At 36.9% G+C, this 288358-nt stretch overlaps 4 protein-coding genes and 1 long non-coding RNA gene across 16 annotated transcripts; 1 reads left to right on the top strand and 4 right to left on the bottom strand.

Annotated features, from left to right (window-relative positions):
* Positions 1–70665: 70665 nt before the first annotated feature.
* FANCF (FA complementation group F) lies at positions 70666–75241 on the bottom strand. Its single transcript, XM_005674558.4, has one exon. It carries the CDS (start codon positions 75231–75233, stop codon positions 74154–74156), a length of 1080 nt encoding a protein of 359 aa, XP_005674615.3. The 5' UTR covers positions 75234–75241; the 3' UTR covers positions 70666–74153.
* Positions 75242–75413: 172 nt separating this feature from the next.
* Positions 75414–246914, top strand: GAS2 (growth arrest specific 2). Of its 12 annotated transcripts, XR_014837163.1 has the most exons (11): positions 75414–75637; positions 79149–79317; positions 119819–119983; positions 131272–131393; positions 161706–163688; positions 166929–167141; positions 167492–167587; positions 175180–175243; positions 184503–184644; positions 191779–191886; positions 245653–246856. XR_014837163.1 is itself a non-coding variant. In XM_021083240.2 (9 exons), exons 3-9 carry the CDS (start codon positions 119839–119841, stop codon positions 245869–245871), a joined length of 942 nt encoding a protein of 313 aa, XP_020938899.1. In that variant the 5' UTR covers positions 75414–75518; positions 79149–79317; positions 119819–119838; the 3' UTR covers positions 245872–246856. The 12 variants fall into 12 exon arrangements, 10 of the variants coding, with proteins under 10 accessions (XP_020938899.1, XP_020938905.1, XP_020938901.1 ...); XM_021083240.2 differs by lacking the exons at positions 166929–167141; positions 167492–167587 and having other exon boundaries at positions 75414–75518; positions 161706–161847; XM_021083246.2 differs by lacking the exons at positions 166929–167141; positions 167492–167587 and having other exon boundaries at positions 161706–161847.
* LOC146405326 (uncharacterized) lies at positions 215503–240493 on the bottom strand. The gene is made up of 3 exons (XR_014837164.1): positions 235520–240493; positions 220756–220963; positions 215503–215655 (listed from the first exon to the last, which is right to left on the bottom strand). It is a non-coding gene; the product is annotated as an uncharacterized LOC146405326 (long non-coding RNA).
* On the bottom strand, positions 246002–256180 carry SVIP (small VCP interacting protein). Its single transcript, XM_003353923.5, has 4 exons — positions 256071–256180; positions 253504–253554; positions 252948–253061; positions 246002–249230 (listed from the first exon to the last, which is right to left on the bottom strand). Exons 1-4 carry the CDS (start codon positions 256122–256124, stop codon positions 249216–249218), a joined length of 234 nt encoding a protein of 77 aa, XP_003353971.1. The 5' UTR covers positions 256125–256180; the 3' UTR covers positions 246002–249215.
* Positions 256181–261220: 5040 nt separating this feature from the next.
* Positions 261221–272140, bottom strand: CCDC179 (coiled-coil domain containing 179). Its single transcript, NM_001435422.1, has 4 exons — positions 272043–272140; positions 271248–271292; positions 269649–269753; positions 261221–261379 (listed from the first exon to the last, which is right to left on the bottom strand). Exons 1-4 carry the CDS (start codon positions 272085–272087, stop codon positions 261365–261367), a joined length of 210 nt encoding a protein of 69 aa, NP_001422351.1. The 5' UTR covers positions 272088–272140; the 3' UTR covers positions 261221–261364.
* Positions 272141–288358: the final 16218 nt, after the last annotated feature.

Here is a 288358-nt window from a genome sequence, read left to right as displayed (position 1 = left end):
TCTCTACTCCAAACTTTCCTTTCACCACTCGTATAGGACCTTGAATCATAAAACTATGATCTTCAGAATGATTCTTTGAGGTTATTCCTTCCAAATGCTTATTTATTTATTTTTAGCTTTTTATGGCCGCACCCATGCATATGGAAGTTCCCTAGGAGTTCAAATTGGAGCTGTAGCAACAGCCTTCACCACAGCCACAGCAATGCAGGATTTGAACTGTGTCTGTGACCTACACCACAGTTCACAGCAATGCTGGATCCGCATCCCACTGAGCCAAGCAGAGATTGAACCCGTATCTTCATGGATACTAATCGGATTCGTTTCCTCTGTGCCACAACGGGAACTCCCCCAATCTCTTCTATTTTAAGATGAGAATCGGAGACTCAAAGAATTAGATAGATAGGGAGCCAGGAAGAGCACTCTGGTCTCATTTCTCCCTGCCACCCTCTCAGATATCTTTCCAGATAGTCCCTGACTTATGATGGTTCCACTAATAATTTTTCCTATGATGGTGCAAAAATGATATGCATTCAGTAGAAACCATGCTTTGAATTTTAATCTATTCCCAGGCCAGCAATATGCAGTATGATACTCTCAAGTTGCTGAGCCAGTGCATGGAAGGAAGCAACCTAGATGTCCATTGACAGAGGAATGGATAATGAAAATGTGATACACATACAAAACAATGAAATAATGCCATTTGCAGAAAAATGAATGGATCTAGGGATTATCATACTAAGTGAAGTATATCAGACAAAGACAAATATATGATGTCACTTATATATGGAAACTAATTAAAATGGTACAAAAAAACTTATTTACAAAATGGAAACAGACTCACAGATTTTGAACGCAAACTTATGGTTACCAAAGGGGAAATGTGGGGGGAAGGGATAAATTAGGAGGTTGGGATTAACATATATACACACTTCTACATATAAAGTAGCTAACTAACAAGGACCTACTGCATAGCATGGGGAAATCTATTCAATACTGTATAATAATCTATATGGGAAAAGAAGCTGAAAAAGAATGGCTGTATGTGTATATATAACTTATAACTTACCCGAAACTAAGATAACATTGTAAGTCAACTACACTCCAATAAATTTTTAAAAGCCTTCCATTCTTTTTCAATGCCTGCAAGATAAGAGACCAAATTCTTAAGATTAGTACCCAAGACCCAAGGGCAAAATAGTCTCATCTCTCATTTCTATGATTCAGTCAAGAAGAATAATTTGCCATCTCTCAAATACATCCAGGGATCAACATCATCAGAACTCACCTTCATCTGGCAAAACCTCACTCAGCTTCCAAAGTCTGTTTTAAACACCAATTAGCCCACGAAGAATTCCCTTGTCCTCCTAAATTTATGTTTCTCTCCGAACATGTTTCCTTATCAGAGAAAGGGAATATTAATACCAAATACATAGATTTGTTCTAAAGATTAAGTTACATAGACAAAACTTTTGGCTAAGAAGTTATGTGGTGGGCTCCCAATACCTCTTTGAGATATTCTTTGAACACTCGGAGTTGTGTTTCTGTTCCTTTATTGCATCCTTGGGTTTTCTAAAGTTTTATGTGTGCTTGACTTAATCCGCTGGATATATAGTAAATAGTTCAGGGATCTTAAGGTACTTAGGTTTGGGACCATGCCTCATTGTTCTGTGTACACACAGTCCCTATCTCTTTCCCTGGCACTAACCAGGTACTTAATAAAAACTTGAAGGATTAACGTACACTGATGAAATTCCCACCACAGGCTGCCTTTTCAGCATCAGGTCCTGAATCATTGAGAACTTCTGGAGGAAAAGTTACACAATGGAAGAGTTTGGGGACTGCAGACAATCAATCCTTCACACAGCCCTGATTGCTTTCTATTTGCTTTCTAACTAGGCAGCAATCCATCCCTTTCCCCACGGTAGCTATTTAAAGCATCACAGCTCTCCTCAAACTTCCTGCTTCTCTCTCCTCCCCCTCACTTTATCCATCACCTGTGAAATATGGCACGCCCTCTTATTTCATAGCAAAAATAGAAACTCTCAGTTTCCTGCAACCTCATCCACCAATTTATTCATATTTCCCTGTCAACACTCCACTACCCAACCCACCATTTTTACTTCCATTTTTGCTCTCCTAATGGACTAGTTGTCACTCCTTCTATGGAAGGCGAATTCTTTCAACTTTATGCTTGATTGCAAAACTTACCCACTTCCTCTGATATATTTCTCCACTGATCACTTCCTTCTCTTCCTCTTCTCCACTGACTCCTTTCAAACAGCATTTGAACATACTTAGTTGTTTCCACCCTTTAAAAAAAAAAAAAAAAATTTGTCTGTCAGGATAAAAGTTTTGAAGACACCAAAACCTCATGCAGTTTCCTTTCTGAGTCATCTGCATGTATCACTCCTTTCCTCTCTTGCAGCCCACAACCTATCTTTGGAGTCTACTTTTGCCACTGTCATTCAAATGACAATGTTTTGGCTTCTGCCAGAGGTTTCTTGAGTGCCAGATCTGGTGGTGTCTCTCTCTTCCATAGCACACTCACAATTCCCCCATCACTCTACTGCCACCTACAGGGCCTCCTCTTTGTCAGCTGGTTCCACAGGTGTCATTGTTCTTCAACTCCTCAGTTCTCCTTTCCTTTCTCTCCGAGTGGTCTTATTATGACCTTGGACTTCCGTGACTCCAAGGATTTCCTATAGAATAAGGACTTTAACAGCTGTAACTCTAGACCTGATCTCTCTCTCTACCTCCGGACCTGCATCTTCATCCAGACAGTACCTCAAATGCACAGCACGTGCATCAGTGAGGTCCCTATCTTCTTTCTTCCCTATGGCTCTTGCTCACCCTCCCCATCAAGGAAAAGCACCCCCAGCAACCCAGTGGTCCAAATCAGAACTGTGGTTCACCAATGAGAACTCCTTTCCCTCAATCTTCTTCTTAACTCACTGAAAGACTCACCACATTCTGTCAATTCTGCCTTGTTACCAAATCTCAAAACTGTGCACTTTTCTACACCCCTAGAAGCATAACTCTATTATTCCAAGGGCTCACCCCTTTTTTTTATGTCACTTTGTATACAAGTTTACTAAAGATGTCTTAACAAAATATCACAAAATGGGAAGACTTAAGCAATGGAAATATATTTGCTCACAGTTCTGGAGTCTAGAAGTTAAGGATCAAAGCACCAGCAGGACTGGTTTCTCCCAAGATTTTCTTCTTGGCCTGCGAATGGCCAGCTTCTCACTATGTCCTTACCTGGTCTTCCCTCTGTGTGAACACATGCCCTGGTGCCTCTTTTTATGTCCAAATTTATTTTTCTTATAAGGATACCAATCAGATTGGATTAGGGCCCATTTTAACAGGCTTATTTTAACTTAATGATCTCTTAAAGGTCCTATCTCTAAAGACAGTCATATTCTGAGATTTTTGAGTTTAGAGCTCCAACTTAAAATTTTGAGGCATGCAGGGCAGCCCTTAACACTGCAATAGCTATTATATTAGTTTCCTGGGGCTGCCATTAAAAAAATATTATAAGCTGGGTGGCTTAGATTCACAGGAGTGTATTATCTCACAGTTCTGAGGCTAGAAGTCTGAAATCGAGGTGTTAGCTGGGCCTCTCTAAAGGCTCTAGCGGATGGCGTTTCTTTACTTCTTTCTAGCTTCTGGTGGTTGCCAGCAATCTTTGGCATTCCTTGCTTATAGACACATTACTCCAATCTCTAGGTAGTCACATGGTGTTTTCCCTGAACATGGCTTTGTATAAGTTTCCTTCATCTTATAAGAACACCAGTCATTGAGTTAGGGCCCAAACAAAGCCAGTATGACCTCATTCTGTCTTGAGTGTATCTGCAAAGACTTTATTACCAAGGAAGTCACATTCACAAGTATCAGGGGTTTGGATCTCAACAAATCTTTTGAAGGGGCACAATTCGTCCCACAACAGCTTCTAAACTGGCTTAACTGTGTCCCCAGACCGGCTTCACTCCTTTCTTTCTGAGTTTCCATGTTCTTCCTCAGTTTTCAAACAAACATCTCATTTTGTCACTTTCTAACTTAAAAACCTTTCAGTGGATCCACATATTATTTTACTCTCTGGAGGAGTATCATCATATACAAACTCTCTGAAATCATTACTCTGCCTGCATCTCTGTCTTCGTCTTTTACCATTATCTTTTTTACCCTTCTACCTGTTATTTCATATATATATACGTATAGGTAAATATCAAAGAGTGCAATTACTGGGTCATACTAAGTAAGAGTATGTTTAGTTTTGTAAGAAACCACCAAACTATCTTAAAAGGTGGCTATACCATTTTGCACTTCCCCAGCAATGAGTAAGAGCTCCTGTTTCTTCACACCCTCACCGGGATTTGGCATAGTCAGTGTTCTGGATTTTGGCCATTTTAATAGGTATGTAGTGATATCTCATTGCTGTTTAACTTGCATTTTCTAATGACACATAATGTGGAACATCCTTTCATGTGTTTACTGGGCATCTGTATACCTTCTTTGGTAAAGTGTCTGTTAAAATTTTTGGCCCACTTTTTATTCAGGTGATTTGTTTTCTTGTTGAGTTTTAGGAGTTCTTACTACTTTTTAAATAACAATCCTTTATCACATGTGTCTTTGGCAAATTCACAAATATGCTTTCCCAGTCTATAGCTCATTTCTCATTCTCTTGACATTGTCTTTCATTAACCTAAAGTTTAATTTAATGAAGTCCTTATCAACTATTTCTTCCTTGGGTTCTGTCTTTGGTATCATATCTAAAAAGGTATGAATGGTTATATTTTCAAAGTCATTCAAAAATGTTTCCAAAAATAACTTCAGAATGAAAAGCTGAGAAAAAGATTCGTGTTGTGAATTTTCAAAACAAAATTTTGCCTGTGCATTTCAGAGACAGTCTGTGCATTTCCTTCATTTAGGCTTCCTGTCTTGATAAGTTCTTATGCAAGTTTTATAATCATGGAAAGTATTAATATTTTAAATCTCAGTTATTTGTAGAATAAGGAGAAGCAGAGAAATTAAATAATGGTATTAGGTTCTCATTTTCCTTCTGCAGAATACATTCATCTTTAGGAAATATAATTATTCTCCTTTATATTAGTTCTTTTCTAACAAAAATTAATGATCCTATAATATAAAACTTTTTCCTTTGACTTAGATGAGAACAGCATGAGGACTCAAATAGCCTTTTGGTTTTTAGTCATTTGTGTAAAAAAAGAAAAAGATGGCATTTTAATAGGTCAAATTACATTAAAACCACATTTTAATGGTTTAAAGAACTAAGGAACTGTTCACATTCTTTGTATAGAAATGCAATTGCTCTTAATACATTAAGCTAAGAAACAGATAGCTTCATAAATTCTTATAAGTTTTAATTGTTCAACTCAGGATCTTTTGATTTACTTATGAAGTAAACATTCATATTATTTGTAAATACTGATACATCTTTATCTTTCCAAATTTTAATACTTCTATTTTTTTAAAAAAAATTGTTACCAGACTGTCCAGAGCAGTGATAGTACAAACTAATTTTGTATTTGAGTTTAAAAAGAAAGCTCCTAAACAGCAGCAATTGGCATGATATTATAAATCAACTCTATTTTAATTTAAAAAAATGATGTGTGCTGAAAATGTATTGAAGATGCCCTTTATCAGATTAAGAAAATTACTTTCTACTCTTAATTTGCTAGGACAGTCTTTATCATAAATGAGCACTCAATTTTATCAAAGACTTTTCCTTCATCTGTTGAGTATGATCATGTTTTACCTTTTAGTCAATTCATGTTGAGATTTATATGTATACATATATTTTTTTACTGAAGTCTCTCTATGTGTATGTTTTCTGTTGTTAACAGTAACTTTAACGTTTTTGGTTTGTCTTTGCTTAGCATATCTTGTACTAACTTTTGGACTTTAGTCTTTTCATGTCTTTAATTTTCAAATGGGTTCCTTGTAATAGAACATTCAGCAGAAATTTACTGAATGTTCCCTGGGAGCCAAATTCTTGGTTAGGTACTGGGTGATACAACGGAGAATAACAGCTATAAGTTCCTTGACCTCATGGAATGTACAGTGACATGGGAGAAATAAAATTAAAATGTACACAGTTAGTGACAAAATGCTTAAAGATTGTGATCAGTACAGAAAGAATGATGGATGGAGGATTATAGATGCAGACTACTTTAGATAGTATAGGTAGAGAAGACAGCCAAGGCAATGCTTAAACTGAGACTTGAAGGATGAGAGGGGCCAACCATCAAGAGGTAGGAAATCAAACATACCAGAGGGGAAAATGCACATAGACATCCTGTGTTGGTATGAACTTAGCATACTATGGGATCTGCAGAATAGGACTCTAACTTGAATATCATGAGCCAGGGATTTGAGAGTCCAAAGAGGACATTAGAAATAGATAAAACAGAGCATTTTTGTCATTATGAAGAATATGTATTTAAGTACAATGGTAAAACACTGATAGGATGCTATTATGGTGAGTGATGCTGGTGACTTGGACTAAGTTGGGGAGAATGGAAATATTTGGAATATATTTTGGATGTAAAACTAATATAACCTGCAGGTATTTTTGAATATAAGGGGTGGGACCAGAAAGAGTTGGGCATACTTCTCAAGATGGTGTCTCATAGTGGTAGCTTTAATTGAAGTGAGAGATGAACAGAGTTGTAAAGAAAACAGAATATTTTTTGGGGGATGTATCCAAGTGTGACTTCTGGGGAATGGTTGCGGAAATAAAGAGATCGATTCTAGACACATTATCATTGAGATACCTTTGACATAGTGAAGTGAAAATGTCACATTAACAGATATATGTATATATATATACATGTCTGCAATGTAGAGGAAGTGTACAGACCAGAGATACAAACTTTGTAATTGCTTTCATATAAAATAGCAGTTAAAAACATGATTTTGAATCTAGACAACTTTAGTTTATCTGGCTTTTCAAATTACTAGCTGTGCATCCTAAGGCAAGTTATTTAGCCTAGCTGTATTTGAGATTTGTCATCTATAAAATTATGTAATGATTCTTGTAACTACCTTATTATTATTACATGTATTGGTTAATACATGTAAAGACTTTAGAAAAATTTCTGCTTGTATTAACCCTAAATAAATGTTAGTTGGTAGCATTGTAATCATCATCATCAATAGCTTAAAGAATTAATTTCTTGGGTAAATTTTTCTTCTTAATTAAACTATCATGACAATACTACTTCACTGAAAGATAGTGTCTCTCTAACAATGAAATTTAAGGTGAAGACAAACATTAGCAGGGAATTTATTATAGGAGAAATACTTTTGGAAGAAGGACGATTTGTAGCCTTCAATCAAACGCCAAATCAATAACCTATGCCATCCTCTATACGAGATCCACCCTAGATCATCCAGTGTCAAGCATGTAGTAGGTACTAGGACGGTGTTTGTAGACTGAAAAATACCAAAACATACTAATAATAGTCTGGATTTTTAACATTGTATATTCCTTGGAGTCTTTTAGAAATTTGTAGAACACCACTGGCTCACTGACAAGTTAAAAGGATCTTTTGCCAAATTTCATGCCAGGATTGCATGTATTTCAAGCTGTTCTACTATGTTTGCCAAACAGATTCCCTTCACCACTTGCAGTGCAAACTTACAATTCAAAACACACACACTGAAGATAGTGGTTCTTTACAATTTTTGGCCATTGTATGAAGTCATAATCCTCATATGATTCAAGTAATGGGATTTTTTTCCCTATCACCTAGTTGTTCTAGACTGTATAATCTGTATAAACAAAGGTTTATGTGATAGAATTGTCAAGTAGAAAGAAGATGAGAATCTACAGTTAAACCACAATCCCTGGGCTCTCCATGCTGGTAATAATATTGTGGTGCACTCTAGTGGTGGAAGGAGGTTGGGAGGTGCTCTAAGAATGGCTGTTGTCATTGTTATATTGCAAACTGTGCCACCAGTTGTGGATTTCAAAACAGGACTAAGGCATTGTTTCATGTAAAAGGTGGAGTTCACATGAGAACTTTGCCTCTCTCCACCCAGAGAATACCTGGAGGAAAATAACTATATTTCTCTAGTAATAGAGCACCTCAATTTAAATAGAAATATAATGTGTGTGGCTGAAGTTTTGTGATCATTTTATTTTTAACAGAAGGGGAATTCATTGTTATCTTCTCATAGTGACAGTAAGGTGCATTTACTACAAAAAGGTATTTTTCAATAAAAGCTGTCAGGGATGACAGTATGTGCATATGAGTAAAACAAATATGGACATAAATTTAAATTATGTATTTGCATATACACTGATCACTGTTCATTCTGGATGTTTTTGTTTTTGCCTCCTACCTTCTCATCATACCTCTGGCTTTTCCTCCTTGTAAAAATTCCAATTCCCACGTCTCTGCTTATTATTTCTTGGCTCTCAAAATCTTCCTTTGGGAGCCTTTTGTATTTCCTTCCCACCATTAATCTTTTTTTCTGAGGATTTTATCTCCATGAATTATAAATTTCTAGAAGACTCAGCTGTGCTGATCACCATGTACCACACCCATCACAGTGCCTGGTGTGTCACAGGCATTTGGAAATACCTGATGAGTGAGCAAATTCATGAACATCTGCATCTGATGTTTTAGAGACTCACCATAATGCTGGCTTATATTCATAGGTCTGCACCCTCTGAAATCCCCATAAAAGTCCGGAAAGCTAGATAAGACGAAGTTTGTAGTCTCCCTGAGAACCTAGTACCATGCCCAGAGGAGCTGATTTTATACTTATTCCTTCTTTCCTGGGAAACAGCATGATTATCTCACTTTGGATACCCTGGGGGTTGGGGGGAGATTCACTCAGTGTCCAAATCACCTTACAAAATTAAAAGCGTGTGTGTGTGTGTGTATGTGTGTGTCTTTGTGTATATGTGTAATTGAAGCTGGGATGGAGGCAACTCCTGTCTATATGTGGTCCCAGGTTTAGAAATATAGAGGACGGAGATGGATGCTCTGTAACCAACTCGCCCCATGGCCTAAAGCAAGTAATGAGCCATCTGTAAGTCTCAGGCATATTATTTATCAAGAGGACTATCATACACAGATTCAAATGAAACAACAGCTCCAATGTGTTTACCAGAAATTATAAGGCTCTAAGAGCTGAAACCTTTTTTCCTTTGTTTCCCTTTTTATTTCTGTTTTTGTTTTTTAACTTAAATGCCTCTAGCTTTTGTAAGTATCATGATGCAGCTTTGGGAGAAATACTTGAATGCATCCAGTTGCTTATTTAACAAATATCTTATTGAGCATCTATTATGTGCTGGCATTCTTCTAGAAACAGGAAAGAAATACAACCATGAGTGAAGCAAACACACCCCCACCTTCATGGAACTTATATTTTAGTGAGAGAGAGCAACACTGAATAAACTAATAATATGTAACATATGAACATAAATTCAGTGTTGTGAAGAAAAATAAAACAGGGTAGAGAATGACAGAATGCACTTTTATTTGAGGTGGCTGGGTATTCACTGCAAAAGGGATGTCTAAATCAAGACTTGAATGAAGCAAGAGAGTGAGCTATGTGAACAATCTGGGGGAGGGGCTTCTGAGGGAAAGGAAACACATAGAATGAAGACCCTGAGGTTGAAGAATGTGTGGATGGGCTCAAAGAATAGCAAGAGTGTTACTGAAGCTGAAGTAGTTAGTAAGAGGGAGAACATGAGGAGATAAGAGAGAGAGGTCACCAGGGTCATATCATGCCATGTTTTGTAGGCCATAAAGAAATATATGCAAAAATAGTATAAATTATTTCCCTGCACCCCTCCCCAATTTCCTTTATTATTAATATCTTAACATTATTATTAGTTTGGTAAAATTGTTATTACGTTTTACTAACTAAAGCCCATAGCTTATTTAAATATCGTTAGTTTTTACATACGATTATTGTTTTTCTGTCTCAGGATCTTCTTTAAGATACCACATTACAGGTATCATCCATCCTGAATCTCTGACTCCTCTCAGACTGTGAATTTCCCTGTTTTGATGATTTTCAGAGTTTTGAGAAGTACAGGTCAGATATCTTGTAGAATGTCCCACAGTATGGGTTGGTTATGGGTAGATTAGGGTGATGGATTCTCTAGAGGAAGACCCCAGAGATAAAGCACCCTTTTCATCACATTATATCAGGAATATATGTTATTAATAGGACTCACCCCTGATTTTGCTCACCTTGGTTATCTGATTAAGGTAATGTTTGCCAAGCATCTGTGAAGTTATTTTTCCTCCACTTCCATATTCCACTCTCCATAAGGGCGTCTATATCAGTGCCCCACGGTTAAGGGGTGGAGCATTACAATCCATCCCCTTGAGGGGCGCATATTTACACAACCTATTTGAGGCTCTTGCCCGCAAGATTTTCATATTCTTATTTATTCATGTATTCAATCATGCATTTATAGCCATGTGGGCTTATGGCTATGGATTTTACACTTCGGGTTATAATCCAACACTGTAGCATTCATTGCTGCTCACAGCTTGTTACAGGCATAGTTATCAAGGGCTCTTTCAGTGGGTTCCTCTGTTCCTTGGACATCGTCCACCACTTTGTTTCTTTGAGCCCCAGAGAGACTTTGATCCTTATTCTAACCATAGTGGAAGCCACTAGGGAAGGAGAGGGACAGGAGAGTGACATGATCCCATTTACATTTTATAAGGACTCCTGTGACTGTAAAGTAGAAAATACACTATACAGTGGCAAGTATAGAAGGAGGGTGCTTGTAAGATAGCTCTTACTCTAATGTGGGTGAGAGGTGGTGGTGGCTTGGAAAAAATGGTGCAACTGTAGAGAAGGGGCAGGTTTGGCAATATAATTTATAGGTTGAGTTGCAGTATTTCCTGACGAATTGAATGTGGAGCAGGATAGAAAAAGTGTCAAGGGTGATTCTAAGGTTTTTGCTCTGAACCATTGGATAGCAAGTGATACAGTTTATTCCTATGGTGAATGCTGGAAAGCAGACAGTTGGGAGACTCTAAATAATGCATAAAATATATAGCACAGCTACACTAAATAAAACTTTACTAAAAAGAGCAGTTGCCTTGAAAACTGTTTTGACTGGTTTTTTATGATGGAAATCAGCAGCATGATTCAAACACAGGCTCCTGGGCCAAAAGAGGCAGATGGTAGCTGCTCCTCAGGCTCAAATTTTAAAGGAAGAGTTTCCGTTTTTTTTTTTTTTTTTTTTTGAATATCGTCTCCAGTATCTTAGTTTATAAATATTTCTCTCAGATTAGGAATCTGGGCTTATCTGTCTGTGTAGATTCAACTCTTGTAGCATTGGGTGAATTTAGCCATTTGGGAATCAGAGAGCTCACCCTGAAAAACAAATCAAGGCAGCCCTAAAAAGATAAAATTGCTCCTCCAAGAAGTGAGAATATTGAAAATGAAACTTGATTTTGAGATACTTGGGTTTTGGATTAGGATAGTATATAAATTTTCTGAAAGAGTTTATGAGTCAGCCTTTTAGCCAACAGTTATTTGCTATGAGCCTATTGTGTGCTAGCCCTATTTGTGGTATAAGGGAGAGAGTTGGGTTTCTCTAATCACCCAGGGGATTAGAGATACTGTTCAGGAGGAATCTAGCCTAGGCCTGGCCCACTGGATATTCAATCAATGGGCTGCATTATTATACTCTTTATTATGTACCTTTATTTCTATGGATCTTTGTATCCAGTGCTTTCTCCATCTGGAATATACTTCTGTCCCTTCTCAGCCTTATAAATTCCAGCTTGTTCAAGGTGTTATTCTAATGTTATTCCCTCCATAGAACCTTCTTTTTTCCCCCCACTCCTCATTCCTAAGCACTTGGTTGGCTCATATTTCAACCAGTGATATTTTCCAAACTTTATTCACATGAAAAATAAATAGATACTGTTAACGTAAAAATAATAGTATTTTGTTTTAAACACAATCAAAAATCATTTCTCAAAGTTCCCGTCATGGCACAGCGGAAACGAATCTGACTAGGAACCGTGAGGTTGCGGGTTCGATCACTGGCCTCGCTCAGTGGGTTAAGGATCTGGCATTGCTACCCGCTGTGGTGGAGGCTGCAGACGCGGCTTGGATCTGGAGTTGCTGTGGCTCTGGCATAGGCCAGCAGCAACAGCTCCGATTAGACCCCTAGCCTGGGAATCTCCATATGCCATGGGTGCAGCCCTTAAAAGACAAAAAAAAAAAAGACCAAAAAAAAAAATCATTTCTCATACCACCAATGGACTGTATAACAGGCTTTGAGAGCCACTGGATTATGTATTTATTATGGTGAATTAATAGATTGCTTTAAGTAGATCCACTTCTCTACCCTTCCTCTGTCCACACCCTTCACTATGTATGCAGCTTCCTAGGGTTCCCCCAGTATGGACACAATGTAAATCACGCAGGTTTGACCATGTGAATTTCTTTGTCTAATGGGATGTGCAAGTGAAGGATGACAGGCCAAGATTAGGTGAAGTACCTAGGGTTGAAAAAAAAAATTTTTTTTAAGGCTGTACCCATGGCATATATATGCAAGTTCCCAGGCTAAGGGTCAAATTGGAGCTGCAGTTGCCAGCCTATACCACAGCCACAGCAATGCCAGATCTGAGCTGTGTCTGTGACCTATACCACAGCTCAAGGCAATGCCAGATCCTGACTCCACTGAGAGGGACCAGGGATTGAACCCACATCCTCATGGATGCTAGTTGGGTTCATTACCCCTGAGCCACAACAGGAACTCCCAATGGTGCAAAATTTCAGGGAACATTCATTCTTAGGGGTATGTCTCAGGCTTGAAAAAGATAGTAATTTTCTCTCTTGTATTTCTTTCAAGACAATGAAAAAAAAAAAAATACCAGCTATTCCCAGAAAAAATATGAGAGACACAAGGGGCAGAACTGCCCCACCCTAGGTGCCCAAGTCAAGTTTAGCCTAAGGTAGGGTCCCCAGCAATATCAGCCCTCCTTCATCCAACTCCCAACAGACCCACTGACCCATGAACTATAATAATTGTGGCTTTAGTCACTAAGATTTGTGGTGTTTGTAATGCATAAATTATACTTTATGTCTTTTCAATTTTGTATTTTGAATCCATCAAAGGGAAGAGCTATTTTAAATCTGTGCTCAGCCAGTTCCTATCCCTCAGCAGATGCTAGCAAAACAATTATTGAATAATGATTGATACTGTTATCATGTGTCAACAAAAGCCATACAAATTCCCATGCGAGGGCATTTATATTTTCTGTTCCCTTTCCCTGGAAAATTTTTCTTCAAAATCTACACAACTCCCTCTCTCATCTCCTTCAGTTTTCCCTAAAATGCTATTTCATTTTATTTTAGGCACTTTATTTAAATTATCGCTGCCCAGCGCCTGTCATCACTCTGCCTGTGGTTCTTATTGTGGGAGACAGGGAACCTCCAGAGGGGTTCTGGATAGGGGATTGGCAATCCTTTGAAATTATATACAAAATTGTAAAGGTGGTAAAATGTTTATTTTTCTTGGGGGAGATTTCATAGCTTTCACACATTTTAAACAGCATCTCAGTGAACCAAAAATGGTTAAGAACCACCTCGAGGGAGTTTTGTTTTTGCTCAGAGAAATATCGCCTTCTCGTGTACTATTTATTTCTTTATTGTCTGTCTCCCCTCAGATTGGAAGATCCATGATAGCTGGGTTATTGTCCTAGTTGGTTTGTTCTTTTAATTTCAATTATTCAATTCCATAACTAATCATTACGAAACTGGATAATCTTTGTGATAAACCTGTAGACCAGTGGAAGTCATATCACCTGGGAGATGCTTGTAATTTTCCTCTGTCAAGGTAATGAAACATCTTTCTATACAATCTGTATCACAAGCAGAAAGAAATCTTACAGAACAAACATATTTTCTTGGCCTTCCTCAACAGCTCTTCTCTTTTTTTTTGGGGGGGGGGGTTTGTTTTTTTGTGGTTTTTTTAGGTTTGCACCATGGCATATGGAAGTTCCCAGGCAAGGGGTCGAATCAGAGCTACATCTGCTGGCCTACACGACAGCCACAACAACACAGGATCTGAGCCGCATTTCAACCTACACCACAGCTCATGGCAATGCCAGATCTTTAACCCACTGAGCCAGGCCAGGAATTGAACCCGCATCCTCATAGATACTTTGCACCACAATGGGAACTCCAAACAACTCAGTTTTAAATTTGCCTTTTTTTCAAAGAAAAATTTATATTTGTAGCTCTCAAGAAATGTGCTATGATTCAGAATCCTGTTTGAATGTCAGCTCTCTGTGATTAAAGTACAGGGTCCAGAGTAAGTAGTTTGATTTAAATTCTGTCTCTGCTAACGGACTAGTGGTTAAAAACTTACTTACTTAACATTAGGTACTTACTCTCTATTAGTCTTAGTTCCTCTTCTGAAAAGTTAGATTAATAACAGACTTAAATTATAGAGATTTTCTGAGTAGTATGTGACTTAGCTATAAAGTGATTAGTTCATTGCATGTAAGAAGAATTCAGTGATGTTCGCTCTAATAACTATTACTAGTTGTGTTACTTTCAGTAAGTTTCCTTAGCCTCCCTTAGTTTGGCACAGGAAGGGGTTCAATAGTAATTACTATCTACCTCTCAGTGTTGAACAGGATTGATTGTGCATCTATTTCCATCTTGGTTGGGTCACCACCAGAGTTTTTGCTGTTACAAACCACAGCATTTAAAGGAGAAGCTTCCTTAATGGTTCACAAGGGTTGTTATTCAATTTCTTCCACCTATTGTTTGATACCAGGACTGCCATAAAAAACATAGCGGTTTTCGTTTTTAGAGAATCCATTAGACATTATGCATCTTTTATGTCACTGAACATGACAACTTTACGAAGTAGGTGTAACCTCACTTTGTAAAAGAGAAATCTGAGATTCAGACAAGCTATATGATTTTATAAGAAAGTACATCTAGCAACTACTAGCCCAGCCTAGACATTTTCTTCCCCTCTTTAGTGAGCTGTCTCCTCAATACCAGCTGTAATTCCACTACCCCAACACAGCAACCACTTTTATACCTCTGTGCTCTTTTGTTATATGCACATTTTTCCTATAGTTGGCACAAAGGTAAGTTCATTTTTCACTCTTCACCTAATATTATTTTTTAAATTATAGTGTTAATTAGAGATATTAATTATCATCTTTACCTGACTGGCAAATGATACCATTGAATGACTTCCCCCCCTTTTGCTGTTAAATTGTCTCTAAGTTCTTTGTGATAATGGATAATTACCAAAATATCAAAAAAAAAAGCATGTTTGTATATTCAGTGTTTTAGTGCCTTTGAAAAATTTCATTGTAAAAATGATCAAGGACAAGATGCCAACTAAATTATAGAAAATGTTTTATGGTCTTGATAGATATTAACAAATTATGTTTTAAATATATCAATTTACTTTGTGACCCGTGATGAGTATACACATTTTTCACAGTTTTGTGGCATTAAATATTTCTCCTTTTAATTATTAAGTTAATGAATGTAAAGAACACTGCTCTGTTTTTAATTTGCATTTCTTTATTTGTTTACGATTACACATTCTTATTTAATATTTCCACTTTTGTGAATTATGTATGTGTGCTCTTTGTCCATTTATCCATTGTAATCTTGAAAAAATATTTAATTAGATCAAAGCAGTTGTACTTGTTTATAAGGCATATACCCTAAATATGCATCACTAAATCCTCTTGTGCCATATTTTTTCAAGTTGACTCATTATTTATGAAATTTTCCTAAATACAAAAATAAAATGAATACACTGGCACCTTGCCATTTTGTATAAATAATGCTTAAGACAAAATAATTTATAAATCCATGCACTTTTTTAAAATAACTATTTGAATTTTTGATTGAATAAACAGCACTGAATTATAGTTGGATATTTCATAGTTGGATATCATTTTTCTAGAAGAGGAATACTAATCTGTAAGTTATTATTCACATAGTTTTAAAAGCCTGTGATTTTTTTTTTTTCGTTTTACTTCAAGCAAGCCCCATTTTCTACGAATCTCTATAGATACTATATGACAGCTTCAAAGGTGTCATGGCAGCAATTAACCACCTCATAACTTATAATAATACCAACTCTTTCCTAAAGCCTTGGATTTGAATGTTAATTAAGCAATTAGAGGCACAGGGGACAATTGCCAGATGATGCCTCCTGGTAGAGTTTAGTCAGCAGACAAAAATGATGAATTCTATTAAGAATGTGTTCAAATAAAAAAAAAAAGTCCCAAGCAGCCTAAAATAAATCTATGAGAAGTAAGAGATTATTATGTTGTAGGGAACTATTTTCATTTTTATGGGAATATTGGCAAATTCCATTAATAAAACATTAACAAGAACTCTTTATGCAAGTGTTTCCTTTGCAAATCATTTTTGCACTACTGATTTGAGCCAATCCTTCAAAATAGAGCACTAAATCCTTGAGGGACAGATGGAAAGACAAACTCTAAGCATATGTTTGAATTTTATGGATGAAAGGTTCGTTCTGATGTGCTTTACCTATTAATGAATGTCCCTTTCTTCATATAATCCAGACTAGATCACCCAGCTCAAAATCCTCTTTTGCAGCAATCCATCACCCTCCTCTTTATATACTTATTCTTCCAAACCCACCTTCAAGCCCAACCTGAGGAAAAGTTCTGGCCCAGTGATGTCATTATGCAGGGCTCCAGATACCCCTTTTATCAGAGTTACAGACAAAATATTTGGTGGAAAGGGTGAAGGCAGTAAAAGTGCTACCTACATAAAACTTTAATATAAACTTGTACTAACACTCAAATTCATGATTTTAGAAATGTACTGACTTCAACCCTCAAGATAATTTTGATACCATATCCCAGAGATTGAGAATTTTTAAGTGGAAGTCATTGAGGTTCTTCAGTTTTAAACCTCTTTGGGGGAGGAGCAGGTGGATTTCAAGTAACAGTCACTGGTTTAATCTAGCTTATTAGCCAGAATGCTTCCACTATGCTGGACAGATGTTAGGGGTCTAAATCTCCCTTTTAACCTAGCTTCTGTTGAATTCCTTGCATTCCAGCTCACCAGAAAAGTTAAGGTCTTTTTGAACCAAAATTTGAACATTGATCAAGTTTTGCATTTTCAAAATTGAGAACCATGAAACTCAGATGCAAATCAGTATAGCAGCAATGGGGCGGGCAGGCACTTTAAATCTGACTATTGCAGTTAAAATCAACTCCACTAGACTAGAACAGGACACAATAACTAAATAGGGAAAAATAAAAATGTCTCATGTAATCAGAGTAAGCACTGTATTGAGGTTTTTGTTGTTGTTTTTATTTATGTATCTGGAGTAAACGTAAGATCCTGCCAAACTGGAATCCCAAGTGGCGCATTTTTCTATATTGTGCTTTTGGTTCAGCAAATATTTAGAAAATGTCACATCCCAGACACTGTGCAAACAGTGGGCACATAGAATTAATAGGACATGAGTTTACTTGTGGAATGGGTTAATCAGTGGTGGGACACATTAGACCTAAATAGAAAGAAAGTGGACTCTTGACACATCTGAAGTGAGGATAAGGAGAGAATAAATAATAACGTAAATAATATCACATTCATAGAGTTCTTACTTTGAGCCAGACCTTGTCTTAAGAAGTAAGTAATTTAATCCCCCCAAAAAATTCTCTGAGGTTGAATTACTCCCACTATGTGGATGAGAAAACTGGGGTGTAATGAGGTGAAATAATATGCTCAACCTCACACAGCTAAAAAGAGACAAAGCAGAAATTGGAACCCAGCAGCTTAGCTCCAGTTCACTCTTAATTATCTTGTTGTTCCACTTCTCACCACAAGGGACAGAAGAGAGTGGACAGGTAATTTTCCCAATGCTTTCTCCTCTCAACTACCCAAAGCAGTGAGCATGGTAATTCAGTTGCCTTGATCAGGGACATCCTCCACCATCACAGGGCCTTAGTAGTAGCTTCATCTTATGAATAACAAGTGAGGAAAAGTTGGAAGCAAGTCCCGAAAGCTTCCCTTATTCTCTGACGTCCCCCCAGGAAGATGCTAAGAATCCCATTTCTCCCAGCTACTTTTTGTTGCCGGTTGGCTCATATATCATCCGATTTCTGCTTCCTTTGCATGTCACTGTGTTTTTATGTTGGAAATCTATCTGACAACTTTCAAAGCAAAAAAAAAAAAAAAAAAAAGAATCAGCCACTGTCCATTTAGTGTTTTCTTTCCTTTCCCTGGAAACTTGCCTTCAAAACCTTAATATTTGGCAAAACTATTCAGAGAAAATAGAGAACAATGAAAATCTAATATACATAAACCAAGAAAATGAAGTGTGATTTTGGGAGAATTGAGTGTTATGGTCTGAGAGCCTTCCACTGAGATGGGGCCTGGGCTTCTAAATCTCTGGACCACTCATTCCTTCTTCTTTTCTCCTTTCCCTATGCAGATACCCCTGAATACTTTGTTTATAAATCAAACAGTTGCAACATTAATTATTTTAAAACTCTAGTTCTAAAATAATTTATTAAAATTTATTTATTAAAAATACCTCAGAGTTCCCATTGTGGCTCAGTGGCAATGAATCTGACTAGCACCCATGAGGATGCAGGTTCAATCTCTGGCACAGTGGGTTGCAGATCCGGCATTGCTGTGAGCTCTGGTGTGGGTTGTAGACACGGCTCAGATCTGGCATTGCTGTGGCTGTAGCATAGGCAGGCGGCTGCAGCTCCCATTCTGCCCCTAGCCTGGAAACCTCCATAAGCCACGGATGTGGCCCTAAAAAGCAAAAAATCAAAAAACAAAAAAACACTTCCCCCTAAGGGTCACTGCATCATTCTAAGCTTCTCCGATTAGTCCTGGGTATATGAGTAGGCAAATGACATTCTTCTGTTCTATGATTGGAAAACCAACATCCCAGCTCACATGCACCTAAGCTAAAAAAAAAAAAAAACCTCTTTGATCTGGCTGACCTAGTTTTCTCTGTCTCTATCAACACTGCTATGTCTGCTGGTGCCTCCTCTACCCCTTTCCCAGCAGCAGTCTCCCAGTTTCTGAGTCAGTACTGGGGTATTCAGGAGAGAGTGAGGACAGTGACTAATAATGATTACATTTGAGCATATACATTGTGTCAAGTAGTGTGTTGGACATTTTTCATAAGGTCCATATTATTAGCTCTCTTTTTACAGATGAGAAAAATTAAATAGGAAACAGTTAAACAACATCAGAAGTACTTGGACTGAAAATTAAACCATCACTAGAATGATCATACATCCTAGTTTACCTAGGCTACACATTATTCTAAATAACCTGCCCCCACTTTGTTCTCAAATGTTAGTTATATGGTCACAAGAGTCATCACCATTTTTTTTTTTGAACAGGAATTTTGTGGCCCCATCAGTTCTGCTGGGTTGTCATGCTCTTGCACTCTTTATTTACCTCCCATTTAGAATCTTAAGTGCTTCCAGCCAGGCAGCAAATGTAGTAAAAAATGATGTAGGAATTAGATGCCCCTATAGACACTACATTATGTTTTTTTTCCTAATCCTAATTTTTAAAATGGAGTTTTAACTAGATTGTCCCTCCATACCTTCTCCCAGTTAGCCTGTCTATAGAACTAGGTCCTGCCTTTAACTAGTTAGAACTCTAATGGTTCTAATTAAGATCCTGAAAAAAACCTTGTTTGGGGAGACTAAAAGTAGTTTCCTCTTGCTCTTGAATAATTTGGGGAACATTGTTCACATGCATATGACAAGACACTTGATGCTTTGTGTTGCATTCTGATTTACTGTCAGTTCCTACGCTTGGATTTAAAATATGAGGAGAGGAGTAAAGTTGAAGCTATATTAGCACCGCTCGAGGAAACTGATTCCCTATGTGTCAACAGGATGATGCAGGCTACCACAACACTAACGAGATAATGAGCTATATTAAAATAATCCTAGTATCTAAATAAGGGATGTGACAAACACATTCTATGCTCTTCTGGCCAAAACAATCCTGAGAAACTCTCTTCTTTTAAAAAGAATAGCTCAGGAGTTCCCCTTCTGGCTCAGTGGGTCATGAACCTGATTAGTATCCATGCGGATGCAGGTTCTATCCTGGCCTCACTCAGTGGGTTGAGGATATGGCGTTGCTATGAGCTGTGGTATAGGTGGCAGAGGTGGCTCGGATCCTGTGGCTGTAGGCCAGCAGCTCACCTGCAGCTCCTATTCGACCTCTAGCCTGGAAGCTTCCTTATGTCACAGGTTAGGCCCTTAAAAGAAGAAGAAGAAAAAAAAAAAAAAAAAAAAGAGCTCTTCAGTTGTTAGGATGATCAACCCCATGACATTTGAAGAGTCTTTCATTCATTCAGCAATGATTTATTGAAGGAGATGTGCCAGGGTTGAGGATTCAGTGTTCTCTGCCCTGTACAGAGCATAGAGTCTGCTGGGGGGACACAGACATTTATCTTGTAGTCAGATAGATATAAAATTGCTGGCCATAATGAGAGCAATGAAGGACCTGCACAGTGTTCTTTTAATGGGATATAACTGAGGCACTATGGGCAGTGCATGAGATGGCTTCTCTGAGAAAGAGACAGTTGGGCTGAGCTCTGAAAGAAGAGGAAACATTCCAGGCTGGGCGAAGGGCAGGCACTAAGTTCTTTAATCAGGGAAGAAGAGTCCCTTAAGGGACTGAAAGAAAAGCTAAGCCAAGAAACTTGCATATTTAGTCTTAAAGCAGCAGATTCTAATGGTGGGATCAAGTGGGGCAGAGTTGAGAACTTTCCAGATAACTTATCCTTTGGAAGGGGGGCTAACTTGTTACAGTTCCATCAAGTGGAAGCTGTAGGAAAATATTTTAATTTAAAATAAGGAAGAACTTCCTGAGTAAATACTGCAAAGGCGTTAAGCTTCTGCTTCCAGAGCTGTTGTATAAGCTAGATCACAACTTGGTTAGAACCTTTTAGAAATGATAAAAGTGTGTTGGACCTGTTGAATAATTAAGTCCATCTCAAGAAGAAGGTTTTGTGAATCATTTTTTTTCCATTAAAAATAAACAAAAAACCAAAACAAAAAAAAAAAAAAGAAAAAAGTCAAGCTAGTCCACAGGAGCAAATGTCTGGTAAAAAGATGCCATTAAAAACCCCCAAGGACAAAATAAAGTTTTAGAGATTCCATTCTTATCAGACAGTTCCAAGACTTTCAGAAATCTCAGTTCTGAGAGTTCCTGTTGTGGTTCAGCAGAAATAAATTTGACTAGTATCCATGAGGACGCAGGCTCAATCTCTGCCCTCGCTCAGTGGGTGAAGGATCCGCCGTTGCCATGAGCTGTGGTGTAGGTTACAGACACAGCTCAGATCCCAAGTTGCTGTGGCTGTGATGTAGGCCAGCAGCTGTAGCTCCAATTAGAACCCTAGTCTGGGAACTTCCATATGCCGTGGGTGCAGCCCTGAAAAACAACAAAAGAAAGGAAGAAAGAAAGAAAGAAAGGAAGGAAGGAAGGAAGGAAGGAAGGAAGGAAGGAAGGAAGGAAGGAAGGAAGAAAGAAAGAAAGAAAGAAAGAAAGAAAGAAAGAAAGAAAGAAAGAAAGAAAGAAAGAAAGAAAGAAAGAAAGAAAAAAAAAAGAAAGAAAGAAAGAGAAAAAGAAGGAGAGAGAAATTTCAGTTCTGGCTAGAGGGAGACATCCTAGGAACATAGCTTTTACATGTTAAGAAAGCTGTTTTCTTCTTTGTTTTTTGCCTTCAAAAAAATTTCAAAATGTGGGAAACCCTGACTCAGTCTTGCTAGTCATATGTGACTAGTGTTAGTAACCTACCTGCAACTGAAGTGTGATGAGAAAACAAGAGATCAAGCAGATAGCATCAATTTTCCCTATTAAATTGTATACTTTGAATTGTTAAATAAAAAATATAGATGAACATACAATGTCTGTAAGACAGCTCTGTTGTGATAAGCCCATTCTTTCCTTCTAATTCCTTTTGATTTTATATATTTTTAAATTTTTCCATGTTTATTGGTTGTTTATTTACTTTGAAAAATATTCAAATCCTTTATCCATTTTTAAAAATTGGGTTATTTGTCTTTTTATTGCTAAGTTATAAGAGTTGTACATCCTGGATTCATATCCCTTATGGGATTTATTAACTGTCATTTCACTTTTTTAAAAAATAAATTTTATTAAAATATAGTTGACATAAATTTGTGTTAGTTTCAGGTGTACAGAAAAGTAAATTAGTTATGCATATATATATATATATATATATATATATATATATCCATTCCTTTTTAGATTCTTTTCCATATAGGTTATTATACAGTATTGAGTAAATTACCCTGTGCTATCCAGTAAGTTGTTGTTAACTATTTATTTTATATATAGTAGTGGGTATGTGTCAATCTAAACCCCCTAATTTATCCCTCCCACACATACACACATTTCCCCTTTGGTAATCATGAATTTGGTTTCAAAATTTTTGAGCCTGTTTCTTTTTTTTCAGTTCATTTGTACCATTTTTTTTAGATTCCTCATATTAGTAATATCATATGATATTTATCTTTGTCTGACATATTTCACTTAGTATGGGGATTACTAGGTCCCTCAATGTTGTTGCAAGTGGCATTATTTCTTTCTTTTTAATAGCTGAGTAATATTCCATTGTATATATGTACTACATCTTCTTTATCAAATCCTCTGTTGTTGGACATTTAGGTCTCTTTCATGTCTTGGCTATTACAAATAGTGCTGCAATGAAGATTGAGGTGCATGTAATCTTTTGAATTGTGGTTTTCTCTGGACTTATCCCCAGGAGTGGGATTGCTTTATCATATGGTAGTTGCTATTTTTAGTTTTTTAAGGAACCTCCACACTGTTATCCATAGTTAACCAATTCATGCTTCCACCAACAGTGTAGGAGGACTCCTTTTTCTCCATATCCTCTCCAGCATTTATTGTTTGTAGACTTGAGTTTATATTTTTGAATTCTCTGGAATTTCTAGAATTGTCCTTGATTTTGTGTGGTATAGTGTATACAGCTACTCTCGCTAGACTGTTCATTCAGGCATTTCTGTATAAGAGAGTTCTTTCTCCTGCAAAAATAACAAGAAAGACAAAGAAGTAATCTTATTTATTATATAAAGCACAAGAGTGGAGTTTTTTAAATCGTAAAGTTGATGCAAATATATTTATAAGTGGTTATTAAGAATTATGAAGAACCTTCTCTTTTTGTGCATATGTGTTTCAGTAAACCCCATGAAAAAAGCCCTGTGAAACTTTTATGGAATCCCAGAAAAATTCCTTCAAGCCAGATGCTAGGTTTTATAGAAACATAATGCTTTCTTTTCTTTTCTTTCTTTTTTTCTTTTTGCTTTTTTAGGGCCGCACCTGCAGCATATGGAAGTTCCCAGGCTGGAGGTTGAATCAGAACTACAGCTGCCAGCCTATGCCACACCACAGCAATTCGGGACCCTAGCTGCATCTGCAACTTACACCACAGCTCACAGCAACGCCGGATCCTTAACCCACTGAGTGAGGCCAGGGATAGAACCCACATTCTCATGATCTTAGTCAGGTTCATTAATCTTTGAGCCATGAAGGGAACTCCTGAAACGTAATACTTTCTAATTGCCTCCTAGCCACACACACCTGAAGTACACAAACACAGACACACACACGCACATACACATACCTGAGGACATACCTAGTTTAAAATTTCCTTGTTCATTGTTGACCTCAAAATGACTAGGGAATAGTTTATCCTGACTCTAATATCACAGAAGACATAGGTTTAAATTCTAATATTTAGTGCTAAGGAAAAGTTCCATAGTCCTTTTCCATGCCAAAGTTTTTCAAATATTTTTTTCTTATCTCTCTTACTGGGAAAACTCCTTTAAAGTTCTCAGATATCTTGGAATTCTCTACCTCTTCCCAGTAAGCATGCCATAGCATCAAAAGCCCTTAAGATGGCCTTCCAATGACGTGACTCTCTCCTACAAGTCTGCATTTCCTTCAAGCTCCAACTAAAAGACAACCTTCATTTAATCCAGCAAATATTTTATCTGACACAAATCTGTCTATTGTATTACTTTAGATATAATGATAAATGTAATTTTGTCATTTTCAGGTAGCTTACAGTAAGGAGAGCCTGGTAGGCACACAATAATTAAATGCTACCCTGTGACAAATGCTTGTCATGAAGAAGCTTGAACCATCTGCATACCAGGAATTCTTGGTCTTTTATGGGCCATGGTCCCTTTTGAGAACATGATGGTTTGTAATGGTTATCTGCTGCTCTAAGTGAATATTTGCCTGAATACTTAGCAGCCTAAATAACAAGAATTTATTATCTCAAACAATAACTAAAGGTCAAGAATCTGAAAGTGGCTTAGCTTGATTGTTCTAGTTTAGGCTCTCTGATGATGCAGTCAAGCTGTCTGTTGGGGGCTGCTTTCAGCTGAAAGCTTGACTGGGGCTGGAGGCTATGTTTCCACTGTAGCTCACACTGCCTGGCTATTGGAAGGAGGCCTCAGGGAATTCCCTATAGGTTGTGACAGGAACAACTCAGTTCCCAGCCACGTGAGCCTCTGGATAGGACTGATGACCATAGGGCAGTTGACTGTCCTCAGAACAAGTGATCTTTGAAAAAGGCAGAGGAGAAAGCCTTGATGCTCTTGATGACCTAGTGACACCAGAAGTGACACACCATTACTTATGCAGTATTCTATTGGTCACACAGATCAACCTTGATAAAATGTGGAAGATGACTGCACAAGGGCATGAATACCAGGAGGCAGGGGTCTTCAGGGGCCATCTTTACAGTTGGCTACCACACTTTCCATGGACCTCTTCCCAGAGAAGTGCACCACAGACCCAGGGCTAAGGAACACTGTAGTAAGAGGAGGCCAACTATGTAACTCTGCCTGAGAAGCCAGAATTTTTTTTACAAAAGAAATGGGTTTAATCACAGCCTGGTAGAAAGAGTGATAATTTCATCACTGAATGGGGTAGACAGACAAGCAGACACTCCAGGCAAATGAAACAGGAAAAGCATATATGCATGAAAAAAAAAAAAGTCACCTTGTGTTTGGGAAACCACAAGAGGCCCAATGTGGCTAATGCATAGGAAGAGTGAGAGATATAAGTCTATGTCAGATCACAGAAGACTTTAACATCCATGCTAAGGAAGATGATTTTTTCCTGTTCACTGTAGAGAACCTGCAAAGCCAGAGGGAAAAAAAAACTGATTTACAAAACCCAATTTATATTTTAGGAAGATTTTTTCCAGCCATGATGTGGAGATGAAAAGCAGAGTGATCAGTTGGGGAGTTATGACAATAGTGTGGAGACAAGGCAGGATAATGACATAAGCAGGGGCAGGAACAATGGACACGGAAAGAGAGATCATTTCCAAGGTTTTGTTAGGAGGTAAAAGGTATAGGAATTGGCAATCAGTTAATGTTGGAAATGAGAGAAAATAAGACATGAGTCAAGCTTAATGAGCTTAATGAACATCGATATACTGAAAATCAACATTATTTTTTTTTCCAGTAAAGAGAGCCATATATTTTCCAGGTAATTTTCCCAAACATATTTGATGATGGAAATTTCCTTTTGCTCAACCTGTATTAGCATACTACAAATCTAACATTCTGGGTAACAATTAACACCTTGTAACTATTTATATTTTTCCTAATTCATGACTAAATGTCACTCCAAAAATTGCCAGAAATGACACTGAAGCAAGTTGGTTAACTATTGTTTAGCTTCACATTACTCATAGTCAAGTTTTCAGGAATTAATTTTGATTTGATTTACAAAAAGAATCAAATTGATGTTTATTTGTTTATTTATTTATTTTTGGCTGCACCCATGGCATGCAGAACTTCCCAGGCCAGGGATTAAACTCTGTACCCAGAGCCACAGCAGTGAAAATACCAGATCCTTAACCTGCTGAGCCACCAGGCAACTCCCTGATGTTTATTCTTTGAGCTATCTCAATATTTTCAGTTCCCTCTGTTGGAACCAATACACAATAAAGTTTTTAAAACAATACAAAAAAATTTTGTACCTTGGGGGAAAAATGTATCTGGGTGAAAGTTTCACCCAGCTTTTAGTCTGATACTATAGTTATCTGTTTCTATAATAACAAATGTTTGTCCCCAGAGCACTGCCTCTCCTTGAGATTTTGAAATGGAAAAGACATCACAGCCCTGATGACAAGCATTGTTTAAGGCAATGTTTTTCAAGTGAGTACTGCTTATGAGACCCCAACAACAGCCTGACATGGCAGGTCTTCACTGGGTTCTGAATTCCCATCTGTAAACTGAGGAGAATTTTTAACGAAGCCAACAGCAAAGCTGGAAATCCGCAATGGTTCCTGAAATGAAACAGAAGGTGTTTCTTCTCTCATAAATCATTGCAAACACTGAAAATGACTCAAGGGAAAATAATTTGCTTCCAATTTATAGTAGTTTTAATTTTCAGATGATAAACCCAAAGAGCCTGGCATGTTACCTGGAGAAGCAAGTACAGTGGTTAAGAAGTACAGTTCTGGAAGAAGGTTGGAGCTGGGTGAACCCTAATTCTGTCCTTTATTGCTGTGGAACTGTGCAAGATGCATAAAATTGCCTTGCTTGCCTGTTTTCTAACCTATAAAGTGTAGGTAATAATGTCTAGCTCTAGGGTTTTGTGAAAATTAAAGGGATAACTCATATAAGCCTTCAATTAATATGAGCTATTGTTGCTATCAGCAAAAAGTTTTCCACATATAATCTGGATCACCCTAATATAAAAAAATACACAGATTTCACAGTGGTAATAAAAAATAACACCTTAGACTTGAATAGTGCTTTAGAGTATGTGAGTGCTTCTATATCTCTAAGCCCATTTGATGAGAAAGCACACTTTTCAATAGGACCCTGTTAGCAAAGCTGAATCCAGCCACTGATGAGAAAAGAAAAAGCATAGTGAGCCAGGCAAGCTCAGGACCGACAGCCATTAGTGAGAAATAACAGATGGTGTCTCATTTTTTGCTATAGGCAAAGAGCCAAATGACATGACTAAATAGAAAGACAGCCCCATAGGACTGCATTTGGGCTCCTACTGAGCACGGAGCCTGAAAGCCAGGGACATTTTTAATAACCTTTCTTTGACAAGCTTAAAGCCATTTAATGTCTAAACCTGTCATACACATTCAGCAAGGAGAATAGGCCTCTCGAGAAAACCCCACAGCACACAGTCTCACCTCCCTGTGAAAAAATAAAAATCTCATGCATACATTAAAAAAGCACTTTATACAGCAATGTCATCAAATAAGAACTTTCCATTTAAATAAAAACAGTCAATGTCCCTCTCAATGGCAACTTTCTAGTACTGCTCCCCACTCCGCATTGGATGAAAAGTTGGTTTCAGTCCAGTCATTGACAACAGAGGACCCATACCTAATTTAGCTGAAATTTTAGTTCAGTTTAATTAGGAGATGAATTATAAATTATCATGTGCTGAAAGTCTACACCAAAAAAAAAAAAAAAGAAAGAAAAAAAAAAAAAGGAAAGAAGAGAAGCTCATGATTTTTTAGATATTGGGTCTCACTTTTTCATCAATACAAATGAAACAGTAAGTAATTGCTTCTTTGTTAACAGCTTTTGAAGTTAATGAAAAAAAAATCAGTAAGCAACATGATTAAAAATCTTTATTATCCTGTCTATTGTGTACTACTGAGCAGTGGTATACCAGTGATTCTGCAGAAAAGCATTCACTACAGCAAATTTATCTAATAAATTGTATTTGTTTTCCAAAGAGTCAGCTAGTAAGAACATTAGTGTGGACATGAATTTGATTTTCCCTGGAGTCCATGGCTTCATCGTGCCCCAGCTGTTTCATTTTCTTCTCATCACCAAATCATCTTATTACAATAACTCTCCATGCCTTACTTCCTATAGCTTTATATGAATGCACACACATCGGAGATACCTCCATGCTGAGTGGTGGGTTTAATGCTGACATTTAAATCCCACTGGGAACACACATTCATCAGAAGGAGGGAAGCTGATAGAAAAAATAATTTTAAAAATATCATTTTACCATAAATTAACTATATTATAGGAAAACTAATGTGAGAGGAAATAAAAATGGAGTCCACATTACCAGGAGTGCTCTCCAGAATGGAGCTTAGAGCCCCTTGAAGAAATGTGACCTAGGCACATCTCAGCCTAGAGGGAATCTGAATTTCAACTACTTCTTGTCTTAATGTAGGCATCCAGAACATCTTCCTAATGTTCCGGAAATTCAAGATACTTATAGGATGCTTACTTAGAACAACTCATGACAGCCATCCCTTAAGGACAAATACTTCCTTTCTTCTATCAGAGTACCTCCTCGTGACTTTTGTCTTTCTAAGCCCCTGAATCTGTCTCTTCCTCAGAACCATCTTCCGGTATTGCTTGAATCTGTGTCTCCTGAATTGCAGTTCCTAAGACCTCACAGAGAGTTTTTTGTTCTTTGCAGCCTTGATGCTGGTAATTGTTCAACAATAATTTACAAGGGCTGCAAAGGAAGTAAAAAAAAAAATCATCTCGGTAGCAGTCATCTTAGTCATAGCAATGTCTTATGGTTCTGTGGATTAACAGAATTAAATAAAATAGTTGCACTCACTGCTATTTCTAGTGTAACTGTATTTTCCTTTGAATTTCTCATGTCAGAAACATTATTTCAAAATTGAAATATGTGATTCTTTATAAATTTAGTAACACTGTAAGTTCCACTCTTGTTTACCACTGTATTTCCATGGCACTCATGCATGGTAGGTGTTCAAGGATGACTTTTTGAATATGTAATACATAATAAGCAGCAGAAGTTGGGTAGTATTATACGAGTACAGCGAATCAATTAAAGCAAGATGGAAAACACTTTATCCTGGCCATACGAGAATAAGTTTTCAGTTTAAAAAAAAGGCGAGTCCCAAAGACGGAATGGAAAAAGCTCACACTCATTTTCTTATCCATAAAATTTCCTAAAACCCTACACTTTTCCTTCTTTCCTCTACTCTTCCCTTTTAGGTGATGCCTAGGGTGTCTGTCCCACACTCCTGCATAACCCAGGACACCCATGGTTATCTTGATACCCCACCTCATGAAAGACCACTCTTCTACTCTGATGAACCAGATACTTATTCTGCTGACATCACTCCTTTCTGCTGTAAGCCCTCCTAATGGTTCTGTTTACATTGCTGCTTCTGGTGGAAGCCACACAGTCACTCCTCAGAAAATGAATAATGAGCAAATACATATATTGCTTTTGGAGTCAGAGATACCAGCAGTATTTAAAAAAAAATTCATTTACACTGTGAATTTTGAAAAAGCAGTTTTTGAAGAACTTGTCACCAGACTGTAGTACATATACCAGGCTCATTTTTCTGTACATAAAAATAAATATTGCAACATGAAGCTAAAATATGCTGTAAATTGTAGTAAAATACAATGACCCACCCCATTTCAAGGGGTTTGTAGATGTACGTGACCTCTCAGTACTGAAAGCCTGGAGGGTAATCTTTTTCATTTCAACTGTGTCAACTGCTCTGCACTAAGAATTACTTTATTTAAAATAACAACAAAAAATAAACATAAAAATAAATGCTTCTTCCTTGTCCCTTTTCCAACATCCAACATCCTAGTTATTCTCTAGTCTTCTTTCAAACTTTTAGGTAAAAATATTCTTCCCCTGATTAGCCCCATAGTATTTGATATATTACTTATCATGGTCTAACTTGAATTATGGTAAAGCTTCCTCTCCCACTAGATTTTAAGTTCCCTGGGGGCAGGTAAGCCTTCTGCATTCATTTTTGTATCTCTTGTTTTAACACAATGCTCAGTCACAGTACCTAACAATGTGGGTTTAGTGAGAGTCAAACAAGAACCAGGGTTGACTGTTTTTTCTAGTCTATTGACAGACTAGTATATGTACAGCAGGCTCCTCTAGTGTTTGCTTGAATGTATCAGGTTTATAGATCACTTTTCCATACTCACCTTTTCTACACTGAATATGACAACCTTTCTGACAATGGTAAAACATAGTTGGCTTATATACATACATCAAATCATCACAATTGATAGATAAATTGTACCTCAGTAAAGCTGGAAAAATGTTTTAAATAAAAGAATGCTTGTTTCAAAAAGAAAATAATATTAATCTTATACATGAAAAACAGTATTTATCTTCTGACTTCTGCCTAATGTCCCTCTAGAGAAAAGTCCAAGTCAATGCCGCAAGTTTGGACTAAAGCAGAAGTTATACCTGAATATGGTAATGCAAAAAATTAATTATAACAAAACCTCATATATAGGTGTGTTGTTTTATAATAACAAAACAAATTTATGTCTACTCTTCAGCCTAAACCTTTAAACTTCTTTTATTTAATTAAATATTTGAGGCCTCCCTCTGTATGGTATCAAGTGTTGAGAATTCCAGAACAATTAGGAAGAGAAATGCCTGCTCTCAGAGGGTTTAGAACTCAGTGAGAGTATGGAGGGAATTTGGATTAATTAACAAATATTTGTAAAAGAGCAAACAAAGCTCTTTTGGAATTACAGAATGCTAAAGGAGAAAATTTGAGTCTTTAATTTAAAAAGACAACAATATTTATATTCCTTTCTGATGAAAGAATCCTTATGGAGAATGGCTATTTGTTGTTACCATTTAGGTTAACTAAGCTCAGCTTTAAATTGTTCTGATGTTATAGGCACCGCCCCTTATGTCTCTCAAGATCTTATGTTATTAAGTGGAGAATCTAAATGTGTATTAATGATTAAAGAATGTGTATAAAGCACTTAGCATACTTCTTGGAATAAACGTTGATCTTATTAGACGTCTATGTGCCAAGCCTTCTCCTAAGTGCATTAATAATAACCTTTTCTTTAATTCTTACACCTCCCCAATTAGATGAATGTTATCATTATCATTTCTATTTTAAAGGTTAGAACATTAAGACGGAAAGAATGTAAGTAGTTGGTCTAAGATCACCAAGATACTAGCAGTAATGCAGCCAAGCCCTGAACCTCGGTCAGCCTGAATCCCAGGTACTTGCCTCCCTTTCCTGTTGCACCCTCTACCCTCACTATGTCCTTAGCACTTAATATAGCCCAGCTATTCCTAGATATCCCCTTTTTTATTCTGTCTGGATGTTTCAAGGGGCTGTGGATCTAATCATCATATTTACCATGTTTTCCTCTGCAAGACATCTTCCTTCTTGACATCCTCCAAGCTCGCTCTGCTCTCTCTAGCTCCATTGTGTTGTTTCCAGTGCCCCCAGTACACTTCGGTCTCTGTTTTTATTGCTTATAACTTGTAACTCCCCCTTTTTTGATGTTACCTCTCTTACCCCTTTCCTATGACTAATGTAAGGACCTAGAGTTTGGTGATCAGAGAGGACTACAGGAACTTAGACGAATAGCATAGAGGTTAATAGGAACAGCTTTGGGATTCAGATCAATCTAAGTTCAAATCTCAGCGCCACTGCCTCTCACAGCTTCCTTAAATCCTCTTGTTTCAGCCTCTTTACCTTCAAAATGAAGATAGTATTGTTATTGTGAGACAAATTAGGTAACATCTCTTAAGTTTTGGCATATGACTGGTACATAGTTAAGAGCTCAATACATGTTACTCCTGGTAAATATTATTCAGACATTTTTAATCACATAGCATGATAATTTTCTTCATAACAAAAAAGTATGAGCAATAACATAAAATGTGGGTGAAATAATGACAAGATTTTCAAACATTTAGATCAGATATATGCAACCAATCACAGATCTCTTACACTACAGTTTTAATCCTCTGAATGTGGCTTAGATCCATAAACTTTTCTCACATTGATAGCCAGCAATGGTTCACAAGCCATTTTTCAGGGTTGTGGGGAAGAGATGGGAAAATAGAGTAGCTCACCTACAGTCTCCAATGATCTTCACTTTTTCATATTCTTGCCCTTACGTAGTTCTCTTTCATAAAGAATCAGGGCTGGTAAGTAGAATACAATAGATGTATGGCTTATGAGGCTAAGTCATAAAGAGAACAGCTTCTGCCTTAGTCTGTTGGAATTCTCACTCTGCCGCCATGCTACGAGGGCACTTCAGCAGTTCTGTCCCTCAAGGATGGAAACTGAGGCCTGCTGCCAACAGCCAGGCAATAAATCCACCTTGAAATAATCTACCTTAAGTGAATCTTTCAATTATTAAGGCTTCAAATTCTGTAGCCTGAGCTGACATCTGACTATAATCTCAGACAGACCCTTAGCCAGAACTAACTAACTGAAGTGCTCTTGAGTATATCACCCACAGAAACTTGGATAAATGACTCTCATCACTTTAAAGTTAATGGGGGTGACGTGTTATTCCATCATAGATACCCAATACAGACGAAGGGGATTGATCTCAGCTATAGTCTCTTACCTCAGTCTTTATGTTCCTTAATACTTTCTGCAAGAAGAACCTCCATTTCCTGAAAGATCTTTGACTTCTTTGTCAAGGATACTCAAGTATCTTAGCATATTTCCAATTAATATGATCACCAGGTGTCTGTTGGATCTTGCTAATACTTCTAAGTCACTTTGATTCTTAGCTCTGTTCTTTGTTTTTATACGAATCAGGTGAATTACACTTTCAGCATCATATTCTTTTGCATTACCCAGCGTTTCTTGAGCCATATTTGCATGAAACATATATCTCACCAGCCATCACTTTAATCAGAGTGTCTCTTAGGAGCACATTCAAGTAGATGAAAGAGGGGAATATATTACTCCAGGGCTTTTGTGTGTTTGGTTTGTGGTTATTTCTCCATTCCTTAAAGTCATGAGTTCTCCAGCATGGATCAGGCTGAACTCTGGGCTTATTTATTTGTCTCAATTATTTCCTGTTTATTTGTTTTGTATCATATCAATAATCCTCTTAGAATGGATTATACAGCAATTTTCCACATGCTCTTTATATTGCTAGGATATTCAAAGGCTGAAAGTTCCTGGAAAGGCCAATTAAGATGCCCTAAGTGTTCTTTAATCACTAATTTTTAACTGATTGATCATAAGTAGTCAGTTTGATACAGAGAAAAACCACAGGAGTGGTTTAGAGTCCTGTGTGGCTCTGTACAAGTTGATTAAGCTCTCTCAGCTTCAATTTCTCATCTGGAAAATAATACCTACCGTGCAGGTTTGTAATGAGGACAAGATTTAAAGTTAGTCCAGGATACTCTACAAATGAATGGCAGCAATTATTAAAGGGGTCATTCCCATGACTTAAAGCAATGCACATTTCCCCTTAATTACCCCTCCACATGCAAAGGTTTTACCTTTTATTCTTTTTAGAGTGATCGAAGTCTTTTAGAAAATACAAAAGTGATTGTTTCAATTAAAAGTTTGGGAATACCAGGTAAAGCACCTGCAATGGTTCTAATTTGAGGTCTGTATAAATCAATGAGGAAGGTTATTTATACATTATCAGACTCTTCAAAGAGCTAATAAAACTACGTAATACATACTTCAACTAAATGCTCTACATTTGTTAAAATAAGTTAAAATTATCTTTCTGGTTAAGAGCATGACTATGGAGTTTGACATTCTAGCTTCATCTGGCCACTTACAAACTTCATGATAAGTTGCTCGACTTCTCTATGTGTGTGTGTGTGTGTGCGCGCGTGTATATGTGTGTGCATGTGAAATGAAGATAATAATAGTACCTTGTTCACAGGGGTTTGAAGGGATTAAATATAGTAGTACATATTAATTACACAGCACATTCCCTGGCACAAAGAAAAACCTTAATAAATCTTAACCATTGGAGTTCCTGTTTTGGTTCAGCAGTTTATGAACCCAACTAATAACCATGAGGATGCAGGTTTGACCCCCGGCCTTGCTCAGGCATCCAGTGTTGCATGAGTTGTGGTGTAGTTTGCAGACATGGCTTGGATCCCACGTTTCTGTGTCTGTGGCATAGGCCCCTAGCCCAGGAACTTCTGTATGCTGCAGGTGTGACCCTAAAGAGAAAAAAATTATCTTAATCATTGAAGTCCTAAGAGATTCAATTCTATGAGAGAAATGAATCACCTTATGTCATCTTAACAATTTACCTAGCTCACTTTTTTTTTCACAAGTAAAACACCTAAGTTCTCCTTTTTCCCTTCTCATTAGGTGAGAATACCTTCTCAATAGATCCTTGTACAGCATAGAGTACTGAAGTATTTTATGGTGAATTTAATAAGCTATATTGAATCCATTCATAGCCCATATTGAAGTGTACCTCAAACTGAAGAAATTTCTATCACTCCATCACACTATTCTTTTGAAGAAGCTAAAACTAGATAGTTGATTTGGTATAATTCAGGTTTCTTCCCTATTGAAAATCTATTCTTCTCAAAAGTCTTAAAATGATATATGTCTTCACCTTTGATGATGTTGTGTTCTGGAATTTTGTTCTAGATGGTCTCTGGAGTTGATATGTTACAATTTATAGATTAGCAGACATATTTCAAAATGTTTCCTTCCACAGCTCCTGTGTTAAATGAGTAAGAACTGGGTCAAGTTTCTGGGTATTTTCTTGAGTCAGCCACCATAACTGAGCCAGATTCCATCAGAGAAACCCTGATGTCCTCAATCAGTGCACACAAAGCTTCCATGAGTGAATTATGCATCACGTGTGGAATGCAGTTCATAATATTCACCAACAATTTCCTGTGAAAAACTATAACTAAACTGATGTCTGCAAACCCATGGCAATTAGCAACTGGCTATGACTTTCATGAATGAACACTTGATTTTACAATTAGCATTTTTTTCTCCGATTTTACAAGCACAATTTTGTTAAACCAATGAAAGAGTTGAGATAATAGGAGATCAATGTTTTCATAATTTTCATTCCATACTTTACAACTAGACCTTGCATTTGGGACCAGGAGAATGAAATAGGAAGAGATAGGAAGAGACTTTAATCATATAAGTCTTTCAAGTGTTTCTATTTATGAACTTTTGTTGTCTTAGAAAAAGCAAAACAAAACAAAACAAAGCAAAAAACCATAATCTGGAGTTCCTATCATGTCTCAGTGGTTAATGAACCCAACTTGCATCCATGAGGACATGGGTTCAATCCCTAGCCTTGCTCACTGGGTTGAGGATCTGGTGTTGCCATGAGCTGTGGTGTAGGTGGCAGACTCTGCTCAGAACCTGCATTGCTGTGGCTGTGGTGTAGTTTGGCAGCTGTAGCTCCAAATCAACTCCTAGCCTGAGAACCTCCATATGCCACAGTTGCAGCCATAAAAAGACGAAAAAGACCAAAAAAAACCCCTCATAATCCCACTGCCTACTGAGCCCACATTACTTCTATTGACATTATTAAAAACAAAATGACATGCACATAGCTTAGAGTTAATCTAAGACACACATGCAAATGCACATATATGTAAATATATACACACTTACATAAATGTATGTATGTGTATGCATATGTACATATTTGTGTGTGTGTGTGTGTGTATATATATACACATGTATATACATGCTAAGAGTATATATTATTATGCTCTTAAGAGCATGTATTTTATTTTATACACTCAGGGTCAAAACTCAAATGCCTATAGAAGGCTGGTAGGTAATATAACTGAGTGATTCAGGACAGGTATAAGGTAAAACACATTTGTAGAGAGAAGTAGTTGATAGGTCACAAGTTTGCACCAGTCACTATATCTTAAACTGCTGAGATTAGCTCAAGGTTCATATAGTTAGTCCCTCATCCAAAGATCTTATAATATATCATGATGATTTTGTTTATTCATTTTTTTACAGGGAAGAGTGGTTTAGGAGCAACTTCTGGGTACAAGGAATTTTAAAATCAACAAACTCAATAGCCAATATAAGAGACAGTTTATTCTGTTTCAGTTACTATACTAGTAGTTTCTCATTCAATCATTAAAGCACCTTATGACGTAGATATTACAGTTTTTTTTTCTTATCTTACAAATGAGGAAACTCAGGGTTAAACAACTTGTTCAAAAACTGATTATTAGGGAGTTCCCATTGTGGTGCAGTGAAAACGAATCCGACTAGTATCCATGAGGTTTCAGGTTCCATTCCTGGCCTCGCTTAGTGGGTTAAGGATCTGGCATTGCTGTGAGCTGTGGTGTAGGTCACAGACACGACTCGGATCCTGCATTGCTGTGACTGTGGCATAGTCCGGCAGCTGCAGCTATGATTTGACCCCTAGCCTGGGAACCTCCATATGCTGCAGGTGCAGCCCTTAAAAGCAAAAAAAAAAAAAAAAAAAAAAAAAAAAAAGATTATTAGGACCAGGATTTGAAACCAGGTTAATCCAGCTACAAACTTTATCTCCTGGAATTCCTGCTATGGCACAGTGGATTAAGGAGCTGGTGTTGCAGCAGCATAGGTTTGATTGCTGTCCAGCACAGTGAGTTATAAATACTGCAGCTGGTGTCACTGCAGCTATGGCATGGGTCACAGCTATTACTCAGATTCGATCCCTGGCCTGGGAACTTCCATATGCTGTGGGTGCAGCCATTAAAAAAGAAAAAATAAAAACCTAAGGTCCTAAAAAAAGTTGCTATAAGAGCTGAACTCTCAAGACATAATAGATGCTTCTCTCACTTACCTACTCTGAGGCTGCACAGGCAATATGTAGTTGTTAGAGCACTCAGATGAACACTATATGATTCCCCAAAATCCCACAATATAAGGGGAATAATGGTCTGTTTTACAAATGAATTTTAAGTATGTTTTTGATTATTTGATTTTTTTTCTTCTTTTTTTGGGTCGCACCTGCAGGGATATGTAAGTTCCCAGGCTAGGGTAGAATCAGAGCTGCAGTTGCTGGCTGTACCACAGCCACAGCAACACAGGACCTGAGCCACCTCTGAGACCTACACCACAGTTCACTGCAATGCCAAATCCTTTAACCCACTGAGCGAGGCCAGGAAGCGAAATTACTTCCTCATAGATACCAATTGGGGTTCTTAACCCACTGAACCACTATGGGAACTCCATATTTAAACTGTTTTAATGAAGTGAATGTCTTTGAATAAATGTTAAGAATATTTTTTCTTTGAAATTGACTCCAGATCTTTAAAATAATTTGGTTTTGTAAAAACTATCAATACTTTAGACTACAAAGTGACCATATTTTAATTAACCAGATTTTTCTCTCTCTATTTTTCTAAAAAAAATTAGCTATTCCACCTGTCATTTGCTTTTCTTCTGAAGTATGACTTTAAAAAATTACTTTCGTGGAAGTCTATAAATCATTTACTTCTGCATCTAATATGCTTTAAATGGGAGTCAGTGTTCAGATTAATAACTTTCAGAACTGTAAAATTGCCATCATCAAATATTCAATGGTACTAACTACTTGCTTACTAAGGCAACCCTCCATCAAAAAGAAAATCTACCCTGTGAAAACACCTCTTGACTTGAAAAGCATAACTACTCTATTAGAAATTTAATGAAAGGACAAGTAATAATAAGGACAAAATCTGGAGATGGATAGGCAAAGAAACCAAACTCAACAATGGAGAATCAACGGTGGGTAAGAGGAAATGTTCATTTTTTTGGCCAGAAACATTGTGCAGGAAAAATAATTACTGTTATGGGAAACGCATAACTCTGGGAGAGAATTTTCCAAGGGCTTAAGCCAAGGTCTATAATGTTACTATTGTTTTCTATATAAATATATATTCTGTAAAATGGATCTAGGGTGATTTGATACAAAGACCTGATTCAACAGCAATATCCAATAAATAACAGCTGTGACACAAACCCTCCCAGAGCATCTAATCATGAGGCACATTTTACTTGCAACACTGGCTCTCACCAGAAGTGTCAAGTTATTAGTTTTGAAATTTTATAGACCAGTTTTAGCAGATTCAATATAGCCAAGGGATATAAGTTGGTATTGGAACACTCTTATGGAATTTTCCATTGGAGCCCAACTGAGGATAATCCCAGGAACTGCATATTATAATTCATGTGCATAAGGGTGTATGTATAAAACTTTCAGAGAAGGTAAGAGCACCTGGCTAAGGATCCATTCTTTCAGGAGATATGTATTGAGTGACTACTGTATGCCAGACCTTGTTCTAGGGCCCAGAGAGACAAATAGGGAACAAAAGAGATGAGACATCTGTTCTTGTAGAGATAATATTCTACTGGAAAGAGGTGATACACAACTAAACAACAAATGAATAAGATAATTTTGACAGAGGAATGATGTATGAAATATAAAACAGAATAATGCAATAGAAAATTATTGGCCTCAATATATAGGCAGATTTTTCCAGAACAACAAATGACAGTAAAAACTATGTTGAGGGCTAAATGTGAAGAAAAAGACAATATAACAAGAGCCCCTTACCAATTTTTGGCCCCTTACCAATTTTTTTTTTTTTTTGTCATGTAATCATGTATGACAATCTGGTCTGAATCTTAAAATTTCACAATGCATGAATCTGGTTATCTTTTCTAATTCTCCTTTTTTTGTAATCAGATGCCTCTCTATAGCAAAGCTTCATATCCAGCAAGCCACTTTTTTTTTGTCTTTTTAGGGCCACACCTGCAGTATATGAAAGTTCCCAGGCTAAGTGTCGAATCAGAGCTGTAGCCACTGTCCTATACCTCAGCCACAGCAATGCAGACTCTGAGCTGCATCTGTGAACTTCACCACAGCTCATGGCCATGCTGGATCCTTAACCCACCAAGTGAGGCCAGGGATCAAACCCTCGCATTCTCCTGGATCCTAGTTGGGCTCATTACCACTGAGCCATGACAGGAACTCCTCCAGCAAGCCATTCCAAAGAAGCAAGTTTTCCTAAAATCTTCCAGGCAGTATACATCTTAGAGTATGACTATTGTGTGGAGTGACAAGGTTTTAATTATATCCTTTTGGTTATATGATATTTTTGTCTTAGTATGATACTAAGCATATAGTGAATATAATGTTGTAGAAAATATTGTGCAATTTCTCTAAAAGATTGAGGAAGGACAAATGGACTTGTATAGCTAAAAGAGAGCTTCAGTTTTTCAAAGAATGAAACATTGATGTCATGTGACTCAAGGGGATTATAAATCCACTAGTTTTCTTCCTTAAATAGTCTTCATATGGTACAAAGAATTCTTAATCAAAGGCAAAATCAGGGGAGTTCCCGTCGTGGCGCAGTGGTTAACGAATCCGACTAGGAAACCATGAGGTTATGGGTTCGGTCCCTGCCTTTGCTCAGTGGGTTAACGATCCGGCGTTGCCGTGAGCTGTGGTGTAGGTTGCAGACATGGCTCGGATCCCGCGTTGCTGTGGCTCTGGCGTAGGCCGGTGGCTACGGCTCCGATTCGACCCCTAGCCAGGGAACCTCCATATGCCATGGGAGCGGCCCAAAGAAATAGCAAAAAGACAAAAAAAAAAAAAAAAAGAAAAAAAAAAAAAACGGCAAAATCAAAGACTAACGGGAAAAAATGAAGACATCAATAATTTTATTAGTAAATTCAGTTTAGGTATTCATAACTACTCTATATAGTTCAGAATAGTAGGGGTGTTAACCAGAGAGTCTAATGCTGTGTCTACTTATGTGAGAACATAACAGATTCATGGCTCAGATTTGCATCTTAAAACATTACCTTGGTTTATCCAGCATTGTCAGTCATTAACATACTTGAAATTCCTGCTCAAATAGTTATTAGAGAAATCATTAAATCGTGAAATATTAAAAGATGTTCCCAAATGCCTAGATGTCATCATGGAGCATATAATGAAGAGAAGATATTTTCATTGATTATTCATACAATTTTCTATAATGACTAAGGAAGTAGTATACTTAGAAATTGAAATATATTTCCTATTCCTATTTTCTCAAATTTGTCACTGACATTTCCTGTAGTTTTCACTTTGGTATTTAAATTTCCCAAACTTTTGGAGTTCCTGTTATGGCTCAGCAGTAGCAAACCTGACTACCATCCATGAGGATAAGGGTTCAATCCCTGACCTCGCTCAGTGGGTTAAGGATCTGGCATTGCCATGAGCTGTGGTTAAGTTCATAGATGTTGCTTGGGTCTGTCCTTACTGTGGCTGTGGTGTGGGCCAGCAACCACAGCTCCAATTTGACACTTAGCCTGGGAACTACCATATGCTGCAGGTATGACCCTAAAAAGACAAAAAAAAAAGCTTTTTATTTTTGCCAGGTATCTGAACTTTAACTTAATAATTTAATATTCTTCCTTTATAGAAAATGAATTAGGAAGACAATAGTTGTATAAACATCATTTTTCAATCATTAAAACATTCTTGGTTGTGTAACAAGGTTCTCTGGGACCAGAGTAGACCATATCCTGTTTCCCTGACTGACTCACTCAACATCTTTTCCAGTCTTCTTTTATAGTGCTTTCCTGTACATAGAGTCTGGAAAGTTGAAAATGGAACTTCCCAGATGCCTTTGAAGCTAGAGTGTCAGGCGTAGTATTAGATCTAAGCAGGTGAACCCTAAGGAGACTCAGGACCCCACGAACCAATTTTACAGGTGCAGATCAGCAGGTAAAACACTACATGAAGCCAACCTTCCCTGTAGTTTCCCCTGACCTCCATATCACTGCTAAGCAATGATTTACTGGAGACAATGATGTAGTAGAAGTAGCATCTTTCTGATTGGATTGTAGACAAGTAAATATGGTATCACAGCCAGTAGTTTGTATAATGATTTCTCGACTCCCCAGGAAGCTCAGATGAAATATGGAGGCTCTATTTAAGTCTGTTAGCTCAAATTAAATGCACTCTTACTAAACTTTTAAAGAATGAAAGCAGGAGTTCCCGTCGCGGCGCAGTGGTTAACGAATCCGACTAGGAACCATGAGGTTGCGGGTTCCGTCCCTCCCCTTGCTCAGTGGGTTAACGATCCGGGGTTGCCATGACCTGTGGTGTAGGTTGCAGACGCGGCTTGGATCCCGCGTTGCTGTGGCTCTGGCGTAGGCCAGTGGCTACAACTCCGATTAGACCCCTAGCTTGGGAACCTCCATATGCCGCGGGGAGCGGTCCAAAGAAATAGCAAAAAGACAAAAAAAAAAAAAAAAGAATGAAAGCAGAGACTAAATTCTAAAACTGGTAAGTGTTTATGATTTTAAAGGTAGAAAAATACAATTTTCTTTTCAATAAATTATTTTCCTTTGTTTTTAATTGTAAGAAGGATCATTTTATAAACCTCATGGTTAAGTTCCTACTTAATGTCTTTGATTCAGCCCCTGATTTTGGTGGAGATAATTGAATTAAAGTACTTCAGACTGAGATATCAAAAATTTGACTTGAAAAAAGGTTGTCGTAATCCTAGGCAGGAGCTCTCAGTTGTCATCTATGCCAGGAGAAACCCCTACTCCTCCCAATAAGAAAAAATAACCCCCCCACACACACATTAAAATGTCTAGATAACAGACACTGATTGGGGCTTATTGGCTTACTGGATATAGGCAGAGTTAAATGCACCCATATGCAAGCTTTGCTGCTAGATAGGTTACCTAAGTTTTATTTCTTCAGAGTAGATTCATCTCACTCTTTGCTCCTCATTTCTTCTCCGCATGCAAAAATGCATACAAAAAGGTGCATACAAAAAAGAAAAGATGCATACAAAAGATGGAGACTCTATTTAGATTGCAAAACTAAGCTGATTTTCCAGCTGAGCTTTATTAAAATGCTACAACTAGTAATATCAAGCACTTCACAAGTCAATAAAAAAGAAATACCTATTCTGCTCTTGTTGGTTTGAGGAGCTTTCTGTGGGACTTCTTGGGTCATGGACAAGGAAATAGTTATTCTCGAGTTTTTGGTAATTGTGTTATCAAAAATTTTACCTCAAGTTCTAGACTGAAGAGTGGGGGATAGAGTTTTTTCATTACTCTTTTGTTAATCCAGTAGTTTTATGGACATCTGGCAACCCAAGCCTTAAAACTATAAAATGGAATGAAATAGTCTTGCTCTCTCCAAGATAAATATTCACACTTAGCAAGATAATATTTGCATGAATCCTTGACCTACTTGTGTAAAGATAGTTTTAAGCTGTCAGGTATTGTGCTTAAACCACAAGGGAGTTTAATAAAAGCAAGTACAGAAAAGACTAGAACTCCATCAATTTTTGAAAATAGTCCTAGCAAGTTCTAATTATTTTTAATACTATTCTCCCATTAAAATAGATATTGAGTTTCTATGTTAAGCAGATATATCATGGTAAAAACAAGATCTCCTACTGTTTAACTATGGTTCATACTTGATCAGCCATACTTTTATCAACTGTAAAGAAATGCTAAAATTCTAGCATCCTTTAAAACATGAGTAATTTTGTTCTGAGAGCCAAGGTCAAATATATGATTCATTAGCAGTTTTAAAATATTTAATACAGAAATGGGTGATTAAATAGTAGGTAGATGATAGATAGATAGATAGATAGATAGATAGATAGATAGATAGATAGATAATAGATTCATGGCTAGGCAGACAGATAACTAGATAGGTAGGTAGGTAGGTTGAAGCTAAGTGAGGCTAAAGCCCAAGCCTCATCTTGCCAAGTTAGAGTCCTCTTACTCCCTGCAAATGCAAGAGATGCAGGATATCAGGTAGATCTGAGTAAGAAAGGGAGACTAATGAAAATCAGGTCTAAACTTTTCTAGACGTAGAAACTTTTCTTCACTCCCTGTGATTGACTCCATATTTTACAGTGGTTTATACACTAACAATCTGGCTGAGAATCTTGAAATATTTTACTGGTTGATTCATTTGAATCCCAACCCAGTTCTAAACACCTTAAAGGCAGGGACCAATTTTATCACTTCTCCCAAGTACAAACCCTGCTCACAGTCAAATTTGAAGGAAAGTTTGTGCAATGAATGAACTAGCTGTCAGTTTGATTTGTCTCTAGTTTGATGACATCAAGAGCTTTAGCCAAGTGTTTCTCAAACATACGTGAATATGGTCATCTGAGGATTTTGTTAAAATTCATATTCTGATTGAGGAGACCTGGGGGTGGTGGGTGGCACGAGATTCTGCAGTTTTAACAATCTCCCAGGTAATTTAGATGCTGCTGTTCCTTGGACCACACTTTCAGAATCAAGGGTCTAGTTCACTGCTAAGGGGTTTATTTCTGTGAGACAATGCTGCATAGTGATTAAAACCATAAATGGAATCAGAGAAACATGAGCCCAAATTCTAGTCTTGTACTTACAAATGGAGTAAATATAGGAAAATTATTCATCCTCCTTGCCATCATTTCTTTATATGTAAAATTTTGACAATAGATCAATATTTTATATGGGTATCATCTTTAAATAAAATAACATATGAAAGTATGTTGTACAGTACCTGGCATATGGCAAGGACTCGGTAATTGGTAGCTATGCATTCTCTTGCCTCTGTCTGAGATTATACATTCAGAAAACTCTTTGTAGACCACGTGAAATTAAACCTCAGGCCTAATCTTGCCAAGTTTGCTTCTCAGAACCACTTACAGAAATTGTTAGCAAGTGCAGGAGGCCCAGGGTTATGAGGTGGGTCTGAGTGTGAAGGCAAGATTAATGAAAAGCAAAGACTTAGAGACACCAGATAGAAATGTAGGGATGATAACTGGGAAAAAAAGTCAAAACCCAAAACCACAAACAAAAAGGAGTTTTATAGTAAAATAAGGGGAAAAAAAGCTAAAGGACAAATAACCAATCTCTGTTATTGGGGAAAATGGAGAATGAGCACAGAATTTTAAAATGGCATTCAAAATGCTTCTGTTTATCACACCTTAGGTTTGGTTGCCCATAAAAAAGATAGTGAATCAAGGATTCATAGTAAGGCTGAGTAAGGAGATGATACTGGAAGACCAGGAAGAGGGTAGGAGCTAAGGAAGGGAAAAAGCCAAATAAAGATGAACTGGTGCTCAGGCAGCCTCACAAAAGGAAACTTAAAGGAATTCCTGGAGTGTAAATTTGCCTCAAAGATGTCCTGATTTGAGGAGAGAGAGAGAGCTGGAGTTTTATTCATTGGTTTCAGGCTACCCCAGAGAAGTGGAGGAGACATAAATTTAAATCCCCCCACACTTCTAATTCTCCACAAGTGCTGGCAAATCAGGATCCCAGTGCCTGAAAGCAATCTTCCAATAAAGCACCACAGGTCTGAGGGGCTCGAAGCCAAACCATACAGAAGGAAGGGAGGAGACACAAAAATGATAGATGCCAGACTCCAAAATATTAAATTTCAAGGGAAACTTTGCTGTTTATACCTTCCCAGGACAACTGCTAACAATGAAAGTATTCAACTCTGTGATTCTTCCCATGCTTATGGCTCCTTACTGTGAGATATTAAACAGAAATGCCAATGGTTCCTGAAGTCAGGATGATTTTTCAGTCTAAGTTTTTACATTGTTTTATTTTTTGTTTCATTTTTTAAAAATTGCTCTTCAACAGAGAAGCAGTGAAAATAAGCAACATGGGGGACATGTTTAGTAAACACTAACATATATAGAAATTGGGATGAAAAATATATACATATATCACATACAGAAATTGGAATGAACAGTAGCTATAGCCAAGTTGCTTATTAAAACCTAGCATTTTAGCCCAGAGAGGAGAAAGTCTGAAATGATATGCTGTAATGAAACAAAGTATTAACCAACAATATGGTTCATCTATGACTTTAAAAATTGTTTGCATTCTCACTTTCTAAAATAAATAAACTATTATGAAAAACAGAGCTGAATCAGTGATCTAATGAATGATGCCCAAAATAGCTATGCGATTTTGAATTTCATAACTTGACTGGCAGAAGTTTAGAGGCTGAACATATAAAGAAGTGTCTTATATGTTCTGTTCATTCAGGCTCTCAAATGTAGCCCCATATTTCACATTGCACACAAACTGAATCTAAGTGAAAAACTAAAAATACTTGAATATATTTTTTGTACTTGTTACCAAATTACTGAAATTGGAAAAAAAGAGGGAATTGCCTTTTCCCAAGGACAAGAAATATAGAATGTTTTCCCCTGAAATTTTGAGACTTCAGTTATGAAAGACAAGCTTTAGATTTACCCTCAAATAGCTGAAGCTTAAGAAATTAACAAGCACAAGTATGTGTGAAAATGTGTGTGTGCATGTGTGTAACGTACATATTTGGTATATATACATACATATATAATCATATTTCTCAAAATAAGTAAAAAATGTGACAACATAGCTAAGAAATTCTTGATAAAAATAATGCAATGAAACATCAGATATCAACTCACATTAAAAAGATACAGAACTTAATAATCTTGGTAAAAAAAAATAGATGACTCAAGCAAAATAGAGAGTCTAGGAGCATTTTCATGAGGATTTCAGTATATAAAAATTAACAATGGAAATCCATAGGGAAAATACGCACTACTTATTGAGTAGTGGTGAGATAATGTGAGCTCCATTTGTACACACTGAAGGCAAAAATAAATTACAGGTGCAATAAAGATCAACTTTAAATAAGTTAAATATACACAAAAATATACATAAGAAACAAAACCCCAAACTATAAAATTTTTAAATAAAATATAAATTGTAATTTTCATAACATTAAGGTAGGGGAAGCTTTCCTGAGTAAATGAATCAGAGACTGTAAAGAAAAAGTAGAATTGTCTTGTAAATCCTTAAAACACCATTGTGATTAAAGATGCTATAAAAAAGTTAAAACATGTGTCAGTTTAAAGAGAAAGTATTTGGAATGTTTTAACATATAAAATAACAGTATCTCAAATATAGAAGGAGGCTAAAAATCTGTAAGATAAAAATAAGGTAGAAGATTAGATATTTTACTAAAGAAGAAATACCTATGGGTAATTATCATATAAGTGACGCTCAATGTCACTGACAATCAGGGAAGTACATTTTAACATGGAAAGTTAACATATAAGATAAGAATATACTCATAAAATTTGATAGATCAATTTTTATATTTTTATTTAATTTTGAAATACATAATATATTCAGATGGATCAAAATGCACAAAGTACAAAATGCTATATAATAAAATCTTCCCACTGAGTTGCCTGCATACATTTTATCTCTTATAGGCAATTTATTATACGAATCTTACATGAATTTTTACAAGAATATTTCATTCATTTACAAGAAATGCACAATGCTTCACCCTTTAATTTTCACACAAACACACAGAGAACTTTCTCATTCTTTTTTATGGCTTTATAGTTTTCCATTACATAGATGTGACATAACTGAGGGAAATGTAGGTTGATTTCAGGGGTACAACAAAAAACACTATTCATAAGTTGTATCACATAGATGTAAATATATCTTCAGGATAAATTCCTAGGAGTACAGTTGCTGAATCAAATGATATCTGTATATTTGTAAAAGAGTATAGTCTTTTGAAGAAAAAATTTAGAGATAGCTTTAAAATTTTAAGTAGTTATGCCTTGGGAAGTACTTTCAACATTATAAAATAATGTCTGCAAAGGGATGTATATTGCAGTATTTTGATAGCAATAAACTGGAAATCTAAAGGTACTTATATGGGAATGATTTCAATAGTTATAAAATATATTTTATAGAATACCATGCAGTGATTAGAAGGAATGAGTTAGGCCCACATAAACAAATATGGAAATATCTCTGAGATATGTATATATATATATATATATATATAATTAAGTGAAAAAAAAACAGTGACTGAACAATATGTATCATATGATTTATGTTTTTTGTTTTTAAAGGCATCTCTTCTGTCTAAAAGAGTACACACCAAATTGTTAAATGGAGTTATCTCTGAAAATTGAAAAGACACCAAGTATAGGGGCATTATGAAGGAGAACTTTATTAATGTATGGATTTAAATTATTTTTTAAGAACACCACCTGGGATGTGAGACCCTGGGATTTAGGTGAACTTGCTATAACAGGTCAGCCTCTGAAATCCCATGCTTGGCTGCACTCTGAGATCCTCAGGCAGAGACTACCTATTTGCAGTTGATAAAAAGGTGTGTCAACAGGGATGACAGTCAGGCAAGGCCAGCAGGAGCGGGAAGGCAGCCTACTTTCACTGGTGCATATGGTATTCCTATTGTGAAAGCACCTTTTCAGCTAAAAGTAATAAATCTCATTTTAAACTAAAAACAAAGAAAGCATAGCCACAATCTTTGCCATTTTTGAAGGATAAAATGTGATAACTTTGGCAAAATATACAAAATGCATTTTATATAAAAAGGGAAATGTGGAACTAATATAAATAAATCATGTTTTATAAGTTATTTGCAATTGACTGCTCTTTATGGATCTACCATATGAGCCTATACTTATACCTTATAAACGTGAAAAAAATAAATCAGCAGGAGGGATTTCTTTCCTTCAATAAAAGAACCACATGTCAGGTAAAAGGTAAAATAATCACATCCACCAATGTTGTTTCTGAACCATTGTCCCAACTCAGTCATAGAACTCTAGGTAAACTATACCATCCATTTTATGTAATTATATAGAGTGATTTTTACTTAGGATGTGAAGCAGTTGGACAAAGCTAAGGACAGAGACTTTCTGTTACTGATTTGATCATCACAGAAACATTAGTGAAAATTTAGATGCAGCCCATGTTAAATAACTGTATACATGCTCCTGCTCCTCATCCCAGTGGAGCAGTTTCTCAGCTAATATGTAGCCCTAAAGTAGTCTCAAAATCTCAACCCAGCACTTCAGGCAGCAGTTACTATCAGTCAAAGAGAAATATCACCAAACCAGGTGAAAGTCAAACATTCAGCTCTCCATGTCAATGTTTCCATTACAATACTTCTCCTAAATCAAGATATTTGGTTCTTCTGTTGATTTTGAGACTTGAATGGTTTTGATCATTTTGCAGGCTTATGATAGTAATGAGAGAATCACATTCAATAAAGAAATACTTTCATTGTAATCCTCATGTGATTCTCATTCTTATATTTACTGTATGAGTTAAATGGAATGTAAAGAATTTAATGATTCACTAAGGATTTTTCCAGTATTCTACATTGAAAATAAAGTGTTTTTGTTTTTTTGTTGTTGTTTTTTTTTTTTTTTGTTTTTACACTTTCAAAGCCAGAAAGATCAGTCTTTTTCTCACCATATTGAAACTTGTTACTGGGAAATATTTAGCATGAAAATCATCCACTTTCCCAGGCTCTTGGAAGGGAAACATCATTTGCAAATACTTCAGTACAAAAGGCAAAGTTTAATATGAGTTTTCATCCTCTTCTGGGCTTTTATTATATTAGAGCCAGCCTTTAGATTCCTCCTTTTTCTTTTTTGTTTACTTTTCTTTTATTTTCAGTACTTATAGACAGGAGAAAAAATAACTTGATAAAAGTTTCAATGTATTCTATGTATTATTCATGCAATTATAAGTGTATTAATAAATATAATTTTAAGAAAAGAAATAAGTAAAAGCTTACTTGACATAAAACTAAGTGCTTAGCAAATATACAGCTTAGCGTCCTGGTTACAATTCCAACGTCAAAACAATTTTTTATTCATTTCTGTTAACCTGTGTAGTTTTAAAGCTTCATAGTCGTGAGTGGATGAAATTGCTTTTTATAATTTTATGTAAGAAACTCTAAATTACATAATTTTGGATTCCATTGTCAGAAGTTAGTGTAATATTAAGATAGTTTTTATAAGTAAATGTCTTAAACTATACACTGAAACTGTTTATCTTATGCATTTGTTGATTTCTTATGTTCAGAGCCTTACATAGTAAGAGTTATGGTTATGTGTTGACTGAATGAAGAACAAAATATATGAGTGAAAAAAATGAACAAGAAATACTGGTTTCTTTTGACAAATAGTTGTTATGCATTGATGTAGTCATTTAATTTAAAGGATGCTTAATTATAGCATATTATGCACTGATTTATAAAATTTATTGTGTGTACCTGTTGGACATATTTATAATGACCCATACTGTGTTTATATTCTGTGTTACCAGTACAGATACCCAACAGTTTAGAGAATGTTAGCTGTCTTATTAGTGAAATAGACACTATAATAAAATTAATTATAAATATATTCTAGGAAGTACTAACTGTATTTCCTTGATTTAAAGTCACATGTTTGTCATGTTTAATGTGGTGAAAAGCTCTTCAAAAATGATAAAGATTTCCATGTATTCTATGTATTGTTTATGCAATTCGTGTAGTTTAGGAAATAAGGCATTTGGAAAAATATTTCTCTAACTGATAGTTCTCATCATCTCTTTATTTATTTTTTTTTTAATTTTTTTGTCTTTTTAGGGCCGCACCCGAGGCATATGGAGGTTCCCAGGCTAGGGGTCTAATCCAAGCCATAGCCACCAGCCTACACCAGAGCCTACACCGGAGCCACAGCAACGCGGATCTGAACCACGTCTTGGATCTACACCACAGCTCAAGGCAACGCTGGATCCTTAACCCACTGAGAGAGGCCAGGGATTGAATCTACAACCTCAAGGTTCCTAGTCAGATTCGTTAACCACTGAGCCACAGCAGGAAATCCACCACCATTTCTTCTTTAGCTACCACCTTACTCTAGGAACGTTACTAGGCTGTAGCCAGAATTATGTGTAAACACTTACACTCAAAATTGAATCATAGTGATGAATGGTCTGCCTGGCTTCGCTAAAGAGCTGTGTCAACAGTTGAAATATGAAGAGATTTGACAAGTGGCATACAACACTGGAAATTTGGGACCCCGAATTTTTCTTAAATTCTACACTCTGTATTACTCATACAAACTCATTAGAAATATGTCATCTCTCACATAATTAATGTTCTTCCCTGGAAAAATAGAAGTATTGACCAGGAAAAAAATGACTCAAAAGCAAAATATGTATATAATAGAGAAATAAATTTTGTTAATTATATCTTTAAAAATTAGAATATACAATCTAATATTGAGAAGGTTTCGTTTTAATTGTTATTATTTGCATTGCTAAATAGCTTGGTAATCTTGTCTAGACTGATAAGTACATTAGGAGCCTAATTAAACCAATGCTGTGGAAATTCACTGCTATTAATTTAAGTAAAATGTTATCAAAGGTAAAGTTTAAAAGATAACATTTCAATCTATACAAATGAGTTTCATATGTAGGCTAGGATATTTACTATATTAAGATAACCAAAATTTTAATTAATAAATATATATATTCACTAATGGACTGAAGAATAAGTCATTACTTCTCTTGACAATGGCCTAGAGAAATGTGATTTGACTCTCTTATTATTGAGTTAATAATATTTATTATATTATATATATTTTGCATAATATAACATATAATACATATAAATACAGTCTAACAAAATTACACAAAATATTTCATTATTTTTATTGTTGGAATTTACCCATGACTTCAGTAAAATGCCGTTCAGTTTATTATGATTAGATACCAAAATGTAAAAAGCCTTGTATTTCAAAGTTTTCAGGTTCTTTACCACAATTGTTTCATATGATCACAAAAACAGCATAGTGATCAGAACACAGAAATCACTGGTCCATTGAAAAAGAATTATATTTAAGAAGATGTAACTCATCACTTACAAAAGGCAAATATGTTGAATCACATGAAGAAAAATGACTAAATTAGGTAATTTGTAATCAAAATCTACTCTTGTAAAAATAAATAAATAAATAAATAAGGAGTTCCGTTGTCGCACAGTGGAAACAAATCCGACTAGGAACCATGAGATTGCAGGTTCTATCCATGGCCTCGCTCAGTGGGTTAAGGATCTGGTGTTGCTGTGAGCTGTGGTGTAGGTTGTAGACGTGGCTCAGGTCCTGAGTTGCTGTGGCTGTGCTGTAGGCTGGCTGCCACAGCTCTGATTTGACCCCTAGCCTGGGAACCTCCATATGCCGCAGGTGCTGCCCTAATAAGACAAAAAGACAAAACTAAATAACTAATTTAATTTTAATTTAATTAAAAAAAACGAATCTGACTAGTATCCATGAGGATGCAGGTTCTATCCCTGGCCTTGCTCAGTGGGTAAGGATCCGGTGTTGCCCTGAGCTGTGGTACAGGTTGAAGACACATCTCAGATCTCACATTGTTGTGGCTGTGGTGTGGGGCAGCGGCTACAACTCCAATTCCACGTCTTGCCTGGAAACCTCCATATGCAGTGGGTGCAGCCCTAAAAATATAAAAACAAACAAACAAAAAAATCTACCCTTGTTTCCCTGATAATACTAGTGCTGTGAGATGCTCTAAGCAAAAAACTGTCATGTAGTCTTATTTGGGGGAAATACCACATTTTCTCTTGGTATAATTTGCTTCTACAAGTGTTTGCCTACATATGAGTGTCTTCATGTGTTCATATCATGTACATCTTCCACTTTAATCTATAAATATCATAATAATAGGATTGGTGATTATTATATTCAGCCTAACAGATAAAGGTTTCTCCTTGACCAAATTTAATTAGGCTCCTCTGAACTTTCTTTTCAACTTGGTCCTGACTTCTAGGCTTTCTTTTTTGTCTTGCTAGAGTTCAATTTTGGCAAGGATCCTGTTAAGTCATTTTAACCAGAATACCACACTCAATAGCTAATCGCCCTCAATATGTGGTTTGGTTCCTGTCTTCCTACCATTCCTCAGGTGCTGTATGATCACCCTGACCTACATTCAGAGGAAAGGCTTCTGGTTGATTAGCCAGAATCCCTCTCACCTCCAATGTTTACTCTTAGTAATTTTCTATCTACCAACCCATCACCCTCACTTTGCTTCTTGACTATAAAGTCTTCCCTTTTCCTTGTTTCCCAATCTCTCTCTCCAACTGCAAAAGTCCATTGCAGGGTCTCTTACACCTGTAATGAGGGTCCTGAATAAAATCTGTCTTTAACAAGTACAATGAATTATTTTTTCTATAACATAACAAAGAGTAAGCCCTCAACAACATCCTTTAAAAAAAATTAATAGAATTAAAATGTTTTTCATTTGGAAATCAGTGAGGTGTACTGGCATATTAAAAGTTCTAACTAGTTCTTCTTAAAGAAAAAAACTATTTAATTTTTAAATACTTGTTTTGCAAGTGGACCGCCTTTAAAACTGGTATTCATGGAATTCATTTTGAAGAACCGAAATGCTAAACTAGTTGCAGCTTTCCCACTTTGGCAGCTAATGTAGTCAATATGAAATATAAAGGTAAAAGAAGGAAAAAAAACGGCAGTGAGGATAGATATCCAAATCAAATATATATATTTAGGACAGAACTCATTTTGTAATCAATGTAGGCATTAAGGAAGGTTTGCTGAATGTGGTTATAACATTGGAGGATTTAACTTAATTTTTAGTTATTTGAGTCCATATATACTGCTACTTATAAGTGTGCAAAGTACTTGTTTATTTTTCTCATGCATATGTTAACCCAAGGTATATCTGCATTCTGCATGAGCCACATTAAGTTCTATGCTCTCCTGTGATATTAGTAGTATGTCTATGATGACTGATAAATAGGTATGATGATAGCTTTCTTATATAAAATTAATATATCCATATTATTTAAGAAAGTTACACTTTTCTTGTGACAGCTTAATTTTGTGTAGATTCAGGCACAGTCTTAATCTTCTAGACGTTGAGGTAAAACCATTCCAAATAAATTATATATATATAAAATTTTGCACTCTAATTTTTCACATCTGCATGTGCTATTTCCGTATTTTCTGTTGTTGTTATAACCTGAACTACCAGTAGAAATAAATAAATAAATTTATGCTGCTTAAAGTATAAACTCCAGGAGCAAGCTTTTTTAGTTTTAGTATAAAGCAAATAAAATATTATTTCAATATTTAATCAAAATCCATTCAGTGGATATGTCAGTCAAATCAGTAAATACTCCAAAGATAAGAGTGAATCCTTCCCTCCCCCAGATCAATATGTGTAAATTAATTAAAACACAATTTAAAAAAATTCTCTTGTAACTTTAAAAGGTTTCCCCCTTGCAGAACAAGTATTATAGATGCAGAAAATGTGTATTTTTTATGTCAATAAAGATAAGTTACTAGTTTTTGCATTGTGAAATCTCTCATAAGAAATTACATCTTTGATTTTTTTCCTTTTTGTGTTAACTACGCAATTGGAAATTAATGGACTACTTAAATAGTTCTTATGCATAAGAGTCCCAGAGGATATGAATTCTGATTTCCCCTATTTTATGATTCTAACAGAATAACTCATGTATTACCTGCACAGTCAGGAGAAGATCTTTCTGTTCACCACCTAAAATTTTTATCAGGGTGTCTCAGATTGAATTAATCTCTCCACACTTTCATGTATGTCCTCTACTGTTCTGCTTTACAATTACGTATGCTATCTCTCTCATTTGATTATGTATTTCTGAGAGCAGGGAAATCAGTCTCAAAGGTTGTAATTGCATTGCTAGGCATATGAAACAGGATAGAAAAATCTGAATAGTGTCTGCAGACCCTTGATATTTTATACTGGAACTCTTTCTTTTTTTTTTTTTTTTCTTTTTGTCTTTTCTAGGGCCACACCCGTGGCATAGGGAGGTTCCCAGCCTAGGGGTCAAATGGAGCTGTAGCCTCTGGCCTAGGCCAGAGCCACAGCAACGCTGGATCTGAGCCACCGAGGGACCTACACCACAGCTCACGGCAATGCCAGATCTTTAACCCATTGAGCGAGGCCCAGGGATTGAACCCACAACCTCTGATTCCTAGTTTGATTTGTTAACCACCTAAGCCATGACAGGAACTCCTATACTGGAACTATTTCTTAAACATTGATACAAACTGTACAATTTTCAAAAATATTGTATTTATGTTAAATTTATCTTTTGTGATTATAATGGTTTTGATAAGTGTCTTCTTTAGTTTAGAATTAGAGATTTATTTTTTTTAGCTTAAATTGGAAATACATGACAGTATCTGTACATGTGACAAAAATTAGTACTCCTTTTGCAAAAAAATTGAAACAATAATCAAATCCTAGGTATTTTAACTGTCTTTATTATCTATACCATTCATTTGGATTGTTCTTAGATATTGCATATATGATTTTAGAATATCACTAGATGAATATATGGTTACAGCTGTGCCAACCAACACAATAGCCATTTAGTTACATGAGATTATTTAAATTAAGCTTAATTATAATTAACAAAATTAAGGAGTTCCCATCGTGGCTCAGTGGTTAACAAACCCGAGTAGTATTCATGAGGACATAGGTTTGATTCCTGGCCTCGCTCAGTGGGTTAAGGATCCGGCATTGCCATGAGCTGTGTTGTAGGTCACAGACATGGCTTGAATCCCATGTTGCTGTGGCTCTGGCATAGGCCAGCAGCTGCAGCTCTGATTGGACCCCTAGACTGGGAACTTCCATATGCCATGGGTTCGGCCCTAAAAACACAAAAGACAAAAAAAAAAAATTAAAAATTCAGTTTCTCATGTACACTACTATATTTCAAGTATCCACTAGCATATGTGGCTACTATATTGAATAGGTCAGATGTGTTACAATTATCTTTGTCATTTTTCATCATCACAAAAGTTCTGTTGCTGAGCTCTGGACTAAAGCTGAGATAAAATCAGCTATAAGAATTAAAAGATATTTTTCCTGAAGTCACAGTGTTGCATATAAATAATTCAAGTTTTTCCTTTTAATCGCCTCAGTATTTCAATGACAGAGGCATTAGGTAATAAATAACGTTTCCTGCACCTTTTTGACAGATGTGACATGGACAGAATTATTTTTCTGTTTCTTTAGAGTACAACATGCTGCGAGTTCACTGGGGTACTGTGCCACTAATTCCCAAGATTCCGTCATTCTTTTATACTCAAATATTTTACTCTAACTGAAAATCTAATTTTTCAACTTGCTTGATGTGAAGTAATTACTTTTCATCATTACCTGTTGCCAAAAAACAAAGAACTTGGATTAGATGAGGCTTATTGATACTGGATGATTTTATCATGAGAAAAATATATATATATACATAAATATTTGCATACTCCGTGCTCTTTCCTCTATAATTTAATATGCAGTTGTCCTACCAAACCTGAAAAATCCTCTTGGCTTTATGAGCTCTCTTTCCAGGTGATCCCTCGTTATGATTATTTCATACTTTCTTTCTTTCTAAGGTCCCACTTTCTTCCCACCATCCTCACTTAGAGTGGATGCTATGTCATATTTTTCTTTATTGAGATCAAAGCCATCTACCTGTGCTTTCACATGTAAAGTTCTCTAAGACCTTTTGGTTAAACACATGCTTGTATTTTGTGCTCTCTTGTTATCTTCTGTCACTTTTGTTTCTGTGTTCTCCCCTCCCTGATGAAATCTTAGATGAGAGAGCGCTTATTTTTTTTTTAATTTTATGATTTTTATTTTTTCTATTATAGTTGATTTACCTTGTTCTTTCAATTTCTACTGTACAGCAAAGTGACTCAGTCAGCTTATCTTCTGCTCCGAAGCAACTTTCCCATCCACTGCCTTGAATACTCTCCACTTGTGTTCTTTCCACAATGTCTTAAATTTCTAACTCCTTCCTTGTTCTTCTTCGTATCAGCTAGGATTATATGATCAAAAACAGCAGATTGTCCCTGCCTAGCCTACGAAAGAGAAAATTTATTGGAAGCATATGAATTTCTCACAGACTTTCAGAAATAGTTGGAAAAAATAAGAAAGGGCCAGAAAATGGGGAAGCCCTAAAGATCCAGACTATGAGCTCAAGGCTGTCAGGACATTATGATTAAGTTAAATCTTCCCCAATCACTTTTTGGCCAAAAGAGAGGCGAGTATCTTAACTTGAGCCACACTGGACTTTATACAAGGGGTAAGTAAAATTTTCCTAAAGCAAAAACAGGGTATTTGTTACTTGAAGAGATGTTGTATTTGAGAAGACATAAACTTCAACTTTCTATCATAATCCCCCTTCAAATATGCATAAAACCATTTAAAGTACATACATATACACAAAAACACACCAACACCCTATCATTTGCCTCCTTAAATTATGATTCCATGGTACTATACATCCATTCATTGAGCATTTATCATATATAAACACTATTCTAAATATTTTACAGATACTATAGTAGTTACCCTTACAAGGAGTCTGTTGGTAGGTACTATTGTGATCCTCATTTTTTTCAGAGGAAGAAGTCAAGTCTGTTGTCCAGTAGGGTCCCAGTCTGTTCCAATCTCTATCTGCCTGATTCTAAATACTGGATTCTTAGCAAATATTCTGTAATCTTTCTGTTTTCAGAAAGTCAGTCATTGATCTCGGGTCTGTTTCTGTGTTTTTGTTGAATTGACACATTCTCTTTAGTCTTCTAAAAGCCACCTTCTATTTTTCTCAATCCTGAGAAACTACTGCTTTTGTTTATCAAAAACTTTCTTTTAGCTATGTCCAAGGCAGTTTCTATATCTTTCAACTTTCTGTTCCCAGATGACACTATGTACAATTTTCATGTTAAAATATTCTTTTTTTTTTTTTTTTTTTTTTTTTTTGTCTTTTTGCCTTTTCTAGGGCCACGGGAGCAGCCATATGGAGGTTCCCAGGCTAGGGGTCCAATTAGAGCTGTAGCCACTGGCCTACACTAGAGACACCACAACTCAGGATCCAAGCCGCATCTGCAAACTACACCACAGCTCACGCCAATGCTAGATCCTTAACCCACTGAGCAAGGCCAGGGATCAAACCCGCAACCTTATGGTTCCTAGTCGGATTCGTTAACCACTGAGCCACGATGGGAACTCTGTTAAAATATTCTTTTCAGTTTTCATGACATCATGCCTCTTTTGTCCTCTCATCTTTCTATCTGTCAGCTCCTATAATCTTTGTCCCTTCTTTTGCATCATAACTCTAAAAGACTTCCTCAGCATATAAAATGTAAGTTCTGAAAATAAAAAGCCCAAGGCCAAAGACAATGCCAATTTTCTTAGAGAGCTAATAAAGTCTTATACCCATCATTTCTCAATGCTAATTATGTCAAACAGTATATAGCTAACTCTTTAAATTCTAATTTTATATTTTTAGCTGCCTGCAAAACATTAGCCTATCAGATTTATATATAAAAATATATCTTAATTGGCTGCTTTTTGGAACATATCTATTTCTATATTAGCATCATTAGGCCACTAAATTGTGTCTATTATTTAAATTATTTCATGAATTTTGCCTGGATCAATGAAATTGCCTATTAAATAATGGAATGATGATTATTTAATTAAGATTAGTCATAGATTTTCCCAATCACTCTCATCTCCCAGATGGAATAAGTCTAAACAGCATACTTCACTCAGCTCACTTCCTCGGCAAATCCTTACTATGGAGTAGAGCTTAGCAGTCATAAGTCCAGTATCTGGTATTCCTTTTTCAGTCATGAACATCCACCCATATACCCATAAAAACTCATCATCTTTAATCCCTGATAAGGGAGGTAGTACCATGCCATAACCATGTATAATCTTGACTAAGTTGTGTCTATTCCTCATTTTTTTATCCATAAAATGAGGAGGATAATGACACCTACTTTGCACAGTGGTAGGAAAAAACAAAATTAAGTGGATAATCAAATAAGTATCTCAAATAGTGATGTGCTATTATTAAAGTAAAACAGACACATCACATAGTAAATTGAGTGTGCAGAGGATGGCTTGTGGAGGGAGGGCTACTTCTTACAATCAATAAACCCAACCAACAATCACTCAGCTCGTATGCCTCCATCTGGCGTAATAAAATACAGTGAAATGTCTCGCCGGAGTTCCCATTGTGACACAGCAGAAACGAATCTGACTGGTATCCATGAGGATGAGTGTCTGACCCCTGGCCTCAGTCAGTGAGGTAAGGATCCAGCATTGCCATGAGCCGTGATGTAGGTTGCAGATGCTGCTTAGATCTGTGTTGCTGTGACCAGCAGCTATAGCTCCAATTCGACCCTTAGCCTGGGAACCTCCATATGCCGTGGGTGAGGCCCTAAATAAAGAAAAAGAAAAGAAATGTCTTGTCAAGTATCTTGCCAAAATCATGACAAGTTTTGTCTATGGTATTGCCAAGAATATTGGCCTGGTATACTTCACATAAATGAAATCATCTTCTTCTTTCATGAGTTATTCTTGGTTTATCTTTGTTGGCAGCTACTTATTCCTTTGTCCTTTTGCAAGTGCTCACCAAATCATCTGTTCAGTGATTGGTTAGGAGCTAAAAGTAGAAAGAATAACGCCTGTTTTCTGTGTTCTTCTACCTGTGCTCAGATTATATAGAAAACACTGGAGAGCTACTTCTTTAAGTTTTATCTTATGATTATGACTCTGTTAAAGAAAAAAAATGACTCTGATACTTGTGAAAATGGTAAGGAATATTTTATTCAAGACTTATCACAATAGGGGTATTGCACTGAGAAGAGAGATTGGTTTCAACCTCGAATACAGCAAAGATGTACAGAGGTTTATAGCCAACTAGCAGAGTGAAGGGGGACTGAATGGAAAATTACTAAGAGAAGACATTAAAGACCGGGGGATTCTTGCTAAACTGGCTTTACAGGATTCTTGTTATAGGCAAGCAAAAGTGGGAGATGAAGAATTTGATTAGATATCAAGGGTGATCAAATATCGGAGGTGGGGAGATAGCTTATCAGGATTATTTGCTAAAGCTGGGCTGAGCAGACCAAAGACAGAACTGGACAGGGGCCAAGCAAGACTGAGGGTTGTTGACAAGAAGGTTCAGAGGAACTTAAAGTTTGGTTGAGGAGAGAGCCTTTGTCACCTAGAAGTCTCCCCTTTTATTTGTTAATTTCTATCTGATATGGTATAGGATCAAAATTAAAAACAAAAAAATAAAAAAGAATGATGACTGGCTATAAACTGAATGAATGGCAGTATTGACAATTTTTTTTTAATTCCCTCTTAGCAATTTCTAGATTCAGTTAAAGCTTAACAATATACTTACTTCCTTTGAAATATCCAGAAGAAATGGTTAGGGGGCCGAACACTCATATAACATCCTAGCTTCAAAATGTTATGAATGCCTATTTTTTGAAAGTTTTTCTGTAACTGTTATTGTTTGAATTATTGACTATGCATAATTATATCCCTAAGAATCCATTGTAAAGTAGATATTTTTTGTTCACAGCAGAGTTTCAGAATATAGTATTTAAATATAACAGATTTCTACATATTTAATTTAATGCAAAAATAGGACATTTTGGTAATTATCACACTTTTATTTCTTCTAATCTTAACACTGTGTATCTTTATGTATTTAACCATAATTAGGACATCAACAAAGGTAGAGATTTATTTTATAACTAATAGACAATTTTAACCAATATGTAATCTTCTAAAGATTTGCCAATAGTTTACTACTTCCAGTTGCAGAAAGGCTGCAATCATTTCTATTTTCTATCAGTTTTTCCTGACTCAAAAGAATGTTTGAAAGGAACTTGGTTTGGGGAGTTCCCGTCGTGGCGCAGTGGTTAACGAATCCGACTAGGAACCATGAGGTTGCGGGTTCGGTCCCTGCCCTTGCTCAGTGGGTTAATGATCCGGCGTTGCCATGAGCTGTGGTGTATGTTGCAGACGTGGCTCGGATCCCGGGTTGCTGTGGCTCTGGCGTAAGCCTCCATATGCTGCAGGAGTGGCCCAAAGAAATAGCAAAAAGACAAAAATAAAAAATAAAAAAAATAAAAAATAAAAAATGAAAGGAACTTGGTTTGGTACCTCCGACTCAAAGTCACAGACAAATTATTTTCAAATAATAGACATAATTATTTAAAAGTATGTCATTGCTCCTAACCTTTGAAAAAGAAAAATGCATATATATATATATATATATATATATATATATAAACACACACACACACACACACACACATATATATAGTAGAAAGTTTGGTTGTCAGTTACGTGTAATTGTTAATAACAAAATATGAAGATTTTGTTTTATCATTTATCCAGTTGTGACATTTCTTTGGCTTCTCTCATCTTTATGCCTTCTTCTGTTATAATATATGTAATATATGTTAGTAGTCCAGGGAGAAAATGTGTCTGATTTCTGTGTATTTGCTCTCAAAGTAGACATAAATCAGTTCCATAGGGTCTACAGATCCATCTTTAAAATTAATGAAATAAATGCCCCATCAGTGAGCATAAAATTAATGTGTCTAGGAGTTCCCTGGTGGCTCAGTGGGCTAAAGATCTAGCTTTGTCGCTGCTGTGACTCAGGCCTCCGCTGTGGCATGGGTTCAATCTCCAGCCTGGGAACTTCCACAAGTCATGGGCGTGGCCAAAAAAATTAATGTCATAGTTACCTTGAGAATGGTTACCAAACCAATTAGATAGTGGCTATATCGACATATTTTTATTTGTTTTATTTTTAAAAGGTTGTCTACTCCAAGGAAATCAAATACCCTCCTATTAAGCCATCCTTATCCTCCACTTTATCTTCTCTCTTATTTCATTAATGCTTTTATCTCACATTTCTAACCTTTCTCTATGTCAGTAAATTAAATTTTATTATACTTTTATTTTATTATTTTTATGAATGGTATACTATTATTTCTGTAATAGTAGATTTATTTGGCTCAATATTTCTTTAGTTTTGCATCTATCTTCATTTTCATCTTTTGTCTGTGAGCTCTGTTTTCATCGAATTCATAAGCTCCTTATGTTTTTCTATAGCATGAACAAATACTGTAGAGTTTTCTCTTTTCCTTGAACTATATTTTATTCAAATGTGTCCTTGTTTATCATATGCTTTTCTTTCTTTCTTTCTTTCTTTTTTTTCTTGTTCATTTCTCTCTTCCCTTTTTTTTTTCTGTCTTTCTTGTTCTTGTTGTGTCTTTGTATATTGTCTAAACCACTTATTTTCATCTTATTCCTGCTTAATACAGGCATCTTGGTCCAGACCTTCTGCTTATTTTCATCGAGGATTCTTATTTTTAGTATCCATGAATTAGGAATACATATGTGTGTGTGTGTATATATATATATATATATACACACACACACATATATATGGAAATTGAAATTCAAAGACTCTCTAATTCCCTTCCCATGAACCTTGTGCTGTAAATCAGTGTAGTAGAGAAAAAACTAAATTTTGGAAAGAATGGCATTTTATAATACTCTAACTTATGACCTTGGAGAAGTGATTCAACCTCCCTGAATTGAATTTCCCTACTTATAAAAATAAAAATATCAATATTATTTATTTTGCAGGATTATTTTGGTGATTAAATAAGATAATGTAAGTAAAAAGCCTAGCAAAATATCTGGCAAGTAAGAGATGCTCAATAAATATTAATGTCTCTCCCTGCAGGCCCCAGAACTGCCTGCTCATCACCCAATACCTTTGTTCATTTAATTAGAAATTGCTATTTCCATAGAAGTAGTGCCACTCTTTTAAAGAAAAAGTAATTGGTGAATGTATAAGGTACAAGAAGTTATGAAGTTATCAATTTTAATCTCAGTTCTAAGAATAACTATAGTTTCTTTCCCTTCTCTTGCCCTCTCCATCAAAATTAAAGGTAAATCTGTATGTTTTTAAAAGATATATTCTAAAACATCTCTATGTGTCATATTATTTTGACTTAACGCTATCCTACTATGACACTATAATATTTTGATAGCCAATACTCCTTGTGCGTATTTACCCTCTCCACCAGTGGGTAAGAAATGTTTATTTCCTTGGGGAAAGGAAAGATACAACTTATGATAATGATATTGTGGTTGTTTGTCTGTTTCTGAATTCTGAAAACTTGAATATTGCATGTCTGGAGGACTTAGACCACAGGATTATACAATTAGCAACATAATGAAGAAAGGTTATGAAATGACCTTAGACAAATTTTTCCATAGAGTAGAGAGTAAAATTATGTTCTGGGATCAACATAGGAACTTGGGAAGGATTTGAAATACAGAGTAAGGAAATTAAGATATGAATGTGGAAATCTGCTCTCATTTTTGTCTCCCTCTTGCACTCAAACCAGAGAGAAATCATAAGAAACTCTCAATAGGTTTCGTTAAACAAAAGCCAGCACTTCCCATCTTGAACTGTGGAGATAGAGTTGAGACAGAGTTGAGTGCACCCGTGTGATCATATAGGTATGGCAGATCCCCAAAGACTAATAAGAGATTCAGATTCCTCACCTCTCTCTCCCTTGAGTTGTACTTAGATTCCACAAGATACTGACAAGATGTGAAAATTATTTGCATGCCTTAAACCTAATGAGGTGGTAGGTACCTAAGGGACCACTAGTATCAGCTGGGGAATGGACAGCCCAAACTGCAGTTTGGTTGGAGGATATGACCACTTCTCATGACATCAGTACTGCCAGTGGCAGCTGAGGTGTGGACAACAGTCATCAAGAAGTGACCATGAAGTTCTCTATCCACTATCCATGTGGAAAGAACAGAAAAGCTACACCAGCAGAGACATGCTCACAGGAGAGAAGCCCTTCTCTTGAAGGATGCCAGGATGACATAAGAGGCCCTCCTGTACTGAGATTACCTACAGAATACAGAGACAGAAGAGAGAGTATTTATCTAAAGAAGACTGAGATTTAAATCACAAGAAATTTTAATATCTTAAACTGGCAAGATCAAATTTTCTGCCATCAGCAGAAATTAGGGTTTGAGAGCTAAGTTCAATTGGAAAATAAATCTTTAATTCTAAACATGTTATGATGTACTGTGAAATTAAGTTTACACTACCAGGGCATTTACTCAAGAAAGAAAACCTCATTATTTCCATAGAAGCTCTCATTTCAAAAATGTAAAAATAATAGTTACCCACCTCAGAGAACTGTTATGAAGACTGAATGCGGTAGTAAATACAAAAGGAACAACTGATGAGTGTTAGTTATTTTATTATAATTACCGATTATGTCCAGGATTAAGTTCATGTTTTAGACTAACTTGCTTTACACATCCAGGTACTGCCTACGGCAGAGTAAGTTAAAAAGTTTTGGTATCATTTACCCATTTGAGAATCTGATGATCATCTCCATAAAAGTGAACATATGGATAGCAAATCTTACATATAATTTCAGAAGCTCGAATAACTCAGGACTATTTTTTGAGCCTCTAAAATTTGGGGGACCCTAGGATGATAGCCCCTGCTCTTAATGTTAGGAATAATACCTTCCACTACAGCACTTAAATCTGCAAGGAGCTAGGTTTCTCTTCTCAGTTTTGATTAAAAAAAAAAAAGATAAAACTGTGCCATCGATTTTTTTTTCTTGGGGAATAAGGAAAGGCAATCAACAGACACTAACACTGAAATGATGTGGATGTTGGAATTATCTGATAAGGATTTTAATGCAACTATCATAGAAATGATTTGATGAACAATTACAAACACATTTGAAACAAATGAAAAATAAATGGCAAGTTTCAGTGAAGAAATAAATTGGATATAATAACAGAAATGAAAATTCAGTGGAAAGATACAGTAGAATGGAGAAGACGGGGGTATAAATCAGTTAACTCAAAGATAAGACAATAGTGGGGTTCCTGCTGTGGTGCAGTGGGTTAAGGACCCAGTGTTGCCACAGCTGTGGCATAGGTTGCAACTGCAGCTTGGATTCAGTCCCTGGCCTGGGAATTTCCGTATGCTTGGGGTGCAGCCAAAAAAGAAAAAAAAAGTTTCTGTAATCTAGGAAGCCATATATAAATCAATTCCTACACACATTTTAAAAATATATACTGTGTACTTATCACTATTTTTGACTCTCTTAAAAAAATAAACCTATCACATAACCTTTTTACAGCTAGTTAACTGATTTATAATATTAAAAACATCTATCATTTATTGGTCCACATTCTTATTTGAAAACTAGAGAATCCATTGCAACATGTTTAAACAGAACAGGAACTTTTATATGTTGTGGGTGCAGCCATAAAGAACAACAACAACAAAAACAGTAGAAATTATCCAACACAAACTAAAAAGAGAAAATAGACTGAGGAAAAATATGACAGAAATTCAGTGACGGGTTGTACTAAAACAAAATATTTACCATGCCATTGGACTTTAGGAAAGAGAGGATCAAGAGAATAGGCTGAAAAATATTCTAGGAAGTAGTGACTAAAATTCTCCCAAATTTGGCAAAAGACATAAGCCTATATATCCAAGAAGCTGATCAGTTCTCAAATGGGACAAACCCAAAGAAATCTGCACTAAGATATATTATAATTAAACTTCAGAAAACTATAGACAAAGAAAAAAATCTTAAAGCAGAAAGAGAAATTTAATTGTCTATAGGTGAAAAATACTCAAATGACAGATTTGTCATCATAAACCGTGAATGCCAGAAGGAAACGGCACATTTTGAAACATTGGAAAAAAAGATGTATTAGCCCCAAGTTCTATATTTGGCTAAATTATCCTTCAGGAATGAAGAGGGAAATCAAGACATTCTAAGATAAAGAAAAGTTAGGAGAATGTGAAACCAAAAAACCTACTCAAAAAATTGACTAAAGGACGTTCTTGAATATTCATGGTCTTGTTTTACTAAAGAAGGATATAGTTATTATTCTTATCCAATCATGTAAATGAGAATATGAAAGTTTAGAGCTATGAAAGAATTTATTCAAGGTTGTCCAGAGATACTGTTTTATTATAAAAATGTAGAAATTGAACAAAGATTTAAAATTATTTTCCGCCTTTTGTCTTCTCAGTTATACTTTAGTTTCCTCCACATAAAAAAATATTATTTTCCAAAATCTTTCTAACTCTTAAATGGAATGATGCCTTTTAATTATAATATTGTAATGGTAATTGTAATATTCCATTCCCAGAACTAGACCATAAAATGGGTATAATACCTTTAAGAAATTACAGAAATCATATTCTTAAAATATCCTGCCTTAGCTAACGTCTATAATGACAAACAGTGAAATCATTTTGAATCTACTGGGATCAATTTACCGGTGCAGTGCACAAGGTCCAGCGCTTCTAGCTATAATTAGAAAACAGTGCCTGTTCTCCATTAGTTTTGGTTACTATAGTAATTCCATATGCCTGCTGACTAGTGAACTAGATCATGTATCTTCTGTAAATTGCTCTTGTTAGTCACTTGTAATTTATTTTATGTTTCCAACAACAATTTCGAACCAGCAGTGTCAGGAACACATGTTTTTGCAATTACTGGAAAAACAAACTGGAGAATGTGTACCTCCATCCCACTCTTGGCTATTAATATTTACAAAAACTACTGAATATTTTTTGAACATTGTCAAAGACTGTCAACATAATTTTTTAAATATAAGATAAGAAGACATATTCTTTTTCTGCCAAGAGTATTTATTACAAAATTTTGAGGTCTCTTTATCTCTAGAAAAGACTATAGAATAATTTATAATCTGCACTGTTTTTCCTCTCTGCATTTTGAGAGTCAATTTATTAGCGATAGATTATTTGAAATCAGATTTTAACATCCATTGTGGATTCAGATTCAGTTAACATTTTTTAAGGTACCTAATGTGTCTGAGACTAGCAAAGAACATTTACCCATTCTTGTTCATAGGTCTGTATTCAGCGAAAGCTAACAGTGTGCTACATTCTTATTCCATTTTGGCACATTGCCAATGCTCATAAATACATGCATAGCCTCAAACAGAATAGCTTACCAAATAAGTATTGATGATGTGTCAGATGTTCATTATATTTCAACAGCTATCCCATAGAGCTTTGAACAATTATGGAGGGTAAAATATCCAATATTGATCTGCGCATGTATCTATACCTTACATATTGCTTTCCAGTTGTATTTTCATTTAAGAAATAAGAAAAATATTCATAAAACAAAAATGTATAAGTTAAATAAATTAATTTGTATAATTTTAGTGCATTAATAGTGTAACATAAAAGTAGGTCATCAAATATTTATTGATTAAATGAGTAAAAATTTGCAACACGAATATCAAACTGAAAGGATATAGAAAGTGAGGAAGCTTTTTGGAAGTGATAAACAAATTTGCTTTAGAATAAGTTTATTTTAAATATTGATGTGTAAAAACCCAAATTTCAAACATACCACTGAGATGATCAGATTTCATTCAGAATGTGATAATACTATTTGTATTATATGTATACATATAAAATATAAAGTGATTACTCATATTTAATATCCCTATGCTTATAATTCTGAATTCCTGCATCTAAAAATTTTCTAGGATTTAAGTCCTAATCATTCATGAGATAAAAAGATAAAACAACAGTAAGACTATAAAACACTGTGAGCTCTTTTGAACTCAAACCTTTACCCCAATATTAAGAGTAATGAAGCTTCAAGAGACAGTTGTATACACATTAATTATTCAAGATACTTTCCCTCAGGGCTACCATATTTCTAAGCCAAAATGGCATTCTTGGTCCACTACAACAATTAGCATCTGATAAATGATGCTATTGCCCACACTTCTAATATAGAGATTGATCATTTCCAATTAATTCCTGAGAGAAATCAATAGTTTCTTCCTAGAGCATTTGTGTTAACTAATTGATGTTATTATGAATACCTTATATCCACAATTTGCAAGGGAAGATAGGCCTTTCTAAAGGCCCAATAAATATATGAACTTCATTTATTTAATACTCTAGAGCTTCAGTATTCTATTTTAGAAATCCAAAAACAAAAATCTATAAAAAAGCTATAAAGATCAAGTAAAACTGGGTAATTTAACCACAGCAACTAAGTCTTGACGTTGATGAATGTTTGTCCAGCTCAAATGCGACAAAGATGCTTTGGAAGATTTTTCAGTTTGATTGGCTGTAGTTTGAAAATGTTATTTTAATTGGGGACCCACTCTCTGTTTAGATTTATACTTCTTGTAGCCACTACTCAAATGATTTATGTTTTTTAAAGATATGATCCAAAGGGTGATGCTCTACTAAAATGTTTATTTCAGCCCTATAAGTAGGCATCAACTACCAAATATATGCCAGTATAGCGTGAGGGCCTTGAACATTCAAGCAAAACAGCTTCATTCTTACTGAATTTATACTCTAGCAGAAAAGACAGGCACACATGAACAGCACGATTGTATTTAATAGGAAAATAGATGGTCTGAAGGAAAATAACAGGGTGCGGTATATATAGAGGCATTGTGGTGAGAGAACGAAACTAAGCTGAGATGTGAAGGACTGGGTGAGAAGATTCTTGGCTGAAGAAATAATGTAAGCAAACTTCTAAGACAGGAAAAACGTCAGCTTACCTACTCCAGGAACTGAAAGAATTCCTGTATTCCTGGAAGGTATAGAAATTGGCTTTGTATAGAGTAGCTTATCGCTGAAAACTAAATGCAAGAGACTGAGAAATTTACTTTTTAGCTGGGTGACCATCTCTAGCTGAAAGGCTGAGATAGTATTATTAAAATGAAGATAGGGAATGTACCCTAGGAGGTAACAGCAGTTTCCACACTATCATAGAGTGGAAGGATATATAAACTATGAAAGGGAGGTTGTAGGATATAAGAGTAGTAAGAGAAGATACGCCTGGTCAGAGTCACAGGAGAAAAGGTGGAGGAAAGGAAACATTAAGGGGAGGGGAGAACTGAAGAGAGAAAAACACAAATCTACAGATAAATGAAATATAATATGTAACAAGCAGGAAAAACACAGAAATTCACAATTAGATATATTATATTGACTGCCGATACTCAAGCAAGGACTATCTAAAAAGAAACCAAAAAGAGATCATTTACAATGAACCAGAAGACTGATAACAGTTTTCTTAATATCAACAATGGAAAACAGAAAAGAGTGAATTACTATCTTTAACAGGTTAACCTAGAATCTTATACATAGCAAAATTATTTTCAAAGAATGTCGACAAGATTAAAAATAATTTTAGATAAAAACTAGATGCCATCAGGAGATCTTCTGCAAGGGAGGTCATTAAAAAAAAAAAAAAAAAAAAAAAAAGGAGGGAGTTCCCGTTGTGGCGCAGTGGTTAATGAATCCGACTAGGAACCATGAGGTTGCGGGTTCGGTCCCTGCCCTTGCTCAGTGGGTTAACGATCTGGCGTTGCCGTGAGCTGTGGTGTAGGTTGCAGACGCGGCTCGGATCCCGCGTGGCTGTGGCTCTGGCGTAGGCCGGTGGCTACAGCTCCGATTCAACCCCTAGCCTGGGAACCTCCATATGCCGCGGGTGCGGCCCAAGAAATAGCAACAACAACAAAATAAATAAAATAAAATAAAATAAAAAAGGAAAGTTCATCTCAGGAGAAATATCTGAGGTGCAATGGGAAACAAAATTTTTAAACATGTAGGTAAATCAAAACACACTTGTCTGTATAAAACATTAAAGTGTTCTAATTTGTTGGAAATTTTCTTATGAAGAACAAAAACACTGGGTAAGTTAATAAATTATGAGACATGAGAGATCAGGGTTAAAGTTTTCTCCAGCCCACTCACTGCATTGTTAGGAAGGAAGATGAAGGTATTGAACTAATTTTAGGTATTTTTAAGTTAAATATGGTAAATTTCAAGATTAAAAGCTTAGGTAAAGAATGCAGCACCACAATTAGGTTTTTTTTTTTTTTTTTTTTTTTTTTTGTCTTTTTAGGGCCACACCCACGGCATATGGAGGTTCCCAGGCTAGGGGTCTAATCAGAGCTATAGCTGCCCACCACAGTCACAGCCACAGCAACAACAGATCCGAGCCACATCTATTCCCTACACCACAGCTCACGGCAACGCCAGATCCTTAACCCACTGAGTGAGGCCAGGGATCAAATGGTTCCTAGTCAGATTCATTTCTGCTGTACCACAATGGGAACTTCCCCAGCATCCCAATTAGTAGAAGGAGAAATGGAATAGGAAGACAATCAAAAAAAAAAAAAAAATTCAGTAAATAAAAAAGAGCAGTGAAAGAAAATGAAGCAGAAAAATCAAGACAAAAAGCACAAAGTAGGTTAGCAGAAAAAAGATGAGTCATATTAAAAATGATAATAATAGAAAAAATAGAATTTAAAGCAGGAAGTAATCACTGTAAGATAAAAGGTTCAATTTATTGAGATGATATAACAATGCTGTATTTGTATGGCATAAAATTACTCAAAATACATAAAAAAAATAATAAAATTTCTCAAACCAGGACCATAGTGGGGAATTTCAACACTTCTCCCTCACTTATCTGACTGGACGAACAGGAAAAGAGTAGAAAATATGCAGAATAATTGAAAAAGAATGTTTACAAAGTTAATTTTAAAAATGAACTCTGTTTCCCCAGTTTAGAGAAAACATTCTTTTCAAGAATATTCATGCAGCCCATTTATAAAAATTGACCATTTGGACAATAAACCAAGTATCAATAAGTATCAACAATTCAGTATCATAAACTATATTAAAAATAAATTAATTTGGAAAAGAATAACCAAAAGAGAATTTTTTAAATCTTTACTCACTGAGGAATTAAAAAATAATTTTAAATAATCCATAGATGAAATAAGAAATATTTATGGAGACTAAACTATAAATAATTAGAACTGAATAGTAATGAAAATGTTAACATATCAAAACAAGAGACTTGTGACAGCAGAATTTGGAGGACAATTTAAATACTTACCCAATAAAAAAGAAAAGTTACAAATGAGCTAAAAGACTTTGCTTATGAAGTGAGGAAAGAACAGCAGAATAGGGCAAAGAAGAAAATAGTTAAGAGCCATAAAATTTTTAAATAGAAAAAAAGATATACTAAACTGTTAGTTCACTGGGTAAAATTATGTAATAGATAACATCTGAGGAGAAAGATAAAGAAAAGCAAAGAAAAAGGGGGAAAAAAGAGTTAAAATGAAACAGAACTGCAGATATACTAGTGATAAAAAGGTGAGAAAATACAGTGATAAAAAGGTAAGAAAATATAGTGATAAAAAAATGAAAAAACTTTGTTCAAATAACCATTAAGTAAATGAAATTGTAGTTATCTAATGAAAAAAAAAATCAAGCTCAGACTGTTATTACAGAATAATCCCCTAAAATGCTCAAGGAATTGTTCATTCCAATTTTATAAAACTCTTCCAGACAATAGGAAAAAGAGGAATAGGCCCTAACTCATTCTATATGGCCAGTGTAACACTGAATTCAAACAAAGAATATAAGAATAAAAAAATTATAGGTCAATATCACTCATAAACTCAGAATAAAAAAAATCTAAACAAAATATCAACTGAATTGAACAGAATATTGAAAATTTAATACATTTGACTGTTTCTGAAATGCAATAGCAAAATACCATTAGAAAAGTTAACATAATAGAAGAAAAAGATCTTAATATTTTCATGTCATTAAATGTAGGAAAAACATTTAACTAGCATTTTTTGAGGACTTACTCTCTAATAGGTGCATATTTTTACTTATTTTAAAAGACTAAACATAGAAACTTGAAAAAAATCTAGAAATGGCTTGTATATTTATTATAGTATGGAAATAGCAGACATACAAACAAAAGATGGAAAGGAATACACAAAAATGAAAATAGTGCCAAGGTGATAGGTATTCCTTTAATGTCATTACTGTATTATTTATCCAATGAAAGTTTATTTCAAATATTAAACCCCTCATTTTATTTTTGAATATATTATAATGCTCATATCTTAATGATGAATATCCTTCTTAGTCTTATTGTATATGGTTACTTTTCATAAATAATAATTCAGTGTGAATCATCTTTTACATGTATTTATGTTTATTAATTTAAAGAAAAGAGATGAATCATCCTATTTATAATTTTTTACATTAATTTCACATGCATTATCATTTTATCTTTTAATTATGCTAAGTAGTTCAAAAAGGTGAATTTTTCTATATTATAGATGAACAAACCTATTCATAGAGTGAAATAACTAGGTAAAAGTTAGAGTAATAGATAAGAATCCAAATTTAAATAATATTTGACAAATATAGTATCTCCCATGTGCAATTCCCTGAGTACACACTGATGATACATACCTTTTAAATTTAATTCAGGGTGTTTCTATTATGGCTCAGTGGTAATGAATGTGATTAGTATCCATGAGAATGTGGGTTTCATCCCTGGCCTTGCTCAGTGGGTTAAGGATCCAGCATTACCGTGAGCTGCAGTGTAGGTCATAGATGCAGCTCAAATCTGGTGTTGCTGACGCTGTAGCATAGGCCTGCAGCTACAGCTCTGATTTGACCCCTAGCCGCGGAACTTCCATATGCTGTGGGTGCAGCCCTAAAAATAAATAAATAAATAAATAAATAAATAAATGTTGAAACTCAGTATTGGTTTTCAAATCACCAGTCTACTTCCCTAAAAGAGATTTGAGGAGTGAATTTAAATTAGAAAATATCCAGATCCTTGTTGACTTTACCACCTAAGAGTAATAAATCATTGCCTGGAGTCTCAACTCCTTGATTAATAAAATTTGAAGTTCAGAGCACCTTACCCTGTCTCACAGTTATATTAAGAGGTTCTGTCTGGTAAGATGATTTAACTGTAGAACTTTGTATACTATATGACACCATACAGATGCAAAGCCTTATTTACTCAAAGCCAAATCTTACACATTTTCCATTGGAGTCAGAACCTTAATAAGTGGGCAGCAGCACATAGACAACAGCATTTAGATTTAATATGGTCTAATATAATCAATACACAACCAGCTCAAGGGAAGTTGTAAGAGAGCATCAAGATATTTGTCCTCAACCAATACTAACAGAAAACAATAGACACACGAAGTCATCTTATCTGCTGGCTCATGAGAGTCTTGAATTTATTTATTTAATTTCCCGTTCCTTCCTCTCTTTTCCTCCCTTCCTAGATGTAGACTCTAGAGTGATAACAATATTACTACACTCAAAAACATCTTTTCAAGTCTTTAGCTTTGTTTAAAATAAGATAAAGAACACAGATTAAGGTTCTAATCCTGGCTTCATCTATTTAAACATTTGGAATATTTACCACATGCCAGGCATTGTGCTAGGCTGGAGGCAGGGAGCTATATGATTTTTGCTTCCATATCACTTATTTTTCTGTGTGCCCTTGGGCATTTAAGTTAACCTCTTTTAGCTCCTATCTTGATTTATAATATGGTCTTGGTGTGAAGATTAAATATGGTTATCTATATAATGAACATAGCATGGAAGTTAAAATATAGTGTATAAAAATGGATTTCAGGCAAAAAATAGATTTCAATTTTTTTCTTTACTGGCCTATAACATTTTTATCATTTTATCTTAAGAGTATGCAAGAGTTCCCACTGTGGTGCAGTGGGTTAAGAATCAACTGCAGTGGTTCAGTTCATTGTGGAGGCTAGGGTTTGATCCCCAGCCTGTTGCAGTGTGTTATTACAGCATTGCGACAGGTGTGGTGTAGGTTGCAGCTGCAACTCAGATTCAATCCCTGGCCTGGGAACTTCCATATGCCACAGACACAACCATTTAAAAAAAAAAAAAGTGTGCAATCTAACAGCAGAAATAGGGAAATAAGTTTATGAACTATCATTCTCTAAAATTAAAGTTTGATATTTTGAGATTTAGGATTATGGGTCAATATTATGACTTAGAAGGATATAACTCTTCATTAGGTTGTTTCTGGAAAAAAGACTTTCATGTAACAGACAAAAGAAATTGCCTTTCTTCTTGCATTAAAGAGCAAATGAAATCCAAAAGATGGTTTACATGGATTAGTACTAGAAAGGACTCAAACCAAAGGAAATATAAACTTGCTACTGTTAACTCAAGATCATCTAGAACAGTGTACCTGCTAGAGGGAAAGTAGTTTATGCAATAGAGTAAAAAATTCTACAAGATTATACAACTCCTTTTGCTCTAATCCCATTTCCAGAATTAGATCAACTTTCTGAATAGCAATGTTTTGCAAAGAATCTTGCAATCAACTAACCTGGATATGGACAAAAATATCTTGATGAACAGAAAGTAATATTCTCCCTAATAAAACTGAATAAACCTCTCAAGTTTGATGATTGAGGATCACTCTGAAGGTGTTGGAACAACTGGATAAACAGACAAAATCAGGTTCCTACACATACTAAAAAAATTCTAAATGATCCCCATAGGGAAACCACCAAGGGAAAAGAAATTTAACAATTTTAGTCTAGATACTGTACCACCAAGGTTGTAGTTTATTTAATTATTTTCTTGCTTTTTAGGGTCGAACCTGAGGCATATGGAAGTTCCCAGGCTAAGGACTGAATAGGAGCTGCAGCTGCTGGCCATAGCTACAGCCAGATCTGAGCCACATCTGCAACCTATACCACAGCTCACCACAATGCCCACATCCTTAATTCACTGAGCGATCCCAGGGATGGAACCTCCGTCCTCATGGATACTAGTTGGGTTCACTTCTGCTGCGTCACAACAGGAACTCCCAAGGTTGTAGTTTATTAACCTGGTCAATGGCAAAAGCAGCACTCATTCAGAAGTTTGTTTTGATTTTTTTACTATCAAATACTAAATTAATATCCAAAGGCATGTATTTGTATTTACTACACTTTAAATATTTTTTTCTTATATTTAATTCAATGCTTTAAATTACTTTGGTCTTTCAATCTGTAGAAATGAGAAATACACTTTCTGAATAACACAATTTTAATACATGTTGAGGCTGGTTAATTGTTTAAAACATTAGGTTAACAAGGCCAACGTGCAGGGTTTAAAGTCCAAATAGGCCAGGTGGCTTTCCAAATCACTCTGACAACACATGTCATTGATAAAAGCAATCTCTTCAATTCTAGAGATTTAAAAACAAACAACTACAAAAGGCATTAATGATATAAAAAAGGTCCTGTTTTGTCACTTTAAAGCTACTTTTTCTTTGAAAAGCACATATCTTTTCAGCATTATTAGAAATGTGCCTTCTTAAAAGCAACTACTGTTAATTCTATGGCTTTAGGTAGGATACTTAGAACATTACCGCTTCTATACAGAAAATCCATGGCCACTACAAGCCAGTTACTTTACATATTTGGAAGTTAGTATTATACATATTATAAATTAGCACCTAAAATAATATTTTGGACACATGAAAGTATAGGAGATTTGGTGAGAACACTGGAATTTTTAAATTTTGTAAACAAAATTTTGCATTCAAGTAATCAATAACAGAAAGTTGCCCACAGAGAATTCGGGCCGGGGCTGAGACCTAAAACTTGTCTTTTCCCAAATGCAGTATCATGCACTGCTCCCAAGAGCCAACAACAGGTCTGTCCAGATGCTAAGACCAGGGACTTCGAAATCTCCATCTTGAGCCTTACAGGACTTCAGGGCAGTTAGAACTTCATCTTTCAGAGGTGGAGGGGCCTGACAGAGGGTTTGAAACCTGCTGAACAACTCCTCCCACGGCACATCGCGGGGCTCAGTTCCAAACCAAATGCCTTTCTGAAGGTCATAGTTCAGGTGCCGACCCCAGTCTATCAGCAGACCCAGATAGACCCGGGAAAGCTCTGGATAACGCCCTGCCACCGAAGTTAAAAGCTCGGCTGGGAGGCTGCGGCAAAAGGCAGTCATGACATCTGATTTCCCCAGGAGCCAATGAAGCAACTCTTGACCCCCCTCTCTCGGTGTTTTGGGGCTGCCCGGTTCCAATTCCTCTCCTTGGAGCCAGGGAGACGACGGGGGAAGCAAGAGCGCGGCCGCTATCACCTTCAGGAAGTTGTTCTGGGGAACGCGCTCCCACAGGCTGCTGAGAAACCTGCCAGGGCCCTGCGCTTCGCCCTCCCCCACCTCCTGCAAACGCTCCAGAAGCAGCTCCGCCTGGGTCTTCATCAGTGAGTCCTCCTGAAGGACCGGGTTCTCTCTATAGGCGTTGAAGTGCAGCAGGTGAACAGCGGCCCGGCGGCGGGCGAGAAGGGCCAGGCTGCCTTGGAGCGTCTCTTCCTCCGCGTCTGGGACGCCAGGGCCAGGAAAGAGCTGCTGCAGCAGGTACTGAAAGGCGGCATCCCCGAGAGCCCGGTTCGCCAGCAGTCGCAGAGACAACAGATGGTCACAGTGCTCCAACGCCTGGAAGTTTACCAACCCCGGGGCTGGAGCGGGCCCAGAGTCGCCCTCCTGCTTCCACTGGTTTTGCAGTCGCTGTTCCAGAGCAGTGCGAATGCGGGCATGGCGGCCAAAGCGCCTGTAGACGTGGCGCAGGTAGTGAGCCCACTGTAAGGCCCTGCGCACGGTCGCGGGGTCCCAGCTGCTGACATGGGAAGTGCGGGAGACAGCCAGAACCTCAGAGAAGCGCTCCAAGTGCTCTACGAGCGATTCCATGGGGACGCGCATTACTTCCGCCTGCACCCTGGAGACGGCGACTCTCTGCATGCTGATTGGCACGCTGGTGAAATGATACGCCTCTCTACAAGGCTATTGGGTGAAGTGCCTGTCAATCTGATAGCTGCTTAAATCCGGGTACCTGCACTCCGGGAAATTTGAGCCGGAAAAAAAGCTTCTACTTTCGTCACGGCTTTTGACGAACCAACACGGAAGGGTGACTAGAAGGCGGGCATGCTAGCGAGAATTCCGGGAGTCACCTGCAACATGCTGCTAGTCACAGAGGTCTCCGTGCTTCCTTTCGCTTTGGAAATAATCTGTAGTAGAAATTCCTGAGTTTTGCGTGGGCGAATCTGTGTTAAGGCTTATCATAATTGGGTAAAGCCAGCGACATGCCGTTACATGTAAGAAAATATTAAATGAAATTTTTAGTTCATTTTAGTAGAAAGCTACTGACCTCCAGTTAACTTATACCAGGCACTGTGTTGAAATATGGGCCTTGACATTTCCTTTAATTATTAGAACTTGAATCCGAGGTTAATGGATACTTAAGGTACATTATTAAAATACTAAAGAAACTTAAATTTTTATTTCAAAGTTGCACAATTTTTTTTATTTTTGTAATTTTCAAGGCAAAATAGCTTAATTGACTCTTATTTCTCAAAATGAACAGTTGAACTAACCAGCATTTAAGAGCATAAAACAGAAACAAATGCTTTTCTAAAGATTGGGGGCAGGGGGAGGGGCAAGAAGAACCCATTTCTGGAATGTCATCTGAATTATTCATTCATTTGTGTATTCTACAAATATTTATCTGCCAACTTCTAGGAGTTTCTTTGTCCAAACCCATAACAATTTCTAATACTCTGAAGTTGATGACACATTTGAGCTGAATTTGTTTCCAGTCCTAAAGACACCGGGCAAAAGTAGTCAGAACTGTTTTTTTGTTCTATTTTGCTTTAACAAAAAAGGGGAAGAGAAAGAAATTTAACAAAGGGAGAGTCATTTTTCGTTTGTTCATTTTTTATAAATGAATAAATGAAGCAGTGGTGTTTATGCTGTTAATTCAGTTTTAGTAGTTGATATTAATCAGTTAGCTTAAACTCTTATTTGATCATAAAGTGGTTATTTGATTTTTTTTTTCGTCTTGGCTACTAGAAACTTTGAGCCAAATGTGCAGTCTACTTGTAAAAATTGTTCTTGCTTCATCAATTTATTCATTAATTTATTCTTATATTATTTACTATGTTACATGGTGTAAGATACTAGGAATTTAGTGGTAAATAAGGAAATGGAGTCCTTGTGCTAGTGGAGGAGTTCATTTCCTAGCATTTAAGGGAGAAATTAAACAAATACTCTCAAATGTGATAGGCTATAATGAAGGCTGCTCTCCAAAACTTAGGTGATGGGGAAGATCTCTTTAAGAAACTGTTGTTTCATCTGAAAGCTCAAAGATGAGCACTGAAAAAAGTTTTAAAGGCCAAGGAAACAGTTAATTTGCAGGTAACTGAGTTGAAAGAGCCCAATCCATTCAGGAGGTGACAAAGTCCAAAAAAAAGTGCCTTCATTTCGGGATGGGAGTGAAAACTTATGACAAGAATTATGCAGATTAACTTTAGCTTGAGATAGTCCCACTTATTTAAAATTTTATTTAAATCCTTGCTTGGGCGTTATAACATACACATTTATACATAATACACTTTTGCTTATTTTCATAAAACAATGTCTGTGAGGTTTTCCTGTTAGAAGAAAGAAAAGCATAGGGTTTGGAGCTTCTCTGTTTCATTTAATTGACAAAATTAAGCTTATACTCTATGAAAAGTACTAGGGGAGTTCCCGTCGTGGCGCAGTGGTTAACGAATCTGACTAGGAACCATGAAGTTGCAGGTTCGATCCCTGCGCTTGCTCAGTGGGTTAACGATCCAGCGTTGCTGTGAGCTGTGGTGTAGGCCGCAGACGCAGCTCGGATCCTGCGTTGCTGTGGCTCTGGCATAGGCTGGCAGCTACAGCTCGGATTCGGCCCCTAGCCTGGGAACCTCCATATGCCGCGGGAGCGGCCCAAAGAAATGGCAAAAAGACAAAAAAAAAAAAAAAAAAAAAAAAGAAAAGTACTAGGGATTGAAAGATGATTATGACAAGGCACTTCACTTCAAGAAACCAATATTCTTGAGGCAAAGATGGAAGGGGAACAAAAACACTTAACTGTAATGCAAATCAGATTTTATATGTTTAAAAAAATTCTGAGAATGATGCTATGAGAGACCAGATGTAAATTGATGTGAGAGGTCTAGGAGGGCTTTACAAAGGACTGATGCTTTGTTTAGGCCTTAAATGGTTTTTAACAACCATGGAATACAGGAAAATTCGAGTGAGAAAAATAACAAGGTGAAACATAAGGATGTTAATGTGTATAGTGTGTGCTACAAATACCAGTACCAATCTCCCATGTCTTGGTTATGATCCCTAAGTCTCCAGGATGTAGTAAATTAGGAGAGAGACTGGCAGGCAAGCTTCAGAAGATTTCTTTATGATATCAGTCAAGCCATAGGAGTTAAACATCCTAAATAACTAAGGATCAGAAAAAGAGACTTTCACAAAGAGCCTACCTCATAGGGTCCTAGGGAGGATTAAATGAGACAATAAAGGTGAAATGCCACTCTTGATGTTATAGGTTGTCTTTTAATATCCATTTTATCATCACCCCCACCCTCTTTGCATAATAATGATGCAGTTTGGACTACAGACTCCAGCTCAGCTCAGGGGCTAGGCCAATTTGAGCCAACATGAGTTAATCCACCCCCTCTGTTAATTCAGTAATTAATTTAGGAACACCATCTTAAGCCTATTGATGTATATCATTTCCTAATGACAGAAATTTGTTCAGAAATGGTTAGGTGAATCGATTCCAATCAGTTAGGCCTAGATGATTACTTCCCCTTACTCTTCAGAGTTGGTAGACAATACACTGACCAATGTGAAGAGATAGCTGTAATAGACAGTGTGGATGTATGTAAGCTGGGTATAAAGCATACTTAAGAGATAGTTTCTTCCTCTTGATGTTGTCATATATTTAAATGAAGGTGCCATAGTCCTCTCCTTTCCGGAGCCAGTAGATTCTCAGAATCACAAGGAATATGTTGAATTAAGACAACTCTCAAACTAAGCCTATTTAAGATTATAACCCTATATATTCCCAACTTTTTTTCTTGCCAGTTTCAGTTTTATTTTCTGTTGTTTTCAATTAATTACACCCAACTGTTATAAGCCCTTCAAAAAGCTGTGTGGTATGTGGTACGTATAAACATTCAATAAACACTGGTTACTGTTGTTGTTGCTAATTATATAAGCCTCCGAAGTATACATCTTCCTGTGTATTCTCCAAATTGAACTTCTCCCTAATATAAAGGAGCAACCGCCAACACTGTATGGGGAGAGGTGGAAAAATTTTAGAAAAGAAACATGCAGCTTGATGCTACAATATTTACTCTTGGTCCTGAGAGATTTCCAGTACAGTCTTTTCCAATGGACTATTAAGACTTGAAGAATGATGGAGCATAATAATTTGAGAAAAAAGAATGTATACGTGTGTGTAACTGGGTCACCATGCTGTACAGTAGAAAATTGACAGAACACTGTAAACCAGCTGTAGTGGAAAAAATAAAAATCATTATATATATATATATGTGTATATATATATAAAAGACTTGAAGAAATGAGTTGATTTCTTGCTCTAAGTTAGGTCTAATTTTCTGGTTATTTTAAGATATGCTATGGAACTGAGAGACGAATGAAAACAGAGTAATTTGATGTAACTTTATTTTACTCCAAACAATAATATATATCATTAGCATATCAGCATTCTAATTTCAGCCTTTTGCTTATTGAAATAATATTTTTTTCTACATGAACAAGCAGACCTGGACTCTACATCTTCAGGCAGAGAAGACCTAGAGGGCTTTATCGCATCCCACAACCTACTTCATGGAAGGAAAATGCTTTCACTTTTTTACCATCACTCTGAAGGCAAATATTACGGGCAATGATTATACCTGATCCTGACTCCACTACCTCATTCAAGACTGGGGTAAGTGTAAGTCTCTCTGTGTTCTTTAGTAGCAGCAATTAATAGCATCGCTGGCACAACTTTTGAAGAGAAATTTTTTATAGAAACTGCAGATATTTGTCATTTTTTTGTGACAGTGCGTCTTTCTCATAGGTTACTTCTATAAAATACAAATTTCTTCCTTTTACTTGTTTTCCTTACGGAGGGAGAAAATCATCAAATGAATTGTAATGGACAGAGAATTAGACATGTATAGGAAAATCTGACAATTAAGTTTCCAGGAACAAATGGCCTTGTCTTGCATTCTATGTTGAGTTCCTGATTAAACTGTAAAACCTAATATCAAATCTTAAAAATATTGTTTCTATACCAGATAGAAAAAAAAAAAGTTGATTTTTTTTAACGTTAAGAATTGTTTTCAGAGAGTTCCTGTCATGGCGCTATGGAAACAAATTTGACTAGTATCCATGAGGATGTGGGTTCAATCCCTGGCCTCACTCAGTGGGTTAAAGATCCGGCATTGCCGTGAGCTATGGCATAGGTCACAAACATGGCTTACATCTAGCATTGCTGTGGCTGTGGGGTGGGCCAGCATCTACAGCTCTGATTCAGCCCCTAGCTGGGAACCTCTATATGCTGCAGTTGCGTCCCTAAAAAGACAAAAAAAAAAAAGTTTTCAGATTGGCTACTGACTATAACTAAGCAAATGTTTTTCTGGGTCTTGAGCTTCCCAATCAGTGTACAGAAGGAAAGGTTATGATTGTATGTCTGAAATATTGATCGTCTTTGGCCTTGGGGCATATGAGTGAAGTTTGGGAGGCTGGAGTCATTACTGAGATAGTGAGAGCTCTGATAACCCATCCTTCAGTCCTTCTTTGGACATTCTCTGCCACCTGGGGATCTACTCAGTGACTAGAGTAAGTATGCATTGCAACCCATCAAGAAGTGAATGGAAGAGTTCCAGATGTCCAGAAGGATAGGGCAAACCCTGGTTCAGAGGAAGGTGTCGGAAGAAGAATTAAAGGATGGGATTTCTCTCTGGGCACAGATCTAGATGACAGCTCCAAATCTCTGTTTTCACAAATTTGAGATATTCCTTTCCATTTACAGTGGGTGTGACTTTACGTGGCCTCAAAACTAGCAGCAAAAGGACTGCTCTGACAATGCATGTGTATTTTGAATATTAGAACTTCATGAATACTTTGGAATTCCTGATTTGAATTTTTTTCTTTTGGATTTGAAATTCATTTCCATTATCATAGTAATATTTGACATTATACTCCCTTTATAAGGAATGGAAAAAAGAGCTTTTCTTAAAATATAATCTCATTCCTTGTAAATTTTAAAAGGCCGTATACACGGTTTTACCTATTTTATCAACAGCATTTCTAGTCAGTGGTGACTCAAAAACATTAAGAGAGCTTTGTTACGGTCTTGCTCAGGAATTGTGACTGTCCATTTCAAACGTGAAAAACAATATTAAAAAATTTATGGGAGTTCCCATTATGGCGCAGCAGAAATGAACCTGACTAGTAATCATGAGGTTGTAGGTTCAATCCCTGGCCTCGCTCAGTGGGTTAAGGATCCAGTGTTGCTGTGAGCTGTGGTGTAGGTTGCAGACACGTCTCAGATCTGGCATTGCTGTAGCTGTGGTATAGGTTGCAGACACGTCTCAGATCTGGCATTGCTGTAGCTGTGGTGTAGGTTGCAGACACGTCTCAGATCTGGCATTGCTGTAGCTGTGGTATAGGCTGGCAGCTATAGCTCCATTCGACCCCTAGCCTGGGAACCTCTATAAGCTGTGGGTGTGGCCCTAAAAAGACCAAAAAAAAAAAAAAAATTTATGAAAGCAAGCTTAATTTTTCTCTTTAAAAATTCAGTTTTAGATGTTGGGAAGTTTCATATAAATTTAATATGTAGAAACAGCTTTATTTGAAGTAATGTACAAAGAGATGACGAAACATATTTTTTTCACCAAGTCTTTTATATATAGATCTTCCTTAACTTATGGGGTTATGTCCCAATAAACTCATCATAACCTGAAAATGTCTTAAGTCAAAAATGCACTTAATGCTCCTAACCCTATGAAACATTATAGTTTAGCCTCACCTAAATGTGCTCAGAACACTTAGATTATCCTATAGTTGAGCCAGCTTATGTAACACAAAGCCTATTCTGTAATAAAGTATTAACTATCTCATGGAATTTATTGAATACTATACTTAAAATGAAAATCAGAATAGTTGTCAGTGTATTGGCGGTTGACCCTGGTTGATCACATGGCTGACTGTTCACTGCCCTGCCCAGCGTCACGAGAGAGTACCAGACCACATATCTCTAGCCTGGGAAAAGATCAGCATTCAAAATACCAACCTACTGAATGCATGTTACTTTTGCATCATTGTAAAGTGGAAAAATCATAAGTAGAACCATTGTAAATTGGAGATTGTTAGTATGCATCCCACATTCTCTTCAACTGCTGAGTGCCATAATGTAAAAAAGATTGGAAAGCACAGCTCTGATATGGGCATTTTAATACAGTTAGCAAAGGGAGAGGGGCAAAAGAAAGGGCACTGTAATCCAGTTAGCCTGCCTTAAGTTTCTACACATAGGAGAGGAAGAAAGTTAGTTGGCTAGTTATTCTCCATTTGTCCTTCCCGTGTCACCCCATCCATGTCTCCCTTCTTTTCCCTGTTCTGCACAGAGGACTGGCCTGATCCCTTTTGACTCTGTCAGTCTTGTTCCCTTGCCCTCTGGCTTGCTGCTAAATCAACCAATGAGAGGTTAGCAGTCAGAAAGAGAAGAGGGACATAGGGTTTTTCTTTCTTTGCTAAGGCCGTAGGATTCTGGTTCTTTCATTTAAAAATTCCGTGAGGCCTCCCTGAGCTTCTGATACCACTTATTACTCCCTGTAGCCCTAGGGCCTTCCTGCTGCTACTAATCCTTGGATGCCCTGACATACCTTGTTGATTTCCTTAATCCTGGCCTTGCTTCTGCAGATGTAGCTCTGTTAAATTACCATTAAAATCCCTGCAGACTCTGCTGGTTTCCTGCCAAGACCATGACTGACATAGTCATCTGAGTTTTTAACCATTCTCATAATTAATATAAGTCTGTGAGTCATAATATTATCAATCAGTATGTGTTTAGGGAATGATGAGTAATCTAGTGCAGTGATTCCCAAGTACCTGTCATTGCCAGACACTCCTGCCAGTCTGTGAGAGTAATCAGTATTACAGTGATATATGAAGAATAGATGACAGAACAATGTGAAATGTTTTCATAAACATAATTAATTTAAGTGAAAATAAAAAGTATTTCTTTAATAAAGTAAAGGTGATATTAAATGACAATTTTGTGTTTTCTTAATTTGGAAAAAATTTTAAGTTTGCAATTATTATCTTAGACACCTACTTTAGAAATTATATGTTTGTAGGTATTCATATGCAGATATATACATATCTCTATAGCTAGATAAAAGAGATTATAAATCTATGAAATCTTTAATTCTGGTAATCTCCTGTCTCATGTGTGGAAAATGGTAGAAGAGTTTGTAGGTGGACTCAAAATTGTGAAGATCTGGGAACACTGCAGTGAAGAATAGAGTCTGTTCAATTGGCATTCAGCTACTACTGACAGTTTTGGAGCACAAGAATGACACAGTCATATCTGTTATAAAGCAGTGTGGAGAATTGGTTGTTACCAGAGGTGACAAATGGCTAGAGATGGGGGTCCACGAGAGAAATAGCACAGTAGTCCAGGTGCACAAAATGATAATTTCATTAAGGATGTGGCAGAGAAAACATTAAGGAGGGGTGGGGAGTGAGTGGTGCTCAGATTGGAAAATTCCTTCTGAAAGAAGAATCTTAAGATCCAAATGGAGAGAAGAATCAAAATTACTCTGCATATTCTCATTGAAGTGATTAAGTGAAGTCTGTTTACCTTTGGAATGAAACATGGATTGGTATTGATTTTAACTAATACCTGTAACTGGAAAGGAGAAAAAAAAATCTGAGAGCAAAACATGTCTCAGCAGAAACTCTCATGAATTTGTTTTTTAATCCCAGATTACAGTCCCACCTCACACTTTTCAGGATCCCCTCGATTAGCATACTAGATTCTAGAATAGTTTATTAGTAATGAGTAAATACTACAACTTCAGAAGACATCTTAGTTGCATGATAATTATTAACAACATGGATTGAATTATGCAAAAGGAAGAATTTAAACAAGAATGTCTCCCCTTCCTTAAATAATCTCTAATTCAGTTCCCAGAATCTTAACATTTAACCTGATACTTCTTGGATTGCTAATAGTCAAACTATTTAAATACTTGAATTAATCCCACTTGAAGAAACTCCTCTGACTTTTATCATTTTTATGTTTTTTCTACTGCTTGGACACCTATTGAAAAATACTATATATAAAGTATAATGATGAATTGAACATCTAATATGTTATTTTGATATTATATATCAATACACAGAGTATACACCCTCCTCTGTGTGTATGTGTGTGTTTACATAAAAGTAAATGGGATAAAATTACTAAGAAAATGCTTCAACTACATTTACTTTTAAGATTTCCTTTTTTTTTTTTTTTTACAACTGATGATTTTTTTTCTAATATCTAAACCAGAAAGAAAAAAATACAAATCAAAATCTCTCAACCTTTCAATTGGAAGTTTGATTTCATGGAGAAGAGCTCTGTAATGATGTCTGGATGCCTTTATTTTTATCCCACAGTTATCGGTATATTGCTATATAAGTACCTGCCAGGAAGGCCTTTTTTTCCTGATTCAATAACTTTTTAAGTATCTGTTGTTCCCATTTTCGGGTCTCCAAAACTTTTATGTGAATTCTTTCAGCACATTTTTTTCATTATTCCCGACCTTCTTTTTTTCTAGATGGCTGAAGTTTCCAGACATATAACCAGAAATGTCCTAAGAGAATTTATATATATGTATAAAAAAATAAAGCTAAGGAAATGGAAAGCAAAGAAAAATAGTCATGTGTAACAAATGCATATGTACATGTAAACTCATTTTAAGCTTTCCTTAGAATGGTGATAGATGAATTGATTTTCCTTATTAATATTCCCTCACTGAGTAGCAAATATGGTGGAAAAGGTATTAAGAAGCTTTTTTTGTTTTTAATAACTTCCAGACCTAATCTTAGTTCTTAGATTGGGCTAGTCTGTTAATACCATTAATGTCAAGGAATATTTTCCCCAAAGATTCCTAGCATTTCAAAATAAACTGGCTGAAATAAGCCAAATAAGTGATTAAAATGAAATTCACAATATCACAGAGACATTTTATGGGAACGTAAAAATTCTTTTTGGTAATGTTTTTATCAGTTACCAAATTTTAAGCATAAAGGAAGATTTTAAAGGAAATATGCCATCAGATTTGAAGGAAACACTCCACTTGGGGAGAGAGAGGTGTTGAAAGCAAAAGCGCCATAATTAATATTTCTTTTCCCTTTGTTTTTTTGAGTGGATTAATGAATGTTGTAACTTTCTAAGTTTGCATATCCCTACTTTTAAACAGATACAGTGGATTAAAACCCCCTGTTTGTTATTACCTTAGAATATGGTAAATCTTCACCTTTCCCCTAGTTTGCATAATGTTTGTATTCGTATGTTTTACTGATACTAGAGATAGAGGAGGGAATGCACAGAACCCAGCAACTTCTGTGTTACCAGGATCTTGACAGAATCTGGATCCATCTGAAGACATTTTGGTACCCTTTGGCCAGCTCAGCATGTTAGAAAATGCCAAGAGTTCAGAATAAGACAAAATTACTGAGGGAATTGTAGGGTGGAAGGAGGAAGGTAGTGATAATAATAAAGTCAAGATTAAAAATAGATGTATATACACATATATGTAGCAGATTCAATTTGACTGTGTAATGGGAAGTATTGAGAAAATTTTCAGAGAAATATTTTACCGAATAATGTTATTGAAATAAAGTCAGGATGGCAATCAACAATGTAATTTAAGCAAATAATGTCGAATTTTAGAGTAAAAAGTTTTGTTAGTAAAAATTATAATTTTTAAAGCATAACATTCTTAACTTTTTCTAGTTAAAATAAAGTTTTCTGTTCTTGGTTGTTGAAAACAGTACTCATTTGATTTTTTTCATCTAGTGAGAAAAAACAGTTTGGTGTTCTTATCCTCTGCCCAACTGGAATATCAGTTCATATTTGCAGTTCTGTGTAACAAGAAATAAATAAAGTTAATATCACATTCTTCTCTAGCCATCCAATGTGATGATTTTACTCAGTTTGTTTACAGATTTTAATAAAAAGGGGGGAATGCTAAAGTTGATTTTAACAGAATGACTGAATACATCTATAGTGTGCTTTAAGATCAGTTTAACTTTTAAGGCCTGTACTAGCTGCCAGATTTCCCCTTATTCTTCTCTACTTCTTAGAGCCTAGAGTACACTAAATCTAGCACTCAATTCTAGCAGGCCAAGTATTTTCAACTTTAAATCTATGTGTTCTTGAATTTTGTAATCTCATTAGGTATATGGTTGAGGAACATAAGCTATGAATATTAATCTGAAACCCAGATGATAGAACATTGGAAGGATTGCTGGCACAGCATTCAAAGAAACAATCAAACTGCCAAAGGAAAATTCTATTTTGGGGAAGGTGGGATATTTTGGAAACAGAGTCATAAGACCTCTGACTAACTACGTTAAATTGTTTTTGTACAGCATCTCTTTTAGACAGTAATCCAGAAATCAAAAACCTACTTTTATGTACTACCCATGGTAAGTGGCTTAGTTAAGTAGTATTTGCACACTTCCAAGTTTGCTTTCTTATTCCAAAATCTCCTCCTTCTTTCCCTCTTTCCTTTTGTCTTCCTTCCTTCCTTCTTTCTTTCTGTTTTTTTTTTTATTATTTCTGCTTTCATTTGTTTCTATATTTGATCAGAATAAGACTCATAGCTCCACATAATACAAAGCACACAGCAAAAAGGAGCTAACATTTTGTGTAGTAGAGGAGTTCAGAATAGTCAGAAGTACATTCAGGCTTTATTTTATGATGTTTCCTTAAAAATCCACTTCTTGTCTAATTTTACCTAAACTAATTTTATTTCTAGCCCAAAACAATCTTGGTCTTTCCTTTCTCAACTGCCGTACGTAATGTTTCTTGCACCTGAAATCATTGTCTTCTCTTTTGCCTCACATGAAACTTCCTTCTAGATTACAAACCCAAACACATCCTACCTTTTTTATGAGACTTTCCTGATAATTCCATCTGAAAGTGATCTGTTTCTCTTCCAGATTCTTTTAACACTTGTGGTTGGATTGTTAATTTGTCATTGACTGCTTACTGCCTTTTAGTAGATGAAGTTAGGTTCCTTTTATGATCCACATATTTAATGAAATGAACCAACTGGGTCCATCCCCAAGCTAGTTACACTGCTGCCACAAAGACTGCAGTCAGTAGTCCAGGTTCATTATGCAGAGTCCTTCCTCCACAAAAAGGGCAAGAGCACACAAGCCAATTATATTTTCAGGTAAATTTGTGCATCTTAGCTCCAGCTTACCTTTTTGAATGGGATGACTATATCTTAATGGTATTTTTAATGTCCACAGTATTTTCTGCAGTTCTTTACAAGATTGAGGAATGCAAGGTGATGGAGTGGAAAGAATATGCACTTTCTTAGATGGTGAGACTTTTTTCGTTAGACTTTGAGCTCCTAAAAAGGAGAGGATACGTTTTTTTACCTTTCAGCCCTAGTATAATCACTGATGCATGGTTTGTGTTCAATAAATGTTTGTTAAGCCCAACAAAATTTTGGAATCAGACAGACCTGGCATTAATACCTCTGTTGCAGGCAAGTTACTTAACCTTTTGAACCTATTCCTTCATTCATAAAGAGGAGATAATATTTGTCGTACAGTTGGTATGAGGACTCCATAAAATCATGTTTGCAAGGCAACTAGGACAGCTTGTACGTTCAATTGTTATTGGAGAGTTCTTTCTCTTTTAAATATTATATATGTATATGCATATATATGTATGTGTATGTATATGTGTGTGTATATGTATATATGAATTGGTAGAGGAATGAAAAGGATCTTTTACCCATGAGGATTGGCAAGACAAAAAAATGAGACAAGCAAGATGCATTTGGGAAATAATTTATTCAGTTTTTTCAATGAACACTTTTCATATCCATGCAATGTGCCGTATTATGTCCTAGGGATATAATAATGAATAAAATAGAATCTGCATTAGTAAGGCCCAGTGTAAGAAAGAATAAAACTTCAAATAGCCAACAGTCTTAGTTAGGATTAAGACACTAGCTATGGGAGTTTTAAACATAGCCCCAGAAATATTTGACACTCCTCCCACGGAAAGAATGGGCTTGTGACAAATTTGACTAATGACTCCTAAGGCTGAATCCTAAAAGGCCATGCAGTTTCCATTGGGTTATCTTGGACTGCTTGCACTCGGGACATATCTCCAATAACATTCCCTCTAGGAATCTGCCACTATGTTGTGAGCAGGCCAGTTCACAAGGAGAAGCTTTCAGTCATCCAAGCCCAGGCACCAGATATGTGAGTGACAAAGCTTGCAGATTATACCAGTCCTTAATTGCTTGAGTTTTCCCACCCAAATTCGCAGACATTGTGGGACAGAGATAAGCCTTCCTTCAATGCTCTGTTTGTTATTTTGCATGGAGTTCATTAGCATGGAACTCCATGGAAAATATCATGGTGGTTGATTTACATCACTAAATCTTGGCTGTTTGTTACACAGCAAACTATTGCTACTAAGCTTGAACAATATGAGGTATTATCACTGAATGGTCCAATAATTACATGTATATACTGCAGTGTGTGGAAGTTCCCAGGCCAGGGATCAAATCAGAGCAACAGCTGCCAGCCTGCACCACAGCCATAGCAACACAAGATCCAACCCATACCTATAACCTACCACGCAGCTTGCAGCAACACTGGATACTTAACCCACTGAACAAGGCCAGGGATTGAATCTGCATCCTCATTGTATGCTAAGTAGCTTTATAACCTGCTGAGCCACAATGAGACCTCCCAATAATATGTATATATTTTTTTGGTTTATGTATTTATTTATTTATATTTTTATTTTTTAATAATGATTTTTATTTTACCCAGCAATCCCACTCTTGGGCATATGTCTGGACAAAACTTTCCTTAAAAAAGACACGTGCATCCACATGTTCATTGTAGCACTGTTCACAATAGCCAAGACATGGAAACAACCTAAATGTCCCTCAACAGATGATTGGATTAGGAAGATGTGGTATATGTACACAATAGAATACTACTCAGCCAATATTGTTTTATTTTGAACCCCATCTAATTGAAATTATTTAAATAGTTTTCTTCCTAAACAAGTATAAAATAACCTGTAAGAACTTGTAGGTCCACGTGATGCAAAATGATTAATAAGTAAAATAAACTTTACCTATTTTTAATTATTGTTGATTTACAGTGTTCTGTCAGTTTCTGCTGTACAGAAGAGTGACCCAGTCATACATATACATATATGTACCTTCTTTTTCTCACATTATCCTCCGTCATGTTCCATCACAAGTGACTAGATCCCTGTGCTGTACAGGAGAATCTCATTGCTTATCCACACCAAATGCAGTAGTTTGCATCTACTAACCCCAAGTTCCCAGTCCACCCCACTCCCTCCTCCTCCCTCTTGGCAACTGCAAATCTGTTCTCCATGTCTATGAGTTTGTTTCTTTTCTGTGGAAAGGTTCATTTGTGCCATATATTAGATTCCAGATATAAGTAATATCATGTGATATTTGTCTTTTCTTTTTCTGACTTACTTCACTTAGTATGAGAGTCTCTAGTTCCATCCATTTTGCCAAAAATGGCATTATTTTGTTCTTTCTTATGGCTGAGTAGCATTCCTTTGTGTATATTTACCATATCTTCTTAATTCATTTATCAGTCGATGGACATTTAGGTTGTTTCCATGTCTTGGCTATTGGGAATAGTGGTGCAGTGAACATAGGGGTGCATGTATCTTTTTCAGTGAAAGTTTTGTCTGAATATGTGCCCAGGAATGGAATTGCTGGATCATATGGTACTTCTGTATTTAGTTTCCTGAGTCCACAATGTTTTTCATAGTGGTTGTACCAATTTACATTCCTGCCAGCAGTGAAGGAGGGTAACCTTTTTCTCCACACCCTCTTTAGCATCTGTTATTTGTTGACTTGTTAATGATTGCTATTCTGATTGGTGTGAGGTGGTACTTCATTGTAGTTTTGATTTACATTTCTCTAATAATAAGTGATGTTGAGCATTTTTTCATGTGCCTGTTGGCCATTTGTATATCTTCTTTGGAGAAATGTCTATTCAGGTCTTCAGACCATTTTTTCTATTGGGTTGTTGGTTTTTTTGCTGTCGAGTTGTATTAAGTTGTTTGTATATTTTGGAGATTAAACCCTTGTAAGTTGCATCGTTTTAAACTATTTTCTCCCATTCCCTAGGGTTGTCTTTTTTTTTTTTTAATGGTTTCCTTTGCAGTGCAAAAGCTGGTAAGTTTAATCAGGTCCCATTGGTTTATTTTTTATTTTATTTCTGTTGCCTTGGAAGACTGACCTAAGAAAACATTTGTATAGTTGATGTCAGAGAATGTTTTGCCTATATTCTCTTATAGGTTTTCTGGTGTCTTATCTTATGATTAAGTCTTTAAGCCATTTTGATTTTGTTTTTGTGAATGGGTATATTTGAGTTTTCATTGATTTACATGCAGCTGTCCAGTTTTCCCAGCACCACTTGCTAACGAGACTGTCTTTGTCCCATTTTATATTATTCCATCCTTTGTTGAAGGTTAATTTTTTGATCATAGGTGTCTGGATTTATTTCTGGGTTTTCTATTCTGTTCCATTGGTCTATATGTCTGTTTTTGTACCAGTACCACACTGTCTTGATTACTGTACCTTTGTAATATTGTCTGAAGTTTGGGAGAGTTATGCCTCCTGCTTGTTTTATTTATTTTTTTCCCATCAGGATTGCTTGGGCAATTCTGGGTCGTTTATGGTTCCATATAAATTTTTGAATTGATTGTTCTAGTTCTGTGAAGAATGTCATAGGTAATTTGATAGGGATTACATTGAATCTGTAAATTGATTTGGATAAAATGGCCATTTTAACAATATCAATTCTTCCAACCCAGGAGCATGGAATATCTTTCCATTTTTTTGAATCCTCTTTAATTTCCTTGATTAGTGTTTACAGTTCTTGGCATATAAATCTTTCACCTCCTTAGGTTTATTCTTAGGTATTTAGTTTTTGGGGGTGCAATATTAAAAGGTATTGTATTTTTATATTCCTTTTCTAGTATTTCATTGTTAGGATACAGAAATGCAACCCATTTCTGAATGTTAATCTTGTATCCTGCTACTTTGCTGAATTCATTGATCAGATGGACTGGTTTTTGTGTGGAGTCCTTAGCGTTTTCCTTAGTATCCTGTCATCTTCACAGAGTGACAGTTTTACCTCTTCTCTTCCAATTTGGATACCTTTTATTTCTTTTGTTTATCTGATTGCTGAGACTAGGACTTCCAATACTATGTTGAATAAAAGTGGTGACAATGGGCATCCTTGTCTTGTTCCAGTTTTTTTTTTTTTTTTCTTTTTTTTTTTTTGTCTTTTTAGGGCCGCACCTGCAGCATGTTGAAGTTCGCAGGCTAGGGGTTGAATCAGAGCTGTAGCTGCTGGCCTATACCTCAGCCACAGCAATGTGGGATCTGAGCCACATCTGTGACCTACGACACAGCTCATGGCAACGCCAGATCCTTAACCCACTGAGCAAGGCCAGGGATCAAACCCATGTCCTTATGGATCCTATTCAGGTTCAGTACCTCTGAGCCATTCCAGGAACTCCCTTGTTCCAGATTTTTAGTGGGAAGGCTCTCATCTTTTTTCCATTGAGTATTATATTGGCTGTGGGGTTGTCATAAATGGCTTTTATTATGTTAAGGTATGTTCCCTCTCTGCCCACTTTGCTAAGAGTTTTATCGTTAATGGATGTTGGATCTTGTCAGATGCTTTTTCTCCATCTATTGAGATGATCGTGTGGTTTTTGACTTTTCTTTTGTTAATGTGGTGTATGATGTTGATTGATTTGTGCATGTTGAATCACCCTAATGAACTTGGGATGAATCCCACTTGGTTGTAGTATGTGATCTTTTTTATATGCGGTTGGATTCGGTTGGCTAAACTTTTGTTGAGAATTTTTGCCTCTATATTCATCAAACATAATGGCCTATAATTTTCTTTTTTGGTAGTATCTTTGTCTGGTTTTGATATTAGGGTGATGGTGGTTTTGTAGGATGTCTTTGGGAGTTTTCCTTCTTCAATCTTTTGGAAAAGTTTAAGAAGGATGGGTATAAGTTCTTCTTTGTATGTTTGGTAAAATTTCATTTGTAGGGAGTGTCTTTACTACATATTCAGTCTCATTTCTAGTGACTGGTGTGTTGAACTGGCCTTGATTCAGTTCTTGATTCAGTTTTGGTAGGCTGTATGTCTCTAGAAAGTTGTCCATGTCTTCTAGGTTGTCAAATTTGTTGGCATGTAATTGTTCATAGTGTTCTCTTATGGTTTTTTGTATTCCTGCAGTATCTGTTGAGATTTCTCCTTTTTCATTTTTTATTTTGTTCATTTGAGTTGTTTCTCTCCTCTTCTTGGTGAGTCTTGCCAGAGATTTGTCAATTTTGTTTACCCTTTCAAAGAACCGGCTCTTGGTTTTATTGATTTTTTTTCCATTGTTTTTTGAATCTCTATTTTATTGATTTCTTCTCTGATCTCTGTGATTTCCTTCCTTCTGCTGACTTTATGTTTTGTTTGTTCTTGTTTTTCTAATTCTCTTAGCTAGTAGATTAAGTTATTAATTTGAGATTTTTCTTTTTTTCTGAGGAAGGCCTGTATTGCTATGAAATTCCCTCTAACCACTGCTTTTGCAACATCCTGTTGATTTTGAATGGTTGTGTTTTTATCATCATTTGTCTCGAGGTATTTTTTTAATCTCCCTTTTGATTTCCTTGTTGACCCATTGGTTTTTTAGTAGCATGTTGTTTAGTATCCATGCAGTTAGTTTGTACTCATTTCTTCTCCTGTGATTGATTTCTAGTTTCATGCCATTGTGGTCAGAGAAGATATTTGAAATAATGTCTATGCAACAAGTGAGTCTCTTGTAGGCAGCATATTGTAGGCTCTTGTTTTTTTTTAATCCAGTATGCCACTCTGTGTCATTTGTTTGGAGCATTCAGTCCACTGACATTTAAGGTAATTATGGATAAATATGTATTTATTGCCATTTTCAAGCTTGTTTTCCAGTTGATTCTATGTTTCTCCTTTGTTCCTTTCTTTTTTTTTTTGTTTGGATGATTTCCTTTTATTTTATGCTGTTTCCTATTCTTTTTAGTTTTTGTGAATGTACTTTTTGGTTTTGATTCGTTGTTGCCCTCTTTTTCCAGTATGTTACCACCTTCCTATATTTGCTAGCTTTGGCCTGTTAGTCATATAGGCTCAAACACATTCTTAAAAAAAAAAAAAAAAAAAGAGTCTAGATTTTCTTACTTTACTTCCCCACATTTTATGATTTTGAAATTCTTTTTTAACATCTTCATGTTTGTCCTTTTGCTGTTCCTTGTTTTTATTGTCACTTTTACAATAGTTTTTCTTTTTTTTCCTTTTAGATCTGTATACTGGCTTATTTAAATGATTGCTTTCCAATCGTGATTTCCTCCATCCTATTTCTTCTTACTTTGTTTTTAATTAGAGGAGCCCTTTCAGCATTTCTTATAGAATTAATTTAGTATTGCTGTACTCTTTTAGTTTTTGTTTGTTGGAGAAATTCTCTACTTCTCCTTCTATATTTAAATGATATTCTTGCTGGGTAGAGTATTCTAGACTGCAAATTTCTCCCTTTTAGAACTTTGAATATATCTTGCCACTCTCTTCTGGCCTTTAGTGTTTCTATAAAGAAATGAGCTGATAAGCTTATGGGGGTTCCCTTATAATTAACTCTGTTTTTCTCTTGCTACCTTTAGAATCCTCTCTTTAACTTTTGCCATTTTTATTATTACATGTCTTGATGTGGGCCTGTTTGGGTTCAACTTGTTTGGGGCCCTCTGTGCTTCCTGTATCTTGATATCTGTTTCTTTTAGATTTGGAAAGTTTTCAGACATAATTTCTTCAAATATACTTTCAATCCCCTTTTCTTTTTCTTCTCCTTCTAGAATCATGCATAGATTGGCCTGGTATATAGTATCCCATAGGTCTTTTATAATGCTTTCATGTTTCTTCATTTGATTTTCTGTCTGCTGTCCCAATTGGGTAATTTCCATTATTCTATCTTCCAGGTCACTAATTCATCACTCTGTATTATTCATTCTGCTCTTCAGTTCCTTTAACTCAGCTTGCATCTCTGCAAATGAATTTTCTTATTTTTCTTGGCTCCTCCTTATATTTTTAGTTCCTTTCTAAAGTAATCTGCATTACTGTACAAATTCACTCTTAAGTCCTTCATATTTGCTCTTAATTCCTTCAGTATTTTTGCCGTTTCCTTTATGAACTGATATCTGTTAGACTGCAAGATCTGTTTCATTATTTGCTCCTTCAGGTGAATTTTTCTGTTCTTTTAACTGTGGATGGTTCCTGAGCTTCTACATTTTGCTTATATTTTTCTTATTCTGCGAGTTTAGAGAAAATAACTACTGTAGTTTTGGAGGGCTATTTATAAGTGAGAGCACTCCTGGGTATTCCGTGAGGGCTTACTATTGATTTTTGGCATGAGAGCTGCTTGGTGTCTTTTTCTTCAGTGTGTGCAGGCTGTTATCCCCTTGATAGGGTTCAGTGTGTGCTTTCAGGGAGATGGAGGCAATGGGCAGGGCTAGTAGCCAGTGCCTGGTTAATGGCCCCTTGACAGTGGCAAGAACCCATGGGGAGGTGATGCAGGCTGCTCCCAGTTGCAGGGTCCTGGGATGTGGCAATGATCTTTCAGCAATTGTAGGCAGCACCGAGAGCATTTGGCAGTAGCAAAAGCAAGGTATGTGCATTCCCAGGGGTGTGAGAGCAATGATGGTTGGTGCTCAGTTGTAGGGCCCTCCTCTGTGCCAACCTCAGAGGTGACTGGGGCTGCAGGTGGTGCCTCTTCGAGGATCCTTTAGTGGTGCTGGTGTCTGAGATGACTGCTGTGCTTTGCCCCCGCTGCCTGTAGACCACACAAGAGGTGCCATATCACGCTTAGCCTGTGCAAGAGGTGCCCTGCTGCCCTTACCCCATGCAAGAGATGCCCAGCCACCTGTAGCCTGTGCCAGAGGTGCCCTGTACTTTGAGAGTCTGTGCTTGCATAGGGAAAGATATTCCTATGGTGGTCTGCCCCTCCGCCTCTCGCCCTCCCCAACAGTGGCGGCTTGGTTTTCCTGTAGAGCCAGACCTCCTCCTGGGTTCCCTTAGCAGTGGCACTCCACTCCCCAGCCCATGCTGCACTGCTCTCTAGCCCCTCAGGCCATCTCCACACAGCCAACTTTAGTCCCCTCCTCTCAACTGACCTCTGGAGTCTGATTCTCAGCACCCAGCCCCTGCTCAGGCGTCTCAGGCTGTGGTGTCTGGGGGACGGTAGTAACGATGGTCTGTGTAGCTCTTTCTCTGCTTTGTCCTCCTCAGTCCAGTTGCTGTGCTTTTCTCTGAGACTTTGAGATCCCTCCATCTTGGCTGATTGCCCCTTGGTTAGGTGGCTTCCCCGGGTGTGGGTCCCTTTCCTCTTTCACAGCTCCCTCTCAGGAGTGCTAATCCTATCCTGATTCCTTTTCTTTCTTTCTCTCTTTTTTTCCCCCTTTTGTTCTACCCAATTATGTGGAGGGTTTCTTGTTCTTTTTGGAGATTTAAGGTCTTCTGCCAGTGTTCAGTAGATGTTCTGTACAAATCGTTCCACATGTAGATTTTGTGTGTGTGTGTCTTTTTAGGGCCACACTCGTGGCACATGGAAATTCCCAGGCTAGGGGTCAAGTCAGAGATATAGTTGCTGGCCTCTGCCATGGCCATAGCAACTCCAAATCTGAACCACACCTGTGACTTACGCTGCAGCTCATGGCAACACTGGGTCCTTAACCCACTGAGCGAGGCCAGGGATTGAACCTGAATCCTCATGGATACTAGTTGGGTTTGTTACCTCTGAGCCATGACAGGAACTCCTATTGATTTTTTTTTTTTGATGTGTTTATGGGAGAAGGTGAGTATCACGTCTTACTCCTCTGCCATCTTGATACCTTCTATCTATTTTTTTCTAATAAAGGATATTCCTTCCTAATATGAAGTATCTCCTTGAATCTTTATTATCAAACTAGAAGATAGATCATAAAGAGTTATGGTTAGAGCTGTGTAACTAGTTGTGATTAGAAAATGATAATTTTCATCAGAGAAAAAAATGTAATTGTATGATGCTTACACCTGAATTAATAACCAAACATTTTAGAGTATTTATTGTATTGAAAGTTTAATTATGCTATTGACTCCAGTCTTCTTAGTGTGATATTCATGATCATCTAAAATCTGATCATAGCTTCATGCCTATTACTACCCTCTATCATCTGAATCCCCAGGCTCTACAGACTACCTCTCATTCCCTGAAGACTGTATCATTTCTCACTTGCATGCCTTGGCTGAACTCCCCTACCTTATCCTTGGGGTCACCCAGATGGATAAGGTCACCACCTTACCAACCCTGATTTCAGGGACATGCTGATCTTTCACTCCTTTGGTCTTTTCTGCATTATTCGTATCTATATTTAGCACTTATTCTGAGCTAAGTTAATTCTTCATATGTCTGTTTCCTTCACCAATGGAAAATTCTTCAAGGAAAATAGTGTGTCTAATTCATCTTTGTATTCCTACAGTACCCATTTTAATAAAGATTTCCTAAAAGTTAAAAAAAAAAAAAATAGAAAATACTCTGAGGTAAGTTTGTGATATGGCAAGAAGTGTACCAGAAACATTATCAGCATCTCCATCCACTCTAATTCTAAAATTGAAAAACAAGAACAAAAACAATAATTACTGCACTTTGTTGAAATTGTGGAAGTTGTATTTTGTTTTAGAAAAAATTAATGTCTCTATTTACAAAGACATCTGTATAATTCCCATACATAATTTGGTTCCACTTATATAGTCTGTCTCAATGAGAAAAAATTAATGTACATCTGGAAAGCCTCATAAATGGTTCCTCTGCCGCTTGGCAAAGAAATTAAACCAAACCAGAAGATGTAAATCCTATATTTTCTTGATGCAGAGTCTAGCCTTATTTCCCTTACCTTCTATGTCTCTAGAACATATATTTAAGACTAAATATTAAAATTTAATTAGCAAAATTAGTGCAATATTTAGGACTGAGTATATGATATTTTATAAATTATTTAATATGTCTGAGGAAGTATATTAAGTAAACATTATGTTTGTAGTATCTTTGTACTTCCTGTGCTGCTTGGTTCATACTTTCTTCCTGCTGTTTCACAGAAATAGTCGTATTTACTAAAAAGTAAAATATCTTTATTTGGTGTCATATTACCTGAATAAAACTGCATATCAAAGTTATTAATGGACAGGAACTAAAAGTGTTTCAAAACAAATTGGAAAATTTTTATTTCAATCACAACTGTAATGTCTATAGACTATAAAACTATATCATATACCTGTTGCTGATGTCTCTTCTGATTCTTGGCTTAGATATTTTTTGGATCTTAACTTGGCTGTATTTTCTGAAACTTGAAGCTTTTCATCATCTCTTTATGAGTTGCAGCACCATGCATCATTAACGAAAAGAGTTGAGTAACCTCCTTCACTATTCTGAATTCAGCACATGACAGACACTAACCCCAATTACCCACCTAAGGCACAGAACGATGAAAATAGTATCTGATGACACAAAGAAGACTGATGTGAAAAAAAGAAAGAAAAAATAAAACAGAATTGTGTAAAGGAGAAATTGAATGTTAAAATAATGTGTTCAGGAGTTCCCGTTATGGCACAGCGGAAATGAATCTGACTAGATAAGATAAGATAAAATAAAATAAAATAGTGTTCACATATTGGAGAAAAGAACAGTATATAATCCAGGTAAACTATAAGGAATTACTGGTATTTAAAAAAAAGCTTAAATAAAAAGCAACTAGAAGTAAAATTTATGCTTTGACAAATCCACAACCAAGTAGTAAAGCTGTATTAACAAATGAAAATCATCTCCTCACTTTATTCATAAGCCATAAGGTGTGTGAGTTAGAGAAATTTGCTGATGGTGGAAATAGTCAAAAGTAGTTCAAGATACAACGGCTATCATGAAGAAGTATTGTTTATTATTCTCCACTAATGGTATCTCATTATTGTGTGTAACACCTTCAAACTTTTATACTCTGTGCCCAGCATTTTCAATTTTACTCTATTAAAGTTTTAATATATTTTACTCATATCTTTTTTTGTTTTAACTTTTACAAAGTATTTTGAGCCAACTTATAGAAATTCATGAGCACAGGGAATTATGATGATTGTATTTCTATAGACAGAAGATAGGAGGGAGGAATGTTATAAGAGAGAAAGGACAAGGAAGCAGAGAGAATCTAGGATCAGATAAGAAGAGAGGAATTCTAGAAGTGTGGATAAGGTGAAGCAAGGGAAGGTGTCAGGATGAAAACAGTTCGCCATCCCTTCCTTCCTGTTTTATAAAACAAAGATTCTTTTCATGGCAGGACACATCAAAACACACTGACACTTGGAAGGGTGAAAGTCACAACTCTGTTCTGGCACCAAATGAGAGAAGGCTGCCAGGCAGAGCCATAAAAGCCGTTTTACCCTGAGACAGCAAGCTGGATCTGTAGGGACAGCCTCTGTTCGGCTAACTGGTAGCTTTAGTTAGTTTTTGCTCCCTGAACACTGCTAATTTGCAATTTTTGTGTACCCCCAGGCACTGGGTCCTAGTTCTGATTCTTGGCCCCATGGAGATTAGGGCAAGTGCACTGTGGTTCAGAGTTAGAGAGCCCAATAAGGGCAGTAGTCAGGGTAAAAGCTTAACTGGCTGCTTCGGGAGGGGAAGTAATCAGACTACCCAGGGCCTCAAAACTGGGTCAAGACAGCGCAAAAACAAAGAAACAATCAAACTTCACTGTATTATACTTTCCAGTACAAGAAAGGGAAATATATATATATGTGTGTGTGTGTGTATGTGTGTGTGTGTGTGTGTATAACTGAAATGGGATACACACACATAAAGAAATAGCCATTTAAACTCTAAATATAAAGGAGGAAAAGAAGAACAAAAAATAGTAGGTTATCTCCTGAACTGAAGATTCTTTATGAAGTTATTTTCTTTCTCAACCTTCAGGGTTATGACCACTCGGTTTCCTCACTCTTTCTCCCCAGGGCATTGGCTGTCAAATGGGGCAGCCCAATTAGGAGAGTGTCATATCTTGGCCCATAATCACCCATTACTCCTAATACCTTTAATTAAGATTTAAATTCACAATTTCGTAATGAACTGGATCTCTCGCTGAGTTCTATAAACAACTGGTAGCGAAACAATTAGAAACGACAGTTAGTAGTTCAACTTTTATTTCGTGATTCTCCAATATTTAAGGTGAGAGACTTTACAATCTAATGTGTTTGCGAGGAATAGGAATGGAGACAATAGAATATATAAGATTTGCTTTTATAAGACTCAGTTGTCTTTGGTCCCCCCTCTTACTAGGCTCCACTAACCTCACAACAGCTTTTCTTGGATATCCAATAGTCATCTCAAACTTAGGTAAAACTAGAGACTAAATTTCCATTCCACTCAAAACAAGATAAGACAAAGACAGCTTCTTCCTAAAATCTTTCCCATTTTAGTAAACTGCAGCTTTGCTTACACAAAAACAGTTGGGCTCCTCCTTGTCTCTTTCTCATGATGCCTAACCATCCATCAGTGATAAAATTTAAATCATGGGAGTTCCCATTGTAATGCAGTGGAATTGAATCTGACTGGTATCCATGAGGTTGCTGCAGGTTCAATCCCTGGCCTCGCTCAGTGGATGGGGGATCCAGCATTGCTGAGGGCTGTGGTGTAGATTGCAGATGTGACGCAAATCCTGTGTTGCTGTGGCTGTGGTATAGGCCAGCAGCTGTAGATTTAACTCCTAGCCTGGGAACTTCCATATGCTGCAAGTGTGGCCGTAGAAAGCAAAAATAAAAAATAAATGATAATTAAAAATAAGAATCATAAGGAAATATGGATGATATATTGTAGACTAGGATTTGGTGCTCGCATAATTTCATCTGTCTCATTACACAATGAATAAACTAGGGGAAAAGAGTATAAAGCAAAGAGAAGAGAATAACCATTCAAAAGGTATCCAGAATCCACTTCCTTACTCTAACTCCATTGCTGTCTCTCATCCTAGTCACTGTCACCTCTCACTGGATTATGTGATAGCCATTGAACGATTTTCCCTGCACATAATCAGTGTCTTCCTACAGTCTCCACCCAGGAGTCAGAGTGACAGCTTTACACTACAAATCTGAACATGGCACCTCTCTGCTCAAACTCTTAAGAGGAGGGTGCATTTTTACAAAGGTTTACAAGGCCCTATGGGATCTGGACACCACCATTCCACCCATTCCAATCTCTCTGACTTTGTCTCCTAATCCTACTTTACTTATCTCTGCCACAGGAGCTCTTTTGGTTTCTTGGAACATTTGATTTGTGGCATTCCCCTGCCTCAGTAACTTTGTACTCACTGTTTGCCTATAGTGGACCTAAGGATTCTGCATTGTACACTTACTTCCTTTGGCTTTATGCTCTGATGTCACTTTATTGGTGAGGCCTTCCATGACCTGTAACATCTGCCATCTCTCAACACTTTTTATCACCTTTACTCTCGTTTTATTTTTCTGCAGAGCCTATTTATTATCATCTGATAAATTATGTGTTCATTTTCTTGGATTATTTAATTTTTTTCTCACTTCAGTAATGGTAATTTCTCTGAGATTAGGGACTTTGCCTTGGAAATGACAAGGCATGCTTCATTTTATTAATTTATTGCTAGTAGAATAAATGGTACTTTAAAGGGAAAGATATTTCTAGAAAAAAAGATTCTTCTTGATTTTCTGTTTAACATATGTAAAGAACTAAATATCCTATTAGATAATATGTAAAGGAACAGTGGCTACATTTGTTTTACAAGATTGATTGAACATTTATGTCTATCGTGTATTCAGGAGCAGCTTTTGGTGCACAAATGCTACCCTGGTACTGAAGGAGCATGTCAGAACCTCAGTCATATTTTTTTTTTTTTTTTTTTGTCTTTTTTGTCTTTTGTCTTTTGTTGTTGTTGTTGTTGCTATTTCTTGGGCTGCTCCCGCGGCATATGGAGGTTCCCAGGCTAGGGGTTGAATCGGAGCTGTAGCCACTGGCCTACGCCAGAGCCACAGCAATGCTGGATCCGAGCCGCGTCTGCAACCTACACCACAGCTCAGGCAACGCCGGATCGTTAACCCACTGAGCAAGGGCAGGGACCGAATCCGCAACCTCATGGTTCCTAGTCGGATTCGTTAACCACTGCGCCACGACAGGAACTCCCTCAGTCATATTTTATTCAATTGGAATACAGTGCAAACCTGTCTTACTTTCATTTTTTCTTCTTATTTTTGAGCTATGCATTTTTATTTTCATTCTAGCATCTTAATCTGCGTGGAATATGATGGATTTAGAATGTTGTGAGTTGTAAGGATTATGAGTGTTTGAATCAGCACCAGTGCTTCTTTTCACCTATTTCTTTTGTAATAGCCTTTTTTTTTTTTTTTTTTTTTTTTTTTTTTTTTTTTTTTTTTGTCTGCAGTCATGGCCTGTGGAAGTTCCCAGGCCAGGGATCAAACCCCATACCACATTAGCAATCTGGGCTGCTGCAGTAGCCAGTGCTGGATACTTAATCTGCTGTACCACAAGGGAATTCCTGTGAGGGCTAATTTTATGTATCAATTTGACTGGCCACAGGGTGCCCAGATACTGTGTCAGACATTATTCTGGGTGTCACTGTGAGGATGTTTTTGGATGAGATTAACATTTAAAGTGGTAGAATGAATAAAGCAGATTGATCTCCCTGATGTGGGTGGGCCTCATCCAGTCATTTGAAGACTTTAATAGAATGAAAGGGCTGAGTAAGAGAGAATTCTTCCTGCCTGCCTGCCTGACACTGAACTGGAACATTCCCTTTTCCTGCCTTCAGATTCAAACTGAAGCCTTGGCTCTTCCTGGACCTTGATCCTACCAGTCTTCAGGCTAGAACCACATCTTCTGCTCTCCTGGGTCTACAGCTTGCCAACTCCCCTGGCAGACCTTGGGGATTTTTGGCATTCATAGTTACATGAGCCAACTCCATATAAGAAATATCTTTCATTCTCTGGCCTATACAGGCTGTTCAGGCTACAGGAGATGATTAAAAAGATGCCTTCCTTGACTCTCATCTATCCTCTCCTATTGCTAAAGCCAAAAAAAGCTTATTTTATGTAGAGTTTGAAACCTTCTCTTAACTTTTCCTGCCCAGAAGCTTCTTCTCAATGTCTTCTGCTGTGTTCTTTGTGTGAGTTCCTTCTCTCAATGCTGTAAGGGATTTGACTTCATCCTACGTGATGTGGAACCTCAGGACCAGGGCCAGCTCATCCAGCTGAGTTAGGATACCCGACAGAAACAGTCTCTTCAGTTTGCTTCAACTTTTTTTTTTTTTTCAGAGTGTTTTATGATTACTTTTAAACATTTGAACATAAATTTATTTCCTGTGTAGACTCTTCCCCCTCCTTAAAAATAAAAAGGAAGGAGGGAAATGAACAGACTTTTGCATCAGTCAGACTCAGTCATGAGTTTGAATCCTACCTATGCTGTGTATTAGCTCATTTTTCCCATTACCCTATGACCCAGGCCTACAACTTCGTCTTTATATAAAAATTAGAGGAGGTAGTAGAATGAATAATTAAATGAATGAACAAAATTATAGATGTCCAAAAGGATGTGAAATGGAATATCGTCAAGTGGGGAGGAGAGAAAGATTCAGAGAGGGGATACGTGATATTCTCTGATCATCTGTATTTTTAATGATGAGAATTTCCTAATCCCAGGGGATTATTATAATAAGTCAATAAGATGATTCAGGTCCTCAATTAAGAATAAAATATCTAAACTTCATTTCACACTTGCTACATGTCAGACAGTAAACTAAATATTTTATATGTGTTATTTTATATAACATGCAAGATTTATCCATGAGAGGGGCTATTTGTTAATCCCACTTCATAGATATGGAAATTTATAGTTAGGTTAATTGATTCACCTATGGCTTTTAGCAGCTAAGTAAAGAAGCAATAATTTGACCTGGGTTTTGTCTGTCTCCAAATCTCGACTCTTAATTATAATTTTAACTGCAGTGACTATTATTAGTACAATTTAGTGCGTATTTTTTGGCAGCTTAGGTGGGAATACTGACTGGTGAAGTCTCTTTGCAGGTGGCTCTAGAGTCCAAGTGGCTGTGGTGACAGCAGTAGGATGGCGACATGTCCTTCTGCCAAGAAAAGCCCCACAGACCCTGACCTCTTTCTGAATAGCTCCCTCCTTTTGAATTAGGTGTGTACCTTTCTTGGCATGTTTCCTGACCTATCTGGTACTAAAAGAGCCATTTGATGAGATGAGTTTAAGAGCTGTTTCTCTAAATGCTTTGTGTAAATCAGTAGTTGGCAGGGATTCCATATTTGTGAACTGTTACAGTTTCAATAATGGAAATTTCAGCAAGTTTCTCATCCTTCAACAAAATACAGATGGTTCCTGGCTTATGATGGTTCAACTTAAGATTTTTCCAATTTATGACGATGCCAGTGATATGCCTTCAGTAGAAACCAGACTTCAAATTTTGAATTTTTATCTTTTCTTATGCTAGCGATATGCAATATGTTACTCTCTTGTGATACTGGGCAGCCACAGCTCCCAGTCAGCCACACAATTGCGAGTGTAAACAATCCATTCACTGACAACCATTCTATACCCAGACAACCATTCTGTTTTTCAATTCAATACAGTATTTGATAAATTCCATGAGATATTCAATACTTTATTTTAGAATAGGCTTTGTGTTAGATGATTTGTCCAACTGTGGGCTAATCTAAGTGTTCTGAGCACGTTTAAGGTAGACTAGGCTAAAATATGTTTAGTATATTAGCTACTATGTTTAGTAGGCTAGGTGTATTAAACATATTTTTGACTTAATGTTGTTTTCATCTTATGATGATGTATGTATTGGGATGTAACCCGGTAAGTGGAGGAAGTGTCAGTGGAGGAAGATCTGTAATCCTAAATTTATTATCATCAGGGTTAAAAATCAATGGATAGGGGAGTTCCCGTCGTGGCGCAGTGGTTAACGAATCCGACTAGGAACCATGAGGTTGCGGGTTCGGTCCCTGCCCTTGCTCAGTGGGTTAAGGATCCAGCGTTGCCGTGAGCTGTGGTGTAGGTTGCAGACGCGGCTTGGATCCCGCGTTGCTGTGGCTCTGGCGTAGGCCTGTGGCTGTAGCTCCGATTCGACCCCTAGCCTGCAACCTCCATATGCCGCGGGAGCGGCCCAAGAAATAGCAAAAAGACAAATAAAAAAAAAAATAAAAATCAATGGATAACTCAACCAAAGCCTACCTGCAGGAGAGTCCCAAGAAATGTGGCAGTAAATCTTCACTTGTAATATATATTTTTCTGTCCACAGTGGTGCAAAATTAACAGCTGATGCCACCTTTATAGAGGGGTTTCCTTTTAGTTCCCTTTTAGTGGGCAGCCCTTCCTTCTGTCCCATCACCCAGAGAAATCTGCTTTTTCCCTTTCAGATATTCAGTGGTTTTATGGTTCATTTATTTATTCACTGAATCATTCAAACCCTTAGGTTTGGTACTGTTCTGAGGACTTGATAGGTAACTCGTTCCTGCTCCCTAGGGATTACAGTTTAGTTGGGGAGATAGATGCATAAGAAAACAATCATGATACTACATTGTAAATGAGATATAGAAGAAATTGGAAAAATTCTCAGAGTACTGGACACAGAGGCACAGCAACGTTTCTGCCAGGAAGATCAAGAGAACCACAAAGAGGATGATGATTAAGCTGGTCCTAGAAGAATGAATCTGATTTCTTCAAAGGGAGAAAGTAAAAGGTAAAATCATTCAAGTCAGCATGAGCAAAGGCATGGAGGTGTGAGGGTGTACGATGGGATATCATGATGGACGTTACATCACATCGTTTACAACTAAAAATAAACACATCTGTTTTGTACTTTATAATGAAACCATCTGGTCATTGATGCCCTAGTTGACTTAGTTTCTAAGTCAGATTTTTTTCAAACTGTGGGTTGTAAAATAAATTTAGGAATTCCCCATCAGCATTTTTCAACTGAATTGCATAGAAAAGATTAGCATAAAGCCAAATAGAAAAATAATAGTGTATTAACTGAGGAAGGTAAGTCTTGTTTTGTGAAACATGTTTTGGTTGTGTGTCTAAATATGTTTTTATGTGTCTATTCCATAGTGTATTTTTTATTGCGGGTCACATAAAACAAGTTGAAAGCCACTGAAGTAGTAATATTTTCTATTACTTTTCATTGCACTCATATTATATTGGTTATACTTAAACCTTGAGTCCAAATCAACCTTGGTTTTTAATGAAGTGACAAGTGACAGACTGACCTCATTTATAAGCCTGGCATACAAGCAAGCATCTGTTTTACTGAACTCTAGTTAGATTTTACCAGATGAAATGATTTTAACTTGGGAATGAAACCATCATTTATAATGTTATTTTAATGTTATTTTTCTATTCCAAGTTCCAAACTACTAAATTAAAGACAATATATAAAAGTCTAACCAATTAGTAGTAAGCTTCCTAAGAGACTGACTTATTCTATAATGATCATTTATTCATTCAACAATTATTTATTGAATAACTACTAATGCTTAATGGTGTTCTAGAGCTGGAGATGACTGGTGTAAAAGAAAGAAAAGGTTATAGAAATAAAAACATTTTATCTTAGGGATTTCCCATTGTGGTTCAGCGGGTTAAGAACCCAACTAGTATGCATGAGAATTCGTGTTTGATCTGTGGCCTTGCTCAGTGGGTTAAGGATCCGGCATTGTTGCAAGGTGCAGCATAGGTTGCGGATGCGGCTCGAATCCCACATTGCTGTGGCTGTGGCTTAAATATTCATATTAAATTTGAAATTTATGCAGTTAATATGGTGTGATATTTTAATAAAAGATTTAGAAACAGATCATACAAATATTTGGAAAAATTAAAAAACACAATACCAACTTAGACAAGGAAAATCATAAAACAGTATATACTGCATAAGATATTTAAAACTAGACAAGATAAATGGCATGTTTCATGAAATAATTTCAATCTGTCCCCTATGTAAACATTAGAAGACATATGCTCATATATAACACATATTTTGCAAAAATATGAGTCTTGCCCAGTAGGGAATAGATATCTGTGCTACTGTTGTTTTATGCTTAGAAAGTTTAAAGTTCTCCATTGAGAGTAAAGCAATAGATATTGTTAAGTTGCATATCAAACTGAGAGTAAACCTTGAGCTTTTCCTGTGCAGTTTCTCCCATTTATTCTTTACAGTGTCATATATGAATAGTGATGGAAAATAATAGCATTGACCTTTTTATCCTTAACAGTATTTGTGATTTTCATACTAGGAGTTATAAAATACATTTTGTTTGTCTTACGACATTTAAAAATTTTTATTTGGGTAAAAATCAGTTGAAGGCCTATACCATGGGCCAAGATGTTAGCTAGGGAGGGAAGGATAAAGGTATTTTACATCACTGATAATTATTTTAATGCAGTGTAAATAAATGTTTTCATTTATTACATTGCTTCATATTTTTCTTCAACACCATTGCATGTCTTCATGCTGCTTTCTGTGTCATTATTTTTATTTGCTTCTAAAGCCATCACGCCATTTTTAAGTGCCCTTTTAAAGCTATTTAGGAATATAAGAATGTCTTGGTCACCTTTGGAAATTTATTTTACTTTTAACTCAGTGTCTTTTCCTGTAGTATTTAACTTAGTTCGAAATTCCCAGTAATCTCCATCATCTATTGAAAGTTTGCCCCACTTTTCAGAGTAAGTGAACATATATTATTTCCATGAGTAAGGGGCAAGGGAACATGAGGGGAGGCTAACCTTAGGTGAGGAGAAAAGTAACTTTATTGCTCCTTTTAAACATATGTTCATTTTTTAACATTAAGAGAAAAGGCACAGTTCATATTCAAGATAATGCTAAAGGTTTAGAATGCCTGAAACACAGAATAACTCAGTAATTCTCAATATTAAAGTCTTCAAAAGTATGGAAACTTAAAAAGGAAAAGTAAACTATTGGCTACTTAAAAAAATAAGCATAACCTAAAAGTCGAGAGTAGGTTTTAATTGGGGCAAAATGAAGACCTAAGTGCAGGAGGCAGCAACTCAAGGAACCCAGGAAGCAAAGCCAGGGGGAGCCAGAATATATAGGAGCTTTTGCAAGGGGCAGGTAGTAGGAACAAAAGATTACTGTTAATAAAATAAAACCAGATATCTCAAGTTAAGGAATTTAGCTCTGTTCTTTGTGTGGGAAGATGAGATGCAGAGGTCTGGGCTCACTGAAATCATTCCCTTGATATGCACCTCAGCTATATGGGGCCAGTATCCTGTATTTTCACATCCTGAGTTTCCTCAGGGTGTATGGTAGGGAGTGCTGCAGTCTGTTGACTGCTAGATGGCAGGTATTCTCTGTTGTCATCCTCAGTTCCCTCAGGACCCACCTGCTCACCCATGAAGAGGTGGCTGCAAACGAGGGTAACTGTGACATTCTTTGTTTACTGATTTGGCAGGGAATATTTTATTTCTCACTATGTTTTCTTTAAATCTGCCTTGACTGTTTATGCTATTTTGTTTTAAGATGTGTTTAGCTATTCTTCACCCCAATAGATGAGGCATTCACTTCACATCAGGGAGGTTATGGTTGAGTCAGTTGCACTATGGTTTCCTAAAACAAATATGTTTAGGTTGAGATCAAGGCACAAAAATTCTTTTTTTCAAAATTTTTTTAATTAATGAGTTTTATTACATTTATAGGTGTACAACAATCATCACTACCAAATTTTATAGCATTTCCATCCCAAACCCTCAGTGCATTCCCCCACCCCCAGCCTGTCTCATTTGGAAACCTTAAGTTTTTCAAAGTCTGTGAGTCAGTATCTGTTCTGCAAAGAAGTTCATTGTGTCCTTTTTTTAGATTCCACATGTAAGTGATAGCATTTGATGTTGGTGTCTCATTGTCTGACTGACTTCACTTAGCATGATAATTTCTAGGTCCATCCATGTTGCTAAAAATGCCATTACGTTATTTCATTCCTTTTAATGGCTGAGTAATATTCCATTGTGTATATGTACCACATCTTCTTGATCCACCCTTCTGTCGATTGACATTTAGGTTGTTTCCATGCTTTGGCTATTGCAAACAGTGCTGCAGTGAACATTGGGATACATGTGTCTTTTTGAGTCATGGTTTTCTCTGGATAGATGCCCAGGAGTGGGATTGCTGGATCAAATGGTAGTTCTATGTTTAGTTTTCTGAGGCATCTCCATACTATTTTACACAGTGGTTGCACCAATTTACAATCCCACAAACAGTGTAATAGGGTTCCTTTTTCTCCACACCCTCTCTAGCACTTACTGTTTGTAGAGTCTTTGATGATGGCCATTCTGGCTGGTGTAAAGTGGCACCTCATATTGGTTTTGATCTGAATTTCTCTAATAATGAGTGATGTTGAACATCTTTTCATGTGTTTTTTTGGCCATTTGTATGTCTTCTTTGGAGAATTGTCTGTTTAGATCTTCTGCCCATTTTTTGATGGGGTTGTTTGTTTTTTTGGTATTGACCTGTAGGAGGTGTTTATAAATTTTGAAGATTAATCCCTTGTCAGTCGATTCATTTGCAGATATTTCCTCCCATTCTGTGGGTTGTTTTTTAGTTTTGTTTAGGGTTTCCTTTGCTGTGCAGAAACTTTTAAGTTTAATTAAGTCCCATTTGTTTATTTTTGTTTACATTGTCATTACTCTTAAGAGGTGGGTCTGAGAAGATGTTGCTGTCGTTTATGTCATAGAGTGTTTGAAGGTATGAAAATTCTTGAACAAAAAGATTTTCTGACAAATTTTTATAAGTGAATGATTAGAATACATAAGTAGAAATATGATTTTCAAAAGCACAAAATAAAATCAAATTGAAATTGTTATAAACTCTGAGAAAATTTAAATGAAACATTACTTTGATGCCTCTTCAGAAATCTTTTGTATTACTTCTCTTTTGTCACCAAAAAAGGATTCAGCACAACTCTTAGATGCTAAGGGAGAAAATACTTATTTTGCCTAGTATTTTCCTTGTGGCTTTTGCTAAGGACAGAGGATCTGATTATAATGCAGAATTTAAAAATGCCTAGAAGAAAAGGGCCTGGGAGGGAAAAATTTGAATGATTCTGTTCTCCCATTGCCTCTGGAAGCCTCCTTATTTTCCCAAATTGGGCTTAACATTGTCCTTGTATCAACAAAAACATTGCCTTTATACTTCACTTTTTATAATATTAATGTTGAACACTGGGACAAGAATATATCTAGAAAAGAACAGAATATAAGATTTTGAAAATCCAAAAAAAAGATTTTGAAAATCCAGGTGTTAAATTTTTTCAACTCTTGTTATACACCCTGAAGATACTAAATTAACATTTATTGTCTGATGATGTTTTGATCATGAAAAATTATCAAAGATGTTTGATTTACATTTTGTAGGTTCAGAAACTCAATACTTTGTTGGGGCTCTAGGAGTAGTCAGATCTATCTAGTTAAATTTTGAGAAATTTTATTGTCAGAATGATTTACTCAAATTCATCAGTAACCTTTTCTGGATGTTTTGTTGTTGTTTATGTTTGAAACCATACATCTCAGATCGGGACTGGAACCCACATGCTGGGACACTAACCCAGCCAAGACTCAGATTGGGACTCTAACCCACTGCTTTTTAAATTAAAACACACCTAGTCCCAGGACTTACTGAAGTTCAAGTTCTTTCTGTCTCAGCACAGAAGGAATTCAGTGAGAGGCAAATTGATAGGTAAGAAGTAGATTTATTGAGAGATAGACAAATTGTGGGCCATCTCAGAGGCCAGAGGCCCAAAAAATATGGGGTGGTTTTCATGGGCTGGGCAATTCATAGGCTAACAAGTGGGAGGATTATTCCAGCTATTTCTGGGAGGGGGCAGGGGTTTCCAGGAATTGGGCCACCGACCACTTTTTGGCCTGTTATGGTTGGCCTCAGAACTGTCATGGCGCCTATGGGCATGTCATTCAGCAAATGTATTACAATGAGCCTATAATAAAACTCAAGGTCCACTGGAAGTCAAATTATCCACCACCTAGGACCTAGTTGGTTCTAACCAGTTTTTGCTATATCCTTAAGGACTTGTCATTCTTTTAAGGGTTGTGCTCTGCTCCCTTCCCTCTTGTTTCATATCCAAGCAGTAAGACAGGTCTTTTTGTAATGCTCTTTCTCCTTAAAAATGAGGAATGGCTCCTTTCTCTTTTTTTCTGGGAAGCCAGAGAGAAGTATGGAGCTGACAGTTACAACACCCAACTGAAATAAAATAAAAATCTTGGAGTTTAATGCTGCCGAACTTTTCCATCTGTTTTCTCCCATCCTTCATTATCTGTGTGCTACCACAACCAAAGAACTTAAGTAGTTTCTAGATGTTTTAGAGCAAATAACCATTTCCAGATGAAAGCAGTAATAAATGCAAAATGCATTTTTTCAATTATATCTAAAATTACCCACATCACTTTGTTACTGTCCATCTACTGGTAGTTTCTCGTTTGGGAGGGGAGGCTGAGGGTGGGGGTGGTCCATTACTCACCATTTTAAACATGGTATCTAAGGAGGATGGGAGTACCTATGCCACTGCCGTCATTGGATAGAGATGCATGTGAAACTGATGAAGCTGGAAATGACAACAACAAAAAATTGTGATCCTTTTCATCTACACTGGAGGAGGATGGTAACTTGAGGCGATTAGGGTGCTCAGCAAGAGGTCACGTGTCTACTAGAGGGGAAGCAGACATTTGAACATCTGTCTGCTTCATGGGAAGACTTTTCATCTCAGAATACATGCCCTAATAAACAACAGTTGGAGAAAATTGTCTATGACATTCAACATAATGTCGAACTGAGGCTGAGAGAAGGAAGGGTGGAATTGTATTTCCTTTTGTAAAGCGAAAACAGCCGCGAGTACAGCCTCTTCTAAAACCTGATATTTAAAAGGAATTGTAAGAAATCAAATTGTTCAATTTGGAACAAAGAGTGGCCGAAGTTACTGGAAAGCTCATGCCTCAGCGTCTGCAGAATCACTGGCCAGGAAAGCAAAACTTTTCCAACACCCAATTTTAATATTGTGCTAAAGCCATTGACTCTGTGAAAACCCTCGAGTTAAATATGATCTCCTCCCCAACCCGTTCCCCCGCCCTTTCTCTCTTAGGTTAGTGTTTGGGGGACCAGGAGGGGGCTGGAGTTTGGCCCCAATCTCGGAATTGCTGCCAAGAGCTTGTAATACAATCTCTCCCCGTTTGAAGGGTAAATCAGTGTCAATTGCCTTTGCTGTCCACCAGAAAAAGTAAGCATTTTGCTTCCGCTCGGTCTGTGTGGACTGATGAAATGTAGGAAATCTGTTTCTGGCAGGGGAAAAAATCGTTTTCCCAAACAGCACCGAGAGGAGCCATCAGAGAAGTATGAAGAGGGGTAGCGCGGCTGTAGCTGTTGCCGCTGCCGCTGCCGCTGGACTGCTGGGGTGCAGAGAGTGGCTGCTGCAGGACCTAAGCCGGGAGGGGGCCGGGCCCGAGACGCTGCAGGAGCTGAGCCGGGAGTCCCGGCGCCCCTGAGAGCCGCCAGCAGCCCAGCTCCGGACGCGGGGGTGAGCAGGCGGGCGGGCCCAGTTCTCGGCCGCCGCGGCGTGCGCACTCTGCAGCCCGGCTTGCGGAGCCCCAGCCTCTGCCGCAGGGGTGGCAGCGGGGAAAGAGGGATCGTTGCAAATAACCTCGGTGACGCGGTTGGGGAGGGTGAAGAGCCGCGGACGGCGGGACAAACTCTGGCGCTGGGTGGGTGCTCACTGCAGTGGGTGACTCTGATTCCCTGGAAGCAACCATGTGTTCCGCATCCCCATTGTGGAACAGCCCAAATGACCGCCGCAACGAAAAGCCCGCTGGGGTGGCTCAGCCAACCAGGGACAGAGTGAGGATTTCTAATTAGCACGATTGTAAATGCACACTTTTGCGTTCGTGCAGAAGGGTCTGCGTTGGCTTTTTTTTTTTTTTTTTTTTTTTTTTTTTTTTTTTGAGGAGAGGGCAGCGGGGTTGTGGTGGCGGGGGGATGGACTTAATGGATTGATCCTGAGTGTTTTACTTGAGTCTAGGAGGCCGGGATGGAGGGAAAGAGCGCGACACATGTGATCAGGTGTGATGCTGTTTTCCACTGATGAGTTTGACAGAGTTGAGCTTTTTTTTTACGTGAATAAACAAATGCTAGCCTGTGGATCAACCCCCTTTGGGGAGATTTTTGCATAATATTGTTCTTTTCATCCAAAGAGCAAGCTTTTGGAATCTGAAATTGTTTGGGGAGCAGAGGAGCCAACTTGGCTTTGGAGGCATTAGTTCTTCTGGCAAAATTAATTTCTGTCAGCCTAGTAATGTAAATTGCCATTAGCTTAGCCCAGACTTCCGAAGTTTCCACTATCTTGAATTGAGAAGGAGCAAAAGCAGGAGTTAACAGATTTTGTGTTCTACCTTCCTGTACAATCGTGGTATAGGTTATCCACTTTCCTCTGGTTAACCTTTTTAGAAATCGAAGTGTTTTCTGTCTCTCACCTTCTCCATCTTCATTCTCTTACTGTCAAGAGTTTGCAAAACTTTACTGTCCCTCTTGTAAACTTCTTTCTCTCCCCAAGAACCCTCTCCAACAAAGCTAGATTAACTGTGTATGGGAGATCTTATGCCAAGGAAATAAGATCTGCATGTGCACAGGAACACCCATTTGGCTTCCTAGTGTTAAATAAAGGCTCAGACAGGTCGGAGGTGCCAGCCAGGCAGAGGAAGTCCACCTTTCCTCCCCACCTATCCCCTGAGGTTCACAGAGGCAAGGCTGAGAACAAGCCCTCCTGCTCACTGCCTCTTTTCCCCAACCTCTTAACAGTGTGGACACTGATTAACTCCAGCTGGGATCTGGTTTGCCCAGCCAGTCTTTGCAATCGATCAATGAGTCCCTTCTCAAGGAATGCTCCCGCCTAACTGTGGAAGAGGAGGTAGTGACTGTGGTGGTCCTCTCCAGCATGGGCTTCCTGATTCTCAGTGCCTAAGACAAGGTAAGGGACAGATGTCTGAGGTATAGGACAGGTAGGCTTTGCAATGCACATTGCAGCCTTCACACAGGGCTCCCTGAGTGGGCTCTGAAAGGAAGGGTAGCTTGCATTTCAGCCTCTCTGCTGTTAAACTTGGGGCTTCCTTTTTCATTTTAGTGCTAAACACTATACTTTTGTGTTGTGGGTTGTGCTTTCCTGGGAAATAAATACACAAGGCAAAATTTATTTCACCTGTTGCAGAAGGTCGTGTGATTGCCACTGAGTATTCCAGTATCTTGGTAAGAAAACTTACGTAAACGTACAAGTATGGCAGAATGTCAGGTTTTATATTGATCCTAAGTATGTTATGCATAGTTTTAGAATTTTGCTTCAAGGCTGCAAGTTTGCTTTATAGACTTTTGGAGCCTTTGCAAGGCCAAACTTACCTTAGTTGAAACCAAATAATAAGGCTCTAACAAATTGTTTGCAGAGGGAGTTGTTAAAACTGGAGTTGATGTTAAGGTTATTTTGGTATCTTTGTGGTTTTTATGTGATGACACGAAGAGATACCCCTGTTTCTTTTAATTTCTTCTAAATAACTATCGAGATTTTCCACTCAGTATTTTCTGACTAGAGAAAAGAACTGGAGTAAAGGTAGAAAATCTCTCTTGTCAGAAAGAGTAATACGCTCATGTAATTTTCCCATCCTAAATGTTTTTCAGGGTCAAATCAATTGAGTTTTTGCTAATGCAGAGTCTTTCCTTATAGTAGACAACATATGTATTCAACAGAATGTAGAACTCTGCTAGCTCTCAACTACGTTCAGTTACTTAAAACAGGAATCTTTTTATTGCGAACAACACAGATACATACACAAAACAAGATCTTCTCATGAATTAAGGTTTACGTAGATGAAATTTTGATGTGTCTTCAAATATTGTAATTAATTAAGGACTTTCAGATGGTTTTTAAATTAAGTTATAAATTTATCTGGTAGGGGGCCCCAAAACCTGAGCTAAATTGTTTGCAAGAATGGTTTAGTACAATTAAAAAAAAAAACAAAAAACTTTAAGTTTTTAAAAAATCTCAAATGTCATGAAAATATAAATATAAGAAATCAGTTCCCACTCAGCCTTAATTTTTTGGTCATGATTTGAGGAGGAATTATTGTTATAGGTATACCATCATTTGGTTCAAGACAGATCATCATGGGGCTGCAAGAGAAGAGATTCCTGGAAGACAGTGTTACACAGCGTTACTTGATTTGGGGCACCAGAAGGGCTAAGTAGGATGCTTTTAATGGCTCTGTGACTTGTTCCTTTAGCCAAACTATCTTAGGCCTCCATTCTCTTATTAATAACCAGGAATTTGGCTGGTAAATCTTCTAAGATCCATTTGCATTTAAAGATTTTATACGTAATTAGAAAAACTAATCACAAGTGCCATTTTGCCTTTACACTTGGTGCTTTTTCATTTTGGACAAGTCTCTGCTCCCCTTAGCCAAAAGTGAAGGTCCATTTCCAAGATCTAGAATTACCTTTTGGATTAAATTGTGGACTTGTATTTTCTATTTAGATTCTTAGGTTAAGATTTTGCATTTGTGACATTGTTTGAGAATATATAGCTTTGTAGAGATAACATTGGTCAGGTGGTATGAATCGCATAGGGGTGGAGAACTCAGAATGGTTGAAAGAGCCATCTAGAGCCATCCTTGATTGTTAATTCGTTGAGTCTAGCTTAAAAGATGGCATTTTCTCCTTCCATATTTTGAGTGTTTGGCTTAAGGTGTTTTTACTTTTATTTTTAATTTTAAAAGACAGTGTTACTGGTTTATAAACTTTGTTTTCCTCATTGTTTCACACCCATAGCACACAAAACTGACTAGATAGCAGTGAGGTCAATGCTCTAAATCAGATCAAAGGTGACCTTTTGTGATAGGACCTTTGGGTTTATTGGCACTCCGTTCTTATTTTATTTTTTTAAAATAAATTTTATTGGTGTATAGGTGACATAACAGTGTTGTGTTTATTTCAGGTGTAGAGCAAAGTGAATCAGCCATACATATTCATAAATACCCATTCTTCTTCAGATTCTTTCCACAAATAGGCCATCACAGAGTGTTGAATAGATTTCCCAGAGCTATATAGTAGGTCCTTGTTATGGTTAATTTTGTATATGGTAGTGTATTAGCATTCCATTGTAAATGGTCACAGGTGTGTTTGTGTGGGGGGGAGGGGTATAGTGACACCCTTTCACATTTATTTTAAGAAATGTAGCATTCCTCTATCTTAATAGCTTATGAGTCTTTGATGGCAAAATGAAGTATAATTTGTTACCATTTAAAGAAAAAAACACATGTAAACTACTCATCTTAGAGCTCAATGTTTCATCATTTTGGGGGCTTCATCCCTTTTATTGTGAAGAAAACTTTGACTTTTCCATTATTTATGGTTTTATTTTATCAATACTTTGTTTCCATTTCTTACCCCATGTCCTTTGTCTTTTCTTAGTGATTTAGAATTCTACAGAATATTCCTATTTTTGTTATATAATTGCTTTTCTTTTTAAAATAAGTCAATGGAAGTTTTATTTTGGCTTATTTTCTAGGGTGATGATTTCAATTTAACTAGTAATTTGTTGAATATAAAATATGTGCAAAATACTGACACAAATATTTAATCTTCACAAGTATATTTGAGATATTAGCCTCCATTGTACATACTGGAGAACTCAAGTACAAAGAGAAAAAAAGTCATGTAACTAGAATAGAACAACTACTAAGTGATAGTGGAGCCAGTATTTGGCCGTAGGACTTCTGATTCCAGCTATAATATTCTATTAATCAGGCTTGTTAGTGGAATCTCATATCAGATAGTAGTGGTATAATATTTATCACTTTATTTTTATTTTTCTTTATTTCCAGTTTATTTCTTATGCAGTATTGCCATACATTATTTTATAACCTGTCAGCAGAGACCGGAAACCATCTTGGTCATAATTAAAGCACACCTCTAGGTGGCGAAAAAGAGTACTTTTCCTTCAGAGTCAAAACTATGATGTCTTCAATTGGGATTCTGGAGCAACAGACTAAACAGAGTCTTTAAACATGTGATATTTTACTTACGGAGTCATTAATTTTTTCTTCTTCCCCAGGGCTAGTTCAAGTCTCATCATATTCATAATGGTTATTCCAGAATCACTTCTATGGAAAGAAAGAAAAAAAAATACACACATTTTTTGAAGAATTCTGTATTAAGTTTCTGCATGTTTTTCCCTTTAAGTTTTATTTTTATGGATTCCAAATCCTGAGGGTTGAGTTATCCATTTTTAGACCCATAAAGCTTGGAGAAGCCATGGTTTGGAGGAGACATAGAAGCATTTGTGTCCTTACTCCTTTTTTAAGAGTAATTGGCTTGGCTTATTAATTACCGAAGTTACTTATCAAGCTGTTAAAATGTTTAGATAATATGAATATTAATGGTGAACTCTTTAGTATAGAGATATGTTATATAAAAAAAGAAATTTTCCTTCTCCAAAACCTAATTTTTTTTCTTTAAGCCTAGTGTATCATTAATCATTTCATTTTCTGTCTTTAAAAGCTACCCCTTGGAATCTCTTGTGGTTTTTGAAAACTTTTGAATGAATTCAGAAGATTGGAAATTACTTTTTTCTTTCATTTGTTCTTCGTGATCTAATTCAATCCACTCAGATGGATTAAATATTTGTTGAAAATTATGAAAGGTTTATAATCCTGTAGTGATCTTTTTCTCTGGATAATATAAATTTCTTTGACCTTTGTCCACCCCAATTTAGTCATTTCATTTGGAAACTGCTTCAACATGGGGTAATTCTTTCACACTGCAAATTTTGATCCTGCTAGCTATGTTCATTTCCATTTTTCCTGTTCATGTCTCTGCCATATTTAAATCCAAGACTTCCATGTAGTGACTTTCAGCTAAACCATAGAGTCATGCCAAGTTTGATGATGATTTAAAATGTGAAAAAAGGATCAGACAAATTTGGATGAACGTCGTTATTTTTTTCAAAAGGGACTTATGCAGAAGAGTCCCTATCTATCTTAGTGGCCTTAAGTGTCTATGTATTTGGCCTGTGTTTAATCATTTACCTTCTGTTGCATGTTAACTGCCCACAAGACTTCTTTCTCCTACTTTTCCTCCTGGGAAAATATAACACTGTTTGTTTTTTGTTTGTTTGTTTGTTTGTTTTCCCCACTTTGTATATAACTTTTATACACAAAGCAGCATGACAAACATCACTTAATTATTCTTATTATTTTTACTTAATGGTCATCTGTAAATATTAGAAGATAGTTTGAATTACATTTCTGGCAAAATGCAGGAAAGACTACATGAGAAATAAATGTGCTACTGTCAAGGAAAATAAAAACTTCACTGTTAAGAAGAAGTATTGAGGGGACAGATTGTGTCCCTTTGGCTCACTGAAACTGTTACATGCCATTAGGCTTACTGTAAACTATCCCCTGATGAATTCTTTGCTGGACAATGAGCTTAAGAACCTGAGGTGTCTTCTTGCTTTTACAAAGCAAAATAGGACTCTGATGCTCAAAGGGAAGTTGCAGAACACATAATGGGATGTAGGTAAAGTTACTCAACTACCACATCTCACTTTCGGGAAAGTAGTGGGAGAGATTGTGTCTTGAGAAGAAAGGCATTTTAGAGGTAACCCTTTTAAGATTTCAATTAGTTATTTAAATGTATGAATCATGTGCTTAAATGTGTTATTACTTAAATGTCCATTTCTGAGGCTTGCTAGCCTATAGAAATCCTAACCAGCTCCTGGGAGATGTTTTATTCTCCTTGAATTAGACCTATTTTTTTTAAAGAACTAGGGCAAAAATGTTTTAGTTTTCTGGTTTAATCACAGGGCTTGGAGAAAACTTTAGGACTTATATGGATAATACCATGATTAACTACCAAAGAAAAGAGACATTTGTGATTTTTCTGAGCCCTATACAGACAATTTAATAGCATATGACAGGGAGTATTAAAAAATATTCCAAGTTTTCACTAGCTATCACTTTAGATAACTGGAGAGAGATTTATAGAAAATATTTTCAAAAAAACTTAGTCTTTACTTTTCAAAGTGTACTTCAAAGCGCACTTGCTTTGGAAATGAACTTGTCTGAGCTTTTAAATTATATATTTAAGACACTAGGTGTTTAGTCATGATCCTAGCCATCTTTTCTAATGCTACAGCAGAGTGTTTGGGTGACTGTCACATTTCACGTTTTCTGAACACCAGTATCTTATTTATTTATTTTTTAAATCAGTCTTTAAAAGACAAAACTTAGACTAAGAGAATTAGAGTTTGAGATTAATTGGAAAGGAACGATGTGTAAAGTTTCAAGTAATAAAACCAACAAGAGTGTACATAACTTATATGGGTAAACTTAAAGTACTATTAGTAATAAATACAGCTGACATATAAACCTACTTCTCGCCATTTGTAAACATTTTCATTTTCATTCAGTCATAATGCATTTGATTATTTTATAGCACTATTTGCATATAAAATGGAATTCTACACATGGTTAAACTTCCTAGTTTATTACTTATTGCTCCAATATTACTTTTGTAGTCTTAGGTCTTATGAATAATGCATAAAAAACTTCTACCTTCAAGGCCAAAGATATATTCATACATCTTTTCTGTAACCCACATAGAGGACAGTGTTACTCATAGGTTAGTGAAATCATCCTTATTTTGTATATGTAAGATTTATAATTACTTCTACTCTAAAGATGATTACAAACAAACCCTAGTATGCAAAATATATACAGTGGAAAGATACAAAGTATGAAAAAAGAAAACCTGTGGTGGTATTTATTAGAACTATGGTGTGATTCCTGGGGTTTTCTATGGGTTCTTTTTTTTTTTTTTTCTTGAGGGCCATCCCTGCAGCATATGGAGGTTCCCAGGCTAGGGGGCTAATCAGAGCTATAACTGCCGGCCTATGCCACAACCACAGCAACACCAGATCCGAGCCGCGTCTGCGACCTACACCACAGCTCATGGCAACGCCGGATCCTTAACCCACTGAGCGAGGCCAGGGATTGAACCCGCAACCTCATGGTTCCTAATCGGATTCATGTCCACTGTGCCACAACAGGAGCTCCTGGTTCTTGATAACACTATTTTGTAAAATGTGTCGTTCTGAAAGCAGTAATGGTCTTAGAGTATGAAGACCCAAGTTCAAGCCTGGCACTGCCTTGATCAAGCTATGTGATCTTAGCTAAGTTACCTTTCCTCTTTGTTTTTGTTTTCATTAATTATAAAATAAGTAAAGAGACTCTTTAAAAGCACAGTCTCCCCTGTCTCCCACCTAATTCTCTAAATTATAAATCTGAGATTACTTGGCCATCTGCAAAGAACCAAGTGCTGTGCTTAATCTCGTAGGTAATAGTTTTAAGAGTAGTGATCATATGTTTATAAGGAATTTTGCCAATATTGTCATTGCTAGTATTCAGTCCTAAATTTTTGTGGAAATCTATATTTTCAAAAATTAACACAAACAATGGGATTTTACAATTTGGATATCAAAATTTTAATCAGCTACCTTTTATTGTTTTTGAATAAGTGGAATTTCTTGCCTTCCAAAGGGCCTTTTTTCAATATGATGTTTTACACAAGCATAGAGCTTACTGTTTGATTTTCTCTATTTGACCTTTGATTGCTGCTGTTTCCTAACCAAGTAGTTGGTCAAAAGTGACAGGACCATACAGATAAAGCAAATAGTGTTTCCTAGGGGGTTAATAATTAATAACCTGACCAGTCATCAAAATGTCCGCAGATCCTGTTCCTTACTATGTCATTGGCCACAAGATTTTAACAAGAAAAGTCTGTATAAAAAGCGCTGGGGGTATGGGATGGAAATGTTATAAAATTGGATTGTGATGATCATTGTACAACTATAAATGTGATAAATTCATTGAGTAATATAAAAAGAAAAAAGAAAAAAATTGCTCTTTTGTTTCCAAACAGGTATTAGAAGTGGATAAATAATGTGCACTGCTCTGAGCCCAAAGGTACGCAGTGGACCTGGCCTCTCTGATATGCATCAGTACAGCCAATGGCTGGCCAGCAGACATGAAGCTAATTTGCTGCCGATGAAAGAAGATCTGGCCTTGTGGTTAACCAATCTGTTAGGTAAGGTAAAATGATCTCATTTTGTCAGCAAAGATAACAGACTTTTCCCTTGCTCATGTAGAGTTTTCCTTCTAAGCATGCAGGAGCCCCTTAGAAAGAAAGACTTTTATTATTCTCATTTTGCATCTGAGAGTCCTAAAGCATAGGGAAAATTTAAATGAATTTCCCAGTGTCTCTCACATTAACTGTGCTTAGTAATTCCAGTATTATGCATTGAAATGTGGAACTATTTGGTCAAATTGCTTATTTCATCTATACTCTGATTTGATTTATTTTTACCTTTCTTTCCACAACTGGCAGGTTTGGCCTATTCTTTTGGCACTGCACACAGGCCACAGTCTGTGAAATCTGGCTTCTAAAACTAGATTTCTTTGCCCTACTTTAATAGCACACCTTCTAAAACTGCTGAATACCCAGATTCTAGTGCAATAACATCTATCTTTTGTCCACATGAGCTGACTAGAGTCATCCAACCTTGAACTAAAATTTTTATTTTCATTACACTTTTGTTCTTAAGTACTCTTCCAAAAGGATCATCTTTGAGAAAAATGCTATGTCATCCTAAGACTGCCTCTTTTTTTGGTTTCTGTTGTGCTAGCATATTCAACCATGGGCGAAATGGAATCATACATTTAAAGGATCATCATATATAGCAATGCTATTTTCACTAGTAATTTTTCGCAGAGAACAAAAGTGATTTAAGACCCGAGAAACGGGTCTTTATTAAGTTTATAATATATGCGATTTGAATATTGAGTAAAAACATAGAATTTGTATGGCGCTTTATCACTGACAGAAAGGATTTCATGAGTATTATTTTATTACTGAAAGAATTCCTTCAAGGTAAGTGTTGTTATCCTCACTTTCTAGAGAGTTTAGTGAAGAGCACTTGTGTATCTGAAATTTTAGCAAGGTTTGGAGAGGTTTTAGTACATTTTAGCAAGATTTTTTCCTTTTGCTCACCATGGCTCTGGATTTTTACGTTGCTTGTGCATTTCTTTAAGCTTTTATCCTAGAGTTAGATATTTCCTTTTTTCCCACTGTTTGCACATGTTTTTGACAGTTCTGTGTAGTCTAACAAGGGCTACAGCAAATGGCATGCAGGTGGTACCCTTTGCAAGGGTGCCCCGTCAAAGAGCAAGGGCAGAAATGTGGAAGGCATCCTTCACATCCATCATTCTCCAGAAAGATCCTTTTCTGTGCCATGGAACTGAATCCATCAGAAGGAAGGGGCAACCTTTCACTCATGATAAGGAGGAGAATTTATCTCCATCTTGTAGAGGTCAGTTTAGCCTAAACAGATGGGTTTCCTCTCTCTTTTGTGTCACTAATTATTGTTATATTAGTAATTTATTAACTTTGAGCTATTTTTTCAGATGTGGGCTATCACAAGTATGGCAGGATAGAATAGAAGTTAAGGCACAGACTCAGAATAAATTGCCTGTGTTTGAACCTCAGGTCTGCCACTTATTAACAGTATGATCTTGGGCAAGGTATTTCACCTTTCTGTGCTTTAGTTTCCACATCTGTGAAGTGGTAATAATACTAGGTTTGCTATGATATTATATGATTAAAATATGTATACTACTTAGAACAATATCTGAGATATTATAAACTCCATATGAGTTGTTATTATTTCATGTCTATAATTTGGTGATATGGTTCATTCAGTTTTGTGGAAAAGTTCATTCACTTATTCAAGTATTTGAGTGTGTAGCAATATAATATATTATATGAATAAATGGACTCGAGAATCAGAATTGTTGAATTCAAATATCAGTTCCACCACTTACTAGTTCTGTGATACTGGACAAGCGTCTAAATGCACTATGCCTGAATTTCATCATCTGCGAAATAAGTATAATACTAGTTAGTACCAACCTCATGGAATTGTTGGAGATTCAAATGAGATCACCAGCTTTAGAACAAGGTCTGACACACAGGAATCAACCACCTGTAGTAAATACTAGCTATCGTGTTTATTGTGTTCCAGCACAGTCTGCTAGGTCCCGGACGGTAGAATGGTGATTAAGATTAGACAGAGTACCTAATCTTGTAGAACTCGAAGTAAGTTGAATAAGAAATTAATATTAAATAAGTAACTGAATAAATAGTTCATGAATTGAAATTGCCATAAACACTAAAAGATGAAGGTTGCAATAAGAATGTTTACTTGTTTTTAAACAAGCAAGTGGGAGTAGGACAAATGATCAGAGGGCTTGGGAAAATACTAAAAAGGATTAAAGGGGACTTATATTTAAAACTGAGATCAGAAGAGTAATTAATAGCTGACCAGACAAAGCATGAGAAAAGGGCCTGGATGGAAGGAATGACATGTGTGATATAGGAAGGAATTTGGTGCATTGAAAGGACTGAATGAAGGCTAGTGTCAACAGCATAGATTCAGAGGGGGAGAGTTTCATGAGATTTATTGGAGCCAGATCGTATGCTGCTTTGAAGACCATGTTAAGGAGCTTGTCATTTATTGCATGGTCAAGGACTCTCTTGAGATGTTCTAGGCAGGGGGGCATCATGATTAATTAAGAGTATAGCCTGATTACACAGGTTATGTATGTTCCAAGGTCCCATGACTTGTCATCAGAAGCATTTTATCTGGTGAATGTGATCATTTACAAAGTAGCTTGATCAGTGTGAGCAGCCCAAGACAGCCTCAAAGAATAGAGAGTCAGTGTATGTGTAATGGAAATATACTTGGACTAAAAGTCAGGAGACCTGGCTCCTAACTGGGCGTCAGGAGACCTGGCTTCTGGTTCTGGCTCTGTCACTTGGTAGGAAACTTGCCCAAAGTCACTCAGCTATCTTTTCTGGGCTCAGTGTCCTCAACCATAAAATGAAGGGGTTGGAGTATATGATCTCTAATGTCCATTCCAGTTTCAGATTCTAAGTTTCCAGGAAATCTATCTCTTCAGACCCAGTTTGAAATCAATATGCATAGACAAGGAGAAAATAATTTGCATATGTGAAAAAGCTTTCTTTTTAAGAATTAGAAGGCTAATTTTTTAATGCTAATCTTTGGTGACACAAATGCAACTGATGGCTTGTGAAATTTTCTCAGAAAAGATATCTCAAAAGAATCTCAAAATATAGTAAACTACCACTTTCTGTTGACTCGAATTCATAAAAGTAGGTAGATAATAAATTTCAAGTGAATATCCTCATGGTAACTTGGAAAGTTGACCAATAGCTTGAGAATATTTTAAGTAATAAAACATTTAGAAGTAAGAAAATGTGTACTAGGGTGTTCCCATCATGGTGCAGTGGAAATGAATCCGACTAGGAACCATGAGGTTGTGGGTTCTATCCCTGTCCTCCTTCAGTGGGTTAAGGATCTGGTGTTGCCGTGAGCTGTGGTGTAGGTCGCAGATGTGGCTTGGATCCTGCGTTGTTGTGGTGTAGGCCAGCAGCTGTAGCTCTGATTTGACTCTAACCTGGGAACCTCCATATTCTGTCAGTGTGGCCCTAAAAAGCAAAAAAAAAAAAAAAGGAAGTATGTACAAGAGTGGTGATAATAAGGAAAAGTGGAGAAAAATGTTTTTATTACACATAGTAGATACATTTAATATTCACATATTTTAGAAATAGAGTCATTAAAGTACATTTATTTATTTAAAAATTTTATTGATAAATTTAAAAATTATTACTGGCCTTTTTGTCACCTCAGAAATATTTGCAAATTTTTACTATACTGCTCTCTATCAAGTGTGAATTTTTATCTCCTTAAAAGTTACAGATATCTTAAAAGTAGTTTCAAAATTGATCTGGTCTCCAGGTAAAGTTGACGAGGCCTGCTCATCAACCCAAGTCCTGAAGTCAGCAGTGCTGCAGAAATAGGAAGAAAGAGACACAGAAATAGAGTGGGGATCAGGGGACCACAGCCTTCAAGAGGCAATAACCACCCTCTGAGCCAACTCATGGTTTTTATTTACTATTTTCTACTTTCTTGTATGTGCAGGGGATACATCGGTATTTTACTTCAAACTTATTGGAAGCAAGATATGCTAGGACAGTCATTCCTAAGCACATAATCATAAATGTTTTAGCCCTCCCAGGCTGTAATTTGTTGTTTGCTTCAAGCCATCTATGGCCTCCCCAAAATCCCCCAAGGCTCCAGTCCTGAGAATGTTAGAGCTGATGGTTTTCCATCAGCAACATCAATACTTCAGCAGTCTTGTTCTCAAGATGCCATTCTTTGATGATGTTCTCATTCCTTTTGCCTCAAGGGTCATGAGAGAGTCATAAGACTCTGTAAACTATAGCCTGACCTTCTACAGCCACTCTATGGCACTAGTCTTTTCTTTCCATTCTTTGTCACATCACATATTCATGCCTCCAATATAAAGTACCTGATTTTTTTGATGAAGTAGAAATTCACAAACTAAATTAAAGTTTTCAATTAGATTTTGCCATTGTACTGTAGACCTTAACTTGTGAAAAAACTTCCTATTTCTTTGTAGTAATGCTTGACTAAAATGTAACTTTTTTCCTTTCTTGTCATATGAATGATATTCTAAATTCAGATATTTCTTTTTTTTTTTTTGTCTTTTTGCTATTTCTTGGGCCGCTCCCGCGGCATATGGAGGTTCCCAGGCTAGGGGTCGAATCGGAGCCGTGGCCACCGGCCTACACCAGAGCCACAGCAACGCAGGATCTGAGCCGCGTCTGCAACCTACACCACAGCTCACGGCAACGCCGGATCCTTAACCCACTGAGCAAGGGCAGGGACCGAACCCGCAACCTCATGGTTCCTAGTCGGATTCGTTAACCACTGCGCCACGACAGGAACTCCATAAATTCAGATATTTCTGATCCTTCATGTAAAACGTCAATTGAAAGATGAAATTTCTTAAAGAACACTTGATTTATATTTAGATTTTTTGGTAGATAAAAAGTATTTGAGGAGTCCCCTTCATGGCTCAGTGACTAACAAACCTGACTAGGATCCATGAGGATGCGGGTTCAGTCTCTGGCCTCGCTCAATGGTTTAACGATACGGAGTTGCCATGAGCTGTGGTGTAGGTAGCAGATGCAGCTTGGATCTGGCATTGCCGTGGCTATGGCGTAGGCCGGTGGCTACAGCTCCATTGGACCCCTCTCCTGGGATCCTCCATATGCCATGGGTGTGGCCCTAAAATAGAAAAAAGAAGTATTTGATAGAGAAAATTATTTCATTGGTTCATAATTTACATTCATGCCAAATGTATAGGCATAATACTGTAATTTTCACGTACTATATACTTGCTTAATCAGTAACAATAATAAATGCCACTCTAGATTCTTAAGTATAGAATTAAAGCAGCAGTAGCAAATTTGGAATAGCCAATTTTTAGACAACTAAAATTTATATATTAGAAATCAGATGCTATCTTGTGATAAGTTAACTAGTCCAGATCAATAAATGGTCATGATAGTTGAGATTTCTTTATGGGGTAATAAACCAGTATGATTCATGAGAAAATCATGTGATATTTACTGACTCGTCCCATATCCTTGTAGTAACAAGTTTGTTTTCTAATAGCTGGCCCTGTGGAGTTTTATGACCAACTTTCAGAAAAGATAGCAAAAGAAACCTGAAAAGAAAGAATCTTGCCTATACAACATTTCTCTGGCCATTGTCCCCTGCTATATATTAAATATACATGTTTCATTTTGACTTGAGGCTTTCTGCTTTGTTATTTTTGTTCATGAACTAGGTATGGCCCATTTTATTTTTATTTTTATTTTTTTTTTGGTATGGCCCATTTTAAATAAACTGTGGCCTTAAGACATATTTGAACATCAAATGATTATACAAATTAATCTTGGAGAAAAACTTATTACTTTGAATAAATAGCATGTTACTAAATGAATAGTCTCAGGTAATAGCAACTGCCCATCATTCAGATAGATGAAGCACATTCTAGAAATTTCATGATTATTGACAGACTGTTGTTGGCTTAGCTTTGACATGAATATACTATCATAAATGTTCTCAAGTTGTTTTTTAATTTGCATTTCTTTAATCATTTGAAAATGATGGTCTTCCTTTACCTTCACTTAGTATTTGTTTAATAACACCATTTGAGTCACAGGGGGTATACATTTGAGGGAAGATTGTAGTTAAGCATCACAGAAATTGACATTGTTCTTAAAGATTTTAGAGCTTTGAGATGTAGGAATATGTGTTTGGACATATGCAGGGACTTTGAGTAAATCTTAAGAGTTATTACAAATAAAGTTAAACTGAATTGATTTTACTTTTACTTAGAAATGCATTATGACAAATGATGTTATGGTGATTGTCCCTTTTTCTGAATTTCCTATATGCACATAAATGAAAATTCACTTGTTATATGCTTAATATGATCAATATACAATATTTTCATTTATTTCTAGAAAACCCAATTTTAGCATTAAAAAACTAAGCATCTATTTACTGGAGTTGCTGCTAAATAATGAGTTTAGAATAGCTTTCTTTTCTTTTTTCTTAAGGCCCTTTTACTAGATACTTATCCTGCAGAGTTCTCATGTTCTTGATGTAGTCAATAAAAATTCCTTAGGAAAGGTGGTGTCTTATGCTAGTTCAAAAGATTAGAGAATCAAGTTCATGTTCACAAGTTGACACCTTTCAAAGCAGTTACTCCCTAAGTTTTTTACCCAATTTTTCCAGTAGAACCAGCTCTGTGTTTTCTTGATACAAATGCAGGGCAGACACTGAATCACTGTGGAGCAGGTGCTGATCTTGGGTTTTTGTATATAATGAATCATCTCCTATCTCACAGTCTTCAAATTTCGATCTCAAAACATTGAATTATTTTAGAGTCAAGGTAGCAGATGAGTTGCTTTGAGTTCTTCACTTAGAGAAACAGGTTGTGATTGGGAGGTTCAGTGGAGATTAGAGTTTGATCATATCTGGATTACCCTTATAGATAAAGTACACCAGTTTTCTTCTGCAGTGAATCAGGTTACATATCATGGCACACCCAGATGAAATTCTTAGTTATTCTCCAATCTTCCAGATAGACTGTTACTCATTTATTACCACCACTGTCTTCAGCCCTATGCTGTTGCTTGCTTGTTTCTTTGTTTTGTTTTGTTTTGTTTTTGTTGTTATTTTTTTGTTTTTCTTGAAGCAGCTTTAGCAAAAAATTCTTTGAAAAGTTTCTACAAAGAAAAAGACAGTTGATGGTATGAAGATGAAAGTCCACAATTATGAACCCAGGAAGTAAAGATATTACTTCTAGACTTGGCTATTTTAGATTAAACTTCAGGTCAATAATCTGTACGACCCAGTGTGGGTCAGACCTCAAGATGATTTAATTATATCTATTCATTGCCATTTCTTTCCCTAAATACACCAACAACGTGGAAAGAAGGTTTTTGGAAAGAAATGCTTCTATGATACTATAATCCTGCTCTTTCTAGCATTTGTAACCTAATGTCTCAAACCAGCTACACAATTTTCATTAAGATCTGATTCTGACTAACAGAGAGTTAACTTTGTATAACTTTTACTTGAGAAACTGTAATTAGTAATTCATAGCCTATTCTGATGGATTTTCATGATTAAATTCAGCCAATTTTATATTGTTTTTTATATACTTTTGGTAAAATTAATGCAATAAAGAATATGATAATGTATCATCCCATATATGGAATATACATTTAAAATGCATATTTTATGATTCTTAATCATTGGATGGAAAATATGTTACATGTTACATATAAGGTTAAAAAAATTCTGTCTTGCATTTTTCCTTCATTCGAAGTCAGTACATTTCAGCTATAAAGTATGTAATAGTGTCTGTTTTAGCGAAAAAAAAAAAAAAAAAAAAAAAACTCCCACCTTTTGGAGCTATAAAATATATAGAATTGAAACCTGACACCTAATATATTTTTCATTAGGTACAGATGTCCAATGCAAAATTCCTCAAGTATTCATGAAAAGCAGGGTAACTAATTTTTTTCAGGTATAATGCATAAAAAATCATACCTCTTGGTAAAATTGCTAATGACTTTTTAATGCAAGCTGTTTTTCTTTTTATAATTTACAAGTTACTTTAAATTTATTGTAATCATCTTGTCACTTAACATTACGAATAGAATCTTTAAATTTTCATGTAGCTTAATCAAATAAGAAAGCCTCGAGACCTCTTCTAAATGTAGAAAATCTTATAAATATTTTATAAAGGAATCACTCAACAATTTAGATACATTTTACCTTCTTTATCTTGAAATTTTTAATTGAGACTTTAAAAATACATCTAATATTTTATGCTTATTTGCAAAATAACTTTCTTATTGTTAGAAAATACGAAAGAAAGAAAGAAAAGGCAGGCCAACATGGTGAATGCATAATACAAATTCCGTTGTGCTGGCTTTTTGTATCTTGAAACTATTACTTTCATTCTTTAAATGAGTTGAGCTGCATACAATTTTGAAATAATAGTAGTTCTGTATAGGCTACCTCTGTGGTGAGTACTTAGAACTACTGCTGTTTTGCCACCTGCAGAAGTCATCATCCGAACTGAAGGCTCAATGCGAACTATCCAGTAGGGAAAAAAGAACATAAAAAAAAGTAATTCTTTTTCCTCCCTTACTTGCCCTTCCTGAAAACTATAAAAAAAAAAAATTTCAAACAGATGTTTCTTAAAATCAAAATACGTTAGATATTGTGAGTTTAAGATGGTAGTTTATCTATTGTTCCGGTTGTTTTATAATTATCTTAAGTGTTTATGGAATTTTAGCTGAATGAATTTTTCTTTAAAGTTATTCCTGTGACTCTTAGTGTAAAACCTTAAAATACCTCTTTTTTTTGCTTTGACTTAACTACTTTGTGCAGAAGTAACAGCCAACATTTTCTAAATATTTTCCAGTAGTTTGTTTCTTCATTTGTTAATTCATGTGTTCTCTGCCCACGTTTACAAGGTGCCTTCTACATAAATAACTTTATACTTAACTCCGTAGTAACGCTCACAAAACAATATACCTGAAGAGGTTTCTAGGGTACTGAAGATGACAGGAACTTTATATAAAACCTATTATTAGCAATAGAAGTAGTATGATGAGTGCCAAAGTGAGTGATACCCATGAGTAGAGCCATTCATAAAGGAAATCTATGTACATGGGAGAATCTCTTTCTAGATTTCTGGTTAAAGGGAAACGTCGAACTTGTCTTGGCAGAGAGAAGTGAGGAGAGTGTTTCAGACAGGGGCCATCCCTAGACTATGGAAGTGGAAGTTCCAATCCAAGGCATGGAAGTGGAAATGGAAAGGTCTGTTAATGGAACTGGGAAGCAGGGTACAGACCTGGCAGCAGTGTGTAAGGACGTTAGGGTAGAAAGGCGGATTTGTGGCATATGAGAAGACTGTGGATATTGGGTTAAAGTGGATGTATTTCATCTTTTAGGTAGAGGAGAAAATTAGGGGCCATGAGATAGGGATGAAGATTGACTAAGTGAGGGTGGTATTTTAACAATATTAATTTTACCAGTGATTGTGATATGTATTGAGGGGGAAGTTGAGGCTACAAGGACTAGCTTAGTTCTTGTTGCTAGAGTTGAAGTATCAGATCATGAAATTTTTTGTTATGATTATGGCCCTAGAAAGAGAAGGAAGCGTGACTCTACTTGTGACCAATAAATTGTAGAAAATAAAGACAGGGAAATAAAATAGTCTAAAACTTAGAGAATTATAAAACCAGGAAAAGTAGAGAGCTTTGAGAAAAATGAGTTTTGAGGAACATATAAGAAAGAAAGTAATGGTTTTTTTAGGGCTGTGGGATTAGAACAATCATGAGTGATAAAGGGTACAGAGTTTCTTTAGGGGTAAGAAAATGTGCTAACATTGATGATAATTGCACAGCTATGTGAATATACTAAAAACCATTGAATTATACACTTTAAATGGGTGAGTTGTATGGTATGTGAATTACATCCCCCAAAAGCTGTTACAAAATAAAAGAAGAAAGAAGGAAGAAAATATAACTTCAGGAGCGTATGAAAAAGAAGAAGAGCTTTAAACCAGCCAAATGTCAGGGATGGACAACTGTGAATCACGTTGATAAGAACAGTAACTGAAGCCATGCATGGTTGTGAGGAAGGAGAAAAAAGCAGAGATGATAATACCACATATTGAGCGCTGCACCAGGAATGGGAAGAATGGCTAGTGAAATTGTGTTTTCTTACAGAGAGTTTATCACTTGCATTAATTTTACCTACATTATCTTAATCAGGAGAACAAATTCAATGGAAGCTAGAGATGTGGCTTTATGCATTGTCCATGCTATTAAAATTGCCAGTGGTGGTTAATTTTTTGACGTACTGCGGCTTTACCGTAAATTAAAAGAGAGCTATGGAGTTCTTGTGATGAAAGGTATATACATAACATAAAATACCAGTTCCACTTTAGGCTCTTGTCTTGCAGGCCAAAGTCATTGAATGAGACACAGGATGAGAATCAAACAAATCTCAGAGCCATAATGTATAATCATTGAAAGCTGGTTCTTTCAATTAAGAAAGAACTGTTCTTTCATTAACTGGTTGTTTTTTATTCCCTTTGATGAGTAGTGGGACTCTTTCACCCCGGCCATCCTTTTGCCACTTTTTTTTTTTTTTTTTTTTTTTTTTTTTGCCTTTTTAGGGCCACACCCACAGCATATGGAGGTTCCAGAGGCTAGGGTTCTAATTGGAGCTAGAGCTGCCAGCCTACGCCACAGCCACAGCAACACTGGATTTGAGCCTCGTCTGCAACCTACACTATAGCTCACAGGAATGCCGTATTCTTAACCCACTGAGTGAGGCCAGGGATGGAACCCGCAACCTCATGGTTCCTAGTTTCCACTGTGCCACGATGGGAACTCCCTCTTTTGCCACTTTTAATGTCAAATAAAACTTCTAAGCAGTTGAAAATCTATTGTGAAAATACAGACTGTTGGGATTCTTGGGACCAAAGGAAAACATAAAATTCCAAGCAAACTGGAGTTCCCCTTGTGGTGTAGATCACAGACACAGCTTGGATCTGGCATTGCTGTGGCTGTGGCATAGGCTGGCAGCTGCAGCTCTGATTCGACCCCCAGCCCGGGGAACTTCCATATACCACAGGGGCGGCTGTAAAAAAGCAAAAAATAAATCGAAGAAAACCATTCTTTCCAGTAATTACCTATTCCAGATATGTAAATCAGCTGGAATTGAAGTTTTGGTGATAAAAACTGCATCAAATATGTTGGCATGAATGTCACCTTTAGGTTGGGGAATAATCATGCTTTTATAATATTTCTTTTTGTTACTTCAGGGAAGGAGATTACGGCAGAAACTTTTATGGAGAAATTGGATAATGGTGCCTTGCTCTGTCAACTTGCAGAAACTATGCAGGAGAAATTCAAAGAGAGTGTGGATGCTAACAAGCCTGCAAAGGTAAAAGATCCCTAGGCAAAATCACGCACTGCCAGGTTGTAGATTACATTTGTAGTTGCCTATGAATTGAGTTTAATTGAGGATTTTGTTGTAAATAAAATTATCAATGCCTCTATTCACAACAAAACACAGAGAGTGCTTTTTAATTAGGTGACATGTTATTTGCACTTAATTATATAAATCATATAATCCTTTTGGTAAGTAATTAAATACGAGGTTATCGAAATTGATGGTATACAAATACTGTGTATAAACTTGTTGAATATGACCTATTGGTTAAAAATCTACCAGAGAAATAACTTATGTCATCAGTAATGAACAAAATCTGGCCAAGAAAGATTTATTGAATAGGTCTTTGTTTTCAAATAGATTATTATGGCTAAATACTGGAACAAAATATTTGGAATGTGTAAATTTTGCTCATTTTAAGTAAGAGTAGGAGTTCCTGTTGTAGCTCAGTGGTTAACGAATCTGACTAGGAACCATGAGGTTGTGTGTTCGATCCCTGGCCTTGCTCAGTGGGTTAAGGATCCGGCATTGCCATGAGCTGTGGTGTAGGTTGCAGACACGGATCGGATCCTGTGTTGCTGTGGCTGTGGTGTAGGCCAGTGGCTACAGCTCTGATTCGACCCCTAGCCTGGGAACCTCCATATGCCTTGGGTGCAGCCCTGGAAAGAGACAAAAAAATTAAAATAAATAAAATTAAATTAAAAGAGTAAGAGTAAATCGAACTAAGTAACTTTGGACAAATTCTTTTCTTTCTTTTTGCTCATATTTCTTTTCTTCACACTGTTCTAATATTTTCCTGGTTATTAAAAAAAATTTATAGTGTGTTGTTTCATCTTTTTTGAAAGGAACAAGGTAGATGACACTTTTTTTTTTTGGTTTTTAGGGCCGAACCTGCGGCATATGGAAGTTTCCAGGCTAGGGGTTCAGTCAGAGCTGCAGCTGCTCACCTACACCACTGCCACACCAGTGCAAGATCCTGAACCCACTGAGGGGGGCCGGGGGTTGAGCCCTCATCCTCATGGATATGAGTCAGGTTCTTTACCTCTGAGCCACAGTGGGAACTCTGTAGACAACACATTTGTTAATTTTAAATAGAGACAGAAAAAAGGTAAGAAAAAATGAGGTCAAAATAATGTTAAAGTTTATAGTAAAAATAAAACAACTGTTAAACTTTCTGCAACTCTGGCAAAAACAGTAAAACTGATTATTTATGTAAAGTTTCATTATGATTACTGAACTTAAATCCAAACAAAAGATCAAGCTCCCTAAAACAATGTATTTCTTTTTACAACATTGTAGTAAGTTTGAGGATAATATTTTATGTTGCTCTGTAAAGTACTATATATTATACAAAGCCCCTCCATTTTTTTTTTTTTTCATCTTAAAAGCAGCTCTGTGAAAGTGTTAATTAATTCAGTGGCTCCCAAATCTTGCTGTCCATAGGAATCACCTAAAGATCTTTAAAAACTCCTGGGGACTGGCTCCTATACCTGAACATTCTGATTTAATGGAGAATGACCCGGGGATTGGGATGTCTAAAAACCTCTTCAGGTGATTCTTATGTATGGCAAAGTTTGAGAAACACTGAGTTCACTTTTTTTTTCCTGCATGTAGATGCAGCATAAGCGGTTTGTGAAAGATCACCTAGCAGTAAGTAACTGAGCATAGATGTGACTATGTCAAGTAAGTAACTTGACATAGATGCCCTCTTTTCAGATCTAGTGCTCTCTCATTTTGTGTAGCTCAGACACAACGATATTATTTATGAAAGATCATATTCAATGTTGGGACTATTCAGAAACAAATTCTTTTTCTGCAGTGGCTTCCATTGTAATGTGACTGGCCTCTACCTCAGGTTACTAATGAGAAGACATAATGCACAGTAGGAGGACAGTTTGTAAAGAAAGTTCACTCCAAATAATTAACAGAGGGGAAAAAAGTGTTTTACCCAGACTCTTTTGAAAGCATTATCTTAACATTGTATAGGTCCTTAACCCTCTATTTGTATTATTTATTGTTGAGGAAAGAGAGCTCATTGCCTCTATTTTGAGATCTTGAATCCTTGCAGGTAACAAAAAATAAACAACTCTGGAAAGGTAAAATATCTGGTTTTGTTTGTAAATTTTTGCTTTTGAAAATGAAAGCTAAGATCCCCAAATAGAATTATAAGACTGTCAAGCATAAGACAGCCCCCAAAGCATTATTCTATTGCTTAAAGGCTTTGACGTTAAACAGATTTTGCTTGGGCTCTAGTTTTATTACTTATTAAGTGGCTGTGTCTGAGTCTTAGTTTCTTTATCTGTAAAGTAGATTAATAATCATATATGCCTATCAGAGAGCATTACAGAAAAAAAGGCTCTTGGTAAATACTACCTTTCTTCCCTATTTGAGAGAGTTAAGAGATCCTGATGAGAATTTTAGATAAACTAGAGGAAACCAGAAGAAAGAAAAACAAGTATTTTATAAAAGTTCATAGTTCGTGTGATAGCTACTACATGCAAATATATTTACCTCAAATTTCCTTAATGATATGTAATATTGAGAAGAGGTATGGGTCAGAATTTTGCTAGCTATTTCCTTTGAAACATTTATTTCAAATTATATCATTTTTATAACGAAACTATAAAACATAGAAACAAAGGAAATTTTCCTTCCAAAGTGAGTAAAACTATGGCAAGCTTTTATTAAACTTAAAATACTTCTTTGACCCTCAGCCATTTGTTTAATTGAATGCAAAGCTCAAATTTATTCTTATTATGATAAATACATTTTAATATAAAAACTCAACTGTCATTATTAAACAAGTGTAACTTTAAAAATGCCCATTATGACCTAACTTTCAGTGCTCAAAAAATCAAATTTACTCTGAGTTAGAAGTTGACACCTTCTGTGTCCTTGGCAAAATTCATATATTTCACAACTTATTTCCAGTGCAGCTTAAATCAAATAGCATGTGCCTTGCTATATGAAAAATGCAAAGACAGCTAGTTTTTCTTTGCCTTTTATGAGAAAGTTTTCAAAAGATGGAAAGCCAAATGACTAATACCTTTATAGCTATTATTGTTCATAAATATAATTTTGTTAAGATTTACAGTTTTCAATCCATCATTGTTGATAAACAGAATTAGTTGTTATATGAGATTCTGCAACATTTTGTTATTAGTAAATCTAAATCTAAACCAGAATAGATTTACTAAACCCCTGGTAATTACGTTTGCATAAAATATTTCCCTTAGGAAAAAAAGAGACTTTCAAATTGAAGGTTATAACATAAGTTTATGATATTATGTCTGCTTACATGTGTGTGTAAGTAATTATTTTCCACCTTGACATTTTGAAATTTAGGGACAATAGTGGTGAAAATAGATGAGTTGATCAGTTCCTTTGCTGAATTAGTGAAACTTTTATGTTCAGAGAGATGTTAAAACAGAATTTTACTTCTTAAAAAATCAACAACAAACTCGATCTTATCTAAAGTCATTTTATAGCAAGTCTTTTGTAGTTTTCTCCCAGCAGCTTCAGTCTCACGTTCTTGTTCTCATAGCAATATTTTTACTTTTCCTGATTGATAGTTAATTTGGGGATTTTACAGCTGTGTAAACACATTAGAGCAAGTAAGTTATGTGTGGTATGTGTGAAGTATGTCTATGTTAAGAGTGACTTAAACACTATTAATATTTGCAAGTAGATTTAATAAATACGTTAGACAGTTTACATATTTAATATTTTAGTAGTAAATTCATGGCTTATATCTTATTCTGTCTTGATAAAATGCTCTAAATGAAAGTAAATTATATCCTGTGATTCTTTCTAAGCATCAACAGATCAAAAAAAATTTTTTTGGCTGTGCCTACAGCATGTAGAAGTTCCTGGGCCAAGGATCAAACCCACGCTACAGCAGTGACCCAAGCCACTGCAGTGACAGCACTGGATCCTTAACCCGCTGTGCCACAGGAGAACTCTAATAGATCAATTTTTTTTAAATAGCCTTTCTATGTTTTTAGCCATAAGTAGTTAATCTTAGCCTTTGCAATGCAGAGATTTCACAGAATTAGGCTATAGTTGGACAGAAACTTTGTGTGACGTGTAGCCATTTAACATATTTGATTTTGATTTTTTTTATATGTACCATAATATGATCAATTCATTATAAATATAGTTTTTTGGGTTTTTTTTGTTGTTGTTGTTGTTTCTGTCTTTTTGCTATTTCTTTGGGCCGCTCCCACGGCATATGGAGGTTCCCAGGCTAGGGGTCGAATCGGAGCTGTAGCCACTGGCCTACACCAGCGCCACAGCAACGCGGAATCCGAGCCACATCTGCAACCTACACCACAGCTCACGGTAACGTCGGATCCTTAACCCACTGAGCAAGGGCAGGGATTGAACCCACAACCTCATGGTTCCTAGGCGGATTCGTTAACCACTGTGCCACGACGGGAACTCCCATTATAAATATAAATATTAATATTCCCCAAACTGAGGAACTTTAATGGCAAAAATCTAAACAAAAATTAATCTTTCCACTGTCATATTGGGATGAGAAAATCAAAAGAGTGGTAAGTCCAAGGTTAGATTTTATGTCTCTTGACCCTTAGTTACCTGACTCAACTTAGTGTCTCTAATCAAGAAAAAATAATTGCCATAATGATTTGTGAATTTTGATGAACTGGCCTAGAGTGTTCATTTGCAGGAAGCTCTTCTTATTGTTTTTCCCAGTCATGACTTGCTGATTTATGTACATGATTTTGTCAACCACTGGGGCAGCAACGTGGTGCAAAAAAACTCAAAGGCATCAGCCTCTTTTTTTTCTCCTAACATTCCTTTCCGTTTGTCTCATCTATCTTAATCATCTCTACCCCAGACATCAGAGTTTCCCTGGATTCAGAGCTTCCTTTGACTTCAAAGAGACCTGGGTGGTTAGATCAGGTTTGAAGCACATGAAGGGAAAAGAAGAAAAAAAAAAGAAAAAAAAAAAAAGAAGTTTTGTTACTTAGTAGAATGCTACATTATGCTCCAAGGAAGGAACTGAACACTCACCATCTAAAGGTTGAAGCTAGCCGTTGTTTGCGGGAAAGAACATCCTAGTCGGATAGAATGCCTGTGGCACGCTTGCCCATCAAGAATACCTAGTTCTCTGAGCTGCAAGATAACAATACCTCAGGATGTTGTACCATCCAGGAATTAAGTAAGACATAAAGATTAGAGTTTTTCCCCACAAAAATCAATAGTGCATTTTGTTTAGAGAATGTCTTCTCAAGATTGAATTAAAAGAAAATAAAGATCGAATTCAGAGAAATCCAGAAATTTCCATGTACTGCTGATGTCTGTAATGGAACAAAAAAATATGGTAGAAGTGATAAAAAGGTTTTTCTTGAAAAGAAAGTCTCATCTGTGATTAATCTACAAGCACCCATTTCTAGCTATACGACTAAAATAATTAGATATTCTTTAAGAAATCTGTGATTTTGAAATGTAAATGTATTTCTAGAATTAAACCAAAAGTGAATCATGGTGAGAGGAAGGGAATATAGGTGGAATGATACAGAAATAAATGAGTTTTTTTCTTTTTTCTGGCTGTACCTGTGGCGTTTGGAAGTTCCTGGGCTAGGGGTAGAATCTGAGCTGCAGCTGCAGCCTGCACCACAGTGATGGCAATACTGGATCCCATCTGCATCTGCAACCTATGCCGCATCTTGCAGCAATGCCATATCTTTAAACCACTGAGTGAGGCTAGGGATCAAACCCGCATCCTCATGGACACTATGTTGGTTCTTAATCCACTGAGCCACAAGAAGAACTCCAATAAATGATTTTTTGATAGATTATTTTGCTGCCTGAGATTGAGGAAAAAAGAAAAAAATGGGAACGTTAGTGATAAAGTCCAATTCCTTGGAATCAAATAAATATAAATGTCTTCGAAATTTCAATATATTAAAGGAAATTATTTCCCAGTATAGTACTAAATTCTCTTGTCCCCGTTTCACTAAGTCCCTGACAGTCTGGCAAATATTTTTTATCTCTAGCTCAGAGACAATGAGATGCTGTGCTTAATGTTTTTATCACGAGGAGATTTTCCGTTTTATATCATCTTACAGGGTGGGCTAAATGGTGCTTAACTGCCATAGCAGTAAATGTTTATATATCACGCAGCATGATTGACAAAGTTCTTGACTTCTTTTCACCCATAGTCACCATGTCATAGAGGACTTGATATGGACTGTATGTACAGACTGAAAAAAAAAAGCAGTGTGAAAAGGTGTGCATGATAAGGGGTGGGCACGGTAGAGAGTGAAAGATGTGCTTATGGAATTTATCTTGATCTTCAGGCCTAATTGCACTAATTCCAATGTGACACTTCTATTCCACAGTACAGTATTAATGGGCACAGCTCAAAACTATGGCCAAGTTGATTATCTGGCACTAAGTTCATTATAGACAGTTCAATTTCATGGTCATTAGTACCCCAAGACAGAAATTCAACCTCCATCAAAAAACCACAGCACGCTAGAAACTGGCATGATGTCTTTTACAAAAATGGCAGTGTTCCTACATGGCCTCTACTCCTAGGCCCAGAAAATTTATTTAGTTGACAAAACCCCCTTCCTGGATTCTCACGGGATTTATCTTACACCCTCCGGAATGCATGTATTTTTATGAAGTCATCTAGTTTGCCTATTATTCCTGCACTTCAATATCAAATCACCAAATATCATGATATAGAAGGGTTTGATAGCTTGTGGGATGTTGAAATCTCCATGATCCCTATCAGTTATGTCATAGAGCTAGAGCGGAAGTGCAGGATAGTAAAAGTGTTCTGTTATTTTTGTCTAGTGTATGTAAACTGCTTCTGGAGTTTTCTGTTTATCAGGATTAAGAAAGTTACGTTTTCCATATCAGTACATGCATGTAAAGTACCACAATCTTTATTAATACAGTGAAAAGACTGTATCTGGAACAACAATTATGATTAAAGCTGTTGCTTCATTATAATTTCCCCTCTGTTCTTTGTGTCCCATTTATCTTATATATTGGCTTGAATTGAATGGAGATGTGATGGAAATCACTTCCTTTGCACTGAGTCATCATTAGTAGTGTGAATATCTAATTGTTTTAAAAGTGTGATATTATTTTATTCTTTTATCAAATATGTATGTATTCCATGTATCAGGGAATAAAAATTCTGACAGTTGCTGAGAATATCCATGCCAAATACATATTCAGGAAAGAATACAAAATTAAACTCTGATATGTCCAAAAGCTTGCAGAGTCTTAGAAGAGTCATCGCATAAAATGGACTTAGGTCAAATATCCATCTGTAGCATTTGATCCTTACGTATCATTTCCTTTTGCCTAATCATAGTAATCAGTAGTTGAAGTCACCCTGAGAATTAGAGGGAAGCTTTGTAGTTAAGACTTGAGATCAGCACTCCTTTCATTCACTAGGCTCTGTGTCTATAAACTGGCTGTAGTCTAGGAATTGCATCATCAGAAAAAAGACTGTCGTTTTGGGAGTTCCCGTTGTGGCGCAGTGGTTAACATATCCAACTAGGAACCATGAGGTTTCGGGTTCGATCCCTGGCCTTGCTCAGTGTGTTAAGGATCTGGCATTGCCGTGAGCTGTGGTGTAGGTTGCAGATGCGGCTCGGATCCCTCTTTGCTGTGGCTCTGGCGTAGGTCAGTGGCTACAGCTCTGATTGGACCCCTAGCCTGGGAATCTCCATATGCCATGATAGTGGCCCTAGGAAAGGCAAAAACACCAAAAAAAAAAAAAAAAAAAAAAAAAGAAAAAGAAAATGAAAAGAAATAAGACTGTCATTTTGTTGTTGTCTTTGTTATAGAAATCAGAAACTTAGGGAGTTGGCTTTCAATTTACACCTTAAGGTCCCATGATTAATAAACTACAGTCAGATCTCCTATGGGGCAGGTCATTCTAAGAGGTTTGATTAGCCTTTGCATTGTGGCAGCCGTATCCACCTTGCCTATGGAAATGAAGTGCCACCATGTATTCCTGCCACACTGAAGATCTCTACATTAAAATGAGGGGACTCCTGTTCAATCCATTAGCATTCTCATTCTGAAGAGAAAATTCACATTAAAAAATTCTGGAACTTTCTCACAACCTATTCTTACATTTTAGTGAAAACTAGAACCTCTTTGGGCCCCACTGAGTAACATAGTCAAAAGTGTGCTTAGGTGACATATGCATTATACACTACATGCAACATTTCTTCTCTATTTTTGAATTCCTTTCTCTATATTGTACCATGTGGTGTCTGGCCTTTTAGTACCATTTAGTATAGGCTAGCATTGCATCTATGCCTGTATCAGCAAATCTAGCTGACTTTTCAGTATCATCTATGGATGTCTATGCATTCTAGTTAATGCAATAGAGTTAATTAATTCTTCCCAAATTAATCGTGTCCTGTTGTCATCAGACTAAAACCCTCAAAGTCTATTACGTAAATAGAGAAAAGCCCTATCATAATACACTGAGTGACAATCAAGATTATAAATATATGTTGAGGCCATATAACTAGTTGGCCATGAAGGAGTTCCTCTGTTGACCAGAAGTCTTGCTTTGAGATGTATCTTCATCCATCCTGATCCAGGCCACAGTATTTTAATAACCTGGTGGAGGTTGTCAGTCCTGGGTATAGCTAATTGAGACTTCTAAGGACAGAGTGATGGTTCTAGGAATGTCCGGGTTAACCAATACACTTTTTATAGTTTGGTCCAGGACAATACCATTTCCAAAGGTTATGGAGCATAAATACATGTACAGTCATTTCAGAGTACCACTGTCAGAATTAATCATTTTAAACATTGTTAGAGTGGACAGCTAAACAGAAATGGTTAAGTGTGGACTCAGCTACCAGACTTCCTAAGTTTAAATCACAATACTGCCATTTACTAGCTTGGGAAAATTATTTAATTTCTCTGTGCCTTAATTTTCTCATTTCTAACCTGTAGATAATAATATTATCTCCTTTATCAAGTTATTATGAAGACTGAGTAAATTAACATACATAAGCTTGGAGCAGTACCTAGTACGTATGATTCATGCTCATTAACATTTAGCTATTACATTTATTTTATTATTCCTTTCAAGATTTAAGTTGCAGCAAGAAAGAATCTTATTAGTTTGATCAACAGTTCTCTGATCAGGTCATGGTCTTGTCTTGATGGACTTCTGTTCAGACAAAAATGAGAGAGAGATTGTTTCCCAAAGGAAAGGAAGAGATAGCCTGGAAGAGTAAAAATGTCTGTTGGGGTATTTTACACACTTTACACACTTTGTAGGTACCACTGGTTTCCCATCTGTCAGAGCACCTATACCATATTGTTCTATTTAGTTGTTTTCTTGTCTTGTTCTTTATCCCTTTACTGTACTCTAAGATCCTTGAGGATATAGTTCCTGTTTTATTCATATATAAGTTCTTCATAATAGGGACCTATAGGTGCTCAGTAGATATGTTTTGGATGAATAAATGAAAGAATGAATGACTATATGGACCAATGCAGACATTTACTGGTAGAACCAGATGTTTTTATAAGATGATTTTTAATCCTGAAAACTTTAATTCTTACCGAATTAGAAATCCCTCCCTCTACTGGTTTTGCTTAGCTCAGAAGTCTTTGATGTGCAAAATCATATGGAACAAAGTTGACGTTTTAAGTGATGAAGAAAACAGAAGATTGTAGAATTTGGTGCAGGAAAAAACAAGGATCCGAGGGCAGTAAAAGTACTGCTAAGAGACTGGCTGAAGCAATAGACCATGGAAGTCTAAACTAGTTAGTAAGTGAATACTGGTCATTTAGTTAATTGTAGATGTTATATAGCCACACAATACATTATTATTTGATTTCAGAGCATTAGTAAAGGTAAAAAAATGATGACTAAAATGAGCATATTAATATCCAAATGTTTTATTCAGGTTGAGGATTATTTTTTAAGAACTATTTATAATGTTTATCATGGTTCCTACAAAATAAGGATAAGGAGAGTGATAACAGTAGTTCATTGAGAATTAGGAAGCAGAATAATTGTAAGGGCCTTTCATGTAATAGGTTTCCAAGAGATATCTTTTACCTGAAATGAGGTATCGTTAATAGCAATTCAGGGTTGTGTTTTACTGAAGGAATCATAAAGATGAAATCATCATGTTTGTTTCTCTTATTTTGCATCTTTTTCTCAAAAACTGCCTCTTTCATCCTTATAAAATAGTTGGTAAGTGAAATGGGAATATGGGAACTATTGTTTCTTCTCAGCCTCTATTAGTCAGCTATCAAAACACTCTTTAACAACCAAGGTAAAACTGCAGTTTCTGTAAAACTGTAGGAGAGAATCAGAGAACTCCAGTGCTTAGGAACAATGAGCAATAAACACTGCTATTGGCTTTCAAAAAAATGTATTATTTTATTTTTATGTATTTATTCTATGGCCACACCAGCAGCATATGGCAGTTCCTGAGCCAGGGATTGAATCTGAGCCACAGTTGTGACGTACACTGCAGCTGCATCAGTGATAGATGCTTCAACCCGCTGCGCCAGGCCAGGGATTGAACCATGCCTCCAAAGGACTCAAGCCTCTGCAGTCGGATTAATGCACTATGCCACAGCAAGAACTCCAAAAATGTGTTATTTTATTAAACAATGGATAACTCAAAAGAAAAAGTCATAAGTATAGCAAGTTCATCATTTTAACAACTTTTAATAATATAGAATATGATGAATTATAGTTTATGATAATTGTCATATTTATATATGTCATTTTATTTATTTATTTATTTATTTATTTATTTATTTATTTATTTGCTTTTTAGGGCTGAACTTGCTGCATATGGAGGTTCCCAGGCTAGGGGTCTAATTGGAGCTACAGCTGCTGGCCTTCTCCACAGCCTCAGCAATGCCAGATCTGAGCCATGTCTGTGACTTAGACCACAGCTCATGGCAATACTGGATCCTTAACCCACTGAGTGAGGCGAAGGGTGGAACCCACTACCTCATGGTTCCTAGTCGGATTCGTTTCTGCTGCAACATGACAGGAACTCCTATATACATCATTTTAAAATTTGATAGATGATTGATGAGTGTATGTTAGGAACAAGTGATATTATTTACTGTGAGTGTTTATGTTCTTGTTTGTTGGTGGTGAGAAAGAACATGACAAAAGAGAGACACAGTCTAATGAAGGAATTTACTCTCTATTAGGGAGAACATATGTATGTGGTAACACATAGATTTTTTCAGATCAGGCTTACAAAATTATTTGAAAAAACAGAATTTTAATCAGTTGCAGATTGAAAAAAAGGCATTTTATTATGTAGCTGAATTTAGAATAGAACTTAAAACATGTAGAAATATATACTGAAAAGTTTTCATACACATAGTTTTTACAAAAATTATTTTGAGTAGGTCTCATCTAATTTCTAGATCAAAAGGTATAGCAATTAAAAATAATAATACCTGCTTTATAAATGAATGGCAGTACACCCACTGAAATGCCTAATGTGCATTTATATGGGCCCATTGCAATGGTTTTTCGGTGAATTTCAGTACATTAATTTGACCATCACTAGTACCCATACATTATTAAATTTTAAAATATTTTTAGTACTACAAAGTCAGAATCTAAATTACTCTCATATCTTTGTTCTCAATGAATCATAAAATAATTGCCAGTCTCCCTCTTGCTGTATAATTCTTTTGGTAGGTGGTAAAGAAAGCCAGTGTCTAAGAAGGCAGGCTGAAATTCTGGAAGATTACTGAAGACAGTATAAAGTTTGTTCAATTATTTATCTTTAGGTGGAATTATAAGTTGAACTCTATTTTGGCTTTACATATTTATAATTATTTGGACAAGTGTATAAATCCTAGTCAAATGGAAAATAACCATGTATGTACAAAGCATGGAATTAACCTTTGTGACAGGCACTAGTGTTTGAGATGGCTTTCTTTTTATGTAAAAGAAGCCAATGACAAGAAACAGAATTATTTCAGAATTCCTTTCAAATTACTAGAGAGTAAAATATAATCTATTATTATTGTGTTTAGCTTCTTTTGTATTTGTTATGGACCGGTAGCTGATGACCTTTTTATATGAGCAATAGCAAGTCATTATTTTCCCAAGTTCTAATGTTCTTTTTGCATTGGAGTTAACTTCTGATGAGCTCTTTGTGCTAAGAGATGTGAGAGAGAGTATTTCTAGCCCAATTCCAGTGCTCTGCTAAGAATCCCCACATTCCAGAGCAAGGGAAAGACGGAGAAAGGCCAGGTGGCAGCATTTAACCTAGACATTTGCCAAGTTTCAGAGGCTACAAGTTCCTGTGGATCCGCTGATATAGAACTCTCCTTCAAAACTGTTCAGTTCTTACCTTTCAAAAGATCAAACTGTGAGCTCTTGTTTAGTAGTGTAAATAATGGCGCATTAAAGACATATGAAGCAAAAGACTAAACATAAAACATGTTGAGTTGAAATTCCAGAGAGGATGAAAATAATTAAATTCTGGATTAGAAGAATTCATACACACACACACACACACACACACACACACACACACACACACACTTTTCATTTACATAATTTTATAGCACCAGCAGAACTTTGCCCTCTGAGCATAAAAGCAAACCTGATCGAATTTTCCCACCATGACATCATCTCTTCCACTTACACCTCACATCCTGCATTTAACCGCATGCAGGCACACGGGCAAGACAAGATTGTAAAAGGAGTGTAATTGGGAACTGTTTTCATGATACTTGAGAGCACTAATTGTGGTCACTGCTGTTTCAGAGCACTGTGGATATAGAATATTATGTCAAGAAAAGTTACTCTCACCATATGGAAAATAGAAAATTAATTATTTTAAAATGAACTGTTACTAAATGCTTTGGAGAAAGTCGGGTCATTTCAACAAATCAATAATGATTATGCATGCCATTTCTTAATGGAGAACATTCACAGGTTTTATAACCAGAGCCTTTTTCAAGGGACTGAAAATCAGGGGGAAATAGTTCCTTTTTAATTTAAAAATGTCTGGAGATTGCTAGGTGATTTAAAATATAAGTACTTAACCATATCGGTGTGTGTGTGGTCTAGGGTATGTGGTACTGGTACATTACAGGCTAATGGCATAATGTTTTTAGATGAGGTAACTGAGTTTACAGTATATAGAGCTTTTCAACTGTATCTTAATCTTTTAGGGACTGCATGAATGCCTTCTATTGTTTCACTTAGCAGTTTGAAAATGCATTACATATCATGCATGAAGCTGCCCAGTATGTATTCAGTGTTTATATTACTCTGCTAGTCATGTCTAATTTCACACCAGTGTAGCCTGCTTGTCTAATGGATGCCTTCCTAATGTCACTCCATGTAAGAAATAATGTAGCAATTTGTGTAGCTTGGAACCACAATTTAAAAAAATTAGCTCAATCAATTATTGTTAAAAAAAATTAAACCTTTGAAGTGAAAAGAAAGAAAGGAATCTTGAGGAGGTCAACCAACTATATTGTGAATAAGTTCAGAAAATCTCTTTGAGAGTCTGTTTTATACTAGTTGTTATGAAGGACGTGAAGGTGAGTACTTTCCTTCTAGATAAGGAATATTTAATTGTTTCTGAGCAGTACCCCCAATAGCAATTAGCTGAAGCCTGTGGATTCTTTCTCATAGTAATGTTTTATAACACATTAAACATATAGCACTATAAAGACAAAAGTAATCAGTTATATTGAAACATAGTTACTATAATATTAAAAATAAATATTAAAGCATAAATTAAAAATAAATAATATTTTGCTTACTTTTATTAATGTACCATGGGTTCTTACAAATACTATAAAGTACAGGAGAAAGTAAAGCAAGTATTTCCAGATATCTGCAATGTTTGTGATGTAAATTTAAAACATCTGTGATTTCTGGTGGTGAGAAAGCAATGATAGTTTTATTACATTCATAATAAGGGAATATTAGAAGTCAGAGTTGAGTAAAAATAAAGATAATTTTTTCCTCATCTCAAGTTCATGTTCCTCCCAGACCGGGAACTCTTGCTCTGGATGATCACAACCTAGTGAGGAATATTGTCCACAGTATGTAAAACTCAGAGTAAAGATTTTAAACAAAGTACAGAGAAAGGATTAGGGCAGAAGAGATTAATCTTTATATTTTTACCTATAAAATAAATGTGCGTGCAATGTATATATAAACTATAAAAGAGGAACCACATCATATTTTGTTCCACGTTGTCATATTTGCTACCTTTAAGCATTGTTTAAAGATTGAAAAGTAGGTGTTTTCTTGTGGTGTAGTGTGTTAAGGACCTGGTATTGTCCCTGCAGCGGCTTGGATTGCTGCTGTGATGCAGGTTCTTTCCCTGGCCGAGAAACTTCCATATGGCCGCAGTATGGCCAAAGGGGGGAAAAAGATTGAAAAGTAGATATCTGATCTTTTTTTTTCCAGACTAAGTTACTACCAAGTGATATGATAATGAACAAACATTTACTAAGTACAGCTTTTTACATGGATTAAATTATCAAATAATTTACAACTTAAGTCATATCATTTCAATTCCTAATTCAAAATTCTCCAGTAGCACTTTGACTTACTTAGAGTAAAAGCCAAAAATCTCTATATACCAGTCATCAGTCACTCTGTGCTCTGTTCCCCAGCTGTCTATCTAATGTAATTTCTTATAACTTTCCTTTCACCCTACTTTGATGCAGTCATACTAGTTTCCTTGCTGTGCTTTGAAGCCGATATGCAGGTTCTATCCACTACAGGGCCTTCGCATTTGCTTTGTTATCTTCTTAGGGTACTCTTTTCCTTACATGTGTGTATAAATTGCCCCTCACTCCCTTTAGATCTCTGGTCACATGTCGTCTCTTGCTGGAGGCCTTTCCTTAAACTCCCTCTTTCAAGTGTCTTTTAAGGATGCTCTTTTAGATTTTTCAACAAATGGAAAATTATCAGGTGGTAACTGTGTTCAAGGTGCTGATAACTAAACAGAAGAAGAGTAAAGCATTACTGTCTCCTCTCAAAGGGCTTACAGTCTAGTTAAGAAAATAAAATATGAACATATACAGGTATCAATAGTAAGTGCTCAATAAATGATATATAGCAATGGGTCTCAAACTTTGTATCACCATAACATCTATTACATTAATGAAATTTTGTCAGTTATTCAACAAATATTTATTAATTTTTGCACCTAGAAGATGCAAGACAGAGTAGTAGTAGGGAAGGCTGAATAACTTTAAGTTAATAATTAAGCCAATAGTGAGTCACAGTTATGTTTTGTATAAGTCTGGGAATGTTTGAGTGCATGAGCAAGTAAGAAGAGCTGACTTAGTCATATAGAAAAATTTTGCTATTATTCTGAAGCAAGAAAGGGAATTAGCCAGGCAGAGAGGGAATATCAAGTAGTTTGAATACAGAAAATAGTACACATGAAAGCCCTCGAAGGTGGAGAGCATGATGGTTTTGAGAAACTCAGGAAAATGAGTGTCTGGATACTAGAACATAATACTGGATCATCAAGGGATGAGACCAGAGCTGTGTTGTTGGATGTTGTTATGTATTTGAAGAACAACATTATACCATTGAAGTGTTTTAAATATGAGCATGATACAATTCTGTTAAAAAAAGAGCCGTGTGGAGAATAGATTAAGAGAGTTGAAAACAAAACTGAGGACTCATTTAGGAAGATATTACCCAGGCCAGGTGAGAGATCATGACCATTTAGCCTAGGATGGTAGCTGTAGTATAGGAAAGAGGTAGATGGTTCTGGGATACACACTTGGCAGGCTTGGCAGTATCTGGTGATGAATTAGGTAGAAAGAATCAGGGAGACTGGTCCAGGATTTCTTATGCATTAAGAAATGGGTGGATGATGGTGCTTTATTTTATAATTGAAAAGGCAAGGGAAGAGTCACATTGAATAAAGATCATGGGTTCCTACACGCACATGCAGTATACCCTCATAGGTTCCCAAGGATTAGAGGTGCTGTGGGCTCCCATCACACCCATCCTTTCATTTCTGCTCAAGAAAAATATAAGCAAATGAGCAGAAGGTTAACCTAGAATATGCCTTAATATGTTCTAGAGTTAACCTGAATATGCCTTAATTGCCATAGTCCTTAAAATATTTTAAACTGTTCAATTTTAAACTATTAGATCAATACTTTTTTTTAAATCACAAATATACGTTGACTTAACTCTTAAGCAATTGAAACTTTTTTTTTGAACACTGACATCTGCTGATATAGATAGTAGATTCTATAGAGGTTCAAGAAGAATGTCAGTTTGTCAAGAGTGCTCAGAGAAGTTTCCATGGAATAAGTGGAATTTGAATCATCCAGAATTAGTGCAAATATATGGAAAGAAAGAAATAGCAAATACAATATAAATTCATGATCAATGAACCAAATATTGAAGTTGGAAACATAAGCATATTCCAGGGATAGTGAATAGACCGCCTTGATTGATGTGAAGAGTATATGGGGAGAACTTGGTATACAGACTTATTAAGTTGATGAGCCTCATACTGCAAGGCTTAAGCATTTGAATTTTGTTTTACAAGCAGGGAACCAGGACTAAAAGCATTATATTTAGAAAGATTAATATGATGATGATGTACAGATCATGTTAGAAAGATCCAAAGCTAAAAATAGGAAGAATCTTTTGTGGAATTTCTGCATTTGTTCATACATGAGAGGTGAAAGGATTTAGAGGAAGCGTCAACACTATGTTAAGAGGGGCAGGGTATTTGAACACATATTTATTAGAAAATAACAGCGAGCTGTGTGGGTAACTTATTGGCCATAGTAGGAAGAGGTGAGGGAAGAATCAAATCGTTATTTTTTGAAGTGTGAAAAACTATAATGATGAGGGGAACAAGACTAAAAGAAGGAAGTTCTGCTTAGGGAAGAACTATAATAACTTAATAGCTATCCCAGATGGCAAGATATGAAGTGGAAATGAGGAATATTTTTGAGACTGTGCCCATGTGTTTCAGTCATCATTAAAATCCCCAACAGATCATTGAAGCCACAGGCTGAATTTTATATCTTTTTTTTTTTTTTTTTTTTTTTTTAAGAAAAGCTTCCCTTTATTTCAGTTTTCAGACAAACACTTTTATACCTTACTATGTCAGGCACTTACTGCATTTAGGAACTTTCTTTAGAAATTCATATATCCCTCACAGAAATTCCATGATATAGGCTATTATGATGTCATTTCACAGGTGAAGTTGATTTACTTGCCTAAAGTCACACAACTGTTAAGTCAGGATCTGGGATTCAAACCCAGGCAGTCTAGCTCCGAAGTTTGTACTTGTAACTACTCCATTCTGCTGCCCCTCGCTGGATATAACGTATGATTTAGCTACACTCAGATTTGTATTTAGTCAACAAATATTCCATAAATTTTCTTTGCCAGGTATCGTGGGCTGCTGGGGATAAAATGGTGAACAAAACCAGACACTCTTCCCTTCCTCATAGAACTAACCACCTGGAGGGAGAGAGTTGCTAATCAGTCAGTTTCACATAGGAACATGGCAGCAGGACTATGTGAACACTGCAGGTTTTAAGCAATGATAAGGAAGCATTGAGGGGAGGTATTTTAGGTAAGTGGTCTGTCACCTGGGATTGGAAGGTGATCGGGCAGAGAGGTATGGGAAGGGCAGAGGGAATAGTTCTGTGTGAAAATTGTGTGGTAGGAGGGAGCAAAGCATGGATACAGCAGTTGGAACAGAAGTTAGTATGGCTGCAAGAGCAGGTCAGGGGCCATGGTACTAGGGCAGTTAAGTAGGAGACAGACTAATACAAATGGTAGAAGCCATATTATAAGGAGATTTGTCTTTACCCTAAAAAGCATTGGGAAATTAGATTTGCCTTCTGAAAAGTTCACTGTGTTTAAGGTGTGGAGAACAAAGATGTATGTACAGTATAATTAGAGGATGGATAAAAACAAATTATAGTTGAATGACTGTACAAATATACATCATCTCTTTTCATTTTTTTCCTATGTACTTGTGGACCTATTATAGTAAATACAGATGTGATGATGCAACTGTTTTTCAACTCTCATCAGGGTATTCCTTGTAAATAGACTGAAAGTAGACGTGCATTTGAAAAAAAGTAACATTAATTGGAGATAAGCTATGTTCTAGAATTGGTATTAGGCACTTTCCAAAAAACTTATTTAATCCTCATAAGTTACAAATGATAGATCTGAGATTCCAAAAGGTTAAAGGTCCACTGCCTTATTACTAGCCATTTGCAGTGTCAAGGCTTAAACCTTTCCTCTTTGAATTACTAAATGTTTAACATCCCCATGTTTCAAACCTACTGAGCACCTAGGAAGATATCACCAGTCAGTTGATGGGCATTTACAGTGTGCCCCGTATCTGCAGTTCAGTGGAGTTACAAAAAAAGAAAAGAAAAAAGAAAGTGCTCAAAAAGTGATTAGAAATCAGCCACTAAAGTAAATTGATTTTCCTGGAATCCATCCATAAGATAATCTTTGGACTTTTGAAAATGCTTTTCTTTATTGGATATTTTACAGGTGGGTACTAAAAAAGTAATTTTAACAAAAATATTAGAATCAGTGACCTTGTGAACTCAAGATTTGATGCCAATAATCATAAATTATTGTGTAAAATGTTGGAAAGGAAAAATTCAAGATACATATTAAAAGAATTTTCCTCCTATTTCCTTAGGGTAATTCCTTGACTGTGGAACGGACACAGAAAACTGACATACACTCTCCAAAACATTTTTAAATTATCAACAATTTGTTTGCATTTGTATATTAATTAATAATTAACAATTACTGCCAATTTTGTTGAGACTCTGAGGGGCTGTCACACTCCTTTCTCTAAGAAATCTTTCATATTTACAGGATAAATTTGTCTTCCTTCCATTCTAGCGATGATTTAGAGGTGTTCTAAGATGGAAGTGGCAGAAAAAAAAGAAATTACAGTTTTTTACCTCTGTAGAATTATCAAAAAAAATTTTTTACTCATGCCTTCAATCCACATTTGACAAGAAATTACCTAGTTACTTTTCCAAAGTGCACATATCATTGAGTTACTTCTTAGTTTAAAATGTTACAAAAATTTTATTACTCCCATTATGAACACTGAGATTGTAAACTGGGGACCATATATAGCTGCCTATAGATCTGTTTATTCAAATTCAGGGGATTTTCACATTGAAATATTTCCATATTCTTCCGAAAAATTGGAAGATCTAATAACTTTCGGACTACATTTCTTCATGGTGACCATGAGTTAGAACTAAATAAATAGGGCTGCCTCTCCTGAACATGGTGTGAACTCTTTAATTTTCCACAGTCTCTACCACTCCTTATAGTCCAGAGCTAGCCACTTCATTCTGTTATTTAATCTGCTTTACTTCTTCTGAGCCTTTGAGTTTATAACTCTGGTTGAGATTACAACATTTGTAAACCTTGTTGGCATAAAATACCCTTTGTGATCCTGACCTGATGGACTTTTTTGGCCTTATTTTCTCTTCCACATGCATTCTGTACTCATGCATAATACCCATGCTTCTGACAGATGTTTTACTTTATGGAATGCACTGCTCTTTATTTTTTATGCTTGGTGAGCACTTAAGATCCTTCAATTGTGTAAAGTGCTTTTGCTTATAAGGCTTTTTTATAATGATGCCTCCCCAAAGTTCAATACACACCCTCAAATTTTTTAAATAACTAAATTTTAACTCCTATTTAAATACTTAAGCCTCTACTGTAATTCTCACCATTCAAAATAATGATTTTTAAGTCTATTCTCAAAGATGATGAGGCTCTCCAGAAATGAACCTTGGCTATGTCTGTCTCCAGTACCTAGTGTTAAAATTGGGGTAGAGTTGTGATTTAATAATGATTGGTTGAATTGAAATAGATTAAATTTCTATTTTAAAAAATCTAGAGAACCTCACCAATTAACTAAATTTTAAAGTGTAGGACTATATTTCAGGAATTTTTAGGAAGCTTATCTCTGTCTAGTTGTATGTAAACCATTAGTTAGGAGAATAGAAGCTTTTCATAGTAGCATAGCGTTTAGATAGTGTTTCCCATATGAATATGTATGTAAACTTAGGCAGAGTGCATAAAAAAATGAAAAGAATGTGTTTGTTGTTGAACTGCCTATATTTTCTCCTTTGTGAAGCATTTGATTCTTCTTAAATAACCATCAATAATGTAATAACTTTTTCATAGAATTTAATTTTTGGAATAGTTTTAGGTTCAGAGCAAAATTGAGCAGAAAATATAAGAGAATGGTATACTTTGTTGTAATCAATGAATATCACCCAAAGACCACAGTTTCATCAGGGTTCACCCTCGGTGTTGTACATTCCATGGGGTTTAACAAATGTAAATGTATAGTGACATAATGCCATTATAGTATCATTCAGAATAGTTTCACTGCCTTAAAAACCCTATGTGATGACTTTCATGATAAAATCATGTGTTAATACCTCCCTCCTCCCAAACCCCTACTTATTTCCTGTCTCTATAGTTTTAACTTTTCCAGAGTGTCATATTGTTGGAATGGTACAATGTATAAACTTTTCAGATTGGCTTCTTTCACTTAGTAATATACATTTAAGGTTCCATCATGTCTTCATGGCTTAATAGCTCATTTCTCTTCAGCACTGATTAACATTCCATTTTCTGGAAATAAAGCCATTTATTTATCTCTTCACCTACTGAAGGACATTTTGGTTGCTTCCAAGTTTAGGCAATTATGAATAAAGCTGCTATAAATATATGGGTGCAGGTTGTTGTGTGGACATAAGTTTTCAACTCATTTACATCTTAATGTTTAATTGTCCATCTCGTCTTTTAAGCCTGAAGTTTGATTGAGTATTAGACCTTTATTTCCAACATCATTTTATATTATGCTAGAGATAATTTCAGATAATTCAAAATACTTAATATATTTTCTAGCTTTATTGTTTAAGTAATTTCCTTATGATTATACAGGGTATACCAGAATACTACTGTGAGAAACCTTTATTAATAATAGGTTTTATTTTTGTAAAATATTCTTATGTTATTACAGCATGAAGTCTACCCCAAATTTTGCTGTAGGTCCTATTTTCTATACAGTGAAATGTATCTTAGAGAGAAAAAGGATAGAAAAGGTTGATTTTGAATTAAATACCAGTGAGTTCATTGCTACTGTTTGAAGCATAGCTCACTCTGTCTGAGGCATCAGTCACAGAGTCCACAGAAGAGGGTGAAGGTACTAGAAATAATTTTCCTCTGTTTTTCATTTCAGTAATTTTGATCTTGAAAAATATATTTTCATCCTTTCTAAAGCCACATGGTAGTTATATTCAGACACCTTGGTACTGTGAATGTTCAATGAAATCATTTTATGGAGAGATTTTTTTTAATAAAATATATGGCATAACTAAAAGGAGCAAGGGGATACTATGGAAACAATGATTCCATCATGGAAAGAGTGACTTTATTGCCTGCATATTTAAAAGTGCATTCTATATACCCTTTAGAAAAGGAAAGATATTAGTTCTTGGCAATTTCCATTTCTTATTTTATATATATCTTCTGTTTTATATCTGAAGTGTCTACTTGATGTAATCAGTGGGAGTAGTATGTTTCAAACTTTTGTGAATAATGGATATTTTAAACTACTCATATTAAAATTTCAGTTCACTGCATATGGAGAACTAAGGATGCCATTCTCTCCTCTTTTTTTCTAGGCTCAATAGATGAAAGAAAATACTTAATTCTTTATTTTAATATTACCTGGCCACATCTTTAGGAAATGAATCAAGTGCTTAAATATATTAAATTCCAGGCTATGGCAATCTGTCATGGAACAGTTAGAAAGTGTATGGGTATAAGAGACTGAATGATTTGATTTCTACTGTATATGGGATCAATTTTTTCATACTAGAAGATGGAGATATCATTATCTACGTAATTCATAGCACCATTTTTTGAGAGTTAAAGGGGATAATCTATATGACCGTATATATCTATATATATAGATATATAGATATTTTTTCTTTTTAGGGCTGCACTCACAGCACATGAGAGTTCCCAGGCTAAGGGTCTAATTGGAGCTCTAGCTGCCGGCCTGTGCCACAGCCACAGCAACGTGGGATCTGAACCTTGTCTGTGACTTACACCACAGCTCACACAATGCCAGATCCCAAACCCACTGAGCTAGGCCAGGGATGGGTACTAGTCAGATTCATTTCTGCTTCACCACAACCGGAACTCCCAATATGTGTTTTATGTGCTTAGAGCGTAGTAGGCACTCGCAATGTTAAGCCATTCCTTCCCCATCCACCCTGTGACTCAGAAAAAAGGAAGACAGTACTGCTGATGTGTAAAGGAGTATATCTGGCACTGTGGCAACATAATGATAAATAACATTCTGGTTCTCTGAGTGTAGATTATTATAAATGTTATAAATAGAATTAGTTACAACTGCCCTTCTGAAGCTGTAACACCACAACACCATACCTAGGACAAACATGTTGAGTTCCATTGCACATAGGTGTAAACCCTTTCCAAATGACCAACGTAGTTGTATGTCTCAGTAACAACATGCAGGAAAGCTATTAGATTTGATATTTGAAAGACATGAGGACAAATTAGTTACAGGAAAAGTGTTCTGGTTGTCAAATATTGGACTCTCTAAGCCCCAAAATAATGACTTTACTTTTCCTATTATGAATGTCCTAATATGATAGCCACAGCTGTATGTGGCTATTTAAGTTTAAATTGACTAAAAATAAATAAAATTTAAAAATTAGTCTCCAGTCACACTCACCACAGTTCAGATGCTCAGTAGCCACATGCCACTAGTGGTTACTATAATGGGTAGCACAGATATAGAACATTTCTCTTATTACAGAAATTTCTGTTGGAAAACTGTGTTAAAGGTGAAGTTCACATTTAGGACAAAGAGAGAAATAAATTGTTTCCCAGTCTTTTTCTGAGTTCATGTGCCCATAACAGAAAAAATGAAGTGTTTCCAAAAAAAATAAGAGAAGGACTCAGAGGGAATTCAGTATATTTTTATTTGCACTGTTGGCAGTGATAATAAATAACCTTTATTGGATCCTTGCTTCTACAGTTGAATTATTTTATTAAATTAGCAATCATACACACATGGCCAAAGAGATGCATCTTTTTCTATGTGCATTGAATAGAAGAGGAGACTGAGGCACAGAAACATTAAGTAATCTGTCCAAAGTATCAGAGCAAGAAGGTGACATAACTGAGTTTAAAACTCAGGTGATTAGACTCCAGAACCATTTTAGGTGATTAAACCTAGGAGGTAATGGAGTGAATTAAAAGCCTTTAGGAATAAATTTAAAATCGTTCTTTTTTATTGTAACCTAACTTTGTTGTTGCTCTGAGGGTATGGGGAGGACACTTTCAGAATCCCAACCATCTATTCTGTTGTATGTTCATCATTCAATCCATATATATATATATATATTTGCCACACTGAAGGCATGTGAAAGTTCTAGGGCCAAGGATTGAACCCAGGCCACAGCAGTGGCCCTAGCCACTTCAGTGACAATGCCGGATCCTTAACCTGCTATGCCACAAGGTAACTCCCTCAATCTATAAGTATTTTAGAGAGCGTGAATATGTAACTTTGGTGAATCTCGTTGAGAGATAAAGAGATAAACATCAGAGTCTCTGTGTTAGAAAAGTTAACATGTATGTTATTATGTATGTTATTGACTGCTTGCACATGGTCCCAGTGATTTAATGGTAGTTACTTCTTCTATTGCTAATACACAGTATTGAATCCTACACCACGGAGGGTGGAGTATGGTAGCATGACTTGCTAGTAAGTGAGCCTAAATTTCTACCCAGTCTCAGTTCAGATTGGCAGCTATTCTCTACTCATTCCATATTCGGTAATTTTCAAAAAAGTTAGAAAGTTTTACTTAAATTTTTCAGTTATACTTTTCTGTTTTTTTTTTTTTTTTGTCTTTTTTTTGTCTTTTCTAGGGCCGCACCCAAGGCATATGGAGGTTCCCAGGCTAGGGGTCTAATCGGAGCTGTAGCCGCCAGCCTACGCCACAGCCTCATGGTTCCTACTTGGATTCGTTAACCACTGAGCCATGATGAAAACTCCCAGTTATACTTTTCTTAATTTATGGGAAGCATCTTGTGTATAGTTATGCTATGAATTTAGTGAATTGAGGGCGCTGGAATCGTGTCCCTTGGGGATGGAAAATCTCTAATACGGAGTGTTTGTTCCTGTCCTCACATTGATTATGATCTAATGTGAAGGGTTGAGCCTAACCATTCATTCATGTATTCATCAATCAGGTTTTGAGGGCATAACGTATAATAATAACATTGTCTAGAAAAACTGATCTGAGTAAATAAAGATGATGTGTAATTTATTTATTTATTTGTCTTTCTGTCTTCTTAGGGCCACACCTGTGCCATATGGAGATTCCCAGGCTAGGAGTCTAATTAGCGCTGTAGCCGCTGGCCTATGCCACAGCCACAGACAGCAATGCAGGATCCGAGCTGCGTCAACTCACAGCAACCCACTGAGAGAGGCCAGGGATTGAACCTGAAACCTCATGGTTCCTAGTCAGATTCATTTCTGCTGCACCATGATAGGAACTCCATGATGGTGTATAATTTAAATGCCATAGGAGTTCTTTGGAGAGTTGAGCAGTAAAGGGAAAACCAGTATGGAAGATGAGCATTATGTGGAGGTTCTCTTGAACCTCCCCAGTTCTTTAGATCTGAAGTATCCTTCTCCTTATCTGTAGTCAATTTTTTAGCTATTCAAGTAGACCCTTTCATAATTTCATAATGACTCAAGGCAGTTCTTTCTTCTAAATCTCTTCCTCAAGATTTTATTTATTTATTTATTTATTTATTGGCAAGGAGAAAGTTGATTTTATTCAATATGCCAGCTCAGTTTTATTTATTTATTTATTTATTTATTTGTCTTTTTGCCATTTCTTGGGCCGCTCCCACAGCATATGGGAGGTTACCAGGCTAGGGGTCGAATCGGAGCTGTAGCCGTCAGCCTACACCAGAGCCACAGCAACTCAGGATCCGAGCCGCATCTGCAACCTACACCACAGCTCACGGCAACGCCGGATCATTAACCCACTGAGCAAGGGCAGGGATCGAACCCTCAACCTCATGGTTCCTAGTCGGATTCGTTAACCACTGCGCCACGACGGGAACTCCCTCAGTTTTATTTACTGATATTAAAGAATAGATTCAAAGCCATCATTTTTTTTTTTTTAGAATTTTCATGATAACCTAAAGAAACAATATGTTCTTTAAAATAGCAGAACTCAGAGAGATATAACTGCTAAGGATTTCAGAACTTTATGAGTATTTTTGTGTAAAATAAGTTAAAACTATTTTTAAATTCCAAAACTATTGAGGACTGGTATTATTGAATCATTTGTTCTTTAATTCAAGTGATATAGGATTTCTGCTCCAAGACTCTTATTTACAAATGGTGCAGCAACCCTGGGAGGACCATTTACCCTTTGATTTTTTTTGTTGGTATGCAGCCAGGAAGAATAGTGGATTCTATAAGCTGTGAACTACTGCTTTCTGCTAATGAGCAGAGATAACTTACTTCTGTTTATGTATGATGGACTTTACAGGTACTGACTGTAAGAGTTCGTTAGTCATTTGGACTAATTAAGGATGACTTCTTAAAATGTTACTAAGTAAAAGAGTTCATCTAGATGAAGATTGGAAGCTTTTATTCACACCATTTACAGTTTTCAGTCTTCAGCTGCTGTGGGAATACTAAACCTGACAGTTCCAGAGCAGAAAAAAATATCCTACAAATCATTTTCCTGCCAAGTTGTTAGATCATTGTTACTACTGAATTCTTCCTCGATGGGAATTACAAAGTTATCAAGTATCAGTAGCTAGCTTTCATTTTATTTGTCCTAAAATAACTTTCATGGAGTTCGCATCGTGGCAAGTGGCAACGAGTCCGACCAGAAACCATGAGGTTGCGGGTTCGATCTGTGGGTAGAGGATCCCGCATTGCCGTGGCTGTGGTATAGACCCGCAGCTGTAGCTCCGATTGGACCCCTAGCCTGGAAATCTCCATTTGCCACAGGTGTGGCCCTAAAAAAGGAATAGATAAATAAATAATATAATAACTTTCATGTCTTTCAATATGGATGAGTTTTAAATAAATATTTAGACTCCGGTATGATATGTAGATGACTTTGTAAGTACCACAAACTTGTAAGGGGAAAATGCTCTTTCCATTTATATGCTTAGTACTTGTCCTTGTAAGTTCTTAAAGAGTAGGCTGAATGACTTTTGAGGATTTGTCACTTGTGTCCCATTGTGGATTAAGTGTCGAATCAATCTCTGGCGTCTTTGATGCAATCTGGGTATTGTATTCCTTCTTGCCATGCAAACCGTGTCCTTTGGCATGCCCTTAGCTATGTCAAGAATTTTATAGTTCCTAGGTTATGGTTCTGATGTGCAAACTCTTGCATCAGTTTGAAGCTATTTCGTGAATTTTTCCCCACACCCGGTAATAGAGGTAGTAGATTTAAAAATGTTTTAGTGTTTGACTCTATGTTCTTTTCCTGTTTTCATCATAAAGAAGCCTTACAGTCCTCTCTTGAAGATTTTTTTTTTCGGCGTATTTTCTTTTTTATGTTTTGGCTGACATAATTTACCTATTTTGATTATTTAATCAGAAAATATTGATAAGATGTAAAAGTCATTCAAAACCTACTACATACTTTGAAATTCTGTAAAATAAGATCTAAATGATACTGTATACATCAGTCACCTTCCTCAAAGATAATTACTGTCAATTTAATGGATGTCCCTCTTGAATTTTTCATTAATTAATGTTATATAAATAAATACAATATTCATATTTATAATACAACATATTTATATGCAGTTTAACTTATATATAGCTATCTATATTATGTTTGTACGTATACATACACCCACTGCTATATATGTATATACACACACATCATAAAATGAAATTGTGGCATACATATATCTTTGGAAATTATTGGTTTCTGCTTTAGGGTATATACTGAACATCATTATGGTTCAGTGCATATACATTTATCTTATTCTTTTAAAATTTTTATACAGAGTTCCATTGTATTTGTATATTATTTATTATTCAACCAGCCCTTTCTTGACACATTTTTTTATTGAGGAATAGTTGATTCACAGTGTTGTGTTAACTTCTGCTGTACAGCAAAGTTATTCAGTTATACATATATATATTTTTTTTTTAAGTATTCTTTCCCATTATGGTTTATCATAAGATATTGAATATAGTTCCCTGTGCTCTACAGTAGGACTTTGTTTTTTATCCATTCTATATGTAATAGCTTACATCTACTCACCCCAACCTCCCACTCCATCCCTCCCCAATCCCCTCCTTCTTGACACAAGTCTGTTCTTTATTGATACATTCTTATGTCTCTTTTTTCCTCTTCAGTGTTGCAAGAAATATATTTGTACATATATTTTAAAGCACTAATGCTATTATATCTGTAAGATATATTCTCAGAAGCAAATTGCTAGATTAAAAGGATATAGGTATTTTAGTTTTAATACATATTTATTAATTGATGTTCATGAATATTTTATACAGGTGGCATTATACTATGCTATTAATGTTTTTGTAATTCATATAGGAAAACTTTTCTTTGAAAATCATTACTTAACCAAATTTGTTAAGGGGTGTTGTTATATGTACCTGTATGAAAATATGTGTATTCATGCAAAAATTTTATTATATCTACCTTAAAACAAATTCATTTGTCAGTAATAAAGAGATGGATCCTTGAGACTGGACAGACACAGTTTTTAGTGATGTAGTAACTGAATATTTTAGTTATGTAGCCATAAAATCCCTAGACAGAAAAAACCCTAGTAATAGTTTGATGTCACCAGGCCTCATCAATACCCTGAGGACACTATTTCATTTTTTAAATAACCATCTTTGTAGATTTTGTTTATATCTGCTTATTCACAGAGAACAGAAGAAAGAGCCTGTAGGTTTGAAGTTCAGATTGCTTATCCCTTGATCATTTGCCCTTAGAGGCAAAGCTCTTTCTAGTCCAGATCATCCAAAAACTTGGCTCAGTCTTTCACATCACACATTCTATGATTTCACAGAATGCCGTGAAAACTGGTTACTTTCTATGAAAGAAAAAAAGCCTCACACAACTCTTTATAACATTTGGTATGTTGCCAGGGGAGTTTTTCAGGGCTAAACTCGTATGAGACTATTAGTAGAGAAGTCTGTGCAGGTTCATACCCTCCCTTATCTTAAAGCATTCTCTTACTCTAGAAGGGAATTAATGTAGGATGTAAATAGTATGTTTCAAGATTAGATCGCAGAAATACAACTAGAATTATTTTTATAATATTACATAATAGAGGAATAAGCTATGATTTAAAAAGAAACAGTCTGGCAATGATGTCCTGCCATATAGCATAGGGCACTATATCCAATCACTTGTGATGGAGGAAAATGTGAGAAAAAGAATTTATGTGTGTGTGTGTGTGTGTGTGTATGACTGGGTTACTTTGCCGTCCAGCAGAAATTGACAAACACAGTAAATCAACTATAATAAAATAATAAAAATAAAAGGAAACAGTCTGAAAGAATGATGGTAGAATGTTTTGTTAAAAGATAAAGATTTTTAATAATTCCTTTTCTTGGTATTGGTGATAGAGATTTATGGGTGTTAGATGAATCATTTGATTTGATAATTTTGGGTAAATTTTATTGTGTGTGAGTATATATGCACATAAGAATGCAGGTGTGTGCTACATTTTATCTATGTGTATATACCATATTTGTTTCATTCTTCTTTCACAATGAGAAATATATTTATACATACTTTATGAGAAATACTGACAGAATAGATGAAAGAGAAGACAAAAAAAAAAAAAAAAGGCAGCAGAAGAAGAGAAGAGTCTGTCTGAGCCAGGGAAGGGATTTATGTATAATACTAAAAAAGTAGGGATATATTTAAAGGCACAGATTTTCATATTTTCTCTCTCTCTTTTTTTAAACAGGTTAAGAAATTGAGATTTGTTTTTTGAATCTCCACAATTTGTAAAAATTGATATACTTTGTTTTTCTTTATTTAAAAATTTATTTATTTAAAAATTTTATTGGAGTGTAGTTGACTTACAATGTTGTATTAGTTTCAGATTTTTATTTATTTATTTATTTTTTGTCTTTTTGCCTTTTCTAGGGCTGCTCCCGCGGCATATGGAGGTTCCCAGGCTAGGGGTCTAATCAGAACTGTAGCCACCAGCCTTCGCCAGAGCCACAGCAACGCGGGACCCAGAACGCGTCTTCAACCTACACCACAGCTCACGGCAACGCCAGATCCTTAACCCACTGAGCAAGGCCAGGGATTGAACCCTCAACCTCATGGTTCCTAGTTGGATTCATTAACCACTGTGCCATGACTGGAATTCCTAGTTTCAGGTTTATAGGAAAGTGATTCAGATATGTGTGTGGTTTTTTTTCCCCATATAGGTTATTACAAAGTGTTCAGTAGATTTCTCTGTGCCATACAGTAGGTCCTTGTTAATTATCTATTTTATACAATAATGTGTGCATTCCCATCCTCCCAATTCCTCCCTCCCCATCCCCAGTTTCCCTTATGGTTACCTTAAGATTAGTTTTGAACTCTGTGAGTTCGTTTCTGTTTTATAAATGTTATTTTGTATCATTTTTATTAGAGTCCACATTTAAGTAACATCATATGATATTTATCTTTCTCTGACTTATTTCACTCATTGTGATAATCTCTAGGTCCATCCATGTTGCTGCAAATGGCATTATTTCATTCATTTTTATGGCTAAGTAATACTGCTTTATTCCTAATATTCCCTTGTGTATATGTATCCCGTCTTTATCTATTTATCTGTCAGTGGACATTTAGGCTGTTTCCATGTCTTGACTATTGTAAATAGTGCTTTTGTGAACATAGAGGTGCATGTATATTTTCAAATTATAGTTTTCTTTGGATATTTGCCCAAGAGTAGGATTGCTAGATCATATGGTAGTTCTGTTTTTAGATTTTTTAAGTTCATAGCCTCTTAATTAGCAATTACCAGCTAAGTTTCATTTGTATTTCACGTCCTAGTTATTGACATGAGGTCATACCAAAGCATATGTTGAAAACAAACGTACATTTAATCTATTACTGTGCTGACTGCCAGATATTCCATCAGAGTGAGATTTCTTTGTTTTTCAGAATCTGCCCTTGAAGAAGATTCCGTGCAAAGCCAGTGCACCCTCAGGCTCCTTTTTTGCCAGAGACAATACAGCAAATTTCTTATCCTGGTGCCGAGACTTAGGGGTAGACGAAACATGTCTGTTTGAATCAGAAGGTTTGGGTATGTATTTCCTTCAGAATTTTAGTGGATATAATATGAAAATTATTGTTTGTCAGGATAACTTTCAAAACTAACTTTTTGTTTGATGTCATTTCCCAGTTTGTTAACTTGAAAAAAATTATAGTTTGTTGTAAAGCTGCAGGTTTATTGTAAACTTGAGTCTTTGAAGGAAGAAAATTGTACCCTCTTACACTTGGTCACCTTGTGCATAAAATAATAGGAACATAGTTGCACAATTCTTCCAAAAAATAAGTATATATAATGCAAAATTGGAGGGCTGTTTGGAAAATGTAGTGTTAAATTTCACCTCCATGCTCTTACCTGGACTAGGAAGACAGCTATGTATACTCCAGCCATCCATCAAGAGAACTGTCTTTTCACCTCTACAAAAGTATGAAAACTCCCTCTCCCATAAGCTCTATATTTGTTGAAACTTATTTTGTACTTCAATTCATTTTTAGTTAATGAAACTTATTTTTTAGCTAGTGAAAAATCAGGCCAGCAAGCAAGATATTATGATAATTGAAGATGATGAAATAAAAGACAGACACTACCTGAAACTATCTAGATAATTATGGGGAGGGGCATTGTTTTGTTTTATGATTGAATTTTGACAAATCCATTTCCAGACCACAGAGTCTGGCTTTGTATTTCCTTGCGAGGAAACATACATTGGATCATTCAGTGTTTTGACATTACTTGATATCCTTAAATGTTCAATCCTTCTATATAAGATCTACCCTAGTATAACTCTACTATGGAACATATTGGAATTAAAGGCCAATTCTAATAAAGAGGAACTAAGTCAAGAAAGGAGATCTTTAGGAGGTGGGCGGAAATCTCTGGTTCTTTTCCTGAGGCTTTAAAAAAAAAATCAATTCACAAAATCACATAATACCAAATATTAACATCAAAGTAAGCTGCACATCCTTCAGAAAGAACAAGTATACAAATTGCCTTCTGAACAATGAGAATACACTTTGCCCCTTGGCTTCACAAAACAGTATTCCCCTGATGAACCTAGGAAATTGATGGTAGCAGCTAAAGTCTTACACATTTTATGTGCTCAAGTAAATTTGTATCTGTACTAAGAGGAGTTGATGTGATAGGGAAAAGCCTGTCATCAAATTTCTGAGAATTCTCTCAGCAGAGAAAAGAATAACATGAACTTAGACTAGAACATTTTATATTTCAAAGAGGAAAAAAACCAGAATAATTGCATGCTGTATCAACAGTGTACTCCTTAAATACTCATTGTATAAATGGGTTTTGAGTGTTCTTGCCTTTTTCTCACATCAAAGTATGAAAAACTCGATGGGAGATAATATATGTATATAATTCTTTTTCAGTCCAGTGGTAATTTTACAAATAGACTTTAACTTTCTTGTTTATAGGAGGCTGTGTAAATGGAGGATTATAGGAAGGGAGTGTGGAGAAATTATTTGTGAAAAAAAAAACCCTTGAAAGAACTAGTAAATGTCTATACACACATTTGTATGTATAAATTTTAAAATGTCACATCTTAGTCACACAAGAAATACACTCTACTAGTATGAACAAATAATATCATGATTTAAAATTCTGGAGTGCCCCTGAATTGCTAAAGAACTGTCAGATGGGGAAACTGCTTTATTGTTTGTTAATTTGTTCATTGCACAAATTTCTATCATAAAAGCATTTTTCAGTGACTGCTATCAGCCAAGTGGATTACTAGCAGTTATGAATATAAATATGATCTTATCTCAATTTTCTTCTATCCATGAGTTCTTTTGTTAACTGAAGTAATAAAAGTTTCAGTTGGACTCTAAGAAGCTCGGATGGCTTTTTAAAATCTCATTCAGGTAACAAGTAATACATTTTATCTTAAAACAATAAAGCTTAAAGCAACTTATATAATAATGGTACTGGTATGTAAATACATATTCTGGAGAACATAAAATTATGTCAAGGAATTCCCTGGTGGTGCAGCAGGTTAAGGAATCAGTGTTGTCACTGCCATGGCTTGGGTCTCTGCTGTGGCATGGGTTTAATACCTGGCCCAAGAACTTCCGAATGCCATGGGCACAGCCAAAAAAATTTATGTAAGGAAGAATTTTTAGAAGATCAAGTTCTTCATCCTGTTTGAAAAAAATCTGACTTATACAGATGAAAGTGCATGATAATTTGTATATAATAACTGTAGTATTTTGTTAAAATATTTTTGATTTTCATTATCTTCTACAGGGTAACTTAAATTATATCTTGTAATTAAAATGTATGTATATAGCCAAGAAAGGTTAATAAGACCAAATTTTCAAGGCTATAAAAATTTTAAATTTTTAATTTTTAATCCTCTCAGTGCCAAGCTAAATCAAGTAGGATTTCTGGATTTCTGCTCAATGAAAAGATAAATTTGAAATTTCTGCTGCTTAGAATAGGCCATGAGGTCCTGTGGAGAAGGAAGAAAGGAGCCAATACTATAACATTGACTTTAGGATTATTCAGAGAAGGGACACAGCTGTGCCCATAGATGTCAATGATAATCAAGAAGGACAATGAGTAATTCCCTTTCCCCAAGGGGACCCCGTTCCCTTTGGATTTTACTTATTATTCACTGTGGGCGAGGAAGTGATTGAGCCTCTCCTGATGGCCTTGGATTCTGCACTTGCAGAATTGACTTTCTTGCAACAATAACACTGTGTACTCTGCTTGATGTCTTTTCACACTTCACTTTTGAAAGGGAATTTAGGGCAAGGGTTTTTTCTTTTTTTCCTATCTCAAGATTTCATTTCAGTAGCACACAAGATGAAGAGCATCCTTTGTGTCCTAGTGTTTTGAACAGCAAATAAAATGAAAAGATGCCCTGATGAAGGGGAAAAATCTGTTTGAATGAATGATAAGGTAGATCACTGTATCAAGAGGCTTCTGTCTTTAGCTGTTCAAAGGTCTTTGCCTGCATAAAGCATTCTTATCTTTGTGGCAACTGATACGTTCCCCTCTGTTGTAGTTCTTTTTTGTACAGTTATTTGTGAGAGGATCTTGAGTCACAACTCACTCAATCTGTTCTCTTTCCACAACAGCTAATGACAAGAAATCTCAGTGGGTGGGGAAGGTATGCCAGGGGTGAACAGGGGAGTATGGATAGCAGCTTATTCCATATACTTCTCTTGTGCTTGTTATTTTGATTCTTGGCAGATAACTTTCTTTGCCTCATGATGCAATCACATTCAGAGCATAACCTGCTCTTTGTTCTTAAGAGGGGATTTTCCCTCTGTCAGATGTCAGTTCTTGGGTCATAAGGTCACAGATATCTCAAATACTCTTTCAGAAATAAGCCAATAGAAAAATGGATAAATGTCATGAACAGCCTATTCATAAAAGACTTATAAAAGTTAAAAAAGATATAAAGATGTTTGACACCTTAGTAATAAGATAAATGCAAATAAAAATTATGAAAAAGTAGCAAAGAGTAAGAATTGTATATTTAGTGTTAAGTATGGAGGAAAGCAGGATCTTTTATGCATTGTTGAAAAAATAGGAAATCGGTATGCCTTCTTTGGAGGACACTTGGACATTATATATCAGTGTTCAGAAATGCTCATATCATTTTATCAAGTTGTTCTACTTCTAGAAATTCATTTTAAGGAAGTAAGTAGAGCTAGGCAGTAGAATAGCCATTGAAACATTTTTTTTCTGCACCATGGGTATGTGGAAGTTCTCAGACCAGGGATTAAACCCACCCCACAGCTGTAACCAGAGCCACAGGAGTGACAGTGCCAGATCCTTAACATGCTGAGCCATGAGGGAATTCTGGAAATATTTTTTATTTATTTTTTTATGGCTGCACCCATGGCAAATGGAAGTTCCCAGGTCTGGGATTGAATCCAAGCCACAGCTGTGACCCATGCCATAGCCATAGCAACACCAAATATTTTAACCCACTGCACTGGCCGGGGATCGAATCCATACCTCCACAGTGACCTGAGTCACTGCAGTCAGATTCTTAACCCACTGTGCACAATGGGAAATCCCTGAAACATTTTTTATAAGAGTAAAAAAAAAATGGAAACGAACTGAATCAATGACATTTGGTGGTAGCTTAAACAAACTGTAGTCATCCCTAGATTGCAGCCAAATATGTCATAATATTTTTGAGACTATTCAAGAATATAGGATAATTATGATATAATATGGACATGAGGTCAAGCATGGTAAATATCAATAAAATATTATATTCAGAACTTGAAAGTAAGATAAATAGTAATTGGGCTATAAATGACATCATTTGCTTCTTTAATTATCCATTAACAGACCTTTGTAGACAGGTATGGCATGTAATCTGAAACGTAAACAATTTTATTTATGTTAAGATACAGTTTGAGACAAGTTTCCTGGAGATTTATTGACATTAGTGTATTATACTTCAGTGTTTTTTTATACACTAGGATATTTCATTTGTTGAGGTTAAACGTTTCAAGTGATTATAGAGTTTCATATTGCTGTAGGAAGAGGTGATGTAAATTCTGGTGTGCTCCATGGAGCATACTTTAACCTTAGAATTCTACCTATAACGCTCACCCATGGTTCCGCTATTCTGACCATGCTGACATAAGAAGTTAGAGACTGGAGGAGGTTTTCTTTATCGCATCTCTGATTTATTAAGATTATTAATTGATTTTATGGGATTTCTTAAAAATATTTAGGATTTCATAAAATTATTTCATAAAAATAACATGGGACTTCATAAAAATAATATGGGACTTCATAAAAATATTTTATGGGATTTCTTAAAAATATTTAGATGGACATGAACATTTCGTTGAATTAAAAATTATGTAGCTTATCAGTCTAAAAACAAAATATTCCCCCAATATTTTTTTAAAAGAACTTTTAATTGTGGAGTAAAGGAAACAATGTTTAGAATGTTCTAGATGTGAAACACAGGCTGTATTAATCAGTAATCTTCTAATAGTAAATGTAATAGATTTTCAAAGACTTAATATTTTAACCACCTTTCTTGAAATAATGCTGAATGACTCATTTTTATTTTTTAAATTAGTACCAGAAATTTATGACTTCTTGTCAATCTTAAAACATTTCAGGAGATCCCGTCATGGCACAGTAAAAATGGATCCGACTAGTAACCATAAGGTTGCAGGTCTTGCTCAGTGAGTTAAGGATCTGGCATTGCCGTGACCCGTGGTGAATGTCGAAGATGCAGCTCAGGTCCTGTGTTGCTGTGGCTGTGGCTGTGGTGTAGGCCGGCAGCTATAGCTCTGATTCAACCCCTTGCCTGGGAACTCAATATACTGCAGGTACAGCCCTAAAAAGCAAAAAAAAAAAAAAAAAAAAAAAAAGTTTTAACTTATGGGTCTGAAATTCATGCTCCTATATGAATTTTTTCTAAGATATCTTAAGTAGAAACTGTTTCCTTAAATTAGTGAAATTCTTGCATGGAGGATTTTTTATTTGTAATTTACTTTAGCATACTGGTTTAGAAATTAGGTTAATTTTTTCCCCAGAGCATTGTTTAGTTTGCTTTATTTATGTACATTCTGGTTAGCTGGGAGATGGAAAAAGGATGGGGGAGGGATTACTTGAAAAATGCACATTTTTTTGCTTGCTGTAATTGTGTCAATATCATTATGTTATTGGATGATTATAGGATTTGGAGGCCAGTGACTATTCTTCATCTATTTCTCTGAGAAAGAATCTACTCAGCAAGAAAAGGGTTTGCTCTCTGCTGTGCTAGCATGCAAATGTGTGTGATTTGTTTTTTATTTTTAATTTCTGTGTTTGTGTTTGTTGTGTGGCACTGTCTTCTTTTGATGCATGATTCTGAAGAGTCCTATTGAACATTGGTCAAGCACTGACCTACATACAATATTGGTTTGATGTTATGGCACAAAAGTGAAAAGGATTGAGAATGGATTTTTAAACATTAACATTTTCCATTTATACCTGTTGCATCAGAAGAAGAACCTATGCCTGCTTTCCAGTGTCTGATAAATCATCTCTTGTGGTTGTTGTTTTTGTCTGTACTGAGAACTCTAAGAGTATTTCTGTAGAAAAAAGGTGTCTTATTTTTATAATATTAATGTAGCATTATAATTTCAAGACAGTCAGCTCTGGGTTATTTATATTCACTTTATTTCTTTTCCAGGAACAATTTATTTTAGATTTTGGGCTTTTTAACACCTGTTCATATAGAGTACTTTATTAGCATCTCAATTCACTCTTTGCTTTTGAGCTCAGAAACTCTTTCTAAATTTAGCCGTTTGCCCCTGTGTCAGAAAAACATATGTTAAGAGAGAACAGTATGGAATCTGATTGAGAGAACTGAATATCTCTCAGGAATGATAGATATATCAAGATTTGACAGGGTCAGGGTCGAATTAGGAAAGTGGACAACCCAGCTTTTCCAGGATCAAATTTTCACTGTGCAACAATAATTCATTCAATAATATATTCAATAATAAGAGCTATATGCTCGATAACAATAGCCAAACAGTACACATATGCTGCAATATCTTATCTCCCAACAACTCATTTTATAAATGACAATGCTCAGTTAGGACCAAGAAAATTAATTAACTTGCCCAATATTAGACAGCTTATCAATGACCCAGCTAGGATTTGAATTCAGCTCCATTTACCTCCAAAGATCATGTCCCTGTTTTACAGAAAGTTATGCTTTGTATGAGTTAATGTTAGAAGTTTATATGATGACTTCAAGTAAAAGGAAAAATAAAATACAAAGAAAAACAAAATTGGAAGAGACTCTTGCCTCTTCTTGGTAATCTGAGTGACAGTGACCTAATCCATTAATCTCACCTAAAAGCTGGGTGCAGAACCTTTCTTGACCTAGTGGCAAAGGCAGTTAACTACATTTTTCTCTATGTCTTCCATTATTGATGAGATGAGGAATTAATTCTCCTTGTTTATATGTATTATGGGGATGTTGTACCCTATTTCATATGGAAATAGTGATTCTAAGAAATTTGGATACACACATACTCAGCGTTTATGAGTTTGTGAGCTTATTCTTGTTTCCTTTTTCTCCTCTTTAGCCTTCCTCAGATCAGTTTTAAGATGCCTAAATTGCTGTGCTTTTCCTAAATGCCTCCTACCTTTAAACTCGATGATTTGTGCATGTAACTTACTGGGAGTGACATAATGTAGAGAGTCATCCCTTCACTTTCTCGGGAGGCATCTTTTGAACCTTATAGATCTAACAGATGATAAATGCCCATAATATTCATTAAAGGCTAATCTAATGCACAATTTTTTTTTTTTTTTTTTTTTTTTTTTGGCATTTCTTGGGCCGCTCCCGCGGCATATGGAGGTTCCCAGGCTAGGGGTCGAATCGGAGCTGTAGCCACGGGCCTACGCCAGAGCCACAGCAACGCAGGATCTGAGCCACGTCTGCAACCTACACCACAGCTCACGGCAACGCCAGATCGTTAACCCACTGAGCAAGGGCAGGGACCGAACCCGCAACCTCATGGTTCCTAGTCGGATTCGTTAACCACTGCGCCACAACGGGAACTCCTAATGCACAAATTATATTTCCTCCATTCAGCATCATCATCACCGTCATCACTGTTATCCTAAGCATTTCTAGAGCAGGTTCCATATATTAAAGCACATTTGAATATTTTTAACTAAGATAGATATAGAATTATAACTGATATTTATTGTAATAATCATAACATTGATTAGTATAATAATTCCCAAAAATTAATGTATGTATTCATTACCTGGAGAGCTTGTTTAAATGTAAATTTTGCTCAATAAGTTTGGGGTGGGTTCCAATAATTTACATTTTTATCAAGTTCCCAGCTAATGCCAATGCTGTTGGTCTACAGACCACCACAAAACTAGAAAGGGAGTAAAATTTGTTGACTGCTTACCATATACCAAATGCCCTTAACCATAAAACTACCTCTTAAGACAAGTAGTAGGCAGATTTTAGAGATGAGAGATGAGAAAATTTTGTTGCCTAGACTAGAACCCAATTTTTCTGATGTCTTGTTTACTGTATCTTTCTACTATATCACTCTTTCTGAGTATTAGAACCTATTCTCTGCTCTGGGAAGGTGGGCAGCTATTAATTTATGATATTTTCACAATTTAATGTTCAGCCCCAAATATGCTTTTTTCAAATTTTCTTCCTAAATATAAATCTAAAATGCAGTTTCTTTCAAAACCAACATAAATATTATAGCCTCTAATGTATAGAAACCAAATGAATAACAGTTTTCATGTTTTGTCCATCATTTAAAACTTAATATATTTAGCCAAACTATATATTCATGGTCTAATGCAGTTTATCCTTGCTGATTCTGTGACATTGAAACTCTATGCCTTGCCTTTAGCGGAAGGTATCATTTTCTATTCCTGGAGCTAGCAGCATTCCATTTGACATTTGATGCCCATGAGATTTTTATAGAATCTAGGTTATAAGATTGAGTCTCTTGCCACATATTTTTGAATAGGGATCTGTGTTACTTTTCCCAGAGGTGCTCCGTCTTATACTTTTCTTTGAAATGGTTTCGGTTATTTGAAAAGAAGTCTTCAATGATAAAACCTTTGGTATAACAATCACCAGTGACTAGGGAGCTTTTTATTTGTTTTAAAGAGAATTTGTTCAGAGGAAAAAAAGCAATAGCCATCCTCTCTTATACACATAATTCAAAGCAAAAGACCATATTAATGTTGCAGTGATAGAGTGAAAAAAAAATGTTTCCTACCATAAACTTCAATGTAAGTAGAAATTTTCTTGTATTTTTGAAAAGATGAAACAGTAAAATATCATTAAAATGAGTAGTGCATATGACTTAACACAAAAGGCTTTATTTAGTTCAAATGTGGTATACTAAAAGTAGTCTTTCTAATTATCCTGACAAAGACATGCATGCATATATACAATATGTATCCAACTTAGGCAACTTGTAGAAAATGGACTCATCTAAATTATTTTATTCCCAGAGATGGAGGAAAATTTATGGTAAGATGTTTGATGTTTCATAAAATGGCATTTCTAATATAATTAGATTATAATATAATTAATACTTAGCCCAAATTCATAATAATGATAGGATATCTGCTTTATATCTATATATGCTAGCCTACTTAGCCTTAAATTTGATTAAATTTAGAATTAACCATTTCTGATATAATATAAATGACAAAGTATTCAAAATATACTCATCATAATAACTGCTTTAAACTATATACATGTATCAATAGTAATTTTTTTTATTCTGAAATTTCTTCCATTGCTTAGTATGTATGGTGAGACATGATAGGTACACAGAAAAAAGAAAACTGCTTATAGGAAAAAAAAATGAGTGTATAAATGTTTACTAAGCCAAAAGAAGATAATCTTTAAGCAAATAATAATGATAAAGAAAACTGACCTTGTGCAAGTCTTTCCTATGTGCCAAGCATTGGCTAAGAATAAGAATATTTTGTTTAATTCTGACAAAAATATTGCAAGATCCACACCATTATTTTCCCTCAGAAAACTGAGATTCTTTAGAAAAATCTCCCAAAGTAACGTAACTAGTAAGTCTTAGAGCTCACACTCAGACCCAGAACTTCATGTCTTGAATCCCACGGCCACTATACTCTTTCCATCTATTAACTTTGGAACTTGCTTGAGTGCAAAAACCAAACACAGTCCCCTCTTTGTTAAAATGTAAGTACTGCTTAAAGACTCTGGAATTTAATTTTATAGAATAAGACTGTTTGCTTTTACAATTAAATAAACATTGGCATAATTTAAATTCATGCCTCAAAGAATGCAAGGGAAATTTTTAGGTTTTATTCTGTTTGTTCTTTTTCATAGCCACTATCATCACCACATAATTGTTATCATCCTTGATATTTTGAGATATAGTATTTACTGATTTATTACTCTGTTCTAGGCCTTGTGCTAAGTTATGCCCCTCTGCAGATTTAACTAATTCATTGCTTACTAGTCATTAAACATGATTTTTTTTTGGCCATTATGGTCCAGGCATGATATACCCAATACTGAAAATACCATTAACATGTGAGACAATATTATAGATACATTTTGAATGAATAAAGCAGTTGCTTTATTAAAGATAACATTTCCAAGGTAACTGGTAAGTAAAACATCATCTTTCTATTATTTTCCTAAGAAATGATGCTGAATAAGATGTTTACTTCAGCTTAAATTTTTTAAGCTGGTTCTGTTAAGGATATAAAAAAGGAGAACCATGAATTTACTTTTCAGTTTGTCAAATTGATTTTCTAGTGAGTACATGGTAGACTTGATGTTTGAGTGTTGGCATGCAAAAACTATTTTAAATTAATAGCTGAATTGAGGAAGCAAAGAAATACACAATAGCAATGTATCCTACATATCACATTATCTTTCCTATGTTACCCACCTTATTGTTTTTCTTCAGAATTAATTTTTATTTTCCATAAAATGTATCTATTTCCAATGATTATGTAGCCCTCAAAATAAGTACAATAAGTTTGTTAAGGAATGGTGATAGTTTGGTCAGTTGCCTTTTCTCGTTGGTGTTGACTGCACATTGGCATGGTTTGGTCAGTTAACCAATAATTTTCATATTTGACACTATTTCCATGACAAAATGCATGAGATTGTATCCAGATCTCCTGGCGTGGTAGCTACTTGCTTCACACAGCTTTCACTGAAGATGAAGATAGTGGCACGGCCTTAAACTTCTTCCTGTCCTCAGCTTTCCTGTATTCCTTTTTCCAGTTTATTATTTTGTACCATGGGAAGGATTTAAAAAAAAAAAGTCCAAATCAGAAGAAATTGATTAGCCAGGATGATTTTCGTTTGTTCGCTTTTGTGATGTTTGCTATTGTTCTCTGTTTGAAATCGATGCCTATGTGATATTACAGTGCATATATTTAATTGCACTGAAGTTTATTTAATATGTCAAAAGTTGTATCATTAACCCAGAGTCAACAAATGGTATTTTGAAATTGGAGGTAGTAAATATCTTTATTTTATGTCCCTTTAGTTAGAAGTTTTTAGGTTTTTCCAACTTGGCGTTTATAACAATTCATTAAAGGTCAACTGAAACTAAAATTTACATTACCAAGGATGAAAATATTCTATAATTCAGATTTCCCATGATCAATTTTATTTTAATGAGTATTACTGATAATAGTAGAACTTATTTTAAAAGCTTTGAATTTGATGCCTTATAAAATCAGTTATTATAAAATAATAATTTTTTCTTTGTTTAAAGCCCAGTGAAATCATATACCTTTGCAATCCAAGTAAATGTATTTTTCTATTCAGCACACACTCCCATCAAATTCCATTCTGGTGTCAGTGGCAACTACTGCCATTACCATAATCTGTGAAGAGAAAGAATTGGATATATAAATTGAGAAAATAGACTAATGCTGGGAAATTAAATTACCATAGAATTGAAGCAATGTTGCTATTTTTCTTAAAGTTTATCAATAAGTTAGTATTGTGTCTGTGTAAAGACTATCCTCAATACAATCTCCCTCCCCCCCATTACTGTGTATAATAACATTTTAAAATTTCTCTGGAGTTCCCATTGTGGCACAGCGGAAGCAAATCTGACTAGTATCCATGAGGATGCAGGTTCGATCCCTGGCCTTGCTCAGTGGGTCAGGGATCCAGCATTGCCACAAGCTGTGGTGTATGTCCCAGCCACAGTTCGGATCCCATGTTGTTGTGGCTGTGGCTGTGGCTGTGGTGTAGGCCAGCAGCTGTAGCTCTGATTTCACCCCTAGCAAGGGAATTTCCATATGCCACAGGTATGGCCCTAAAAGGCAGTAAATAAATATTCTCTAATTTTGGTTTAAAAAGAAAGCAGTATGAGCAATAAATACTCCTCTGGTAGGCTCAACAAATGCAAGTGTGATTTGCCAACATGACTGAATGTGTCCAAGGCAATTGGTAAAGCAGTTTTATTAAGAAATCAAATTACATTGGAATAGAAATATCAGTGCAAAGAAGCATCTCTTAATTTGCTCATTTTGTGGACAAAACTGGCTAATGGTGTATATGTGTACATATTCACAAAATCCAGTCAGTTGAAAGCATTCCTTTCTATTAAAGTATCATATTAATCAAATTTGATTAGGAAAAGATGACAAGTTTCAGGGTTCTCACTTGACATGATTATTTGGAGGATAATAAAGAACTGTGATGTGTAATTTTTAGTCCTTATTCAATGCATTATTTCGGCTGAGATCATGGGTAAAGGTAGAGTCAGGAGCAACAAAAACAAACCCAAAGCAATTAATAAAATGGCAATAAGAACATACATATCAATAATTACCTTAAATGTTAATGTACTAAACTCCCCAACCAAGAGACATAGACTGGCTGAATGGATACAAAAGCAAGATCCACATATTTGCTGTCTTCAAGAGACCCATTTCACTTATAGGGACACATACAAATTGAAGGTGAGAGGATGGAAGAAAATATTCCATGCAAATAGGAATCAAAAGAAAGCTGGAATAGCAATACTCATATCAGACAAAATAAAGATAATCCCCATGGAACTGTGACGTGAGTCACAGTTATATCCTTGGAATGCTTAGCACAGAGTTTGGCACATATTAGATGCTCCATAAATAATTGCTGACTTCAAAACATTTTGCAACATTATTAGTTTATCGCTTTTGAATATACATAATTTGCTTGGAAATTCAAATATGGAAATAATATTATAGGCATTTGCCTTTTAACTACCTGAAGCACAGGAGAACATGCTAATGTGATCAAATCTATTACCAAGATCTTTCTTCATTGGTGAGAAGGCTTGTCTACAACCGGCCTAGACTGAAAGAAAGACTGCAGCCTATATATATGTATCAAAGGGGATGTTATTGAAAGAGATTGCTTCAAGTTTTACAGACTAAAAAATATTCTTCTTGACAAATGAATAATAAAATAATTAAGGGAGTCAACATTAAAAAGAGATGGAGTCAGGATTTCTAAAAGACTAGTCTTTGCTTGATAGTCTTATGTTGCTATGTGTTTTTAAGTATTTATCAACAATTTGTATCATAATTATAGCTAAATGTATTTCCAGTATTGACTTACATTAATGAATTGAAGAAACTATTTTGAGGGTGGGATTCCCAAGACTCAGGGCTTTGGGGAGGGACCTCGGGCAAAGAGTTTTCAAAACTGCCTTAGGACTTTAGTAGAGCTAAAGTGAACTGTGGAATCCGATAGTTTGTGGGAATGTCAGAATGAAGAGTAGCTCATCTCTGGTCATGAGGATGAGGGGTTTAAACCTGTTGCCCTTCTATTATTAAGGTGTCCACCTTTGTCTTATCTTTCAGTTCTCCACAAACAACCCAGAGAAGTGTGTCTCTGTTTGCTAGAGCTTGGCCGGATTGCAGCCAGGTAGGTCATACTACTGCCAGTATGTAAAACATGGACTATCTCAACATCCAAGCAGCTGAGTAGCTTGCTGGCTTTTCATTGCTGATGTTTAACCTAGGTGTTGAGAAGAAACTCCTTCAAATACAGTCAGTATGAACATCTTGAGAGTAATTGTTCAAACTAAAAGTGTACCACCAGAATTCTTAACATCATGGCCTTATTGCCAAAGTCACCATGTTTCAGCATTTTCTAAATATCATGTAATTGGATATACTTCCCCTCTAATTCATTCTTGGGAGGTTGGGAGGCTCCTGTACAGGAAGTTGTAGGTGATAATTATTCTCTCCTTAGTAGAAAGTCTATTCCCATCACTCTCTTTCCAAGCTCCTTCATCCCTCTCTTCCTGTTTAGTCTTTAATAATTTTTGGCCTCTCTTTTGTTCCTTTTTCATCTTTTTCCCTATTCAGCAGCTAATCCTTCAGATATTTTGGTTTCTACTCCTGAGTGGGTGGATAGTTTTAAAATTATTCTCTATATTTTGATTGGAAAAAACATAGAAAATTATCCTTCATATGTAAAGACATCTTTGGAATCCTTTTCTTGTAGGAAACAAAAAAAAAGAAAACCCAGGAAGTGATTGTGGCTAAATTAGGAGGGGAAGAGACTTTATTAGCTCAGCTAAGTTGATTTCATTTCATGTATTCTTTATGATATTACAAATCATCAAACAAGGCTCTTGGAAGTTTTATAAAGCCCAAAGAATTAGAAATGAAGATATAAATGTTAGAAGAAATCCTGAAGCAAAATGAAACTTTAATTGGAATTAATTGGAAGTTGTTTTCTCATCCAGAGCTGACTATACTTCTAGCATTGAGATTAGCTGAACCAGTAAGATAAAGTAAGAGTCTGCTCTGGGTAGTAATTCTCAAAGGAAAAGCTGTAAGTAAAATCAAGAAAAAGGAAATACAAGGTATGCACATCAGCCAATTATAACAATGGGTAGAAAACTCACTACCAATTAATAGCCCCCCTTTTTTTTTAATCCAAATAGAAAATTAACCATAATCCAAAGAAGTAACCCCAAGTCCTAAACATCATAGGCAACATAATCTAAACATATTGTAATCAGGTATGAATTTTACTTTACCATAATTGAATGAGAGAAAAATTATCTTTGATTAAATTGATCCTATGTTATGATTTATCTTCATGACTTTAGATGATGTGGGATCTGTTTGCACTTTGACCAGCCCCTCTTGGGCCTATGTGGACTCTCCTGTTCATGTGTGGGCATGGCTAAGCCTTTTGACATCATCCTGGGGTAGGGGTAGGAGGTAATAGCAGATATTTGCTCTCATGGCAGCTCTCCTAATACAAGGATCTGTTCTTGTTTCTCTGCAAATCAGTATAGTGTACTATAAGGAAAAGAGGCTGCAGAGTCAGACCGGTTTGGTTCAACAGGAGCCCAGCTAGTCCACATACTAGTTGGGGGGTCTTTTTTTTCTTCTCTTTTTAAGGCCGCACCTTTGGCATATGGAATTTCCAGGCTACTAGTTGAATCAGCTGCTGGTCTACACCAGAGTCATAGCAAAGCAAGATCTGACATGCATCTGAACCTACAAGAAAGATTGTTTTAATTTTTTAAAAATTGAGTTAAATATGATTGAGGCTCCACTCACCAAGGAGTGAAAAAATCAGTTTGAGACATTAGAGGTTTCCCTATTCTCTCCTGCACCTTTCTCAGTTATATTGTGTGACAGCCTCTGGAGGGGGTCTCCTAGTTGTCTATGCACTCAGGTCTCTACTACTCAGGCATATCTCATTGTATCTGACTGTTTCTTAGGACCCTATCCCCCTTCAGCGCTGTCACTTTCTTGGGTTCTGAGAAGGAGTGAGATAATACCTGTTGCTTCTAGGACTCTGCTAAGCTGCTCCTCCACCATGCTTAAGGCTTCTGGACTGGAGGACAAACAGCTCTGAGTCAAAGGACTTAGCCTTGACTCCTTGGGTCCAGCAGATATCCCCTAAGAAAAGTGAAGTTAACTATACAGGAGAAAGGAATATGCATAAATTTAAATATCGGTAAATGAGCTGCTGCCCCTGTAAAATAAAGATAGAGTATCTCAGATTGCTACTAAATAGAAGATTACGCAGAAGACTTTTTGTTTAGTTGTTTATTTTAATTTTATCATTAAAATATTCTGAAATACCAGATTCCATCTTGTTGCTTTAATAATTAAATATGCTGATCAAATAGACATCATGATTCTGAAAATTGATAGATAGGTTAAAAGGGGTGGCACTATCTGCAGAATTAGCTGGAAGTTATTTTCCTTTTGTTTAGTGCACAATTATTTGCTTATTTTGCAGAGTTACTTTTTGTAATTGTACTTTTTTTACCTGAAGACTTCGTTAGTCATTCTGCTGAAGTAAACGTTTTAACTATGACTGAGTCATCAAAGGAGAAGGTGTGCTACCCAATGACAAAATCCCCTTAGAAATACCTTTCCTCCAGCTCCAAGTCTCGTATAAATTGCCACTTGCTATAGTATATAAATGAGTGCATATCTTGGTTATGGAAAGGGAATCATGATAGCCTGGTCAATTTGAAGGTAAAGCCTTATATAAAATGTTTCCTGTGTGTTTTTTCCCCCAAATATTTTAAAGTTGAGATTTTGTGGGGTTTTTTTAACAAGTCACTTTATTGAGGTATGATTGACATAAAAAGCTATACATATTTAATGTAAACAACTTGATGAGTTTGGCTATATGTATCTATCCAAGAACCCATCATCACAGTATATGCCATAAACATATCTATCACCTCCAAAAGTTTTCTCCTGCCCTCTTTATTATTATTACCATTATTTGTGATAAGAACAGGTTGCTACATTTTCAACAGTTTCTGACCATGTGAACTGATAAAAGCAGAGATTATATGCATTACCTCCCAAATATTACTAATTTCACAGAGCAGTTATATAAGGATTAAGACAACACATTACAATATTCAATTTGTAAATTTTTCCTTTTATTTTCACTTACTTGAGTGGTGTCAAGTATTACATACTTATACTGAAAAAGAGACAATATGCTAAGAGATTATCGGAGTGTTACTTTTGTGTGCAGTGTGAGGTTAAACAGCTGAATACCAAATGGATAAATGTCAATTTAAGCTTCTCTTTGTATATACTTGAAGCTTTAAAAAAAAAAAATTCATAGACTCTCAGTTGTGCTTTACAAACAGTAACCTAGTAAACCCAAAGGTTGCCTACCTCAGGACTGTGTTGAAGCATAATTTTTGAAGGGAAAAAAGGGAAATGCATCATCCTCATCATAATTTACTTCTAAATTTTTCTCTAGACCTATTAAATCTTTATCTGAATCATTGATTTGTGCTTCTTCCTTGCCCTACATCTCTATGGCGGACTGTATAAATTATTGAATTAACACAGCATTAGCCAAAACCAGACGTGATTTGGGGAGAATTCTCAAGAAACAACATTAATTTGTACACAGCAGTTGAGGTTTGACCATAAAAAAATCCCCCGTACAACCTTGTGAATTTTGTGGGTTTGTTTGTTTTTTTTAACCACTGATAAATGGTGCTTTTTTATATTTGATTCTAAGCATTTATTTCTCAAAGTTGCATGAATGTCATTTATGTAAAAGCATCAGCATCATTTCAGAAGTGATTTCACTGAATGTTTCTAATTCTGCTATATTCTCTTGCCTGGGAAGTCTCCATGAACCTCCTCTGAGAGCTGTAGGCCTCTCTAAGTTCTGAGTTGGGAGAATGAGACAACTTATTTTTGTTCTCATGGGGAAAACTTAATTTTGTTTTCAACCAAATAGAGCTATCATCACTGGAGAGTGAAATGCTTCTGTTTATATTTCAGAAACCATGTCAGTTTCTGGGTGTAAAATATGCATATTTTTCTTCTGCAAAGTAAAATACTCAGCAAAAACAGGTCAATAAAACCTCAAAGATATTTTTAATGAGAGTTCTTTGATATTCATTGCTTTAAAAAAGTTATTATGAATTCAACCTTTTTATGGACTGCAGAATTATGATTAGCTTTATGATAAAAGTTAAAAAACTTGATATTTTGGTTTGGGGCTATGATCAGTAGTCAACGTCAGAGGGAAGCTTTTTATATTTTTATTTTTGAGTGCTTTCTTGATTTGGAACAAAATGTACAACCATTCAAAAGAAATACACTTTGGAATATTTTCATTATTTCTCCTATTTCAATCCATGCCCTATATAGTTAAAGGAAAATATGCTATATAAGGCTTATTAATTAACTCATCCTGTTTAAAGAGCTTGACTCTTGACTGCTAAGAATAAAACTTGTTTTCACGTGGGTGAAATTGCCATCCAAACTTAATTCTATCTTTAAATTACTTTAAAACAATTAAAAATGGGGAAATACTATCTTTCAAAAATCTATAAGCTGTCTGTTACATAACCTTAAGAAGGGAGAGTTTCTAAACTTTATCCCTCCAACTTTACTAAAATAGGCCCCAGATGCCTTTTTTTTTTAAACTATAGTCTACTAAATAGTTTGAGTAAATTTCCTAATTCAGGGCTCAGTTTGGGGGCATAATTATTTCATCTAGACCAATCTCAAAAGTTATATCATGTGCATTCCTAAGATCTCATCATAAAGTCATAGACCATAACACCCTTTCTGTAGCACTTTGCAAAATTTAATGAGACCAAAAAATTTTAATAATATATTGCCCTTTTAGTATTCCTCCACTTTTCATATGACAGTGTACAGATGTGGAGATTTGGTTTTAGTGGATTCAATCTTCTTGCTATCTTTAGTTTCAAACCCCTATTCAGTTGTGAAAGCAACAGTTAACCTGCTCTCCTTCAAAGCTTTAAAATCTTGTAGCTGAGAAGGAATAGAGAACAGTATAACTTTTTAAAAACTTTATGCACGAAATCAAAAAGTGGAATGATAAAATTAATTATGGAAACCAGAGTGAAGCAGACTTTTGGAGGGCAGAAAAAAAGACCCATTTGGTGACTGAGTTGGAGTGCAGGCCTCAAGCGCAGGCCTCCAACCTAAGGGGAATTTCATGATTTACAGCCTGTTGACGTCTCCAGACAGACAGGAAACTAATGAATGGTATTTAAGTGTGCATTTCAGGACTGGCTGACTGTACCTTAGGCAGCCTGAAGTATTCAAAAGCCAATATAAGCAGAGATTTGGGGCTTAATGTTGATTTTCTGTGTTCAGTGGCATAGCTAATTTTCAGCATTCCCAGATAAAGAAAAATCTCTAGGGCAAAGTCTTCCATGTATGACTTTTACCAGCTTCATTCAAACTTTGTCTGTTCTGCATCAAACATAGGGTAGTCCTTGTTGTTACTGTAAAATGTTTCTTATTATTTCACTCTGTTTAAAAACAAGAGAGACAGAGAAAGAAAAAAAAAACCTGTGTAACCAACTTATTCCTGAAAAGTGGCATGAATCGACCTACAGTTACAAATGAAATCATATTTTCCAATTAACCTAATTTATACTTTCAAATATGATGTTTTCACTTATAATTGACTTTTCATTGGCTGTGATTTCTAGTGTGTTAAATTCCTCTTGCTTCACTGCCCAGTTTATATTATTCTCCTAAGAACACTGAACATAACGAAATGCTATACCTTGATGGAACTAAGGATTCAAAAATGGGCATTCCCTCTGTGGTACAGTGGGTTAAGGATCCAGCACTGCCACACCTGTGGCATAGATTGCCGCTGCAGTTCAGATTCACTTCCTGGTCCAGGAACTTTCATATTCCATGGATGCAGCTGAAAGAAAAAAAAAAAAAAAAGAATTCAAAAACATCTAGAGAGATTAAAAAATGTTCCCTGGAGTTCCTGTCGTGGCACAGTAGTTAACGAATCCGACTAGGAACCATGAGGTTGCGGGTTCGGTCCCTGCCCTTGCTCAGTGGGTTAATGATCTGGCGTTGCCATGAGCTGTGGTGTAGGTTGCAGACGCGGCTCGGATCCCGAGTTGCTGTGGCTCTGGCGTAGGCCGGTGGCTACAGCTCCGATTGGACCCCTAGCCTGGGAACCTCCATATGCCGCGGGAGCGGCCCAAAGAAATAGCAAAAAAAAGACAAAAAAAAAAAAAAAGGTTCCCTGCTAAAGTCTATCCAGCGAGTTTGTAGCAAAGCTGAATTATAACTTGTTCTGCTACACTCCAGCCCTGAAATATTCCTGCTAACCTACAACTCCAAGAAAGTTAAAGACTATGTTAAGTTCCTTTGTAAAGGATACAAACAATAGGAATAATATGACAATAGTAATAACAATACTTTATTTCTTAATTTTGAGGCTGTTACATTATTTCACTGGGTGGTATACTACATTTTTAAAATTAAGAACTTTGATAAAGTACTTCTCAGTGCTGCTGTTTCCTGGTATGCAAGCTCTGATACATTAATTATCAACAGCCAACTCAGAAGTGGTGCCCTGTGTCAGACACTGTACTCAGCATGGCATGAATACTGTTTTAATTCCTTTTAATAATATTAAAACACAGGAATTAGAATTTCCATTTTAGAGTGAAATAAAACTGGCTCAGAAATAATGTATGTCAAGATGCCCACACATTCCAGACACATGGAAGACATTCAGTTACAGTTGGTCTCATATTTTTTCTCTTTTCTTGCTCCACCGTTCCCTCCCACCTCCACTGCTACATCAGATCTCTAGGGCAGGCCATTTTCATTTCTGCTTTCCTGATGGAAAACAGACTCTGAGAGATTAAGTGATTTGCTAAATTTAAAGAGTAGGTTAATGACATTTATCCCAAGTCTGCCTCAGGGAAGAATGGTACTCCAATCTCCAAGTGAATAGTGTTGTCAACAGTAATGAGATGCTAGGTTGAATTAAGTGTAATTAATGAATACTAGAAAGTTAAAAATGTATTTTGGTTTTGGATAGGCTTTAACGTCTTCTAGAACATTTTTTTTGGGAAAAAGAATCTGTTACATTTAATATTGATTTGTTTTATTAAAGTGATAGGCATTTGAAGATCCCAAACAATGAAGTCTAATTCATCTTTGGAACATGAAATCTTATATAAGAATACAGAGGTTTTTTTTGTTTTTTTCTTTTTTTCTTTTTTGTTTTTTCATTTAAACAGTAGCTATTGCTACTGTGTGACCAGAGCTGTATTTGCTGCTGGGGATGCTTGCTGTGAATGGGACAGTGGTCGCTACTGTTGTAGTATCTTCAGTCTAATACATGGTTCTATTAATGTCCCTTCACTGGATAATATCTATAGAAGATTATAGATATGACAAATAGTGCCTAGGTCTTTTAGCTAATGACTTATATAACTAAAAATTACTCTGTTTGGGAGTTCCCGTCATGGCTCAGTGGTTAACAAATCCGACTAGGAACCATGAGGTTGAGGGTTCGATCCCTGGCCTTGCTAAGTGGGTTAAGGATCTGACATTGGCATGAGCTGTGGTGTAGGTTGCAGATGCGGCTCAGATCCCACATAGCTATGGCTGTGGCATAGGCCAGTGGCTACAGCTCCGATTCAACCCCTAGCCTGGGAACCTCCATATGCCACGGGAGTGGCCCTAAAAAAGGCAAAAAGACAAACAAACAAAATAATTACTCTGTTCACTAGAGGCAGTTATCAAAATACCAAATATTATTTGAGTTGTGCCAGTTTAAACTCCTCTGTACAGAATTCTAATGTAAGTTTTCTAGCTCTCATGGTACCTGACATGTATGGGAGGATGTCAGTTAACATAAAAAGCCATTAGAACAGGAATATAATCTAGGTTTTTACATGTAATGATGTTTTAATATACTGTTCACTCACCCTAAGGTACTAGACACAAACATATTGCCAACATATTTATTAACATATTTGTTCTCTCTTTATAGGTTATTTAAAAATATAGATCATCCATAGCCTAGTTTTTAAATTTCCAAGTGACTTTTTTCTCTTCTAACAAGCAATCACCTGATTAAAATGTCTGAGAAAACCTGTATTTGTATCTTTGTCCTTCTCCTAGCTTGTTCTATACTTTCTCTGGATTTATTTCATTTATTCTATAAAAATGAAAGGCTATAATTACATGAACCCAAAGAGCCTTTCCAACCCTCAAATTCTGGAATTTTCTTTGGCCTCCTCCATCTAGACAACTGACACTCATCTAGGAAACCAAACCAGTTTTAAATTTAGCCTAAGAAAAATATGATTATGGGAGGTAAGAATGCTGTTAACAGCTATATCACTGTCTTTGAACTACTATAATTTACAACACCTATTTATAATTAACAACACCTATTTTTAACATATCTTTATTCTGAGTCATTTTTCTGTTTCTTCTCTATTCATTTTCTTTCTCAATAACACTATACATTCTTTCTTTATGTTGTCCTTAAGAGCATAATCTATGACACTGTATTGTACACTCTACATGGTTCTGGTTCCATAACGGTATACATTTAATAGTGAATTTCTTATCTGTTAATACATTTAAGGCCATTTATTTAGAAAGATTGCTGTTTTCAACTTTGACTCTGATTTTATTTCCATCTTTGATAAGTTTGTATTCAAAATAGTTCAATTACAGCACTAATATCTTTCAAGCTAGAAAATCTGAAAGCTGAAGACTAAATTAACATGGTAATTTATGTTATTGACTCATTAATATATTACATGAAATATTTTAATTAATTAATTTATTTATTTTTTGTCTTTTTGCTATTTCTTGGGCTGCTCCCACGGCATATGGAGATTCCCAGGCTAGGGGTCTAATCGGAGCCATAGCCACCAGCCTACACCAGAGCCACAGCAATGTGTGATCCGAGCCGCGTCTGCAACCTGCACCACAGCTCACAGCAACGCCGGATCGTCAACCCACTGAGCAAGGGCAGGGACAGAACCCGCAACCTCATGGTTCCTAGTCGGATTTGTTAACCACTGCACCACGATGGGAACTCCTAATTTATTTTTAGTATATTATCACATATCTGTTCTTATATATGTTCATATATATAAATATATGAGTGTATATATATGTAGCTATATATATAGCATACATGCACACACATGGATGTATATGTGCGTGTGTTTTCCTGCTTAAAAGGATTCCACTTTAAGAATCTATTCAATGCCAGAAAAAAGTTAATGTTGTTTTGAAAGTCAGCAGTTCGGTCCTATTGTGTTTATAATCAAAAGCAATGTATGGCAAATGTATCATTATAAATAAGTTATGCATCTGGTGTCTTTTAAAAGGTATGGTGTGGAGCCTCCTGGTTTGATAAAATTGGAAAAAGAGATTGAACAGGAAGAAACACTTTCTGCTCCTTCTCCTTCACCTTCTCCTTCATCAAAATCTTCTGGAAAAAAGAGTACAGGAAACTTACTGGATGATGCAGTAAGTAAAAGTGGTCAGGTTTTTAACCAGCACTTGGTCTTTTTTGAACTTCAGAGCTCGTACTCTACAGTCTCCTTTCTGTCTAACCTTCATCTATTTCAATGTTATTGAAATTTATTTTAAAATCCTATGAGAAATTTTATAGTCCTGTAATTCATTTTGAGATTCAAAGTGGAGCCACATATTTAAAAGTGTGTCACTTAATTCTACAGAATAGTATCTAAAATTTTATTTTCTTTTATTTAAATTTTTTTATTTTTATTTTGCTTTTTAGGGCTGCAACTGCAGCATGTGGAAGTTCCCAGGCTAGGAGTTGAATCGGAGCTGCAGCTGCCGGCCCACATCACAGTCACAGCAACACAGGATCCGACCAACATCTGCGACCTACAGCACACCTCACAGCGACACCAGATCCTTAACCCACTGAGCGAGGCCCAGGATTGAGCCTGCAACCTCATGGATACCAGCTGGGTTCTTAACCCACCAAGCCACAACAGGAACTCCCTAAAATTTTAGGATCATAAGTCAACCCCCTGAAAACAGTCTTTGAAAACACTGGAGCCTTGATACTGTGGCTCATGTTTCTTTATTTCATAGATAAGAAGCCTGGGGCCTGGAATCCCGAGGATTGTTAAAGAGGGAAAAGAAAACATCACTTGGAGATGATAACTGCCCTTTACTGACTGCCTGCTATGGGCCAGGGGCCAGGGGCTGGCAATGTTCTTCAAGTGCTCTTGTTGACTATAAAGCAGATTTATTTTCTTATTGAGAAGCCTGAGACTTGAAGTTGCCTTGCCTGCTGAGAACAAGAGAGGAGCTTAGATTCCAACCCAGTTTTGTATAACTCTCAGAGGTTACCATCCTTTTACTTAGCAGACTCCTTGAGTCATCGTTTTCAGAAGACTAGGAAATATTTTCATCATACTCTCATAATCACAGAAAACAGATTCTGGGTATAATAGCAAACAGGATGGATTAAAATTCTCTGACTACTTCTGTTGTCTCTTAAGCAGCTGTTAGTTTTATTTATTTTTATTATTATTATTTTTTTTGCTATTTCTTTGGGCCGCTTCTGTGGCATATGGAGGTTCCCAGGCTAGGGGTCGAATCAGAGATGTAGCCACCGGCCTACGCCAGAGCCACAGCAACGCGCGATCCGAGCCGCGTCTGCAACCTACACCACAGCTCACGGCAACGCCGGATCGTTAACCCACTGAGCAAGGGCAGGGACGGAACCCGCAACCTCATGGTTCCTAGTTGGATTCGTTAACCACTGCGCCACGACGGGAACTCCATGCAGCTGTTAGTTTTAAATAGTATGTGTGATTATGTGTGTGCATTTACTTTCCATGGCTGATGTTTTGAGTGTACCTGTCAAAGCTTCTTATGTGTTTCATAAAAAATGGTAACCTCAGGGATATTGGACTGAACTATGGAGAGAGTTCTTAGAAACTACCACCAACCATAGTGGCAGTTACAAGGAATAGGCAGGACTGAAGAGGACAGCTGGCCCATAGCTGAGTGTTTCCTTTCGGAGGGTTTGAGCTGAAAAGAGCTGAGGAAATGCCAGATTGTCACTGTAGGATGCAGAAAGATTCCCTTATCCTTTGCTTTCCTCTATGCAGCATTATAACCTGTATTGTGGATTATTTATTTATTTATTGTCTTTTCAGGGCTGCACCTGCGGCATTTGAGTTTTCAGGCTGGGGGTCAAATCAGAGCGGTAGCTGCTGGGCTACACCACAGCTACAGCAAGGCTGGATCTGAGCAGTGTCTACAACCTACACCACAGCTTATGGCAACACTGGATCTTTAACCCATTGAGCAAGGCCAGGGATCTAGCCTGCGTCCTCACGGATACTAGCTATGGGTGCTGAGCCACAGCAGGAAATCCTGTATTGCAGATTTAGAAGAGCAGAAATATAATAATTTGTCTGACAGATTGAGAATTCTCATTTCTGCTAAGGGCAGCACACTTAAAGTTAGCCCATCAAAACATCTTAGCCAATACCTGTTTAGTTTAGTTTTCCTTTGTTAAGGGCACCCAGAAATTAAGGGATAGGCAAGGCATCTTAATATAATGTCCTTAAAAGGGTTTTAAAATCACAAGAATATTTTTAAGGGTCATTAACATGCCTTGAATCATACTATTTCATTTTTATTTTGTGAGGAAATTGAATAACCTTGTGTTAACAGTAGATAATGGTACATTATTTATATATTGATGAGAACAATTTTTCTTCTCTCTCAATTATACTTTTTTATTAGACTTTAAGATCTCCCTTTTAGTCTTTCTTTTAAAAAAATTACTGAAGTAAAGTTGATTTACAGTGTTGTGTTAATTTCTGCTATACAGCAAAGTAACTCAGTTTTACATGTATAAATCTGTTCTTATATTTATAAATGTGTTTCTCTGGGGCTACTATGCTTGATCTTGGTCTTTTTCCTCTCAGCTGTTACCCCCATTCACTTTCTTTAATACATTATAGTCAGAGGTCTGGCCAAGATTACCCTTAACCTGCTAATGAATTAATTGCTGAATCAAAAGAATTTTTTTAGTCCTCAAATTGTGAGACCATTTTCTGGCATTTAGATACCATTGACCACTGTGTTCTTGAGATTCTCTATGAATGTTATTGCTACCAGAATAATCAACCTAAGTATAACTCAGAATTGATTAAAATTGTCAGGTGTTCTCTATAATATCCAGGATAAAGCCCAAAACTCATGTATATGTCACATAATTCCAGTTCCTTCTGTCTTCCCTGGCATTTTTGCCCTCTGGACTGATGTATATATTGTAAACCTGTCCTCTGTCCCCCAACTCTCAAGGATATTTTATACCCTATGTTTTCACTCATTTGCTTTCCTCATCGTAATTTTGCCTACTCATCTTTGAAGTCTGCTTTTAAATATCTTTTCATCTTCTGCAATTCAGGTTGTATGGCCTCCTAAACAAAGCTTTTCTTGGCATCTCTCATTGCCAGTAAAATTGACCAATTAGTCCTTGGTACCTCAAGGATATTTATACACTTAAAGAGGTTTTTACCTTGTTGGGCATAAATACCTATTCGTCTCCAGGTACTATCCTTATTCTCAAAGGCAAGGGCCATACTTTATTAATCTGTCTCTAGTGCCATGCGTATTGGATAAAATATCAATGTGTGAATCAAAGTTTAAAAAAGATTCTCCCTTTTTCTATTTATCTGGAATGGCCATGTGCTCTGGAAATACATACTTCTCTCAACTCTGCTGTAGCTTTGCAGAGGGAGAATGTTTCCCCTTGAAGCCATTTACATGAACCTGGGGAAAGTAGCTTGAATAGCTCCCTTTCTTCCCTCATCCTTGAGAAGGAGAGAAAAAGAACAGGAGGGAGAAGATTCTGAAACAACTCTGAAAGGGATTTTGGAAAAACTTTACCAATACTCAAGTTTGGAAGAGGTAGACGAGATAGTGACTTTCTTCGAAATGGCAGTACTGTCATTCTGGCTGCTTTCCTCGACTCCGAGTTTGGTTCTCTTAACTGGAAGCAACAAAGGGGATTTCAAAGAATCTTAAACTCCCTTTAAAGTTTATCAGCATTTGGGATCATAACCATCTGTTTAGTTAAAGTGGTTTTCATTGACTATAGGAAGTATGCTAAGTGGATATGTCTGTACAATTGCCCACTAGAATACTGTGTTCACAGTCTTTAAACAAGAATTTTTCAAAGAATGTATAATCAAACACTCATACCACCAGATGGCCCATGGGAAAAGGAATTCCATGGTTAGGTTAGTTTGAGAAATACAGCTTTCTATAGTCCTACCTAGAGTTTGGCAATGCACTCTGGCATATCAAACGCACTAGTGAGTTCCATAATGAGATCTTGTTTAACCTGGAATTTTCCATACTCATTTGGCCACAAAAGTCTCTTAAAGTTGCTTTTATTCTGTGTTGGGGAAATTGCCTTAAAATATTTGCATTCTGTTTACGTGATAGGTTTTCACTGAAATGTTTTAGTTCAGGGACAGTGGAACAGAAACCATTCAAGCCTCACTGATGGTTTAAATCAGAGCATCATGTATCAAATATAAAAAGGAAATAGTTCCTATGGCAACTGCTTCACTGCATATGAGACATATATAACCATTGGGGAGTTGCAATTCATGTGCTCCAATGTCTGCTTTAGAATAGGGATATAAAGTAAAGATTGCTGGCAAACTTCTTGTGTTTAGTTAATAATATTGTCTATTCTCTGGCAAAGTTATTATTTACATCAAAAAAAGAGGGGAAAAAAGGCTGAGGAAGGGGAGTAAAGAAGAAAAAAGGAACAAAAAGAGAAAAGAATAAAGAAAGAAGAAAAACATCTGTGTTAAGATGTCATATTGCAGTGAAAGGTTTCAACAATAACTGCCAGTCTTGAAAATTTCAGCAGGTCCTCACATTTCCCTATTTGCTGCTTTGGAGAATTGTGGAAAACTGAAGAATTGTGGAAAACTGAAAACTGTATATGGATAATACACCCCACCTTTTTTAATGATGCAAGACATCAGAAGAGAAACACAGTGGAGTCCATTCAGATTAATTTATTCCTCAGATGTCCTGATAGAGTAATTCAGCTCTGATAAAATGATGGGTTCAGTTTTAATTCTCTCATGTTGAGCCTATTCCCACACAGTGAGTTGAATACAGTTCTAAGAATCCATTCTTACTTTCTTCCTCTTCTCCATCAACTTCCTCAGTTTGGGGATGAGAGTATAATTCTGAGTAATCAGGCTCCTCTTGAAATCCCATTTCAGCAGAAAACTGGCTGAGTTCCTGGCCAAAAAGAGAACACCTGCCAGACCAGCTTATCCCAAGGTAATGTAAGAAGCACAGATGTCATCAGCCACTGTTTACTTAACAATCTATTTCCACTACCCACAGTCTGACCTTGTCTCTTCCACTTCTGCCTCCACCTCACACAGCTACACAAAAGCCCTTGATTTTTAAAAATAAGTGTATGTTCAAAGCTTGGGAAGGCATTCAAGAAGGGCAGACCACTTGAGAAAGCGTGTCTTATTTTTTATTTCATTTGATACCAACAGTGTTGTGTTTTGTCAAAGAACACTTCAAGATAGAAGTATTTTCTATATACACTTGTGATTGTCGTTTCTTAGCAGAGGAACCATTTGAACACCAATTTACTGTCTGCTTAATTACTACGTTGCAGTAAAAGCCATGCCAAGCATGACTCTTCTAAAGTTTGGGCCATGTGCTTTTATGATACTGTCGGGTTTTCTTCAGGGTGGCCAAAGTCCTTCAAGGATTTTAAAACTATATAGGATTTCCCTGGTGGCCTAGTGGATAAGAATCTGGCTGTTGTCATTGCTGTGGCACAGGTTCAATCCCTGACCCAGAAACTTCTGCATGCCGGAGGCGTGAACAACAAAACACAAAACAAGTCTCTAATGGAGTACTATCTCAACCCTTAAGTAACTCATAATCTAGCAAAGTGACATTGAGGTTAACCAAGAACTGAGATATAGTGTGCTATGACACAAATAAGTAGCAAGAATTGCAGGTTTATATGTTGGCAGAATTAGGAATTCTAGAAAGGACTGATGAAAATATGTATCCTGACATTAGTTCTGTTTTTTTTCCAGCAATAGTGTTTCTGCTGTCTAGGTCTATTCCGAGGCATGTTGTGTAGTTCTTAAGTTTTGCTTCAGAATCCCCTCACTGTTTCTAGCTTTCCCCTCCAATGTCATATGCTTCCATACTCTCTGGACCCTCCTTTATTCTATGGAAACCAAGCTGTTGAAGCTCTTTACTCCAACATACAAGTGTGTTCCTGTGTTACTCTTCCCATTGTCTTCGCTTAGTGGAAGGTTGATGGAAGTCTGACATCAAGCTATTTGAAGAAATGATTGAATTTCTTTGATGACGAATCTCTAGGAATCATATCTTTGTGGGAGAAAGAATTTGATTGAAGGGTGTCCAAGCCAGTTCCTTCAGAATCTAAACTCATTTTATCTAGCTTCTCAAATGTAGGCTGCACATTATTTAGATCTGCCTTCCTTGGAAACTTGGACTTAAAACACAAGATATTATTCTTTTGGGTTGTTTTGGCGTGTTAGTCGAGAGGATAGTTAAGAGACACAGCATGGCAGATTCCCAATCAAGGATAGCATAAATAAATCTTACACCTAAGATCAAGAACTGTACATTATCTTTAATAGTCACAACTGTTTATAAGCATTATGTGCTTATCATTTAGTGTATGTGTTTTTTTCAAGTGTAGGGGGTAAAATAGGGAAAATCTAATATTCAGGTATTGACAGATGGGAGTTACTGAGAAGTGAGTTGCTGGTTTGGTCTCGATAGAGATGACTCTTTAAAGTCTCAGAGGAGTTTCTGTTGTGGCTTAGTGGTAACAAACCTGACTAGTATCCCTGAGGACGTGGGTTCGATCCCTGGCCTCGCTCACTGGGTTAAGGATCTGGCATTGCCATGACCTGTGGTGTAGGTTGCAGATGCGGCTGGGAAACTGAGTTGCTGTGGCTGTGGTGTAGGCCAAAATCTGCAGCTCCAATTCGACCTCTAATCTGGGAACTTCCGTATGCCACAGGTGCAGCCAAAAAAAAAAAACAAAGAAAAAGAGTAAAATCTCTAGGTTCAAAATAAGGTGAAACAATGGTCTCATTTTAAAATAACAATTTTAAAATTCTCATTTATTTTGAAATTGGGTAAAGTTAATTAAAAATTATGATGAGATGTATATACTATGTTAGACCACATTCTATTCTAGTTTTCAATATATTGGTCTTGGCAACCCAAAGTACATGACGTCTTTTACTCCTCCAAACAGGAGGACCCAGCTTATCACTCCTGCACCACCAGCTGATTTGCTCATGATTACCCTCAGCATCATTATCATTGTCATCACCCCGCTTAGGCCCTAGTGCCGTTACTGGCTTTCACAAAGTGGCTTCAGGGCCTGACCTTTCCATAGTTAAGATTTAATATGCTATTTCTCTGCTCACCTCATGTCTGTAGTCTGATATAGAACAAATTTAAAAGCATTAGTCGTTCAGAGGTCTTTGTGTCCATATAACAAATTAATCTAAATGGAACCAGATTAAGGAGAATGAACTTGCTCTTCTGTTTCAGGTGAAACAGATTTCTGAAGATCCTCCTTGCAAATGCCCAAGCAAGTTCTGTGTGGAGAGGCTCTCTCAAGGAAGATACCGAGTGGGAGAAAAGATCCTCTTCATCAGGGTAAAATTTTAGCTTTCACTTGATCGCTTGTCCTTACAGAGTATGTGCAGGACTTGAGTTGGGGGTTACAGGGAAAATGTGACCAGTAACTAAGCAGGAACTTCCCTTATGGTGGTTACAGTTGGATTTGAAGACATGAGGTATGAACATTTTTTTTTTATTGTACATAATTACTACTGAGGGCTAAATAAAATTTATCTTTTTACATATACACAAACAAGCACACAAAACAGATCATAGAAATCAAATGGAATGAGAAAGTTTGGGTTTTGAACCAGAAGAAGAATCAAAACTCATTCGTTGCAGCAGCATGGTGGAATGATGACTGCCTTTTTTTTTTTTTTTAAACTGGTTTTCTGCATTAAAAAAAAAGAAATGTGAGCCTGTGCCCATGAGTGATTTGGTCGTCTCTATTCATTTTACAATCATCCTAATTAAAAATCTGACTAGATGTCATGGACAATTTTAGACTGTAATTAGTGGCTCAATAAAGTAGCATTTCAGGCTGTGATCTGTTTTGTTAATAATCAAGATAATTTAATCTCTCATGGTAAAGTTTGTGGCTTTTCCTAAGACTAAGAATTCTTCTTTTCAAAAATAAGAAAGTGGGGGGAAAAAAAGCATGGATATATACTCCTTGATAATAAGTATTAATATACTCCAGTTAATAAGTATTTTTTTGTCTTTTAGTCATTTTCTAAAGAGCAGAGGTTATAATTCAGAGGATCTGTATTCTTTTCTCATTTGACTAAGTTAAAGTATTTTCCTTTATATTTTATTTTGTAGATCTGAATAATTTGAATGTGTATATGTAGTGAAATCAATGAACATTCTTAACATACTCAAATTAGTGATGATCCAGTAGGAATTTTGTCCAATGTAAAGGTTTTTTTAATTTCCATTTTTTGTTTTGTTTTTTCATTTTTTAAAGTTTTATTGAAGTATAGTTGATTTACAATACTCTGATAATTTCTGATGTACAACAAAGTGATTCAGTTATACATGAACACACATCCATTCTCTTTCATACTCTTTTCCCATGTAGTTCAGCACAGAATGTTGGGTAGAGTTCTCTGTGCTATATAGCAAGTCCCCATTGTCCAGTCATTCAATATCCCACAGTATGCATATACCAGTCCCAAATCCCCAGCTCACCACCCCCCCCGTCCCCTTTGGTAACCATAAGTTTTTTGAAGTCTATGAAAGTATGTTACTATTCTGCAAATAAATTGATTTGTACTCTTTTTTAGATTCGACATATAAATATCATCATATGATGTTTCGCTTTCACTAACTTCACTTAGTATGATAATTTCTATGTCCATCTATGTTACTACACATAGCATTGTTTCGTTCTTTTTTCATGGCTGAGTAATATCCCATTGCAAATATGTACCACATCTTCTTTATCCTTTCCTCTGTTGATGGACACTTAGGTTTCTTCCATGTTTTGGCTGTCGTGAATAGTGCTGCAATAAACGTTGGGGTACATGTATCTTTTCATATTATGGTTTTCTAGGGATAGATGTGTAGGAGTGGAATTGCTGGATTATATCGTAGTTCTATTTTTAATTTTTTGAGGAACTTCCATGCTGTTTTGGAGCAGTTGAACCAAATAAACAAAATGAAAAGACAACCCACAGAACGTGAGAAAATATTTGCAAATGAAGTGACTGACAAGGGGTTAATAATTTCCAACTTTTGGAGTTCCGGTCGTGGCTCAGTGGTTAATGAATCCAACTAGGAACCATGAGGTTGCAGGTTTGATCCCTGGCCTTGCTCAGTGGGTTAAGGATCTGGCATTGCCATGAGCTATGGTGTAGGTCACAGACATGGTTTGGATCCTGCTTTGCTGTGGCTCTGGTGTAGGCCAGCAGCTACAGCTCCAATTACACCCCTAGCCTGGGAACCTCCATATGCCACTGGTGTGACCCTAGAAGAAAAACCAAAAAAAAAAAAAAAAATTGCAACTTTGACTGAAAGTTATTTGTATGACAATTTTTAAAGGCTCTATAATATGTAATTTAGAGAGAAGTTTAATCACAATCAGCCTTCAAAAATAATGTCAGTCATTTTTTATTTTAGTCTAACAGTAGATCAGTATTTATTGATTTTTAAAAATGTCCAGGTAATAATTGCTATTTTGCTTTGAAATGGCAATGAAAGGGATATAAGGACACGTTATTTTTTAGGAGTTTGAGCACAAATCTAGGAGAATGGCCTTAAGAAAGTATACAGTTGCCCCAGTCATCACTTATTGTTCTTTGGTTTTTTATTATAAGGATAACATATATGTTTATTTTAACCAAGATTCCTTCTTTCACTTTAATACATCAAAAACTAGTGATTTAGGGAGTTCCTGTCATGGCTCAGTGGTTAACAAATCCGACTAGGAACCATGAGGTTGCAGGTTTGATCCCTGGCCTTTCTCAGTGGGTTAAGGATCCGGTGTCGCTGTGAGCCATGGTGTACGTCGCAGATGCCCCTCTGGCGTTGCTGTGGCTCTGACGTAGGCAGCGGCTATAGCTCCGATTCAACCCCTAGCCTGGGAATCTCCATGTCCTATGGGAGTGGCCCTAGAAAAGGCAAAAAGACAGAAAGAAAACACTAGTGATTTAGTAGTACCTCCACAGATGTGTTTACATTTTACCAGATTGGCCTTTTCTAATTGAATCTCAGGCTCCTTGAGAATATTAAGCCCTAGAGCCTAGAGTCAAAACACAAGGTTTTATTTATTTAATTGATTATTCATTTTTATTTTAGAAGTACTGACAAAATACATGATTAATAAATTGGGTGCTTTTCCCCATAATGTAACCAAATATCTTTAGGCAGAAATATATATTATATATATTTATTTGTTGCTGATCTTACATATTCAGTCAATTATCAAAGAATTTGATGTCTATATTTGTGAATAACATAAATATATTTAACATTTAAGATATTTGATGTTCCATTTCCTTTTCAGAAAATGTTTTCCTTTTGTTGAAATCTATGTATGTATTGTTTATAGAAGAATTAAGACTTACTTTATTGAAAAAAATGACACCAAATTCCTTAGTGATAGCATTTGCATTTAATATTAGTTACCACAGTAGAACATATTTTATAGTTTCTTCCTTCTAACTTTGCAGGTAAACCTGCAGTAAGAACTAAATATAATGTAGTTACTCACTGATTGGCCCAGCATCATGTTGCCATGATAGATGTTTCAAAACAGCGTTTTAATGAACTTTAGTCATTGATTTTTCTCATTTTGCACTCTCCACATTTAATTTGTACTGTTTTTAACAACAGATTTCACTTTAAATTTGACCCATTTTTTTCAAATCTTAATTTTTCAAAAATAAACTATTACTGCCTAAATTGCAAAAAAACAAAAACCTATTTTCCAAAAAAGGAAAATATCCATTGATATGTATTCATTGAAATTGTTATCTTTTGGGTTCTAAGGGTCCATTTCCACCTCGATGGAGTAAAGGGTTTCTACCAAAGCTTTTCTGGTATCTAGTTATCCCTAAAAACTTTTTACCTCTCATTCCCTAGAGTTCAGGAATTGGAATTTCATAGGCAGGCCATATACACCTTTCAGTGCATGTTTTCTTCCTATTTATTTCTCTACACCAAAGGGATGAATTAGAAGCGTCTCATTGATGTGTGTACACTTTGGCTAGTACTTTTTGATTTGTGGCAGGAACTGTATTTAATTGATTGCCATTCTGCATGAACTCATTGAAGGAACTGGCAGTTATTACTCAGGAAAAAAAACCCCTCAGAGGTATTGATTTTCAAATTATGGTGAGATGATTGTCACTGCTAAAATGTTTAGGTTTCTTTGGACACCTGAATTAAGTAGAAAGTGCCTTTGGTCAAATTCTCAAGACACATTGGGGAAACAATCACCCATCTGTGTTGCTGTTCTGGGTTTCTTAAGCTTGCATTTTTAACATTGGTATATTTTAAATTTTGTTCTCTTTTGGGGGGTTGCCAAATATTGTCATATTTACTATGTAATACATAATAAGTAGATACATTTATGCATATTATTTTATACAGTATACATAAAATGAAATACACACTTATCTCTTAATTTTCCATCCATTCTGAGAGTGGACATGTCTTCACATGGCTGTGATGAATCTGTCTATGCAGACAATTTAGGGTAAACCTGTTGACTTACTTAAAGAGAGTACCATCACCAAAACACTGACATAGAAAACAGTAGCCCTTAGAAAGTCATAAATAGGTGGTTCTCTTCATAAGTCTGTATCTAACACATTTACCCCTGACTTACTCTTTTCAGCATAAGCCAGCGCTAACAATTTTATGGCTAACCAAATTCCCAGGTTTGTTGACAACACCCAATGACTTTCCTTGGGTATAATTTTGTGATTATTATGTATATGAACACATCTTCTTATGCATTCAAATCAGTGCAATAATAAATAAGAATGAAAAATTAGGCATATGTGCGGATTACAGAGAAAGAGCCTGAGGACATTTCTACAGAGGGTATCTTTGCTAAGCATGTTTTATCTGTGGATTTCTAGAATCAAGTGTATGAGTAGATACTTTGCATGCATGGCTACCTAATGTTTACTTAAGTAGATACATCTGTATACTTATGGAAACATGTTTGTATTACATGCATAGGTCTCCATTTAAAGGTGAGGCAGTAATCTCTCCCGAATATAAAAAATCCTTTGCTATCAAGGGAAACCTCCAAGGTTTTTGGCTGTGGCTTTTAGGCAAATGTGATAATAATTCCCTGCCAAAGTGAGAACTCTCTTGTTTCTAGTTTATCAAAAACAATTTCTCAGCCAAATTTTTGTCCTACACATTCCAATGAGCAACATGGTTTTTGAACTATCTGATGGACAATGAAAGCTGTACAGCTCATTTCTCTCTATGTGGTACAAATACAGATATACTCTCTTCCAAGGTTTAAATACAGCAATTATTTTTTACTTTAGAGTGATGATAAATCCTCCTTTCTTAAGTCTGTGGTCACAGAGATTTAGATATTGCCATTTAGCCATGCTCTGCATATTTGAAATATAAACAGATGGATCTCAGGCCTCATGATTTTGAGGAGGAGAGAAGTGAGAATTTTCGTTTATTCTTTTGTTCATTCAGTTAGTTGGTATCTAACCAGGCTTATAAGTATCAAGAAGTCAGTTGGCAATATAAAGCTGTATAATCTTGTAGGAGGGTTTTCAGAAATATGTTTTAGATGCCACAAAAATACCTGTTCTATTTGATTTGTCAGCTTCAATTCCACAATGATAATATTGTATGTAAATGGTCTAACAGTAATTTGTTTGTTTTTTAGGGCCGCACTGGTGGTATATGGAAGTTTCCAGGCTAGGGGTCAGATTAGAGCTGCAGCTGCTGGCCTGCGCCACAGCCAGAGCAGCATGGGATCCAAGCCACATCTGCGGCTTACACCACAGCTTAGGGTGACACCGGATACTTAACCCACAGAGCAAGGCCAGGGATTGAACCTATATCCTCATGGATGATAGTCAGGTTTGTAACTTTCTCAGCCACAACAGGAACTCCCTCTAACAGTAATTTTAAAAAGTGGTCCTCAGCTAAGGAACATCAATACTACCTGGGAACTTGTTAAAAATGCAAGTTCTTGGGCTTTACCCCATACCTATTGAATCAGAAGCTCTGAGGGTGAGGCCCAGACACCTGTGCTTTAACAAGACTTCCAGGTGATTCTGATGTATACTGAAGTTTGAAACCACTAATCTAAAAGAAAGAACTATATCAAGGAAGAGATTTATTGTATAACACAATTAGAACTGTCCTTGCATGTCTGATCATGGAAGAATATAATCATTCAGGTACGAGAAACGATCATTTTGAAGACTTCTCTGTTGTGTGGAAAAACTGAAAATATGGTGTTAAGTGGGAAAAAAGCAGGCTTTGAAATTTTATTTACATATAAAAATTCCTGCATAGAAATGATATGTAATTATGGTTAAGACTTGAAGGGAAAAGGAATAATTGAAAATAGTTTTTAATTTTCAGAAGGCATTAAATGATGAGTGAATGATTTTTCTTTCTTTCTGCATTTATTTCTAATGATGACATTAAAAAATATGAACTCTTAGAAAGGGACATAAGCAATCATGATACAGTTGCAAATGTGATAATAAATGAAAGGACTTCTAAAAAGTGTCACAGTAATTAGCCGATGGCTCATTTCTCTGGTCCTTTTCCTAAACTTCTGATCTTAAGAAGAGTAGGGAAGTCAGTTGGAGCCATGGTGTTATTTAGACCAGGGAGGGCTTTGCATTTTATTGTGAACTTGTAGCATATTTTTCTTTGGATGAAGCTCTTACCTTTCCTTATCTTCCTTTAACTCTTTTATTTTTCCTTTTTGAAAACTCACTCAGACTGTTTTAGGTTAGCACTAGGAGACATGTAAACATCTTAATAATATTTCCTCTCTTTGCAGATCCCACCCATGATAGCCATATGCTCAGTTTTCTCTCTCCTAGTCATTACGACTTTAATCACTTGATATTCCTTCCTTTAAGGCTGTTTTTAGCCTTACAGTCTAATATGAGAAACTGATGTTTATGTGCTAATGCATGAACTGGATATAAATTGCTATAATGAGTATAATATCCATGGGGGTAAAGTCTTTACACTGAACCCAGTTGCGCTAGTGTTCTGATAGTAGAATGTGAGAGCAAGCCAATGGGTCACATATTGGGAAGTGGCTAACTTATTGTGCTACTTGCTTTGGGAGCTAATATGGTGAAATTTTTTTTTTTTTACTTAATTACAATTGACTGCTAATCTAATTTTAGCATTGACCAAAGTGGGTTCTGAGGAATAATAGTTCCAGATGTTCAAAAATATTATTCATAAAGAAGAGGGATCATGGTAATGAGTTTAAACAGGCTTCTTTAATAACTCTTATTATTGGTAATAGACTCCATCAGCCTCTATCTGAGCACATGGTATATCTGATTTTAACCTCTCATTCCAGTGTGATAAACATGTTACAGCTCAACTCATTTTAACCTCTCATTCCAGCTACAGCTGGAAAACATGGAAGTTGAGTAACTTCCCAGGTTATAAGCCAATAAATGGTGAAAGTGGGGTTCAAAGGCCTAACTCCTGAATTTACACTCTTTATCACTGAGCAATACTGATTTGTTTATCTGGGATTATCTAGAATTTCTTGGAGGGTTGACTATGCTAATGTGATCTATTAGTCGCTAGAGTGAGATATATTATATAGCATTTTCCAAATGTACCTGACCATAGAAATGGTCCTTCTCTCACCTTTTCTCCCAGAGCATTATTCTGGGCTATGAGATCATGAAAACATATTTTAGAAATTATGATTCAAGGAAATGACTGGAAAGCTTGAAAGACGGCTAAAATATAGTATCATTTGTGCCGGGCATTTTAACAGGTGCTTTACATAGATGGTGTCACTGATTCCTCTCTGTCACTCAACTGGGAAATCCTTTTGTTATAAGTGAAGAGACTGAGACTCAGAGACATTAAGGTCTCAAATAAATTGCATGATAACAAAATTAAAGTCCTGACTCCCAAACCCACAGCACACTCCATCCCAAGATGCCTCCCCATGGAATGTCCATTAGATGCAAATTTTTATTCACAAGGTTAGTCCTTTAAAAATGAGGGCTTAATTTTACAATATACTTAAGGCTCAACTATGTAGTGGTGTACTCCTTCTACTATTTTTACTTTACACATATTCAGAATACAAAGAGCATTACAACTACATGATTAATAGTGCTACTGTAATATCAGGAAAATAGCTAGCATAATTTGTTTGCCTGACTGTATTGTGATAGTATTATTAAAAATTATAACAATATAAGTGACTAGATATAGTTACCAGTTGACAGAACACTGTAGACCAGCAATAATAGAAAAAAATAAAATTCATTATAAAGTAAAAAATTTTTAAAAAGGTTTTTAAAGACAAAAAAAATTATAACAATATTTATTAGTTATTGACTTGTATGCCAGACACTATTCAGAATGGATTATATTGTCTACCTTAATAGGCAAAACTAATTAGAACTGTGTACATCATAATATATTGTTTTCTGTCCTGATATTTTTTTAGTAGAAGTCAGAAGATAATTCTTCTATACTGCCGGTACAGTCTTCTTGATTGTTAATATTTTCAAGACAATTAATATCATTTCAAGTCATTTTTATAGCAGACTTTCATAGGTAAAACCATATCAGGTTCTGCGCTGTACTCTAAAGCTTCAGAGTATTTTTTTTTTCCTTCGCATGTTAAGAAATGTGACTACTTAAGAAGCCTAAAGAAAAAGCAATGAATAATTTAATTGGAAGTCAGCAAAGGGATTTGAAATGTTATAGAGTCACCTTCTTTATACTGTTTTTGAATTAAATCATTGCAGATCAATGGAAAGGTCACACACATTGTTATTGATTCTTTGTAATTTCTTCTTTACCATAAAAATTCTTCAGGGTTATACCTGTGTGGTAAAAATCAACTCATTGTAACAAACCAAGACAGAGAGGTACCAGAGCTCTGTTGCTATAGCAACCCAACCTGACAGTGTCTTCTGGGACTTGCTCTAAGGGAGGGTCTGATGATAGTGAGTAGTATTACTTTATTTTCTGCTCTTATGACACACATTGATTTATTGTGAATAAAAAGTAGCATGGTTCAAATTGCGTACCTTTCCTGGTAATGAAAAATGAGCTGTTGTGTAAAAAATGCAAAGGAGTTTTAAACAAATAGCAAGGAGTAAAACTTCCATTTATCTTAGTAGAAACATTACACAAAGAGTCATTACTCAACAGTTGAATGTTGAAAATTCATTTTTTAAATAACATGGATATAAATATTTTATGTTATTTAGCAATTTATGGAAGCAGTGATTATGATTTCAAGAGAATCTAATGGCTTATATTCATTTCAAGAAAAAAATATGGCTATATTTGTCCTTGATATATATAAAATCTCAAAACATTTCTAATGCTCTCTCTAATCCACGGTGAGCAAAACACGGCTTTTATTAGCACATGGATGTTTCTAGACTGAGTCCCTTTCTTTGCCCAACTGCCTCAAAACTGAGCATGTATTCAGGAAAAGCAAAGTAGATTTTTTTTTAAGTGTCTGCCTTTTATCTGAACTGATAAGCATGTTTATTCATCTCCAGTTGAATTAGCAAGGTTTGCCATGACTTTAAGTTGTACAATACATATGTAATTCCATTTCACCTTGAATCAGTATTTCTTTTGCCATTCCACTGCATCTAGAATAGATGGACAACTGTTTTCATTAGCCACAAATCGAAATTATTTAAACTTACCGAAGCACTGGAAAATTAAATGGCTTTATTGAGGAAATTCACAGGTCCTAGGGTCCGTATTCCTAATTTCTGCATGGCTCTACCCTTCCTGATGTGCATATATATACACAGGCATGTGTATATAATGAAAAGACACAATTTAAAGAGTTGAATTGGTCCAACGATATGCCATTTTGATTTTGAAAGCGATCTGATGTTGATTTTTCTGTGCCAGAAGTTTAAACTCCTTGACAAGAATTTGTAAGAAAAATACATCTTTTATTTTGTCTACATTTCTTTTCATATACAATTTAACATTGACTGACTGTTTTCTGTGTGTCAGGTGCTCTTCTAAGTACTTTCCTTGGATTCCTTTAGTTAGCTCTCACAACTCTTTGAGATAGGCGCTATTATTATCTCCATATTAACAATGAGGAAACCAAGTATTAGGAAATAGATTACTTGGCAAAGGTCACGCATCCATATCTGTAGGAGTCACAACCTTTCTTTGAATTCAGCATGCCCGATTGAGGGGCCCCTGGCTTTAACTATATGCTCTTCATTCCATTTCATACTAGCTAGTCTTTTGGCATGTCATGTGGTGAGTATTGCCGTTTAACCTTTCAACATCCACTAAACTGACTTGTATTAAGGTGCAGCTTCCATTTGGTTATTCCTTTGCTGGTGTGCCTTGATAAAACATGGAATTGAATAGCCAATCCCTGTTAGAAGGTCAGAAGAGAGTACTCAGGAAACATACAGTGTAAAACAATTAACAGTTCCCAAAAACAATTCAGAAAAACTAACCAAAATAATTGTCACTTTGTTCAACATCTTTATTGATTTTTTTTTCTATCTAGTGACCAGACTTGTCTTCCAGAAACAACAATTTATTTGGCGAATGAACAAACTAAGGAATATTCTCAATTTACTCCAGTTACATATTTCCATTTTCATTTTGCTTTTATGTAGTTGAAATTAAATCCCTTTAATTTGATTATATATGAAAGGGTTTTCTGAATATGTCATGAGGGGTAGGGAGGTGAAATTGACTTTTGTACTTTTTTTTTTTTTTCTTTTTAGGGCCACACCTGTGGCATATGGAAGTTCCCGGCCTAGGGATTGAATCGGAGCTGAACCTGCCAGCCTATGCCACAGCAGTAGCAATGCAGGATCCGAGCCAAGTCTGCAACCTACACCACAGCTCATGGCAACACCAGATCTTTAACTCACGGAGCAAGGCCAGGGATTGAACCTGCCTCCTCATGGATGCTAGTCAGATTCATTTCCGCTGAGCCACAATGGGAACTCCTTAGGTTATTTTTAAATAACATTTTTTCTATAACTCTTTTACCCTGTTACTTGATGGATGGCAGAGTATATCTTACTTTTTATATGGTTTGTAAAGCAATTATCTCATTTTTCATTACTACTCTTTGAGAAAAAATAGTGTAATTATTAACTTATACATCTTATTGATGAGAAAACTGCAGGTAATAGAGTTTTAACAACCTTCCCAAGGTAATCCACCTAGTAAGTGGTTGATCCAGGGTTAAATCATATTATAAACTTTTTTGAGTTCTCTTGTGATAAAGCAGGTTAAGGACCTGGCATTGTTATTGCAGCAGCTTGGGTTGCTGCTGTGGTATGGGTTTGATCCCTGGCCCCTGGGGATTCCTATATGCAGCAGGTACAGCCAAAAAAAAAAAATCATATTATAAATTTTTTACACATTAAATTCCATATATTTTAAATGTTACACAATAAAATTTCACTTTGAATTTTTAAAAAAATTTTCAGCATAAATGAAAACAATTAGTTGTTCCTTATGTTTTTTGATTTAAGGATCATTTGCCTTGAATTACATCATGATGTGAAATTATAAAGTTCATAAGATTTTTCTTTCTTCCTTTTGTAGTCTTCCCAACAGGAAAATTTCTTTTACATGTTCTATGGTGATATAAATGTGAGTGATTTTTAGAGATTAAAATAGGAGTAATTTTTTTGCAAAAAGAAATGAGACATTATACAGAAAGGGTGTCTTGCTCTTGAATTATTGATGAGTCTTCTAGCAGCCGAAGAACAAACGTGTGAAATATCTGTCATTATAAATTGAGCCTTCCATGGGCTCAAGTTGCATAAACAGGATGCGGTCAGATTCATTAAGAAACATATTTTGCAAATGCGATCATCCTGAGTTTGTATTGAATTTTCATCATTGCAACATTGACTGTAATAAATTATGGCTCATTTATTTAGCAGTATCTTTTTCATAAAACCAGTGAGTTAAATTTCTGCATAACTTGGTCATTTTAGACTTTGCCTTGCCTCTCTCTTCTAATACTTGATATTTTAAATTTCATTTCCTCAGTGAAAACATGGAATCTTGGTCCTGGACCCAGCAAGTGCCTTCATCACCTAACTGCCAAGACTTTTATTACAGGAGTCTTTCTGATTCCCATCAAATTTTTGTTCATGGGGATGGTGCGTTCCAGTTTTATTAGTATCAATATTTTCCTTTGAAGCTTGGTTGTAAGTTGTTCTAGGATACATTCTGTCATTTCCTTCCATCTTGTTAGAAGTGTACTAAGGTTTTTGATGAAATCTTTGTGTAGATTTGGGGAGGGACAAGGTAGAAAAATGTTGGTTTAATATTAGCCTTAAGATATATACTGAATTTGCTTTAGTCTAATGGGAATTGTCATGTTACCAAAAAAAATAATAATAATAATATCACAGTGGATTATTTAGAGATATTTGCTGTGTTTCCCCAAAAGAACACCAGCATGAATCACTATGTTATATGACTTTTCTAGCTGGTGCTTTTCTTACATTGCAATCCCTTTTACATACTGGCTTCTCTTTCCAAGTTCTAATCAATACTGACATCTTGGTCCTTCTGATACTCTTGGCTATTATGGAGAAATGCCTTGTTTTTAGCCCCAGAGTTTTTATAATCTAGCATGTATTACAGATATATTTTAGAAGACTGTAAACTCCATGGGAAAAAATTATAATTGTTTGAGATACCACCATGTAAAGGGCTTTCTCATACTCTTTTTTAAAACTCATTCTGTGCTTTTTTGTTCATTTTCACAGCAACTGACACCTCAGTTAACAGTCTCTAACTTTACTCTGAACATGATCATTTTCATATTTTTCTTGAAGTCCATAGAATCTGTGGGGCAGAGATAATTGGATAGTCTCTCTGAGGCCTCATTTTAAGACAGGTAAAGGGCAGACCTGATTTCAGATTCTCTTCTAACTTTGGCATTAGGCATAAGGTCACCAGGGATCCCATTCCAAAACTATGATTCCCAGACAAATAGTAACACATTAATTTGTCATCACCAAATTAATGTGTGTTAACCATAATAATGTTACCCAGTCTAGGACTCTTCTTTTAATAATCATGGTCTTCTGAAGTCCTGAGTTAATAGAAAAATTATGGAAATTCATATGACACACAGAACCTGAGGAACTTTATTAACCTGTCTACCTAAGCCTAAGATAGGCTTTTAGCCTTGCGCAGAGAGACACTTTGGACCACAGTGTGTAGGTCACACAATCTCTCTCCCATGATGATGTTTACAAAACACCTCTTTACCTTCTTCTAGTCCCCTAACAATCTACAGCCAGCTTGACAAGGAGCTAAAAGTGTTGCATATCCAACCTTGGATAGCTCATCTATCTCCTGTATTTATTCAACATGTTATAACAAAAAGAAGTCCTCTAATAAGCACTGAAAAAATTCCAAAGAAACCTGATTACTTGACATCTCGGCACCAAAGATGGAGTAGGATCTTTCTTCACATACAACTTCCATAGTACTGGGGACAAACACATTTACATATACCACCTGGAGGAAAGATAAAGAGGAAAGATTCTAAGGATAAAAGGGAAGGTAGCCTTGACTATGCATATATAAGAAAATAAACCCTCATTTACTTGACAGTTTTTCTCTATAATTTCATGAAACATTCTCTAGAGTCTGATATATTTCATTTGTGAAATCAAGACACAGAGATATGATGTCTTTTTCCTTGGAAAATTTATTTCCTTACATATTTCTCTTATTTTAATAGTAAGAACTCTGAGCAAAGAGTAGAAGACCAACGGACTCCCCAAAATGGATGCTTTTAAAATTCGTGTTTTATTTATTGATTTTGCTTCTGGGGGCCACACCCTCGGCATATGGAATTTCCCAGGCTAGGAGTCGAATTGGAGGTACAGCTGCTGGCCTACACCACAGCCACAGCAACTCAGGATCCGAGCCGCATCTGCAGCCTACACCACAGCCACCTGAGCAAGGCCAGGGATCAAACCCACGTCCTCATGAATACTAGTCAGATTCATTTTTGCTGCACCACAGTGGGAACCCCCCCAAAACATTCGTGTTTAAAAATGTGAATGACCAACACAATCTGCAGTAGTTCTCCGACTCCGTAGGCTTCAGTTATCACTTAAGGTAGATTATTAGACACTAAAACCTCCTTTGCCTATAGGCTATGAAGAAATACAGGAAGAGTCATTCTCATTATACCTTGAAAGTAAAGGTTTTCTTAATCTCATCACAAAAGATCACAGATTACATTTTCAGGTAATGTTCCTGTGCCTTTCCAAAGTAGAGACGGAGAACATTTTATGAACTTCACATCTTCTTGTTTCAGTAGAGTCTTCCTGGTTGTGGCTGTGTCTCCTCAACCAAAGCAAAGCAGACGTTTAAGGTAATTACTTAGATAGTAGAAGTAATTATTCAATAATTAAAAACTTAGGGGAAAACCTCTTCACTCTGCTTTCACTTGTGGAGCATTGGCCTCCCATCAAATCAGGGAACTTGGGCACCCAAGAGTGAGTATTCTACTGTTCTTTTTTTTCTTTTCTTATTTTGCAGTGAGGTATTAAAATGCTGTTTCTCCTTTGGTGGTCCCACAATAGTTTTTAGAAATGGCATTCGGGGCTTATTGTAGGTGGGTGGCAGGCAGTAACCTCTTAATTTTTGCCTTGTCTTGGTACAGTTCCCATGCTCTAGTGTGTTCCATTGTTGAGGCTATTAAAATTATTTGAAAGTATAAACCTGGATTTAGCTTCTGTATGCAATATCATTTTATCCTTTGCTTTAAAATATTTAAAATAATACACTTGTGGAATAAAAATTAAACACTGTGTAATTTCAGAATATTCCACTCCACTCTCACTGCACAAATTGCCCTTTGTGGTTTAACACATGGAACCCCATGGACCTTTGCCAAATTTCCATTCTTGACACCATACCTAACCTCCAGATGTATCAGCAGTGCTTTAACTAACACATGTGATTTATTAGTTGAATACAAGAAAAATTAAAGAGGTTAGGAATGGGATAGGACTTGGATTTGAGGCCCTGAGTTTGCCAGTTGTAGATCGAAATATTGGCTCATTTTTAAGTTTTTAAGTATTAATAATTACTGTCTGGAAAGAATAGCTTACTTAAGTCTTGCCTATTTCATGTAAACATGGAATAATTGTTAGAAAAGTCTCATTCCATTTTATTTTTTTATTTTTTAATAGTTATTAAAAAATAAAAATAAATAATAAAAATAAAAGAAAGAAGAAAAGTCTCATTCTATAAGTTCTTCCTTAAACAACATCATTAAACCTAGCTTATATTTCTAAAAAAGTATTTTTTTTCTTTTTATGGGCACACCTGCAGCATATGGAAGATCCTAGGCTGTGGGTCAAATTGGAGCTGCAGCTGCTGGTCTGTGCCACAGCCACAGCAATGCCAGATGCAAGCCGCATTCGAGACCTGTGCCACAGCTTGTAACAATGCCGATTCTTAACCCACTGAGCAAGGCCAGGGATTGAACCCACATCCTCAGGGGCACTATATCTGGTTCTTAACCTTCTAAGCCATGGTGGAACCCCTAAAAAAGTTTTAATGCATTTATTTATCCATAATTTATTCCTGCACTCATTCACCAAGTACATGAGTTTGTGGCATGTGCAAAGAACTTAGAGAAATCTCGAGGATATAGTTCGTCTGTGAGCTCTCTTTCTTTGTAAAGATCATGCTTTTCAAGTATAAATAATTGGTAGCACACTATTATGACAATGAAATATAATTTAATTGGTTATCCACATTAATAATTGACAAGAGGGGAATTCTTACTGTGGTGCAGCAGGTTAAGAATCTGACTGCAGAGGCTCTGGTTGCTGTAGAGGTGCAGGTTCCATCCCCAGCCTGGTACAGTGGGTTAAAGGATCTGGCGTAGCCACAGCTGCAGTGTAGGTCACAGCTGCAGCTCAGATTCAGTCCCTGGCCTGGGAACTTTCATATGCCATGAGTGTGGCCATTAAAAAAAAAAAAAAAAGAAAAGAAAAGAAAAAAAAATTCACAACTGGGAGAAGGAGATGGGTTCCCTTAGAGTGACTTCTGAAATCTCCTCAGTGAACCTGAAAATGTTATGGAACACTGAAGTGCAGGAACGTATTGGATGGTAAAAGAACACTAGACATAACTTTCCTTGGGCTGTTGAAAGTCATTGCATAATGACTTGTGAAGCAAGTTACTGTTAAATGAATGTGAAACCTGACTCTCTTGCTCTAATCTGTCTGTGACAGCCTTGACCCCCATCTCTTGCCAAAACTGATTGAACCATTCTCGCTAGCTGGGTGTGAAGTTTCCCTTTTTACTTTTCAGAGGTCACTTGCTTAAAGAGGAAGATGTTGCCTGACAGGTTTTCTTTGTTCAAAGCATATGAGTGTTTGTGTTCTTTTCACGACTTAAATTGCCACACCTCTCTGTTTCCCTTTTTAAAAAAAAAAATTCATAAATGTCTTTTAAAAGGGCATGGGTATTGAACTAGCAAGTCAGGAAAGTAGTTATCTGATAACTCTAGTCATGGTGCTTCCTATTTTAGGGTGAGTCTCCATAGAGAATCTTGGAATTTGATATCATCTCAGTATTTTACTGTGGATTTTACTGGGGAGGTTTGTAATGGAGCTGGCAGGCTAGTACTTTGGGGGGCAGTTCACTTCTCCTTTGGGAGGGCTAAAAACAGTGCTGAATTCTCTTCTCTCCTCTTCTTTACCATCTCTGAGAAGATGAGTAGTGGAAAAAAACATACTTTGCCAGATTTTGGGGGCTAGGATCCCCATTCTGGTCTCTTGTTTTTCTTTCAATCTAAGTACAGACATAGAATGACAACACTGACATTGTCTTACTCAAAGTGAGATGCGCTAAAATCAAGATTAAGTCCTGCTTTCTCAGAGACCCTATAACGCCCAAAGCAAGAGTTTGGAGCTGAGCCTTATCATTTGGTGGGTAGAGTCAATCTTGGGAGTTACCGCTCCTTACTCACGTGAATGCAAATGTTCTGGGAGAACACTAAGAGCTTCCTGGGCTGTGTGGCAAGCAGTTTAGAAAGCTTTGCTTCACCTTGGACCTGTGAGCTGAAATATCCGAAGGGCCACAGAAGTCAAGCCCCTAGTTCTGCCACCTGGGGGCTGCATTCAGCCCTTGTGGTCCAACTTTGCTCTCGTGCTGTTCCCCACGAGAATCTCAGCCCTGGGTCCTTCCAACCTTGCCAGGGAGGCTTGCTTTCATTCTGAGTCTCATCATCCAATTCTGTTCCCAGTTTTCACTTCTCCCTGCCTCATTTCACACTCCTTTCCACAGGGAGGACTCACACTCTAGTCAGTCATTTTGCTTCTTATAACCAATGCACACCTCAGTCTTAGCCTCTGAAATCTGCACCACCTTTGGATCTTGCCAGGTCTGTCCAGGCCTGGAGTTGGCCACCTCCTTTGGGACTTGTTTGGTATGAAATGTTATTCTCTCTGAAGCAAGATTTTTTTTTTTCCTGCCTCCTGTTGCCTTCTTATATCAATTCTCTTTATTTCCAAGATACCACTTTTTGACCCTCTTCCTGCTGCAGGTTATAAAAAAAGGTGGCAAGCATTGTTTAACCACTTAGATTATAGCACTACTTAGATTATAGCAATGTCCACATAACCAGAAACTAGTAAGGGAGGGGTTGATGCACTTAAAATGCCTCCACCCAGGATTTGCTGCCCTGACATTTCCAATTAAAAACATCAACACGTCACTTTTGTTTTACTTGTAATTTTATATTGTATCTCCAAGCCTATTTACTCTGTTACAAATATTTCTCCAGAGTATCAGGTGCTTTCTCCTATTACTGGGCACTGGAGCTGTTACAACTAACATACCTTCATCCATGTTCTCTCTTTGATTTCCTTAAAGTGATGGTCTTTCAAAACAAGTCTTATGTCTTTGATTAAAATACATTTAGTGTGGAGTTCCCTGGTGGCTCAGTAGGTTAAGGATCTGGTGCTGTCACTGCTGTGGCAGATTCAGTCCCTGACCTGGGAACTTCCACATGCTGTGGGCATGGCCAATAAAACACATTTAGTGTGTCATTTTAAACAGAGGTTTTGGGCCGTATTTTAAACAAATAATTCCTGTGTTTTTTCGATACCAGAGCATTTAAGGATTCATCTAGGAGACCCATTGTTGAATTGCCTGGGAGAGTTGGCGCATTCTTAAAGCTGTACTTGGTACATAGACTTGAAGAATTTCAATCATGTTAGGGCAGACATCACAGTTTAGTTAGAACACTCTCTAACTTTCATTAATCTTTCATGTAATACATTTCTTGGGGTTAGATTTGGGGTTAGAGTCTCCAGTAGAGTGTTACCTATCATGGGGCTTTTCTGTTAATATGAACTTCGGGAATCAAGAAAAGCTATCAAGAGAAAGAAAAGTCTGAGATGAGGCTCAAATAATGAGAAGAGGCTAGACAAAAAAAGAGTAGAAAGGAAAGTGTTTCAATCAAAATCAGAAAGGAGACAACAGGCACAAAGGCTCAGAAGCACCAGAGAATGGAGACAGGGAGAAAGATTAAAAAGTATGAAAGGGAGTGAGAGATAGAATGAGATTTCATCAAAAGTCTTATAAGGGCCAACCTCAGAGCAGAGGGGGAGGGGTGATAAGAGGCTGTGGCAAGGGGAGACACGTAGGCAGATGCACAGAGCCAATTTATGAGGCTCCACCTGTGTCACGAGAGCTTTAGCCTTCTCCTGAAGGCAGTGTGGACATTCTGAAGAAGTTTGAAAAGGGAAGAGATATGAATAGATTACACCTTTAACTGCTAAGTCTGTAGTGTGGAGAATGAATTGAAATGATGTAAAATTAGAGCAAAATCATGCCAATATTGGCTTGGGGAATGTATGGGTCATGATTGTGGCATCTCAAACTAGAGACCTATCTGATAAAACTTCTAGATATATGGGAGTTCCCTCATGGTCTAGTGGTTATGACTTGGGCTTTCGCCACTGCAGCCTGCATTCAGTCCCTGGTCTGAGAACTGAGATCCTACATCGAGCTGTGGCAAAATATAAAATAAAATTTAATAAATAAGTTTTAAAAAACCTTGCAGATATAATACATATTATGATCTAATGGGCAAGACTCTCTATCTTGGTGTATAGGTTATTTAACATTGAGACACTGTTAAGTTCATCTTTGTTCCTTAAACAGAATATCGAAAAATCCACACATTGGTATATTGGTGTTGTTCTGACACATCTGCCTGGCGTAGAGGAATTGACTGGGTTTAAATAGGTGAGAATTTCCATTTGTTAATAAGAAGTTTCTTCGGCGAGGATTTTAAGTAGAACAAAATTGTCAGCTACTCCTAGAAACTGAAAGAGAATAATAGGAAATCATGTTTTTATATTTTACAACTGTTGTGTGTGGCTTTTTTCCTTAAGACCTCTGGGTAATATCAATTGACAAGAGTCAAATAAATTAATAACAAGGCACAGGATGGTGCTCCTATCAACAAGTTTTAGAAATTTGTTACCATAAACTATTATTTTCCAGATGTTACCCAGAATCTCAGTTCCAGACCTGCCTGGTGATTTAGTACATGTTTTGTTTAGCGTAGCAAAGCTATAAAAACTATAGTGCTCTGCCCCCAATAAGCCCAGCAGTGAGACCAAGGCATTTTCTATGAAAACTGTTCCTTGGGCCAAGAATCTTCCCCAGAGTATTCTTTGGCCATTTACAAATTTCTTTACATGAGTTCATTACATGTATACCCAGAAAGCAGTGATTCCAGATGTGTGGCTGAGTTCAGAGCTTTGGGTCCATGTTAACACAATTTATTCTTCTCCTGTTAAGTCCCTAAGAGTGGACAGCAACAGATGTTAAGCACCTACTGTGTCCCAGGTACAAGCGTCATGGTTAAAGCAGTAAACAAAAGTCTCTAAATTATCTGAGAGTGAAAAGATAGACAATAAGCTCAGATGCCAAGAGTATGATAGTAAAAAGCCATATATAAGCATTTCAGGCTTTGTGGGCACTATGCAACTCTATTATTTTAGTACAAAGACAGCCTTAGAAAGTATGTAATGAATGAGCATGGTTGTATTAAAATAAAACTTAATTTATAGAAGTAGAATGACTGTCACATTTGTTTTAGGGGCTTTATTTTGTGGACATAGGTTAGTAAATAAATTAGCTGTTCTCATGTACTAACAAGAAATGGGACAGAACAGGATAAAATGGAAGAGAGGTGCTGAATGTGATTGCTTTGGCCCCAGTGGCTGGGAAGACCTTGTGCTTGGGTAAGTTGTCAATATCATCTACTTGTCTTTCTCTCAGAATCATATGTAAGGTTATTTAAATTACAGATTACATATTTATAGGTGGTAGGGACCATATAGAACAGGCCAACAGGTACAGGGACTCAGTAATTGTTACACTGTTGTTGAAGGGAGTTTCAGGTATTTCTGTTATGCCCCAGTCTTCTTTAACTCCTTTTTACTCTGAATTTCCATGGCATTTATTGAATGATGATACTCACATAGTGTTGAGAAGATATGACGTTGGTCACTACGTCTTGTGTGTGTGCTGCTCTGAAGTGTATGGACCCTGTTTTCTACTAGTTTCTTTCCTGGGTGCCTAGTTTGGTGCCCTTACATTGTTGAGACATCATAGCTATTAGGTTATCACTTCATGAGGATCAGAAAAGTTAACAGAAGGATGCAGCTAGAATTCTGACAAGAAGTAGCTCAGATGATTTGCTTTCACAATATATCAATGATGGTAAAAGATTAACTGAAGGAAAAGGAGGGGTATACTTTGAATCTCAGGTGGTCTCTCTGATAAGATCTGTAGGGTCAATTGTTTTATGTGCAGTAGTTGTTCAGTCCTGAGCCATACAACAAATCAGAGAGTATAAGTTTATCAGTAATACAATGTGATGTTTGACTCACTTGGCTAAAGCATGTGGAATATTCTGTCAGACAAGAGATATTGCCTCTTGCATGTAAGGAGCTGAATAGGAGTCATGGCCTCAGACCTCAGAGATCAGGTTGGAAAGGGACCACAGATGAAATAAGACAAAATAAAAGGTGCCTTAAGACAGAGGAGGATTTCAACAACAGTTCAGTTATTCACCCTACAAAATTTACTGAGCACCTACAATGAGTTGCACACTGTTCTAAGTACAGATGAATTTAGAGGCAGAAAGATCCTTGTATCTGGAAAATTCTCAAAGAGAAGGTGGAAATTCACCAGTGTCTTGAGAAATGGATGGGATTTGAATGTGGAAAAGCATTTTTGGAGATGGATAGGGTAAGCATGGTTGAAGAATTGAAGAACTCAAGAGATATTTGAACAGTGAGTGGGCCACTTTAGCTGGAGATCATACAGAGAGTTTAAAGAGGGGATAATGTAAAAAAGATAGGGTCCTAAATATAAAACCAAAAAATTTGCATTTTAACATGAAGACATTAAACAGCAACTTGAACTGTTAATTAATAGCATAATAAAATTGAAGTTTAAAACATTCTTTGAGTTCCCCTTGTGGTGCAGCGGAAACAATCCAACTACTAATCATGAGGTTGTGGGTTCGATCCCTGGCCTCACTGAGTGGGTTACAGATCTGGCGTTGCCGTGAGCTGTGATGTAGGTTACAGACACAGCTCAGATCCTGCATTGCTGTGGCTATGGTGTAGGCTGGCAGCCATATCTCCGATTTGATCCCTACCCTGGGAACTTCCATATGCCTTGGGTGTGGCCCTAAAAAGAAAAAAAAAAAAAGTAATCAAGACAATCTTGGAGTTCTCTTGTGGTGCAGCAGCAGGTGAAGGGTGTGGTGTTGTCACTATGCCACCTTGGGTCACTAATGTGATGTGGGTTTGATCCCTGGCCCAAGAACTTCCATATACTGTGGGTGTGGGGAAAAAAAAGACAATTAATCTGAGAGAGGTTTATATATAGAATTACATATTGGAACAGAAAGAAACTAAAGGCAATGCAGTTAATTAGGCTGTCCCAATTGTCCATAGGTTATGAGCATTAATTAGAATGGTGGCAGAGAGTGGAAAGAACAAAAAAGTGTAGACAGTGTAAATAGTTTGAGAGTAGGCTTGATTGGATATTAATAGGTAGAGGGCAGAAGCAAAGAAGACACTAGAATTTTGAAAATGATGATTTTCTTAAAATATATTACTTTTTCCCCCAAACACTTGTAGCTTAAAGAGAAGAAACATTTATACCTTAAAGGAGTCTCTGAGGTCAAGTGATCTGGCCCTCAACTTCCTGTATAACCTTGACCAAGTCTGTGAATCATCTGTAATGTGAATTATGATAATGCTCATTTTAAAGACTGATCATGTTTTCTTTCACTCATCAGATATTCTACAGATTCTTTTCTAGCTCCTGAGAATAGTGAGTAAAACAAGATTACTGCCTTAAAAGGGAGTATACTTTCTAGAAAGGACATACATTTTAAGTAAGCAAATATAACAAGGTGATATGGGGTTTGGAAAATGTTAGAAGCAAGCATTTGATGCAATATAAAGCAGTGGGAGTCAGGAGGGTTTTTTTTGTTTGTTTGTTTGTTTTTTGTTTTTTGTTTTTTTTTTAGAAAAAGCTCTAAAGGATGGCCTCTTCTAGGGTGTGATGTTGAAAGTGAGACTTAAATGTTGAGAAGGACTCAGGTTTGAGAAGGACAGGGAAAGTTTAGGGGTGATGCAGAGAGCCAGGACAAAGCTTGGCATCTTTGAGAAGCAGGGTAGAAAACTTTTTACTGTCTGTGTCAACAATTCTGGGAAAATGGCAGTGGTTAGTTGTTCGTCTACGGGTGGACATTATAGCACATTTAAAAGAGACACCACCCCTCTAGTGTTCTCTATGAATGATTTAATCCCTTTAATAGACTTTCCCCAACTCTTCTCAGTACCGTGGAGGATGTTAAAAGGGTGTGTGCACATGCTGGTTCAGTGAAATGCATTCATTTTTTGTTATGTAGGAAACAAAAAATTCTGAGAAGCCAGCTTCCATCGAGGAGGAGGGTTCCATTTATTTATTTATTTTTTTGTAAATGAGAAGGACTGCAAGCAGAGGGGAACAAGAGGTGTTCTGTTGAGAGAGATGACTTGCATATTTTAGTTTGGTCTGTTCATTCTTATAGAGACTGGAGCAAAACAATGATCCCATTAAATGGCATCTTTTCTTTGGTGTTTTTCCTTTTGGGGGAAAAAAAAAGCTAGAATTAGGGAGTACTTTTGATTCTGCAGCGTGGGTTTAAATTCTATCTCCGCACCCACAAGAAAATTCTGCAAGACAGGCCCTCGAATTTCCTTCTTTGTGAACTCTAATCATTTTTCTCATGTTTTGGTCCATCCTTGCAGTGTAGAAGGTGATGAGGAGACAGTAGGAAAAGAATGAGAAGTTTGGGACCTTAACTCCCTTTCTACTTATAGCTGGTGTCTCCCTTGTTCTGCTCTAACTGTATTGACTTTTCTTCTTTCAACACATTTTGCTGTTTCCTGCTCAAAAGCCTTAGGAAATACAGTTCCTTTTTCTGGAATGCTCCTCCTCTCTCTGCTCATTGCCTAACATCTCATTTTCTAGTCATTATTCCTAATATCCTGTCCTCCACCAAACCCTCCTTCTTCCCTATGTTGGGCCCCTGATGGATTAAGTTTCAAGCACCCTATTCTTCTCCTTCACTATTAAGGACCTTAGAGGCATGACGTGTGTTGGAGTTGCTCACTGATTCTCTCCATGCAACATACTCTCCAGTACTAAGTCTTGCATATGAAAGTTTCATAATAAAGATTTGTCAAATGTATTACACTAAAATAAGCAGGTATTGCTAAGGCATAGTGCGGGCTTTTTGAAAGTTGAGGGACTCTAGAAACAAAGCTGTGGGAAAGTATTTTCATAAATTGGCTGTAACAGAAATAAGCACAACACTGGTGACTTAAAGAAGCTAGAAGTTTATTTTTTCATCATGAAAGCCCAGCGCTGGTTTGATGACTCTGCTCCTCCAAGTACTCAGGGATTCAGTTGATCCAGCTCCACACTCTGCTGTCACTGGTGGTGGTCTCAGACACATGGTTCCAGGTGGCTCTGTACTCCCAGCAGAAACATGGAGGAAAAAATGAAGAAGGAAAACATTTAAGGAAAGTTCCTGACTCATTTCACTCTTCTGCTTACATCTAACTGGCTGTAACTTAGATAGGTGGCCCTGTCTACTTGCAGAGGAGACTAGGAAAGTAGCCTTTATTTCAGGCAGCTGCGTGCCCAACTAAGATTTCTATGGCTCTGGAGGAAAATAAGTCCAGGGATCCACTCTTGTCTTTCCCAGGAGGTCAGCATACTCATCACAGAAATCAGGCACATCTGAATGACCACCTAGCAGATCATCATACATTAACTGTGGCCTTGGAGTTAAAGCTTTAATTCTATAATCTGTAATAAAAATAAAAGGCACAACAGTTACTTATTACTGATTCTAAAATGATCTTTTTTTTTATTTTTTTTGAGTAATGGTTTCTGTTTTTTTTTTTTGTTATTTTGGTGGAATCCATAGAAGAGATTCCTATAGCAAGGATGGTTGTAATAAGGAATAGTATTTTTTTCTCATGAAATATATTGTCTTGCAAGCAGTTTAATTCTCACTTGGAGTCATAATTAAATTCAATCAGCTGGAGTTCCCGTTGTGGCTCAGCGGTAATGAATCTGACTAATGTCCATGAGGATGTAGGTTCTACCCTGGTCTCACTCGGTGGGTTAAGGATCCGACATTGCCGAAAACTGCAGCATAGGTCACAGATGTGGCTCAGATCTGGCATTGCTGTGGCTGTGGCGTAGGCCAACAGCTGCAATTCTGATTTGACTCCTACCTGAGAAATTCCATATGTCGCAGACTTGGCCTTAAAAAAGGGAAAAAAAAAAAAAGATTAAATTCAATCAGCTGTGTAAGTCTTTAAATTTCAATAAGTGTGGTAAAGGAGAGTAAGTGTGTTAGAAAGAAAGGAAAACAATAGTCACAGCAACTTATATTTATCTAATGCACGACTATTTACAAAGCACTTTGAATTAAGGGTATTTGGCCTTATAACCAACAGCTCCCAAGGCTAGCTAGATTTACAGAGGAGAACCTGAGAAATTAACAGACTAGAGTCAGAGTCAGACAACTGATAAGAGATGGAGTCAAGATGGAACCATGTTCATCCTTCTCCCCCTCAAGGCATGTCACAACCTGGTGAGGGAACTCGTGGAAGTATGGATGAGAAAAGATGCATCTCCTAAACACCTTTTGGCTAAAGCCAGCAATAGGAGAGGGGCATCTATTATATTAATATGGGTAGCTGGTATTCCTTAATCTTAGTTCTTAGAGAAACTTCACATGGAATCTTCCCTGGTCAGGGCTTTTGATTTCTGAATTACTGCAGCAAAGCCAGCAGTGCAGAGTGGCAGGGTACACTGTCCTTGGACAAACAAGGGACAGAACACACACTAAAGAAGTGCTGTGGTCTATACTCTGGTGTCACTAAGCAACCAAGAGCTGATTTCTTTGTTTTCTGACTTATTTGCTGAACTGGGGGGGGGGGGTCTCCCAGAAGGCTCTTCAGAGCTAGACCTTATGGAGAGCCAGATGCAATGAAATCCGAGGGTATTATGGCTGTTCTCATAGGATATCTATTTCCTGACACGTGTCCCCGCCTCTGCTATTATAGCAGGTCATGTATGAGTGCAGCTGCCACTGGCGTGATTCAGAATTTTTCACTCACAGGTTTAATTAAAATTTCCAGCAAGCGCTATCTATCATTTCTCTTTTGTAATTTTTCTCTTTCAGAGAGAAAAGCTCAGTGTATTATTGCCTCTTGTGTATTCATAGTGCCTTTGTTTCTATAGGAAGAAATTTGTAACCCTTTAGCAACTCTAGATTTTCATTGGGAACCTTAATGGAAAATAAATCACAACTGTTAGTCTGTGCTTTTAGCTAAAAATATGTGTGTAGACTCCCTGAGGTTTCTAATTCAACTCAGTGTAATATAAAGTCCAAAAATATAAAATCAACAGGAATTACTTTTAATAATAATACCATAACAAAGTAGTTGACTTCAGATATCTGATTTCTCCATGTCTTGTACCTACAGAAATGAGAGTTCATAGGCTAATTTCAGTATCTCAGAAAGAAAAATAGAACTTAATATATTCATTAGTGGCAAGGGTGCACAAGCTCACCAAAGCATTAGGTTTCAGGTCGAGTTATTATAATGATCATTTCTTTATACTAATCAATGGATATTCTGCATAGAACTTGTTTGTTTGTTTTTGGTTCGTTAAAATGGGAATTAAGTTGGCATTCCCTGATGGCCTAGTGGTTAAAGATCTGATGTTGTCACTGCTGTGGCTCAGGTGACTGTCATTGTGCGATTTTGACCTCCAGCCCAGGAACTTCTAACTGCTGCAAGTGCAGCCAAAAAAAACGGTACTAAATTATTTAATGAATAGGAGTTCCAATTGTGGCACAACGGAAATGAATCCGACTAGGAAACATGATCCCTGGCCTAACTCAGTAGGTTAGGGATCTGGCGTTGCCATGAGCTGTGGTGTAGGTCGCAGATGCAGTTCGGATCTGGCGCTGCTGTGGCTCTGGTGTAGGCTGGCAACTATAGCTCCAATTAGACCCCTAGCCTGGGAACCTCCATATGCTGCAGGTACAGCCCTAAAAATAAATAAATAAATAAATAATTTAAAGAATAAATTTTGCCTACACACTCTCAGCATGATATGTTAAAAGAATGTAGATTTTAGAAAATTTAAGATGGAGTCCTGGTGCTACTTGGTCACTGTAAATCATGCTACTGTTGTGAGAATGAATCTTCTCATCTCTACAAAGGGGATTAATGTAACTACAATAGAGTCATTGTGAGAGCAAGAGAGGTTATCTAGCCCAGGAATAGGCACAGAGTAATCTCTTAATAAAGAATGGTTATCATCACCACCAGCATCATCACCATCATCACATCACCACTGTCTTCACCACCACCACCATCATCCTCATCACCACTGTCATCACCACCATCACCCTCATCACCACCAACACCATTGGCATCACCACCACCACCATCACCCTCATCACCACTGTCATCACCACCATCACCCTCATCACCACTGTCATCACCACCATCACCCTCATCACCACTGTCATCACCACCATCACCCTCATCACCACCAACACCACTGTCATCACCACCACCACCATCACCCTCATCACCACTGTCATCACCACCATCACCCTCATCACCACTGTCATCACCACCATCACCCTCATCACCACCAACACCACTGTCATCACCAACACCACCATCACCCTCATCACCACTGTCTTCACCACCACCACCATCACCCTCATCACCACTGTCATCACCAACACCACCATCACTCTCATCACCACTGTCTTCACCACCACCACCATCACCCTCATCACCACTGTCATCACCACCATCACCATCACCCTCATCACCACTGTCTTCACCACCACCACCATCACCCTCATCACCACTGTCATCACCAATACCACCATCACCCTCATCACTACTCTCATCACCAACACCATCACCATCATCACCATTGGCATCACCACCACCACCATCACCCTCATCACCATTGGCATCACCACCAACAACATCACCCGCATCACCACTGTCATCACCACCACCACCATCACCCTCATCACCACTGTCTTCACCACCATCACTGTCATCACCACTGGCATTATCGTTATCATCAAAGTTATCTCATTCCATGAAAACATGGGGTTTTAAAATAAAGTAAAACAGTTCCTTGTTGAGAACTGATTTGGGTAGCACTGTTTGAAGAACCAGCAAAGTTAAGACTCAGTTGATCTGGACAAAGCCTGCTTGAGCAAGTCATGATGTTATTAAAGGGCTCCTTGTCATCCCCTGTGAGAAGGAACGCTTTGGATGCTGATCTATATATAAGGTACATTCTAGTTGAGATAGTTTATATTCCTCACTACCCAATCAAGACTTTCTCTCCCCAGCTCTGCTTTGCACTGACAGTGCTGTCTTATAAGTCTTGCTGTTCTTCTGTGAGCCTAGGTTTCCTTATCTATAAAATGGATGTAGAAATATCTGCCTTCTGGAGTATTGCAAATTAAGTGCCTGACATATAGTAGAAACTGCTTAAATTGTAAGTTGTAGTTGATCCCTCTAAGGAGTCCACACAGCCCTTCTCATAAGCAAGGTTTGCTAGGTTCTTCACCATTCCGGCCACATTTGCTGGGCGCACTTGAAAGTGGCTCTGTCCTTCCTCCACTGGGCCTGGGAATCAAACCTAGTTCTGCACATGTGTCCTCATAAGTGGTCTGTGTTCTCTGCCTTTCTTCAGTCTCCACTTTCCTGTAATAGCATTTAACCTTCATTCCTGAGACACTGCTCTCAACCCTCTTTCTACCTGTTTTTCTCAGCTGGTTGTTGCCTCTAACTATAAGGTCTGAGGTCATAGGTTAGAGGCATTTGCAGACCATTTCTTGCCTGCTGGCCTGGCCACAGAAAGGTCAGAAAACCAGACACAGGCAGACTCCTATGATTAAATTGCAAGGACATTATTATTCTTGGAGAACAAAAAGGTGGGGAGGTATAAAAAACTCTGTGAAGTTCTTCTATCACACTTTGAATGCTTCATCTTCAGGATTCTGAATGCCAAGGACAGCTTATTTGGCCTGCAGGAGTTGTAGCTGTTTTGTCATCTCAACTCAACCTACTCTGTGTATCAGAGACCACACTTCACAACATCCTTGATCATGGGGGAAAAAAAAAGCCAAACAACCCACACACTCAGAAAGAACATCCTTGTAGGCTGCATGGACAAAGAAGGTCAGTGGCACAGGCATCCAGTGCCCTTCTTCCCCCTCTTTTTCTATTAATCCTGGATGAGTGGGTATTCTGTCCTCTCTCATACTCTTACTTAGCCTGATTCACTCTGACATAGTATCCTCATTGGAAACTGTTTTTCCTTCCTCCTGATTCATTCTTAATGTATCAGAGGTGTGCATAACCAGGACCTGCCAGATGGCACTGAGTCACCAGCTGCTTAATATTTAAGAACAGTCTTACATACAGAACAGAACAACATAGGTGCTGATTAAAGGACTTTGCTGATGTCTTGGGAATCAGGGAATGCCCCAGTCACCTGCACAGCTGTGTCTTGACACTTTGTAGAGATTACAAGGTTCTCAGGGGACTCTGTTAAGTGCGTCTCCACCTTTACTTTTGTTACTGCCTCTTCAGCCCTTGGAGTTTTTGCTCTGAGCTCTCTGCCATTCAAAGTACTGGATGATTTGTCATTGTCATCAGAAGGCTTGTTAACCTCCACAGTGCCTCTCTTCAGGATGATGCGTCTATAGGATATAAGTGACAAAACAAAGAAAAAGATTATTCATATAGACAGTTTTACTTTTATATGGGAATTGGCATTATAATTCCAGAAGATGTCAACATGTGAGCACATCCAGGGATTACTTTCATGAGGATATTGACTGTGAGTTGTATGTAGTCATCTGAATAGATTCTGAACATAAAGGAGTAGAATACATAGGAGTCAGACTTCTTGAATAAATCCTACAAAATGACTTAGTTTTTCATGTGAGCTTTGGTTAAAAACCAAAGCAAACCACAATACCAAAAATACCCCACTCTCTCATATTGCCAAAGGCAAGCCACCTTTGTTGCACCATCTCAGAATAGTTTAAATTATTCCTAATTATGTCTCATAGTTATGTTAAAACAATCACAAAGCTTGATTTCTAAAGTCAGGTCTGCATTTATATCAGTTGAGTGTTTTAAAAATATGAAAAGGAGAACTTTGAGCTGTCAACCTCAATCTTTATTTATTAAACAATTGGCTAGCAATGCTGGTAGATGAAACTAAGTAGCCTTGAGGTGGGTTTTGAAGATTAACCAATAAGACCAGCCAGGAATCTCATCACTTAGTAAGTCTCTTCAAGTCCATTTATCCATTTATTCATATAAGGTTATCACTTGTTCATTATGTGCAAGGATGTCTGCTCAATAATCATGATTTAGAGTTTGGCATTAAGAATAAATCACGTCTCCAGATGTATCTTGGACATTTTGCTGAGGCCCTAGAAGATAATCAGTGACATAGGACAGAAGTTATTCTAACTGTATCTACCACTACCCTCTATGAATGGAAGTGCTGTTTATGGAGATAGACAAAAATGGGTTGCTGCCTCTGTCACTGAAGCCACAAAGTTGATCACAAAGTAAAAGAACACAGTTGGGTGGGACATTAGTGGTGTTGGTAAGCTGCAAACGTATGTCTCCTTCAGGGGCAAACATCACCTTCCTAACCTTCTCTGTGGCTGCTTGGCATTTTCAGTTCTGTCTTTGAGGACTTATCAAAAAGCAAGAAGAGGCTTCTCAAACTATTAAAAATTTGACTCTCCTAGTCACTACCCTTTGGATTCTCAACAGAGCCTACACATTAGAATCACCTGGAGACCTTTAAGAAAACTACTCCTCATAAGAAATTCTGATTTAATTATTTGGAATGGGAACAGATAATCTGCATTTTAACATACATCCCAGTAATTGCCTTCATTTTCCCATACGAAATTTTCCTTAACCCCATGGGCACCAGCTGTTCTTGTAACTGATAACAGTACGTTTGTAGTACTTAATTATGTTTGATGAAGAAGATAGAAATTAAGACCCCCTGATCTCAAAAAGTTTGCAGACTTTGGGCTCTCTGAAATGTGTGCTATGAATCCCACTTCTGTGGTTCATTATGCTGTGTGACCCTGGCCAAGTTGTTCAACCCCTCTGATCCTTGGAAATTAAACTGTAAAAGGAGAGAGCTAATACCTTCCTCATAAGATGGTTAAAAGTATTAAGTGAGATAGAATGCGCAACAGAGAATGACAAATATTATTGGATCATGTTCACCACCATTATTATTATAAATGGCATATGTATAATTTATACAATTACTTACAGTATATGCCACTTGTGTACATAAAATATACATAATTGTATATCTAATATTAATTTTATTATTAATATTATTAACATCAATAAAAGAAATACAAGGCAATGGTGAGAAGTGTTGGGGGAAAGCATGTTTACTTCTTTTGTTCCAAGAGAATTTAAACAATGCAGCACTAAATTTTTCAAGGATGAACCCACTCACTTATGTGCTGCTGCCACCTAGTGTCTAGATTCAACAGCTGCAGTTTTGCTCCATGTTTTTTTTTTCCATTGACAAGTATTCAAGGTTGGAAAACAGCTTGGTACCTTGTTAATCATTTTGAAACATATGTTAAATAACCTTGAGATGTGTCTATGGGAATTTATTTGTTCCCATTCCATTTTCAAGTATGTAATTGTAAATAGCTGCTGGCCTAAGCAGAATGGGATACTGGCTTCTTGATGGTCATGTGGCTTGTCTGTCTTAGAGCGTCTCTGCAAAATGAAATGGTGTGCATTTCCCTCTCACTTTTACATTTTAGCAAAGCACAGCTGACCTTCCAGAAAAAGGAATGCTGCCACCACTTGTCTTCTATTATCACTCTATTATTCCTATAGGAAAGGTTTTTTTTATTCTTTTAGCAAATTACAATATTTATAAAGGCAATTAGTGGACTCTATAACTGGATGTTATATCACTTCTTTAATAATTAATCAAGTATTTAATGAATCTATTATTGTGTATAATTATGTAATGAAACCATTAGCATAAATTCCTAAAAGCAGAATGCATTCACTTAAACTGGAGCTCAAAGGATGAGATTTTGCCATGGAAACTACTTTGTAAACAAGGTCATTGCTAAAAAAAAAATAACAATAGGAAAGTTGTGAGTTTTGCATGTTAAACAATCTGGTGAGAATTTTTTTTTTTTATAGGAGTGGTTTCACTATGATTTGACGTCCTCTGAACTGTCATATAACATAAAACAAGATTTCTCAAATTTGGCACAGTTGACCTAGTGGATGAGACGGTTCCTTGTTGGGGTAATGTGGGGTGGGAAGAGGGCTGTCCTGTGTGTCGTAGGAGGTTTAAAAGCATCTGTGGCCTCTAACCACTAGATGCCACTGCAACTCCCCCTCCTAGTCGTGGAAAAACAAAAATGTCTCCAGAAATTGCCAAATGTCCCCTGGGTTGAAAAACACTAATGTGAAGTCATGTTATGGTACTTATGTATAAACAGATGATTTTTATACTTTTTAGTTAAGTCTAGAGTTTGCATTAATTTTCTAGGAAGACAAATTATATGATGCCTGGTTAAAAAAATCAGCAAATTCAGTCAGTCTAGTTTTTGATTTATTCACTCACTCATTCAAGTATTCATATATATCAGGCAATATCAAATATCAATAAGTCGTCTGAGTTTGAACCCCGGCTCTGCCACTTACTAAATTTTGTGATTAAATAACATCTCTAGGGAGTTCCTGTTGTGGTGCAGCGGAAACAAATCTGACTAGTGTCCTTGAGGGTGCAGTTCCATCCCTGGCCTCGCTCAGTGGGTAGGGGATCCAGCGTTACCTTGAGCTGTGGTGTAGGTCGTACATAGATGCAGCTTGGATCCAGCATTACTGTGGCTGTTATGTAGGCCAGCAGCTATAGTTCCAATTCAACCTCTAGCCAGGGAACTTCCACATGCCACAAGTGTGGCCCTTAAAAAAAAAAAAAAAGACAGGAGGTGGAAGGAGTGCTGCTGATCAGGCTTCCTTCTGGAAATCTCACTGCTGTTGACCAATAGAGGTATATAGTCACCCCCACTGCAAGGAAACCTGAGAAACTGGGTATTTTGATTTCTTAGTCTCCAGCAGAGAAGCAAAAAGAGAGAAGGACATTGAGAATGGCTGCTGAGTCAGTTAATCTGAATTGACTTTCAAAACATGACTTTCCATCCCTTAGCCCCATAGAATTGTCCTTAATGGCATTTGTCACGTTTGCATTTGCATCTGTTCAATGTCTGTTTCCTCAATAGATTCTAAGCTTCTTGAAGGAAGGGATGTGTTGGATTTATTCTCTGTGCTGTAAATTATCTGTCACACAGTAGTTGCTTAGCAAAAGAAAGAATAAGGAGTACAGAGGACCTGGTGTTGGCGAATGGAAGATAAAATGTTGCTCACCCTAAGCATTTTACAAGAGATAAGGCAAATAAACAAGTCATTGTAATTTTTTAAAAAGAATTCAAAACTCCTCTAGTGATTCGGAGGGTGATTCGGAGGAGGAACAGATGGCATCTGAACTTGGAGATGGGAAGGAATGAAAACCAGGGAAGCATCCAGATAAGATGTAGATGTATGATGACTTTCTCTGTGTCATCAGGGAAAATGTGTCTTATTTTAAGAAAATGGCAGCATTCAGGAAGCAATGAGTGATACAGTTTTGCTGATGCCTATATAAGGTGGGTGTATATGGGGAAGAAGCCTAAAGAGTTGAGTTCAGGCCGTATTTTAAAGAACCTAGAATGAATGTATCAAAGATTTCTCAGTACACCTAAGATCAATCTTATAGCAGTGTGTACAGTGGCCCTGAGAAGAAGCCTAGAGCAACCAAAAACAATCATTGTTTGTTCAAGAAAGAGAGCAAAAATCTGGTAATTGTTGATGGCAGTAAGAAAGTATGGAACTGGAGTTCCCATCATGGCGTAGTGGAAACAAATCTGACTAGGAACCATGAGGTTGTGAGTTCAGTCCCTGGCCTTGTTCAGTGGGTTAAGGATCCAGCGTTGCCCTGAGCTGTGAATTCGGATCTGGCATTGCTGTGGCTGTGGTGTACCCCGGTGGCTTCAGTTCCAGTTGGACCCCAGCCTGGGAACCTCCATATGCCGCAGGTGCGGCCCTAAAAATACCAAAAAAAAAAAAAAAAAAAAAAAAGAAGGAAAGTTTGTAACTGATTTGAGAGATAGCAGGAATAAAGCCTATTGAGCTTGGCACCTTCTTAACTTCTTAGTATGGGCTGGCTTATCAGCTTATCTGCCTAGTTTTGAGTCTGTCCTCCTCACCCTCTGTCCAAAGCCATATGTTCTGAGATCTTCCCCAAACCTTCCTTTACTCCCAGCTGAGATTTTTTTCCTGCTCATTCCCAAAAACTAACCCCTTCAAATTCTGAAATCCCTTAACTTCCTGGTGTCCTAACCTCAGGCTATAAAAGATTTCAAGATAAGGAGTTGAAACATGTGCTCACCATTTTTGTTACTGTTAGAAAGCAAAATAAAGGTCTAAGGATGGAATAGATAACTGATGAAGTTACTCAGAGGTGAGAAGGCAGCAGGAAGATCACACAAGGTGTCCCCTTCTCTTCATCTCAATCCAACTCTCAGTCATTTTCAACTCTCCTAAGTATTGTAAATCCAAGCCTTGACTTTTCTGGGGATCTGCTGGAGACCTCTGAGCAATAGGAATCTTGTCATGGCAATCCCTTGCTTAAACCCCATCAGTGACCCTCCCTGTGCCATCTGTATAGAATGGCATTTAATTTCATCCTGCACCGGGTCCCTCTTTACCACACCCCCCACCCCCAGGGTTCATCTCCTAACAGTCGCTCCTCATCCCTCTCATGTTTTAGCTGTGGTAATGGTGACTAGTCAGGGCTGTGTACAGACGATGCTCCTTTACGTTTCCGTCGCTGTGCGTATACTTTCCCCTCAGACTGGGGTGCCCTTCTATCCTTTCTTTATCCAGAAAAATCCTATTTCTCTTTAAGACTCAGATCATTTCCTCCAAGAAAGATTTGCAAGAGCACTTGCCCTTCAAGACTAGGCTGAATGTATCTCCAACATCCTTTGCAACCCTTTCAGAACAAGCTTGACAAGGGTATGTGGGAGGCGATTAAAATTACATTAGAATAAAAAGATCAAATTTGCTCACAATGAGAAGAAAGATAGGCCAAGCAAGACTCCATCCCCTTCCTGAAGACCTCTTAGGATATGGGAGAGAAAGAGAAGAAGAGGTGGTAGGTTTGAGAGTTAAGAATGAATAGGTGGTGAGGTGCTGAGACAGGTTGAGGGAGTTTTGTGAGATCATGCAGCCAGCTTGTGAAGGTACGGAGGGCAAGGTGAGTTCTCTAAAGGGAGAACTAGGCAGAGAGGGGAGAGGAGTGTTTCAGGTGAAGATGTCGTACTTCAAAGACTGCTGCCAGGTTGATGTAGATGGAAAGTCCATCTCACCTTGTGGATCTCAGTGCTGAGCTGAGGTCCTCAAGACCTCAGAGAGTCATGCTTTTAGCAACTACTTAATGGACAAAATACAGAGTATCCATTTCTGAAAGTGACTAATGTGACTTTAACATTCATTACACAATATTTGTTTTTGATCTCGCTACATAAGCTTGTTCAGTGCTGGGGACATGAATAACAAAGTGACAGAAAAGAGCTTTGAGTAGTCTTAAAAGATAGTAGAACAATCAGAAGAGGTCATTTAAGACAGAAGAAGGAAGGTACAGAATCCTATTGAGTTATACCATTGCTGGCTTTGCCTCTCTTAGACCTTTACTGTGGATAAGGAGATGGCTTCTCACTGTCCCCAGTGTTGACATTTTATTTATTTATTTATTTGCATTTAAAGGGCCGCATCTGAGGCATATGGAAGTTCTCAGGCTAAGGGTCAAATTGGAGCTGCAGCTGCATGGGATCTGAGCCACACCTGCGACCTACACCACAGCTCAGGGCAATGCTGGATCCCCGACCCAGTGAACAAGGCCAGGGATCGAACCCATGTCCTCATGGATACTAGTCGGGTTCCTTTCCACTGCACCACAATGGAAACTTCCGGCACAGTGATGACACTTTCATTAGCAAGTTAGGGACAGAGTCTTTGTCAGAGGTCCCTATAGTAACATGCACTTTGCGGGAGGTTTAGAATTTGAAACAAAGCATTAGGAAGTCTAGACTAGACCCACTGCTCGAAAGTGGGTATTGTTGTTCCTTCAACACCATGATTTGATCTAGAATAAAAGACACAGGAATGTACATGTTGATCAGAAAGACCACAGTTTCTCATTGACATGCAGAAGCACAGCTGTGCAGTAAATTCCTGAAATATGTGAGGGTACTTGTATAAACAGGAACCTGTCATGGTGTGCAGTGGGTTGTGGAGGAGAGAAAAAGAAGTGGCCAAGGAACTCACATGGCTGAGTATTTTTTTCTGCGGATTTTGTCATGAGAAAATTCACAGTATTTAGCAGAGATGGACAAAACAAAAAGAAAGTATTCCATTGCTCTAGCCAGGCCCTAGTTAGACAAACCACATCCCTTTAACAATAGTTGAAGGAAAAAAAGACACAGTAATGGGGATAGATGTAGATATGTTTACATGAGGTGGGGTAAATTTATAAAAGTTTTTGCTCTAACTGTTACTGCTTTGACACACCTGTACACATACCCTCTCTCTCACACACATACATGCACATAGGAAGGACTTTAGAAAATCATGGCAAAATTATAGAAATGAGAGAATAAAGATAAAATTATGAAAATATGAAAATAGAAGATGGAAAAAGAATATATATATGTATGACTGGGACACTTTGCTGTACAGTAGAAATTGACAGAACACTGTAAATCAACTCTAATGGAAAAGATAAAAGTCGTTAAAAAAAAATAAAAGATGGGCTGGTGAAATTTTTCCTGTAAACTTGGACAGGAAAAGAGATACCTGAAGTCTTGGTGGCAAAAGTAAATTTAAGAGCCAAGAAAATCAACATGGGAGTTTTGGGAGTGCTTGTCTGAAAACAGAGTGAATTTGAGCAGTTTCAGGTGATGATTTTCTAGGGGATTTGTTATGTGTGGTTTTTACCAAGACAGTTTGTATCATCCTCCCTATGGTGACCTCAGAGTGGCCCCATGGAACAGTAGGCTCACTTATAAGTGAGCATGTGACTGGTCCCTGAAGCAGGGATGGGTAGACACAATGAATTGTTTAATTGTACTGCACTGCATGTTTAGGAAGACTGAATAATTTGGACGTGAGCCCCAAACTTCACCTACTCATATTGGGCTCCAAACTTCACCTACTCATACTGGAAAATGAAGGGTAGAAATAGAATATTCAGTAAGGAAAGATTTGTGAGTTCAGAGTAGCACAATCTATTTAAAAAACATAGCAATGGGTATAACTGGATAGAAGATAAAGACAAAAGATTTTTTAAAAACCATACACGAAAGTAATATTTTTACATGCATTGGGAAGTGGGATTTATGTATATTTTTCTTCTATGCTCCTAAACTATTTAAATATCATGTAAAATGGAGAAGAAGAGCAAAACTTTTGTGCCTGAGAGGAGGTGTTTAGAGCCAACAAGGGTTACAGGAACACAGTGACTGAGCTATGAACAGTGTCTGTCATTTTACTAGAGCAGAGGGAGAAATAGGAAGAACCAGGAAGAATGCTCCCGGAAAGAAAGTTTCTGGAAGAAAAATGCTGAGACATTATTGTTTAAGAGTCAGAAATACAGAAAAGTTCTCAATGTGGTGCAGTGGGTTAAGAATCTGATTGCAGTGGCCTGGATCACTGCAGATGTCTGGGTTTGATCCCTGGCTGGCTGGCTGGGCACAGTGGGTTAAAGGATCTGGCATTGCTGCAGCTGTGGTGTGCTTGCAGCTGCTGCTTAGATCCAGTCCCTGGCCCAGGAACTTCCATATGCTGCAGCTACAGCCATTAAAAATAAATAAAAATACAAAAGAAATATCTTATTTAAATATCTTAATTTTCTAAAAACTCCACATGTATGTAGTTAATAAAATGATGCTGTAAAATTTATGACCAAAAATAGCAAACTTTCTGGCAGTTCCTGTTGTGACTTAGTGGATTACGAACTGGAGTAATATCCATGAGGATGTGGATTTGATCCCTGGTCTTGCTCAGTGGGTTAAGGATCTGGTGTTGCCATGAGCTGTGGTGTAGGTGGAAGACAAGCCTCAGATCTGGTGGTACAGGATGGCAGCTTCAGCTCTCATTCGATCTCCGGCATGAGAACTTCCATATGCTGCAGGTACAGCCCTAAAAAGTAAAAAAAAAAAAAAAAAAAAAAAAAAAAAAAAAAAAAGATTAGCAAACTTGCTCCATCCCTTTTCACCCTTTTTCTCCTGAATTCTCCCTAGGGGCAGCTAGTTTCACCTCTGGAAGCTATTTCTTCTTTCGTCTCCAAGTTTCTAAATTATGTAATTATGCTGCTCTTCCTTAGTTTTAAAATGTTTATTTTCTGTGGTCTCCTCATGAACCTGGGGTAGTGAGAGCTGGGAGGTGAGAATTTACCAGTCTCACACTCCCCCCTCATCCACCACACAGACACTCCCCTTTCTCCTTGTTTGCCGGGCATCCTTGGTGATAGCATGTTGGTGAGGTCAGTACTCTATGCAGTAGTGTCTTCGTAATGGTCATGTAAATATGGTAGTGTGCCATGATTTCTTTTCCTTTTTGTAACCATTTGTATTTTCCTTGAAGTCAGTAATGTCTTATTTTTTTGTCCTAAGTATAACTAAGAACCCCTCCTAGCTTGCCTGAGAGAACTATAAAGCACCTCACAGATACCAGCATCTCTGTCAGTTTCATTTCTGGCCCCTCCACTTGTGTCCCCTTCCTCCAGGTTGGTCTCACCATGTCATCTGAGACTTTTAAAACTTGCCTTGATGTTGGGTCCCTATTTCCTGGATCATGGGTCTTCTGTGGATTACTCCCTTGTTTTCTTAGAATTCATCCTGAGAAAATGTAATCATTCATTCATCCAACATGTATGTATTCAGCATATACTCTGAAACATGCAGTGTTCTGAGAGCTTAGGAAATAGCAGAGACCAAAACAGATGATCCGGGCTCCCTTGGGACTTTACTTATATTCCTGTGTGTGTGGGTGTGTGCACACACATGCACACACACGCACACACACACCACACATAGGGTCACCAGATTAAATATAGGATACTCAGTTACATTTGAATTTCAGATAAATACTTTTTAGTATGAGTATATTCTAAATATTGCAGGAGACATACTTTTACTGAGAGTGTGTTCGTTGCTTATTTGAAATTCAGACTTATCTGTGTGTCCTGTATTTTTATAGGATAAATCTGGCAACCCTAGTTAGGAGCGATTCTGCTGCCTAAACAGTAAACATGATAAATATGTAAATTATAGAGCTTGCTAGAAAGTGATAAATATCCTGGTGGGGTGGGAAGGAAAAGTAGGACAGGGTAAGGCAACCTGGAAAGTACTGAAAGCAGAGACTGCAGGTTTGTTTTTGTTTTTTGGTATTTTTTTTTGGCTATGTCTGCAGCACATAGAAGTTCCTAGGCCAGAATCAAAAAAAGGTAGAAGTTCCCACTGTGGCGCAGCGTAAATGAATCGAGCTGGTATCCATGAGGATGTGGGTTTGATCCCTGCCCTTGCTCAGTGGGTTGGGAATCCAGCGTTGCCCTGAGCTGCAATATAGGTCGCAGATGTGGCTTGGATCCCAAGTTGCTGTAGCTGTGGCTGTGGCCTAGGCTGGCGGCTTAGCTCCAATTTGACCCACAGCCTGGGAACTTCCATATGCCTCTGGTGCAGCCCTAAAAAAAAAAGGAAAAGAAGAAAAGAGTGCTTAGGGAAAGGCTCGTTGAGGAGGTGAGAGGTTAGCAAGGGCTTTGAGGGAGGTGCAGAGTTAGCTCTCCAGTTGTCTCCAGGAAATGTTTTCTAGACAGAGAGAACAGTAAGTCAGGAGCAGGCCCTGGAGTATCTGAGAAATAACAAGGAGGTCAGTGTGGCTGCACGAGAGCCTACAAGAGGTAGAGTCAGGGAGCTAACAGGAGTCCAAGTCATGCAGAAACGTGGAGGTCGTTGGAAGGACTCTGTAGTATATTTCTGGTGAAGTGGGGAGCCACGCAGGGCTTTGACTTGAGTTGTGGCCTCTGGTGGCTTTTGAACAAGATCCCTCTGCCTTTTTTGTTCAGAATACACTGAGGGGCAGAGCAGAAGCAGGAAGAACAGTTGGGAGGTTATTGCCATGATCCAGGTAAGACAAAGGAATCTTGGGACTAGGGAGGTAGGAGTGGAGATGGTGAGAACAAATTGGATTTGGATTTGGGATGAAATTTTCCTCTAACATTTTATTGTAAAAAAATTCAAACATTCAGAGAAGTCAGTACCCATAGAACTACCACCGGGCTCTACAGTGAAACGTTGCTGGATTTACTTTACTGAATATCTGTCCGTCTCCCCATCCTGTGCCTGACTGAGCCACACCTTGTCTAGAGCATCTCAGATCCGATTTCTGCAAAGATAACCTCCAGTCTTCTGCCGTGATGGTGCGGTTGTTGGCACTATGGGATGGTCACGGGCATAGCAGAGCTAGAGCGGAATGAGGTTAACCAGGGGGTCTAACTGAGTCATACAGATTTTCAGCCAACTCTCCTTTTTTCAGTGACATTTCTCTCCTCACCTGATGGAAGTACCTGATGGCTTTAAAACACAAGTTTTCTGTAGTTTCAAGGCATGGTTTGACCTGCTTCTTTTTGGCAGCTGTCATTTCAGGTTTTTAATTTCAGCTCTCTCTACCTTCCATCAGTTACGACTCATTTATCTTTTTCCATCTTCTAAAAATGTCTCTGACCTTTCTTGTCTACTGTTATATCCTCTCAATTTCCCTTTGCCCTTGTGGCTTGGTAACATTTTTATTCCTTGCCTTCCATTTGAATGAGGCTTTGAGAGAAAGGAGACTCATGTTTTCAGATATTTTGTCAATAAAAAAAGATGAATGTCTTAGCAATACTTTGCATTCCATTTCACTGGATCTACCACCATAGTAAAGACAAATTAAAAACAGTGGCACAGAGTTCCCATTGTGGCTCAGTGGGTTAAGAACCCAATATAGTGTCCATGAAAATATGGGTTTGATCCCTGGCTCAGTGAGTTAAGGATACAGTGTTACTGTGAGCTGTGGGATAGGTCACAGATGCACTCATATTCCTAGTTGCTGTGGCTATGGCACATGCTGGCAGCTGCATCTGCAATTCAACCCCTAGCGTACCCTTTTTTTTTTTTTTCCTAAGGCAGATACGGCCTTAAAAATAAATAAACAAAAACAGTAGCATAGTAGTAGTTTTTACAGTGGCCCAAATACAGACACTGTCGTTGCTTGACAGGACCCAGGAGGACAGTAGGTTGGAAACCCCTGCACAGTGTCAGTAAATGCTAACCTTTGGCTCCAGTCCAGTACTGACTCTAGTCTTTTGGGACTTGGTAACAGTGTTTAGAAGAGAGAATGGGAGCTCAGGTTGAGGCAGACAAATGTGGTCCTATTTGATTAGTGGAAGGGGTGAGTTTTCATTGCTCCTCAGAGCCAGCTCCCCTTCCTGAATAGTTGCATTTTGGGGGTAGTTGAATCCTAGTTTCAGTTACAGATCCTTCCTCTAGACAGCTATTCTCTTTTCAGCACTAGAATTTTCCAGCTCATTGCTTTCATGATGCTGCATGTTCCCTAAAATATTTATTGTAACTACTCTGCCTTCCCTGTCTGAAATGGCATCATGAACTGGCAATTAGATTAATTAGATTGCAGCTAAGGGTTTTGTTTTTTGGTTTTTTTTTTTTTTTTTTTTTGCTGCTTTTTTTAGGGTTACACCTTCAGCATATGGAGGTTCGTATGCTAGGGGTCAAATCAGAGCTGCAGCTGCTGGCCTGTGCCACAGCCACAGCAATGCCAGATCAGAGCTGCCATCTGTGATGTCTATGACCGACGCCACAGTGGACGGCAACACCAGATCCTTAACCCACTGAGCAAGGCAAGGGATCCAACCTGCATCCTCATGGATACTAGTCAGGTTCATTTCCACTGAGCCACAACAGGAACTCTGTGGCTAAGGCTTCCTAATTTCATTTGGTGCAGAGCTGGGAAAATGGAGACCTTACATAACAAGTCGATGAGAACTGACAGGCAGCTGGCATTAAGTGCTCCCACACATATTTCCAAGCAGATGCAAAGGGAATTTTTTGCCAGTTGATGGGCACATTTATCTGCTAGCTACTCTTCTCATGTTTGCTTCCAGAAAGATGCTACTAAGAATCATTTGTCTACATAGAGCCTTGGAATTGAACTTTTTCCCTCTCCAGAGGGAAACAACAAAAGCAGGCCAGGAATTTTTTTTTTTTTTTCCTGGCAAGCCTCAATAGCCAGATTTCTGACTCAAGGGCCTGTTCATGCCAGAGGATTGGCTATCATCATTTAGGACACTACAAGAGTTCACCCTTCAAATGAGGGCTTGAGGATTACATTCCTGCTCATTTCTGATTTATTACTGAAAACAACACATCGCAAAACTGGACATCGAGAGACAAGGTCTGTATTCTTGCTCTGCATCCATGAGCTACTCACTTATCCTCTCTGAACTTCTTTTTTTCCATTTGTGCAATGTGAACAGGAATAGAAACATGCCAAACCACTGGGCAGGTATGATGACAAAGTGAAATGATGCAAATGAGAGGACTTTTTAGACTGTCAGGGATCTCTCCTCTACATTTTCCTTTCAGAGTATGGCGCCCAGAGCAAAGCCCCTAATTTTCAAAATTTTTGTATGGGTGACACAGTCAGGTTCAAATTTGAATGAGTTTTTTTTTTTTTTTTTTCCTTCTCAAATTGAAACTCTATACCCATTAAAAAATAGCTCCCCACTACCCCCTCCCTCCATACTCTGGCAATGACCATTCTACTGACTACTCTAGGTACCTTCTATGTATAGAACCATAAGATAATTGCCCTCATGTGACTGGATTATTTCATTTACTGCAATGTTCTCAATGCTCATCCATGGCATAGCATGTGTCAGAATTTCTTTTTTTCCCCCTCCTTTTTTGGCTACACCTGAGGCATATGGAAGTTCTTGGGCCAGGGGTAGAATCTGAGCCACATCTGCATCTTACCTATGCTACAGCTCCAGCAGCACTGTGATACTCGGCTGGGAATAGAACTGGCAACACCACAGAGACAAGCTGGATCATTAACCCCCTGTGCTGTAGGGGGAACTCCCTAAACAAGTTCTTTCAAGAATGTGTTAAGCTCCCCCTTTTTTTTGGAACTGGGTCTGGAGTATGTTCAGAGCTGGGCAATTTGATCCTCAAAGAAAATATAAAATGGTAACATGTATTTTTAAAGAAAAGAGGTTGTCCATGGGAGGAGTAGGTAAGAACTCAGACAACCATGACTCCTGGTGAAGCCCCTTTAAGGAGTATAGTTAAGTGGTGATCAGTTTTGTTTTTAAGGTCAGATAGACTCAAGTTCAAATCTAAACTTCCTAGCTAAGTGACTTTGGGCAATTTCCTAAAGCTGAGTTATCATTTTCTCATCTGTAAATGTCTATAATAATGCAAACCACTTAGAGCTGCTATAAGAATTAACTGAAATAAAATCCATAAGAAGTTTATCATCATCCTCACAGTAACATTTTTATTTTAATAATAATTATAATAATGGTAGGTTGCTGTTGAGTATCATGTACCAGGCAGTGTGCCTACATGCTTATATGTACTAATATCTTTATCCAACAAACTATAAATTGTTATCATTTTACAGATGAAAAACTGAAGCGCAGAGAGATTCAATGAATGTCTTACAGTTGTACAGCTAGTTAGTGGTAACCATATCTAGGCAGTCTGATAAAGGCAAAACAAGTGGTAGCTTCTGCTCTCATGACTGAAGCTTTGTCTAAGGCAAGGGCATAATAAACCAAAGGATGATTAGGAAGATAAAAATGAGCCAATAAATGTGAAAAATGCTTTATGAACAGTAAAGCGGTAATTCTAGAGGCTTATTTATTTGTGTGGTATTTAACCATTTATAATTTCAAGTAGTTAGAGAGGTTGAGATGAATCCCCAGCCTTTGCCAAAAAGGAGCCTTCCCATTGTCACCTATGGTTAACAGAGCTTCACCTGTCCTCTTAACAGGTGACCTCGTCACTTACCTTGAAAATGCAGGTATCAGCTTTCCAAGATGGAGAACGAGTGATGGAACACCTGCCATGTTACTCCTCCATGTGTCAGGGTACCTTCAGCAGAGAGCTGAATTCCCAGTCGCCCAATTGTCAGCATATGCCATTTCAGTATCATATTGGATGATGACAGAGTCTGTGGTCCTATAAATTAATTTAACACTCTTCCTCTGGAGAGCAGATGACTGCATTCTAAAAACAATATTTTCACTCAAGTTATGATGGCTTGTAAAAACACACCTTGAATAGAGTTGATGAGGATGTGTTAGGAAGCCTGTGATGTCCCAGGAGGCCAAACTGATTTAAATTTATGTGGGTTGTCTCTTCTCCTCAGACAGTGTCAGAGGTGGTTTTCTCTTAAAATGATGGCTCTGGCAGAGGGCAGTTAATAGATTGTGCAGTTAACCAGTGTGGTCAGTGAAGTGGGGAAGGGCTTAATGAGAGTGACCCCAAATACTTACACATTAAAAAAAGAAACAGGAGGGTGAAAATTTTATTAATTAGGTACTGTAGAAATTTTATTAAATAATTAGGTACTGTAAAAAATGCATTCCCGGTATTATGAGAATTTGCAGGGGGAGGTAATGAAGAAAATAATATACTTACGTCTGGATTTAATAATATACTTACTTTCTTCTTTCCTCCTCCTTCTTTCTCTTTCTCCTGTCCACGGCACTATTGATTCTAATGCAATCTCCCTTTTTAACATATGGTTCCTATTTTAGCTTCTTTGACCCAAAATATGTCTCTCTCAAAGGAATTCTCTAAGCAATGGTTGATGTGTATTATTATTCACATCCCGGGTTTTTTCAGACACTCACCTTAAAGATAAAGAATTTGACCTTTTCCTTTTTCTTATCTCTCCATAAATAAGTAATGTTTTTTACATATCCATATGGTAATAGTTGCCAGGTATACAAAGCTAAATAAAATGTGACCCTTTAGGGAAGTTAGAAAGATGGATAAGAAATAAGGCAGCAGAGTTCCTGCTGTGGTGCAGTGGGTTAAAGGATCTGGCATTGCTGCAGCTGTGGCATGGGTCACAGCTGTGGCTCAGATTCACTCCCTGGCCCTGGAATTTCCATATGCCATCGGTGCAGCCATATAAAACAAACAGAAGAAATAAAGCATCAAAGTATTGTAGGTACAGTGGTTGAGTGCTATGCAGGAAAATCTCAAGGTCCAAAAAAGGTAATCTAAAGGTTAGAGAGTGCAAAAATATTCCAGAAAGACAGTGATGCCTGCGTGGAGCATTAGTAGTTCATTCATTCATTTAACAAGCATTTATTGAGTGTCCACTGTGTACTTTCCACTGTTCTATGCCCTCAGGGTATAAAATTAGCAAAGAATAACCTTCTCTAGCACTCAACAAATATTTGTTGAATGGCCAATGGAAGATACTCACTTTAATTCACCTGGTGAATGTGGAACAATTCCCTGCATGTAGAAAGACGCGAAACTTTCAGGGGATTCTAAGGCATTCAGAATATTTGTTGGATAAATAATTTGGAGGTGGGGGGCATGAGCATAAACAGGTAGGGTCACAGCATAGCTGCATAGTTGTGTAGCACACAAACCTGCACAACAGTATGTGGTTATGAAGGCATAGTGAGAAAGAATGGGGGAAAGGAATCATAGACTATAAAGTGGTTGCCATCGAAGGCTAGTTTTTCTCATGGGGGCAGGAGAAGGACAGGGGTTGGGGAGGGGATATCAGACTCACTGGAGAATTATTTCTTCAAATTATGTGTCCCTCTGTCCACCGTAGAGATGTAGACTCTGCCCCATCCCTACACACACAAACATACACTCATAGCCTTGCTCTCCCAAAATATTTTCCCCAGACTTTTGTGCTGATGAGAATGAGTCCTTCTCTTCAGGTGGACTAAAAATGGCTGAGAAACACTCAGACAATGGAAGGCTGCTCCCAGGTTTTGTAACAAGGCAACAGTGTGGTCACATTTTCCTTTTACAAAGGTCCCTTCAGCACTGGGGTAGAGAGTAGATAAGGGAATGTGAAAGATGATGAGGGCACCTGCTGGACGCTTTCCCATCCTCAGGGTCTAATGCCATTGGTACTCAGAGCACTTGACAGACATTCCTGCTTCCCTGGGTTTTCAAGGTCACCGGCACAAGACTCAAATCAGAATGAAAGAGATTTATCAGTATGTGCCCGAGAAGGTGGCAATACCTGAAGCATGTCAGAGGAATTATGATTTAGGACAGATGTGAACATTCAAGCAGAGCTCTGCTGGGGAGTTAATGAAATATAGCTATCAAATATGGACATGAAGCATTTCACTTTAAATTCTGCTTATCTCAAAGACATCTTGTGTTGGTTATTTTGTTGTTGGTGGTGGTGTTTGGCTTGGTTTTTTGTTGATATAATGATATAATACATAATGAAGTACACCGCCAGCCTGGCCCCCTTAAAAATGAATACATTACCAGTAAATCCATTATATTTTCTGTTTCTCTTATGGGACCATTTTTTTCTTGTGTTTTAGCAAAACATATGATTTTCTGTGATCTGTACATAAATATTGGCAGTGCCTTGTCAACAAAAAGTGAGTCGATGTAACTGTTTCTGATGACTAATTCATGTCCCCAAGAATAATATACACTTGTTCTTGCTTTATGTTCTTAATCCCTACATATAATGTGATTCCTGTCTGTCTCTCCAATAATTAGAAAGAAAAAAAATAATCTTCTTTCTGAAATCCTCTTATCCCATATCATAAGAGCCACCTCACTAGATTCCCTGATACTGGAGTGAACTCGCAATTTGTAGAGGGCCACTGACTAATCATTTCTACAACTTTCGAATTTTCTATTATGTTCTAAGTTGGTATAAGAGAACTATTTCCTTTCAAGCCATTTTTTTTTCCTTTGAATTAAACCTCCAGATGAACTACAGAACTTGTTGGTTGTGGGATAGTTTATTACCTTACTGTGTTAGGAAAATAAGATTGAAAGGTGGTACTAGAAAGCAGGCTTTGGATAAACATATTGTTGCCTAACAAGATGTGCATTCAATCCAGTAAGTCAAAAGACTTATCTGACATGTTATAAACCACTGCTGGGTCACTATATTAAGTGATTCACCCACTTGTTATTTATTTATTTATTTTGCTGTTTAGGCCACACCCTTGGCATATGGAAGTTCCCAGGCCAGGGGTCAAATCAGAACTATAGCTTCCAGCCTACACCACAGCCACAGCAACAAAGGATCCGAGCCACATCTGTGATCTATTGCACAGCTCGGAGCAATGCCGGATCCTTAACCTGCTGAAGGAGGCCAGGGATCAAACCCGTGCTCTCATGGATATTAGTCAGGTTCGTTATACTGCTGAGCCACGACGCAAACTCCCAGATTCACCCATTTTTTAAAGATCAGGTTCATTTTTAGAATACTAATTTTTAGAAGAGTATAGCTTTTCATTTGTAAGGCCATGTACTAGACTGAGAGTAAAGGAGATGTCACTTCTAGCCTGGGTCTGGGGAACCCCTTGCTTAATCCTTTCTCTGCCCTTTTGTACATCTATGAAATGAGGGCATTGCCAGTGATCTCAGTGTTTCTTTTTAGCCTATTTCAACAAGACATATTTGTAGATCACATGGCCCATAGTAGTTGCTCTAACATGACTCAGTGCCATATAAGAAAAAAGGTTCCCTTTTGCTAACAAATGTTTCCTAGGAAAACAACATATAATTAAACTTCATAGTAGGACTAAAGCGTGGACCAAAATGCCCTTGAAAAGAATTAGAGTTCCTACGCCCAGTATTAGAAGAAATTATGAAAAAAACAAAAACCTGACTTTGAGTCCTACTGATTCTTTTCCCTGGGCAAGGTATATATGTCACTCATAGACATCAAAAGAGAAAATGTTTTTAATAACCCAGATCTGCTTACAAAACTTCATTGAGGCCTCTGGGAGAAATACTGAGACAAGATTTTTGTTGTTGTGTTCTTTTCCCCTTCAGCACTGAGACCTGTTGTTAAGTCAGTAATGAATCTTCTTCCCTTGGTTAAAATCAGGGGCACAGTGAGGAATAAGACTAGTTGTAGAAAATAGCAAGAAAATAATGAATGTGAAAAAAACTACTGCTTTGCAACATGTAGTGTTGGGAAATATTTGTTGCAGCTCCAACTTATTTTTCTTTACAGGAGAGAAATGCAACAAACAACATACAAAACTATACTGAGTACTCAATTCACATGTGCATTGACACTAGTTATCTTTTGGAATGGAGAGCACAAAAATTTTCAACATTATGAAGCACCCAAAATAAAGGAGCTATAAAATGTACACTGAGCAGAGAATCAAAGCCCAGTTCTTCTATGCCAGCAAATAGCTATCTATAAATATATTTTATCCTGTTACATGCATTTGACACATATTTTTGAAATACTTAGGGCCACTGGAGTATAATCTTCTGAAATTAAGTGCAATATTTATTTAGAGTTTATTAGGACCAAAATCCGTAAGTCATTTTATGTGAGCATTTAATCTGCTTAAGCAACTTATAACTATTTCTGGCATTGGTAATCCCTAGCCTGTGCTAAATTATCACAAGTAACTAAGCAGATATGAAAATCAAAACCTAGGAGCTTTAGAGAATAAGTCAAGATAGTATAACAGAAAGAAAGGATTCTTGGGCATTCCCGTCATGGCTCAGTGGTTAAGGAATCCACCTAGGAAGCATGATGTTGCAGGTTCAATCCCTTGCCTCGCTCAGTGGGTTAAGGATCCGGCATTGCCGTGAGCTGTGTTGTAGGTCGAAGAGTCAGCTCGGATCTGGCGTTGCTGGGGCTCTGGCGTAGGCCGGTGGCTACAGCTCTCCTTAGACTACAAGCCTGGGAACTTCCATAGGCCACAGGTGTGGCCTTAGAGAAAGGCAAAAAAAAAAAAAAAAAAGAGGAAGGATTCTTGTCCCAATTATGCCACTGATTTGTTGTATGCTCTTGTACAAGTTGTTTAAGAGCCTCCATTCTTCTTCTTTTTTGGGGTGTTGTGGGGGGACGCCCATGGCATGTGGAAGTTCCTACGCCAGGGATCAAACCCAAGCCACTGAAGTGACAACACAGGATCCTTAACCAAATGCACCATAAGGGAAGTCCCAAGAGCCTCAGTTCTTCTAAGAGCATCAATTTTATTAGCTATAAAATGGGAGTAATATTGATAATAATATCTTAGGTTAGGCCTACTAAGGAGAGCCTATATTAGGATACATGAAAAGGAGTGAATTACTATTGTACTGACAGCCTTCTGAGCTCATGAATGTGAGAGTCCAAAGATGTAAACACATCTCTCTTTTCAGAGACCTCACACATTATTAAAAGGGGCATCCAGGTATATTAGCAATTATACTTCAGGACAATGAGTAAAGCCATGAAGTCATGTGTAAACTGAACAGGACATGTCGAGGGAGGTTCCCTTTCACATGTCAGTGAAGGAGATGGCCATGGAAGATTTTTCAGGTGGTGGTCAGGTTTGAATTGGAGGAATGTTAGGAGCAAATTTGGAAAGGCATGAGAGAAAGAGTATGCTATTTGGGAATATAGAACTAAAAGAATTCATGGGTCCCAGAGCTCAGGGAAGGGATGCAGCTGGCAGGAGTGGACATGGAGAGTAATGTATGCAAATGAAGCAACTCAGCCTACAGGTGAGAGAGAAGTAAAGAAAGTATTTAGGCAGGAGACAATCAAACTTGCATTATGGAATTCTCTTTGGTGGAAGCTTACTAAATGGATTGGATACAGCAAGGCTGGATGCAGTGACACCTCTACAGTAGACCAAGGGAAAAAAAAAAAAGACACTAAAGTAAATAATAGCAATGGTAGCAAAAATCCTGAGAAACATTTAGGGGGAAATGAATGCTTTGGTATCTGACTAGGTACTGAGGATGCTCATGTCACCAACTCTATAAGGAAAAACCTGGAGGGCCTTTTAGTGAAAGGTAGAGGAGTTAACTTTGCAATTGGAAGCTTCGGAATGAGGCAAGGGCTAGAATTATAGTTTGAGAGACATAAGTAGATGGTAGCGAAAATCATGAGGCAGCAGATAGAGAGTGGTTAAACTGAGGAAAGCAGTAGGTAAAGGACAGAAAACTTTAGAATCCTTTGGAGGAGCAAAACTTAAAAATAGGTAGAAGAGGGAGTTCCCATTGTGGCTCAGTGAAAACAAAGCCAACTAACATCCATGAGGACGCATTATCGATCCCTGGCTTTGCTCAGTGTGTTAAAGATCTGGCACTGCCGTGAGCTGTGGTGTAGGTGGCAGACATGGCTTACATCCTGCATTTCTGTGGCTGTGGCATAAGCTGGTGGCTACAGCTCCGATTTGACCCCTAGCCTGGGAACTTCCATATGCTATGGGTGCAGCCCTAAGAACACATACACACACACACAAAAAGAATAGGTAGAAGAAATAGAACCTATGAAGGAATAGAGAAAGAACCATCAGGTTGGTGGTTGGGAGCAGGGGATCCAGGAAAAGGGGTCTTGTCAGAGAGAGTTAAGCAGTAGGGAGTATCAAGGAAGGAATGTCCATACTTATCAGATACCTTACTTGAATGATCAAGAAAGACAAGGATTAAGGATCATCCACTGGATTTGATAATTCTAGAGGCCATCTGGTTTCATTTTTCTTTGGTCTCTTTTTTTTTTTTAAGGCCACACCCACGGCATATGGATGTTTCCAGGCTAGCGGTCGAATCGGAGCTGTAGCTGCCAGCCTATACCACAGCCACAGCAATGCCAGATCCGAGCCACGTCTGCAACCTACACCACAGCTCATAGCAATGCCGGATCCTTAACCCACTGAGCGGGGCCAGGGATCAAACCCACAACCTCATGGTTCCTAGTCAGAGTCGTTTCTGCTGCACCAGGACGGGAACTCCTGGTTTCCTTTCCTATGTAGTCAGGTAAGCAGAAGCAATGCCTACTGTTGTTTGGACAATAAATAGGAAGTTAGAACTAAAGACTGTGAGTGTAAGCTCAACTGTTGGAAAGCTCAGGGATAAGAAGTTATGAGAGCAAAGTAGACTGGGAAGGAAGGAGAATTTTCTTTGTACAGGAGTAGGAGACACTTGAATATGTTTATCTCCTGAAGGGTAAGGACTATTATACACTAAATTAGACAAAGAAGAGAGATGAGATGTTTTGAGGTAGCTGGGTTCTGTATGAGTGGTAATGGGAATTACGACCAAGAGGAGGACTTGACCTTGGACAGAAGCACTTCTTTCTGTGAGACAAGAAAGGTGGGGAAAAGGATAAATGTTGGAGTGAATTAGCCAGTGGTGGTACCAAAAGAGAGGAAGTCATGCCTGACAAAGATGAAGTCATGGTAGATTGATGAGGATGAAAAGGGTAGTGTGTTTGAGAATTACAGAAAGAAATGAGACATAGAATTGACCAAAACAAAAAAATAAAAGGACCAATTAATTGCAGTTGGTTTGATATTGCTAATCTCTGAGATGGAAGGAGTTTTTCCAGCAGAGCTCAGTAGCTCAGCCCTGATTTAGAAAAGAGTATACTTTTGTCCCAGGTTGTAGTTTTGTATGGAAAGTGCTGTAAGCGGAAGGAAGAGTTGAGAGTAATTTGGTTTATAGCAGGTTGATTTGCTTTTAGGTTAAATAGCAGGGATTTTGTTTATGGAGATGATGTGGGCTTCATTTTTTTTTTTTTCTGGAAACCAAGCATCTTCTAAGAAAAGTATGGGATTTACACCTCTACAATCAATCTGTAAACTCCTGTAGTCTTGATATCCCATGCTTGAAACTGTTGCCTGGTTGGTTTCACCATTGGCTTTCTCAGCACATTGTAAGTTGCTGATTAGCTATAGGAAGGATATGGAATATGAGGTGGGCAGAAATTTAATTCCTATGTTATTCACATTCAGAATGACTCTAAGATTGGAACCACTTTACATGGTCCCATGGATTCATTAAAGAATCTGCAAGCAGTTTGCACCTAAATGATCATATACTTCAGGATGAAAAACATTTCTGTCACTGTTACCCAGAGTTCACTAAATTTTTCTGACTGGTGGTTCTTTCTGGTTCAAACAGCCTACTCACCGTCAAGTGGACTTGGGCATTCTGCCAGAGGCATTCATACCAAGGATGTCCAGAGACAACTCTTAAATGTAATATGCAGGGCTAGGATGTGCCAGAACTTCAACAATAGGCAAAGCAGCTCTCTTGGAATAATGGGAGAAAGGGTCAAAGTGCTATTTTGACCCTGGCCTTGGCAGTTTTTGTCCCAACAACTCAAGTTTCAAAAACAGGAAGTAGGGAAACTGTGGGAATGATAACAGGCGAGTAAAATTATAAAAGCCTTGATGGGCTTTATAAGAAGGAACTGTTATGGGAAAAATTCTACACTGGGAGTCTGAAAATCACATCAAAGATCTGGACCTCAGTGTCTTCATCCTGAACAACAGGGGAGGCAGAATGGTTATAAACTAAAACCTGGCTCCTCTTATCTGCTTTACAATTCAGGGGTTCCCACTGAGATTCTATTGAATGAGTAAAAGCTGATGCTAAAATAAGTTTGAAGACTTCTTGTTAGAAGATATTTCCCCAGATCCTTTCTATTCTAAAATTCAAATATTCTAGTGAGAATAAACAATGTAGTTGCATTTAATTCTCATGAGTCTAATAGATGAGTGTAATAGTTGTCATTATTGTTATTCAGCAGATTTTTATTACTGCCTTATGTCAACCACATGATTCAAGATCTCTTAATTTGAGCCCATGGATGGATTTCTGGGAGTCTGCAAAAGCCCTAAACCCACATGCAATGTTTTGTGGATAAGGCATACAGAGAGAGGGTCCAAAACTTTCATCAGAATCTCAACATCAAGATGAGAGCAGTAAGGGCAAGGTCATCCCCCACTCAGATCTAAAGCTGCCACAGAGTGAAAGAAATTCAAAGAAATTTTATGGGGCTGACCATGAAAACTGCTTCCCAAATATCCTCCCAAACCTATATCCCCTTCATTCCCTGCCCACCCCCCCCAACCCCCCACCTCAGGACTCTGTTACCATTGTGTGTTCATAATATTTAGAGCAGGCAGAGGTCAGCAGGACCTTTAGTAAAGGTGCAACATTCCCTCTTATTCTTACATTTTCTGATTTTTGAAGGAAGCCAAGAGCAAATCTTTGGCTCTCTGTACCAATCCTCTACCACCTGGACATGTCTTTACTAGATAGAAAAAACCGCAGCCTTCTCATTTTCATTCTGTAGCCTTGTTAACCTGGAGCTTTAGATGGTTCCTGGACCTGAGGATAAGTTTTTTGTTTGTTTGTTTGTTTTTAAAGAAGTATTCTATAGCAATTGGGAAGAAGGAAAGTAAAGAAAAACATAAATGTTTGGCCATCCCATAATATCGTTCCTTGAAAGCTTTGGGCAGTAACTGGGGAAGATTTCGATTTTTCTGAGTACATTTTCAATTCTGTTCTGCAGTGAGTAGTTGATTATTAACATTATTTTTCTAAAAATAAACAACAAGGATTTACGTTGCACAGGGAATTATGTTTAATATCTTGTGATAAACTATAATGGAATAGAATTTGAAAAAAATATATATATATGAAAAACCAAATCATTTTGCTGTATACCTGAAACTAACAATATGGTAAATCAACTATACTTCAACAAAAGAATTATATTTCATAGCAGGCATTTCTGTGGTCATTTAAGTCCTGGTTCAGAGGGGAATAACCCAGTGGGAAGAACGGAGCTCTGATATGAGGCAGCAGTCAGGAAATGGAGCAGGGGGTGAGGCTGTGACACAAAGTCAGGTGTCAGCAAGGAGCCCCTAGACTCACTGAGCCAAGCAAGGGGTTGTAGCTGCACCCTGACTCCCACAGTAGGGCAGAGCTTGATCCCGGGGATGTGTGTAATGATGCATTTGCATGGAAAAAACAAAGCAGCTCTCACAAATTATACGCTAACTCAGACACCCTGCAAGAAGTGGAAGAACAATGGGAGCTTGAAAAACAAAACAGGAAACAGCACCGACCCTGGAACCAGAAGTTGATGTGAGATACAGTAAGAATTCTCAGAATTTAACCCTTTTGCTCTCTTTTCATTCCAGATGCTGCACAACAAGCATGTCATGGTCCGTGTGGGAGGAGGTTGGGAAACATTTGCAGGGTATTTGTTGAAACACGACCCCTGCCGGATGCTGCAGATCTCCCGTGTGGATGGCAAGACATCCCCCATCCAGAGTAAATCTCCAACCCTTAGGGACATGAATCCAGATAATTACCTGGTGGTCTCTGCCAATTATAAGGCTAAGAAGGAAATTAAATGAAACTAGTTGGTCACCACAAGGGGACTCTCATAATGGCCTGTATCCACATCTCCAGTTGTAGTCAGTTTAGTTCACACGCTCCGAAAATTACTTTGGAAAAAGACGTAACAGACAGAAAGATGTCATCATGTTAAAGCATGTTCAACGAGTAGCATTATTTATTTGGAATGCTTCGGTAGAAAATGACCTAGTCAGAGAAATTCTAAACTCAGATTTAAATCAGACAAATTGTAGGCAAATTATTATTTCTCAATATATGAACATGGTATTTAGGATACAATAGTAGCAGCATAATTCTAGCTAGAGGTAAAAATTATTAGGAGAAAATAGTTGGGATGTACAGTTAAGTCAACAGAAAGTGCCTGCCTAATGTCTAAGGAATAAAAGCACCCCAGACATTTTTAATAATTGCAAGATTTTTAAGCGCATTTTAAAAAAGTGATAATTAGCATGATGTGCTCCTGAAAATGTCCAATGGCACTACAAATAAGTACAGAGTGCTCTCCACAGCAGTGCTTTACTGGAAAGGCCACTTCAGAAAAGTTTACATTCACTTGGACGATTGCCTTAAAATTTAGCCTTTATCTATGACCAAATATCTGGGGTACTCTGTACTCTGGGACGTTTTCACTGCACCCCTTACAGAATGGCTTATGACTTGTTTCACACATTCCGAGGCATGTGGCTGTGAGACTGACAGTGTAATTCACACGCATAAGCTGACATACGTTTATATTTTGACAGAATAAACTCTACAGTCAAATGTTCATTGACTTCATGTTATTTCAAAGCATTTTCTTATTAAAATATATCTTTAGTTAACCCTACTTTGCTGTGCTGTCTAGTAAAGTAATTTCACTGTAGCTAATGATGTTACAGACTAAGTATACCCTTGTATACCTAGGACAGGGCTGTTTTATACCCATAAACGGCAAAATGGTGTCCTCACTGAATCAAGAATTAAAAAGATAAATATTAAAAAGTGTTTACCTGTCTGTCTATCAATGTTTTATTCTGAAATAAAGATAATCTTCAAATGGCAACTTCTCCTGAGAGTTATAGGAAGAGTCAAATCATGGTTACCTTTTTCTTCACTTTGGGCCGCTGAGATGTAGTGATACTTGTTCTCCTTATCAGAGAGTTCTAAGGACTTGATCAGAAATAGTCCTTTAAGTGCTCCCCAGATATAAAAATTATAGGCAGAGTTAATTTGTCATTCCCTCATTTTTCAACAAGAAAATCCACCTTTCTTGCTTCAGAAAGTCAGGGAAGAAGTATCTCAGTTTGTCACATGGATCATTTACTCAAATCAGACACAACCTTTTTAAAACAACAGGACCGGTGGCGCTGGAAATGGTGAATATCATTATGGAAAAAAAAAAGTTTCATAGAAAATAAAATCATCATTGAATAGGGAGTATTGTAATATCTTTTAAAATATTAAACTAACCCAACTAACATTAACACTGAATTTCCCTGTATGGTAATCAGCAGTATTTCCATCAAAACTTTCTCCTGTGCTTAAATTTGTTCTCAAAAACACTTATGTCTTTAATAATTAATTTCATTAACTTAGTTCCTAGTTTATTAGTTTTTCATTCCTGATGTAGCTTAAGCAACAGGAATTTGTTATGTTATAGTTTTGTAGCTCACAAGTTTGACATTGTCTCGCTGAGGTAAAATCAAGACATCAGCAGGGCTGTGTTCCTTTCTGAGGAGTCTAGGAGAGGATCCCTTTCTTTGCTTCTCCCACTTTCTGGAGGTTGTCTGATCTCCTTGATATCTGCCCCCCTTCCTCTGTCTTCAAAGCCAGCAATAGAGTGTTTCAGTGATGCTTCTTTGTTTGTATCTCTTTGATCACAGGTTGGAAAGGTTCTCTGCTTTTAAAGAGCCCTGTGTTTCAATTGGTTCCACCTGGATAATCCATTATACTCTCCCCTTTTTAATATCATTCACTAAATCACATCTGTAAGATAGCTTTTATGGTATAATGTCAACATATTCCCAGATTCCAGGGATTAGGATGGGTCTACCTAAAGGAGTCAAGATCTACATATAGTTCAAATGCTTTAAAATTAATATGTACCATATACTGCAATATAACACAAGTCTTGTGGGAAGTATGAGATAGTGGCTCAGTTTCCTTTTTGTAAATCAAATAAGCTGTTCTATTGAATTTAGTTTCTATTGCATTTAGTATCTGCAAATTCTAATTTAGGGCTCAGGCTGTGGTCTTATCATCTGAAAATGCAACCAAATTAAAAGATACAACCATTCTTCTATTTTACCTTATTATATACTAAAAAACTGTAAGAACCAAAAATGCTGTAATGCACATTACGAATGAACAAAAGCTTAAAAGTTTATGACAATGCATTATATAGAATTACCTCACAATATTTTTATATTTAAAATAGACATTTTAAAGTATAGTACTTACATACTTCTTTCATATATTCATACTTGCCTTGGAAATTTCACATCTGTATAAATCTTATGATCATTCTTTAATAAATATAATAGAAACACCTGTAAAATTTGGACAAACATTATTACCCATCCAGATTCTCAGTTGAACGCATTCAACTACTACAAGAATCTTTAGAGTTGAATCTGACATGGTATAATAGTACATCACTGCCCTATGATGGCACCACTAATATATAATTTTAAATACAGCAAGCAAAAAAACCCCACTTTATTATACTGTAAAATAAATAGTATGCTTATTTTATAAGCTCAAAAGTAGAAAATAAATTAGGAGAAATTCAGTGTTTTCTATAAACACTAATTTTTTAGTAAGTTACAAAAATTTATAGTGTTCCTTCACATAAGCCCTTCAAATGATTTTTCAAGATTTTCCCTGATGATCAGTTTAAAGGCACTAAGTCCATACGTTTAAGCAAAAGTCTTCATGTATAATGCAATAAAGAGATAGAAGGTTAACTGGCAAACAATAAATAGCTAGCTCATTTTATAAACGAGGGAAAATACAATTTGCAAACTGTCATATGTGAGATGTATACAGAATTTTTACATGCAAATATATAAATATATATTCACTATTTAGGTTCATGTTTTAACAACTAAAAAACAGCAAATCATTCACTGCAGAAGAACAAATGTAGAGAAAATAAGTACTTAGTGAAAGGTCTGGCCATTTTCTAAGTCTAAAAATCAAAAGTATTTTCGATATTCAATTCTGAAAAAGCACTGCACTTAAGGGCACTAAAATTACAAAGTCTGAATCTTCATTTATTCAAAGAGAAGAGATTAAATTGAGGATTTCCACTTGATTGCAGGTATTAATTATTGGCAGTAGACTCTTCCACTTATGTTATACTTTATGAAACTGTCCACTAGAAAAGATAAAAATATAGAGAAAAGTAAATCTTATTTAAAGTTATGTAACAGTATTCTAGTGAACAAACAGGCATGAGAGGACCATGGACTATACAAATGCAAAATGATCTTTGAAAGCAACAATTAGTAAAATGTTACATTATAGCTAAAAGTCTAAAATAAGATGTACAGTGGTATAAAAATATAAAGAAATAAAACAAGGAGTTCCCATTGTGAGTTCCCATTGAGCCCAGGATGTGGGCTCAATCCCTGGCCTTACTCAGTGGGTTAAGGATCTGGCACTGCCACAAGCTGCAGTGTAGGTGTCAGGTGAGACTCAGATCCGGCATTGCTATGGCTGTGGCATAGGCTTGCAGCTGCCTGCAGCTCCAATTCAACCCCTAGCTCGGGAATTTCAATACACCACAACTATGGCCCAAAAAAGAAAGAAAGAAAGAGAGAAAGAAAACAAAATATATGGACAGATTAGTAGATCCCAAATATCCAGTAATCACTGAAGGAAAAGTAAAACATCACAAAACCAAAAAACAATAAAATAAAAATAAATGAATCATTTTTTGAGGCAGGAAGTGAAGAAATGGTAGAAATTATTAAATAATGAATTAGTAATGTCTTCTCCTTGCTTGACTGGATAAACTATTCCATTAGGCATTTAATCAAGTCTTTTTTTTGCTATTTCTTGGGCCGCTCCCGCGGCATATGGAGGTTCCCAGGCTAGGGGTTGAATCAGAGCTGCAGCCACTGGCCTACGCCAGACCCACAGCAACGCGGGATCCGAGCTGTGTCTGCAACCTACACCACAGCTCAGGGCAACGCCAGATCATCAACCCACTGAGCAAGTGCAGGGACCGAACCCGCAACCTCATGGTTCCTAGTCGGATTCGTTAACCACTGCGCCACGACCGGAACTCCTTAATCAAGTCTTAAATCTGAAGTAGTAAGTTCTGAAAAAGCCACTGGGATGGTATTAGAGGTATTTACCAGTTTCTTGAGTAGTCATTTTCCAAGTATATACAAGGTATATTATTGAGTGTAACATTAAGAAAAATAATAAATTGAAAATTTTAAAATTAAGGATTAGTCCAAGTAAACTCACTTTCCTTTCTTTGGCTCTTCATAGAGACTTAAATACTGTGCCCTTTTTAATCTCCAAGAAAGGAATTCAGTATGTAATTCAGTATTCAGTATTTTATTTTGCTATTTCTTGGCCTGCTCCCACGGCATATGGAGGTTCCCAGCCTAGGGGTCCAATTGGGAGCTGTAGCCGCCGGCCTACACCAGAGCCACAGCAACGCAGGATCCGAGCCGCGTTGCAACCTACACCACAGCTCACAGCAACGCAGGATTGTTAACCCACTGAACAAGGGCAGGGACTGAACCCGCAACCTCATGGTTCCTAGTTGGATTCGTTAACCACTGCACCACCACGGGAACTCCGGTATTCAGTATTTTAAACTTTTTTTTTTTTTTTTTTTTTCTTTACCATAGGACTATCTCTCAGGATTAGCATTACAAGCACTAGAGCAGTGATTCTCAATCTGGTTGGATATTGGGCTAAACCCACTTTCAGCCATTCTAATTGGCCTAGGGCTGGACCCAAGGCTCAGGCTTTTGTGAAAGCTCCTTGGGAGTCTCCAGCAGCAGCCAGGGTTGGGAGGCACTGCATGGAATGTCTGCCACTGCTCCTCTACTGGTAAGTCCTGAACCCATGCTAGTTTGTGTCCTGATGCTGTCATCACATTGACTCCTTCAAATAAGACTGCCTTTCCAGGACACAGTGAGCACTTTTAAGGCCAATTACCCTGGGAAGAGGCAGCTAGTCAGGAGATGACTATGTGGAAAGCATGATGACAAGGAAAGACGGTTTTTTCCTCATACTATGGAGCCCAGTTAGGAAGAATCTAGTTGTGACACAGTTGAGGCCAACCTGTAGAACAGGCCTGAGAGCAGTCCCTAAAGGATCCTAGGCCAAAGGGTTTGAGGATTAAAGTTATTTTCTTGCTTGTATTTTTCCTTCTGTTATCCCTGAGCCTCCAAAAACTTATTTTGAATTACACTGTATGTTCTCGATGAGCAAAGCAGGTGGTCAAAGAAAAAAGGGACTAAATTTAACACTGAGGTGTTTTTTTTTGAGCACTTCTGAAGGGACCAGAAGCAATACAAGGCTTAATTTATTTTTAATCTACAGACTTCAGGTTTAGTTAAGAAATCCCTTTATCTTTTATTAGAGTTCAAAAGCTGATGTTAAATTTGTTAGAACATGTAAAGTAAGTACCTTCTGATTATATATAAAGTATCTTTTTTTGGTAACATTGTATGTGACTTTAAGTCATTTTGAACTTCCATTTCTTCTACTATGAAATAGTTGATCTTAGCACCATTTCCAGTTCCATAATTTAATTTTCATATATGCTTTTGAGAACCCTATATGAAGTGATAAATTGGTGACATAGATCTTTATCTAAACAGAATGTTGAAAGTAAGCATTTATGCTTTTGTTAAATATCTGACCTTGTATCTCCCAAATGTTTTACTTTACATTAATTCTTTCTTATTATGGGGGTATATTAAAGAAATAAATCAATAAATACAATACTCACCACTATTTACCTTAATATTAGAACCAATTATTTTATATGTTGTTAAAGTTAACAATAAAAAACTATTTTCTTTAAATTTCACTTATTAAATGAAATCAGATGAAGTAACATACAATGATAAAATATGCACAGATAAATCTTATTTCCATGTATCTTCCTGAGTCAGAATCACTTCTGCTCAGGGTGCTCCTAAATTGCCTGCCTTACAAGTCAGGATTGTATATACATAGGTATTTATATATTTTTGTGAGCAATAGCCAAATTGAATTGAGAAGGTAGCAAATCAACTAAACAAGTGCTCATAAACCACCACTAAGCTAAATACAAATGCTTGAAATTCAGGACATTGTCCTTTCAAAGATATACTTGAGAAATCTATTTCCTTTAAAAATTGCCCAAAGAAGAAAATCTTAATATATGAACCATTACTTTTCTGAGCTTTAACACATAAGCTAAAACCTTTTATCATCCTGCTAGATTGCAGCAAGCCCCACGCTCAGGGACCATGCTTAATTGTCCATTATTGTACTTTTAGTATCCAGAGTTACCATGGCTAAGATTGGGAGGAGTATGTGTCAGATGCACCCCTGTACATCCTACTGTCCAAATCAATGTTTACATAACAATGATAATGAGTGACAATGGGAAGCTCAGTAGTCTCAAATCATTGAGTGGAAAAAATTCCAAGAGTCTGAAGTAGTTTATAGTATAATCCCATTTAGTAAGACTGATGTATAAATGATATTAGAAGCAATGTCTGTCAAAATGACACTGAATTTGGGTGATTTTTACTTTCTTTTTTATACCTTTCTATATTGTTTTCTATACTTTAAGATTGCCATCAATTATATAAGTATCAAGTATTAAAATACAGAGTTAAGATAGTCAGGAAATATATTTTCATTTTGGAAAAAAGAAAGCAAATATATTCCAGTGAATGTCGGAACATCCAAATAAATGGACACTTCTTCCAAACTATATTGTTCATGCTTTTAAATTAATTCACAATTTTCCAATAATCCATTTCCTGAGGAAATTATTGAATGGACTGCTACTTAAGTTTTTTTAAAAAATTCCAAGTAAATTAAACCTTAAGTAAATTTTAATACTTACTCTAAGTCCACCTTCTGGTGGGGGTCCAGATGTAGCCATTTGTTTTTCTATTTTTTCCTTTTTCTTTCTTTTTTCTTCCACAGACCTAACATCCAAAATGCCCCGAGATGCAGCCTTCAAGAAAATTGTTAAGGAGTGTAGAAAAATAACAAAAATCAGTTTCCATTGGTCTAGCGGGTTGGTCTATTTCTACAACAGGTTTACATAAAACATATTATAATTTCTTCATTGGTAATTTTGCAACCATACAAATTTCACCCCTAAAGTTACTTCACATCTGTCGGAATTTTATAAGCCACAGTCATTTCATCCCAAGGAAGAATGTTATTAAAGGGGCATCTCACATAATAGAAAACGTGTATGGTAATTTTCATATGTTAAATGACATAAATGCTTTGAAGTAATTTCTAGAAACACAGAAGTCATTTTGAGAAATGTTTACCTTTATAGGCTATCAGATACCATTCTCATTAGAGAATACTACTAGTAATTGGCATTTGCAGAGAACAAAGTGCAAATTTAACTATCTAAGGTAGAATTTTATTTTTACTCTCACCTCCTTCTGTCTTCTCTCTGCAGCCTCTGCAAGCTTTGCTCTTTTTTCTTCCTGGGAGAAAATGTGTAAGAAAGATGTTTAACAACAAAACCAAACATTATCCTTTATATTTTATACTTTTATCTTATAGGTTATATAACAGTTTACAAAAATATTTAGTACTGGCTCAAAATGTCTCACTAAAAATGCCATTATTTATAACATTTATAAAATACTCAATTTTCTGAATATCATTCTCCCAATCAATATACCTTCAACTAAGCACAAGATGAAACTAAAACATATATATGTATTATATATCTCATACACATACACAGACTGCTATTTGCTTTTTTTTTTTTTTTTTTTTAAAGGGATTACAAGCCAGTCAGGGCAATAATAAAGTGGGGGGAATTCCTGTTGTGGCTCAGTGGTTAACGAATCTGACTAGGAACCATGAGGTTGCGGGTTCAATCCCTGGCCTTGCTCAGTGGGTTAAGGATCCAGCGTTGCCATGAGCTATGGTGTAGGTCACAGACACAGCTCGGATCTGGCATTTGCTGTAGCCATGGTGCAGGCCAGTGGCTACAGCTCCGATTCGACCCCTAGCCTGGGAACCTCCATATGGCGCGGGTGCGGCCCTAGATAAGACAAAAAGACAAACAAACAAATAAATAAATACAGAAATTTATGGTTTGTACTGTCAATTAAAAAGGAGTTTGAAGTAGGCTGGTGTTTGCAGAAAAAGTTCACACATCAAGTGGGAGAATCTCACTGTGTAGGATGATGGGAGGGACTTGAAATTTATGAGATACACTGTTCTCTGTTGGGAAACAGTAAATATTATTTCTCTGTATCATGTATTACATTATTCATAGTCATAGATTATAATTCTTGAAATATGATAGTAAGTAGCATTCTCTTGGGAGCTATGTTAATAATTCTCCTGTTTTCCATACAATACATTCATTTTTTCATTCATTCATTCATTCATTGGATAAATACTTATGGTGCCACTATTATGCCTCAGGAACTTTTCTACTTGCTGAGGAAACAGCAGTGAAACACAGACAAATGTTTCCACCCACGTGGAATTTACATTCCAAAGAGGACAGTCACAGTATAATCAAATAAACATAAATCTATCAGAAGTGCTTTGGGAAAATAGAAGAATATGGTGAATAAGAAATAGAAGGATGGGTGGGTGGTAGAGTGGAAGATCTATTTCATTTAGGGTGCTGGGTAAGAGAAGCCTCAAAGATAAAGTGACATTCAAGTAGCAGGCAATGTGCTTATCTGTGGGGGTGGGGGAAAGGCTTAACAAATGCTGGCAGATTGGTATTTTATCAACAGCCAGATAAACAAAATTAGGAACATTTAAAAGCAAGAGTAACAAGAAAGACAAGGTGAACTTTCTCATATCAACTTCCAGGTCATTTCTAGTACTTATGATCAAATCGCTGAAGAGTTAATGTACTTCCCTAAACTTATTTCCTTCAATGAATTTTTAGCTAGATAGAAGAGAGGAATTCAGGGTTTCTGTTACAAATTTCCTGCAAGGATTATTAATGTAAAAATGCTATTAAAAATAGAAAGCTGCAAAAAGTATTAATGTATTATAGCACAAACCACCTATTTAAATCTGAAATCATCCAGATAAATAATTTCTAGTGCAAGTATGTCGCATGGGACAAATCTACGTATTTTAAAACTTTATTTCTTGTTTATCTGAAACTCTAAGCACCCTGTATTTTTATCTGCTAAACGTGACAATCTTACAAATTTTATGTTCTGTACTACATAAAATTCTTTTGTAAAAAGAACTTAAAAGAGGAGTTCCCGTCGTGGCGCAGTGGTTAACGAATCCGACTAGGAACCATGCGGTTGAGGGTTCGATCCCTGGCCTTGTTCAGTGGGTTGGCGATCCGGCGTTGCTGTGAGCTGTGGTGTAGGTCGCAGACGCGGCTCCCATCCGGCGTTGCTGTGGCTCTGGTATAGGCCGGTGGCTGCAGCTCCGATTAGATCCCTAGCCTGGGAACCTCCATATGCCGCGGAAGCGGCCCTAGAAAAAAAAAAAAAAAAAAAAAACTTAAAAGAGATAAATACTAAAGAGAAATCATTGATTAACAATATATCCCATAAAGCACAGGAGGCACCTTCTTATCTCCTACAATATCAAACACTTTAGTTCACGGAGAAAGAGAAATTTCTTTACACACTCGAACTCCATCTACCGCATCTCCCAGAATGGCCACCGCACGCACGGACTGCGTACGCCTGCGTCCTACTAACTCCCAATTTTGCCAGCCAGCGAGATGTGAAAAAACGCTAGAGCCGCCTTTAGATAAAATTTTCCCTAACGGAAGTGTAGAGACCCACGCGGAGTCAGCAGCCCAGGTCCTGGGGGCAGGACCTCCTGTCCCTGCCACCAGGGTTGGCTGCACATCCGGCCCGAGCCACCGCGTCCAACAGCCGGTCCCGGGGCCCGCATCTCAGGGCCTTTGGCGCGCCCCTTTGGGAAACAGGTGCGCACGGCGCGGGCGGGCTGACATGGGGACGCAAGAACGCTGGGAGGAGGCCTTACTCACCGGGTCTGGCGAGGGAGGCGCCTCCTCCGTTGGACAGGGAAAACACAGCCCCATGGGGACGACAGCTGACGCCCCTTTCTGGGTCAGCCCCAGACCAGGCCTTGCAAACTGCGTTGTCAGACCCGGGCCCCAGGTCTAAGGGGCTCGCTCCGCCCCCGCCGGGCGGCTTGGTGACTGGGCAGCTCAGCTCCGCCCCGCCCCTCTGCAGCAACGCCCCCGCGCTCCCTCTCAGCTCTGCCCCGCCCCACCACCACCTCCCACCCCGGCTCGGCTCAGGCCCCTGGTATAAGGCTCCGCCCATTTCGCGCTTCGGCCCCGCCCTTGCAGCTGGTCTCCCTCCCATTGAGTAAACTCCTTACCTCCAGAGGCTCCACCTGGACCAGACCTTGGTTCCTAGAAACGCTTGCCCAGAGCAGCATGCGGAGGAGGAGTGGAAAAGCTTGACCAGTGGCTCCGGGTTGGCTGGGCCTTTATAAATGAATGATGTAACTCTGGATAGTTTATACTACTTCTTTGGTGAGAAGAGATTCTGACCTCCAAGAAATTAAAGCCAAAATTTTGAAGTCAGCACTCTTTTCTGTTAAGTGCCTCTCGCTACTACCCCAGTCGAGACAGCAGAACATGAAATCCATCAGTATATTTTAGAAGTGAGCATCATTAGTGAACCATTAGTTGAGATTCCCAATAGTTTCTGGTGCTTTGGACTCATTTATTAATAATGTTTGATATATTCAGAAATACTTAAAATGAAGGCATCTCAAATTTTAAGGGCCATAAGAATCACTTGGGCATCTACCTAAGTGTATTAACATATGAGTTAACAAGTGCCACAGCAAAATGGACATATCATTGGAAAATTGATGCAAGCACACTGAGTTATTGATCTTAATCTTCTGATAATAGTTTTATGAAGCCAACAGATTTTCCATTAGAATTCTTTAATTTCTTAACCTGTTCAGTAGTATGATCTAAAAGTTATCGGAAACCCATACATGTCTGAAACTCCTATGACTCCTCTCGAACATGAAGCATCAAACAATGGCTGTCTATAAGTGACAAAATATTTAAAAAGATGTGATTGAGGATCTGATACGATGCAATTGACAAAGAAACTTGGTTACTGGTAGAATTATGACTGATAACATTTTACTAGGTGGATATACTAGATTTTTTAGGAGTGCCATATAATTTTCAGAATATCATATTAATAACATTTACCTGTACAATATACACTGAGAAGGTTTATCACCACTTATTTGATAGAGCTTCCCATGTAGTTTAACAAAAAAACAAGCCTGATTAGTTTAATATTCTTCTCTCTCATATGCTTCTGGGGGTTCTCTCTGAAGCTTCCCAAAGTTAGCTAGAGGTTTAAAGAACTTCAGTTAGAATTTGATAGTTGGGAAGTTTGTCAAAAATATCAAAAATATTTTAAAACTCTTAGTCAAATAGGCTCATATGTCGCTGTGGAACAATACTTATTCACTTAACCAAAGGGACAATAAAAGACTTCAAAAGCAAATATCAGAAGTTTTAACAGATTGCTAGTTAAAAGGAAAAAAACTTTACAACTGTTTATCAAAAGCAGACAAATATTTTAAGAAAATTTTGAACAATACTTATTCACTTAACCAAAGTGACAATAAAAGACTTCGAAAGCAAATATCAGAAGTTTTAACACATTGCTGGTTAAAGGAAAAAAAACTTTACAGTTGTTTATCAAAAGCAGATCAATATTTTAAGAAAATTTTGTCCTTTGTTTTTAAGAAAACCAAATTCAGGCTTTGTACCAGTTTACCTTTAATATTGAAATTCATTTATTCAGTTAAATTTATTCTAATCTTTACTAGTCCTGACCACACAAAGAACACCTTTCTAAAGATTCATTTTTTTCCTTCACAACCTTGTAGAGCTTTCTATATACATATTGTCGCTTATTTTCTTTTCCTTTAGAAATTGCCAGTTTTAGAACAAACTTTCTTTTCCCTTAACAAAACATATTTCCATTCCTTACACCTTCTTTTTCCTTGCATACAAAAGTGTTTTATTAACTTTGTAGTTTTAATTGCATATTTAATTATAATAAACCTTGAAAACCTTAGTTTCTAATGAAAACTAAGGAGTAAACAATTATGAACTTTTATATAGTATTTTGTAGATAGGCAAACTTGTAAATGCTATTTGTAATTTCAAAAAGCAGGTGTTTCTTTAAAGAAAATGTCTCAGTGTGGCACCAAATGTATTTAATTTATTAATAGTCCTAAATATCTTTATTTCTGTAAAAGGAAACCTATGTTCAGTAATTAATGCCCCAGTACCTTATTTGAAAATGATCTGGATATTTGATGAATTCCCATCATTGAACTTAAGTTATCAGTTTCAGGTTGCAAAAAAAATTGGAGTAATTATTTTTAGATAGATATAATTATTTCTAAGGAGTTCACCTAAAAATTTTATTTCATTTACATTTAATTTACTTAAAAGTTTCATCATATCAGGTTATTTTTCTTGCCAAGAAAATTTCTTACAGGAATGAGATCTTATTTGATTTCTAGTAAATCTAGGTACCATGAATGGGAGCTGTAGCCACTGGCTTACACCACAGCCACAGCAACACAGGATCCCAGGATCCAAGCTGCGTCTGCAACCTACACCACAGCTCACAGAAACTCTGGATCCTTAAACCACTGAGGGAGGCCAGGAATTGAACCTGCGTCCTCGTCCGTGTCCGGGTTCATTAATGCTGAGTCACGACAGGAACTCCGATTTTCTCATGCTTATTTCTCAGTATTTCATGTGCCCCATCTCCCTGCTTTTTTTCTTTTCTCAATGTTTACCAGCAATTTCAATATGAGATAATTTGGTAAGGTTTCGACATTGTCTTCCTCAGTGTTTTCATTAAACTTGCTGGATCTATGGAGTTTGTTTTCTTCAAACTTGGAAGCATTTAGGGAATTTTTTTTCCTTCTACTTCCATCCTTTCCCATTCAGATACCCCCAATTATTCATATCTTAGACCACAGATATTGTTTCACAGATGAGTAAGGAGCTAATCATTTTCCCAGTCTTTTTTTCTTTGCCTTAGTTTGGATTATTTGTATTGCTATATCTGCTATGTCTTCAATTTTGGTGTCTTTATTTTTTTATATCTAATATACGGATATCATTAATTTTTAAAATTTCTAATATTTTCAGTACTAAAACTTTCATCTAATTCTTTTTAATATACTTCATTCCTCTCTTTGCTGTGTTCACATTTTTCTTTAAATTGCTGAGCACAGTCAACATATTTATGATAGGTGTTTAACGAATGATTCTTCTAATTCCATGGAACCTCTCTTCATTTGTGGGGGTTTTTTGTTTGTTTGTTCTTGTCTTTTCTAGTGCCGTACCCATGGCATATGGAGGTTTTCAGGCTAGGGGTCCAATCAGAGCTGTAGCCACTGGCCTGCACCAAAGCCACAGCAACTTGGGGTCTGAGCCAAGCCTGCGACCTACACCACAGCTCACGGCAACACCGGATCCTTAATCCACTGAGCAAGGCCAGGGATTGAACCTACAACCTCATCATGGTTCCTAGTCATATTCGTTAACCACTGAGCCATGACGGGAACTCCCATTTGTGTCTTTTTCTATTATGTGTTACAATTTTTTGCTTCTTGGCATGCCTGGTAATTTCGACTGGGCACTGGACATTGGACACTGACAAAGAGTAAACAGATATGACCTTGTTGAATTCACCCTATGCACATGCAGCTAACATTCAATAAAAACTAAAAACAAGTGATAATGCAGATCTACAAAGTACTTTGAATGGTTTCTTTCTTCCTGGATTTCTGCCCTGTAAGTTCCAATTATCCCAGATTCCTTCAATTCTTAACTCTGTTCCTTAACTCATCTTCAACTCAGGAAAATTATTGTGTTCTGCTTATGATCCTCTTTCCCGCATCAAGATCTGGAAAGCTCCTTTAGGCAGTAAATGAGGGTCACCTTGTTTCTCTTAGAATCACAGTCCTTTTTTGACTTTAGTCTACTTCTTGAAAACCATTGTTTTTAACATTTTGTCCTGTTTTCTAGGTGCTTACTATGGAATTATCATTCTAGTACTTCCATTATGCCCAGAAGCAAAATTCCCTGTACGTCACTTTAAATTTTATTTTGGAGGAGTTCCCCTTGTGGCGCAGGGGAAACGAATTCAACTAGGAACCATGAGGTTGCTGGTCCGATCCCTGGCCTCGCTGTTGAGTGGGTTAAGGATCTGGCGTTGCTGTGAGCTGTGGTGTAGATTGAAGATGTGGCTCGGATCTGGCATTGCAGTGGCTGTGGTGTAGGCTGGCAGCTACAGCTCTGATTTGAGCCCTAAGCCTACAAACCTCCATATGCCATGGGTGCAGCCCTAAAAAGACAAAAGTCAAAAAAAAATTTTATTTTGGAGATAGCAGTTTAGTCACTGGATATAATATTCTTGTTAATTCAATATTGGTTATTCTTTAATTCATAAAATAATGGTGACAATTCCATTTGCATGTTAGAAGTTACTTATATAATTAAATATTTTATACAGGCAGATATGATTATTATTTCATGCATAAAAGTAAAAATTCAGTATTCAAATTTTATCTTAAATGAAAATTTTAATTAAACTATAGCTTATTTGTATTATCAACACATAGCATAGATTTTAGTTATACTAAAACTCTTTCCTATGTAAAAACCATGAGGTATAAAATAAGATAAAGGGATGTAATGTACAGCACTGGGAATACAGCCAATATTTTATAATAACTTTAAATGAAATATAATCTATAAAAATATTAAATCACTAATTGTACACCTGAAACTAATATTGTTGTTAATCAACTATACTTCAATAAAACAAAACTCTCCTAAGACTGTTTAAAAATTTTAAACATTTTGTTTAAACACAAGTTATTATAAACATACAGCAGAGGAAATCTGTTTCCCCCTATTATTAAAGCGTAATTCTAAATCACTAAATAAATAATTAATCCAATAGCAAAAATTTAAACATGAGTGTATAATTTTCAAAGGCCTATGCGTATTAGTTGAAAAGAAGCACATCTAAAACTACCACAGAAAAGAAAGTGGTAGTAAGATATGGTATTTAATAAAATTCTAGACCCTGTGGCTTGGATGTTTAATGGTTGTACTGTATTTATTTGTGGAAATGACAGAGCACTCTCTTTATTTTCAAACGAAGTCAGATCACAAAATGCCACTTGATGTTAGAAATCTGCATATTTTGGTCTGGCATGATTTCTTCCATACAGATTTCAGTTTGATGGCCACTAGAAGAGATTAAAATACACAATGAAAAATAAATTCAAGCAAAATATACATAAGGAAAAATTTTTACAAACTACAAATTCTCTGAGAAAAGCCTCAGAGGCAGAAAGCTTTTTTATACAAAAACAAATGTATAAAGAGCTATAAATGCTATTCTAAGTTAAAGCAAAGTCTCATTCAGATAGAAGCTGGATATGAGAAGCCCTATTATCAAATAAATCCTACCTGGGGATAAATACGTCAAAAATATATATTTTTTATATGGGTTAGGCAACAAACACTGTAAGCAGAAAGAATCTGTAGAAACCAAAAATAATCTGGAGAAAGGGTAAATGCTGAATATAATGGATGTGACAGAGATGTTTAAACCTAAGGATTTTTCTTTCCAAGCCTTATGGTCTGTGACTGACTGAGAAAATATGTTGTACGCATCGGTTGAGTGTTTCAAGACTTGAAATGCCCCAAAGTGTAGTGAACAAGAGGGACAGATAAGTGAAAATGGAAAGATTACATATATCAGTATCACCAGGAATATAACCTTAAATTAGTATTTCAGGATATTTTTAATATCCATGAATCTGATAATGATATAATTAAGAGAAAAATTTGGTTACAGAAATTTTAAACAGACAAGAATGAAAACAAAAAAATACTTTTTCAAACTTTTCACAACGGGGTGTTCTAGCTTCATCCTGCATCTTCTGTTCTACTGGGCACAATCCATGTCAATAAATGTATAGTCTCAGGCCTTTATTTTTATCCCAAATCATTTAAGTTGTACAAATACTGCTGTCATGTTTTTTTTTTCCCCCCCTGAGGCCAAAGATCAACTTAAACATACATAAAACAAGAGGAGAGTATTTGTTGGGATGAAGCTTATAACACAACAATTTGCAAAAGATAAAAGAGAGAAAAGGTGAAAGAAAGATCAGTCCAGTATAAAGCAATATTATTCTATGTGGCCTGGTTTGGGTGTTAGAGAAATTGAGAGTAAACATTTATGTTCACTTGTAACAATTTGATATTGTTGTTACATTTTGATTGCATATTACAGAATGATCACGCCACAAAGGTTTAGAAATTAAACCAAACAAAATCAATCAAAATTATCTTAGACCACATCTGAGAAGCAAGGAAAGCTTGAACTTTAATAAGAGATACTACACATCTTGGTCAACATATACAACAAACACTAGGGTAGGGTTTTCACAGTAGCTCCTTGTTATTACTGTTACTTTTTGGTGGGTGGTGAGAAGCCCTTTAGCATGGTGCGTACTGCGTACTTTGGACCATTGAGCCCCTGGTGGTCTTTTTTTGGGAAAAGAGTGTATTTTTCTTTTACAGGGTATCAGAACTTTCATGATGGCCTAGTACTGTCAAAAGAAAATATCTGGATGTCCTGAAGACAGACAATTCCAGAATTTTTATGTTAAGGACAATGAATACTAAGTACCAGCCCGAGCTCAGGCTGTTCATGGATCATGCATTTTATTTTTCATATCTATATTTATTTGAGAGACATTTCAGTTGTCTCCAAAAGCTCAAGTAAGTTGGTAGGATAACTGATAAGATTTTGTAGCTGTTTCCATAAGAAATATCTGGTAGCCCAAGAAAGAAATGGGAACTTGTTAATGGAAAACCCTAAATGAGAGAGATCAATGAAAGTCATGAAAGTCATGATAGGAGATCAATGGCACATGATAACTACACTGGAAAAGGGATCGAAAGACTAACCAAACTAATTAGGTGAAAATAAATCAGGAGTTAAAGAGTTCAGACGTGGTGGCAATTGTCATACACTATAGAAGGTGTGTCTCAGGAATCAATGGTCCCTTTTCTTCCACATTCCACATTATTAAACTTTGCTAAGGGAGAATTGTGCAGATGTAAAATATATTGTGTAAGCATATCTTAATGCATGTCAGAGAGGCCATGATTATAGGGAAGGGATTACAAACACTGGTGCGTCAGCAAAGGAGAAGCTATGTAAGATATTTAAGGCAGAACAATAATTCCGTAAAGTGCAGATCACAGGTTTCTATGTGGCAATATGTAAACTCCCTTGATGATGCAAAGACAAAGGAAAACAAAGCTACTGGGCTGAACTATGATTCCTAACATGCATTTACTTCAGAAACTCTGGGAGGAGGAGGAACCACAGAAGGAAGATCACGACAGCCGGAAGAGGAAAGGAAGCTACTTTCTTTCACACTAATATAACCTCAATTCTCTTTAGAGCAGCAAGGAAGCCACTTCAAATTTTACCACTCTAAATATACTTGCAGTTAGGGGTGGTCAGTGACTCAATTTTGATCAAAGAACAGGAAGTGGGTGTTTCCAGTCTGACATGTAAAGAGCTTGGAAAACATCACTCTCATCCTCACAACCAGAAGAATTCTGAACAAACAAAATCAACAACTTTCTTAAATCCATCAGAGAACTGAGATCACAGGGCCAAGTGCTGTGCTGAAAACTAATGAGACAAACAATGCTGCTGGAGGCAATACTAGGAGAAACATTTCAACTTTAATGGATAAATTAGCTTCAAAGTTAAAAAAATCTTAGGGTTGATGGGGAATCATAGAGAGGCCTTCATATTTCCCTGATTGAAAATTAAGAGAAAAAAAAAAAATCTCCCTTTGCTTCCAGCAATTGGAGGGGAAAAATTCTCATTTTGAAATACCTATTGCTCTCTGGTCTCCTTAACAGGCCATGCCCTCAAGGGAAAAATGTTTTATCAGGACCTAACCAATTTGGGTTTTATCAAACCCTAACTGACCAAGGGGAAAATAAATGCCCAAATCCAAATCACTCTACATCGGGTGGGGAAAATACCCAAATACAGTTCCCAATATCCTTCTTCTCTCAGATATGGGGAAGGGTAGGCAAATAGTAGTTGAGAAAGTCACATTCCAGGGACCCAGACTCACTAAAAGACTGAAACCTAATCAGAGGAATATAATGTGCTTCTTTTTCCTCACAACTTAAGACCACACCAATACGTCACATCTACTATATAATATCAGGGGAATCCTACTTCAAGAAGTACAAGACTTATACTCTATTTAAGAAAGAGTCTCTAGGACAACCCAAAGACAAGAGGGGGGACAAAAATAAGGACATCAGAATAAATTTTTACCTGACCATTCAGCTACAGCAAACAGAAAAAACAGCCTAAAATCCTAGCCAGAAAAGTGGAAAGCCTAAAGGCCTATGTTTCTCAGTTTCTGTTACTCAAATACCTCATTTCTGGCTCTCAACAAAAAAATTATAAATACATGCAGAAAAGCAATGAAATAAAGCAAACAAAAAAGCAGCCTGGGAGTTCCCGTTGTGGTGCAGTGGTTAACAAATCCGACCAGGAACCATGAGGTTTCGGGTTCAATCCCTAGCCTTGCTCAGTGGGTTAAGGATCCAGTGTTGCCGTGAGCTATGGCGTAGGTTGCAGATGCAGCTCAGATCTGACGTTGCTGTGGCTCTGGCGTAAGCCGGTGGCTACAGGTCTGATTAGACCCCTAGCCTGGGAACCTCCATATGCCACAGGAGAGCCAAGAAAAAAAAATTTAAAAAGCAGCCTGAAGAGACAAAGCAAGTATCTGATTCAGATTCAAATGGCAGAAATTTTGGAATGATCAAACTGAGAATTTAAAATAATTATGATTAATATATTAAGAGCACTAATGAAGAAGGAGGACAAGATGCAAGAATACATGGGCACCGTAAGGGTGAAATGGAAACTCTAAGAGTCAAAAGCAAACACTAGAAATCTAAAATGTTGTAGCACAAATTAAAAATACCTTATCAGACACAACTTAGAATAGATTTACAAGGAGGTCCTGCTAAATAGCATTGAGAACTATGTCTAGATACTCAGGTTGCAACAGAAGAAAGGGTGGGGGAAAAACTGTAATTGTAATGTATACATGTAAGGATAACCTGACCCCCTTGCTGTACAGTGGGAAAATTAAAAAAAAAAAATTAAAAATACCACTGATGGGCTCAGTGGTAGATTGGACATGGTGGAGAAAAGAATCAGAGTGCATGAACAATATATCAAAAGAAATTGTCTAAAAAACAAACCAAAAAAAAGAAAAAGGCTGAAAAAGAGGGGGAATCAAATACTCAAAAACTGTGAAACAACAAGTATAAAAAAAATTCTATCAATAATTAATAACTTACCAAAAGGGAAAGCACCAGGCCCAGATAGGTCCAATGGTCAATTCCATCAAACACTTAAAAAAGAAATTACGCCTGTGCTCTACAATCTCTTGCAGAAAATAGAAGCAAATGGAAAAGTTCCTAACTTATTCAATGAGGCCAGAATTCCTCTAATACCTAAACTAAAGACATTACGTGAAACAAAATGGCAGGCTATTATTTCTCAGAGCATAGAAATAAAAATCCTCAACAAAATGTGAGCAAATTGATCCAGCAATGTATATACAGAATGACATACCATGACAAAATGGGATTTATCCCAGGTAGGCCAGGCTAATTCAACACCTGAAAATCAATTACTGTAATCCATCACAATAGAAAAATCACACACTCATATCACTAGATGTAGGAAAAGCATTTGACAGAATCCAGCACTTGCTTATGATTAAAAAAAAAAAAAAAAGACAAGACTCCTGGCAAAGTAGGAATAAAGGGGAACTGTCTCAACTTAAAAAAAGAACACCTAGGAGTTCCCATTGTGGCGCAGTGGTTTACCAATCCGACTAGGAAGCATGAGGTTGCGGGTTCATTCCCTGGCCTTGCTCAGTGGGTTAATGATCCAGCATTGCCATGAGCTATGGTGTGGGTTGCAGACTTAGCTTGGATCCCGAGTTGCTGTGGCTCTGATATAGGCCAGTGGCTACAGCTCTGATTAGACCCCTAGCCTGGGAAACTCCATATGCTGTAGGAACGGCTCAAGAAAAAGGCAAAAAGACAAAAAAAAAAAAAAAAAAATGAAAAAAAAGAAAAAAAGAAAATAAAAATGAACATCTATAAGACACCTCCAGCTAACATCATATTTAATAAGTAACTAGATGCTTTCCATATAATATTGGGAACAAGTCAGGAATGTACCTTCTCACCACTATTCAACATCATACTGGAAGAACTAGCTAATGAAATGTAAAACAAGAAAATGAAATAAAAGTTATATACATTAAGAAGGAAGAAATAAAACTGTCACTTCACAGATGACATCACATCATCTATGTAGAAAATCCTAATGAATCTACACTATCAAAAAACACAAAGAATTCTGTTACTATTAAATGATTAGGCAAGGTTGTAAGATATAAATTTAATATAGAAAGGTCACTTGACTTTCTATATGCTAGCAATGAACAATTTGAACTTGAAATTCAAATTTGAACACGGTTTGAATGCAGAACACTATTTAAATTAGTACCAAAGGTGGAGAGAAGAAACACTTAGGTATATGTCTACAAAAGATGTACAGAATCTGGACGAAGAAAGCTGCAAAACTCTGATGAAAAAAATCAAAGATGATCTAAATAAATGTAAGAATTTCAATGTTCATTTACAGAAAAACAATACTATGATGTTAGTTCTTTCCAAATTGATCTATAGATTCTGCCTAATACCATCAAAATTCCAACAAGTTACTTCATGGATTTTGACAAACTGATTCTAAGTTTTACATGGAAAAACAAAGACCCAGAATTGCTAACACAACACTGAAGGAGAGAAGACTGATACTGTCTGACCTCAAGATTTACTATAAAGCTACAGTAAATCAAGGCATTATGGTACTGACAAAAGAACAAGTAAATATTTTATTTAATGGAACAGAATAGAGAGTTCAGAAACAGACCCACATAAATAATCAAAAGATACTTGACAAAGGCAATACAATATAGAAAGGATAGTCTGATCAACAAATGGCACAGGATCAACTGGAACACCACTCTCCAAATGTAAAGTGCATAACTGTGAAACTTCTAGAAGATAACACATGAGAAAAATCTATGTGACTTTGGATTTGGCAATGAGTTTTTAGATACACCAAAAGCATGATCCAGGAAAGAAGTGATTGATTAGTCAGGCTTCGTTAAAATTAAAAACTTACACTATGAGAAAGACACTATTAGATGAATGAAAACACAAAGTATAGATAGGGATAAAATATTTGCAAAACACATAGAGAGAACTGGTATCCAAAATACACAAACAACTTTTAAAACTCAATAATAAAAGAAAGCACCTTAATTAAAAAATGGCAAAAGATCTGAACAGACACCTTACCAAAAAAGGTATACAGATGGCAGATAAACGTATGAAAATATTATCAATAGTATATGTCACCAAGAAATTGCAAATTAAAACAATGGGATATCACTATGCAACTGTCTAAATAGCTAAAATCCCCAAACACTGGTAATATTAAATGTTGGCAAGGATGTGAAGTGACAGGAACTCACCTATTGCTGGTGGGAATGGAAATTGACACAGCTACTTTGGAAGATGGTTTTGACAGTACCTACACATAGTTTTACCATATGATCCAGCAATTGTGCTCCTAGGTATTTCCCCAAATGAGTTGAAAACTTATGTCCACATAAAAACCTACACATGAATGTTTATAGCAGCTTTATTGATGACTACCAAAAACTGTAAGCAACCAAGATATCTTTCAATAGGTGAATGAATACAATGTGGTACATCTATACAATGGATGAAAATAAATGATACAACAAATAAAAGAAATGATAAAAAGACATGAGTTATCAAACCATGAAAAGATATGAAGGAAACCTAAATGTCTGTTACTAAGTGAAAGAAAGCAGTCTGAAAAACTACATACTGTAAGACTCTAACCATATAACATTCTGGAAAAGGCAAAATTATAGCGATAGCAGAAAGATTAGTGATTGCCAGTGGCTTGAGAGGGGCCAGGGAAGAGGGAAGGGATGAATATGTGGTGCACATGAGACTGTATGATAATCTCTTGTATGCTGTTGCAATAGTAAATAATAGTATATATTGTTTATATGCTATCTGAATATGTATGTTTTGTGTGTCAGGTGTTGACATGCACATATTTATTTGAAGTGTACATTTTTAAACGTTTTGATATGTGTACTCCCATGAAACCATCACCACAACCAAGACAGTATATACATATATATAAGAAGGTTATTTTCCTGATCGAAAGGAACTGATTCAGCAGGCATATTTTTTTTGCCCTTTGTCCTACACCTTTTTCTTTTAGAATGTGGACACAATCTCTATCTACATAGAAGACTTTGTGAGAATAAAAGTCATGTGGAAAGTGTGAAGGATCATCAAGACAGAAGGAACCGGAGACTTCTTTGGTGATAGCTGAAACCACCCTATCAATCCTAGACTATCCAGGTCAAGAATTCTCATTTGGAGGAAAAAAGGAGATACTCCTATTTGGTTAGACCACTGCAGGCGCTAGAGTGAGAAATTCTTAACTGACCCAGCTATTCATTAGTTTTGCCTATGAAATATTTTCTTTCGAAAAGAGAAACGACAGAAAAAAATCTTAATGATCAGAAATATAACTTTTCCCAAATCTTTCTGTAATGAAACATCTTAACCCTGGATAAGGCTAGGGGTCATTAAATAAGGGAAAAGAGGAATGGATGAAGAAAATTGGAGATTTTTACCCTGAAGAAAAGTCTGCATATGAAGGGTGGTAACAGTTATCCTCAAATATCTGAGGGACTTGCTGATGGATGGGCCATGGGATTTATGTCTTGTTATTAGAAATATAATTGGTACTATATGTAAAAGGCTCATGGGGGCAATATGAGGTGTTATGTGGAAGAACTTTTACATCCATGTCAATAGTATACAAAGACGGAATACGTTGTGATTAGTGCAGAGTTTTCTGATGTTGCACATGTTTGAGCCTAGGCTGGAAAACCATTTGGCAGGAGAGTTTGCGATTTATTTTCCAAATATTATAACCCCCAAATTTAAGTGAATGACTTTGGGCATTCAGATAACACATACAAAGGAAAAACAAGAGTCCAGAACTTGGAAGTTTCAAAGACCACACACACTCTTTTCATTAAACCACCGCATCTCCAGGAGACCACTAGCAAGGAGATTTAAATAACAGATGAGAATTCGATCAAAGGAATTTTAAGGTACCTCCCCAGACCGCAGTTACCGATTTATCAAAAGAAAGGGAATGAACAAAACTTAGAGTATGACATAAATAAAAAAGGAAGATGTCTTTTGGATTGAAGGATCTGTTCATTTCAGCGGGGTCTCAACACTTACTAGGAGACCTGGCTCTGGAACAGGGGCAGGTCTTGCAAACCGTTTCCTAAATTTCATCTTCCTTTTTCTTAGGTTTTGCATACGTTCAACACGTTTATCTGTGGACTTTCGGGAAAATTAAAAGGAAAGAAAACTTTTTACAACATTAACAACATAGCATGCTGACATTATTTTCCGTTTCTGTCAATTAAAAAACATGAACACAATCAGTGCCCATGGCTTACATGTCAGACAAAAAACGTTTTTCAAGTGGGTGGCTTACAGATGAAGAAAACACTTTGAAGCTTCAGCAAAGTTTTCAAATGAAACTATTTACTCTTGTTTTCCACTTCACTAACTGGCACAATTACATAGATCTAAGACTCACAGATATTTATCTTTACTTTAGTTTAAAGGGAATGTTCATTTAAAAACCCCAAAGAGATGTTTCTCTATGGCAGTAAGAAAACAAAATCCATGAACTCTTTAGTTTTCTTGAATGCTGCGTCACACAGATTTTTATGGCCCCACTGTACAGCATCTATAAGTCTCAGATATCTAGGGGATCAAACTAGAATGCTTTGAAGATAACAAAATAGAGTAGTAGAGTAGAAAGGATAGGAATAACAGGAACTTTTTCCACTGCCAGTGTGAGTGAAATTGGTACCAATGCTTTGAAAACAATGCAGCATTAGTTTACAACAAAGAAGACATTGGGAGTTCCTGTCGTGGTGCAGCGGAAAACAAATCCGACTAGGAACCATGAGGTTGCGCTTTCTATCCCTCACCTCACTTAGTGGGTTAAGGATCCGGCATTGCTGTGCCTGGGGGACCAACTAGACCCCCAGCCTGGGAACCTCCATATGCCTTGGATACGGCCCTAAAAAAAAAAAAAAATGATTTCCCTAGGATCCAGCCAATTTACTCTTGCTCAAATAATCAACTGAAACACTTGTTTGTGGGTAAAAAAAATATATTCCAGAAGGTTCCCAGTAGCACTGGTCATTATAGGTAAGTATAGAAACAACCCAATGTCCATCACAGGAGAAAGGATTAATGCACTGCAATATGTGCCACAATAAAACATTAAATAACAGTGAAAACAAAGGAATTATAATCTTAGAAAACAATGTGAAGAAGAAAGAATAAATCATACAATGCATTCTGTGTGATCCTTTGTCTATAAAGTTCAAAAGTAAATACTATACTTTTAGAAACACATATGTGTCAAACTATTAAAGTAAAAGATTAGATTGATAAAAATAAAGCTCGAGTTAGTGGTTACCTCTGGGAGACATGTAGAGAGGTTGAGTAGGGAAGTAGTCCTAAGTAAGTTCAAGGATGCTCATGTTTATATTTTATCATCTTATAAATTATATGTGCTACATACATTCTTGTGTATGTACCAAATATTACAGTTAAAAAAAAACTATAAATGATTTAGGTTATCCTAGTTATGATTTATTCTGATAGTTGTCACAAGATCTCAGAGTCCCAAGAAAGATAACACAAAAGTGTCTGGCTAATAAAATTTCTGTCATTGTAGGGACCACCAAAACATAGAGGAACAAGACAAAGTCACACTTTTCAAAAAACCAGAATTATTTATTTAAACATTACCTGATTTTCAGTTATGCGTGAAGGATGATGCCATTTTGAGCCTTCCTACATAACATGTAAAATTAAAAAATAAAAGTCATGCGCACACAGAAAAATCAACTGTTATAACAGGAAGCCTATGCTACTGTTTTGTATATTCGTAATAAATGCTTATTATCTCAACAGCAAGAGGCAGAATCAGAATCAAAACACCAAGGTAAAAATCAAGGTGGAAGATGAAATAGTATTGTGAGAAAAAGGAATCAGCTATAAACATTACCAAGAACATGTAATGATACACTCTTCCTGAGAAGGCAAGTGTGTACAAGAAATCCACAAATCCATGTTTCTGTTGCTATTGACTTCAATGGTGCCACACTTAGGAAAATGGTCTTTAACATGGCTTTCCAAAGCCTGGAAAAGCTGGGGTGATTGAACAACCCCACCCGGTGATAGGGCTTTCTTAAGAACAAGAAGTTTGGCTGTTAAATTTATGGGATTCCCACAGCTTCTCCTAATTTCTAAATGTATCTTAAACCTCCCCCCTTCCTCTAATTTTAATCCAATTGTTTAACTCAAAGACCCAAAAGCAATCTCCTCCCCATTTGAATATTGTCATGCTGGGTCAATAAGTCATTCAACAAACTGGATTGTACCTGCCTGGCCCCTAGCAGGAACGGGATGGGGCTGTTCCTCATCCAGGTGAGTCCCGCCGCCCAGAATCTAGTCTGCCTCCATCACCCTGGATTACCCAACTCCAAAGCACGACCCAGGCCAGGGTGGCCGTCGCAGGGCTTAGGGCGGCGGAGGACTCACGGGGTTGACTTGGACAGCCTCGTCATCCCTCCAGCGAAGGCACATTGCTGCAGAGCCTCGCAGCTCCGGGGCGCCCACTGCCCAAGCTCCCTCCCCAAACCCCCAAGTCCGCCGCGCAGCACCACCTACCGCCCACGAGCCCCGCCCCGTCCCGTCCCGTCACAATTCACTTTATTCCCCCCCCCCCCCCCCCCCGCAACCTTCCGATGGCTCCGCCTTGTCTTCCAATCCCAAAGCAGGGAAAACAAAGTAACTAGCCTCCGGAAAGCCTCTGGAATTAGGGTATCCAGTCACCACAATCCCTTATCCTTCGGGCTTTCTTGCTCAGACAGTCATGAAATACCAATTTTCCATCTTTCCAGTCCTCATCTTCCTGTTCTACAGGAGGTCCACTTCCCTTCTTAACACATCTAGCTTAGATTCCAGGGTGCCTCACTGCAGCCTATCGTCAGGGTTCTCAATTCCATTACGTCATTCTTCCATCAAGGTTTTCAGTTGGATCCATCCAACTGCTTGTCTTTTCCTGGTCAATAACCGGGCTGCTGCGCGGACAATCTTGACAATGGATATAGCACATTTTCATGATCAGCTCAAACGGGATCCTCACCGCTGCCTACCACTTGTTTTGTATTGCACTAGTTTTTGTTTGTTTTTTTCCCCTACTCTACAGGCTCTTTTTTAAACTGTCCTTCCTCTGTTAAATCTCTGACCCCATCGTCTCCCTGTCACTTTCAGCAGGACAACTTTTGTTTCACACTGATAATGGCTAACATTTGTATAGAGCTTATGCTCAATACTGTTAGATGACTTTATGCTTATTATCTCCTTAACTCCTTACAAAAACCCATCAAGGTAAATGTGTGCTTATTATCATCTGAGAAACAAGGCACTAATATGTTAAATAACTTGCCCTAGGTTACACAATTGAGCTGAGTTTTAAAGCCACAAGGTCTGCCTCCAGAACCTGTGCTTTCAATGATGTGCCTTGTCCCCTATGTACTTTTAAAAGCCCAGACTGGAGCTCCTTCAATTCCCTGCCACCTATAAGCCTAAAATGAGTATCCATGTAATTCTTTGCCCTGTAATCTTGTTGAAATTGAAAGAGTTGTTACCCCTCTTGTCTCAAATAAATCTCTTTGTTTCTGTTCCCATGACATTTCTCTCCTAGAAGCCTTCTCAGAGATCTCACTACAGATTATTTCCTCTTTGTCAACCTCTTTATATTGTCTCTTAAACATTTAAATGGTATATGCTCAAATCTTCCCCTCCTACAATAAACCAAAACCCTTTGAACAACTGCTAATTATTGCCAGTACCCTCTATTTATAATAAATATTCACAAGATTTGTCTATAATTCCCATCCCCTTTACATACAGTGTAATGTTTGGCTTGCTGCCACCTGTTTCAACTCACCTTATTGACACTTGTGGATGGAATTAAGATGGTGGAATAGAAGGACTGCAGCTCAACCTCTCTCCTAAAAACAACAAAATTCACAACCAAAGCCTGAGCAATCTCCACCCAAACAGACAGGAAACCTTAAAAAAGATATCCTACTCCAGAAGACAAAGAGGAGGCCACCATCAAGAGGTAGGAGGGGCGATTTCGCGGTATAAACAACCACATACCTCCCGGGTGGGAAGCTCCGCAGACTGGAAACTAACTGGTTCACAGAGACTCACCTACAGGAGTGAGAGTTCTGAGCCCCACATCAAACTCTCACGTGTGGGGATCTGGCACTGGGAGAAAGAGCCCCTGGAGCATCTGGCATTGAAGGCCAGTGGGGCTTGTGCACAGGAGCTCCACGGGACTGGGGGAAACAGAGACCCCATTCTTAAAGGGCGCACACAGACTTTCACGTGCACTGGGTCCCAGGGCAAAGCAAAGTCTCCATAGGAATCTGGGTCAAACCTGACTGCAGTTCTTGGAGGACTTCCTGGGAAAACAGGGGTGAATGTGGCTTGCTGTGAGGGAAGGACATTGGAAGCAAAGCTCTCGGGAATATTCAGCAGCAGTGCCTTTCTCTGGAGGTGGCCATTCTGGGAAAACCTGGCCCTACCCATCAGTCAGGCTGAGAAGCCCCAGGGCAAACAACAATCCAGGTGGGATCACAGCCCCGCCTCTCAGTAAACAGGCTGCCTAAAGACCCCTCAGGCACCCAGCTGCCTCTAATCCCATCCAGAGATTTATTGACACTTGTTTCAAAATGATCACTAAGGATGGTCCTGCTGAATCCAAGGAACACTTTTTATAACCACATGACTTTTGCAAAGTGTTAAAATCCCCAGAGAGATCTCTTGCTCATGATCACAACCCAGGAATTTATTTGAAATCCTATGCCTACTTTAATATACCATGTTCTCTTAAGAACACATGTTTTGGATACTTTTTATCATATATCTTGCTAGGTTCTAGGAATACAAAGATGAATGTAAGAAAGTCAGACAAACCAACAATAAAATTAATATAACAATGTGCTGTGAGCTATAGTAATGATACATGTTATGCAGCTATGCAGGAGTCTCAAAACTCTGAAAGTGAGGCATTCAAGAAGAATGCCAAGAAGCCTTTCCAGTGGAGGGGCCAGGCTGACCACTCTTGTTGGTTCCATTCTTCTGACTTTCTGCCCTTCCTTTGTCTTCCTGGAATGTTACTTTCACAGGTGGATTCACCTATAATCACCCGTAGTTGGTGTAACAGCCTTAGAGCAGGTGTAGGATAAGAATTTAGCATAAGGACAGACTCTGAAGGTGGATCTGGAAGTGTCTGAGGGGGACCTTACAGGATGTATAGGAGTTCACCAGGTAGCTAAAGTCAGAAAGAACATTCCTGATGGAGGCAGCAGCATGTCCAAAGGGCAGGGATCATGGATCAGTATCCTGAGTCTGAGGAATAGGTAACTACTGTCAAGTTACCGCTTTTTACTCATCACTTCTCATTGCCCTCTTTCCTCTCTTATTCCATATGGGGAAAAAAAAGCGAAACCAACACAAAGGCAAAAGTTGAAATAAAGGAGTTCCCCTTGTGGCTCAGTGGTTAACGAACCTGACGGACAAGCATCCATGAGGATGTGGGTTCGATCCCTGGCCTTGCTCAGTGGGTTAAGGATCCGGCGTTGCCGTGAGCTGTAGTATAGGTTGAAGAGGAGGCTCAGATCCAGCGTGGCTGTGGCTGTGGCACAGGCCAGAGGCTACAGCTCCCATTAGACTCCTAGCCTGGGAATCTCTATAAGCCTCAGGTGCAGTTCTAAAAAGAAAAAAAAAAAAAAAGTTGAAATAAAACAGTGATTAGATGGATTCAAGCACTATGGGACTTCCATAAAAGGATGTCTCAGAGTTACATGTCTGAGACTTATTATGAAGCAGGAATGGAACTCATGAGAGTCCAAATCCTGCCTTCACCTGCCTTCATTTGAAAACTTTGTGATCTTGGCTAATTATGGCACATGAGCCTCAATTCTCTTTTCCATATCTACAAAATGGTAATGATGATATCTATCAACATAGGATTGTAACAAGCATTAAAAATAATAAGTAAGGAAGGGATTGGATCCACTACCTGTCAGCTAATAGTACTGTCAGCTAGTAACTCAATAATGGTAGTTGTAGTTATATTTTAATGTAGATTACATTGTAGAATCATCCAAATGGAAAGAATCTTAGATCTCATCCAGTCCAATCTCCCCTCTGATGCTTTAACACTCCCTCCCGCCATCAATATGTTAACTTTGTGGCAGTCTCCCCTCCTACTTTTGATTAGATAATCAATAGGAAATTCATTCTAGACCATTCAATTTTTTGACACTTCTAGCTAGGTATTGGAATCTATTATTTCAACTCTAGTTCCCTCTTCAAGAGCCTCACAGAATAAACCTATTTTTCTCTATACGATGATAGGTTAGGGGAAGAGGATGAGAGTGTCAGAATCTGGAAGCTTGAAGGAGGGGAGCCCCACAACTAAGCATCAGACCTCTGAGGAAGGGAACACTGCCAAGGTGAACTACTACCCCAGGTAGATGGGATCCTTCAGAGTCAGGAATCAGAAACATTTTAGGAAGAGTTCCTTTCTGGAAAATGTCGGTATGATAAAGGAAGAGCAATAAAACCCAATTCTGGACATGTAAAAGGAACTTAGAATAGTTGCTGCTGGAGTCAGTTGCTACTGTCAGATGAAGCATCATTGCTAGGGTGACAGCAAGAAAACAGGTCTGAGTTCCACACTTCTCCCCTCCACCTGCATTCCAGTCTCCCTCCAACACCCCCTTTTGACTAAACCTACAAGGATGCCAAGTGGCTAAATTCCCAGCTCTTTTGCTTCTAAAGGAGATACAAATATACAGAGTCCCAGCCCTGGTTTAACAAAATAGAATCTGGGACAGTGGATTTAGAGCTGAAAGACAACAAATAAATTAGTGGCACAGCAGCCATCATACCCCAAATCACTTTGTAGCTCTTCACCCAAACATCTTTGAGAATGGGTTCAAATCTCGCCAGCTTAATCTGTATCACACTACAGTCAGCCAATGTCCTGCATAAGACCAAGAGTAAAGGGGACAGAGTATTCACTTTCTAAATCAGAACAGTATTTTGCATAAAAAAAAAATGCCTTTCCAAAAAATGAATGCAATTTAACTGTAAAATAAATTATGAAAACTCCTGAATATAAATGCAAGAGAATTAGTATTCCTGCTTGTTCATGTTTGATTCGAATAGAACTGCAGTTCTCTAAATAAACTACAGAAAATGCCACCATCTTGAAGAGTTAATAATTTTACATGAAAAACAAGTAAACAAATTGCCCTTCCCTTGTGCCTTGAAATGGGTACTGGGTTCAAATAAGTTTTACACATTCTGTGTTAAATCAAGTTAAATAAGTATATTTACTATAGGACTACACAAAACCTATAGTGTGCTAAAGTGATTATGAATTTCCAGAAGGGTATATATTATACAGTGTTTCTGTAATTTACTTCCTTGTGGGATCTCTTTCCAGTGTGCCATCTATAATCTCTTTCACTTTTATGTGGAAGATTTTAAAGATAGTAGTTTTTTCTGAATAAGTAAATATTATTTTATCTTACCTTAAGCATGACCTCATAATGTCATAAATTACATTGATAACTCAATAAAATATTTAAAAAAGATTTTTCCCACATGCAATTATTTGTCTCATTTTCTGTCTAGGCAAAATTTGCTGATTTTGTTTTATATCTTAAGTGGCTATTTCATAATGCAAGTAAAATTAGCCTGTTAGAGTGTTACCACACTGCAGCTGGTATTTTTATCCTCTTTCTTTGGGTATTTGATAAATATATACTAATGAAATCAGTGAAAGTAACATATCACTAATAAAGGCTATATCTATATTCTGTAAAACGTAATAAGATTATCGAATAGAGTATCTACACAGTTTTCCTTAGTTTAAATATTAAGGGTTTTTTTCTTTTCTTTTTTTTTTTGCAAATGAAATCATTTCAGCTTTGTGTCTCTTCAGCTTTCTTTTCTACCATCCCTAGTATTTCAAAACTTGCTTATTTAGCAGCTGAATTTATAGAAACATTTAAATATTTCATTCACATTTTTTTTAAAAAGCTTGTCAATGTTTGATGTGTCCATAATTAGATTTTATTTATAGTTTCCATAATTAGATTATTCATATATAGTGCAAGTTCTTAAAAAACTAACCTGTAAGCTTTCCCACATAAATGAAATAACTTGTACAATAATAAAAATGGAATACCAAAGATGATCTATCTTGTATCAATATTTACAGATTTTCTGTTTTTTTAGTTTGTTTTCTGGGTTTTCTTGGCTATGGAGTCTATTTGGAGGCATTAAGAAACTTATTTACTTTGATTTCAATATAGCTTTTTTTCAATTTGAAATTATTTTCCAAAGTAAATGGGAGGATTTTGATTAATTTATATGTTTAGGATTTTCCTATGGCTTTATTTTTTAAAAATAGCACAGCACATCTATGTCATCTGCTGACTAGTTCATCATATTATGTCATTCAAAGCTGTGATGAAAACCTTTCATGGAACAGGACTGAGATGAATAGTCTGCATCTCAGCACAGAAAGTTGCACTGAAGTTTCATCAACAATTATTTACCAGTACCTTTAGGTAGAATTGTTTATTCAATTATAAATTTACTTAAATTTGATGTCAGCTACTTCTGATTATATTATCTTGTCCACATTAATATCTTGAAATACTTCTTCAAATATATTTTTGGAATCTGATGGTGCTTTGTGCTACTAGCCCATATTTATGCTTGTTGTGCAAACTTCCTCCAAACTTAGTAATTGACTTAGATAAAATTCTAGAGTTAATACTGCATAAAGAAATCAATAAAGGAGTTAAACTAGAAAGAAAAAAAAAAACAATAGCATTTTTGCTGGACTGTTTTATATGTATTTCACAGGTGAGTGTATTAGTTTTCTATAGCTGCTGTAACAAATTACCAGAACCTTGGTGGCTTAGAACAGCAGAAGTTTATTTGTTTGCAGTTCTGAAGGTCAGAATTCTCAACTTGTCAGTTTGAGACTTTGCAAAGGTGGAGCAGGACTTTACTTTCTCCAGGGGCTTTCGGATAGAACCTGTTCCTTTGCTTTTTCAGCTTTTGGTGGCTGCTTGCATCCATTGGCTTGAAGCCACATCATTCCAACCTCAGCCTTCATCTTCACATGCCTTTCTCTTCCATGTATGTCTCATCTCTCTTTCTTATAAAGATGCTTGTGATGGTATGAAAAACTCATCTAGATAATCCAAAATAATTTCACCTCAAAATCCTAAATTTAATCACATCTTCAAAGACCCTTTCCCTAAATAAGGCATCATTCATTAAGTCCCAAGAATTAGAACATGGGCATATCTTTAAGAATAATTATTAACCTACCACAGATAATGTTGCCTTTGAATTTTGAATTGCATAGAGAAAAGGCATTGTACATATTTATCTTTAGGGTTACTGTGTATCTTAATCTGGCTCTGCATAGGGGTTAATTTCACCTGCTTTTCTTTGCCCCATGAGAACCTGCTTGTTCTTTCTACCACCTAGAGCTGTAGCTCCTCACCTTTGTGGTTAGAGCCATGGCCACACTTAACATGTCTCTGGGTCATTGGGCCATTGTAAGAAAAGAGATCATCCAGCTGCTGCAGTTAGAATGCTGAAAGTAACAAGTGACATCTTTTGCCATTATAATTGTGAGAAATTGTCTTTCACATTTCCTTCATTTCTTTTCCTTTTTCTTACTTTCTTTTTCCTTTTTTCTTTTTTTTAGGGCCACTCCTGTGGCATATGGAAGTTCTCAGGCTAGGGGTCGAATTGGAGCTACAGCTGCCAGTCTACACCACAACCACAGCAATGCCAGATTCGAGCTGCGTCCTTGACCTACACCAGAGCTCACAGAAATGAAGGATTCTTAATCCACTGAGAGGGGCCAGGAGTCAAACCTGCATCCTCGTGGATACTATTTGGATTCATTTCTGCTGAGCCAAAACAGGAACTCCTCTTTATTTCTTTATGGCATTTTAAATCTCATATTCCTTTTGGTATGATACATCATATGTCACTGTTTCTGGTCTCTGATATATTTCTGGACCAGCAGATAACTCAGGGCTCTGATGGAGAGTGGGCACAGGAATGAACTATGGAGTTGATGAGCTCTGGCTGGTGATGGTGCTGAATTAATTTTGGAGCTAGTAGATACTGCAACCAGAAAGGACAGCTCAGAAAAGGGCTTACAGGACTGTGAATAGATAAGGGGCTTGGACTAGAGAATTTCCACAAGGAATAGGAAATCAGGCCAGGATGGACCTTCTCCTAAATTACCTTTCTATTAATGTGTAGGTGATGGGTGAAGAGAAGAGATAAGAGAAAAATCAGAATGCACAAGACACATGCTATGGGCAGGGAGGACCGTATAAGGAGTTACCTTTACATTAGCCTGAGTGGAGAAAAAGCTCTGGGTGGAATCTGGCAAATTAAAAAGGTGAAGTCAATGGAGAGAGATGACACTGAGGTTTGAAATGGGGAATTAAATCAATAGGAAAACCTATAAATTGGTGGTGACTCTCCTTTTATGAGGTTTCTCTCCTTTTCTTTCTCCCCTCAACCCTCCAACCTCCAGAGATTTCGGGAGCTGATGTGCCATGAATCCTGCTTCCACTCAGTCAAACTTTCTCCTAAGTTGTTTTGTACTTGACCTGCAGTTCAGCCTCTTTACCCTTGCTGGTTCTCTGCAGCTCTTATGCCTTCCCCAGTATAAGGTCAGAAAGAGTGAGTCACCTTATGTCAGAACCTTAATGAAGCCTCTATTGCAGAGCCTTTTCTCAATAACTTTATTTAAAAAAACAGGGTTTTTCAGAAAAACACATTAGGTAGAAATCGACCTTAATGAATTCCAGCTTTAGATACTTATTGAGGTCACCTAGCCAAATCAGTTAAACACAAAGTAAAGACATTTAGTAATTCTCTCTTGGGGTACAACTTCATTTGGAAGTTCTGAAAGTCTTGTAAACCAGCCTTTTAAATAATCACTTTAAATATTAATAGAATAGGACTTTCCATCTTGGCTCAGCAGAAATGAATCTGACTAGCAACCATGAGGATGAAGATTCGATCCTGGCCTCACACAGTGGGTTAAGGATCCAGTGTTGCTGTGAGCTGTAGTGTAGGCCAGCGGCTATAGCTCTGATTCGACCCCTAGCCTGGGTACCTCCATATAGCTGTGGGTGTGGCCCTAAAAAGACAAACAAACAAACAAAAATCCCCAACGAGCAGAATAAATGAATGGCTTAATTTTGGAGATCTTTAATACAAACATAGAGGAAAATAAAAAGAATAAATAACTGTTCTAATGCTACGTAAGTGTAACTATGTAACAGCATCAAACTAGAATTTAAAAAGTGCTTTATTTCTAATAATAAAAATTTTTAAAAAATTAAAAAAAAATAAGAAGTGCTGTATTTCAAGGTACTGAGATGGAAGTGAAAATGAAAGTCATTGAAAACTGCTCCAAAAAAAGACTCATGTGACAATTAAGACAATGATGTTGGACACACATGAAGAGGCTGAGTAAAACCATTTAATGAAATGAGGGTATGGACATAAGTAATATTTCTAAACTAATATATATATATATACACATATTTTTGTCTTTTTGCCATTTCTTGGGCCACTCCTGCGGCATATGGAGGTTCCCAGGCTACGGGTTGAATCGGAGCTGTAGCCCCTGGCCTACACCACAGCTCACGGCAACGCCAGATCCTTAACCCATTGAGTAAGGCCAGGGATCGAACCCGTAACCTCATGGTTCCTAGTCAGATTCATTAACCACTGAGCCACGATGAGAACTCCAAAATGAATATATTTTTATATGATGTGGTTTTAAACATGGATGAGTAAGAAAATGAATAAAAATTACAAGTAGCTATTTCAGCTACCTCTCTAAATGTTTAAAAATAGTTGACAAAAAAACCAAAAAACAAACAATAAAAAAAAACAACCCTTGAGGACATCTGCCCTCCTACATGGTTTCTTCCTTTTTTAGTTAAATATTTAAAATTTTTAATCAGTTCTATATTATCACAGTTTTGGAAAGGCCTGCAAACACAATTCTGTACCAGAAAGAACCCATTCTTATTATTAGATTATCAGACACACACGTGCACACACGTACTTCAAAGGATGATGCTGAAAATTTTACACACTGAAAATCGTAAAAGTGTATTTGAGAAAGCATTGGTTCTGGAGTTCCTGTCGTGGCGCAGAGGAAATGAATCTGACCAGGAACCATGAGGTTGCGGTCTGACCCCTGGCCTCACTCAGTGGGTTAAGGACCCCTAGCCTGGGAACCTCCATGTGCCTTGGGTGCAGCCCTCAAAAAGACAAAAGACCGAAGGAAAAAAAAAAAAAAAAAAAAAAGAGAGAGAGAAAGCACTGGTTTGGAGTTCCCATGGTGGCTCCACAGAAACGAATCTGACTAGGATCCATGAGAATGCAGCTTTGATCCATGGCCTCACTCAGTGGGTTAAGGATCCAGCGCTGACATGAGCTGTGCTATAGGCTGCAGACAAGGCTAGGATCGCATGTTGCTGTGTCTATGACACAGGCAGGCAGCTACAGCTCCGACTGATTCCATCCCTAGCCTGGGAACCTCCATATGCCATGGGTGGGGCCTAGAGACCAAAAAAAAAAAAAAAAAAAAAAAAAAAAAAGGGGGGAGAGACAGAAAAAGAAAAAGCATTGGCTTAAATGGGAAAGTGCCAAACCGGAAGAGTTTGGGAGCCCTGGCAGACAGGAGCCAGGGACTGGACTTATACAGAGAAAGGGCAGAAGTTAAAGGAAGAAGACTATTTGATTGTCTGTGGCTTAAAGCTCGGCTGGGTGTTTGAGAGCTATCATTAGCCTCTAAGATTTTGTAACCTTAAGATATTTACAAGCTTAGATTTTGGGTTGCTTACACAGGCCATTTGGCGTTAGAGCCTCATCTATCTAACAGCTTCCTTTTTTGATTCATTTAACAATGCAAAACATTTTTTCATTCCTCAGGTTTCTGCCTCTCATTTCATGGAGTCAGCCTAGAGGAACATGTAGGAACCTTCTCAGTTTCTCATTTTGTTTAGTTTTTAAGGCTGTACCCATCGCAGGTGTATGTTCCGAGGCTAGGGGTTGAATCTGAGTTGCAGCTGCCTACGCCACAATCACAGCAAGGCCAGATCTAAGCCATATGTGCGACATGCACATCTCACTGCAATGCCGGATCCTTAACCCACTGAGCAATGCCAGGAATCAAACCCACATCCACATGGATACTTGTAGGTTCATTACCTCTGAGCTACAAGGAGAACTCCCTGCAGTTTCTCGGGTATGCTCTGATTTCTGGAAGTCTAGGTTATAAGACCCTTTGTTCTTGCTTCATCCTGAAAGGCAGATCTTCACACACAGAGTATGCTGGCTCTTCAGAATTTTCTAAATAGAGCATCAACAACACAAAAACAGACGTCATGCTGATGGCCTCGGATTTTCACGGCGGAACTTAAACAATTCCCTTCCCATCAGGGGTGAACTTTACAGAGTGAGAGAAAAAGTTCTGTTGCTGTCTCCCAATAGCCGTTAGGAAGACACTGAATAGAGCTCAACTCACACACAGCTCTTCTGTTGCGCTTTTTTTTTTTCCTTCAGTTGACATCGTTATTGAATAAAAGCACAATGCAATTTAATTTTAGAATAAAATTAACAGTTCAGTCTTACTGATGGAGAGAGCTCCTCTTAAGTCCTTAAAAGCTTAAATATCCTCAAATCATGGGGAAGGCTGGATGGGAAAGATGAGAATGCTAAAACTGTCATCCCATGAAAGAGTGGACAACTGTATTCATATTCACAGCGATTACAAATCTCTTCTTTCCAGTAGTTTCCCGTTTTGGCTATTATACTGTTTTCTTCACTAAATTGCTCTTTTGAGAACATAAAAATACACACCATAATATGTATTTTATAGAACTGAAGTTTTGAAATTTATCCAAATGGCACACAGAACTATTTGTTAAGAAAAATAATTAAGACATATTTATTTTAAGACATCTGACTCCATCTTATCTTAGATCTTTATTTAATTAGTGTACCAAAACCACATTGGGTTTTTCACATCACAGAAATGAATCTGAACTGTTCTTCTGATTCTTTATACAATCACAGAAACATTAAGAGTTGGAGCAATTGGGGTTCCCATTGTGGCTCAGCGGGTTAAGGACCCAAAGTTTTCTCATTGAAGATGTGGGTTCCGTCCCTGGCCTGGCTCAGTGGGTTCAATCCCTGGCCTGGCTCAGTGTTGCCACAAGCTGCGGCAATGTGGCTCAAAGCCCGGGTAGCTGTGGCTGTGGTGTAGGCCAGCAGCTGTGGCTCCCATTCGATCCCTAGCCTTCCATGTGGTGCAGGCGTGGCCCTAAAAAGAAGGAAAAAAAGAGTTGGAGTGATATTTCACAGAAGATATCTTCTACATACCAGGAATGGAAAAATCAGTATGGGAAATTATCTCTATCTTGACAGATAAAATGACTTCACATTTTCACAAAAGACAAAAAAATTTAAATGCAATGTTGCTTCTTATAAAGCACTGTCTCCCAAGCATCTATTATATGACAAACAGAGATGTCAGTGATCATTTACTCTTTAACTTAATAACTTACTTTGTCATAACATTAAGTTACAGTGCCGATTAAATAGTAAAACACTTGGAAAGCTCCTCATTCCTACCTTTATGTGCTAGAACTGACACAATGAAACAGACGAAACTTTATTAAACTCATGCACTGTGCTGGTCACGTGGATTGATTTGCTCAACCATATGGCAGTTTAAGATGCCATGATTTTCACATTTATATAGTGCTTTTAAATAAGTTTCTAAATCTTTCAACTATAAATCTTTTGTTTCATATGGTATTCATTTACATTTGAACTCCACAAGTTTGGGAGGAAGGAAAGTGCATACAATTCTCTTTATTTTAAAACTGAATGTTTTGAAAGGGTGAAGCTCAGAAAATTTAAGAGAACTAATCAGGGTGATTCTGGAGTTCCATTGTGGCACAGTGGAAATGAATCCGACTAGGAACCATGAGGTTGTGGGTTTGATCCCCCAACTTTCTCAGTGGATTAAGGTTCCAGCGTTGTGGTGAGCTGTGGTATAAGTCACAGACCCGGCTCGGATCCCTCATTGCTGTGGCTGTGGCTGTGGCTGTGGCTGTAGCTCCCATTGGACCCCTAGCTAGGGAACTTGCATATGCCAGGGGTGCAGCCCTAAAAAGCAAAAAAAAAAAAAAAAAGGTGATTCCATTTTATACATATATATAAATATATTTTATCTTTAGAGCCACACCCACTGTGTATGGAAGTTCCCAGGCTAGGGGTCTAATCAGAGCTAAAGCTGCTGGGCTACACTACATCCACAGCAGGATCCGAGCCTCATTGACAACGTACACTACAGCTCACATCAATGCTGGATCCTTAACCCACTGAGTGGGGCCAGGGATTGAACCCACATCCTCACGGATACTAGTCAGGTTCGTTACCACTAAGCCACAACGGGAACTCCCATTTAATATTTATTAAGTCAATATGTATTTTTTGAGTACTGTGTTAGTTTTCCTTTAGTGGCAAGGACAGAAACACTTATGAAAGAAACAAACTGAAAGGGAATATTATTTTGGCTTTTTTGACTGGGAAATACAGAAGGAAATTTGATTCAGTCAAATAATAATTATTCATCTCCATTATTGAATAAAGTAAAGGTGGCCTTACTTTATCTTATCTCGGATAGGTTTTTTCTGCAGATAATGGGGACTTTTTTTCCCACCCCGCTTCTGCTGGGCCACCATCCTTCTTTATTTACAATATGACCTACTGCTAAAAGAGAATCTCACTCTTAGCTTCTGGGGAGGATTCTGACTGGCATATAGGACCAGTTAAGGGTATATTGAAGGGAGTTCCTATCGTGGCTCAGCAGTAACAAACCTGACTAGCATCCTTGAGGATGTAGGTTTGGTCCTTGGCCTCACTCAGTGGGTAAAAGGATCTGGCATTGCTGCGAACTGTGGTGTAGGTTGCAGACGTCACTAGGATTTGGCCATGCTGTGGCTTGTATAGGCTGGCAGCTGTAGCTCCAATTCAACCCCTAGCCTGGGAACTTCCATATGCCGTGAGTTCGGCCCTTAAAAAAAAAAAAAAAGAAAAGAAAAGAAAAGAAAAAGAGTACATTGGAAAGGCATAATTAAAAAGCTCAAGTTAAATCACATTAAATATAATTAGCATTAGTAAATTCATGGAGCATCTATTTTTTTAACTCAGAAGTTATAGCATTCTTATTTTTAGGTTAAATCTAATCAATACTTTAGAACAGTGACAAATTATATTCCTCTCTTTTGACTTTTCTCTCCAAATGAGTAAAATTTGAATGTATGGTTGGTTTTAGAGATACCCACGCAGAAAGAAGCCCAGGAGGACAATTAAAAAAAGTGGTATTCAGCCTGTGGAAAATTAATAAAGAAAATAAAGTGATCTCTAAGAACTGTAAAGTTCTTAAAAGGGAACATATTAATGGAGATTAGAAAGTCTTTTTGCTAGGCTTTAAAAATCTTATTTCATACAATCCTCATTTACCAATGAAAACAGGGAGGGAAGAAAAAGAAGAGGCTTCAGTGCAAGAAATATCTTGGTTCAAAATTTTCTGTGCTCCATTTTAGCATAAGCTACCTTAGGAGCAGCTCAACTGCATCTCTGCTTTCCAGACAGTAAAATAGGGCTAATATGTCTACTTCTTAAAATTGTAAGATTTAAGGGATAATATAAAGTATGCTTGAGTATTTTACTGTTATTTGAAACTAATTGGAGATAATGTCTCATGTGGTTAAAGTTTGCACAGGACAGCAAAAGAGGAAATGGAGAATTAATTGATAAAGGGACATATAGCATCTCTCCAAAATAATCAATAGACTATATAAAAGTTATTTAGAGTATTAAAACAGTATGTTGACTATCTTAGACTAATTCTTAGGATAAGGATGTCTAGCTACTTTGCAACGTTATAATTTTTTTCTAGAATGTTTAGAAGTCATACCCATGGAGTGTAAGCATCTAATTTCCCAGAACAACTCTTAAGAATATGTTGTCATTTCAGAAAAACTCCAGCAGGTGGCGCCACAACCATAATAGTTACACGGTAACAAGTTTGTAGTGAGGGCGAAAACAAAAGCTATGCAGCCAGAAGATGGCGCTAGGTGACCAATCTTTAAAAATCAAGTCTGCCTTTGAAATAGGCAAATTCAATTTTAGTGAATTCCAGGATTTATAATTAGGTTTTTGTTGACACCATTGCTTGAAAATCTTCAGTTTTAAACTTCGAATGTATTGTTTTTATGAGAACCCTGACCAGCTCATGAAAACAAGAAATATTTTTCTACTCTAATTTTATAACTCAGAGTTGTTGCAAAGAAAAAAGATTATATTTACTTTTTTTAATTTTACTGTTTCTCTAGTTTCATATGTTTCACGATTATACTTTTAAAAAAACTATAAGGACTTATTATCTATCTCTAAATTTCTTGCTTTTTTCCTTCTAACCTTCCACTAAGATTCTCTTAGGAAAATGAAACACTGAATTAGAAAATGTACAACCTGCAGATACCACTTTTTTTTTTTTTTTTTTTTTTGTCATTTTAGGGCTGTACCTGAGGCATATGGAAGTTCTCTGGCTAGGGGTCAATTCATAGGTGCAGCTGCTGGCCTACGCCACAGCCACAGTAACGCCAGATCCAAGCTGCGTCTGCGACATAAACTGCTGCTTGTGGCAACACCAGATCCTTAACCCACTGAGTGAGCCCAGGGATTGAACCTGAATCCTCATGGATACTTCGTGTTCTTAACCTGCTGAGCCACAATGGGAACTACCAGATATGTTTTGTAACATGTCTAAATGAGAAAAAAAAATGTTTTGAAAAATTACTTCTATTGTACTTTATGGGCTTTTCTAAAATACTGTTTAACATCTTGGTATATTCTGTTGTCAACCTTCAAGTCTTGGCATTCCCTGGTGGCCTGTTGTTTAAGGACTTGGCTTTGTCATCACTGTGGCTCAGGTTCAGTCCCAGGTCTGGGAACTTTTGTTATGCTGTGGGTGAAGCCAAAAAAATTTTCAAGTCTTTAATCACTTTAAAATAATAGGAAATAAAAATTAAACTGCTTCAGGAGTTCCTGTCATGGTTCAGGGGAAATAAATTCAACAAGGAACCGTGAGGTTGTAGGTTCAATCCCTGGCCTCGCTCAGTGGGTTAAGGAGCAAGGCATTGCCTTGAGCTGTGGTGTAGGTCGCAGATGCGCCTCGGATCTGATGTGGCTGTGGCATAGGCCGGCAGCTGTAGCTCCGATTCAACCCCTAGCGTGGGAACCACCATATGCACGGGAGCAGCCCTAAAATAAATATTATTAAACTGCTTCACAACTTTGATATAACCTTTCAAATTAAAAAACTATATTCGAAAAATTGGTGCTGATTCATTTGGAATTCTGAACACTTGCCTATTTAATATCTCTTAAAAGCATCCATTAATCACCACTCACCCCATCTCCTTCATCCTCTAGCCTCAGTTACTGGACTATTCCAATACCCTCTAAGTAACTGACTTACATTCCCTCCTGCTCTCCTCCAACTAATTTTCTCTCATGAGATCAAAGAGATATGCTGAAAATACAAATTTGATCATTTTACTCTGGTTAAAACTCTTTAATAAACTTTGTAAACAGCCTGACTTCAAACATGC

This window comes from Sus scrofa, chromosome 2 (genome assembly GCF_054392235.1).
Source record: "Sus scrofa isolate SSC_HxYL_T2T_F1_AM1 chromosome 2, Sscrofa_HxYL_maternal_Yorkshire_Landrace_v2.0, whole genome shotgun sequence".
In the NCBI taxonomy this organism is placed as follows: domain Eukaryota; kingdom Metazoa; phylum Chordata; class Mammalia; order Artiodactyla; family Suidae; genus Sus; species Sus scrofa.
Note: the sequence above shows the minus strand (reverse complement) of the source record. Positions and strands in the feature narration are given on the sequence as shown.

Excerpts from the sequence above, each read along its gene's own strand:
- SVIP (XM_003353923.5), bottom strand. The coding sequence starts at position 256,124 with ATGGGGCTGTGTTTTCCCTGTCCAACGGAGGAGGCGCCTCCCTCGCCA. Across the intron at positions 253,555-256,070 it reads CGCCTCCCTCGCCAGACCCG|GAAGAAAAAAGAGCAAAGCT; the intron begins GTGAGTAAGGCC and ends ATTTTCTCCCAG. Across the intron at positions 253,062-253,503 it reads CAGAGAGAAGACAGAAGGAG|GCTGCATCTCGGGGCATTTT; the intron begins GTGAGAGTAAAA and ends ATTTTCTTGAAG.
- GAS2 (XM_021083247.2), top strand. The coding sequence starts at position 119,839 with ATGTGCACTGCTCTGAGCCCAAAGGTACGCAGTGGACCTGGCCTCTCT. Across the intron at positions 175,244-184,502 it reads CTTGGCCGGATTGCAGCCAG|GTATGGTGTGGAGCCTCCTG; the intron begins GTAGGTCATACT and ends GTCTTTTAAAAG. Across the intron at positions 184,645-191,778 it reads GAAACTTACTGGATGATGCA|GTGAAACAGATTTCTGAAGA; the intron begins GTAAGTAAAAGT and ends CTTCTGTTTCAG.
- CCDC179 (NM_001435422.1), bottom strand. The coding sequence starts at position 272,087 with ATGTGCCTTCGCTGGAGGGATGACGAGGCTGTCCAAGTCAACCCC. Across the intron at positions 271,293-272,042 it reads AGGCTGTCCAAGTCAACCCC|GAAGGCTCAAAATGGCATCA; the intron begins GTGAGTCCTCCG and ends CATGTTATGTAG. Across the intron at positions 269,754-271,247 it reads CACGCATAACTGAAAATCAG|TCCACAGATAAACGTGTTGA; the intron begins GTAATGTTTAAA and ends TTTTCCCGAAAG.
- FANCF (XM_005674558.4), bottom strand. The coding sequence starts at position 75,233 with ATGGAATCGCTCGTAGAGCACTTGGAGCGCTTCTCTGAGGTTCTGGCT.